Source organism: Mobula birostris, chromosome 9 (assembly GCF_030028105.1).
Source record: "Mobula birostris isolate sMobBir1 chromosome 9, sMobBir1.hap1, whole genome shotgun sequence".
In the NCBI taxonomy this organism is placed as follows: Eukaryota; Metazoa; Chordata; class Chondrichthyes; order Myliobatiformes; family Myliobatidae; genus Mobula; species Mobula birostris.
The window spans coordinates 30499782-30707726 of record NC_092378.1 but is presented as its reverse complement, the minus strand read 5'-3'; the positions used below and the strand labels follow the sequence as shown (position 1 = coordinate 30707726).

General features: G+C 40.0%; 4 protein-coding genes and 1 pseudogene across 10 annotated transcripts; 2 read left to right on the top strand and 3 right to left on the bottom strand.

Annotated features, from left to right (window-relative positions):
- Positions 1 to 772: 772 nt before the first annotated feature.
- Positions 773 to 24651, bottom strand: prdm4 (PR domain containing 4). Of its 3 annotated transcripts, none has more exons than XM_072267721.1 (13): positions 24572 to 24651; positions 19751 to 19834; positions 19033 to 19090; positions 17380 to 17510; positions 15529 to 15714; positions 11381 to 12178; positions 9778 to 9927; positions 7959 to 8077; positions 6652 to 6737; positions 6191 to 6318; positions 4640 to 4906; positions 3207 to 3375; positions 773 to 2387 (listed from the first exon to the last, which is right to left on the bottom strand). In XM_072267721.1, exons 4-13 carry the CDS (start codon positions 17507 to 17509, stop codon positions 2078 to 2080), a joined length of 2343 nt encoding a protein of 780 aa, XP_072123822.1. In that variant the 5' UTR covers position 17510; positions 19033 to 19090; positions 19751 to 19834; positions 24572 to 24651; the 3' UTR covers positions 773 to 2077. The 3 variants fall into 3 exon arrangements, with proteins under 3 accessions (XP_072123822.1, XP_072123823.1, XP_072123824.1); XM_072267722.1 differs by lacking the exon at positions 24572 to 24651 and adding an exon at positions 23077 to 24561; XM_072267723.1 differs by lacking the exons at positions 19751 to 19834; positions 24572 to 24651 and adding an exon at positions 23077 to 24561.
- A 12827-nt stretch (positions 24652 to 37478) lies between these two features.
- Positions 37479 to 37976, top strand: LOC140203283 (achaete-scute homolog 4-like). The gene has a single exon (XM_072269297.1). It carries the CDS (start codon positions 37479 to 37481, stop codon positions 37974 to 37976), a length of 498 nt encoding a protein of 165 aa, XP_072125398.1.
- Positions 37977 to 71242: 33266 nt separating this feature from the next.
- On the bottom strand, positions 71243 to 100662 carry fkbp4 (FKBP prolyl isomerase 4). 2 transcript variants are annotated; one of them, XM_072267720.1, is made up of 10 exons: positions 100453 to 100662; positions 95333 to 95477; positions 92270 to 92412; positions 91798 to 91918; positions 85834 to 85990; positions 83740 to 83827; positions 82439 to 82522; positions 76556 to 76741; positions 73223 to 73459; positions 71243 to 72951 (listed from the first exon to the last, which is right to left on the bottom strand). In XM_072267720.1, exons 1-10 carry the CDS (start codon positions 100537 to 100539, stop codon positions 72814 to 72816), a joined length of 1386 nt encoding a protein of 461 aa, XP_072123821.1. In that variant the 5' UTR covers positions 100540 to 100662; the 3' UTR covers positions 71243 to 72813. The 2 variants fall into 2 exon arrangements, with proteins under 2 accessions (XP_072123821.1, XP_072123820.1); XM_072267719.1 differs by having other exon boundaries at positions 71243 to 72954; positions 100453 to 100660.
- Positions 100663 to 104818: 4156 nt separating this feature from the next.
- LOC140203282 (uncharacterized) lies at positions 104819 to 107655 on the bottom strand (annotated as a pseudogene).
- A 13512-nt stretch (positions 107656 to 121167) lies between these two features.
- itfg2 (integrin alpha FG-GAP repeat containing 2) lies at positions 121168 to 203193 on the top strand. 4 transcript variants are annotated; one of them, XM_072267714.1, is made up of 12 exons: positions 121168 to 121362; positions 125179 to 125274; positions 128628 to 128669; positions 129760 to 129934; positions 137369 to 137499; positions 139492 to 139640; positions 150551 to 150645; positions 162147 to 162200; positions 175087 to 175178; positions 178453 to 178570; positions 183413 to 183583; positions 202455 to 203193. In XM_072267714.1, exons 1-12 carry the CDS (start codon positions 121267 to 121269, stop codon positions 202586 to 202588), a joined length of 1353 nt encoding a protein of 450 aa, XP_072123815.1. In that variant the 5' UTR covers positions 121168 to 121266; the 3' UTR covers positions 202589 to 203193. The 4 variants fall into 4 exon arrangements, with proteins under 4 accessions (XP_072123815.1, XP_072123816.1, XP_072123817.1 ...); XM_072267716.1 differs by having other exon boundaries at positions 121298 to 121378; XM_072267718.1 differs by lacking the exon at positions 121168 to 121362 and adding an exon at positions 121401 to 121594.
- Positions 203194 to 207945: the final 4752 nt, after the last annotated feature.

Sequence of the window (207945 nt, the reverse complement as noted above, 5' to 3'; positions counted from 1 at the left end):
GAAGCACAAGTGTAAAAAAAAAATCACTGCTAAACAAATTAAGAAAATGTAATGGTTTCCTTACAGGAGGTGTTATGAGAGAGGGCGCAGTCAGGATAGTTGTGCCCTCCCATCCCCTTTTCTACAATTTAAAACGTTCTTGGTTTCTAACTTCACTCAGTTCCAATAAATGGTCATCAACCTAAAAGCAAACAAGAGAAAATCTGCAGATGCTGGAAATCCAAGCAACACACAGAAAATACTGGAGGAACTCAGCAGGCCAGGCAGCGTCTAGGAAAAGAGTACAGTCAACGTTTCGGGCTGAAACCCTACGGCAGGACTGGATAAAAAAAAAGTTGGGAGTAGATTTAAATCTTCTGTCTTTCATTTAGAATCGTGAGTAGTAGGGTCCCCAACATGGATGAAAAATGGCACAATTACTCATGCTGCCATTTTGGATTTTTCCCCTGTTGTTTGTTCTGCTTCAGGCTACTCCAATCAGTTTCACCAAATTTCATTTCAATTCCAAGAACTCCAATTTTGGCTAGGAGTCTCTGAAAAAGCACTCTAACAATGCCAAAGGAGTGTTTAAATTTTAGTCAGCTTGGATTAGGCTCATGAAGTAGAGAGTACCAGCTGAGGTATAAGATTTTAATATTTCTGGTTACTGAAGAGCATGAAATTAGGTGAGTAGACAAATCCCATGCTACTTCATTACATTATCAGTTGTGAGCTCAGCTTTCTTAGTGCTACTTTAATTTTGAATTATTTAGCTCTGAACTCTCTGGGAGCAACTACAATATTACACACAATCACAAAATATATAAAATCAAGACTTGATACAGCAGCTTGCAAACTACCCAAGAAACTGAAACCTGTTAAAGTGCATAGAAAGCAACAACTTCATAATATAAGCTGAATTTTTTTTTTGCATTAATCAGCTTCTGAAGGCAAAGTTGAAATTCTACATTACATCTTTTGCCTATAGCATGAACAATACTATCACTTGAATTTATATTTTATATATTACAGTTTAATTGGAATGTAAAGGATAATGTTACAAACATTTACAAATATACATAGGTGCAGATGTCAACAATATACATTCTGGCTAACAACCTTTTATCTGTTTATCCATAGCTTTACCTGTTATTGTACAAAAAAACATTTTAAAATCATTCCAGTATCACAAAGAGGTATGTGGTGGCTACCCAAAGCTGAGAGCCAAAGAGTTAAAAGTCTGAGCTTTGCTTTTTAATTACAGGACAGCAGAAAACGTGTATCTTCGTCCTATCAGTTACTTTTGTGTATGTTTGCATCTAGTCTACATGGAAAAGTTTTGAAGATAAATTAATTTTTGAAATATTATTAGTTCTTGACAAAGCTGTAAGTGTATATTGGCATAACCGTCCTCTGCTGAGTTTTATTACACTGGACTATGCAGTCTAGAGGAAACAAACAATCTCAGCTAATATATTTAGTACCTTGAAGCAGTGTTAAGTTTGCAATTTATGTTGCATGTTGATGAAACTTCACTTTTTCTGGACATTGGTATTAATTGGAAACAAGATGTTATAAGTTGGTAAATAGCTACTCAGTCAATAAGGCAAAATACTGTCACTGAGCTGTCTTCAATCATTTGTCAATGAGTGTATGATTCACTATATTATTTATATGGGACAGGATTGGCAAAATATTCTATAAAATTTTGACTGACTGTGAATAGGAACTCCTCATTTTAGAATCTCACTAAACATGCTAGTGAATATGGAGCAAACAAATGCTCAGATGCAGACTTCCAAGCTGCCCACCGTTGGTGCATTATTGTTGCAACATTTCCTGTTGCTTCATATGGGGTGACAATCTTGCATTTGATCCACTTGAAGTAAAAAAAAAGTTGGATTCTAGATTCCATTATGGCAATCATTTACAACACTGAAATCTGAGCAGCCATTAACCTCATACAGCAATGAAAACGGCAATAAATTCATGAACAGGTTTCTGCTTAGAAGGGCACACAGATTTTCAAAGTTCTATTCCCAGCTATGCTTCATGCACCTTGTTGGGACGATCACTAAAGTAATTTGCAGTACTTGTATTATTGAGAACTGTCTTCTGTGGTGTAATCTTCATTGGTTAAACGGCAAGTCCCACTGCCAGCCTGTAACAATTCTTCTTCACTATCTACTTCGTCATCATCCTCTTCCTCTAGATCTTGTATGGGCAGGCATGTCTTGGAGCCTTTGCAAATTTTAAGGTGTCTAGTCAAATGATACTTTGTTAAGAATGCTTTTGAACACTTTTCACAAATGAAATCCCTTCTTCCTTCATGAGAATTCAGATGTTTCTTTAAGTGGGTCGTCCTCCAGAAGAGTTTGTCACAATTTGGACACTTGATCTGTCGCTCTCTACATGGAAATGTGAAGACTAGGTTAAAAATTTTCAATAAAATTCAGTGCTTTTGAATGAATGTCATGCACAAATGTAATTCCAAAGAAATACACCTCAGTTCTAACCTGCAACAAAAGTCAAAGAAGCCTACTATCATCCAGAGGCATCCAAATTGCTGGAAGCTAATATCAACTTGCATGGGTAAACAGAAATGCTACCTTTATATTTGAGTTGTATTCCTATATCTCCCCCAAGTAGCGTGGTTAGTGTAACGCTTTACAGTGCAGCAATCGGAAAATCGGGGTTCAATTTCTGCTGCAGTCTGTAAGGAGTTTGTATCTTCTTCCCATGACCATTTTCCAGGTGCTCCAGTTTCCTCCCACATCCCAAAACAAAGACGTATGGGTTAAGGTTTGCAAGTTGTAGGCATGCTATGTTGGTGCCGGAAGCAAGGCAACACAGGAGGGTTGCCCCAGTACATCACAAATGATGATTAAGTATTGCATTTCACTGTATGTTTCGATGTACAAGTGACAAATAAAGCTAATCTTTAAAACCTTTGCAATCTGTTGCCTTTTGATTCAACCATGCAAGATGATCCTAGGGTAACTACCTATCTTGGCTCAGAGTCAGAAGCTCTGTAACCAAGCCTCACTCTGGAGATGAGCATATAAGCCAGGCTGACCTTTAAGTGCACACTAAAGGAATATTGAATTTCCATAGCCGCTGCCTTTTGATGAGATATTAAACTGCATCTGTATACTTAATTGACAAGGAAGATCCTATGGTGTTCTTTAAAGAAAAATAAGATAGGTCTTCCACAAATGACAACTTACTGTGTATGGGTCACCACATGTTGACGGAGATCTTGCCTCCGCATGAACATTTTTTCACAGTAATCACACTTCAGGTTCTTCTCTCCTGTGTGGATAATCATGTGCGAGGCCAGGTGAGCCTTCTGCGTAAAGGACTTGTCACACATTTCACAGCGATAGTTTTTCTGACCTGGTAAAAAGGTAAATTACTTATTCAGACTGTAAGACACTTCATTGCAGTGCATGTATTTTCACTGTTAGCCATTTATATTTAGTTTTAAGGAAAGTATTCTTATTTGGATGCTGAAACATTTTTCCATGGTGTGGCTGCTTAAGACTTAACTAATCCATTCATCTGGCTGGTTTCTGCTTCCGAGCTTAAAATCAGCAAGATCTACCACCTACTATTGGTCTGGTCGAGTTTGTATATTGACACCAACCTTGCTGAATTATAATGAGATCTACATTATCACGGCTTTAGATTTAATTTTCTTTAGTGCTTAAGCACCTGAATACCCTCTACCATCCCAGTTAGTGAAACTTCCAGTCTTACTAACCTCACTCACCACTATAATCCACCTATTCTTTTGATACTTTATTTCTTGCACATTTCTTCCACTGTTGGGTCCTGGTTTCTGCAATTTCCTCCCTATAACTCTGTCTCATCTCCTTTGTGAACTTCATCAAACATTTGTTTTATCAGATGTATTTTAGTTACCATTCTTAATATCTCCATTTTGCACTCAACATTATTGCATTTGTAAAACTTATGAAATGTCTTGGAATATTTTCAGTGTTAAAATGCACAGTGTTAAACCAAGTTATTGTGCCTTATATTTTTCAGAACCTAGAACATCAACAATAAATTGCATAGCAGTTCAGTAGCTACCTATACAACTGTGGTAATCATTTTTGATGATTATGGTGTTAGTTCAGAGGGAAATGCTGGTCAAAGCATTAGAACCGTGTCTCATCCTTTATTAATAGTAAAGAACCTTTTAAATTCCATTTGGGCCATCAAAACAGGTAACTGCACAGCCACACTAACAATGCATTGTTGTAGTGTCAGCACAGATTGCGTGTTCAAATCAATCACATACGTCGACTATCCGTGTTGCAATAATACATTACAGAGAACTCCAGAAAGATGCAGTTATGTCAAACTTGTAACTGTGAAAATGGTTTTGATATCTAATCTTCAATTCCAACATCTGACAGTTGATTTCTATTCTCAATATGGAGCAGAATTTTACATCTAGACACAAAAAAGTAATTTAGTTCGCACCTGAAGAAGCTTGGCAGAAATGAATATCGTCTTTAAAAAATGCTCAATAACATCTCCCCAGATTTTACTAAGCACACAGAAAATGCTAAGGAAAAAAAAATTCCCTGACAAGCTGTAGAGCCCAAAGAAAAATTTAGCAAAAAGCTCATTTTGCAAATAGGTAGCATACCTGTGTGGATCTTGAGATGAGTTCGCAGGTTGCTGGGATCACTGAAAGCCTTGCTGCAGAATTCACATTTGTGTGGCTTCATCCCCATGTGCCCCATCATATGAACGTTCAGTTTGGTAGAGGAGGTAAAAGCTCTTGGGCAGATGGAGCACTTCCACTTCCTCTCCCGATTCTGTCCATGGCTGCTTAGGTGCAACTTCAGTTCACTATACGTCCCATAAGCCTTCCCACAGTGACACATGTGCACATCCGGATGCTCAGGAACCCCTTCAACAAAATAAACATACACATTCCATTCCTCAAAGTCAGTGAATATATTTCAGAGTAGAATCACAAGTGCCTTTTGTCATCTTATGTAGGAAACAGGGAAGGCCAGGATTTGTTGTTAGCTATAGTAATCTTAATTAAAGGTACCAATGTATCGTGGACTAGCAGCTCAAAGTTTCCTCCATAATACAATGTGAAGTGCTATGTGTGTAATTTTGGCGTTAGTAAGTCATTTCCTTACATTATAGAGGTGGTCATTTGGCCCTCTCAAGTTCACGGTCAGCTCTCAGAGCAGCTGCATCAAACCCATTCCCCAATTTATTTCCCTGCAATATTTCTAATTGTTTCCCCCTCCCTCTCCCTCACCATATTAACCAGCACATCTGGAGGGAAGCCAGAACATTAAGGGGGAAACTCACATAGACACACAAAGAATGTAGGCGCCACTGAGATCACTAAAAGTAAGGACTGAACCAGCGCTGCCGGAGCTACAAGGCAGCAGGAGTACTGGCTGGCCCATTTTATGGTGCCTAATTTCGGTCCTCATTAGACAGACTACTTGTTCGTTTTCAAAGGCATATGTATTCTGCATTTACAGGGAAATATTTATGAAATGAGAAACTTTATTTGCACAGTAGAGATATATAACAGTAAAAATGATACTACTTCAGGTAAGTTTCCCAGCTTTTGTATGTATTAAAATCAGAAAATAATTGATGATAGACAAACAAGAAAAAAATTGCAAATTGAAGAAAAATTTAAAGAATACAGAAATGTATTTTAAAAACTTGCAGGACATATCGCATTCTTTCTAATTTTAATCTCTAGTTTAATAACTTAAAATCCGATTCTTGGATTTCAGTGTATTCAGGCGTTGACCTGTAACCCATAAGACAATGCAGTCACATGATTTATATAACAATAAGTATTAGCAACTGTTATTATATACTGAAAGTTTTGATTTTCTTTACATTTACTGTGATCAACGGGGTGAATGCGGTGCCAATAAAGTTTTCAGTTCAGATATTCTAAAACAAACACCTAATTCCCTGACCACTTGCACACAGGATAGCCAGGTAGGTATACAGGGCAGCTCCCAGAGATGTTCCAGCTTTGTTCAAGAACGTGAATTATAATTGTCGTTATTTATCTGTGTCATGAAACTTAAATTTGTGATGGGAGTGAACACAGGTTAAACAGACATAAAAATGTTAAAATTATTTGTCAAAATACCCAAGATAATTGACAAATATATATCTAGATCAAAGGAAAAGGAAGTCTCACCCAGTTGCCTTGCATAATCCCTACTGTAGTAAAAGAGTAGCTCATGGTCAGGGGGGATCTCCCTGGATGTACAGAAATAAATCTTCCCATTATGAGGATAGGCCACCAAATTTTGCTCCTCACGAGTCCTAAAAGACATGCGGTAACTAATGATAATGTTTCAATGTTTACACCCGAAATACATTTATACATTATATTGCTGTATACGGTTTTAATTATTTTGATAATAATACAAAGTCTGTCTTCCCATTTTTGTAGACCATTATTCTGAATATACAGTTACAAATGAGTAATTTTTCCATATTGTTTTCTGATGACAGAAACAATTTTAATAGAAGAGCAGGAATATTCAAGCACCGCAGTTTAACTCCAGGCTGCCATAGCCTAGCCGGTGTAATATCCTTTGAACGTGACACAGCTCACATCCTTACAATCCGTATGCCTCGCTCAAATTAACTCACCTGGCTCTGTGCACAAACATCATCCAGTTACAGATGTTCTCATCTGCTGTGACTATTTGGAATTCCAGAACATAATTGCGAAATATCTGGATTAAAAAACAAATAAATGACAGAACATGCAGGACCTTTTCAATGGACTGTGCAGTGACAAATGAGACTGTGCAAAGACAAATTAGACTTTAACAAAATCTTATCCAAGTGTAGCAAAAAAGAGATTCAGACTCAGAACAATCAAGTAAAATACATAAACTTAACTATATTACTACATTTATCACAGAATACAGCACCATCTAAGCTCAGAACTTTGTGCAGATCATTCAGCTCATCTAGTTACTCACTGTTGACAAGTCAAAATCCCATTAAAAGCACTGTGATCTGTCCACCCAATCACACCCCCTGTGTGACCATTTGAGATAGCACTCATATGTCAATGCTTCTGACTTCAGCTATAATCTTGTTTTCTGCAGGTCTGTTCCCTTGACCTTTATAGTACATGCATCCATATCCTCTGAGACCAAGCTTAGCCTTCTGGCTATTTTCTGTCTCTCTTTTGCCTTCGTACATGCAGTACTCAAAATGCAAGTCTAGAAGGAGCCTAACTGGGTTTCATTCAAGGCTAAAAAATACAAAATATTAAAAGTTGTTAGATATCTGAAACGAAAACAGATATTGGAAATTTGAAATTAAATTTTGTGGAAGGTTGCGAAGAAAAAGCATTTCAGGATGTATATTGTATACATTTCTCTGACATTAAATGTACCTTTGAAACCTCTGAAAATTCTGGACATACTTTGCAAGTTGGAGAAGGAGAGAGAAAAATTACCCGTCATCAGCCTGAAAGATGCCTCTCTGTGTTTCTGTATAGAAGCTGCCTGACCTCCTATAACTTTCCTACATTTCCTATTTTATTTCTGACCTAAGAACTAAGCATTTTATTTACTTTGTTCATTAATGTTATGCTGTTGTTCAGAATGACTGCTTTTGACTTAACTAGCTCCCCCTGTTTTCTTGAACTCTTTTTCCTGGGTAAGTTAGCTAATGGACAAGGAAAGTTACACACACACACACACACACACACACACTGTACAAATCAAGGGCACATCCAATGACACCATTCGTTATTACAATTTTAAGTGGTAATCTGAAATTTGTTTAGTCACATAGATTCCCAATTGATCAGTAGCTTGATTCAGACGCAAGGGTATATTGCTCTAACCATGAACAAACTAATCTTTTAGCACGAAGCTTTTAAAATACAGTCAAGAACACCAAGATTTGTTTTTGTGGTATATTTCAGTCATACTAACTTTCCAGATATTTGTGCTGCTTTTACTTGACCAGTCAGTGATTTCCATCAGGTTAATCTGCTGTCCAATCAAAGGTCCAAAACAGGTGCGTACAGGGATTGCTTCTTGACTCCACACACCTACCAAAGATTAGGTACAATGAGTCAGCTGGGACAAACTTGATACAGAACACATTCAGCATTCCGCAACAAACTAACCTAAACAGTTTGCTGATACAGTCTCGGTAGCTTAGTCAGAGGCTGCTGGGGGAATCAATCAAATGGTGATTATTTTAGTGCATTGTCTGAGTATTAGAGCAAGTGTAGTGAATGGGCAAGGTGCAAATCAGTGAGTCACAGTCTAATCTCCAGGTCAAGTTCTGTGAACAGACACAGTCAGTGCCCTTGGGAAATCTCAGTGAAACATTGTCAATGTGCCAGGGAAATCAATTTCTCAAATTATCAGTTTGGAACTGGATTCCCTGGTGGTCGTGTCTGAGTGGAGGATGCTGCAGAAGCTACGGAGCATTATGGACAGTCCCTCTCACCCTCTCCATGGCATACTGGGCAAACAGAGGAGCACCCTTAGTAACAGTTTGATTCTACCTAGGTGCACAACTGAACGCCACAGGAGATCCTTTCTCCCTGTGGTTATAAGACTCTACAACTCCTCCTCAAGTATATGGTTTCATTTCACATCTGTATTTTGCACTATTACTTTTTAATGCACATTGTGTTTTTTCGTACTGCAATGCCTACATTTTGTATTTTAAGGTATATATTTCTGACTGTACAACCTTGCAACAATAATTAAAATAATAAAGTTTTATCTTATATTTCTGTGAGTTATGCAAATGCTAGAGCCATCTTAATGAAAAAGTCTGTGTACTGGGTCAATTTCAGCGAGATTCAGTCAGTGTGATGGGCCAATCTCATTAATTCAATAAATCTGTCCTTTAGGCAATAAATGAAGATTTTAATTAAGACAATCAGCATGATCAAACAGTGTTAACAATAAAGTTTTCTGCTGGTCTTGATGGATCTTTTGAACAAAACACTTTTATAACAGGTTTGGAGTGCAAGGCCCTTCTATCACACATGACACTTTGGTCTATGATAGAACATCTCTGCCAAGGGGCTTGGACTAAGCTGGAATGGGATCCTGTACAGCAGCAAGCCAATGAAACAACTGAAGCACATTATAATTTATTATTCTAGGATAGTTAAAAATATAAGATGTAGATTTATAGAACAATGAAATAACTGAAGATTAGCCAGGATGGAAAGCGGGAGAATATATAAACCAGCTGGTATTGGTGTGGAATAATGGCTGATTTAGAGGATGTTTTATAAATTAACCAATAGATTTAACATATACTAGAGGAAGATTAAGCGGATACCTTTTTAAATGATGCTGTTAAAAGGACCAGCGTTTAATTTCCATGAAAAACATAAGTGCAATATTCTCAAACTAAAATAAACAACAGTGTATGAACAAGAGAAAATCTGTAGATGCTGGAAATCCAAGCAACACCCACAAAATGTTGGAGGAACTCAGCAGGCCGGGCAGTGTCTAGGAAAAGAGTACAGTTGACATTTCGGGTCAAAGGGTGTCGGCCCAAAACATCGACTGTGCTCTTTTCCTAGATGCTGCCTGACCCACTGAGTTCCTAATAGTGTATGAATGCCATGTTATTAACTTATCAACTTGCAAGACCATTACTATATCCTATACCAGCCAAAAAAAAAAAATTTTACCACAAAATCCCAGAAGATTCTGCAAAGGATCACTAAAATGACAATCTTATTTTACAGATAATGAAACAAAACCTTCTACACACCAACATCTTCCCCAGTGATGGACTGTCTGAGGGTCAGCTGCCTTGGAATCGAGAGTCTGGCTCGGCTGTTAACTGGTGTGTCTGGAATGAAAGTCACGGCTCCATGTTCGGGACAGTCTGCAGGGTAAGCCCGATCACACAGAGTACACCCTGAAGAACAGGAACAAGGAGAGTTACACCAATACCACACATTCAACTGACCCTATTAAAATAATGCAGCTAGCTCCCAAAGCCATAGTCACAACCAACCTGTGGCCTAGCAAGCCAAACCAATAACAAAATCAACTTTTACCACCTTTAATACCATAATACAGTAGTCGCTGTAACACTAAACACTGCCAACCACCCTGGTTCAATTCCTGCCACTGCTTGTAAAGGATGTGCATGTTCTCCTTGTGACTGCATGGGTTTCCTCTGGGTGCTCCAGTTTCCTCCCAAACCCCAAAGACATACTACTGTTGCGTCCCTTTCCGCGCCTTCTGGCGCATCGGGTGGCAACCTTGCCATTTCTTTAGCATTTATTGTACGTTTTTTTTTTACAAGGCTGAGTTGCTAGCTCGGCGCACAATCTAGTACATATGTAAAGTGTGCAAGGAGACAGCCAGATTCGAACCCAGGACAACTCGCCTTGGTCTGATGGGACACCAATACACCATCAGCCAGCTAAAGACAGACTGGTTAGTAGGTTAATTGGTCACATGGGTGTAATTGGGCAGCATGGGCTTGTTGAGCCAGTAGGGCCTGTTACTGTCTGTATCCCTAAATAAAAATAAATAAATTGAAAATAATACTGAAACAATGGCTATCCATGAACGTGTTATCAATACCATATCACATGGGGAATATTACTGCAGATGATCAAAAACAAAACCATAGAAGCTGTGTCTTAAAAGAGCTAGAGTTATTACAGAACTGGCATCTTGGCAGCTGGATGTCCATGCAACAATTCATTCTGGAATAAGTAAGTGACCCCAAATCAATGGAGAACAGAGATCTTTGAGGCTAGGTGGCTGCAGGAAATAACACAGCAAGGGACTGTGATGAGATTTGTAAACATGAGTCCTAATACCAAAATTAAGTGTTGCTTCTTCAGGAGCCAGCATTGGTCTTGCAAGCACTGTGGCAATGAGTGATCGGGACATGGGAAACCGACAGCAGAGTTTTCAGTAACTTCAGGCTTACAATCATGTACTTTTGTCCAGATTTTTGCTCTTGTTCTTCTGTGCAGATGGCGTGCCAAGGCACAGAGGGTACTGGGCATTCAGTGACGTTAATGCACATTTTGTTCCTGCTTGCACACAATCATTCTGCACAAATGAGCAACACATGGCATGAGCCTGGCCATTATTTCCTTCCAAGCAGCTCCTTCTTTAGGTCAGTACTTTGCTCTCTGCACTGGTGGGATCTTGTGACCAATATGTTTTTATACTCACAGGTTCGTTCTATCACACTTCAATAGTTTACAGAGCATAGCTTTCAGGAAATCTCACACTCAGCTGGAATGGGAACCTCTGGAGCAGCATGTCGGTGTACCATTTGAAGCACATTACAATTTCCATAGCCATTTAATTTCACAAACAATGATGCTGACAAAAAAACTTACAGATTGTGAAAGAATCCGTGAGGTTTTCTTTATTGGAACTGGAGTCCTCTATCTGCAGAGATCCTGACACAAACGTAAGGTTTTCTGCAGACACATCAACCTGGTTGGAACTCATGGAGACATCAGTTGTAATGGTAGAAACGGAGACTGTATCCAGGCCAAGGCTGGATCCGTGTAGAGGTACCGGCTCGAGTGAAGATAAGGAGTGAGAGGAAGGAAGAGCCACTCCTCCCGGGTTTGGGTTCAGTGCAGCAGGATGGATGGAATCAGTCAAAGAATTCTCAGACATGTTGCTTACCCGGCCAGTCATTGGCTCTGGTTCCATGACAACTGGCAACTCCAGAGAGTTTGCATGAATTGGAATCACTGTATTCTGTCCTACTACTGCCTCTGGCTCCAAGTTATTCTGCACTGATTCCACCGTTATTGTTTCATGGCTTCTCGACCCAGAGGGCAATGTCTGCGGCTCTCCTGTGACCCCATTTATTGTCATCTCTTCACTCATTCCTTCCGCCGAGATGGGGCTGTTTACTCTGGAAACCGTTTCCATGGAGATACTGGCATCCAATGGGACCTCTGGGTTGCTGTTCTGGTGCAGATTTTGGGAACTATGAGTTCCTACTTGTCTTGAGTCAATTGAGACGATGCCAGACTCCAAGCTCACTCCGCTGCTGGATTCATAATGATCCAGGCTAGGTGGGTTGCTGGAGACAGGCAGTCCAGGGCTGCCATCTACACTGATTGCTGTGGGGTGGATGTATTGGGGAGGTGGTCTGTCAGCCAAATAGGACAAAATACCTGCAAGAAGGACACAAATTTAAACTAGTGGGAAAGTGAAAAACATTCATTTCAGATCAATCTATGTCTCCCCATTAAATATTTAAGAAAACAAAGTGGAATTGATAGGAACAGAATTTCTGCGTGAAAACAGTGAAGTGGAAAGTAATTTGAAATGCTTGTTATTCATGTGCCTAAGGTAAGACCATAAGACCATAAAGTACAGGAGCAGAATTAGGCCGTTTGGCCCATCGAGTCTGCTCCGCCAGTTCATCATGGCGGACCCAATCCATATCCTTTCATGCCCTGACCAATCAAGAATCCATCAACCTCTGCCTTAGATATACATAAAGACTTGGCCTCCACAGCAGCCTGTAGCAAAGAATTCCACAGATTCACTACACTCCAGTTAAAGAAATTCCTCCGCATCTCCATTCTAAAAGGATGCCCCTATATTCTGAGGCTGTGTTCTCCGGTCTTACACTCCCACCATAGAAAACATCGTCTCCACACCCACTCTATCAAGGCTTTTCACCATTTGATAGGTCTCAAAGAGGACACCCCTCATTCTTCTAGCGAATACAGGCCCAGAGCCATCAGGTGCTCTTCAAATGACAAGCCATTCAATCCTGGAATTATTTTCATGAACCTCCTTTGAACCCACTCCAGTTTCAGCAAATCCTTTCTAAGTGGCCCACACCTGCTCACAATACTCTGTGACGCCTCACCAAGTGCTTTATAAAGTTTCGACATTACATCATTGCTTTTATATTCTAGTCCTCTTGACATGAATGCTAACATAGCATTTGCCTTCCTCACCACAAACTCAACCTGAAAATGAACCTTTAGGGAATCCTGCACAAGTCCCTTCGTGCCTCAGCATTTTGTATTTTCTCTGCATTTAGAAAATAGTCATCCTTTTCATTTCTTCTCCCAAAGTGCATGACCACACACTTCCCTACACTGTATTCCATCTGCCATTTTTTTTGCCCATTCTCCAAACTGTCCAAGTCCTTCTGTAGCCTCTCTACTTCCTCAAAACTACCTGTCCCTCTACCTATCTTCATATCATCTGCAAACTTTGTAACAAAGCCATCAATTCCATCATCCAAATCACTGACGTATAACGTAAAAAGAATCACTCTCAGTACTGACCCCTGTGGAACACCACTAGTCATCAGCAGCCAGTCAGAAAAGGCTCCCTTTATTCCCACACTTTGTCTCCTGCCAATCAGCCACTGCTTTATCCATGCTAAAATCTTTCTTGTAATACCATGCGCTCGTAGCTTGCTAAGCAGCCTCATGTGTGGCACCTTGTCAAAGGCTGCCTGAAAATCCAAGTACCCAACATCAACTGATTCTCCTTTGTCTGTCCTGCTTGTTATTTCTTCACAGAATTCCAATAGATTTGTCAGGCAAGAATTTCTCTTGAGGAAATCATGCTGACTACAGCCTATTTTATCATGTGTCTCTAAGTTCCCAAAGACTTCATCCTTAGTAATAAACTCCAACACTTCCAAACCACTGAGCTCAAACTAACTGGCCTATAGTTCCCTTTCTTCTGCCTTTTTCCCTTCTTGAAGAGTGGAGTAACATTTGCAACTTTCCAGTCCTCCGAATCATTCCAGAATCTACTGATTCTTGAAAGATCATTACTAATGCCGCCACAATCTCTTTGGCCCCCCTCTTTCAGAATTCTAGTGTGTCTACCATCTGGTCCAGGTGATTTATCTCCCTTCAGACCTTTCAGTTTCCCAAGAACCTTCTCTCTAGTTATGGTAACTTCACACACTTCATAACCCCTGACACATGGAACTTCCACCACACTGCCAGTGTCTTCCACCGTGAAGACTGATACAAAATAGTTATTCAGTTCATCTGCCATTTCATTGTCCCTCATTACTACCTCTCCAGCGTTGTTTTCCAGTGGTCTAATATCCACTCTCACCTCTTTTTTACACTTTATGTATCTGAAGAAACTTTTGGTATCTTTAATATTATTGGCTAGCTTACCTTCTTAATGACTTCCATCTTTACCTTCTTAATGACTTTTTTAGTTGCTTTCTGTTGGTTGTTAAAAGCTTCCCAATCCTCTAACTTCCCACTAATCTTTGCTCCATTAAATACCCTCTCTTCGGTTTTATGTTGGCCATGGTAGTGTCATCTTTCCTTTAGAATATTTTTTCCTCTTTGGGATGTATATATCCTGTGCCTTCCAAATTGCTTCCAGAAATTCCAGCCATTGCTGCTCTGCTGCCTTCCCTTGCCAGTGTTCTTTTCCAGTCAATTCTGGCCAATCTGGCTGCCATGCCTCCGTAATTCCCTTCACTCCACTGTAATATTGATATATCTGACTTTTGCTTTTTCTTCTCAAAATTCAGAATGAATTTGATATTATGATAATTTGCCCCTTTTACCTTAAACTCTCTAATCCAGGTTCATCCCAATCCAGAATAGCGGATCCTCAACCGGGCTCAATGACGAGTTACTCCAAAAAGCCACCTCATGGGCACTCTAGATATTCCCCCTCCTGTAATCCAGCACCAACCTAATTTTCCCAATCTACCTGCACAATGAAGTCTCCCATTTGTGAGGTTTTTTGTAGAGTACTTAAAAATCAAATATATTGGGGAAAGTAATATCTCAATGAAACCCAGTAACTCATCTTGCTGGAGCTGTCAATATTCTCATGGGTCTGAAACAGGTCATACCTGCCAGAGCTAATACAGTGACCAATTGTACAAGAATGTTCATGAGATACAGGAGTAGCTAGACTGCTTGTTCCAGAGCTCTTAGAGGAGGAGCCAAAGGAAATAGTAATAAATAATTTCAACATTAAGAGACAGGGTGGTGCTATTACAAAATCATATGAAAAACCTAGTGGACCATTCCGCAATTAACGAATTTGCTGCCATCTGCTAAAAGGGAAGAAATTTCAAAACAGAGCAACACGAAGTGCATAGAAGGTAGCACAAGGAGTTGGAGAGATTGTGAAAGTCAACACAGCGAGAAACAGCACAATGAAATGAAAGGAATGTGAAAGTGGCAACATAGAAAGGGCAAAGAGATGTGAAAGAAACTGTAAAAGTGAATTGAAAATGTGAAACAACATTGAAATATGAATGGATAACAAAGTGGTTGTAAACATAGATGAAGAGCACACACACCAGTGATAAACAATAACATAAGGAAGTGTGACAGACGTTGAGAGTTAGCAGTGTACCCAAAAGGACAGGGCTAATGGACAACAGACATGGAGAACTGTGTTGAGCATATCAATGACCGGAACACAGTCTAACCTTGACAGCTTGTCAAAATGAGAAGTAATCTTAAGCTAAATGCTTCCCTTTTGCAGTTAGGTCTTCACTTACCCGGTAAAATATGCCGGAAGTAGCTGTTCTCCAAGTGTGGATAAGGAGGTGGTGGTAAAGTATAATTCCGGTCTGGAATGCTGCACATTACTCCACGTTCCCCAATGCTCATTGGAAGCATTAATGACAAGGCGGACGGGAGAGTGCCCAAGGAAGGACTAAGGTTTGGTATTGCCACTGGCATTCCTACAATTGAAAGACCAAGAAATTAATTAAAACAAGCAAATGTGGTGCGTGACATAACTAAACATCCTGCCTGAGCAAGAGTAAGCTAACTATAAATACATAGCAGCATGCACTGCCTTCAAAGGACCTGATGCAGAGTTCTGACCAGAATCATCGACGATTCCTTTCCTACCACAAATGCTGCTTCATTCACCGAGTTCCTATAAGAGATTGCTTGTTGTCTAAACTAACTACAAGTCCTTCCCACAACTATCACAATCTGTAATAATTTTTCTCTGACTGCTGTGATACCCCACAATGACATCACGGCATTGACTCAAATGAGAATGAAATCCCAGAAATAGTTCCAAAGTACTAGGGAAAAATCACTGACATGCATTTGGGATGTTCAGTTTCAAATTAATGATCCAGATCATAATTCTGGAGGACATGAAGACACTGAAATTATTCAGAAGCCATAGATCCCAGTTAGAATATATTCCGTCCACACATGTCTGGCCTAAGAAGCATCTAAGCAAGCAACCTAATCACCAAAGCAGAGAAGGGCACAAACATAACATGTGTAAATGAGATTGTAAGGTAGAACATGGTGGGCTGAAGAATCTGTTTCTGTGCTGTACAATTGTATGATTCAGAGATCTGCTAAGTAGTTTCAGCAATTTCTGTTTAATTTCTAGATCCTTCCTTCTGTTTCTTTAAAGTTTATCTCTTATATCTCAATCCACACCTACTGGTCACGGGGTTAACTGGGCAGCAAGCAAAATTTGAAGATTTGAGAGAACCTGAGATCTCCTTAAATCTCTTACCCTACACTCAAGGACAGGTGAAATTCCTGTACCTAGTTAATAATCTTCAATCCAATCCAGTCTTGGGTAAAAGGCAAAGGCGCTCCAGTGGGTGATTTGCTAATTCAGTTTTGACAGTGCTTGCAGTTCTCAGTTTCTCAATGCATTATGAAAACAGCGGCCTTGTCTTTGTTCTATCAGCACTGCCATGAAACTTACTTGGAACCGTTGTGAATCATGACCATCCCTAACACAAGATTTTAACATTTGGACCACAGACTTTTCATAAACCCGGTGATCATCAAATTTGTAATGGAGATACACATTACAGAGTCTGACTGTAAATGTATTGTTCAGCAAAGGGGCACTTCGTGTTTTAATATCAAGTTAAGTAACTAAATGGATTAATGTAGTTCTTTTGGCTCTACTAGCTTCTCACGTTCAAAGAGCCTGAGGATCAAATCTACACTTGAACTCTGGAATTTACTCAAATAAGGCCTGACATAAATTATGCAGAGATGTTTACATTATTGATTGCACAGTTGCAATTCTGTAGATTGGCTTAAGACTAATAAATCATATTGGTTCAAAAAGACATAAACTAAGTTAAGGACATAGCATTACAATCCTACAATGATGCTGACTATCAACAAAATCCCAATTCCCGAGAAAAGTCTGAGGGGGGCTGAACTTGTTTACTTAATGGCTTTAATTAGTAAGATTATCATAAAAAAAGTGACAATGCAAAGGGAAGAAACCACATCTGGTATTCATTAGTTCACTGAACATCACAGGGGACGGACTGGCTGCTGTCCAACAGTTGATAGAAAATATTTGCCATTACTCGGAATTATCCCAAGTTTAGACCAGCATTTCCTACCTGGAGTTGGGAGAGGGTTGTGGGTGGGTGAACTCATGCCCAGGTGACTTGCGGTTACAGGCAAGTTACTGCTAACAGAAGAAGCACTCAGTTGATCCATGCCCACAGGACTCAGGTTGATATCATTCATGCTGAAAAATTCAGAATGAGCATGTGATTGGCGACCACAGTCTAAAGTGAATCACATTCCTTCTCTGACACTTCCTCTCCATCAAATTACCCAGGAAGCAGTACAGGTTGACCTTCACTAATCCGGCACCATTGGGACCTGAGGAGTGCCGGATTAGTAAAAACGCTGAATTACAGAAGGATCACATTAAGCATAATCAGTGCCGGATTATCGAAGGAACCGGATTACAGGTTGTCGGATTAGTGAAGGTCAACCTGTACTTAGATACACCAGATAAAGAAAACAAGAAAACAGCTGCTATATTTCATTAAGAGTTTGAGGAGATTTGGTAAGTCACCAAAAACACCCGCAAATTTCTACAGATGTACCGTAGAGAGCATAATAATTGGCTGCATGGGGGGGGGGGGGGGGGGGGGAGGGGTGCAGAGGATCGAAGTAAGCTGCAGAGTTGTAAAATTAGTCAGCTCCATCATGGTACTAGCCTCCATAGTATCCATGACATCTTCAAGGAGTGGTGCTTCAGAAAGGCGGCATCCATCGTTAAGGATCCCCACCACCCAGCACGTGCCCTCTTCTCATTGTCCCCATCAGATAGGAGATACAGAAGCCTGATGGCACACACTCAGCAATTCAGGAACGGCTTCTTCTTTTTTGCAATTCAATTTCGAAATGGACATTGAAGCCATGAACATTACCTCACTATTTTTTATTCCTCTTTTCGCACTACTTATTTAATTTAGCCATTTTATATATATATATGTACTTACATATACACAGACTTGCTGTAATTCAGTTTTTTTTCCTGTACTTACCATGTCTCGTACTGCTGCCGCAAAGTTAACAAATTTCACGGCATATGCCACTGAAATTGAACTAAATTTTGATTCCGATTCTACTAAGTAAATTAGATTAACCTACATTTGTAATGAGATATTTTGCCAACTGCAATTTTTGCACAATAACTGCATCTACATCATAGATCAGGATGAAACCAGTTTTCTGCTCCTACAGTGTATTTCTGCATCCATTTACTGAATATTAAATTCCAGAAAATGCATCCTCTTTTTGAATTGTATTGATTCTAACTCAGTGCTTTTAATACTCCTTTGTCCAAAACCAGGGTCAAATGAGCACAAAACAACACACAAAATCTCTTACTAGCTCTTCTTTCAGTTAGTCCTAACAAAGTTTCTTGGCCTGAAACGTCGACTGTACCTCTTCCTAGAGATGCTGCCTGGCCTGCTGCGTTCACCAGCAACTTTTATGTGTTGCTTGAAATTCCAGCATCTGCAGATTTCCTCGTGTTTGCGTTTTTAAATGCACAAAAACTGTTCCACGTCCATTTCCCATAGCTTTAAATAACGTCCCTTTCAACCCCTGTGATTTAGCTCTATAATTTAGCAGATTCACTTCCTTAATGAGTTATCAATAAAAATATCAAATAGAAAAATCAGCAGAGTACACACTTTGAGAAGGAAAAAAAATATGCTTCTTCTGATGCCAAAAGAAAAACAGGGATATACCTGAATAAGTCTTCTTTCTTACTCTGTCCCAAAAGGTTTTCACGGTTGAATCATCCATCTGTTCCCAATGTAGAAAGTAGAAAAATACCAGTTATTATAATAACTAAGCGGAAATTATAGTTAGATCTGTGTGGATATCAATGCACATAACCCAGTCTAGTGCAATACAAGTACACCCCCTCTACTTCTGTCCACACTATCCCCACATAATCACACTCATGGCAAATGCATGTCAAGCACAGATCCAACAAGGGTACTCTTCTGCAGCATGCAAATACCATCAACAACATCAAAAACTGTTTGGTAGAGTAGCAATGCACTCTACCAAACAGTTTTAAGCAAAAATTGATTGTGAACATGACTAGGACAGATAACCATATACAGTGCCTATAAAAAATATTCAAACCCCCTCCCCCCAAAGTTTTCATGTTTTATTGTTTTACAACATTGAATCACAGTGGATTTAATTTGGCTTTTTTGACACTGATCAACAGAAAAAGACTCATGTCAGAGTGACAACAGATCTCTACAAAGTGATCTAATATAAAACACAAAATAATTGATTACATAAGTACTCATCTCCCTTTAATATGATACACCAAATCATCACTGGTGCAGCCAATTAGTTTTAGAAGTCACATGATTAGTTAAATAGAGATCTGTTTTCAGAGACCAGCATACAGTCAAGGTGTTTCAATTGATTGTAATAAAAATACACCTGTATCTGGAAGGTCCAGCTGCTGGTGAGTCCGTATCTTGGCAAAAACTACACCATGAAGACAAAAGAACACTCCAAGTAACTCTGTAAAAAGATTATTGAAAAGCACAAGTCAAGAGATGGATACAGGCAAATTTCCAGGCAACTTAAATGGACTACATTTAAGTCAATCATCAAGAAAAGGAAAGAATATGCCACAGCTATAAATCCGCCTAGAGCAGGCCATCCTCAAAAACAGTGACTGTGCAAGAAGGGGACTAGTGAGGGAGGCCACCAAGAGACCTATGACAACTAGGGAGGAGTTACAAGCTTCAGGGGCTGAGATGGGAGAGACTGTGCATCTAACAACTGTTGTCCAGGTGCTTCACCAGTTGCAGCTTTATGGAAGAGTGGCAAAGAGAAAGCCACTATTGAAAAAAACTCACATGAAATCTTGGCTAGAGTTTGCCTGAAGGCATGTGTGAGACCCTGAAGTCAGCTGGAAGAATGTTCTAAGGTCTGATAACACCAAAATTGCGCTTTTCGGCCATCAAACTACACGCTATGTTTAACATAACCCAAACACCGTACATCAAAAACACACCATCCCTACCGTGAAGTATGGTGATGGCTGCATCATGCCGTGGGGATGCTTCACTTCAGCAGGCCCTGGAAGGCTTATGAAGGTAGAGGGTGAAATGAATGCAGCAAAATACAAGGAAATTCTGGAGGAAAACCTGATGCAAAACTTGGGAGATTCGTTTTCCAGCAAGACAATGACTCTAAGCATAAAGCTAAAGCTACACAGTAATGTCTTAAAAACAACAAAGTTAATGTTCTGGAGTGGCCAAGTGAGAGTCCAGACCTCAATCCAATTGAGAATTCATGGCTGGACTTGAAAAGGACTGTTCACTCACAATCCCCATGCAATCTGACAGAGCTTGAGCAGTTTTATAAAGAAGAAGAGAGAAAAATTGCAGTGTCCAGATGTGCAAAGCTTACTGCTGATGTTGCATCTACTATATAGTGACTTGAAGGGGGTGAATACTTATGCAATCAATTATTTTGTGGTTGTATATTTGTAATTAATTTAGTTCACTTTGTAGAGATCTGTTTTCACTTTGACACAAAGTCTTCTTCTGTTGATCTGTGTCAAAAAAAGTCAAATTAAATCCACTGTGATTCAATGTTGTAAGACAACAAAACATGAAAACTTTCAATGGGGGGGTGAATACTTTTTAAAAGGCATTCTACTTGGTCAAAGAGCTCCATTTTAAGAAGTGAGAGGAAAAGAGAGGAAAGTTGTAAAGAGGAAATACTAGACTTTACTGCTTTGCCAGATGAAGGCAACACCACTGACCAAGGAGCGAATAAATTCAATGGAAATCAAGAGGCGAAAATGCAGGTATCTGAAACCTGAAGCTTACAGAGCTAGGGAAGGTCGACTATGGAGGTTTGAAAACACGGATGAGAATTTTAAAGTGAAGACTCTGCAATGGGGATCAGTGATCACTGGAGATAGTGGGTGAAAGGGCCTTATTATGGGTTGAGATATGGGCAGCTAATCTTTAGTTGATCTCAAGTGCATGGAGGGTAGAATGAAGGAGGCTGCTCAGAAGTGCACAGCAATAGTAATGTCTGGCAAGGGCATGGATGGCGATTACAAAATCAGCTGAAATGAGATGATTCACATAATGTCACTCGTGTAAATAGTCAGTCTTCACTGATGCAATAGATTAAATTCACGTCCAAGTAAAATTTGGAAATTAGTCAGATGCTGTTCATCACAATTACCAGTCAGTGCCTGAGAACAGAGTTTGTGACAGGGATGAAACACAATGGCTCTATTCTTCCCAATTCTTAGAGAAAATGCTCTTCCAGTAGTAGATGTCAGATAAGCAATATGACAATTTAGAGACTGTGGTGGGGTCATGAGAGGTGACAACAAAGTAGAGCAGAGCGCTGCTAGCACACATATGGGAACCTGGGTCTTTGAATGATTTTGACATATAGAACCAACAATGAGCCCTTGGATAACACCAGAGATAACAGTGCATGAAGACTGCCTTCTGCACTGAACAGAAGAATAGAAATACACCATTTACCTCTGGTCAGCAACAACATTCAAGAGTTAATAACTGATCTGTGACCTAACACCAGATACTTCCAGTTCTTTAAATAATTGTTTTGTCTATAATATTTCACTCATATATATATATATAAAATTAACAGATGACCGAGTAGAAGATAGCTCATTTTCAGAAGATGTTTCCTAATTCTCATCACACATTGAGTACAGAAATCTTTTCCAACTTCAATCTGAAGGCTTACAGTATCTCTTTATTCCTTAGCCCTACTTTCCCACCTGATCTTGGCAGGAGAGAGAAGAATGGGATTTGGTGGGTCCAGTATCATCTAGTTGTAGCCATTCCAAAGCTTGCAAAAATTTAGCCTGTAGAAGCTCAGCAAGTATACAGATAATATAACACAAAATATCCACTACTTATCACATACATACTGGAAGCAAATTCAGTCTAGCAATAACATTACATCAGCAACACACATCAAAGTTGCTGGTGAACGCAGCAGGCCAGGCAGCATCTCTAGGAAGAGGTACAGTCGACGTTTCAGGCCGAGACCCTTCGTCAGGACTAACTGAAGGAAGAGTTAGTAAGAGATTTGAAAGTTGGAGGGGGAGGGGGAGATCCAAAATGATAGGAGAAGACAGGAGGGGGAGGGATGGAGCCAAGAGCTGGACAGGTGATAGGCAAAAGGGGATACGAGAGGATCATGGGACAGGAGGTCCGGGAAGAAAGACGGGGGGGGGGGACCCAGAGGATGGGCAAGGGGTATATTCAGAGGGGCAGAGGGAGAAAAAGGAGAGTGAGAGAAAGAATGTGTGTATAAAAATAAATAATAGATGGGGTATGAGGGGGAGGTGGGGCATTAGCGGAAGTTAGAGAAGTCGATGTTCATGCCATCAGGTTGGAGGCTACCCAGACGGAATATAAGGTGTTGTTCCTCCAACCTGAGTGTGGCTTCACCTTTACAGTAGAGGAGGCCGTGGATAGGCATGTCAGAATGGGAATGGGATGTAGAATTAAAATGTGTGGCCACTGGGAGATCCTGCTTTCTCTGGTGGACAGAGCGTAGGTGTTCAGCAAAGCGGTCTCCCAGTCTGCGTTGGGTCTCGCCAATATATAAAAGGCCACATCGGGAGCACCGGACGCAGTATATCACCCCATTATATCAGGGCTGTATTGTAACTTTTCAGACTGCAAATCACAGCAATCAACAAATGTACACTCACAAAAAAAGAAATCAAACTCAGGCAATGATAATCTTACTAAAAGAGGCTCAGGAGGTGTTCAGTCCATTCAGACTCTGCAGAGATGGCACAGAACATACACAGAGCAAACACAGGGAATGAGTTTGGTGGCCACATATGTACATCATGGAAAGTCAGTATAGTCACAAGCTCAGGGAGAATCAGTGCCAACACAAACAGAGCCTGTTCAAGATCTGAACCGTCCGTGCAGGTTCATTGTCATTGATGTCCATTTGGGTACAATCCATGCAGTGTCGGTGTAGGCTCCAGTCAGTACAGACCCAGTGTTCCTATTGTCTATGAAGAGTTTGAATACAGCCTGTGTTCAGCTGGTGTGGACACAGGCCATGCAGATTTGGCATAGATACAGTATGAGCTGAGATCAGGCCAAGTCAATATTCACACAGTCCATATGGTCACAATGTGTACTGAGTCAATGCAGACAGTGTAAAAATAGTCCATGCAGAGGCATTATAGGTATAGCCATAGAATCAGTTTACAACATGCTGAGCCAGTGTAGAGTCACTGTAGAGTTGGTATAAGCTGTATAGCATCAGTGTGGACATCATTCATACAAATTTGATGAAAACACATCTGATGCTGTCAGTACAGTTACAATTGCTGTATTTGTGAACTGTCCATACAGAATTATGCAGATACAGCCAGTGCAGAGTTGTTGTAGTCCATACTGAATCCCTGTGAAGAGCATTAAAGGTCAGTAGACATTGGCCGAGCAGTTTGTGTAGAAACAGCCCCTACAGACAGTACCATATGGCTCACACAGATTGTGCAAGTACAGCCCGTGCGGGCTTGATGTAAATAAAGTTCGCGGACAGAACGTGGGCCTAAGCTATATAGTTGATAGAAATACATCCCTCGCAGAGTCAACCGAACTACTACAGACTATGCAGTTAGAGTTGGCACAGGCTGCGCAGGGTCGGAAGAAACATCGTCCTTGCAGAGCTGTAAATAAAGTGAAAGCACAGCCCTTCCTGACTCGTGCACATAAAGGCCTTGCAAAGAGTTCGTGCAAAGTCAACGTGGGCACAACTTGCAGTCAGTGTAAACTTGGCCTTGCAGAGAGAGTTGCTACAGCATCGATCGTGCAGCGTATCAGTGCAACACAGCCCGTGCTAAGAGTCGATGTCAACATAGGCCTTAAAGAGTTGCTGCAGGCACAGCCAGTGCAGAATCGGTGCATTTGTGCTGCCGTAAGAGACACCCGCGCACTAGCAGCCCGTGTGTGTGGAGCCGTTGCTCAGGGGCTGGTGCGGTGCCGAGTTTGTGGTCAGTGTACGCGGTGCCGTGAATCCCAGTCCCCGGCCTGTTCACTGCAACATCTGACGGGAATGCAGGGGAAGCGGGAGCGGCCGGTGGAACGAGGCAGGGTGTCGGGTGGCGAGCAGCGGGTCAGCGGTGCCGCTCGAGCCGCGCCGCGCCGCCGGCCTCCGAGCGCCGCTCGCGCTCCGCCGCTTGCCACCCTTTGTTGTTCCCAGCGAACGTTTGTCACTGACCTGTCAGCGCGCGCGGCTCGTGTCCACCGCCGGCCAACAGCGCCCGGCTGCGCATGCGCCATTACCGCCGACAACCGGCGCCCCCCACTGCTCCCCTCTCGACACGGCAGACGCTGCGATCCTTCCCCTTGCCGCCGGTAGAGCAACTCGGGCAACGCCCCTAAGATACCTCACCCCACGCTGGAGACAATGTTACTGCACAATGAGCTGCAATAAAAAGAAGAGCTTGTTAGAATTGCCCGAAACCATAGAAATACTCAGCAAGTCAGGCAGCATCTGCAGAAAGAGAAGAACGGAGTTTCAGGTAGCTGTCCTTTTTGTTTGGTTCTGATTGGTTTGAAGTGTTTTTCTCATCACAGTTGCTGTCTAACTTGCTGACTAATTGCAGCATTCCCTGTTTTTATTACACACTTCTAACATCTGCAGCTCTTTTTTTGCTTTTTATTGGAGTGCTTGTTTATTCACATCCCAGGTGCTTGCAAAGTGCCCTGCTTCGAAGTAGCTTTGGATTGTCGTCAAGCAAGTCATTGTCTACACAGTAGGATTCTATGAATAGTACTGTGCCTGACTTAGAATCAAAATCAGGGTTTTATTGATGAAATTTGTTATTACATGGCAGCAGTACCGTGCAAGATAGTACAATTGGAGTTTGGAGTTCAATTCCAGCATCCTCTGTAAGCAAGTTTGTATGTTGCTTCCTAGTGCGCCTGGGTTTCCCCTTGGTGCTCTGGTTTCCTCCCACAGTCCAAAGACATACTGGCTAGTGGGTTAATTGGTCATTGTAAATTGTCCCCTGATTAGGCTAAGGTTAAATCAATGGGTTGTTGGGTGGCAAGACTCATTAGGCTGGAAGAGCCTGTTCTGCACTGTATCTCTAAATAAATAAATAGACCAAACATCAGAATGGGTAAGAAATGTGATGGAAATAACCTTGGCCATGAAATAACTGTTGGTGCCAGACAGGGTGGTTTGAGTATCTCAGAAACTACTGATTTGCGATGTTCACACACAACAGTCTCTAGAGTTTACAAAGGCCGATGTAAAAAACAACAAAAAAGTCCAGTCAGTGGCAGTTCTGTGGGTGAAAACACCTTGTTAATGAGAGAGGTCAAAGGAGAATGGCCAGACTGGTTCAAAGTAAATTTATTATCAAAATTCATACAGTGGCATGCAAAAGTTTGGGCACCCCTGGTCAAAATTTCTGTTACTGTGAATAGTTAAGTGAGTAGAAGATGAACTGATCTCTAAAAGTCATAAAGTTAAAGATGAAACATTCTTTTCAACATTTTAAGCAAGATTAGTGTATTATTTTTGTTTTGTACAATTTTAGAGTGAAAAAAGGAAAGGAGCACCATGCAAAAGATTAGGCACCCCAAGAGATTTGAGCTCTGAGATAACTTTTACCAAGGTCTCAGATTTTAATAAGCTTGTTAGGGCTATGGCTTGTTCACAGTCATCATTAGAAAAAACCAGGTGATGCAAATTTCAAAGCTTTATAAATACCCTGACTCCTCAAACCTTGTCCCAACAATCAACAGCCATGGGATCCTCTAAGCAGCTGCCTAGCACTCTGAAAATTAAAATAAATGATGCCCACAAAGCAGGAGAAGGCTATAAGAAGATAGCAAAGCATTTTCAGGTAGCCATTTCTTAATGTAATTAAGAAATGGCAGTTAACAGGAACGGTGGAGGTCAAGTTGAGGTCTGGAAGACCAAGAAAACTTTCCGAGAGAACTGCTCATAGGATCGCCAGAAAGGCAAATCGAAACCCCTGTTTGACTGCAAAAGACCTTCAGGAAGATTTAGCAGACTCTGGAGTGGTGCTGCACTGTTCTACTGTGTAGTGACACCTGCACAAATATGACCTTCATGAAGAGTCATCAGAAGAAAACCTTTCCTGTGTCCTCACTACAAAATTCAGCGTCATAAATTTGCAAAGGAACATCTAAACAAGCCTGATGCATTTTGGAAACAAGTCCTGTGGACTGATGAAATTAAAGTAGAACTTTTTGGCCACAACGAGTAAAGGTATGTTTGGAGAAAAAAGGATGCAGAATTTCATGAAAAGAACATCTTTCCAACTGTTAAACATGGGGGTAGATCAATCACGCTTTGGGCTTGTGTTGCAGCCACTGGCACGGGGAACATTTCACTGGTAGAGGGAAGAATGAATTCAATTAAATACCAGCAAATTCTGGAAGCAAATATCACACTGTCTGTAAACAAAAAAGCTGAAGATGAAAAGAGGATGGCTTCTACAACAGGATAATGATCCTAAACACACCTCAAAATCCACAATGGACTACCTCAAGAGGCGCAACTGAAGGTTTTGCCATGGCCGTCACAATTCCCTGACCTAAACATCATCGAAAATCTGTGGATAGACCTCAAAAGAGCAGTGCATGCAAGACGACCCAAGAATCTCACAGAACTAGAAGCCTTTTGCAAGGAAGAATGGGTGAAAATCCCCCAAACAAGAATTGAAAGACTCTTAGCTGGATACAGAAAGCGTTTACAAGCTGTGATACTTGCCAAAGGGGGTGTTACTAAGTACTGACCATGCAGGGTGCCCAAGCTTTTGCTTCGGACCCTTTTCCTTTTTTGTTTTTTGAAACTGTAAAAGATGGAAATAAAAAGGTAATCTTGCTTAAAATCTTAAAGAAATGTGTCATCTTTAACTTTATGCCTTTTGGAAATCAGGTCATCTTTTACTCACTTAGCTATTCACGGTAACAGAAATTTTGACCAGGGGTGCCCAAACTTTTGCATGCCACTGTAGTGTATATGTCACTACATATAATCTGAGACTTACTTTCTCGTGGGCATTCACAGTAAATACAAATAAACACATTAGCATCAATGAAAGATTGCACATAACAAGATGGACCACCGATGTGCAAAGATAACAAACTGTACAAGTACAAAAAGAAAATAATAATAATCAAAGAATGTTTAATCAAATAATATATTTACAATATTACTGAAATATTATATACACCACACCTAACCCAAGCTGTTCCACCATTTATTGTTACTTCAGATTTCCAACGTCCATATTCTTTTGCCTTTCTAAACAGATAAAACATTTTCACTTTTTCTAGTGTAGCTTCCTGTGTTTGGTGTTGTCAGCAATCCATTTCTATATACTTATTTTTCTGCACCATGGTTTCAGCAGTATGCTTCCAGGTTCTTGGACAATGTATCTTGAGGCAAATTGGAAACCAGTCAAGATGCTTTTGGATGAGGGTGATGGAGGGATGGGATGTTTGGAAGCTTTATCGCAATAAAGCAACAAGTATTGAGAACATGAGATGAAGAGTCATTGAGAGTGAGTCCATAGGTTGTGGGAACAGTGCAATGTTGGGGTGAATGAAATTATCCCCTCTAGTTCAAGAGCCTGATAGATGAGGGGCAATAACTGTTCCTGAACCTGATGGTGCAGGTCCTGAGGCTGTAACTTCTTGATGGCAGCAGTGAGAAGAGAGCGTGGCCTGAACAGTGGGGGCCTTTGATAATGGATGCTGCTTCCCCATGACAGTACTCTGTGTAGATGTGCTTAATGGTGGGAAGGGCTGACACAAAGGCAACAGTAAATCAAATAACTACACATTACAACAGCGGTGTGCAGAAGAACATCTCTGAACACACATCATATTGAACCTTGAAGTGGATGGGCTGCAGCAAGGGAGGACCGCACTTGGTCTTGCTCCTGTGGCTACTTCATTAGGTACACTCCTGTAACTAATAAAGTAGCCACTGAGGGTATATCAGCAACTTGGATAAGGATGTACAATGCATGATTAATAAGTTGGCAGGTGACACTAAATTAAGTGGTAGAGCAGACAACGAAGAAGGTTCTCAAAAATCACAGGGCGATCTTGATCAGCTGAACAAGTGGGCCAAGGTATGGCAAATGGAGTTTAATTCAGATAATTCAGGTATTTCATTTTGAAAAGACAAATCTAGATAGGAGTTCCACAGTGAATGACATGGCCCTGGGGGAGTGTTGCAGAGAGACCTTGGAATACAAGTACAGGGTTCACTGATAGTTGAGTCACAGGTAGACAGGGTGTTGAAGAAAGTTTTTGGCATGCTGGTCTTCATAAGTCAGGCACTGAGTATAAAAGTTAGCAAATCATTTGTAGTTGTACAGCGTATTGGTGAGACTCCTTGGTGTATTGAGTTCAGTTTTGGTCGCCCTGCTCTAGGAAAGATGTTATTAAACTTGAAAGAGTGCGGAAAATATTTACAAGGATGTTGCCATGAGATGAGGTACTAACTTATAGGGGCAGGTTGGACTTTATTCCTTAAAGCATTCGAGACTGAGAGGTGGTCTTATAGAGGTTTATAAAATCATGAGAGGCAAATGCACTCAATCTTATTCCCAGGGTCAGGGAATCAAGAACCAGAAGGCATAGGTTTAGGATATGAGGGAAAGATTTAACAGGGAAATATGGAGCAATTTTTTTTTACACAAAGTGTGGTATCTATGTGGAATGAGCTGCCAGAGGAAGTAATTAAGATAGGTATAATATCAACTTTTAAAAGACACAAGTACATGATTGGAAAGATGCTAGCAAATGGGACTAGCTTGGATGGAGCATTTTGATCAGCACGGGCCAGTTGAACTGAAAGGCCTGATTCCATGGTTCTCTGACTCTATGACACTAAATAGGGAAAAGAAGAATGTATCAGTGCCTAGATTTGCAAAAAAATAATAAAGGAAAAGTTCAAAAGTAAGTTTATTATCAAAGTACATATATGTTGCCATATACAACCCTAAGACTCATTTTCTTGCAGGCATACTCAATAAATGTAACAAACATTATAGAATCAATGAAAAACCACACCAACTGGGCATACAACTAGTGTGAAAACTACAACAAACGGTGCAAATAAAAAATAAAGATATAATAAGACATAGGTGCAGAATTAGGCATTCAGCCCATCGAGTCTGCTCCACCATTCCAACATGGCGGATCACAGATCCCACTCAACACATGCCTTCTCGCCATAATGTTTGATACCCTGACTGATCAGGAAACTATCAACTTTTGCTTTAAATATACTCTCAGACTTGGCCTCTGCAGCTGTCTGTTGCAGAGCATTCTACAGATTCACTACACTCTGGCCAACAATAAATACCTCCTTACCTCTGTTCTCGTCATAGTCATACTTTATTGATCCCAGGGGAAATTGGTTTTCATTACAGTTGCACCATATATAATAAATAGTAATAGAACCATAAATAGTTAAATAGTAATATGTAAATTATGCCAGTAAATTATGAAATAAGTCCAGGACCAGCCTATTGGCTCAGGGTGTCTGACCCTCCAAGGGAGGAGTTGTAAAGTTTGATGGCCACAGGCAGGAATGACTTCCTATGACGCTCTGTGCTGCATCTCGGAGGAATGAGCCTCTGGCTGAATGTACTCCTGTGCCCACCCAGTACATTATATAGTGGATGGGAGACATTGACCAAGATGGCATGCAACTTAGACAGCATCCTCTTTCCAGACACCACCGTGAGAGAGTCCAGTTCCATTCCCACAACATCACTGGCCTTACGAATGAGTTTGTTGATTCTGTTGGTGTCTGCTACCTTCAGCTTGCTGCCCCAGCACACAACAGCAAACATGATAGCACTGGCCACCACAGACTCGTAGAACATCCTCAGCATCGTCCGGCAGATGTTAAAGGACCTCAGTCTCCTCAGGAAATAGAGACGGCTCTGGCCCTTCTTGTAGACAGCCTCAGTGTTCCTTGACCAGTCCAGTTTATTGTCAATTCGTATCCCCAGGTATTTGTAATCCTCCACCATGTCCACACTAACCCCCTGGATGGAAACAGGGGTCACCGGTACCTTAGCTCTCCTCAGGTCTACCACCAGCTCCTTAGTCTTTTTCACATTAAGCTGCAGATAATTCTGCCCACACTATGTGACAAAGTTTCCTACCTTAGCCCTGTACTCAGCCTCATCTCCCTTGCTGATGCATCCAACTATGGCAGAGTCATCCGAAAACTTCTGAAGATGACAAGACTCTGTGCAGTAGTTAATGTCCGAGGTGTAAATGGTGAAGAGGAAGGGAGACAAGACAGTCCCCTGTGGAGCCCCAGTGCTGCTGATCACTCTGTCGGACACACAGTGTTGCAAGCACACATACTGTGATCTGCCAGTCAGGTAGTCAAGAATCCATGACACCAGGAAAGCATCCACCTGCATTGCTGTCAGCTTCTCCCCCAGCAGAGCAGGGCAGATAGTGTTGAACGCACTGGAGAAGTCAAAAAACATGACCCTCGCAGTGCTCGCTGGCTTGTCCAGGTGGGCGTATACACGGTTCAGCAGGTAAACGATGGCATCCTCAACTCCTAGTCGGGGCTGGTAGGCGAACTGGAGGGGATCTAAGTGTGGCCTGACCATAGGCCGGAGCAGCTCCAGAACAAGTCTCTCCAAGGTCTTCATGATGTGGGAGGTCAATGCCACCGGTCTGTAGTCATTGAGGCCGCTGGGGCGCGGCGTCTTCGGCACAGGGACGAGGCAGGACGTCTTCCACAGTACAGGAACCCTTTGGAGCCTTAGGCTCAGGTTGAATACATGGCGAAGTACTCCACACAGCTGAGGGGCTAAAGGGACGCCCATCAACTTTACAGCTGGGCCTTCTAGTTCTGGACACCTTCACCACAGGAAACATCCTCTTCACATCCACCTTCTCTAGTCCTTTCAACATTTAGCAGGTTTCAATGAGTTCTCCCCACATTTTTCTAAATTTCAGTGAGTACAGGTCCAAAGCTCCCAAATGGTCCTCATATGTTAACTCCTTCATTCCCGGAATCATTCTCATGAACCTTCTCTGGATTCTCTCCAATGACAACACATCCTTTCTGGGATATGGGGCCCAAAACTGTTGACAATACTCCAAGTGTGGCTTGACTAGTGTCTTATAAAGCCTTGGCATTATCTCTTTGCCTTTATATTTTATTCCCCTTGAAATAAATGCCAACATTGCATTTGCCTTCTTTATCAAAGACTCAACCTGTAAATTAACCTTCTGGGAGTCTTGCATGAGGAATCCTAAGTCCCTTCACACCTCTGATGTTTGAATTTTCTCCCCATTTAGATAATAGTTTGCATTTTTGTTCCTTTTACCAAAATGCATTATCATACATTTCCCAACGCTGTATTCCATCTGCCACTTTTTTGCCCATTCTTCCAGATTGTCTAAGTCCTTCTGCAATTGCATTGCTTCCTCAGCTCAGCACTACCTACTCCTCCACCTACCTTTGTATCATCTGCAAGCTTTGCTACAAAGCATCTGATCAAAGAAGGCATGAATGCTAAATATAAGAACAGACAGTTTTGATACCAGTCAAATGAAAAATAAAATTCTACAAATCCAGTTCACTTCACACCCAGAGGTATTATTGCTAGTATAGTCGACGTGTTCAGTGGACTGAACTGAGGGTCATGGACTAAGACACAGCAGCCTTTTTTATTCTGCTTCCACCTCTACATTTCATGCATTATATCATTATAGTGCACAAGGCCATGCCAGAGGTGCACAACGGACGCCCTACCATGCAAACCACAGGCAGCAGCTTATCACTGGGAACATCCACCCTCATCTCATTGCCAGCTGAGTCTCAGGAGAACAGGGTGTCAAAAGGTCATCTGCCAACACACTTAGGTTTGTTCTGGATAGACAAACTTTTTAAAATGGGTTAATAATAAATAAACAATAAATATCGAGAACATGAGATGAAAAGTCATTGAAAGTGAGTCCATAGGTTGTGGGAACAGTTCAATGATGGGACTATCATCAGGTGAGGTTATCCCCTTTGATTCAAGAGCCTGATGGTTGAGTGGTAATAATTGTTCTTAGAGCAGGTGGTGTGGGTCCTGAGGCTCCTTTACCTTCTTCCTTATGACTGCAGCAAGAAGAGAGAATGACCTTTCTGGTGGGGTCCCTGATGATGGATGCTGCTTTCCTGCAACAACGCTCCATGTGGATGTGGAGGCTTTACTTGTGATGGACTGGACCATATCCACTACATCTTTTTAGGATTTTCCATTCAAGGACATTGGTGTTTTCATACCAGGCTGTGATGCAGCCAGTCAATATACCCTCTACCACACATCTATAGAAGTTGAACAAGTTTTAGATGTCATGTTGAATCTTTGCAAACTCCTGAGGAAGTAGAGGCACTGCCATGCTTTCTTCATAAATGCACTTGCATGCTGGGCCCAGGACAGGTCCTCTGAAATGATAACACGAGGAATTTAAAGTTGCTGACTGTCTCCCCCAATGAGGACTGGCTCATGGACCTCTGGTTTTCTGAGTCTGAAATGTACATCACCCTAGTACAGCTAATGAAAAAAAAAATAGAAAAGGTCCACAGCACGGGCAAGAGATACCTTTTGTACATAATGACCAATACATATCAGCAGTGCTTTTGTGTTGTAAATTGTGGAATTTTAGATGATTAGTTGCTTCAGAGATGTATATAATTGTGAATTGTCCTGAGATAGCTTTGTAATTCTGTGAGTCTTATGACATATTAAACATCATTCAACAAGGTGAATGTAATCAGATAAAATTTATAAACAATCTCCCACAGAATCATTATCTTCTAATCTTTTTCTACCATCCGCCCACCTAGTCTTCCATTAATCACTTTGGCTATCACTTTCTATTTCAATATTTTTATCCGTGCGACATTGCTATATCCACATCTCGTCTCTGATCCATTGTGTTTAGCTAAATATGTTTACTTGTGTGATATGATATTGCTGTATTTCTACCTGTAACTAATTTTCAAGTTCTCTGCCTTCCTATTCACCTCACATTTCCCGACAATATAGGAGTCCATTCAGCCTGCTGAGTATGTGTTAGCTCTCAGAACAAGCTCCTCAATGTCAGTCCTCTTGCCCCACATATTTCTGTGTGGCGAATTCTCTTTCATGTATCCAACAACACCTACTATGCACCTATACTCGGGATAATTTTCAGAAGTTATTTAAGCTATCAATCAGCACATTTTTCAGATATGGGTAGGAATCAGAGCACAGAAGGGAAACACAATCACAGGGAGAATGTGCAAATTACGCACAGACAGCACCCGAGGACAGGACTGAACCAAGGACACAGGAGCTATGAGCCAACAGCATTTCTGGCTGTGCTACTGTGCGCCCAATCTCTGAATGAAATTTGATCTCTGATCTATGTTGTATTGAAGTTATTTCAATCATCGCTATTCAAACATCTCCAAGTGTCTGCATGAAAAGAGGCAGTACTCTACAGAATCCGTGCAGTCTTTGATCCAAGCAAAGTTATCCAATCCCCAAAGGCAGAAATCCAAAACAACCCTCAGTCTGTTCAAAAAAATCCAACTGCTTGCTTTTCCTTGGCAAAACTTTTCTTAATGGAAGCCAGGAGGAAAGGACTTGAGTAGATGCTTAAACTCCAGGGAATCATTAAAAGACATTGCAAGTCCTAAGACAGCAGAGAAGCTTGTGCTCACTGCTTCATTCAAGTGTTTGCAACTGGAGAGACCGTGGCAAATTGTAAAAATGATGATAAAATCTTACAGCCAGGGAGGTAAGCAAGACTGTACGCAAAAATTCACTTCCATTTTTAAAAGCTGTAAATGTTGTGCTTTCTTTTAAAGATACTTTCTTTGCTGATATACTAGTATTGTGTAACCATTTTAAAATGTTTTTCATCCTTCTACCAACTTTTAAAATTTGTCTCTTGCTTTATAATGTAGATTTCTTATTGTTTGCTTGCTTACTCATTCTCTCTCCTTACTCTTTTAATTCTTCTGATCCTGTCATACACCTTTGAGTCATTCCCCTTTTATTTTTCTCAGAACTTTTCCTTCATTGTCCACAATTTCCCAACTAATCTTTGATGTTATTTACTTCTTCAAACCTATGCTTATTTTTGAAAACTTGCATAAAAGCGTAATATTGTACTAAATCTATAATGGTTGATATATCTTTACTAATTTATGAATAAAGAATAACTCTTAATTTTGGTTCCATTCTTGTTTTGTTCTGCTTTTCAACAGTTTACTTCAATCCCTTCATCTTCAGAACTGAAGTAGTTATTATAATCATCTTTATCTGCTAGTGTTTAATTCCCAAGGTTGTCATGGGGGAGGGGTGGATAGTAGGGATAAGCTTCCACTATTAAATGCTCCCATTAGCGTGCATGTCAAATAGCCTCTGACAATCAAGTCCAGCACCCGGTCTTCACATGTAGTTTAGCTACTAAGCCTGGAGGAATCATTTCTAATAACGAAGAAGGGGCAAATGTAGATTACTGTTGCCTGAAAACCAGTCACTTCAAACCGATGGAGGAACCACCAGTCGTTACTGTTAATAACTACAATCTGGATGTTGTTTATCAGTTCACATACCAGGGGTCCATCATCAGTGATGACCGATGTAAAAACCGACAACCTGCCAAGCTGGGGAGAACTCCAAGCTCTCAGTCAAAACAAAGGTGACCGTCCACAATGCTTGTGTCACCATCACACTGCTGGACAGCAGCGAGACCTGGACAACATACTCTAAGCAGGAGAGAAAGCTCTGCACTTTCCACTTAAGGTGTCTTTGACGCATCTTGGGCATCTTCTGGAAATACAGAGTACCCAGTGCTGAGGTTCTCTCTCGTGCAGGCCTCCCTACTGTGTACACCCCGCTCAGGCAGCGTAGGCTGGGCCATGTCTGCCGCAGGCAGGATGGCCACATCCCAAAAGACATTCTCTATGGTGAGCTGGCTTCAGGCAAGAGAAGGCTGTCCATCCACAACTGTGCTAGAAGGATGTCTGCAAGCAGAACACAAAGGCGCTGGACATTGAGTCCTGGAAGGAACTCAAAGCCGACCGCACCAGAAACAAGTCAGGCGAGGAAAAATTCCAGTAAGTTCCAGAAGACAACCAGGGCCCATAGAAAGGTATACTGCATCTCCAGCAGAGCAGAGACCATTTATAGACACAACCTTTGCATTGATGGTCAGCCACAGACGACACTGCACCAACAACATAGATAGCTTGAACGCAACATCCATGGTCGACCTCGACCAATAGAGGGCCACATAGTTAATTCCCATTAATGTATTATGTTGACTTACATCTCCCACTTTTCTCCCATGCTGGCACAGAGTAATCTCAATCCCCCCAGTTCCTGAATACCTGTTTCAGTAAATGTAATTAGTTAAATCATTTAACCTATTATATTGATTTTATGACATTTCAAGACAATAAAAATCTGCTCAAAATCAACATCAGATTTTGCTTTGATCTCATGTTCTGAATAATTGTTTTCTTGATACAAGCTCAGTTTCCGACACTTCAGAGTGAGCTACTGAGGAGTCAAAAGCCACCACTCTGATATCTGATATCACTTTCATTTTGGTTATATATACTGTATATAATTCTTGAAGATTGACAGGTAAGGATGATAGAAATTATCATTTTGTTAAGTGAAGAAAATGGTGGCTTAAAGCAGAGTTATCAAGGAATATCTTGCAGTGCCAGTGGGATAAGTTATAACTCTCCAGTGGGATTGTGGAGGCAAGGTAGTCCAGTTGCTTTCAAAGGTGATATCTAGTGAAATTTCAAAGAATGGACTTGTGGTGAAACTTGCCAGGAACATTGAGGAGGACAGCAAGCAACAACTGTTAATTTGGAGAGTAAAAAGCCATATCCAGGGACCCAGGAATGATTGCTAGCATGTGGGTGATGCAAGGTGATTATGATCAGTCATTATGATGAAAGGGTTAATTAAGTGGTTCTTTGCGGGGCCCATTTCTGTGTCACAGGGAAATGTGGTTTTTTTTAAAGAATAGTCTTGTTGGGTCTTTTTCACTCTCAGTTTCTATTTCCAATTGGATTGTCCGGACAAAGAATTGTATACTTGGAGTTAAGTTTGCAGAGAGTTTTATCACTGAGATTCAAATGGCGTATATTAAGAAGGATCAAATTTATCTGATTTAGGGTTGGATGGTCAACAGCTAATTTTCTTGTTGGTTTTAACTGACCCTTCCCCATCCTAAAGAGTTCCAACTCGACAGAATATGGTTAAAACTTTAGATTTTAGGGCATATTTTAAGTTATTATTCACATCACACTCTAAATCCTCCAGTTTCTTCTGCATTCTTGGTAACCATTTTAATTCTGCAAAGTATTACACTGCACTTGGAATCACGGAAGAGAGAAGAAGGAGAGCCATTTCTACCACCACAGATGCAGCAGAGAAAGTGTCAAGATGGCTCTGGATAAAGAGGGCAGATCCGTGGGCTGCTGCTAGGGCACAGGCCGGGGTCTGATCAACCCCGGTCGGGTCGCCTGGGCGAAGGTGTATGATGTTGAAAGACCCGAAACACCTGATGACCCTAGGTAACATCACTGATGATGTGCCCTAGCTTAGCATCATGCAGATGTTTCTGGAAGAAGAAGAGTTATTCTTCCTTGTTAAATCTTCCTGCTTCTACAGTGCCATTCTATACAATATGTGTAAAAAACTACTTGTACAAAAATGTTACAATATGCACATGATAGTAATCCGTTCTCTGACTATGTAAGGTACTAACATAATTCAATGAAAGTCAGCTTGAATGTTTCATTGTAATATATACTCTTTTATTTCCAATTTGGAACAGGGTATTCCACCAAGGACACACAGAACAATTAGTATTCTCTCTGCAACTCAGCATTTATCTAATGTGACCTGAAGTGGTTTTGAAAAACTGAAATTGAAGATTTCGTACTACCATCTGCCTAGAATCTTTATTGGAAAATACAAGGGAAAGTATACTGCTGTGTTTAAACATCAGAATTTAAAATGGATAATGATCAGCAAAGAGCGGCATTTGAAAGAATCCCTTACCCAAGGCCAATCGGCATGTCCTTGGCCAGGGTACATGACTACTTTGGGGTGCCTTTTTCAGAGGGGTTACCACTAGCCTTTCCTGTTGACACTGCATACTTTGAAGGCACACTCCACGAAGCCTATGCCAGCAGACTGCCTTACCTACCTGTACACAGCCATTTGGGGATCAATGATTATTCTTTCGAACCAGCCTTTATCAGGAAACGCAATGAAAGGGAAAGGCAGAGGGTACGCTACGTCAATGAAGGGTATGCACGCCTCAGAGAGCACCTCCCTGAGGATTTTGCAGACAAAAGACTGAGCAAAGTAGAGACCTTAAGAGCTGCTATCAGCTATATCAAGCACCTTCAAGAGTTACTAAATCCATCAAAGGTTAAGGAGAAAGCCTTGCCTTCAAGGGCTGCAGAGTTCCATAAGCTTCCATGCCCTATGCCAAGGAGAGAAGGCAATAGTGATGGAGAGTCCAAATCTCCTTCACCCTTCAGTGAATTTGGTGAGCTAAGCAACTAACAGCGATTTGATGTAATATAACCACTCTATCCAAAGAGGTTTCATCGGCTGAGCAAAATTACCTGCCAGGCATTAATTTGGAAGATTCTTTCCACTGCAATAAAGGGGCGCCAAGTTGTTTTTGCACAGCTTTAGTTATTCTCATCACACCAGTGCATGTCTGAGGATTGTAAATCAGAAGGTGGAAATAGAGTGGCCAGAATGCTGAAAGTTCCTTCATCTTCATCAAATAGAAAAGTCACTTAAACAAAACTTGTTTGGGGACTCTAATGCAGACTACGCACAGTGTGAACTGAAGCATCAATGTTTTTTCTCTTCCCACAAGGCAAAATCTGTACAAATGAAACTGGAAGAGGAGAGAGAAGCCCCAACAGAACTTTGCTTTGTGTACAATTGGAGAATAACTTGTGTAGTTAACACTAACTAGGCTTTTTCATGAAGCCAGTATCAGGAGAAAATTGTCTTTTATGGTGAGAAAAAAAAATAATGTGAGAATCAACACAAACTTTGTTTTGCACGCACAAAAGGCAGAAGGAACTCAGCAGCATTAATGGAATCGAATAAACAGTTGGCGTTTCAGGCCAAACCCCTTCTTCAGGACTGAATGGTCCTTCAAGCTTAGTGTTGTACAGAACGTATAAAACAATTACAGCTTTGTTACTCTCTAACAAACAATTACACAAGGTGAGAAAATTTAGATTAGGATTAGCACAAGAGAAAGGTTTGGGTAGGGCTGAAACTAATACTTGCTAGTACCTCGCGATGAACTGGCAAACTCTTTCCATTTTCTAGACAGCCATCTGTGCGTATGGAACCTGCCAATAAACATCCCCTCTTTCTCTAGGACAGTACATCAGGATTGAGAATTGTTTCCATTCTGGCTTTGTGTATTCTGAGATAGTGATTGAAACTAATGTGGGAACCAAATATCCCTGTGGACAGGGTGGGTGGGTGGGTACCTTGTGAGAGTTTGCACTTCCTCCACCACTGCTCCCAATGCACAGCCTTGATGTTCTCAATACTATCTTTATCCATTTTGACCTAACATGAGCCAAAGATTGTAGAATCATAGATTCATACAGCATAGAAACAAAGCATTCTGCCCACCGTGTTCACACTGACTAAGGGCATAGATAGAGTGGATAACCAGAGACGTTTTCGCAGGGAGGATATAGGATATGGCTAATACAAAGGGGCATAATTTTAAAGCGATTGGACAAAAGTATAAGGGGATTGTCAGAGGTAAGTTCTTTATACAGAAGGTGGTGGGTGCATGGAATGCGTGCCTGGGTGGCTGGGGAGCCTGATACATTGGGGACCTTTAAGAGTCTCTTAGTTAGGCATATATGTGATAGAAAAATGGATGGCTATGTAGGAGGTTGATTGATTGGCTATGTGGGAGAGTTAGATTGATCTTAAGAGTAGGTTAAAAGGTCAGCAAAACATCATGGGCCCAAAGGCCCTTACCGTGCTGTAGTGTTCTATAATCTATGTTCTGTGTTCATTGAAATGTACATGTTCTTAGAGGGCTTAACAGGGTAGCTGCAAAGATAATGTTTGCTTTGGCTGTGTTGTCTAGAATCAGGGGTCACATCTGCAAAACAAAGTTCATAGAAAAGAATACATTTTTCATCCATCGGGCTGTGAGTTCTTTGAGGTTCGAACCTTGATATATTGAAGATAGATATTTATACATTTTTAGATATTAAAGGAATTAAGGAGTATAAAGTTAGTGTAGGAAAGTGGCAATGGGGTAAATGAATAGCAATGATCTTATTGAATGGGGGAACAGGCATAAGGGGTCAGATGGCCCTTTCCTACTTCTGTATCTCAGCATTTTATGTTCTTATGGTAATGGATAAAGGGGAACTGAAGTGAATTTCCTGGACAAGGTTGTAGAAGGCAATCTCGAGAAAATTGTACCTGAAAGAGGTGGGTGACTTGGCTTGAGCTGTACAATGCACAACCTAAAGGAGGAAAGAAAAATGTCCTGGAAATAAGTCAGTGAATGGTTTCGGAGTCTAGAAAACAACCCTAAAATATGCTTCCTTGTTCATTTTTGCACTTTATACTTTGTGGTCATTGATTTGAAATGAAAAAGGAGTGTGAAAATTGATTTGCAACTTAAAGTTCTTTCTCATACAGTGCCATTCATTTCTGTCCATTTGCTCTGCTAGCCATTCTGTCCATTATCATTCTCTGGTTCAAAACACCCTTTTCTATTTCATGCGCTTTGTTTTCAAGAAGTATCTATTCTACCCTCCTTTCCCATCTTACAATGATGTGATTTCATCACTTTTCCACAGCTAGGTTTTCTCATTACAGTTTCCCTGCTCCTCAATCTCCACCATTCATTCCCGACCTGTTGCTCAATTCTCCATTCCTTCACTGCTATTCACCCTCTCAGCTTCTGACTTTTAGTTGATGTTTTCTCTCAGTGGTACTTCCAATATTAGTAACCAGGAAAATGACCTCTGAAAACTGTAAGGAGGAACTCTTCTCTTTGTAGTAGCTCTCTTCTACGTACACAGAATTTGCAAACAACAAAAGAGGAACAGGATTAAAGGGAGATTTCTTTTGTCATTTACATGTTGAATGCTCTCTCTGAAACACTGATGGTCAGCTCAAAACTGGCTTATTTGGCATATATGATTTCAATCGAAAACTTCAGCACTGTGTGTTCAAATGTGTTTGGAATCTTTCTTATTGTTTTGATCATAATAGTATGGAATAAAATTCTTTAACAAAAAATTTTTCGTAATTAACTTAATAGTGACTTTCTTGTCAGGAACAATTTTTAAACATTTCTGATAGAAGATCAGATCTAACTGATTTGGGTCAGTTTATGTCATCCTTATAGCTCTTGTGATATACCATGATGGGATTTTTTTAAATTTTCAATCATTGCATGAGATGAAAGTTTGTGCCCCAAAAGTATTTTAGGAGGTATACTATCTGGGTCTGGTTATTGCTTGGAAAGGGCTATTGATACTCCTCCCCAAGAGTTCCACATGAAATTATTGGTAGAAAAATATACATACATCATTTCAGTTTCTGTTTTTTTGCATTAAACTCATACAAATATGTGCAATCACTCAAGCCAATGCACACACATATGTGATCATTAGCATAGGGTCTGTGTAGTAGAGGCATTTAGCTAATGGATGTTCTCCGAGTTATCAGACTGTGTGCTGAAAACCAGAGATATGATCTCATTCTAGTCTATCTCTAATCTTATGCGTGCGGTAATAGCATAGGGGTGATTGCTTTATTCACTGAACAGATGTGGCATCAATACAAATATTTACTTGAGGCCAGTAAGTCCTCACTGTAAATAGTAGAAATATTTGAGATAACTATCCAAAATAAACGTAGACCTATTACTTTACTGTAGATATTATATAAGGGACGTATGGAAGAAAATCTGTTGCAGGGTACGCAAACTCTTTCTGTGTTGAACTCTTGGCTGCATGTTCCAGTCAAAGCTGTGACACACATTTATGAAGCAAATTTTAAGTAAGTTCTATGTATGTCTGCCATTGAAAGGGAAAATGAGTGAGTGTAGGCTTGAATGAGTGCAGGGAATAGAAAGCAATGGCTCCCAAGTAACAACAACAACAACTGTTCAATGCAAATTAAGTAATAATAGAGGCAGAAGTAATTCTTCTTTGAAAGCTGTCATCCGGGGTGGCTCCAAACAAATAGTGTTGATCTACCAAAGGTAATAAGAAAATCTGTTAAAACTGTAATATAGTACTGTGCAAAAGTCTCAGGCACATTTACGTGGCGAGGGTGCCTAAGACTTTTCAATAGTACTATAGTTTTATGTATTTACACTAGTACTATAATTTTATGTATTGCACTCTACTGCTGCCACAAAAAAAAACAAATTTCATGACATTTGATAAACCTGATTCTAATACGGGTCTCTGTTGTGGGCTGGGAATGGGAAGGGGGCAAGGAGAGGGAAATCATGTTAAGGAAAAGGTGAAGTGAGTGGGAAGCACCAGAGAAATGTTCTGTAATGATCAATAAACCAATTGTCCTCAAGAATAGCCTCACATTCTCCATAAATGGAATAGCAAAGTCTCTGAGTTCTGGTATCCATCAGGTACCTTGGCTATTCATAAGTACCATTTGATTGATCACCACAATATTCTCTTCTATACTGTTCATTGGATTTCAGGATCAGCTTTCTGGGATGTGTGCAAGTCTGCTTCCTTGGGGCTTCTGTTGCAAGTTTTCTGACATGTTATCACTTATTCTGACTTGTCTTTGAGGATTCCAGCATCAGACATTCCCATTAATCCTTCAGAGTTTCTTTCCTCAGAGGAGCTGGTCTAGTTCCACTTCCCTGTCTGTCAGGGCTGTAAATGTCCAGGCCATGGCTTCTTATAAGATGTGACAACTAGGTTAGCGCCACAGCCCTTTCAATATTGGTGAGCACATTGGAAACTTTAAAAGCTTACATCAAAGTTTCTGGGTTAAATCTATAAGAGGCTTTGATAATGGAACCCAGATCTTATTTCTGAAGTGTCACTAAGACCATCAAAACAGGCCAAAGGGCAAAGACTGAGTCCAATGAAAAGGGAGGCTGAGAAATCATAGAACCTTGTGGTAATCTTTGGAAAAGGTTATGAGTCAAGTTACCTATTTATATCAAAGCTGTGCAGTCAGAATTCCTCAAGAAGGTGACATTTATCATTAAAGACCTTCATCCAAGACATGTACTCTTCTCATTACTATCATCAGGGAGGAGGTACAGGAACCTAAAGATGCACACTCAACATTTTAGGAAAAGCTTCTTCTCTTCCACTGCCCATGAACACGACCTCACTATTTTGTTCTTTCTGCACTATTTATTGATTTTTTAAAATAGTTCTTATTGCTACCAATAGTGAATTTTAATGTATTTCACTGTACTGCTGCCACAAAATAATACATTTCACAATGTGTCGATGATAATAAACCTCATTTTGATTCAATTATCACTTCATCCAAATCTGAAATTTCTTTAAAAAAGGTATAATAGTGATTACCCAACACGTAACACATAGTGATTGTTATATTCATTCATATATTAACAGATCCGCACTTATCATTCACTGCATGTCCACAAAGCAAATGCAAGCTGTCGTCATTTCATTTCATTTTTAAATCTTCTTATTAATATATAGCCTTCGACAGCTATAAAATACAGAAATTCAACAAATTAGTATATATATAATTAATAAAACTGAAAAAAAACTTATATATGCTAATGAAAAAAAAAAGAAAAGAAAAAGAAGGAAAAAAGAGAACCCCAGCTAACTAAGAAAAAAACCACTGACTATAAAACAAAAAAAGAGAGAAAAAAAACCCATTAGGAACCAACTCCCGGAGCAGTACATCTTATAATCATTTATATATATATAAAAGAAGAAAAAGAAAACAACAACCATCAAATCACATTTATATAACATAAAATTGGAAGGAAACCATGTAACTAGATTCAAATTAAATGATGATATTTAGCAAAAGAGCCCCACCTTCTCTCAAAATCAAATCGGGGATTAAAAGTTCTACTTCTAATTTTTTCCAAACTAAGACATAACATTACTTGGGAAAACCATTGAGTTAGTGTAGGAGCAGAGGTATCTTTCCACTTCAATAGAATAGCTCTTCTTGCCAACAATGTAACGATTGCAATTACATGTTGGTTTGAAAATGAAATACCCTGAATATGATGTGGGACTATTCCAAATAGAACAGTCAATGTATTAGGTTGTAAATTAATTTTCAAAGCTTTAGAAATTGTAGAAAATAAAGATTTCCAAAAAGATTTCAATGAGGGACATGACCAGAACATATGTAACAAAGTAGTTACTTCATTTTTGCACCTATCACAATAATTATCTATATTAGGGAATATTTTGGATAGCCTCTCCTTCGTTAAATAATAGCGGTGAACAATTTTAAACTGAATTAAACAATGATTGGCACATATCAAAGAAGAATTAACCATTTTCAGAACTTGCGACCAGTCTTCATTAACAAAAGTCATACTAAGTTCTCTCTCCCAGTCTTGTTTAATCTTTAGTGAGAGGTTATCTTTTTGTAGTAAAAATAAATTATAAATTCTACCAATGGAGCCTCTCACTAAAGGATTCATATTCAAAATAGTGTCCAACAAATCAGATTCTTGCATATATGGAAACGTAGAAACATATTTTTGTAAAAAATGTCTAACCTGTAAATATTGCAAGAAATGTGTGTGTGAGAGAGAATATTTACTAATTAACTCTTCAAAAGACATCAATCGACCATCACTAAATAAATCTGCAAAAGAACAAATCCCCTTATTTCTCCATAAAAAAAAGATGGGATCAGTAATTGAAGGTTTAAATAGCAAATTTCAAAATACAGTACAGGACTAGACAATTTAAATTGCTTGAAATTAAGAGTTGCGTAACTGAAACCAAATCCGTAAGGACTGTTTAATAACAGGGTAAAAATTTAAATTGGAAATTTTAGCAAGTTGTAAAGGTAATGGAACTCCTAATAGTGAAGTTAAATAAACTTGATTAATAGCTTTAAATTCTAAATCAATCCAAGCTGGTTTTTGATTCTTATTGAGCCAATATAACCAAAAACGTAACTGTCGAATATTAACAGCCCAATAGTACAATCTTAAATTAGGTAGCGCAAGTCCACCTTCTTTTTTAGATTTTTGTTAATGAAACTTATTAACTCTTGGTTTTTTATTATTCCAAATAAAGGATGAAATAGTAGAATCAATTTGATCAAAAAATTTTTTGGTTAGAAAGATAGGTATATTTTGAAAAATATATAAAAATCTAGGTAAAATCATCATTTTCACGGCATGAATACGACCTATTAAGGAAAGTGTAAGAGGATTCCACCTAGAAAATAATTGTTTCATGGAGTCCAATAAAGGAACTACATTAGCTTTATAAAGATCCTTATTTTTTTTTGTAATGATAATACCCAAATATTTAAAAGAATTCATAATTCTAAATGGAATATCCTTATATATAAAAACAGGAACATTTAAAGGGAACAATTCATAGTATATTTCCAGATATATATCTGTATATCATTGAGTAGCCATGAGTTGCAACTTTTTCCATTTCAATGGTACAGCAGTACACTACAAGATATCTCCCTTCTAGGTCCTAGGTTGTGTACATGTTGTAGCCATCTTGTGCAATGAACCTCCACATCATACACATACACATAATGACTATTAAATTTCACCATTCCTTTGTGTTACCTTTTTCACCTCTATGATGCCCTATCTTCTGTATACCGTAATTTCTTTTCTCTGAACTTCAATCCCTATATCAGTGCTTCTGAGATGGTAGAGGATAGCCAATAAACTAAAATAACTGAATGCTCTATCAAACTAATGAAAAGAGAGAGAGAGAGAGAGATTGAGAATGAACGAGAACAAGAATTAACTACACCAACAATACTATCTAAGCATCAAGTGTTACAATTCTTAAGATTTGGCTTGGATTATTTGGAGGAAATGATATTAAATAATTCAAGCAATTAATTGACTGGTTTGTGTTAAAGAGTATTTTCTATTAAAAATTTAACATGACAATATTCAATAACTAAAATATTAGAATTATCTTACAATCAACCTCATTAAAACAGATTGTCTAGTCATTAACTCTGATCCATGTAGGTAGACTGGTTGTAATATTTCCTGAAGTACAATAATAATTATATGACGAAAGATTTTCATTGGCTGTGAGGTGCACTGAGATGAACTGAGACTTTGAAACAAGCCAATATAAAGATATGCCTTCCTTTTAAATGTCTAACCTTTCAATAATAACATATCAATGTCATATAAATGTAACAAATGTTTCCAGGACTTTCTACTTTTTTACTCTACTTCTTTAATCTAGCATTAATTACCCAGAAATCAAGATTTGTTTTAAATGCATTGAAGCCTTCCCGGATTTCAGATGCTTCCAGTGTGCAATCGTGAGTTACGTACTTCAGTGCTATTTGGGCTCCTTTCCATATTAAAGTATTTAACCTCGCTTCATTTTTTTCCCATTTCTGGAAGTAAATATGTTCTCATTGTCACACTGAGCAGCAATTCATGTCCTGCACCCTCTCTCCTGCTCCCACATGCATACAGACCTGTGCTGGTGGTCCTGCATTGATGGACTTGCTCGATAAGCTATCCGCATGGCTGACATCCAGCCAGCTCAAGCAAGGATCATCTAAGGCTTTGTTCTGCCTGGGACGTAAACACACTTAACAGTTCCCTTGAAGCACTACTTCAGTGCAGTCTGACAAAATAATCCTTTTGGCAGCATGTAGGTGCACGCCATTCTTTCAGGAGGAAGAATTCAATTAATCAGAGTGACTTTAGATGCTTTCCTTCTGGTTTTCAAGAGCGTATCTTTGGATCGCCTAAACATGAGGTAAGTCAAAGTTATCATTGGAGATATCTATGCACTCTTTCACAATCAAATAGATCAGTTTTGTCATCCAATACAACCTGATATTTTCTTTCAAAAAGGAGAATAACTGACTGATGAAGTATCAGCGGCAGCTCACGGGCTGCATATCTCGTTTTCCCCATCTCTACTTTTGCCCTACATGTGGGATGTTAAACACTGAAGTAATGTGGTAGAACAGCCCTTCCCTGAACAGAACTTGCAAGCACACAAAATAGCAGAGAGTGAAATTTGCCACTGCAATTTGCACTTGTTACCATCCTGAAAACCAGTAGAGAGACCATCTAAAAGCTTACTAAGATACTCACCCTGCAATGTCAGTTGGAAATGGCTGCTATAAAGGAAAACATTTCATGAAAAATAAGATAAAAAGTAAATGTGTATCTGGACTTGTATCATTCTCTAATTTCTTTCCTATTTTCTCTGCATGGTGTTTCATTGATTCAACCAGATTGCTGACCATAAACACAAGAGATGCTACAGGTGCTGGAAATCTTGAGGAATACACACCAAGTGCTAGAGAAACTCAGAAAGTCAGGCAACACCTTTGGAGGGGAAATAAACAGCAAACGTATCAAGCCGAGACCCTTCATCAGGACTGCTGATGACCCACTCTCTCATTCTGGTTTTGATAATGGCTGATACTGGTAACTGTCCCTTCCTGTTCTGTGCTGTTATCATCACACCCTTCCTTCCACCAATAATCCACCCAGACACCACTTTGTATTTGCAAATTAATCATTTTGCTTCCAATCTTCCACCCCTATTCAGATCTATGCTCATTTTTTCAGGAATTCCAGATCTGAATTCCTTCAACCAGTTTCTCACTGAGCCATAGCACCAAGACATCAGCACATCTGCTGTGATCAGTGTTATCCAATGCTCAGTTTGTCAGCAGCAATTGAAACATAGATCAATGTCTCTTACACAATCAAACAAGAAGGGTGCTATTATTAGCCACAGAATTGCCCCTCATGTTTTCTCTTCCCAATTCTACATTATTACCTCCACAGTATCCTTAATGCTTGATGCCTACTGTTTCTATTTAGTACTTCTTATCTGGAAACACTACTAGGTTTGACATACAGGCTGACGAAACCTGGGTCTAGACAGCCAAATCCTTCTTCAACTCCAAACCCTCTGAATTGTCACCCAACACACATCAAAGTTGCTGGTGAACGCAGCAGGCCAGGCAGCATCTCCAGGAAGAGGTACAGTTGAGGTTTCAGGCCGAGACCCTTCGTCAGGACTAACTGAAGGAAGAGCTAGTAAGAGATTTGAAAGGGGGAGGGGGAGATCCAAAATTATAGGAGAAGACAGGAGGGGGAGGGATGGAGCCAAGAGCTGGACAGGTGATTGGCAAAAGGGATATGAGAGAATCATCGGACAGGAGGCCCAGGGAGAAGGAAAAGGGGAGGGGGGGGAAAACCCAGAGGATGGGCAAGGGGTATAGTCAGAGGGACAGAGGGAGAAAAAGGAGAGTGAGAGAAAGAATGTGTGTATATAAATAAATAACGGATGGGGTACGAGGGGGAGGTGGGGCATTAGCGGAAGTTAGAGAAGTTAATGTTCATGCCATCAGATTGGAGGCTACCCAGACGGAATATAAGGTGTTGTTCCTCCAACCTGAGTGTGGCTTCATCTTTACAGTAGAGGAGGCCGTGGATAGACATGTCAGAATGGGAATGGGATGTGGAATTAAAATGTGTGGCCACTGGGAGATCCTGCTTTCTCTGGCGGACGGAGCGTAGGTGTTCAGCAAAGCGGTCTCCCAGTCTGCGTCGGGTCTTGCCAATATATAGAAGGCCACATTGGGAGCACCGGACACAGTATATCACCCCAGCCGACTCACAGGTGAAGTGTTGCCTCACCTGGAAGGACTGTCTGGGGCCCTGAATGGTGGTAATGGAGGAAGTGTAAGGGCATGTGTAACACTTGTTTGGCTTACAAGGATAAGTGCCAGGAGGGAGATCAGTGGGGAGGGATAGGGGGGACGAATGGACCAGGGAGTCGCATAGTGAGCGATGCAGACTGGGAGACCATTTTGCTGAACTGACTATTCTCTGTCCGCCAGAGACTATACCCCTCTGACTATACCCCTTGCCCATCCTCTGGGTTTTTCCCCCTCTCCCCCTTTTCCTTCTCCCTGGGCCTCCTGTCCCATGATCCTCTCATATCCCTTTTGCCAATCACCTGTTCAGCTCTTGGCTCCATCCTTCCCCCTCTTGTCTTCTCCTATCATTTTGGAACTCCCCCTCCCCCTCCCACTTTCAAATCTCTTACTAACTCTTCCTTCAGTTAGTCCTGGCAAAGGGTCTCGGCCTGAAATGTCGACTGTACCTCTTCCTAGAGATGCTGCCTGGCCTGCTGCGTTCACCAGCAACTTTGATGGGTGTTGCTTGAATTTTCAGCATCTGCAGAATTCCTCGTGTTTGCGAATTGTCACTCTGCCATCCAGCAGTCAGCATTAGCAGAATTTTCTTTTCAAATACACATTGGAAATACAATGCCATCTTCTTTTGCAATATCCAGAATCATGATTCCCAATCGCTGACTCTGACTCCTCCACAACTTACACGCTGGGAAATGCTGCACTCTCATCATGAGCCTTCACTCTGGCAAACACTGTTTGGTTCCCCTCAGCTTGTCCACTGAGCATAATTAAGATCCAAAGTGTCAGATACATTGCTGATCTACCAGTGGACTCCACCTGAATGCTTTTCAGTGCATTTTAGCAGTGCACTCTGCAATTGAACGCTATTTGCACACTGTTTCAGTGCACTCTGCACTTGAGAGCTCTATTAGCACACTATTCCAATGCACTCTGTGACTAAGTTCTGTAAGCACACTGTGCCAGAGCTCTCTGCCAGTGAGTTGTGCAAAGATCAAGACTGGTTTTGCCATTGCAGCAGATGACTGAAGAGAAACCAGTGAGCATGATCCCATCCTAAACCTCTCAAGAAGATACACTATGGTGAAAACGCAAAAAAAAGGAAATATGATCTCATTTTTTTTATCAATGAGCCCCCAGGTTTTATCAATATTGCCCACAATTTTATTAACATCCCACAAATGTTTGCATTAAACCTCTTAGTGCAATATGAACAACAGTGAAAATGGAATCAACAGAAACATTAACTATTTCTGACCTGTGAGTGTTTGCAGTATTTTCTGATTTTGTACAAGAGAATCAAGTTTGTCATGAAGCCTAAACTATTAAAGAGGAATGTGAGCAGACTGCAGGTCAGGAACTTCTATCTGATACTTATCTTCAGTTGAACAAAACTTTCAAAATGATTGCAGAGAAATAATGGAACTTGCTTTTAAACATTTTCTATCAACCATCATAGCGCAAAGAAACTAGTCATCTCCTCAAACTCAGAACATAATCTGTAAATCACATACGTGTGTTTTGCTTTTTGAATTCTTTCATCTTTCCACCCAGTTCTCTCCAGATTATTGCTGCAGGAATAATCTGGAGAGCACTAATAATCTGGAGTGCAAAAGCAGAAACCTGAAAAAAAGTCTGGTGAAAGGAAGAAGTGTTTAAAGTACTATTTCAATGTAAGTTCGTCTAAAATGAAACTTAATAGGAATGTAGGGAGATGGGATTTGAACATTTTCTTGAACATTTTCTGCCATTTATTAATTCAGGAATGTTATGTACCTCAATTCCATTTACACAGCACTTCTTCAATTCCTTGAGTACTTAACAAGAGTCTAAATCTTAAAATTTTGAATGACAGGAAAATGACCTGAGGAGTTTCCCTTGAATTTCCACTTTGAATTTGAGTATATTGTTCTCAAGGGGAGAGGCGAGAAGGAGGGATTTTTAACTCCTCAATCTTTCTATTTTTAGTTGGCACATGGTGAAGATATTTGTTAGATGGTCAGAATCACACTGTGATTCAGGGAGCAGCCCTTTGGTCACTGGGAAAAGCTGGCTGACGAAGACCTGGTGAAGATTTTCCATGTGGCAGACAGCTCTTACTTCCATATATCCAAGAGATCCTGCAGATGCTGGAAATCTTGAGCAATGCACACAAAATGGTGGAGGAACTCAGCAAGTGAGGCAGCATCTATAGAAGGGAACAAACATTAATGGTTTGGACCTAGACTCTTCATCAAGACTCCCCTCCATTGATGCTGCCTAACTTTCTGAGTTCCTCCACCATTTTGTCTGTGTTGTCTTACTTCCATATGTTCCACCTTCAACTCTTTCTCTGTCTTTCATGATTCTTCCATTTCAATTTCAGGAGAATAGTTACCAACCAGCATCCACCAAAAGCCCATGGCTCTCCTTGGGCACCTACATGTTACTAATTTTAAAATCACCTGCAAACATTCTATTCATACCTTCTGCATTCATATCTAAGTCATTAATGAATATTACAAACAGTAAGGGTCCAGCTGACTGCTGGCTTTCAGTCACAAATACAACTCTCTAGTATCATCATCTTTTTAGATTGATCAAGTCAATTTTGGATCCAGTTTGCCAACTGTCCTTCAATACTTTGGATTAGCCTCCATGTAGTGCTATGTCAAAATCTTTATAAATTTGATGTCCCAACAATACATCTCTTGTTAATATATTCAGGTACCTCTTCAAAAATGTGATTAGACAGACACTGCGAATCACCCAAATGAATCCACGATGACTATTCCTGATCAATCCCTGTCTTTTCAAAGGGTCCCTCAGAATCTTGGAAAATAATTTTCCTATTACTGCCATTAAGCTTACTGGCCTGTATTTACCTCTCCACTAATGCTGTCTGACCAACTGAGTATTTCAAAATTCAAGATTGTTTATTGTCATTCTTCAGTAGGCAATTGTAAAGGAGAATGAAGTGATTGTTACTCTGAATGTGACGAAACATATAAAAACACAATAAGCATAAAGAACACAATAAAAAGATACGTATAAATACATAAGATTAGCCTATATACATAGACTGATTGTATGTACATAAAGTGACGCTAGGTACAGGGGTATCTGCACATAAGGTGACTCTGCCAGAAAATGATAAAGTAGTGGTGGTGGGTTGAATTAATGGGTGAAGGTGTTGATCAGCCTCATGGCTTGGGGGAAATAACTGTTTTTGAATCTGGTGTCATGATGTGGATGCACTATTTTCTATTTTATTTCAAATTTTCAGCATCTTTAAATATTATCTGATGCAATGTCTGTACAGTGGAAAATGTAAAATGTTACACAATTTTTGATATGAGGCAGATGATGTAGGGGGCCTTGGTACGGCTTAGAGCATTGAGTTCGAAGTTAAGTTCCAGCGTCATCTGTAAGGAGTCTGTCTGCCTTCCCTGTGGAATGCATGAGTTTTCACTGGGTTTACTCCCACAGTCCAAAGATGTACTGGATAGGTTAATTGGTCATTGTAAATTGTCCCGTGATTAGGTTTGTAGGGTGACGTACTTGGGAGAAATGTATATAACTCATAACCATTGACATTGAGTTGAGTTGGTCTGACGTGATGAAGTAATTAGGTAAAAGGTTTTTAGCGTACTTTTGTGTTTAGGTTTTGGAGTTCAATAAAATGTGTTATGGGTTTTGTTGATATAAAATGTCTCACTTTGTTTTATTTGTGGAAACCTGCTTTGGTGACCCCGTTCCTCTAGGATGGTTCCAGAGTTACTGAATATATTGGCCAATGCAGTTGCTTTGAAACTGCCGGAGTTTGGGGAATTTGGTTCGTACAAGCAGTGGCCCAATTTTCCCTGTGAGAAATCACCACCAACAACACCAAATATTTCTATGTGGTAGTGTCACTCAGCAACTCCACGACAGCTGGAGTGTTGAGTCTGCTTGAACACCCAACTGAACACGATAAATATCGATCGCTGAAAAACTCACCTTTTACAGACTTTTGGACTATTGGAGTCTGCACATGCCAAACAGTTGCTGTTCTTACCTGATGTTGGCGATGGGAAGCCTTCGGAGCTAATGGACCACATGCCGTCTGTCCTGGGGAATCACCATTCTTGTTTTATTTTTAAAGAATTCTTCACGCGGCAAATGCCTGATGAAGTTCGCATAGCCCTCGCGAATGCACCCATGAAGGACTACGGGGAGCTTGCTAAAATGGCTGATAGTCTACAGTCAGCTGGGCAGCGGTGCATTATTCCTCCTCCTTTCTCTACCTCAATAAGCAAGGCCCCCAACATAAAGACTTCCGTGGCTACAAAACAGATGACGCTGGTCCTGTATTTTTACCACACTTGCTTTGGTGCAAATGCTGGGAAATATCAATTTTTTGCAGCTTTACCAGTGCCAGTGCATCGAGGTCTGTGAACACTGTGGGTTCTAGCTGCTGGAGCATCTACTGTTGATAATGGGTGCCTTCCCGGGGCAACGTTTCAGTGTGACTCAGATCTTCAAGTGAGTGTGCTGCCAGCATCGCCTATTAATGAGAAGGCCAAGAGCGACGAAACCTCGCTGGCAGCAAGATCCAGACTTCTGGGACACGACAGGTGACACTCTGCTTCAGTGGGCAACATTACGCATGGGACTTTGTCCTGGCTAAAGTGGCTAGACCTCACCTCGGTGCAGATTTCCTGTGTGACCAAGGACCTTTAGTTGATCTTAAGAACTGCCAGCTTGTTGATGTCAAAGACTTTGGGTCATTTCCCTGCTCCCCCAGTAAGTTCCCCACAACGACTCTGTCAAGCGCATGTGAGTTTACTCGACCGCTGCGCGAATTCCCGGACCTCACCAAGCCCACATTCTCCACTACAGTCACAAAACATGGGGTCAAGCACCACATTCCCACAACTGCCTGCCAGTCCATGCCCGTGCGCATAGACTGCACCTAGAAAGGCTGGCAACCACAAAGGCTGAGCTTGCCAACATAGAGAGACTTGGAATTGTATGCCAGTTGATTAGACCCTGGGCTTCATCCCTCCAGGCGATCCCTGAGTGCGACAGTGGTCGCTGCCCATGTAGAGAGTACCGACACCTTAAGGCCACCACCCCCGATCATTACCCGATCTCACACATTCAAGACTTTTTGGCATGTTTAGCTGAAAAGATAATTTTTTCTGAAGTCAATCTAGTTAGGGGCTACCATCAGGTACCTGTGTGCTCAGAGGACATTCCCAAAACAGCTGTGATTATCCTGTTTGGCCTTTTTGAGTTTCTGTGCATCCCGTTTGGACTGAAAAATGCAGCACAGACTTTCCAACGGCTGATGGACTCTCTATTAAAAGACTTAGATTTTCTTTTTGTTTACCTGTTGCCAATGCTTCCAATACTTGTTGCCAATGCGTCCAAATCTGAAAATGAATCTCATTTCCACACACTTTGAGTGCTTAAGCCAACGTGGGTTGATTATTAACCTGCTAAATGCCAGTTTGGGTTGTCAGCCATTGACTTTTTTGGTCATCGCATCTCCACAGAAGGTACGACAACCCTCCCATCAAAGGTAGCTGCTATTATGGATTTCTCACTGCTCTGCACTACTAAAAAAATTACAGGAGTTTTTAGGCATGCTGAGTTTCTATCACCTCTTCATTCCACCAGCTGATGAACCTATGCTCCCCTGTATAGTTCTTGTAAAGGCAGACATGCCAATGCATTTGATGATTCCAAATGAGCTCTGGGTCTAACATGACCTTACTGGTGCACCCGCTCGTCAATGCACCCATAGCCATTACTACTGATGCCTCAGACTATGTTGTGGGTGCTGTACACGAACAGTTGGTCAGAGGGACATGGCAACCGCTCAACTTCTTCAGTTGGCAGCTCCACCCCCTGAAAAGAAGTATAGCACGTTTGACCATGAGTTTCTTGGTCTCTATCTGGCTGTCCGCCATTTTTGTTTCTTCTAGAGTTTTGCCATTTCATAGCGTTCATTGACCACAAACCCCTTATGCACGTGATGATCAAAATATCAGACCCTTGGTCTGCATGGCAGCAATGCCACCTGGCCTACATATACGAGTTCACAGCGCATATACAACATATCAAGGGGAAAATTTAATGCTGTAGCTGATTTCTGCTCATGGTCAGCCGTTGAGGCTGTACATGTAGGGGTTGATTATGCTGGCATGGCAGCCAACCAAGTTACCAACCCAGAGGCCCAGGCTTACTGAACAGCAGTCATGGGCCTGTGACTGGCTGACATCAAGTTCGAGGAAGCTGCGGATTCTCTCCTCTGTGATGTCTCAACCAGTCACCCTCGCCCCATTGTGCCTGCAAACTGGAGATGACTGTTTTCGACTCCATTCGTGGCCTCTCACACCCAAGCCAGAAGGCCTCAAAGAAACTGGTTGCACTAACATTGCTTGGTATGGCCTCAGAAAGGATGTGTGATTGGACTGCCGCTTGTGAAGACTGCCAGCGGGTAAAAATTAACAGTCATGTTCAGGCCTTTTGAGGTGCCTGAGCAATGGTTTGACCATGTCAATGTGGACCTTGTTGGTCCTCTTCCGTCCTCCTGCGTTTTCACACACCTTCTTACCATGGTGGACCGTACCACCAGATGGCCAGAGGTCATCCCTCTAGCTTAGATGATGGCTGCAGACATGGCTCGGGCATTCAACTGCACCTGGGTGGCTCGGTTTGGCACCCCATCTGATATTTCTTCTGACCGTGGTCCACAATTCATTTCAGACCTCTAGGCTACAATAGACCACAATCTCGGCGTTAGGATACATCACACCACGATGTATCACCAGCAGTCCAATGACCTATGAGAGCGCTTTCACTGCTCCTTAAAGGTCTTTCTGAGGGCTTTCCTGACTGATGAGTGTTGGCATGATCAGCTCCCATTGGTCCTGCTAGGGCTCATAACTGCTCCAAGAGAGGACCTGCGGCTGAATTGGTATACGGGTAGCCATTATGAGTGCCATGGGATTTAATTCCTGATATGACCGCCTGGTCGGGCTCTCAACAGCGATCCACCCTCATCAGTACATTAAATTCCTTCTTTCCTATTCCTATCTCCCATCATTCTTGGGTTCCTTTTGACCTACGTTCCACCTCATTTGTTTTTGTCCCCTTTGGCCCCCTTACAATGGCCCATTCTGCATCTTGGAAATCGGAGAAAAGACGTTTATCATATATAAGAGGGGTAGACCTGAACATATTTTGGTAGATCACCTTAAACAGGCCCATGAAGATTTGGAGTATTCCGCTGCCAATCCACTGGCGTCACAACATGACCATGAGCACGTCAATAGACGATAGACAATAGGTGCAGGAGTAGGCCATTCAGCCCTTCAAGCCAGCACCGCCATTCACTGTGTTCATGGCTGATCATCCACAATCAGTACCCTGTTCCTGCCTTCTCCCCATATCCCTTGACTCTGCTATCTTTAAGAGCTCTATCTAACTCTTTCTTGAAATAATCTAGAGAATTGGCCTCCACTGCCTTCTGAGGCAGAGCATTCCACAGATCCAAAGTTTTTCCTCAACTCTGTTCTAAATGGTCTACCCCTTATTCTTAAACTGTGGCCTCTGGTTCTGGGCTCCCCCAACATCGGGAACATGTTTCCTGCCTCTAGCACGTCCAATCCCTTAATAATCTTATATGTTTCAATCAGATCCCCTCTCATCCTTCTAAATTCCAGTGTATACAAGCCCAGTCGCTCCAATCTTTCAACATATGACATCCCGTCATCCCTGGAATTAACCCAGTGAACCAACGCTGCACTCCCTCCATAGCAAGAATGTCCTTCCTCAAATTTGGAGACCAAAACTGTACACAAAACTCCAGGTGTAGTCTCACCAGGGCCCTATACAACTGCAGAAAGACCTCTTTGTTCCTATACTCACCTTCTCTTGTTATGAAGGCCAACATGCCATTAGGTTTCTTCACTGCCTGCTGTACCTGTATGCTTACTTTCAGTGACTGATGAACAAGGACACCCAGATCTCATTGTACTTCCCCTTTTCCTAACTTGACACCATTCAGATAGTAATCTGCCTTCCTGTTCTTGCCACCAAAGTGGATAACCTCACATTTATCCACATTAAACTGCATCTGCCATGCATCTGCCCACCCACCCAACCTGTCCAAGTCACCCCGTACTCTCATAACATCCTCCTCACATTTCACACTGTCACCCAGCTTTGTATCATCTGCAAATTTGCTAATGTTACTCTTAATCCCTTCATCTAAATCATTAATGTATATTGTAAATAGCTACGGTCCCAGCACCGAGCCTTGCGATACCCCACTAGTCACTGCCTGCCATTCTGAAAAGGACCCATTATTCCCTACTCTTTGGTCTGCCAACCAGTTTTCTATCCATGTCATACCCTACCCCCAATACCATGTGCTCTAATTTTGCCCACTAACCTCCTATGTGGGACCTTATCAAAGGCTTTCTGAAAGTCCAGGTACACTACATCCACTGGCTTTCCCATGTCCATTTTCATAGTTACATCCTCAAAAAATTCCAGAAGATTAGTCAAGCATTATTTCCCCTTCGTAAATCCATGCTGACTCGGACCTATCCTGCTACTGCTATCCAAATATGCCGCTATTTCATCTTTTATAATTGACTCCAGCATCTTCCCCACCACTGGTCAGACTAACTGGTCTATAATTGCCCGTTTTCTCTCTCCTTCTTTTCTTAAAAAGGGGGATAACATTAGCTACCCTCCAATCCACGGGAACTGATCCTGAATCTATAGAACATTGGAAAATGATTACCAATGAGTCCATGATTTCTACAGCCACCTCCTTAAGTACCATAGGATGTAGACCATTAGGCCCTGGGGATATATCAGCCTTCAGTCCCATCAATTTACCCAACGCCATTTTCTGCCTAATGCGAATTTCCTTCAGTTCCTCCGTTACCCTAGGTCCTTCGGCCACTATTTCATCTGGGAGATTGTTTGTGTCTTCCCTAGTGAAGACAGATCTAAAGTACCTGTTCAGCTCGTCTGCCATTTCCTTGTTCCCCATAATAATTTCACCCGTTTCTGTCTTCAAGGACTCAACTTCTGTCTTAGCTAATTTTTTCCTCTTCGCATACCTAAAGAAGCTTTTGCTATCCTCCTTTATATTCTTGGCTAGCTTACCTTTGTACCTCATCTTTTCCCCCCATATTGCCTTTTTAGTTATCTTCTGTTGCCCCTTAAAAGTCTCCCAATCCTCTGGTTTCCCGCTTATCCTTGCTATGTTATACTTCTTCTCTTGTATTTTTATACTGTTCTTGGCTTCCCTCGTCATCCACGGTCGCCCCTTACTCCCCTTAGAATCTTTCTTCCTCTTTGGAATGAACTGATCCTGCACCTTCTGTATTATTCCCAGAAATACCTGCCATTGTTGTTCCACTGTCATCCCTGCTAAGGTATCTTTCCAGTCAGCTTTGGCCAGCTCCTCAACGCACCTCTGGACAAGCCAGAGGCACCTGTGGTTCCTCCACTCATGAAACACAGTTCCCAAGCTGGGTGATTCATCTGAGCTCCAGGTAGGCTCACAATGCCAGTTCTAGTGAATTCTGGGTGGTGATGGGGGGGGGTGGCGGGGCGGAGGGGGGCCTGTGTCGGGTAACGTAATTGGGAGAAATGTACATAATTCACAACCATCGACATTGAGTTGATGTTTTGCTTAAGAGTCTGGTCTGATGTGACTACGTGATTATGTGCTTTTGTGTATAGGTTTTGCAGTTCAATAAAATGTGTTACGGGTTTCATTTTATATAAAACGCCCCACTTCGTTTTATTTGCAGAAATCTACAGGTCAAATTGGGGATGCCAGTGGTTACTGGGGTAGTGTGGCTCGAAGGGCTGGAGGGGCCTACTCCTTGCTGCATGGCAAAACAAACAAACAAACAAACACATAAGTAAATAAATGTTACAATCTGGACAAGCCTGCCACCTAGGAGGAGGGAATGTGCATCGCAAGTAATTGGATAAACATGTTCTCTATTAAGAATATACTTGCACTTTCTTTGGGAATTATTCTTTATAAGGTGCAGTTTGATGTACTTGAATGAAACCTTGTCACTGTCTGGATCACTGCATCACAATCTGGTATGGGGAGGGGGTTGTGGGGGCTACTGCACAGGACCGAAAGAAGCTGCAGAGGGTCATAAATTTAATCGGCTCCATCTTGGGTAATAGCCTACAAAGTACCCAGGACATCTTCAAGGAGCGGTGTCTCAGAAAGGCAGCATCCATTATTAAGGACCTCCAGCACCCAGGGCATGCCCTTTTCTCACTGTTACCATCAGGTAGGAGGTACAGAAGCCTGAAGGCACGCACTCAGCGATTCAGGAACAGCTTCTTCCCCTCTGCCATCCAATTCCTAAATGAACACTACCTCACTTTTTTAATATACAATTATTTCTGCTTTTTGCATGATTTCAATCTATTCAATATATGTATACTGTAAATTGATTTACTGATTCATTTATCATTGTTTTATTTTTCTTCTTCTTCTATATTATGTATTGCATTGAACTGCTGCTGCTAAGTTAACAAATTTCACGACACATGCCCGTGATAATAAACCTGATTCTGATTATAACTACGATTTAATTTACCGAAGTGCAGCTATCTCGTGTGTTCAGAACAAATGATTAATGCAAGTGAGTGGATAAAAGTTAATGGTTTTCTTTTACCCGTTGAACACCTAACGTTCTGAAATGACAAACAAATGTCCTCTTGGCCGAAAATGGGATCAAATATTCTCTTTGTACTGCAAATTCAAAAGCTTACAGCTGTTTATTTTCCTGCAATTTTTATCATGAAGAAGGAGATAAAAGCAGAAATGTGATTCTAGAAAGTTTACCAACTGAAGTATCTCAAACTCCTCACAGCAATTGTAATGAAAGCAGAACCCATTCGCCTTGGAATGGTTAAAGGGATTGAGTTTCAGCTTTCCACCAGGCCAAAAAAATAAATGTTATATAAATTCTATTCTTGCTCAAATCCAATGCAGAAATTATAATGCACCATCAAGTTAAAAACTTACCGAAAAAACCATCCTTAAATAGCTGGGTGCAATATTAGATATGTTTGTTTTTTTCTGAACTAATATCACTTAATATATTTTTAAGAGAGCTGTACCACAAGAAGGGTGGTTTCAGTAAAGGAAATTTAACTGTAAAGATCACAGTGAAATGGGAAGAAAGCAAGGGACTTCAGACACCAGAAATTGGAAACAATAACAAGAAAATATTGGAAAAGCTTGTCATTGACTTTGTTTCTCTCTCCACAGATACTGACTGTCTAGCTACATGTTTCTGGCATTCTCTGTTTCACTAATACGGTGTAATAATTACCCAAAACAGTGAGACAGAAAATACAAAACTCTGGGCTGTACCCTCCAAATATCCGGACCTGCCTCTTGGTTTTTTTGCACTACCTTACTTTCCATTTTTCTCTTTTCTATTTATGGTTTATAATTTAAATTTTTAATATTTACTATCGATTTGTAATTCAGGGAGCAGGAAGCGCAGAATCAAATATTGCTGTGATGATTGTATGTTTTAATATCAATTGTTTGGCGACAATGAAGTATAAAGTATAAAGTATAGACCTGGGAAATTCACTTCATTGAAACTTTTAAATTTTTAGGAAAGGATTTAGTAAGAAATCCTGTTTTTCTCTCTCTCCCTAAGCTATTGTAGTCAATGGATGCTGGTAAAGCACCAGGACTGGGCCTGTGTATATTTATAACTGGAGTGTTGCCTAAGGTTTACACAGCAAGGAGGAAGGCTTAATCAACCTTGATACTATGGGCAGCAAATAATCAATAAAGTGAATATACAAGGTTATTCTCCCATTGGAAACCAAAATTGTGCACTATGGGAATTAGAAGGAAGCTTAGTATCTTCTGGGCCAAGCAGATTACTTGATTGCCACTTCCACCACTTGTGCAGTCACTCCTTTGCAGCCACACCATGAACACATGTCATATACAACCTATTCTGTAGCTACTTGGCAAAACTTTTGCAACAGCACATACTAAATCTACAGAATCCTAGAAGGGCAATGGCAGAAACTACATTCTCACTTCATTTCATTTTTAAAGTCTTTTTATTGATATATAATCTTCTATAGCTATAAAATACAAAAGTTCATCAAATTAGTCTATATATAATTAATAAAGCTGAAGAAAGAAAACATATATGCTAATGAAAAAAAAATTTATATAAGAAAAAGAAGGGAAAAAGAGAACTCCAACTAACTAAAAAAAAACCCCACTAACTACAAAAGATGAAAAAACCATTAGGAACCAACTCCCGTAGCAATATGTCTTACAATCATCTATACATATAAAAGAAGAAAAAACAACAACCGTCAAATCACATTTATATAACATAAAATTGGAAGGAAACCATATAAATTAATTCAAATTAAATGATAATATTTGGCAAAAGAGCCCCACCTTCTCTCAAAATCGAATCAGAGATCAAAAGTTCTACTTCTAATTTTTTCCAAACTTAGGCATAACATTACTTGGGAAAACTATTGAATTAGTGTAATAGCAGAAGTATCTTTCCACTTCAATAAAATAGCCCTTCTTGCCAACAATGAAACGAATGCAATTACATGTTGGTTTGAAAATGAAATACCCTGAATATGATGCGGAACTATTCCAAATAGAACAGTCAATGTATTAGGTTGTAAATTAATTTTCAAAGCTTTAGAAATTGTAGAAAATAAAGATTTCCAAAGAGATTTCAATGAGGAACATGACCAGAACATATGTGACAAAGTAGCTACTTCATTTTTACACCTATCACAATAGTCGTCTATATTAGGAAATATTTTGGATAGCCTCTCCTTTGTTAAATAATAACGGTGAACAATTTTAAGTTGAATTAAACAATGATTGGCACATATCGAAGAAGAATTAACCATTTTCAGAACCAATCTTCATTAACAAAAGTCATATTAAGTTCTCTCTCCCAATCTTGTTTAATCTTTAGTGAGAGGTTATCTTTTTGTAGTAAAAATAAATTATAAGTTCTACCAATGGAACCTCTCACTAAAGGATTCATATTCAAAATAGTATCCAACAAATCTGATTCTTGCATGTATGGAAACGTAGAAACATATTTTTGTAAGAAATGTCTAACCTGAAAATATTGCAAGAAATGTGTATGAGAGAGAGAATATTTGTTAATTAACTCTTCAAAAGACATCAATTGACCATCACTAAATAAATCTGCAAAAGAACAGATCCCCTTATTTCTCCATAAGAGAAAAATGGGATCAGTAATTGAAGGTTTAAATAGCAAATTTCGAAATATAGGTCTAGACAATTTAAATTGTTTAAAATTAAAAGAATTGCGAAACTGAAACCAAATCCGTAAGCACTGTTTAATAAGAGGGTAGAGATTTAAACTGGGAATTTTAGCAGGTTGTAAAGGTAATGGAGCTCCTAATAATGAGGTTAAATGAAATAGTTTAATAGCTTTTAATTCCAAATCAATCCAAGCTGGATTTTGGCTCTTATCGAGCCAATATAACCAAAAGCATAGTTGTCAAATATTAACAGCCCAATAGTACAATCTTAAATTAGGTAGCGCAAGTCCACCATCTTTTTTGGATTTTTGTTAATGAAACTTATTAACCCTTGGTTTTTTATTATTCTAAATAAAGAATGAAACAGTAGAATCAATTATATAATATTCATCAATCTCTGAACATTAGAAAAAGAATAACAGCCTCTAATAAGGCCTGTTTGATCCATAGAGATAATTTTAGATGAAATGTTTTCCAAACGATTAGCCATTATCTTAGAAAGAATTTTAGCATCCACATTTAATAACGAATTAGGTCTATAAGATGAGCATTCTTTATTTTTCTTAAGGATTAAAGAAATAGAAGCTTCATAAAAAGGTAAATGACCTTTCTCAAAAGATTCATGAAATATCTCCAAAAGTTAATGGAGAAAGTAAATTTTCAAATTTTTTGTGAAATCTTACTGAATACAGTAACCATCGAGTCCAGGAGCTTTACCTAATTGCATTGACCATATAGCTTTCTGAATTTCATGCTCAACAATTGGAGCATCAAGAATCTGTTGATCTTCAACAGTAATTTGAGGAAATTTAATCTTATATAAAAAGCTTTAATTTTGGAGGGATCTGCAGGAAACTGAGATTTAAAAAAGATCAGAATAAAAATCCTGAAAATTATTATTAATGTCTTCATAATTACTTACTATATCTCCATTATCTTTACGAATCTTTAAAATTTGTATTTTAGCTCTAGCAGCCCTTAATTGGGAAGCTAAGAGCTTATTATTTTTATCCCCAAAAATATAAAATTGACTTTTTAATTTAAGCAAATATCCTTCAATAGGATAAGTTAATAATAAATTATATTGTGATTGTAATTCCACTCTTAAACAAATCAACATTTGGAAAGATTGCATTGATATTATCTAAATCTTTAATTTGTTTAGCAATTTTATCTAATTCCATTCTTGTCTGTTTCTTCAATTTAGCTAAATAAGAAATAATCTGACCATGTAAATAAGCTTTTAATGTATCCCAAATTACTAACTTTGAGACGTTTCCTGTATTATTAAAGAGAAAAAACTCTTTTATCTGAGTTTCAACAAACTTAACAAAATCTGAACTTTGTAACAAATGTTCTGGAAAACGCCAAGGTGGTCTTGTAGAAACAACGTCTTTAAAACCAAATATTTAATTTAAAGGAGCACGATCAGAAATAACAATTGCATCATATTCACATTTCTGAACATTAAATAAAAGTCGAGGGTCGGCTATAAAATAGTGGATTCTCGAATATTTATTATGAACATGTGAAAAAACGGGATATTCTCTATCGCTAGGTTGCATACGTCTCCAGACTTCAATTAAACCATAATCAATTAAAAAGGAATTAATAAGTGATGCAGAGCGATTAGGGAGTTGATGTCTAGATGATGATTTATCTAATAAAGGATTTAAGCAAGTATTAAAATCTCCACCCATTAATAACATATAGTCATTTAAATCAGGTAATAGAGCGAAAACACCTTTAAAAAATGAAGGATCATCAGCATTTGGTCCATATATATTAACCAAAACCATTTTCTTACTGTAAATTGTTCCTTTAACAATCAAAAATCTACCATTAATATCAGATATAATATCCTCCTGATTAAAGGGAATATTACAATCAATAAAAATGGAAACACCCCTAATTTTACTTTGAGAGTTTGCATGAATCTGAGGATCCTTCCAAAATTTAAAAAATCGATTTTTATCATATAACCTGACATGTGTCTCTTGTACAAAAATTATATCAGGTTGGAATCGGTTAATAATTTTAAATGTTTTCTTATGCGTAATAGGGTGATTCCAACCACGGACATTCCAACTTAAAATATTTAACTGTTTAAATAACATCATGAAACTTTATATCTGAAGAAAACAATTAGATGCATGTCAGGATAAGGTAGTTGTGAATGGCGATAATAAGTAACAATAATAACAATTTGCGTACACTCCGGAATTCCATAATGGGAATAAAAAATAGATATAGAAAAAAAGAAAAAAACCCTCCCAACCTACAAAGCCCAGAAATAAGTCAATATCAATTGATGCAAGCCCCAAAGAATGCATAAAAAGCATTTCTGAACTCCACCTGCCTAAATAAAAAGTACAGATGAAAAAAGGTAATCTGTCTCCCTCTCCCAAACATTCTACGCTTGTGTCTTTCGTGGCACTGTGATTTTTAAAGGAGGCATGGAATGCAGGGGAACTTGGATGTATGGATTCAGAATTGGTTTAGAATGCTGAGGTTGGTTGTAGATGGAGCTTATTCTGTCTGGTGGTCGATGACCAGTGGTGTTCTACAGAGATCTCTGTTAATTTTATAAATGACCTGGATGAGGATGTAGGAAGGTGGGTTAGGAAGTTTGCAGATGACGCTAAGGTTGGTGGAGATTTGGATAGTGTAGAAGGTTGTCATGGATTACTATAGGACATTGACAGGATGCTGACTAGACTGAGAAATGGCAGATGGAGTTCAGCCCAAAAAGTGTGAAGTGATTCATTTTGGAAGGTCAAATTTGAAGGCAGAATACAGGGCTAATGGTATAATTCTTAGCAATGTGAAAGAACAGAAGATTTTGGGGTCTATTTCCAGAGATACCTTTGTTACTGTGCAAGTTGGTGAGGTTGTTAAGGTAGCATATAGTGTTTTGGCCATCATTAGTTGGGAATTGAGTTCAAGAGCCACAAGGTAATGTTACAGCTCTATAGAATCATGGTTAGACCACACTTGAATATGTGTTCAGTTCTGGTGGCCTCATTACAGGAATGATGCGGAAGCTTTTGAAAGGGTGTTAAGAAGACTTACCAGGATGCTGCCTGAATTACAGAGCATATCTTATAGTATAGGCTAAGCAAGCTAGGGCTTTTCCCTTTGGATCAAAGGAGGATGAGAGGAGACATGATAGAGGTATACAAGTATAGGGGTTATGTCAAAGGTAAGCTTTTTTACAAAGTGGTAGGTTTTAGGAACACATTGCCAGGGTAATTGGTAGAGGCAGATGCATCAGGAACAGTTAAGAAACTGTTAGATAGATGCACAGATGACAGAAAAATGGAGTGATATGTAGGAAGGGATAAATTGATCTTAGAGTATGTTAAGAGGTCAGCACAACATCCTGCATGAAAGAATCAGAATTAGGTTTGTTATCACTAGCGTGTGTCGTGAAATTTGTTAACTTAGCAGCAGCAATTCAATGCAATACATAATATACAAGAAAAAAGTAAAATTAAGTAACTCAATTACAGTATATGTACATAGAGTAGATTAAAATTGTGCAATAACAAATAATATATATTAAAAAAGGATATATATTAATCTATCCTTCTACATATGGAAAAATAAATGTCCTCGACTGAATAAAGTCCATCTCCAGAAAGTTAAAAAGAATGGAGGTTTAGCTTTACCAAATTTTAGGTTCTATTACTGGGCAACTAATATACGGAATCTCACGTTTTGGTTATACTATATTAACCACGAGGACTATGCTGGGTGGGTTTCTTTAGAAGCTAACTCAATTAATAAATGTTCTATTATCTCCCTATTGGGATCTTCATTTCCTTTATTTTTAAGTAAGATGACTGAAAATGTGGTAGTCAAACATACTTTAAGGATTTGGATACAATTTAGAAAACACTATGGTTTATTGAGATTCTCCCTTTCTAGTCCCATTTTTTAAAATTATTTTTTAAGCCTTCTATGACTGATGTAGTCTGTAAGCAATGGGAAGGATTGGGCATTACATGCTTCCAGGATCTGTTTGTGGGAGGAAGTCTTTCTTCGTTTGAGATATTGTCAACTAAATATAGTTTACCAAAAACTCATTTTTTTCAGTACTTACACATTAGAGATTTTCTGTGATCTCTATTATATACATTTCCTAATAGACCTGATAAGAACATATTAGATGAAATTCTTAATATGAAACCATTCTATGATGGTTCAATATCCAATATTTATGATATGTTGTTGGGAATGAGAAATGATTCTTTAGACAAGATTAAAAATCTTTGGGAACAAGATTTACAGACCTCAATTTCTGAAGAAACTTGGAATGAGATTTTTAAATTGGTTAATACTTCATCGCTATGTGCTCAGAATCAGAATCAGAATCCTTTATTATCGCCAAGTATGTGGACACATACAGGGAATTTGATGCCGGTTTCCCTGAGCTCTCACTGTACAGAATAAAAAAAAACAAACATTCCCTCCTACAATTTAAAGTGGTTCATAGGGCTTATATGACCAAGGATAAATTATCTCATTTTTATAGGGATATATCTCCCTACTGTGATAGGTGTAACAATGGAGAAGCTTCACTTATTCATATGTTTTGGACGTGCCCAAGTCCTGGAAAATATTGGAAGGAAGTATTCCAAACTTTTTCTTTCCTCTTTAAAGTAAATTTTAAGCCCAATCCTTTGCCTGCCCTATTTGGTATTGTTGGAAGGAAAGATATCATTTTGAAGACTTTGGATCTGCACATTCTGGCTTTCATCTCTCTTATGGCTAGAAGGGCACTGTTGTTTAAATGGAAGGATGCTGTTCTGCCTAATCATGCTCGGTGATTACAGGATGTTATGGCATGCCTGAATTTAGAAGATTCGTTGTTCAATTTCTGAACCTAACCAAGATTTTCAAAATTTGATGGGGCCATTTTAAAATTATTTTCATAATCTTTGACTTCTTGTTAAAGTACAGAAGTTGGTTAATAGTATATTTTATTATCTGATAAGTTTCTTTTTTCTTCTCCAAACAGCTTCAACTTTGGTAGCGGGTGTAGATTGCTTTAATAAAATTGTTTATATTCTAATATACAAATTAACCTAATCCATATGAATTTAGAGTAAGGAGTTTGTTAATGTGATTCAATATACTGTATCTGGTATTATTATATTTTGTCTTTTGTTTTATAATATGTATTCTCTTGAACTCTGTATTCTGCTACATAGAAATTGTTATGTAACTGGCAACAATGAATATCAATCGAGACAGGTTATATAAAAACAACCAAACATTTATTAAACACGGATAAACAATAAAAAACAAACGAAAACCTTAACCGGACGTTAACCGCTGTGCAGCCGTGCAACAAATCGTCACTCGGCACTGGTTCTTAAAGCGTTAAATGCGAAAACAGTTCTTAAAGCGGTAAAGTCAGATATAGTTCTTAAAATGGTAAATTCGAAAATCCAACAGATTTATACTTTCAATTGGGAGAGACTTCTCTGGAGAAGGATTTCTTCATAGACGCGACTTTCCTGTTGGTTCTGTCCACAGGATTCACGATGCAGGAAATAAACAGTTTAAAATAACTGTTAAGTTCCTTAAAAGACCTTAAATTCTAGAGAGCATCTTGCATGAACTCTTTGCTCTTTTGGCAAGAGTTATCTGCAATGCAGGTCACTAGTCCTTCAACGAAGACTCAATAAGGTTGATCCTTTGATAAACTGCTGGACAATACCGACTCCTCTCAATCCTTTGGGTCCTGTACTTCAATAAAGTCTTCACTCTCCCGTACTACTGCTGGAATAAGGTACATCAACACATCTAGCACAAATTTCCAGTCCAGCACGATTGTACCTTGCAACAAAACGTAACACTCCATTTTAAAATTGAAACTGCGTCATAAAAACAAATACGCAACGGAACCGGAGACACATCAACGTTCTAGCTGGAAAACTAAAAACTAACTGCGTCATCTGAGGTCTTCCCTTATATACCCGAGGTGCACACGTCATCATGTGATCTCACATCGGCGGGAAAATTACATCAGGTGACCTCCAAAAGACCATTACATCATTCTCACAAAAAAAGTCACAGATCTCCTTGAGGTATGTAACAAAATCAATAAAAATATTGAAAAAGAAAAAAGTGAGGTAGTGCGGATGGCAGAGGGGAAGAAGCCTGTATTGTGCTGAAACGTTCTGTTTGATAGGACATTGATGACAATTGGAAGTCCTATGGCCTTTAGTATGAATTACTTCTTACTGTGTACAACATATTTCATAATGCATTTGGGCAAGTTAAAAAATTGGTGGCCTACTTCCAAAGTGCAGGTAGTATAGATCCAGAGACCTCTACTACTGTCCTAGATGGTAGATGTGGATTTAGTACCTTATCATAACATGTACATTACACTGGCAAGTTGTTATAGTACAATCTGTAAATAACTCACTGATCATGATGTAATGGTAATGAAGTGAATGCATGAGTGATGGCTGTAGCATAATTTGTCCTGAAATAATCTAACCTTTTCGGTACTGTTTGCACTACATTCATTCATGCAAATACTCCTGTCACATGCCTTGCAGGAGAGTGGTGGTGGATCTCCTCAACAACTTTCAATTCCCTGGTCCTGATTATCTCATTCTCACCATGGATGTCCTGTCCCTATACACTTTGATCCCCCATAAAGAAGGCCTTAAGGTTCTCCGCTTATTTCTCGACAAGAGACCTGACCAGTTCCCCTCCACCACCATCCTCCTCTGTTTGGTAGAACCGTCCGCACCCTTTACAAATTATCTTCCAGTTTCTCCCACTTTCTACAAAGTGGAAGATGTAGCCATGGGCACCTGCCTTTTCATTAGCAAAGTAGCATGCCCCAAGCCTTCTCTGGCTATGTCTCCCAGCTTTCTGTGCTACATTGGCGCTGCTTCATGCACCAATGCTGAGCTCATCAATTGCATCTTCCATCCTGCCCTTACATTTACTTGGTCCATTTCTAGCACCTCAATCTTTCGAGACAAGCTGTCAACTGCTTCCCACTGGTATCTTGACCTCTTCCCACCCATCTCCTGTAAAAATGCTATTCCCTTTCCTCGGTTCCTTTGTCTCTGCTGCATGTGTTCTCAGGATGCGGCTTTCCCTTTCCAGGACAACAGAGATGTCCACAATGTAAGCTGAAAAATGTTCTATCTTGTACAGCTATGCTTCGGCAGGGCAGATGCTGCATGGCTGGATAGGTGATAGGAAGGCTATAAAAGCATCAAGCACACACCCTTCCATGCATTATGTTTACATGTATATCAGTTTATCACATTGATGCACATACTCTACATGCATAGCATGTGTGTAACATAGAAAACCTACAGCACAATACAGGCCCTTTGGCCCACAATGCTGTGCCAAACACGTACTTACTTTAGAAATTACCTAGGGTTACCCATTGCCCTCTAATTTTCTAAGTTCCATGTACCATTTCCGTGTACGCATTATAATAAAGTATTTGTGACAGCAAAATGTCTCATTGTTGCAACAGCTGCAATACCGTTATCTTTAAAGCGAGTATACGCTTAAATCTCAAAAGCTGAGCATGACTCTTCTTATTAAGTAAGCCTATGAACTTTACTTTGGGCTTAAAATTGGTGACCAAGGCATATCCTGAGCTCCTCACATTTGTTGAGCGACATGTGATGTTGATTTTAGAGCTTGGCTCAGAGGTACTCAAAAGTCAATGCCATTCACTGTCCTGATGATATGGCAAGAGAAGAATCATGTGGTAGACTGCTACTTCTGTCTGACCAGTGTACTGTTTCTCTGCTAAAAACAAGAAATCCATTGAATACTCCAATCTCTCTTCAGAGTGATTGTGCCGCACGATAACTGTGCCGCAGCACTGAAGCCACCAACAACAGAGTCTAGACAAAGATACCATGATGCACAAGCCAGGAATGGAAAAAGACACAAACAGATTTTGAACCCCTTATATCAGGTGAGCCTCATCAGATAACTCAATCTGAGTTAAATAACCCCATCAGAGATTTGGGTTTGTCAAAGGCAAGAGAGTCTTAATGGGTTCAAGACTGCAAGGATGGAAGCTGCTGTTACCAGACACAAAAATTTCTGTAAAGCATTTTGATATTTGAGACAGATGTTTCCCAGAATAACTGATGCCAAGATTAAGGAAGGCATTTTTGTTGGTCCACAAATCAAACAGATCATCAATGACAGGCAATGTGAAGAACTTCTAGTGGGACCGGAGAAGATCGTATGGAAGTAAGGTGTTCAAGGGCGTTGAAAATTTTCTTGGCAACAGAGCACCAATCTACGTACAGCTAGTTGACAACATGCTTCAAGCATACAAAACCATGAAATACAACATGTCATAAAAGAATAATTTCCAGCATTCCCATTTAGACTTCTTCCCTGCAAATATTGATGCTGTCAGTGACGAGCATGGTGGAAGGTTTCACCAGACATTGAGGTCATGGAGAAATTGCATAACAGCAACTGGAATCCTTCAATGTTGGCTGATTATTGTTGGGACACTTCAGCAAGAAGCATCAGACACTGAGTACAAACAAAAATCATCAAAACATTTTTAGCTTAGTTGAACTATTGCAAAGCGTCAGCACTGTTATGCAATTAAATGATTTATAATCAATAAAAATTAATATCTTGTTTCTTCAAATTCCTATGTGATACAAGTAGTCTGAAATTTTAATTGTATTCAGCTTCAAGTAATCATAACCAAAAATTAAAAAATCTGAGGAAGCAACACTTTTGAAAAAAATTTGCTGTCCAGTATTATTGGAGTTTGAAGGGAAAGTTGAACTAAGAATCCAAAATCACACATATATCAAACACCCAATTTCAGCACCGCACATTGAGCATTATATTCCTACATTTTTATTATCGGATTTACTCGTATGCTGTCCTCAAACCAATAAGAGTATTTACATACAATCACCTTTTGGCTGTACATCAAGCTGAAAACATGATATTGGATGCAGATCCTGTACGTTTTCACCAGAAAAGTCAAGCAGTCAAGCCATACATAACTGTATTGCATAGGACATGAAACATATCTTTTTTAAAATTTTGTTCTCTGAATAAATAGTCCTTCAAAGAAAATCCTCTGGCAAACAGAAGCTCTGAATGTGGCAGAAAAGCTTTGACATGTTATTGAAATCGTAAAAACAGTGGGAATATAACCGTTTAAATTCTAGAATGTGTTTTTAAAGCAAAGTTAAAGTTTTTCATGTTTTATTTTGAACTGAAAATTTATAAGGCAATAATATTTCTATGTGTAAACAGTAATTCAAATTTTTGACAATAGTGTAAAGCAGGAAATACATCCCATTCATTTTTACTTGTTATATATAATTTTGCATCAGAAGAACTAAATTCACAACATAATTAAGTCTTTTATTTTGGATGGGTGGCTGTAGAAAAATCTAGATGGTTTTAAAGCCATTGTTTTTGGGTTAGATTGGGAGTGTTGAAAACTTTAGGGGAAAAAAAACTGAGATAGAAAGCTGTTGCAAAATAAAAGGCGGGAGGACACCGAATTTCCGTATCAATTTATCACACATTTAATCCCCTATTTCCTTAACAGAATAAGACTATATACAGCAATGAAAATCTTGAGGCTGTCATGGAGATAGTGCATCTTAAAATGTAGGACAACAGTTTACAATGTTAACTCACAAGAACCAAAAGACAAAAACACAAATCAGGATCTATCATAAAAATCAGAAATCATTTAGATTTTGACTTATCAGTGACACTCAAGATGTAATCTGAAGAACCCCATAGTTGAAGCCTATTAAGGAAGTGTTTAGTCAATTGTGAGGGCACTCAGCAATCAATGATGTGAAGGATGTTCAGATTTCAGATGTACTGATGTTTACATGAAAAATTACCAAAGGGAATTCTTTTGGATCATTCTGAAACACGTGGTAGATCTTTTTCCTCATTAAATATTAACATTTGAGTAGAGAAGACATGCACTATTCTTCCACAAAAGGGATACTGATATAGAAGTACTGCAAAGGTGTGTAAATGACACCAGAATTAAAGGACTTTGGAATTAAAGGAAAGATATAGACTGATAATTTTGTTCTTAATCAGTAAGTCGATGGGTATCCTAATAAAGTCTTTAAAATTATGACTTTTCAAGATGGGTTTACATGGAGAAAATCTAGAATACAGAAGATACCCAGGAATAAGCTAAGAAATTGAAGAAAAACCTTTTTATTAACGTTGAACAGAACACTGAGTCTGTCACCATGTAGGTTGTGACTGCATTTTACCAAGTAGATCTATAAGAAAGAAATGGACAGGAAGAGAGACTAATAAGATGAGATAAAATTCAGAAGTAAAAGGCTTGGGTTGTGCAAAACAGAACATAGACCAGCTGGACTGAATGAGAGTTTCATTGTAATAAATGATGGCCTTCTCCCCCACAACTTACTTTTAAGAGGAACAATGAATAACTATCAATATTTAACAATAAATGGTGTCATTCTGTGGAATACAGTAACTATATAAAAAAAGCTGCATTACCCGATGATAGAAAATGTACAAGTTACAGACAGAAAAACAAGATCTGTCACCTTAAAATAATCAAGTGCACCTCAGTAACACAACAATAACAGCATCGAAAACATTACCCGAGTTGCAAGAACGTGTTACAAATGTTTTTTTTTTTTGGGGTTCACTGTATAAGCAGAATAAACTTACTGCAGTAGACAGGACATGAAAAAAGTTGTAATAACACCATCATTGGGTGAACGTAGAATACCTTGCAATAAAGAATCAATTTATTTTCAAGTTAGAACAGTTTACACACAGTTACCAATTACTTATTCTATTTCCATTTCTTAAATGCTCCTGAGTAGACTTTTCTCATTCAGCGTCTATGATATAGCAGTGCGCCAAAGTTAGGCCATTGAAAAGATGACTGAGCCAATCTAATCTTATTCAATGCCAGCACGTGCTGTCATTTTGTTTTTAAATACCTTGTGTGACTCAGGTAAGTTAAATTCTTTACTGGTGCAAATATTATACACACAGGATACTGTACTATTTCAAGCCTTAAAACAATCAAAGTAATGCAGCTTCAAACTCCACATCATACTCATGCCGAAGCATCCAATTCTTGGGACTTGTGGTTGGTGTCTGTTTCCATGGGTTCTCCTTTGCCTCCTTCATCTAGGTTCTCCTTATTCTCCTCCTCCACTGCAGTATCCTTTTCAGATTTTGTTTTGGGAACTTCCTGCTATTAAAATATAAACATTTACCATTCAGAAAACTTGTGCCGGGGAAGAAACAAAGTTAGGAAGTTTAAATATTATTTGATATAGTTAAATGCATATTTCAATGTTATATCAAGTGCATATCAAATAAGGGATTACAAGTTCATTCAAAAGATGAAATGCTGACTTCACATTTTCCTGTTGCAGTTAACATTTATAGGATTTATATACAATGCTTTATTTATTGTACTCTTCCCCTTTAAATGACTTGCATCTGTTAACATTACTTACCTTAGCATCAGTACTTGTAAATTTTGGAAACATTTTAGCATAGATCTTTTTCTCTCGATCCAACTGTTCTTTTATTTTCTTCTGACAGATTCCAATTTGCATTTTGGCTGCTTTGTTGGGGTACAGCTGCACAATCTTCTGGAAGTTTGCTTTTGCCAGTTCGTAATCATTCAGAGCAAGTCTTGCCTCGCCCATTCTAAAAAGAGCCTTTTCATTGTTTGCATCTAGCTCTAATGCCTGAAATAAAAGCAATCATATGTGCATTTTAAGAATAGCCTTACTATCCTGTTATCTGATCAAATAACCAGTATAAGTCCACAATCCCTTATCCGAAATCCTTGAGGCCAGTTGCATTTTGGAATTCAGAATTTTTCAGATTGCAGATCCCGCAACCCCCCCCCCCCCGCCCGATACCAAAAACATGTATGCTTAAGTCCCTTATCTAACCTGGCTCAGTGCAGTGGACTTTAGGACCCAGTGGCGCACCAAACCTAGGCACATCCTCCTGCATACTTTAAATCATCTCTAGATTACTTATAATACCCAATACAATGTAAATGCTATGTAAATAGTTGTTATACTGTATTGTTTAGGGAATAATGACAAGAAAAAATTTATTTCCAACAAAAACATTCAGTAAAACATAAAAATATACAGCTTCAAACGAATCAAACACATGGTGAATGACTTATTGGAATAAATGTAGAATGTCACTGTCACTATAAAACTTCAATAACTTTTCTTTCTCTTTATTTAAATCATATACAACAGTAGTTCCGACACTATCTTCTTCAGTCAGATGCCGCACAGATACACCACAATCAAGCTTCTGCAATAACTCCACTTTCTGTGTTATTGTTAAAGATAGATACTTTCTTCTCTTTTTCTCATTGTTACCCATAGGGGTATCTGCAGCTCTTTATCTTTTCACAGTAAAATTAAACACAAAGTCAACAGAGAACACAAAATATCAGTGAACAGCAAATGCACATGTAACCAGTACGAGTGCTGAGCCACAACTGACGTCTGGAGGCCTCTGCTAGTGCTGCCACATCACTCCTGAGTGACATCAGCTGTTGGCGAAAAAAACTTTGGTTTTTGGATTTCAGAATTTTGGATAAAGGAACGTGCACCTGTATCTACAAAAAAAAGGCAAACCTACAAGCCCTAAATATACATGGTCAAACAATTAATGCATTTGCTTACAAAAAAAAAATCCATCCACAGCAGCTTTAAAATTAATTAAAACTACTGAACAACATTAGCACTTATGAATAGAATTCAAAATTTCTTACCACCATCCTTGCGTTACAGAAGTATTACTTAACTTCACTTTTGGATGAGCTGGCTCTAATTTTTGTCCTATGATTCACTGATGGGCAGAAATGTAACCATCACTCATAACCTTCTTATTTCAATGAAATTCAATTTTTGTACCTCTTTGGGGTTTACCCTTAACAATTCAAGTATTATTCTGGTAAAAAATTGTGCTGCATGTTTCCAAGAGCATTGCATACAGTTGCAAGAAAAAAATTTGAGCACCCTTTGCAATTACCTGGTTTTCTGCATTTATTACTCATAAAATGTGGTCTGATCTTCATCTAAGTCACAATAATACAATCTGCCAGATCTAATAAGACACAAACAATTGTACTTTTCATGTCTTTATTGGACACATTGTTTAATCATTCATAGTCCAGGCTAGAAGTATGTGCACCCTTGTATTTATAACTGGTAGAACCTTCTTTACCAGTAATAACCTCCACCAAACATTTCCTGTAGCCACTGATCAGACTTGCACAACTGTGAGGAGGAATTATAGACCATTGAGGAAACTGTTTGAACATAAAACTGTTTCAATTCATCAATATTTCTGGGATACTTTGCACGAACAGCCCTCTTCAGGTCATGCCACAGCATCTCAATTGGGTTAAGGTCTGGACTCTGATTTGGCCATTCCAAACCACAAATTTTCTTCTTTTTAAACAATTCTGTTGTTGATTTACTCCATAGAACATTGTTCCAGAAGTGTTGTGGAACAGCCAGGTGGTCTTTTGCAAACTTGAGACATGCAGCAATGTTTCTTTTGGAGAGCAGTGGTTTCCTCTGTGATGCCCTTCCATAACACCATTCTTGTTGTGTTTTTCTTATAGCGGACAAATGATCAGAAGCTTTAGCAGGTTCTAGATATTTCTGCAGGTCCTTTTCTGTTACCCATGGGCTCTTTTATCTCTTCCTTAAGCATGGCACCTCATGTTCTTGGTGTGATCTTTGTAGGTTGCCCACTCCTAAGGAGAGTAGCAACAGGACTGAGTTTCCTCCAATTGTAGAGAATTTGTCTCACTGTGGACTGATGAATACTCAGGTCTTTAGAAATGCTTTTGTAGCCTTTTCGGGCTTCATGCATTTCTACAGTTCCTCCTTCTAAGGTCCTCTGACAGTTTTGATTGAGGCACGGTGCATATAAACAAATCTTTCTTAACAGCAGCTCTGTCAGTAACCTGACTTTATGTGTCTTTTCTAAAGGACACCTCTACAACCCACACCTCCAATTTCATTTCACTGATTGGAACACTAGCTCCAAACAGCTTTTGTAGAAGGCATTACCCCAGAGGTTCACATACCTTTTAAAAACTGGTATACTCAGTATCGATGAGAAGTAGTACAATCAATTGTGTTATTAGTTTAGGCAGATAGTGTTGGTGTATTATTGTGACTTGGATAAAGATCAGACCACACTTTGAGTAATTAATGCAGAAAACCTGGCAATTGCAAAAGGTTCAACTTTTTTCCTGCAACTGCATATTCTGAGTAGTGGTGCCCAAGTAACTCACAATTACTAAAGCCCTGTTAAATTGTTGCATGCCTGTCGATCCTTATAACAAAGGTCTCTACATATCAAATCTAGGATGCCATTAGTACTTTTGCTTACTTTTCTGACATTTTAATGTCCTTTGTATCATAGATCCTCTATTCTTTGTGAACTTCACTGAATATATTTTTAATAACTAAGTATTCAAATTTGCCACATTGAAGCCGATTTTGCCCAGTCAATATCTTTGAAATTTAATGCTCCCGCTCATTCTGCGTTCTGGATACATGGCTCTCTATCCCACCATTTTAAAGTCATAGAGCATGGAAGTACGGCCAATATTCACACCAAACATGAAACACACATTTATATTAATACTATTTACTTCATTAACTCCCACAGCCCCCAATCACCTTCCACCCATCAACACTAGGGGCAATTTGCAAAGGTCAGTTAATCTACCAACTACATCTTTGATTTATCTTGAAGGGTTGCTGGTTTCCATTAGGAGCATTACACACCTTTTCACAATTCTCTACAGCTTGTAAATTCTCATCCATTTTGATGTAGCACATAGCAAGGTTAAGATGTGCTGCTAGCCTCAGTGCGTTGGATTTCTGTAATAATTCCTCAGACAGTCCACTTTCACGTTCCAACCAAGATACAATTTTCTTGTACTGTATGGTAGCCTGCTTGTACTTGCCACACTGGTAACAGAAAGAACATACAACATTAGAAATGGAAAATTAAAGACTAACGCTCAAGGTACATATTAACACCAAAAAGAAACCAGTCTATTTTATTTACTTCTTCATTTGCATTTTATAGATTTAGAATCACACTTATTGATTTCACCAGTGAATGTTTCTTATATAAACATTTTCCTATACAACTGTGACTGTGAAGGTTTCAACTGTCTCCTAGTTACTCAGCTTTAAGAACTTTCTTTCAAAAGACATCTGCTGCAGAACACCAGCTTCAGAACTCTCAGTATTTATTACCTAGATGGCAAACATACTAAAAAAAATACTCAGACCATGGAGATTCCCAACTCTACTGACACCATAACATGTCAGAATCATTTTGTATGTTCTAACAACAAAGGAAGTTGGCAACACTCATGTCAATATCTTGCATCCTTGAATGTATGCCATCACAACAAAACCACATTTTCCAAGCTTTTACTTGCACTCATTTTACAAATTCTGATGCTTGCAAATGCATGGTTTAGAAGATCATAAGGCATGGGAGCAGAATTAGGCCACTGAGACCATTGAGTCTGCTCTGCCATTCCCTCATGGCTGATTTATTAACCCCCGTCAACTCCATTTCTCTGCCTTCTCCCTGTAATCTTTAACACCCTTACTAATCAAGAACCTATCAACCTCCACTTTAAATATACCCAATGACCTGTCCTCAAGCAGTCTATAGCAATGAATTTCCACAGATTCACCACCTTCTGGCTAAAGAAATTCCTCTGTTCTACGGGAATGTCATTCTAATCTGAGGCTATGCCCTCTGGTCCTACACTCCCCATTATAGGGCACATCCTCTCCATGTTCACTCTATCTAGGCCTCTCAATATTCAATAGTTTTCAATGAGATTCCCCCCACTCCATTCTTCTAACCTTCAATAAATACAGGCCCAGAACCGTGAAATGCTCCTCATACATTAACCCTTGCATTCCCAGGATAGTTCTTGCAAACCTCCTCTCCAATGCTAGTACATCCTTTCTCAGATAAAGAGCCCAAAACTGCTCATCATATTCCAAGTGCTGATTAATGCCTTGTAAAACCTCAGCACTATTAGCTCAGCATTGCTTTTATTCTCTAGCCTTCTTGAAACAAATGCTATTATTGCATTTGCCTTCCTTACTACTGACTCAACCTACAAGTTAACCTTTAGGGTATCCTGCACTAGGACTCCCAAGGTCCTTTGCACATCAGAAACAATACTATTCACTGTGTAACAGATAGCATATTACACTTAAAATTGGTAGGATGGGTGTACCAACATCCAACACTTAATAATATAAAACAACATAATAGCAGCAGACCTCTCAAGTGACCATAGAGAGGATATTTTCTAAAGTGGGGAACCAAAGACCAGTCTCAGTTAAGATAATTAATTTAATTAGATAAAAACTGATTTAAAAAAGAAATTCAGTACCAGTTTCGTGCATCAAGTTCAGTCTTCTTGTGAACATCTAAAGTTCTACCAGTTTTTTGTATGGAATAGATTGAGAAGCTGAGCCTTCTATCTCTTGGATAGAGAATTCAAATAGAAATCCCTAAATACATTATTTCTCATGCGCATTCTAAATGGTAGACATTGTACTTTTTGCTTGCTATTTCTAGGCATCCCAGCCATAGGAAGTATCAAACTCTCATTCACCCTCAGGTCACCTCTGATTCTTCCAGTCTCACAGTAATGCTCAGTTTGCTGTATTTCTCCTGACATGGAATTCTCCACCACCTTCAAATTCCACCTTCATTGCACTTTCTCTCTATTGCAACCGAAGTTTTGCAAACTGAATTGAAGATCATCCAATCATTAGCAATAAACTATCACCAGCAACAAATCCACCACGGCAACTGATTCAATATGGAGTAACAATTTGGAATAAAAAGATAGTTATCAGTAATGAATGTCATAAATCAGGCTGACTTTCTTTGAAAAATCCAATGTACTATCTCCTCTTTGAACCTTATCTACTTTCACTCATGTTTGGCTCCACATCCATACCCACGAGGCTGTTCAGTTCTTTCAAATCATTACATTAAAAACAGTGGTGGTCTTTTAAACAACTAGGGAAACAGCAGTGCGCCTACATGAAGGAAATGTCCATTGTATTTGAGAGATCCACGTACAGTACTGGGCAGAAGTCTGAGGCACCCTAGGTCTTTTTTTTGATATATGGTTTCAGATAGTATGGCCTCCACGAAGCCCTGATCTCATCTTCGAGGCTGTCTGGGATTACCTGGAGAAGCAGATGCAAGTGAGACAGCCGAAGTCCACAGAGCCGTGGCAAGTTCTCCAAGATGCTTAGAACAACCTACCAGCCAATTTTCTTATAAAAACTGCATGACACTGTAACTAAGAGAATTAATGCAATTTTAAAGGGAAAGGGTGATCACAATAAATCAATTTGATTTAGTACTATTGCTGTTTACTGCTCTTTATAGTAATTACTTTGATATTTAGAAACTTTACATTTCATTATTTTGAAAGCACCTTTGCTTTACAGAATTGTTTTACATCTGCCTAAAACTTTTCTATCACTGTACGTCAGACAATTCAATGTGAAAGTCAATCAATTCAATGGGAAAGTATCAGATGACTGAAAACAAACTTGACTCAGTCAACAAATACATTGTTCCCTACAATTACAGTCACCCTTGCTATTATGAAATCACATATCACTCTGGAGCACATATCCAAAGTACAATTATATTGGACATGAATGTAGGAGATATGATTAGTAAATTGTGGAAGACATGAAAATGATTGGTGTTGTAGATATCAAAGACGATTTTCTAAGGCACAACAAGATATGGATCAAATGAAAAATTGGGCAGAATATTGGCAGATGCAATGTAACCTCAGCAAATGTGAGAAAGTCAAATGGTAGGGCAGTAAAGGATGTTAATAAACAGACTTGTGGGTCTAAGCCACAGAGGCTGAGGTTGCTGAAAAAGGCATTATGGTATGATTACTTTCAGAGGTAGAGGCATAGAATATAAGAGTAAAAGCATTATGTTTTCAACTTTACAAGACACTGGCTAGATCACATTTGGGCTGCTGTGCCGTTCCAGTCACCACATTATAGGATGGACGTGATTACACTGGAGACAGTGCAAAGGAGATTCACCAAGTTCCTGTCTGGATAGGAGGACTTTACTTATTAGAAGAGACTGGGCTTGTTTTTCTGCAGTAAAGCAGGTTGAGAGGTTACCTGAGGCACATAAGATTATGAGAGACATATATATACACCGTCTAAATCTTTTCCCCCATGGTTGGGGGATGAAAATCAAATGGGCATAGGTTTAAGATATGAGGAACTTGTTCCAAAGGGGATACGAGGGGTAAATTTGTTTTCTTTTACAAAGGGAGTGGTTGATATCTGGAATGCCCTAGCAAAGTGGTCATGGTGGTGGAATCAGATACATTTAAACACTTGAGACATTTAGACGTACACTTAAATAAGCAGACGTGACTGGATATGGCCCTAAAGTAGGCAAATAGGATTAGAGAACATGGGCAAAAGATAGGCATGATGTGTCAGGCTGAAGGGCTCAATTTCCTGTTACATGACCCTTTGTCCACTGCCCGGAGCAAGCCTACAATAGACCTTGCACATGTATACTCTACCAGTTCTGATCTGCAACATTGCTTCCTGTACTAACAATATTTCATTACATCTAAATTTCACAATGGAATTCCTTTGGTAAAATATTAACCTAAAAAATTCCAATGTAACCATTTTTTTGTTTGGAGAAGTTATTTAAAATGAGTTTTACGAATGTCAATATTTCCCCCCCTAATTTTGCTTTCTACTTTACAATAGAATATCTAAATTACATTTAATGATCACTTTTTCCTAACAAAAGGGAATAAATTTATTCAATGAATTGATTTTTAATGGTTTAATTCAAAATAACTCTGGCAAGACTCAGAGGCAGAGGGTTGGATTGGTACTAAATACTTTACACTTTGATAAATAATTTGAATGTATAGTCCAAACAGCATCATTTGCTTTATGTCCAATTTTCCAGAATGATTTTTATACTGCTATTAATGCACATAATTGCTATTTTCTTCCAAGTGCTTTTAGCACAATATTTGAACATTTTTACCTGGTATTGTTCCCATGTGACTGCAGCTGTTGTCTTTGGTGGTAGAGACAGCAGGTTTGAAAGTCGCCGGGTAGTATAGATGAGTAAGTGCATTGCCTTTAGGTGATAACACATATTGCCAGAGGACACAAGTGTTTGAGCTATGTATGAGGTACCAACTGGCTGCTTTGTCATGGATGATGTCAAGCTCAGCTGTACTCATCCAGTCAACTAGAAAATGTTTCAACGCACACCAAATGTGCATCTTGTAATGTTGGAAAAGACTTGGAGGTTTAAAAGGTGACTTTTCCCACCAGATACCTATTCTCTAACCTGTTCTTGCAAACACGGTATTTGGGCAACAGTAATCAATTCAGTGACATTGAAGGTAGGGAGTCAAATAGTTTTACTATTAAATGTTAAGGATGGATGGTTAGACAATTCCTTTTGAAGATGTGCAGAGGATACAGAGAGTCTGCAGAGAGATGTAGATAGTTCAGTGAGTGGGCAAGTCTGGCAGATAGAATATGTCATTCACTTTTGAAGGAAAAATGGGAGCAGATTATTCTAAATGGTAAAAGATTGCAGCATGCTGCAGTACAGAAGGACTTGGGAGTGCTTGTGCATTAATTGCAAAAGGTTGGTTTTTCAGGTGCAGCAGGCTACCAAGGAGGCAAATGGAATGTTGGCCTTCATTGCTAGAGGGATTGAATTTAAGAGCAGGAAGGTTATGCTGCAACTGTACGGGGTACTAGTGAGACCGCATCTGGAGTACTGCATGCAGTTCTGGTCTCCTTACTTGAGGATGGATATACTGGCTTTGGAGGCAGTGCAGAGGAGGTTCACCAGGTTGACTCCAGAGATGAATGGATTAGACTACTAGGAGAGATTGAGTCGCCTGGGACTGTACTCGCTGGAATTCAGAAGAATGAGAGGAGATCTTATAGAAACATATAAAATTATGAAAGGGATAGATAAGATAGAGGCAGGAAAGTTGTTTCCACTGGTAGGTGAGACTAGAATTAGGGGACATAGCCGCAAGATTTGGGAGAGTAAATTGCTATCCTGATGTCAAAGGCAGTCACTCTCACCTCACCTCTGGAAATTAGTTACTTCGGTCATCTTTACCACAATTTATGAGAAAACTGCTTGTTAGCTACATTCATTTCAGTCAGCTGGTCTCTCTCTAAAACAGATTTAATAGAAAAGCATTTTTATTTAATTTCTTCACATTTTTCCCCTCAAACTTCACTTTAAAATAACAAAAAGACTTTCTAACACAATAACATTCAACCTAGTTGAATGTTGAAGAGAAAACCATGTGGTCTGAGGGGTATTCATTGTACGTCACTTAAAATCACTCGTCATCAATTTCAGGTCTTTGTATCATAAATACTTCAATGAGAGTCCAGAAATTATAAAATGCACATCTAAACACTAATGGCAGAAGAAAATATACCTATTGTAGATTAGATGATACCTTCCGATTTTATTTTGTAAACCAAGGTACATGGACACTTTATCACAAGCAGGACACAGTATCTAGTTTTTAGATCCAATGTTGTTACCTTGAAATGTGCAGTTCCCCTTTCCTTGACAATGGCAGACTGCTCCAGCTTCTCATCTATGTTCATTTCCCAAGATTCCTTTGCCTGAAGAAATGTCAAAAAGTGAGACTAGAGAACAACTAATCTTGAAAGAATGGCTATACTAAAAAACATACAGTGGACTCTCATTAATTGGGACACATCAGGACCAGTACATTTTGGCCCAATTAAGTGGCTGGCCCAATTAAGTGGCTGCCCCAATTAGCCAAATTTTTTGGAAATAGCTAAAGTATATTAAAAAAACAAACTACTGTTTAACTAAGTAACAAATTATACACTAAAATGAACTACAGAACAAATTAGTATACTATTAATACTACTACAGTACTATAAAACTGTAGTTCCTAATAGTTATTGGAGGAATTAATCTGTCGTGTTCTTTTGATTATGAACATTATCAGCGCAGATAATGGACTGTCTTCATACAATGCACTTGATAATTGCATTCTCCAAATCTTCATTTTCATTTTAACGTTCAAGACGATTGTTGATACTTCAAATTCTTCATAGTTCCTAACTTGAAGTAGTGAAATCATTTCATTTTCACTCTCGGCCATTTCTCATAACTCTAAGCCTTAATGCTCAAAATTGCAGTGACTTCAAAATTTCAAATTGTTTTACAGCTTATTTCTCGCCAACTATTAGTCACTAAAATCACTGCTCTTTGAACTCTAACACATGCAACTGATGCTATTTAAAAACTGTCTGCTCTAAACATGGTGTAGTATTTAAGTGAATGTGACTGATGCTAGAGAAAATTTGGCAAGTCTCCTGGCCCAGTTAAGTGGCATAGTGTCTCAAATAATAGAAGGGAATCGCGGCTATTTTTACTATTAGTTTTTGTTCTTTGGGGTATCAATGGCCCAATTAACCAGAATCCATTGTAGTTAGATTTATTCCCTTCCCGCTGGTTATCCAACCTCCTCATACATAGAAAGTATTCAAACTTTAACTTTAAGCAAGAAGACAATTGGCTGTGTACCCCTTCTAATTTGTTACAAATGACAGAATCTTAAATTCTACCAGCTAACCCCAGGATATTTCACTTTAGATTTAAAATCTCATTAAAGCAAAATGTGAGACACAATGTCACTATAGTACAGGTTAAAAGCTTCAAAGATCTATTTGACCTCACTCCAGAATAAAAACTTTGACTATAATCCATAAAATATAAAACAATCTGGTAAATATCAATGTCATTAACAGTGACAGGATCTCTAGAGCTGCCAATACATGTGTTGTTGTACAAGCATTAATCTTACCTTTTCAAAGTTCTTCAACACAACTTCATATACTAAGTTTGCATTTGATGGAATGTGAAATTTTGGTTTCCCTTCTCCAAATCCATACCTGTATGAATAACACTATGTCAAGGGAAGTACTCAAAATAATTATCAAATGCTGTAACATATTAATTTATACATAGAGATTTTTTTTCAATTTGAGTGATTCTTTAATTTTCATATAACTACCAACTCCAATTATTCTCGGAGGATATAACCCAGTGCACTCAACATTCACTTATTGGTATGGTGTTAATAATTCTAGTCTCAATTGAGCAGGTTTTCAATCGGGTCCCAGCAGTGCACACAATTTCCATTCTTTGTGTGATATAATAATTGTATTATGTGATCTCAACTCTTTCAGAAGAAAAGAAATTTATTTCAAAGGCATCTTGCAGGTCCAGCAAGAACCACTTTTTATTTGTTGGTTATTTCTGGTCAAGATGGCATCTTTTCAGAATTCTCGCTGTTGTAAATCAGGGACTTAACACCTATACTTAAAAAAAAACCTGATTATTTATCAATTTATATAATCATTCTATCTTTTCAAATCTTGAGAAGCCAACAATCTTGGCCCTTCATCTAGGTTTCTTGATACAATAATTTGGGAAGAACTATATATAAAAAAAAGTCTTCAGGACCATGAAATTTAAACAAATGTTACTCCACTATTTAAGAAGGGTGGGAGGCAGCAGAAAGGAAACTATAGACCCATATATAGCCTGTTATCAGTGGCTGGGAAGTTGTTGGAATCAATTGTTAGGGATGAGATTACAGAGTACCTGGAGGCACATGACAAGATAGGTCAAGGCCAGCATGGTTTCCTGACAGGAAAATCCTGCCTAACCTACTGCAATTTTTTGAGGAAATTACAAGCAGGGTAGACAACGGAGATGCAGTGGGTGTGGTGCACTTGGATCTTCAGAAGGCCTTTTGAGGCTGCTTAGCAAGATAAAAGCCCATGGAATTACAGGGGAGTTACTAGTATGGGCAGAAAACAGGGAGTGGGGATAACAGGATCTTATTCTGGCTGGCTGCCGGTTACTGGTGGAGTTCCACAGGGGTCAGTGTTGGGACTGCTGCTTTTTCCGATGTACGTCAATGATTTGGACTATGGTATTGATGGATTTGTGGCTAAGCTTGCCGATGATACAAAGATAGTGGAGGAGCAGCAAGTGTTGAGGAAACAGAGAACCTGCAGAGAGACTTAAATAGCTTAGGGGAATGGGCAAAGAGTTGGCAAATGAAATACGATGTTGGAAAGTGTATGGTCATGCACTTTGGAGGAAGAAGTAAACGGACAGACTATTATTTAGATGGGGAGAGAATTCAAAATGCAGAGATGCAAAGGGACTTGGGAATCCTTGTGTAGGATACCATAAAGGTTAACCTCTAGGTTGAGTCAGTGGTGAAGAGGGCGAATGCAATGTTGGCATTCATTTCTAGAGGTATAGAATACAAGAGCAAGGATGTGATGTTCAGGCTCTATAAGGCACTCATGAGACCACACTTGGGGAGCATTGTGTGCAGTTTTGGGCTCCTTACTTTCGAAAGGATGTACTGATTTTGGAGAGGGTTCAGAGAAGGTTCATGAGAATGATTCCAGGAATGAAAGGGTTACCGTATGAAGAACATCTGGCAGCTCTTGGGCTGTACTCCCTGGAGTTGAGAATGAAGGATGATCTCATAGAAACATTTCAAATGTTAGAAGGCCTGAACAGATTAGATATGGCTAAGTTACTCCCCAAGGTAGAAGAATCTGGGACAAAAGGCCACGACTTCAGGATTGAAGGACGTCCATTTAGAACAGAGATGCAGAGAAATTACTTTAGCCAGAGGGTTGTAAATCTGTGAATTTGTTGCCACGAGCGGCTGTGGAGGCCAAGTCATTGGATGCATTTAAGGCAGAGATAGATAGATTCTTGATTAGCCAGGGCATCAAAGGGTATGGGGAGAAGGCAGGGGAGTAGGGATGACTGGAAGAATTGAATCAGCCCATGACTGAAAGGCGGAGCAGACTCAATGGGCCGAATGGCCTGCTGCTGCTCCTATATCTTATGGTCTTAAACTTACTTTGGCTTTAGTAATATAATTGCTTCTTCTCCTTTTTCCATTTCCTGCAATGCCTTCTCAATCCCTACAGGAATATCAACTTCTTCACCTTCTCCAATAATAAATGATATATCACGACTGTCAAAGACAGTACCCTGATATTTGCCTTCCAAATGGACTGAAAGAAAGAATATGCAGAAATAAAACCATTAAAAAAAATTTTTCAACTCTGAGCAAACATACATTCGTAGCTGTAGCCTGAGATCAGAGAGAACGAATAGCTGAACTTTTTATCTTGAAGTTGTAAATAAATGAATAACGAATTTTAAAAACATAAGTATTCAGTACTTCTAATATTGGAACTATTAGTAGCATTAACTGCCAAAATAATTTTAAAAAGTTGCTTGTGCAATGACAATGATCTGAAAACGCAAGTGATACTGTCAGCAAGATTAAATAAGTAATTTGGTAAATGCAAGCAACCAACCTCCAGAATCATGGGAAGAGAAACACCATTAAAGGAACGCAAATCAGTTGTAAAGAATGAAAACTTAAAAATTGAGCTTTCCACCTTAAAGTTACTGGAGAGACTAGTGAATGAAATGCCTTGATGCATGAAAATACTAAACATTAATTTAATTAAGGCAATGTGCAAGGACCCAAGAGACGATGCATACAAAAATTAAAGGCAATGTCCCTGAAATACATGGATAGAATACAAAAGTGAGGATTGCTATTCTTAGAGCAAGAAAGGTTGAGGGACAATTTGATAAACTTCAGTCATCAAGTCATCAAATGTCTAGACAGTTGATCCTACCAATAAAAAGGATTGATAACCAAGGCATAGATTAAGTTCCATAAACCCATTGATTTAGAGTACATTGGATTCCGGTTAATTTGGATACATCAGGCCCAATTAAGCAGCTGCCCCAATTAACCGAAGTTTCGTGGAAATTCTTAAAAATGTACAAAAAGGACAAACTACTGTTTAATAAAATAACAAATTTAATTGAAATACAAAACAAATTGAAACACTACCAATGCTACTATAAAACTGTGTATTAGTTCTTGTTATTGACTGAGGAATCCAGTGAAAGCTGCCATGTGTGGGGTGACAAGGGAGGAGGTAACACCTCTGGTTAAGGAGCTTGTCTTGTTCATTCTGGGGCAACCCACTCACCTCTGGTCCCCAAAGAACACTCAGCTCTGACCCGTGGCTCCTAGTAGCTGTTTGTATGCCACACCCTGGTACACCACTTGAATGGGTTGGCTAAATTAGGTGAGGGTAGCTAGCGGGCATAATGTCCCAGAGAAATAGGGATTTGCCTGTCCCAGTATGTGAAGCATCTCCAGCAGACCAGGCAGATGAGGTCAACAGTAAGATCAATGGTCAAGACAGTTCTACAACACTTCATAGACAGCAATGGGCATGATAAAGCACAGAAGTCAAGGTTATCCACTGTAACAAAGGAAGACTAGTTTGTGACGACTACTCATACTACGACCTGGACATCTCAGGTCAAGAGAGCAGAACTGTCCCATCTGTATGGTGGGTGTATTGTATCCAGTGCTCCGGATGCAGTCTCCTCTACATTGGTGAGACCAAACGTAAATTGGAGGAATCGCTTTGGCGAGCATTTCTGCTCCATCTGCCAAAAGGAGAATTTCCTTTTGGGCAATCACTTAATTTCCTACCCTCATTCTTGTTCTGACATGTCCTCTTTTGTCATGATGAGGCCACTCTCAGGGTGGAGGATCAACACCTCACATACTGTCTAGGTAGTCTCCAACCTGATGGCATGAACATCAATTTCTTCCTGTAATTTTTCCCTCCCTCTTCTTCTATTCCCCAGTCTTCTCATCTGCCCATCACCTCCTGATACTTCTCTTTCTCCTATGGTCCACTCTCCTTTCTATCAGATTCCTTCTTCTCCAGTCCTTTATCCCTCCTACCCACCTGGCTTCACCTCATCACCCTCTAGATAGTCCTCCTTCCCCTCCCCTCACCTTTCTATTCTGCTGTCTTCCTACTTCCCTTCCAGTCCTGAATAAGGTTCTCAGCCTGAAATGTCCACTGTTCATTTATTTCTATAGATGATACCTGACCAGCTGAGTTCCTCCAGTATTTTGTGTGTGTTATGCAAGTTAGAAACTGTTCCGCAAAATTCTCCTGTCCCACTTCAGTGGCATAATAAACTAAGGGAATCCTGGCTGTTTTTCAATTTGTTTTTGTTCTTTAAAAATTCTTTTAGAATTTCTTTAAGAATTGTCTCAATAAGTGGCTAGCCCAATTAACTGGACGTCACTGTATTTATAAAGTGAGAGCAATCAGCCAAGATGAATTTGTGCTGTGACAGATGACAATAAGTCGCAAAGTGGAATTAGAAATACAATGGAGAAATATGGAGTTCTAGAGATATACAGATGTACTGGAAGACAATTGCTATTAACATAATTGAAGAACCTAACAAATATAAATAGCACAGGCCACCTGGCCCTTAGAGCCTATTCCCCACTCATCAAGACTGGGCGGGGGGTGTTAATCACAACCGGAATATGGGTGATAAATCAATTATAGGTCACATAAGTGGCTAATACACTCAATTTCGTTTCTAAAAGGGTTTATCTAACAAATTTAATATTAAAGACAGCGCTTATTTTCCTTGCATGAATATAGTGATAAGTAAATTGGTCACTTATAAGTCAATAGCATCATAACATTTTAAATAGTGTTTGGATATTAAACACACAGCGCATATTTTCCTTGTATGAACATATAAAATCATTGCAATGCACCAATATCGCTGAATCAGTGGGAGCCCTGGGCTTGTTTTCCTGCAACAATATGGTCCCATCGAGGGGTGATGGGAGACAGCGATACTCGAAGGGGATTCCTTATGTCCAGTCTATTCTGCAATTTAGTTTTCATTGCATTCATTGCAGAAAACTCCTCTTTGCAGCGACATGATATTGGAAATGGAAGCAACGTTTTCAGTGCTTTCGTGGCTATCTCAGGATATTCAGCCTCGACTTTGAACCAGAATGCCAGCAGAGATGTTATGTCAAACATACTTTTCAGCCACTGTCATTTGCAAGCTCAAGGAGTTGATCTTTTTCCTGCGATGACATGGATGATTCACCGAGGGCATTCACAAATGGGTCACGGACCCATTCCTTTGCACGTCTTGGGTCACTGACGACCTCGCGTGCATTCAAGTTCAACAGTGGCAGGGAATGAGGAAAGGTGCAGCTGACTCATATCGTTCCATATCGCCAAATCATATTGTTTCCTCGCAGCCTGGTAGCACATGCTTTGCAGCCCGGTGGTTGGGGACCACTGATCAAGACGATGGTTCTTCCACATCAGTGTCACTTTCCAACACTATTTCCATTTCCACTGATTCCCTTCATATCAATCTGTGTTTTGATAAACACAATACAGTCCCCAGGACTATGAAATTCCAAATGTTCACCATCTTCTGAGTGAATAAATTTCTCTTAATCTCAATCCTAAATGACCTATTCCTTATTTTCAAACTATCCTCCTCAGTCAAGGGAAATTCCAATAAATAAGAAAATGATAGTTATTGTTTATATTAGTAATCATGTAGAAAAATGGAACACAATGGCATCAGTAGAAGGTAATGTAATATCACTGGGTTAATCAAGGAATGTGTAGCAACACTTTTTACAGCAAGTCTGTAACGATCAGATTTATCGGAATGAATAAAGCTAACTTGGGAGGTTGCCATTACTTCCTGTTCCAATTTAACTTTATCATTTGAAGTGCTTAAGTGTAATTTTTACTCAGCATTAACCAAATCATGGGTTAATAATCTGTTAAAAACTAAAATTAAATAGAAAATACTGGGATCACCAAACAGGCTAAGCAGTATGTAGAGAGAAACAGTGTTGATCTTTCATCAGAAAAGATCAAAGTCACAATAATAAAAGGATTTTATGTTGCAAACAAAAGGCATAAGGAAGGGCTAGTAAGATCAAAAAGTTACCTGTTTGAGACAGGATGGAGGTTAGAAGAGTTGAGTTATAAAAGTGACATGCTACCGAAATCACTGATTATCTGAAATTGTTGATCCTAGAAGGCTGTAGTTTGCCAGGCTAAAAAAAAAGGTATTGTTTCTTGATTTTGGGATAGCTTCCTTGAAAAAGCACAAGAGGCTAAAGTCGAGCATGGGATTAGAATGGAGATCTTCTGCACGATATCCCTAGTCTACGGAGTTAACATATTGAGGTGGTTAATCAATAAATACTAGTGAACCACCTTGAGCTGCTCTTTTGCACATCCTGCAGAATGCATCAAATTCAAAGGACTAATAGAATGTTCACTGCAATCCTGATTAAGGTTTAAAGGCACACAAGACAAAAGCACAAAGGAGAAAACATTAGGAATGGTGAATGAATATTTTTTCCATTGTCACAAAATATTCAATTGTTGTTTCGCAAATAATTTTTTAGAAAGACAGAAAATGGAGGCACTAGAGCAAGAAACATGCTGTAGATTTGTTTTTAGGAACTATTTTTATTGCAGTCGATGTCAACAGTATGTATTGATCAAACTGGCCCAGCAAGACAAGGGCTATTATCAACCACAAGATTCCTCTGGTGAAGATCATTCTAGTCCCCTATTAAAAAATTACCAGGTTAGACAAAAAAATCATCTAATATGTGAAGAGTTTAACATAATCATCATTAAAAGAGAAGAAAGGGAGTTGAACACAGGTTTAAGACTAGATGTGAAGAAAATTTTAATAAGAATCCTACAAATGCAATTAGTCACATGGGCACAAGAATGGAAACAAACCTTTCCAAAGCTTAGAAATATCCTCCATTAAAATGGTACTTAAAAAGTTTGATCAGTATTATCATTTTAACTGAAAGTAACAGTGTAGGATAAAATGGAATAAAGGTTTAAAATCAGCAAAAAAAAAAACACTTTAGGAATGTTTTGACACAAGTGTCTTCACTTGGGAGTATTAACATGTTAAATAAAGACAGAAGAGACCACTGATCTTCTCAGATGCAACTCTAGGAAATTATGGTCAGCCTCTCCACAACTATCATACTAAATGCTGGACAGCCAAAATTTATGTCAACCTGAAGCCAAAAGAAGTACAGAATTTTGCTGTCCACTGAAAGAGATCAAATAAATAAGAGAAGTGAACAAAAAAAAAGTCACACCTCTGCTCCTTGCTGTAATGCTCCAACTAGAATCTGAATGATGAAATTAGTTGAGATATTTTAAGCTTGCCTTTGAATCTTTACACTTATAGAAAGAGCTGGCGACCTGTTTAAAACAGAACAAGCCATTGATAATGAAACCCCAGCCTCCTCCTCCAGTTCTGATGGAAGGTCAACTTGGTTAACTGTTTCTCTCTCTGTTGAAAGTTGCCTGAACTGCTGAGTATTTCCTCAATTTGCGTTTATTCCTTCTGATACCAAACTTAGCCATGTTTATGTACTATGAATCTTCTTTGAGCTACCCAGTAACTAAAAAACCTTCTGCAAATGAAATCCAATCCTTTCAAAGGCACATATTGAATTTCTTCAGTCCCCACCTTTGCATAATACCCAGCACCAAGCTTTTCAATGTAACCTAAATATAACTAATCAGACACCAATTTCCACTAAGGGAACAAAACCAGAAACTAATGAAGATTGATCTGCCCCACACAAGAATAAAACATTTTCATTTGCTTGGTCCTAGATGCTTCTGCTATATACCACTCCTCACATTAAATATAAATTCTTGGCCCAGTAAACTTACTCTTTCAAAAAAGAATCATTCTAATGTGTGATTTTTCAGTAGGGAAAAGAGATACAACATTTTCTTGTATGGAACATTATTTTCCCTTCACTACCCAACAAGAACCATCTTTACTCCATGCTAACTTTTCACAGTAGTGCTCAGATAAATTACCAAGAGATGTCAGGTATATATTACGAGAGTAAAATATAGCATTTTACCCTCAACTGAGGCTCCTTCATTTGGTTTAGAATAACTTTCTCCCTTCTTTCTGATTCGCCGAGTGATTCCGCCATCTTCATCCTCTGTCAAATCTTCTGCTTTGATTTCAAAAAGTTCAATCTTAAATCAAGAATAATAAAGAAAATAGTTTTAAAATATGATTCCTGGCCAACATCATGCTTTAACAATTCACACTATGATCATTACTTCACATACCCTTGATTTTCTCAGTCAAGGGCATTTTGACCAACAGAGCAGCTACTTAATCATACACAATCACTGCTTCACACAATAATATCCTGTTAGTGCAAGCCAGGTCATGTGATGATTTGATGCAGTTCCTCAGCTAATCATATTTCAATTATGCTATTATGTCATTCAAGATGTTTGAACTTTATAAATTCATGGTACGAATATTCAGATATCATTTGTGATGAATAGGAGAGAACAATGGTTGAAATGAAAACGCACCTCAAATACAAGAGTGGCATTTGGTTGAATTTTTGGCGGGCTGCCTGCAGAGCCATAGGCATATTCTGGTTTGCAGATGATTTGACAAACTTCACCAACCTTCATGGTGGCCACAGCAATATCCCATGCTTTAATAATTTCACCTAGTCAAACGGAGAAGGAAGGTTGTTATTCTACCTTATCTGTGGAGGTATGAATTACTAGAATTATTAGCTTCAATCGGTAACGATACAGCACAGAAACAGATCCATCAGTCTAACATGTCCATATTGATCAGCAAACACGTATCTATTCTAATACGACCATACCATTCACAAGCTGGCCTAGAAACTTAAATGCAGTGAGTTTCTCCACCACATTGGTGATGAAGGTAGGCATGTCCAGCTTTACCTTCTATTGAAGTAGCCTTGCCTTACAAGTAGGCCTGAGTCAACAAGGTAGTAGTAGCAGACAATGAATTGACTAGTTTTTAACAGTGTCCCTGACATTGAGAGACCTTTAAATACCAGGAGTATTATAGGACTTAATGGGGAATCCAGCAGCAGGGCATTACAACAGATTTGGCCCCCTCATTTGTCAGTGAATCCTGGGCGCGCACAATTCATGCATACAAGGCTAAGATTTATTATAGTTTGAATGGTGAAGAGCTATAGCTCTGAAGCCCGCAAACTTTGGACAATTAAATTTCTATTGTAAATACTGGCACAGTGGGCACTTTTTAGTAAAGTGAACATGGCTCAGATAGACTGCCAACAGATATCTTTGTAGTTACCAGACTCACATGTAAAACAGTGAAGAACTGGAGAAGAAAAAATGTCTGTCTCAATTCTGGAGCAAGAAGAAATTGCAGAAAAATTGAAATATAGGTTAATTCACTAATTACTTTAAATATCATTGATAATGCTGTCACTTTTTGAAGTACACTCAAGGCAGATCACTATATGGCACTTAAGTAAATTCCATCACATAATTTGTGCTCCACCACACTTTGGTGTTCAATGCGACAAACTGAGTTTATTCCGCATGAATCATACCTACAGACTGAATAACACAGCAGCAGCCATCATACCAGCTTCCAATTCATGGCATTGGGATATTTTTGTATTCAATGTGAATGACAAGTTCAGAAAGTGTTCAGTCCACCTATGGCCCAAGAACTGCAAAGCTTATGTGTGTCTGGTATTATTAGTAGATCAATTCATCAGCAACATATATCCCTTTAAACTGGCCCACAAAAGACAGTGCAGAATACCCAGAATGACACAGTTGCAAGAAAAAGCTTGTGAACCCCTTGTTTTCTGCATTACTCATAAAATGTGATCTGATCTTCATCCAAGTCACAATAGACAAACACAATCTGCCTAAACTAATAATACAGAAACAAATGTACTTTTCATGTCTTTATTGAATACATTGTTATATCATTCACGGTCCAGGCTGGAAAAGTATGTGAACCCTTGTACTTATTAACTGGTAGAGACTCCTTTAGCAGTAATAACCTCCACCAAATGTTTCCTGTAGCTCCTGATCAGACGTGCACAATGGCGAGGAAGAATTTTAGACCATTCCTCTATACAAAACTGTTCTAGTTCATCAATATTTCTGGGATACCTTGCATGAACAGCCCTCTTCAGATCATGCCACAGCACCTCATTTGGGTTAAAGTCTGGACTCTGACTTGGCCGTTCCAAAACACAGATTTTCTTCTTTTTAAACCGTTCTATTGTTGATTTATTCTTGTGTTTCAGATCATTTGTCTTGTTGATTCATCCAACTTCTATTAAGCTTCAGGTGATGGACATTTTCCTGTAAAATGTCTTAATACAATTTTGAATTCATTGTTCCCTCAACAATTGTAAACTGTCCAGGCCCTGAGGCAGCAAAGCAACCCCAAACTATGATGCTCTTTCCACCATGCTTCACAGTTGGGATGAGGTTTTCACGTTTGTGTGCAGTGCCCACAAACATGAAAGCCTCATCCCAACTGTGGGATTTCTGCTAAAAAGTTCAACTTCAGCAATTTTTTTTTTGGAGCGCAATGGTTTCCTCCATTTTGTCCTTCCGTGAACACAAGTCTTTTTCAGTGTTTTTCTTACAGTGGACTCATGAACAGAGACTTGAGCAAGTTCTAGAGATTTCTGCAGGTCTTTTGCTGTCACCCTTGGGTTCTTTTTCACCTCCGCCAGTCACGCTCTTGGTGTGATCTTTGCAAGACGTCCACTCCTCCGGGGAGTAGCAATAGGACTGAACACTCAAATCTTTAGAAATGCCTTTGTAGCCTTTTCCAGCTTCATGCATCTCTACAATTCTTCTAAGGTCCACTAAAAGTTGTTTTGACGGAGGCATGGTGCACATAAACAAATCTTTCTTGAGAATAGCAGGCTCTTATCAGTAACCTTTTGTTTTTTTTATATATAGGCCAGGGTATCCCTACAACCCACACCTCCAATCTCATTTCATTGATTGGAACACAGGACTCCAAATAGTTTTTGTAGAAGGCTTTATCCCAGAGGTTCACATACTATTTCCAACCTAGACTGTCATTGTTTAAATGGTGTACTCAGTACAGATGAGAGGTACAATCGTTTGTGTGCTATTAGTTTAGGCAGATTGTGTTTGTCTATTATTGTGACTTTGAAGAAGATCAGACCACATTTTATAAGTAATTAGTGCAGAAAGCCAGGTAACTGCAAAGGATTCACAAACTTTTTCTTGCAACTGTACTTTCTAATTCTGTACCCAGTTGGGGCTGCTGCATCCTTTATATATCTTTTGCTGTTAAATTCTATTTGGATCAAGAACTGAATAAGTTGTAGCTTAAAACTAAACATAAACAACATTAAAATTTATTTCAAGACCAAAGTACAACCCATCATGCAGTGAAGCTAAATGTTTGTTACCCATCTTCCACACAAAACTGAAAAGATGTTCACCAAACATCAGCTAACTCTGATTCTTATTTTCAATGGTTATGCAAACAAGTTTTCAGTAAGTGGGCCTGAGGCATTTCAGTTGTTTTAAATTTAAGAAAATACAAGCAATACTTGTATCAAATATTTTTACCTTTTCCAAGATCAAATGTGAAATAGTCATCCCGGTCTCTACTGGAATCAAACTTAGTTCCATCCAAGAATACACCTGTATAGTGGACAGATACCTTATCTCCTGTCATTGGGATATCATCCACTGTGCCCTCCCTTTTCACTAGCTGTGAGAAGAAGGGAAAGGTTATTGGTTGAATATAGTTTCAACTTTTAGAGCAAAAGAATAAATTGATAAAAGTTTGAATTTAATAGAGTATATTTTATTAGGACATGACTTAAAATCAAATCTGACAATTTTATGATTTCCCAATTATGCTCAATTAATAACTTTCACAAGTTGTAGCAGAAAGTGGTTTGAGGACATCACCTTGATTGAAATTGTCAAAGCATGGAAATCTACAGAAAATAGTATTTTGAAAAAAATTGTAAAGATTGGGCTAGATGAGCTTGTCAGCTTTTTAAAAACCGTATCACACATTGGAGATATTTAATTTTCCTGTCAGTCCCATAATTCTCCATTCTAACTTCAGAACATCTTTCCTTGTTTCCCCATAGAGAGCATGAAATTGGTCAAGCAGCAAGACTCTCTTAAGCTTACGCAATACGCCCTAATCAAAACTTTAATTGTACTCCCTTTGTCAGGACTAACTGAAAGAAGAGACACCAATTTCAAATCTCTTATTATCTTTTCTTTCAGTTAGTCCTGACGAAGGGTCTCGGCCCGCAACGTTGACTGTACTTCTTCCTGTAAATGCTGCCCGGCCTGCTGCGTTCCACCAGCATTTTGTGTGTGTTGCTTGAATTTCCAGCATCTGCAGATTTCCTCGTGTTTGCTTATGTGAGAATGCTGTTCTTGGACTACAATTCAGTATTCAACATCATAATTCCCTCCAGGCTCAACAAGAAGCTCAGAGACCTTGGTCTTCACCCTACCTTGTGTAACTGGATCCTGGACTTCCTGGCAGACCACCAGCAGGTGGTAAGAGTAGGCTCTCTCATCTCTGCCCCTCAACAGAGGTCCCCCTCAGGGCTGTGTACTAAGCCCCCTCCTTTACTCTCTGGATATCCATGACTGTCCACACTCACAGTTCCAATCTGCTAATTAAAATTGCTGACACTACACTGATTAGCCTAATCTCAAATAATAATGAGGCAGCCTACAAAGAAGTCAACACCCTGACACAGTGATGTCAAGAAAACCACCTCTCCCCCAATGTCATAAAAATAGGGGAGCTGGTTGTGGACTACAGGAGGAATGGAGACAGGCTGACCCCTATTGACATCAATGGATCTGGGGTTGAGAGGGTGAACATCACCGAGGATCTCATGTGGTCTGTACATACCTGCTGCGTGGTGCACAACAGCGCCTCTTTCACCTCAGATGGTTGAAGAAGTTTCGTATAGCCCCCTAAATCCTAAGAACTTTCTATAGGGGCACAATTGAGAACATGCTGATTGGCTGCATCACTGCCTGGTACGGGAACTGTACTTTCCTCAAACGCAGGACTCTGCAGAGAGTGGTGTGGACAGCCCAGTGTATCTGTAGATGTGAACTTCCCACTATTCAGGACATTTACAAAGACAGGTGTGTATAAAGGGCCCAAAGGACCATTGGGGACCCTAGTCACCCCAACCACAAACTGTTCCAGTTGCTACCATCTGTGAAACAGTACCACAGCATAAAAGCCAGGACCAACATGCTCCAGAATGGCTTTTTCCACCAGGCCATCAGACTGCTTAGTTCATGCTGACACAACTGTATTTCTATGTTATATTGACTATTCTGTCATATATAACATTTACTATAAATTACCATACATTGTACAATTAGATGGAGACGTAACGTAAAGATTTTTACCCATGTATATGAAGGATACATAATAAAATCAATTCAAATGGTACAATGGCTTCTGTTGCAAGGAGATAATATAAAGATTGCAGAACTTTGTTCTGCCCAGAACTTCATAAGGTTACAAATGCAATGTTTTGAGCAGTTCTTAAATCGGAATTCAAGCATATACAGGTTGTTCCCAGATCATGAACGCCTGGCTTACGGGCATCTGTACATATGGACGAGCTCTCTCATTTCTATTCCTTTACTACTGCTACGAAGAATGAGATTATTGTCAGTTGTGAGGGGAGAAATCTGGAAATGATCTGATAAAGGTCTTCAAGATTATGAATGGTGTTAAGTTAACAAGTGATAGATACAATAAAAATGTCTAAATTTAAACTAAGGAACTGAAAAATAGTCATCGGATCAGTCGGTAACTTATTTTAAAAATCTTACTCTACTTTCCCCATAAAAGAATTACATAGACAATATTGTTTTCATGTTGGATTAATGGCAGTGAGCCTGAGTGCAATTTAAATAGGTAGTCATCTGGAGATCTTGGTCAGAGAAGGCAAATTCTGTGCTAGAGCATCCTTGGAGGACATTTTCCAGACTGTCATGGCAGACTTCAGGAACCATTTAGGGAATTAAGAGCCCATATCCCAATTTAAAGAGGAATGTCTAACCAATATACAGGTCATGTCTAATTAATCTTATAGTTCTTTGAGGAAGTTACCAGGAAAGTTGACAAAAGGCAAAGCAGGTGGATGTTGACTACCTGGACTTTAGTAGTCACTTGACAAGGTCTCTCATGGGAAGTTGGTCAAGACTCAATCGCTTGACATTCAAGATGAGGTAGTAAATTGGATTAGACATTAGCTTTGTGTGATAAGCCAGAGAGCAGTAGTAGATGGTTGCCTCTCTGACTGGAGGCCTGTGACTAGTGGGATGCCGCAGGGATTACAACTGGGCCCATTGTCATTTGTCACCTATATCAGTGACCTGGATAAAATGGATCAGTAAATTTACAGATGACACCAAGATTCAGGTGTATTGCACAGTGAGGAAGATGAGCAGAGCTTACCACAGGAAAAATGGTAGATGGAATTTAATGCAGACAAGTGTTGCACTTCAGTCAGAATGATCAGGGTAGGTTTTACACAATGAATGATAGGGCACTGAGGAGTGTGATAAAACAAAGGGACCTGGGAAAACAGGTACATGATTCACTGAAAGTGACGTTACTAAATAGGGTTAAGAAAGCTTTTGGCACATCGGCCTTCATAAATGAAAGTATTGTGTACAGACGGGATTTTATGTTGAAGCTGTATGGGACATTGGTGAGGCCTAATTTGGAGTATTGTGTGCAGTTTTGGTCACCCTCCTACAGTAAAGCTGTAGGTAAGGTTGAAAGATACAAAGAAAATTTACAAGGATGCTGCCAGGATTGGAGGACCTGAGTTATAAGGAAAGATTGAATTGATTAGGACTTTATTTCTTGGAACATCAAAGATTGCGGGGAAATTTGATCAAGGTATATAAAATTATGAAAAGTTTAAAGGGAAGATGAGGGGAAGCTTCTTCACTCAGAGGGTTGAGAGTATGGAACGAGCTGTCAGCTCAAGTGCTGCATTCGAGCTCAATTTCAATGTTTAAAAGAAGTTCGGATAGGTGCATGGAGAGTAGGGGTAAGGACCAGCTATGATCTGTGTCCAGGTTGATGGGAATAGACAGTTTAAATGGTTCAGCACAGACTAGACATGGCAAAGGGCCTGTTTCTGTGCTGTACTTTTCTATGACTCTATGAGTGATGGTTTGGGTGCACTACTCCCTTACTTCTGATCTGAGAGTGACAATGAAGTTCAGCCTGGAATAACTCAAATGCTTTATCTAAACTGAGCACTGGAGATATCCAGGGTGGAAAACCATTCATTTTATTTGTACATTTTCTTGGGTAAGCAATCTTACAGCCAAAAAGTACAAAACAACAAAATCAAAATTAATAATTGATTAAAAAATGACCTGAAATGCCAATTCTTTTCCTCTGCACAGAAGCTTCCCAAACTGTTGAGTATTCCTCTCATAACCCTTTTGCCTATCACCTGTCCAGCTCTTGGCTCCATTCCTCCCCCTCCTGTCTTCTCCTATCATTTTGGATCTCCCCTCCCCCTCTCAAATCTCTTACTAGCTCTTCCTTCAGTTAGTCCTGACGAAGGGTCTCGGCCCGAAACGTCGACTGTACCTCTTCCTAGAGATGCTGCCTGGCCTGTTGCGTTCATCAGCAACTTTGATGTGTGTTGCTTGAATTTCCAGCATCTGCAGAATTCCTCGTGTTTGAGTATTCCTACATTTTGGTTCTGCTTCTCAACCAAAAGGGATTATAAAGATAATAACCCCTTTTGGTCAAGAGGTAGAAACAAAATTATTTTAAATAACATAGTACAGAGACATCACTTTACAAAAGGGTTGCGAAATAAGCAAACTGTGACTATTATCTCCCTTCCCCCTCCAACCGTCAGTAAACTCAGTGGCGCATGTAATTCCGAAACGTTCATGCTGTACTCCAGAGCCAGGCGACAATCGGGTGTTCACCAATTTTAGTTACTGTTCATGGATTATTAGTTATTTATTCTAAGAAATCCCTTTACAGTCCCAGGTACGGCGAGTATGGGTCGCTCTTTGACGAAACGGGCGGCGGGCGCTAGGACCCGTGGGTCGGGGAAGGCGTGGAAGGTTCTGGACAAGCGCTCGCCCGCTCTGCGGGCCTACCGCTGCAGCAGGGAGACACGGCAAGGCCCGGCCAGCGATGCAAGGTGCAGCTCCATCACCGCCCATGTGGCCGCCCGCACTCCGGCACCTTTCAGCCACTTAGCTCAGCAGGCCGCGGAAAATGCGGAGCCAATGAATGTCAGTATCAGGCTTGTCCGACACCTCCGAGCTCCCGCATTTGAATCAAGTCAGATGCGTACAGCGATTCATTTTCCTCCCGCACAATTAAATCCTAACACAGTCACACAACCAAACCCAATTAAATTTAAGGCAGCTTTTCTTCTTCAAAAATCTCCTTAAGCCCACCCTCCGCCACCTCCAGTTTAAATTCCATGCGGAATACTTTGGAGAATCAAGAACCATTTTTAAAAAAACACCTGGCAATTGTCCTTTATTACAGCTCATTGTTCAGACGAAATTACATATGCCCTGAGTAAATCTTGGCCTAGAAACACAAGTTGTTTTATAAACAAAGGGTCGTTAATGGAGTTCTAAGGCCTGGTTACATCCCTCTCCGAGCAATGCGCTGCCCCTACCTTCAGAACTCCTCCATCTTTCTTGGGGGTGATATCCTCACCCTCGATGGGGATCTGCTGCTCGGTCTTCTCCTCTCCCGCAGTCATGTTGGAGTCAGGGCAAGGTGGGCGGCAGAGATTCGGTCCAGAGGCGGCTTGGCTGCGCCGAGCGTCTGCAGAAACTCCGGGGCGTGCGATCGTGAGGGGCGGGTAAGAGAACTTTCCAGAGGGACGGAGGGAGGATACGCCTACCTGGCGGGCGGGCCGTTCGGCACATGGCTTCCCCTCCTGCTCTCCAAAGTTCCGTGGTGCGAATCACCGAGTTCCCCGCCTTCAGACTTGTCCCCGTCCTTCAGTTTCTTCACAGAACAGACTCGCCCTCAGAGCACCTCTTTCTCCATTACTGAAACAAACTGCCGGCGAGCTTTCCTACTTCTCCCAGCAATGATGCCTGTTAGCTCACAGAAAGAGTCATTTGGGTACTTTGACAGATGTGCATTTCCTACCAGTCATGTTAGCACATATTTTTGTTTGAATCTTGACGCCATCTTTGCAGTTAGCCCCACAAACTGATTAGACTGCCGTCAAAGTGAAATTCTAAAGAATTGGACATGACCCTGTGGACCTATCTGAACACAGAAGTGGCCCATACGACAGAGTGAGCTTTAATAAAGGCCAATTGCTGGGTGCTTTTAAAATTCAAAGATGGGAGATAGGAAGTGTCTAATAGCCCAATCACAACAGGAATTCTGCAGATGCTGGAAATTCAAGCAACACGCATCAAAGTTGCTGGTGAACGCAGCAGGCCAGGCAGCATCTCTAGGAAGAGGTACAGTCGACGTTTCAGGCCGAGATCCTTCCTAGAGATGCTGCCTGGCCTGCAGTGTTCACCAGCAACTTTGATGACAGCCCGATGCTGACTTTAAAATTTTCCACAGGAACAGGAATCGATGTAGCTCTGCAACCATCCATTTGGTTGCCCACAGTTTGACAGATACAGTACCTTTCTACCACTTAACTCAGAGGGTCTCAGACAATTTGGGCAATTGCCAGATGTTGGGGGTCAAGCGTAAGGGGAAAGTATACAGGAAATGATAGGATCCTTAGGAGCACTGATGAGATCTTGGGCCCAAGTCCATAGATCCCTGAAAATGGGAACATGAGTATATTGGGTTATAAAGAAAGCTAATACATGTTTGTCTTCATAGGTCAGGGTGTTGAGTATTAAGTCATGTTGCAGCGGTATAAAATATTTGGTTTAGGCTGCATTTGAGTACTATATAAACTTTTGCACACCCCTTCGCAGGAAAATTATGGAGGCTTCAAAGAGAGTTCCAAAGAGATTGATCAGGATTAGAGAGTCTAAACTTTATGGGGAGACTGGTCAAACTTGGATTATTTTCCCTGCAGTATTAGCAGCTGAGGGGATATTGTTTTTCTCTCTATAGATGCTGCCTGGCCTGTTAGATATTTCCAGTTTTTTGTTTTATTCCTGATAGACAGTTTAATAGCTATGGATGAGTAAAGAGCTAACAAGGGCCTTTATGCTCAATTGTTTTCTAATGTTTACTGCAGGGAATTGTATATAAGCACTGAGTATGGATAGCACTGGCCTAGATTGCAAAACTCAACCATCAATTTTCAATGTTCAGGCTCATATACAGGTATGTACTTTTGCCAACTGACAATATATTTATAGTTTGTCACAGTTGGTGAAAGCATCAAAATGAGTAGGTGTGTCACTAGAAATATTGTTACTGTAATATTCTCATGGTCATAGAATTACACCATTTCGAAAAAGGCCCTTCAGCACACAGCATCTATGCCAACTATCATAGTTTATACTAACCCCACTTAATTGTTTTAATTCCACAGCCCAATGCAAAATCCCATAGGATCATTGGGGACCCAACTCAACCCGAGTCACCCCAACCACAATCTATTCCAGCTGCTACCATCCGGGAAACGGTGCTGCAACATAAAAGCCAGGACCACCAGGCTCCGGGACAGCTTCTTCCACCAGGCCATCAGACTGATTAACTCACGTTGATTTGAGTGTATTCTATGTTACATTGACTGTTATATTTATTATAAATTACTATGATTGCACATTTAGATAGAGGCATAATGTAAAGATTTTTACTGCTCATGTACTGTATGGGAAGAATGTAAGAAATAAAGTCAATTCAATTCAATATGTCCTGCTCATTCAAATTCATATCCCAATCCCTGTTAAATATTGTTACTGTCCGGAATCAGGTTTATTATGATTAGTCTATGTCATGAAATCTGTTGTTTTGCGGAAGTAGTACAGTATGCGGTAAAAATACCATATTACAAAATAAATAGAGCAAAAGATGAATAATGGAGTATTCATGGGTTCATGGACCACTTAGAGATCTGATGGAGAGGGGAAAAGCTGTTTTTAAAATGCTGAGTATGGGTCTTCAAGGTCCTGTACAACCTCTCTGATGGTAGTAACACAAAGAGGGCACATACCAAAAGGAGAGGGTCTTTAATGATGGATGCCGCCTAAAGGCTGATTTATACTTCTGCGTCAGATCGATGCTATAACCTACGCAAGTGGCCTACGCACATTGTGAGCGTTTATACTTGTGCGTTGGTGTGTCTGCATCACTCTGCACTTCACCACCAGACCGCTAGTTGGCAGTGGGGTTTCTATGCCACTGCGTTGAGTTTCTTCGTGTTGAAACAAAATGGCGACGGAAACAGCGCATTGTGTTGGAGTTGGAGCTTATAAATGTCAAACAAGAGTTACTTTTATTGAAATTACAGCAATGCAGAAAAGAGAAGACGTCAGAGGAGATGGTGTGTACGACCATTGAACGGATTGAGACAGAAGGAGGGTGAATTTGCTGTGCTTGTCTACTCACTGAGACACATGGATGGAGAAATGCATTTCAAATATTTTGGGATGTCAGTAGGTAGGTTTGACAATTTGGTTAATCGCCTCCAACCATTTATTTCGCATCAGTGTACACACAGTATGCCTATAGACATTACTCAAAGACTGGCAATCACCCTTCAAGTTCTAGCTTCAGGTGCAAGTCAACAGGCTGTAGCAGCTAGCTACAAAATGGTGTCAAGCACAGTGTCCTCCATAATTTCGGAGGTCTGTACAGCTTTATGGAAAGCATTGCAGCCAGAGCTCTTTCCCTGCCCTTCAGTCGCCCAATGGGAAGCTGTTGCAGCTGATTTTTGACGACTATGCAACTTTCCGAACTGTGTCGGCAGTACAGACGGAAAACACCTGAACATCAAGTAGTCACTCCGGGCCGCACACCGTGAGTGACTACTACAACTACAAGGGCACACACTCCATTGTCCTGATGGCTGTCTGCGAAGCCAGATATTGGTTTACCATGGTGGACGTAGGGGATACGGACGGGAAAGTGACGGGGGCATCATCAAAGGGAGCAGATTTGGTTCTATGCTGCTTGAACACAAACTGAACCTGCCCCCACCAGCCAATTTTCCAGGAACAGGAGTCAAAATCCCGCATGTAATCGTTGGTGATGCTGTGTTCCCCCTACACCACAATCTCATGTGACCCTTTCCAGGTATGTCAGAGACTTTAAATTCCATGAAAATTAATTTCATTTAATTTTAAGTAATACTGCTTGCTTTGTGTAATTATATATATATATATTCCCCTAAATAGTGATCACAGCTACACTGGCACATAATAATTTCTTATTCATTAATACTCTGAGTTTTATCTTCTATGTTTTGCTAAATAGGGATGAATATGACCATGGAAAAGCAGATGTATAACTACCGTCACTCCAGAGCCAGGAGGGTGATTGAGAACACATTTGGCATTTTGGTGGCAAGGTGGAGAATCCTCGGTCGCCCACTAGAATTCCTGCCTGACAAAGCAGTGAACATTCTCAAAGCTTGTGTCGCTCTGCACAACCTCCTGGCCTACACTGATGAAGCCAACACTCCGTGAGCAGATACATCCCTGCTAATTTGGAGACTTAGACACTACTGGGTCACCTCAGCCAGGTGAGTGGCGAAGAGTGGTGGCAGGGGAGACGAATCTTTTCGAACCTCTAGATCCTCATTACCTTTCAAGGCGCCGCTCCACCAGAGCTGCCCTTGGTGTACGGAATGACCTGATGGTCTTCTTTCAATCACCACATGGATTTTTGCCATGGCAGAACAAAATAGTGTGTCGTGGCCAATTTAATTAGTAAATTGTAAGGACATAAAATAAATGAACCTATAAATAATGTAGCTGTTCAAATAAAAAAAAGACCTGTTATAAAGTCAAGTTGTTATTTATTTGCAGTACTGTGCACAACATTATGCAAGGTGCAAAGTGTTACATAAAAAAAGACAACATAATAGATTATGCAATTGTTTATTGTTTCTGCTGCTGCCTCTCAAATACCATTTTGTAGACATTGAACATTGTCTGTGCCCTGTGCTCCTCCGGCAGCCTCCGCAGCATGTCAGCAAGTGCTTGCACAAACCTGGAGACCTCATCATTTTCATTCAGCAGTCTTTGTTCCAGTCCCACCCTACGTTCATCCAACTGGGCGAACTGCTGCTGAAACCAGTCATCACGTCCTTTCCTCTTCTTCCTTTGTGCTATCCTTGGGCTGGGGGGCAGAGGAGATGGCGCGGGGGACGGAGGAGCTGGCGCGGGGAGTGGAGGAGATGGGTGGGGGGACGGAGGAGCTGCCTCACTACTTTATGATGATTCTGGACGTGAAGATGGAATGTCTGGTGGTTGGTTTTCCTCAGCAACTGAGGAGGTGGACAACCCTGATTTCCATCCTGTGATTATGAAAGAAATTGCAAATAGTTTAAGTTAGTCTTTGTTATTATACATACAGGTAACATATGTGTTCAGTGTCTGTACACGGATTGGCAGAGCTATGAAAACGAGAAAACGGCATATGCCTACATTGGCAGAATACTAGTTATTGCATTTCCTTTATGAGCAAGCCAGATACAATTAAAGCCTGTTACATATTACATTTCTCTTTCATGGAAGAATTATCTTTGCGCAAATCAATATGCTGTGTTTACAACTAGACAGTACTGCTCGGTTGCTAGCTAGCCTAAACACAACAACAGAAAGGTTTATGATACAAAGAACATTTTGTATTTACCTTGTTGTCGTCATAATTTGACTCTGTTTTCCGGTGCTTAATATGTGGTGCCAGCCAAGAAAGAGCCAAATAAAACACTGGTATTTTTTTTCCGCCTGGGTTCCCGCTCTTGGAGAGATTTTTCCGGGCGTGCACGTACTTGTCCCTCAAGTTTTTCCATTTCTTTGTGCATTCCGTGATGTCCAGACCCATGGTTTTGGAAATTTCATTCCACGAATTTGATGCCATTTGGCAGTCTTTATAGTATGGTGATAAGGAGTTGTACAAATGTACATATTTTCGGACTTCCTCCATTAACCTCTCCTCGATTTGGTCCATTTTCCAAACTTATGTTCTTCTTCTCTCTTAATTCTGAAATGGCGGAGAAGAATAAGCAACCGAAAATGTGTAGGAGAAAATGCGGTGCTACCAAGCGGACCAATCACAGTTGTTGCGGTCTGCGTTGCCGCGACGTGTAGTTACATTTTGGGAGAGGTGCGTGTCAGGCTACGGTGTAGGGATCCGCATAGGCTCTGCGTAGGGTTCGCGGCTACGTCGTACCTACGGCATCGATTTGACGCAAAAATATAAATCAGCCTTTACTGAGGCAAGGAGAGTGTGACGGAGAACACTCAATAAGTACACACACACAAGCATTGCCTTGCTATTCTGCTGTCGTTGCACTGAGTGTACACACTTCAATGTCTAACCTGGTATGTTCTCATAAACCAAGCTCAAATGTGACAGAATAGTAATAGGGATGTGTAAATGTGTATATATTGTTTGTATGCTGTATTGAAGATACTGTAGATTGTTTATTTTGTAATATGACTGTAACTACATTGTGGGTGCATCTGATTCTAATTCATCTGTAGTCTTAAGTTAACCTTATTGATAATTAAAGATGGTATGACCTAGTACTGAATAAAAAGGAGTTCATCACCCTCAGTTTGAGAGAGAGAGATAGGGGGCTACCAGGAGTTCACACTGGACAAGAATAAGTACAGAGCTATTACGATTGTGTTTTTTTGGGAGGTATCTTTTTGTAAATATTGGAAGTCTTCTTTTCACTATTTTCACTAATTTTTGTAAGTTTGATTTTTGACGCACCTAATAAACACCCTTGCACTAAAGTGCTAACCAACTTTAGCCATTTTTCCTTTAGTCATAACCCACATATTTACCATATTGTGGCAGCAGTGGGATGGCCTGTCACAAAGGGATGCATTCATCTCAGCAGAGTGGCATTGCAGTCCCCTGTCAGGTAACCCCATGAGGCTAAAAACACAGCAGATGCCGGGAAGCCGAGGAGAAACTCAGAGGAGGAAAGACTTCAGCCCGGTGCCAAACTCAGACCAGAAGCAGACGGGCCTCCAAGTGGCACCTCCTCCAGACCCTCCCTGGAAAATCTGTTAAGAGACTTTTTGTCTACCCGGCATAGAAAAGATAGTGCTGTTATAAAGGAAAGCCTGTGGAAGGGTCCTAGGATGCCTTCTTATCAACAAGGTGACAATTTTTGAGAATTATCTCTTCAGGTTTGAGAGGATGCCAGGATATGGCAATGGCCAGAGGAGGAGTGGGTATTCCTGAGTAGATCCTTATCGACCAGAAAACAAACTGCTTAACGACTGATGGCTTGTCTGCATAAGGAGCTGGGGATCACGGCCTTGAAGACCACTCCATACCACATGGAGATATTTGGCCTGGTTGAGAAGTTCAATCAAACACAGAAGCGCATGTTAAGGAAATTTGTATTTGACATGGGGAAAGATTGGGACAATTGGCTACCATTTCTTCTTTTTGCGTATAGGGAAGTTTCTCAAACATCCACTGGGTTCTCTCGCCCTTTGAACTTTTATATAGTTGGCTGGTACAGGACCCTTGGACTTGCTGTATTGGGGTTGATAGGGGCTAGAGGGTGCTTCTGAAGGGCAGGGAGTTGTCCATTATATCCTGCAGATGAGGGACAGTCTGAAGCATTACCGAGAGAAGACCTGCCTTACTCTTCAGGATGCCCAGCAGGCCCAGAAAACATGGTATGACCAGCAGGCCCACCAGCAAGAATTTGAATCAGTGCATAAGGTCCTGCTACTTCTACCATCATCCCCTATTAAGCTCCTTGCTAAGTGGCAAGGCCTGTTTACCATAGTGAGAAAAGTGAGCCCAACTACTTATGAGGTTCTGCCCCTAGAGAAGAGGAAGGAGTGTCAGACCTTTCACATTAATTTCTTCAAGGCTTGGAAGGAGAGAAGGGTTCCTGCCAACAGCACATCTCTCGAGGACCACCAGATTCAGAAGAGGATGACTCTGAATCATGGAGGGTTGGAAGGGTCCTGCGAAGGTTGACCTCTCCTATTTTGATGACTATTATTGCAACACCAACAAATTACATTCAATACAACCAATTACCATTTACATTTTGACTGTTAACTCAGCCACCCCCCCAACCTTCATCACCATCCCCCCTCCACCCCTCTTTCCCCCAATCCCTCTCCCCTCCACCAACCAACTGAATAGTAGTACATACACAGACAAAGCATTCCTATTTTAACAAAAGATCTTTTAAGTTAGATATCAAATTTGTCCACATTAAGATTGCCTTTGCTCATGCATCATTTACTCTTGCTGATGAAAGTTCCAGATAAGAAATGTCCAAAAAGCTCCGAAGCCAGTGAGTATTTGAAATATCATGGGGAGGTTTCCAACGCTGGACTACAATCTTCTTAGCTGCAGTCAGACCTGCCAGCCAAATTTTGCGTGTTTTTTCTGTGAGGGAAAGGTGGGAGTCATCATTTAGAAGATGTACAGCGGGGTCCATTGGTAACTGTACCCCTGTAAGTTCTGTAAGAGTACTAATAACCTTCCCCCACAAACCAAAAACCCCTGGACATTCCCATACAACATGTCTAAAAGAGCCAACAGTTCCATGGGAGCAAAATGAGCCATAAGGGTCAGGAACCAGTCCCATTTGATGTCTAATTCTCGGTGTTAAATGTGCTCAATGACAACATTTCAAGTGTATATACCGATGATTTGGGTTTTTCGAAGCACCGGCAACATTATCCCAAGTCATATCTTGTCCCAATTCAGATATGTCCCTATCCCAGGCTTTCATTCCTGACGTGGGCATATATTTCTGGGAGTTTAATTTATCATAGATATATGACACTTTCTGTCCTGGAGCACTCTGCATCCAACTTAAAATGGGATGGTCCTTTAAATCTGACCCCCAGGGAACGCTGTAGGCTTTACAAGCTGATCTTACTCAAAAGTAGAAGAAAATACAGTGTTTATCAATATTATATCGAGATATCAGTTCTTGAAAGCTAAGGAGAGTACTTGCTCCATTAATATCTTGAAGAGTATTAATACCTTTATCCTCCCAAGTTCTGTTAGTGAATGGTTCCCCCCCCCCAACAGAAAACAATTATTGTTCCATAATGGAGATAATTTGCACCATACACTTTTAAATTTTAGGAATTTTTCTGCTGCTTTAAACACTTGTAGCATATGGGTTAAAATTGGACCGTAATACAAATCACATTTTTTGGTAGACATACCTATAAGGAGAAAGTCCTTCAACCTTATTGGTGCTATTAGCTCTTGTTCTATATTTTCCATGATGAAACTTTATCCTCCTCCATCCAATAGCCAAGACTTTTTAATATAAATGCCCAGTGATACTATTTAAAATTTGGACATGCCAATCCCCCATCCGACTATTTGAATTGTAGAGCTGACCATTTTATATTGGGTCGTTTACCATTCCAAACATAGTATCGTAGTAAGGAGTCCAGTTTTTGCCAATATCCTGCTGGAGGTGCAAGTGGGATCACTGAGCTGATAAAATTAATGCGGGGTAAGATGTTCATTTTAATGACCGATATACGGGCTGGGACTGATGCTGGCAGGTGTCTCCATCTATTAGTATCTTCTTCTATTTTTTTCAAAATTAAAGAGTAATTTGTTTTAGCCACACATGATAGGGAAGTATTAACTTTAATACCCAAGTAGAGGTAACATTAATCTGGGGAGGGACAGACACCTTACTTTTATCTGTATTAATCAGCATCAGTTCTGATTTTGACAAATTAGCTTTGTATCCTGAAAGAAATCCAAATTGCTCCAGTGTTTTTAAAACATAGGGGAAAGTTTATTGAACATTTGCCATATAAACTAGCCTGTCGTCCGCGTAAAGTGATATTGAATGTGATGTTGTACCTATTGTAATAGGGGAGATCTGAGGAGAGTTTCTAATTAAATGTGCAAGTGGTTCAATACATATAGTAAAAATTAAAGGAGACAAAGGGTCCCCTTGTCGTGTGCCCCGTCCTATGTCAAATGGCTCTGAGAAACCTCCTCTCACACATACCCGGGCTGAAGTATTAGCATACAGTGTTTGAAACATATTGATAAATTTATCGCCGAACTTAAATTCTTTTAGAACTCTCCAAAGATATGGCCATTCAAGGTAATCAAACACTTTTTCAGCATCTAGAAATAGCAGGCCACAGGCAGGCAGGATTTTGTGTGTTGCACTCAGTATATGTAAGAGCCGGTGAATATCAACAGATGCGAGATGCCCCCTGATAACGCCCGTTTGATCTGGGCTAATTATTTTCCCAACTACTGTCTCAAGTCTACTGGCTAAGACTTCGGAAAATATCCTGAGGTTGGCATTTATCAAGGAGATTGGACGGTAATTGGCACACTCCAAGGGGTCCTTACCGGGCTTAGGTATAACTGTGATCAGGCTGTGTTTAGATCTCTATGGAAAGCACCATTTCCAAAAAGCATAATTTAATGTTTCCAACCATACTGGTCCAAGAATATCCCAAAGTGCTAGGTAAAGTTCCACAGGTATGCCATCTATACCTGGCGTACGGCCCTTATTTGTAGCTTTGACTGCTTTAAGTAGCTCATCCAGTGCAATAGGAGAGTCTAGAGTTTAGGTGTCCTCTAATGACAACGTAGGGAGAGTTTAGGTGTCCTCTAATGACAACGTAGGGAGGTCTAATCCACTAAAAAAATCTGTGAAGTCATTCTCAGAAGGAACTGAACCACTTGTATACAGTTCTTTAAAGTAATTCTTGAATGCCTCGTTTATTTCCTCTGTTGAAGATACTACTCCATGTTTAGCACATCTGATTGCTGGTATAGACCTTTTAGCTTCCTGTTGTTTGAACATTAGAGCTAAAAGATGGCTCGGTCTGCTGCCTTCTGCGTAATACTTACGTTTGGTTATATGAATCATATATTCTGCCCTGCTTCTTAATAAATCATTTAATTCTGCTTGTTTTGTTTTAAGCTCGTTTTGTTTTGTTTTGGTGTATCTCCTTTTCAGATCATTCTCCAAAACCTTACATTCTTCTTCTAGGGTGGAAATCTTTTGAAGCCGGCCTTTATGTAAGTGAGAACTGAACCATATAGCGTTATTTCGTAAGAAACCCTTGATAGAGGCCCAAATCACTGTCACATCTGAGACACTATTTTTATTTAAATTTATAAATTCTGACAGTCTTGTTCTCAGTTGTGATAGAAATTTGTCATTTTTTAGAAGGGTGGAGTTAAACCTCCACCTAGTAGCCTTATTTTTAATTTTGCCATAATTAAAAGTAGATATGACTGGGTTGTGATCAGATAGATGTCTGGGCAAAAATTCTATTGAGTGTACTAAAGGCAGCAGACTGGAGGATATAAGAATGTAATTTATCCGAGAGAAAGTTTTATGTCTTGTGGAGAAGAAGGTATAGTCTTTAGCAGATGGATTATGCACCCTCCACACATCAGTTAAATTTAAATCTGTTAGAAAAAGGTTAAGTGCTTTGGAAGCAGATTCTTGAGAGCTTGATATAGTTGAGGAAGATTTATTGAGGTTAATGTTTACCAAAGCATTCATGTCCAAACCAACATATAGTTGGTAGTCACTTAACTTCAGTAATTGTGAGGTAATTGAGGGAAAAAGTTCAACCTTGAATATTGCTGGGGCATATAGGCTAATGAATGCAACTTTTTTACCCTGAATGGATGTGCAGCAAAAAGCTAGACGTCCTTTATTGTCGGCGCCCGTCCTTTCAATTGGTCTCATTAATATCATAACTCCTTTCACATGAGTACTATCAGCTGATGCCACAATGGGTTTATAAAAGCGGTTTTGAACCCTGGGAATGTCATTAGGTTTAAGATGTGTTTCCTGTAACAGCGCGATATTTTCTTTCTGCATAAGAAATCTGAAACCTTTGAACGCTTGTAGGGAGAGTTTAATCCTCTAACATTAAATGATACAATAGTAAAATTTTCTAATTTATCTGTGTTGCTCATCTTCCCCTGAATCTGTTGTTGTAAGTTGGTGGTGGAACCAAGTTAACCCCTTCCCACCCCCCATCACCCCTCGCATTCAACCCTTTACTTTGTAACATCTGTGAGTGTCACTTAGCAATGTCAGACACTGAACACTGACGTTATCCACCTCCCTCTAGCACCAACAAATTAGAAAGGCAAAGCACCTCATAGACAATCATATCAAAGAGACAAGAAAAAAGAAACCTGGACAAACCCGTTAACCTATATAATTAAAACCGTTTCCGTCTCAAATATAGTATAACACCTAATCAAGACCCCAACAGATATCTTGCAGGAAGCTGTCGCTTTAATAGACCGTTGCTTAGTGATGGCGCCAGTGACGTCTTATCTGGTGCCCAGAAACGTAAACAAGTCTACTGGAGACATAACATTCTAAAGTTATTCAGAACAAACTGCTGTTTTTCAGTTTCATTCTTGATGAAGTATTACATTTGGGTATATTGAATATCACCTTAAAACTCTGACCTGCAATACTCAGAAACAAATTGGCCCCTTAATTAACTAAATACAAAAGTGCAACAAGTGACTTTCCAATAAAAGAATAACTAGAAAACTTAACTTGCCCGTGCCTATTAGATTGCGCATACAGGCTGGTCCGAGCTCTTAATGCAGTTCCATCTCCTCCCGAGGGGCGTGTGGACTTTGCCCAGGGTCTTCTTCCATATCTCCCAGCACCGATGAATTCAGAGCTTCTTTCACTTCCTCTGCCGAGTTAAACGACATCTTCATGCCCTTGATATTCACTCTCAAAATCGCCAGGTATATGAGGAACAAGTTGATCCCCTTCTGTTGAAGCTTAGCGCGGATCTCCTTGTATCACTGCCGTTCCTGCATCGTGCCGGGGCTGTAGTCAGCAAAGAACTGCAGCTGGGTGCCATCTGGGAGAGTAGGTTTGGCTTTCCTCGCGCCCTCCAGGATAGCCTGCTGGTCGGTGTACCGTAGAAGCCTAAAAATCATGGTCCACGGTCTTGAGGTGTTGGAAAAGATCCTATGTGCTCTATGGATCTCTAATAGAGTGCTGTGGGAATTCTTGAGCACTGGAATCCAATTAGGCAGCATCTTCTGGAGGTAACCTCTTGGATCGTCACCCTCAGCGCCTGTCGGTAAGTTGACCAGCTGCACATTATTTCTCCAGGATCTGTCCTCCAAGTCGTTTAGCTTCTTCCATATCTTAGTCACATCCGTGAGACAGAGGTTAGTAACTTTCTCATTCTTGCGTAAGCAAACCTGAATGTTGTCTATTTTATTGAAGACCGTGCTAAATTTTTTAGTGTGAATGTTCGCTTGCTCCTTTAATGACTGGAGAATGTTGCCATTCTCTGCCATATGCTTCTGTATGGGGTCAAGAGCCTTTTCCAGTGACTCCTTTAGCATGTGGGCTACCGTTTCTTACAGCGATTCCATCTCCGTTGCCATTGTTTGCTTAATTAGCCTAGCTGTTTCCTCGGATGAATCGCTAACTTGGTGTCGCCTGCTGGTATCTTGTTTCCTGGTTGAATTTGGATCTTTTTTTGAGGTCATGTCTTTAGTTAGATCTTTCTCCAACCCTTGTATTAAGACCGTCTATGAGCCCTAAAGAACTTGAAAAGGTAGGGTTATATGTCAGCGCTCAGTGCTGTGCTGCCATCTTGCCTCGTGCCTTACCAGAATTCCCTGATGACATCACTGTTGTTGACGGAATCTTAGGTGGCAATGGTATTGGAGCTGTACCTAGCTACACAGTGATGAGTGCAGAGAGTACAGTAGTGGGCAAAGCACACATCTTTGTGGTGTGTCCATGTTGATTGTCAGTGACCATAGTTTCTCCATAAGGAAATCAAGGATCCAGTTGTAGAGGGAGGTACAAAGGCCCAGGTTTTGAAGCTTGTTTGATTATTGATGAGGGGATTATAGTATTGAATGCCAACCTATAAGCGATAAACAGCAGCCAGACGAATGCCTTGTTGTTATCTAGGTAGTTCTGCGCCATTGGCAATTCATTTACAAATAGTTCGTCACTGTACGAGGAGACACCGTCAGTGAGCTGTTAATATCTAGGTGCTCCAAAACTGAATGGAGATCCAGTGAGATTGCACCTCCTATAGACCTGTGGTGGCAAGAGGCAAAATTGCAGCAGGTCCAGGTCATTGCTTAGCCTGGAGCTAATTCTAGCCAAGACCAACCTCTCAAAGCACATCTTCGCAGTAGAAGCCGTTTTACCAGGTGACAGTCATTGAGACAACTCATCAGTTCTTGCAGGGTACCAGTATGATTGATTAAGGATGTGTGCTTAGCCCACTGCTCTATTCTCTCAACACCCATAATTGTGTGGCTAGGCACAGCTCAAACACCATCCATGAATTTGAAGATGACACAACTATTCTGAATTTCAGATGATGATGAGGGATACAGGAGTGAGATAGATCAGCTGATTGAGTGGTATTGCAGAGTCAATCTTGCACTCAACATCAGTAAGACCAAGGAATTGATAGAGGACTTCAGGAAGGGGAAGTCAAGAGAGCACACACCATTCTTCATTGAGGGATTAACAGTGGAAAGAGTTAGCAGGTTCAGGTTCTTGTGTGTTAACATCTCTGATGATCTATCCTGGACCCAACATACTGATGTAATTACAAAGGCATGACATGCGCTATACTTCATTAGGAGTTTGAGGAGAATTGGTATGTCACCAAAGACATTCACAAATTTCTACAGATGAACTGTGGAGAGCATTCTAACTGGTTGCATCACCATGTGGTATGGAGGGGCCACTGCACAGGATTGGAAAAAGCTTCAGTAAGTTGTAAACTCAGCCAACGCCATCATGGGCACTAGCCTCCCCAGGATCCAGGACACCTTCAAAAGGCGATGCCTTAAGAAAGCAGCATCCATCATTAAGGACCTCCATCACCCAGGACATGCCCTCTTCTTATTGCTACCATCAAGGATGAGGTACAGAAGCCTTGAGGCACACATTCAACATTTCAGGAACAGCTTCTTCCCCTCTGCTATCAGATTTCTGAATGGACTATGACAGAGGTCCCCAACCTTTTTCGCACTGCGGACCGGCCGACTGGGGGGGGGGGGGGAGGCGGGGTAGGGTTGCCAATGGACAAGAGTAGCAGTCAAATACGTTGTGTTTACCCCGAGAAAGACTACAATGACCATGAAGCCTTGCACGGGCACCAATGCGCATGCGATTTTTTTTCCCTGCAAATCGTTTTTGGCGATTCTGTTCGGGGGGGGGGGGTGTTAATCATGACCGGAATATAGGTGATAAGTGGCTAATACACTCAATTTCGTTTCTAAAAGGGTTTATCTAATGAATTTAATATTAAACACGCAGCGCATATTTTCCTTGCATGAATATAGTGATAAGTCAATTATCAGGGGAGCTTGAAGTAAGTGTTGAACGAACTTCCAGTAGAAGTGGCAGAAGCAGGTTCGATATTATCATTCAAAGAAAAATTGGATAGGTATATGGACAGGAAAGGAATGGAGGATTATGGGCTGAGTGCAGGTCGGTGGGACTAGATGAGAGTAGCGTTCGGCACGGACTAGAAAGGCCGAGATGGCCTGTTTCTGTGCTGTAATTGTTATATGGTTATATAAGTAGGTCAATAGCATAACGTTTTAAGTAACGTTTGGATATTAAACACACAGCACATATTTTCCCCGTATGAACATATAAAATCATTGCAACACACCAATATTGCTGAATTAGTGGGAGCCCTGGGCTTGTTTCCCTGCAGCAAGATGGTCCTTTTGAGGGGTGATGGGAGACAGTGATACTCGAAGGGGATTCCTTATGTCCAGTCTATTCTGCAACTTAGTTTTCATTGCATTCATTGCAAAAAACTCCGCTTCGCAGAAAAATGTTGGAAATGGAAGCAACTTTTTCAGTGCTTTCGTGGCTACCTCGGGATATTTAGCCTTGACTTTGATCCAGAATGCCGGCAGAGATGTTATGTCAAACATACTTTTCAGCCCACTGTCATTTGCAAGCTCGAGGAGTTGATCTCCTTCCCGCGCTGACATGGATGACACACGGGTAATGACCTCGCGTGCGTTCAAGCTCAACAGTGCATGACAGGGAATGAGGAAAGGTGCAGCTGACTCATATCGCCAAATCATATCGTTTCCTCGCGGCCCGGTAGCACATGCTTTGCGGCCCGGTGGTTGGGGACCACAGGACTATGAACCCAAGAACACCACCTCTATATTTTTGTTTCCTCTCTTTTTGCAGTATTCAATTTAATTTTTATATGCACTTCTTATTGTAATTTATACTTTTTATTATTACGTATTACAATGTACTGCTGCAGCAAAACAACAAATTTCACAACATATGCTAGTGATTTTAAACTTATTAAGCCTATTCTGTCCTTTTGAAACAGGTGTGAACCCCTGACTGCATTAGTAAGAGGTTGAAGACATCCTTGAGCTTTCCAGCAAGTTGGACTGCATAGATTTTCAATACCCTTTCAGGTACACCTTCAGGGTCTGACATGTTATGAGGGTGACTCTCTTGAAGGTTGTTCTGACATCAGCGTCCGAGACAGAGATCACAGGGTCTCCAGGAGCTGTGGGGGTTCACACTGATGCACCGTTAATCTCCCTTTCAAAGCATGCATGAAAAGCATTGAATCATCACTGTCATTCATGCCGTTAGGTTCTGCCTTATAGGAAGTAATTGCATGCTAACCATACCACAGCTGTCGTGCAACCATTTGTGATTCTCACTTCATAGGAAATTGCCTTTTTGCTCTCAAGTTGGCCTTCCGTAGGTCATACCTGGTTTTCTTGTAGAGTTGGAGATTGCCTGTATTGAATGCCATAGATCTAATTGTCAGAAGCTATATATCTCTTGTTTCATCCAGGGCTTCTGGTTTGGGTATATTCGTTATGTTCTCAAAGGCACACACTCATCCACGCAGGCCTTGATGAAGTCGGTGATGGCCATGGTATATTCATTAAGATCTGAAGATGAACCCCCCCAAAATATGGTCCGGTCTACTGATTCAAAGCCGTCTTGTAAAAGCCAGACATCTACCTTGAACATACCTTTGCCATCCTTGGCATTGATGCTATGGTTCTCAATCTCTGTCAATATGCCGGAGTAAAAGTACAGCCAAACAATTTGAGGTTCTCCGTTTGTCAGGGTTGACCACGGATATTGCATCCCAGCTATCTATGTAACAGGCAAGCCAGGACAGTACGATATGGAGAGCAAGCTGTTGCCTATGTAGCAAGCTCCCCCTCTCCATGCAGCTGATGAATCCAAAGGAATGGCAGAAACTGATACAGTTTAGCACCAGCAGCATCACAGGAGTTGCCAGTCAGCACTGAACTCAACATAGGACTGCCTTAGGGTCTTCAGCGCCAGATTTTTCCTAAGGTAGAGCTGCAAGGCAGCAGAGGTTTGAGATCAGAGATTCCTCCTCCAAGATGAACGGCCAACTACAGCTGACGAGCCCTATCTGCCCAAAGTGACTGGCTTTAAGGCACCAGTAACCTGCCTTTGCTGCTTCCCTTGTCAGTAGAAACATTTGCCCTGGGCTTAGTAGCTAAGCTGCAAGTAAAGGCCTGGAGCTGGCCTTAGTTGTCAGAGGCTATTTGAGGCGCACACCACTTGGAGCATTTAATAGCTCGCGAGAGCTTATCCCCACTACCACCCCTGGCTACAACAAACTTAAGGAGTCAGCCAAATAATTGGACCTGCCAAAGTGGGGGTGTGGGATGGCAAGGTAAGTATTCTTGATGGTGGTGTAACAGTATCCAAGAATATTGGCTCCTCTGCTTTCACAGGTGACACGTTGATGGTAGTTTGTCTTCAAGCTAGCCTTGTTGAAGTCTCTCACAATGACAGGGAAGGCATCAGGGAGCACTTTCTCATGAGTGCTGATCACGCTGCTCAACTCCTCCAGTGCCAGCTTGATATCTACCAGGGATGGAATGTAACTTCCATCGATGGTGGAGATCTCCCTCGGTAGATAGAATGTGTGACACTTGTTCCAGCTCGGGGGAGTGGGATTGAACTAAATTGTCACACCTGTGTGCCACAATCATGAAGAAAACCCCACCACCTCTGCCTTTATCTGACACCACCATCTAATTTATGCTGTGGATGGTGAAGCACTCAAGCTGGAGTGCTGGGGGTGAGCCATGTCTCCGTGAAGCAGAGTACACAACAGTCTCTAGACAAACTGAGCGACGTAATGAACGGGCATGAAACAGCACACCCTAATGCCTTCGTCATCATTTTGGGGATTTTAAGTAGGCCAGTTTGAAAAACACTCTAAATAATTATTACCAACAAATCACTTGTAGAACCAGAGGAACCAACTGTTACACTACAATCAAAAGCACTTACTGTGCTATTCCATGCCCACACTTGGGTAAGTTTGGTCTCCTGCTGTACTTCTACTTCCTGAGTATGGGTAGAGACTGAAGACTGCTTTACGATAGTGAAGACCATGAAGGTATGGACGAGGGAGGAGCAGGAGTGCCAACAGGATGTTTTGAACCAGTGAACTGGACTGCATTCAGGGATTCATCTTCGGGTCTGAGTGAGTACACCACAGCTGTCACTGACTTCATTGAAACCTGTGTGGATGAGTGTGCGCCTATGAGAACATACCCGAATCAAAAGCCATGGATGAACCAGGAGGTTTATAGTCTGCTGAGGGCAGATCTGTGGCATTCAAGTCTAGCCACTCAGGACTGTACAAGAAACCAGGATTGACTTATGGAGGGCTACCTCAAGAGCAAAGGAACAATTCCAAATGAGTTCGGAGGTGGAATCGGATGCACGTCAACTTTGGCAGGGTTTGCAAGCCTTCCTCCTACAAAGTGAAATGTATATGAATGGCAGTGACGCTTCACCCCCAGATGAGCTCAATGCGTTTGATGCTCATTTTGAAAAGGAGAATAAAACTACAGCTATGAGAATCCTTGCAGCAACCAGTGACCCTGTGATCTCTGTCTTGGAGGCTGATGTCAGATTGTCTTTCAAGAGGGTGAACCCTTGCAGGGAGTCAGGCCCCGATGAAGTACCTGGTAGGACTCTGAAAACCTGTGCCAACCAACTGGCAGGGATGTTCAAAGTCATTTTCTTATTGCTACAGTTGGAAGTTCCCACTTGCTTCAAAAGGGCAACAATTATAACAGTGCCCAAGAGGAAAAGGGTGAGCTGCCTTATCCAGAAGCACTCACATTTACAGCGATGAAGTGCTGTGAGAGGTTGGTTATAGCTAGAATTAATTCCTGTCTCGGCAAGGACCGGGACCACTGCAATATGCCTATCACCACAATAGGTCTATGGCAGATGATATCTCATTGGCTCTCCCTGCGGCCTTGGGTCATCTGGACAATACAAATACCGATGTCAGGATGCTGTTTATTGATTGCTCTACATTTAACACAATCATTCCTATGGTTATAATTGAAAAGCTCCAAACCTGGGCCTCTGTACCTCCCTCTGCAACTGGATCCTCAGCTTCCTAAACAGAAGACCACAATCTGTGTGGATTTGAAATAACATCTCCACCTCACTAACAACCAACACTGGCGCACCTTGGGGATGTGTGCTTAGTCCACTGCTCTACTTTCTCGACATACATAACTGTGTGGTTAGGCACCACTCACATACCATCGATAAATCTGAGGGGATACAGGAGTAAGATCTATCAGGCAGTTGAGTGGTGTCGCAGCAACAACCTTGCACTCAATATCAGTAAGACCAAAGAACCGAATGTCAGAAAGCATAAGATGCTTAAACATAAAAGCATAAACACTAGTCTTCCTAGAGGGATCAGAAGTGGAAAGAGTGAGTAATTTCAAGTTCTGGGTGACAACATCTCTGAGGATCTATCCTGGGCCCGACGTATCAATGCAGTTACATTTCATTAGGACTTTGAGGAGATTTGGTATGTCATTAAAAACTCCTGCAAGTTTCTATAGATGCACCATGGAGAGCCTTCTAACTGGCTGCATCACCGTCTAGTATGGGGTGGGGGGGGGGGCTACTGCACAAGATCAAAATAAGCTGCAGACAGTTGTAAACCAAGACAGCTCCATCATGGTTACTAATCTGTGGTATCCAGGATATCTTCAAGGACTGATGCCTCAAAAAGGCAGCATCTATCATTAAGGACCCCCATCCCCCAGGACATGCCCTGTTCTTATTGTTAGCATCAGGAAGGAGGTACAGGAACCTGAAGGCACACACTCAATGATTCAGAACAGCTTCTTCCCCTCTGCCATCGGAGTTCTGATGGACATTGAACCCATGAACACTACCTCACTCCGTTTGTATTTTCATTTTTGAACTACTTATCTATTCTTACTGTAATTCAGTTTTTTATTATGTATTACATTGTACTGTTGCAGCAAAGAAATTACACGACATATGCCAGTGATATTAAACTTAATCTTGATTCTTAATTGATTGTAATAGAATTTCAAGAAAATCAATGAGTGCGTGTGTGTGTGTGTCTGTCTGTCTCCGGGGGGTTGGGGGGGGGGGAAGGAATACAAAGAAAGGTTGGGATTACTCTGAAAACTGGCGTGGAATTGATAGATCAAGTGTTGTTTGAGAATTTGCCTTTTGTTTTTGGATGTCCTGCAGCATTGAGTAAAAAGTTTAATGGTCAGATTTCAGAAATTTGGTAGATCTTGTACTATATTTCCCCTTCCTTCTTTTCACTTAATTAATATAATTTCATTTATCCAATCATGGTTACAAGAAACAGTTTGAGCTTATTATTCTCCTGGGGTCTTCAGTGGCAGCCCAACTGTAGCTGTGCTTTTCTATGTTCTAACTGCCAAACAAATGAGGTTATTTGTGTTGAGCCATTTTCGGTAAGCAAATAATTTCTTCTATAATTGCATCCTTAATCTCCTGAGGTCTACGGACCTCTCGGTTAATGGTAGGGGCCCATGGCATATATATAAAAAAGCTGCTAACTCCAGCCTACATGGGTCACCTGTCTTTTCAAAAATCTGTTATTCATTCTCCCAAAAAAACTTCCAGCTACGAGCCACTTATTCCACAATTTTCCCGGCATCCAGTTTAAGGCATTGGCCATGCAGCGTTTTCTACCCACATTAACATAACTCTCTCCAAAACTAGGCGTACTAAGATATAAATGACTGCACTCAGGACTATTCCTCAAACCAGTTCTGCAGCATACCTTATCGTCGAAAACCTCATCAACCTTCCCATTGGCCCCGGTGCTTGCCGTAATTCATAGTGCTGTAAATACTGGCGCTGTCGCGCTGCAGCCATGGCGGTGGCCGTAAGTTGCAGCTGGTGCCGTTACAGGGAGTAGAACCTGCTAGAGTAACGCAGCAGGCTGTATGCCAAGCAATGAGGTCCGTCAGCTACGTCGAGAGAGTGGCGCTGGACTTCACTGGAAACCTGTTCACACAGGCCATCTGCCTGGGAGACACAGACAACGACGGGGTAAATCATTTGAGAGGTAGATCTGGATACTCGTCATAACCAGCGACACAGCCCTGGAATCATCACCGCATTACGACGGGAACTGGACCAGTATCAGACGCTGCCTCCCCATAATATTTAAACCCCAGACGGGGGTTCACAACTTTTTTCATGCTGTGGACCCCTACCATTTACCGAGGGTTCCGTGGACCCCTGAAGGGTCTATACCTACGTGAGGCTGGATCCCTTAAAGGTTACAGAAAATATATTACTGTCAGGCCAGAGTTTTCTGATGCTTACAGCAACGATACTGATGCTGAGTATACCGCTTATTACTTGGAAATGGCTGGTGTTGGGCTGGGATTACTTCTACTGTACTTACAGAAGATGAATGTCAGAACAGCATCCTTGATATTATCTGTATCAATGCCTGAACACAGTACCTTAATATTTACAGGAAGTAAAGCTGTGTCAAAAATAACAAGTTAATATTTACAGGAGCAATATCAATTTTGTATGATACTTCTAGCAGTAACAGTCCCAATGTCAGGCTGGTCCTCAAAAATTTATAGATGCACTAGCAGTTCCTGGCTGTACCCTTTAACATTAGGGGGAGCTGTAAAAGTGTCAAATCCCAACTCTAGTATTTACTGGATTTATTTCTGTCAGTTCAGACCATTTAATATTTACAGGAGCAATCCTACTGTTAGGCTAGGACTCAATATTTACAAAAACTACTGATATCATAGGGCATTCCTTAATATTTACAGGAACAGTACCAGACCCAGGTCCTTTTTACCAAACTTTACCAGAGTTGGACTAGGTTTCTTAACATTTACAAGAACAGTATCAATGTCAGATAGTGCCCTTAATATTTACAAGAACTACACCAGTGGTAGGTTAGGTATGAGTGTTGAAGAACTTGAGTTCTTTATTGGAATAATATCCATGTCATGCCAAGCCCCGGAGTTAGTTACATAACTTGAACCAGTGCCATTCCACACCTATTAATATTTCCAAGATTAGTATCAGTCTCGGGTAAGGACCTGTTAATAGCTACAGAAATATACCAGTGCCATGCAAGATGTATTAATAGGACAAGTTGATACTTGCAGAAACTGTTCCAGTGTCTGGCCAGGATTTCTTAACATTTCCAGGAACTGTACCATGGTCTGATTAAGTCCTCATTAAGGAAATGGTAGTAGTGAGAGTTTGGTGAACCTTTTGATTTATAGGAGCTTTATTAATAACAAGCAGATCTCCTATTTACAGTAGAGGTTGATTGGCCTTATTAATAGGCAGTATACCAATGTGTCTGGATCAATAATGTTAATACTGTAGAACAGTATTTAGGCAGAGTCCCATTTATTGAACTTCATTAACTGCTGGCAGGGCCTCTGATTTTCAGGAACTGTACCAACAGCAGGTAATTAATTAGGATAATTAATCTCCAATTAGGGCAATTTTAGTAGTGATGGTTTGTAATAGTAGCGATGTTGGCAAATTGCACCGTTTTTGTAATGGGACCTGTATCAGTTCCAGGGTGCATTCCTCGCCATCTTACAGAAACAATACCAGCAACAGGTATTTAAAGCAAATGCACAAAAATGGGACTCCTATTTATAGGGGCTATAATTGCTCCAGTTTTCTGATTGATCAGAAATGTGGCAGTGCACTGCACAGAGCCCCAGCTCTCACGTAGTTATATTTCTGCTGATTCTTTGAAAATACTCTACAGTAATCCTGTCTATCCTATTCTTTCCCAGAGCCCAGAGCAATTTTTGTTTCTGCTGAGGTACGTTTTCACTGTTACAGTGACAGCCTGGAACTCCCTCCACTGGGGAAAATAAGTGCCTGTGATACATTGGGCTTTTTCAGTAACCCTGCCAGTGACTGGTAGTTTTCCTTTTTACTCATTAATATGATTGAACAAATTACAGCCTTCCAAATGTAGGTCCCATTTTCGCACAGCTTGAATCTGTCCAATGGGGTTCCTATTCATGGCGAATTTAAAGCCACTAATTCCATTCTTTGCTAACTTCTTTCACCTTATCCTCTTGAATGATGTGCATTCTTCCTCCAGTACCTCAAAGGTTTCAAAGGTACATTTAATGTTAGAGAAACATATACAGTATACGTCCTGGAAGCACTGTGAGGGTCGTGTTTTTTGACTTCTCCAGTGCGTTCAACACCATCCGCCCTGCTCTGCTGGGGGAGAAGCTGACAGCGATGCAGGTGGATGCTTTCCTGGTGTCATGGATTCTTCATTACCTGACTGGCAGACCACAGTACGTGTGCTTGCAACACTGTGTGTCCGACAGAGTGATCAACAGCACTGGGGCTCCACAGGGGACTGTCTTGTCTCCCTTTCTCTTCACCATTTACACCTCGGACTTCAACTACTGCACAGAGTCTTGTCATCTTCAGAAGTTTTCTGATGACTGCCATAGTTGGATGCATCAGCAAGGGAGATGAGGCTGAGTACAGGGCTAAGGTAGGAAACTTTGTCACATAGTGTGAGCAGAATTATCTGCAGCTTAATGTGAAAAAGACTAAGGAGCTGGTGGTAGACCTGAGGAGAGCTAAGGTACCGGTGACCCCTGTTTCCATCCAGGGGGTCAGTGTGGACACGGTGGAGGATTACAAATACCTGGGGATACGAATTGACAAACTGGACTGGTCTAAGAACACTGAGGCTGTCTACAAGAAGGGTCAGAGCCGTCTCTATTTCCTGAGGAGACTGAGGTCCTTCAACATCTGCCAGACGATGCTGAGGATGTTCTACGAGTCTGTGGTGGCCAGTGCTATCATGTTTGCTGTTGTGTGCTGGGGCAGCAGACTGAGGGTAGCAGACACCAACAGAATCAACAAACTCATCTGTAAGGCCAGTGATGTTGTGGGGATGGAACTGGACTCTCTGACGGTGGTGTCTGAAAAGAGGATGCTGTCCAAGTTGCATGCCATCTTGGACAATGTCTCCCATCCACTACATAATGTACTGGTTGGGCACAGGAGTACATTCAGCCAGAGACTCATTCCTCCGAGATGCAACACAGAGCGTCATAGGAAGTCATTCCTGCCTGTGGCCATCAAATTTTACAACTTCTCCCTTGGAGGGTCAGACACCCTGAGCCAATAAGCTAGTTCTGGACTTATTTCCTGGCATAATTTACATATTACTATTTAACTATTTATGGTTTTATTACTATTTAATTATTTATGGTGCAACTGTAAGGAAAACCAATTTCCCCTGGGATCAATAAAGCATGACTATGACTATCACTATCCTGAAATGCTGAAATTTCAAACCTCTCCACCATCTGTGAATAAAGTTGAATCCATTCTATTCTCTGAGAAGGCTTTTGTTCCAGTACTGGTTGCAAAATATGTTGCCTTAAATGGGGTTATAATAAGGAAATGATTGGAAAGCACTGGCACCAGGCTTTCTACTACTGGCAAGCTATCCATTCAGACAAATTTGTACTTTATCACTGATTCTAAATTATATCCTCTGTATTTAAAGGAACAATATATAAATTCCAAATTAGATTCATCTCTGTTCATTTTGTACCACTGAAAGGTTAAAATCTTTGTACACGGAGGAAGTGTACCAACAGCAAGCCAAAACCCATCTTTTTACAGGAATTTTCTGAATTAAGAGCCACAGCAAATGCAGAGTTCAAAATTAAAACTCAGTATTGAAGTTGCCTTTAGGCAAACTCACCAGCATAATCAATCAGCTTCTCTAGATATAAAAGTCGTCTAAACCTAGGAGTAACAATAATTTCTCATAAAACTTGCATTGATTTCCTTTATTTTCCTCTCATTCTGTTACAGTTGAATGAACTTGTAGTTGGGGATACCAGTGGAAAACTATATGTATACAAGAACGATGACTGCAAGCCATGGACTACTAGATCTTGCATTGGAATGGTATGGATTAACATTTGATACTCATTTTTTCCCTGTATTACTGAAGCTAGTTGACTCATTTTTACCATTTCTTCTTGTTCTCACTGAAATGCTGAAACAAATCAAGAAAAGTAGAACTTTGAAATGGGGAAGAGTCAATCCAAGTGTTTTTCTGACTCTGTAACATGATTCCCCCCCCCCGATGAAAGATCGTACCCAATAAGATGGACAACAACTGATGTGCAAAAGAACAGAAAACTTCAAATACAAAAAGAAAGAGAAAAAATAATAATAATAGATAAATAGGAGATAAATATCAAGGATAGGAGATGAAGTATCCTTGAAAATGAGTCCTTAGATATGGGAACAGTTCAGTGGTGGAACGAGTTATGGTTTAAGAGTCTGATGGTTGAGGGGTAGTAACTGTCCCTGGACATGGTGGTGTGAGTCCTGGGGCTCTTGTACCTTCTTACTGATGGCAGCTGCGAGAAGAGAGCATGACCTGAGAGGTGAAGGCCCCTGATGATGGATGCTGCTTTCCTGCAAGAGTGCTCTGTGAAGATGTGCTCAGTAGTGGGGAGGGCTTTACTCATGATGGATCGCACTATATCCCGTACATTTTGTAGGCTTCTCCATGCAAGAGCATTGATATTTCCATACCAGGCTGTGATGCAACCAGTCAAGATAGCATCCACCACACATCTATAGAAGTTTGTCAAAGTTTTAGATGTCATGTTGAATCTTTGCAAACTTCTAATAAAGTAGAGGCGCTACAGTGCTTTCTTCATAATGGCACTTACATGCTGGACCCAGGACAGATCCTCTGAAATGATAACACCGAGGAATTTAAGATTGCTGAAGCTCTGCACCTTTGATTCCCCCGATAAGGACTGGCGCATGAATCTCTGGTTTCCTCCTCCTGAAGTCAATAATCATCTCCTTGGTCTTGCTGACATTAAGTAAGAGGTTGTGATCTCGGTACCACTCAACCGGAGAATATCTCTGAAGGGCATTCATCTTACAGATACCACCTTCCTTTTTGAGGGTGATCTCTTTTATTAGATGTCTTGTACTTTTAAAAATTGTTAATGATGAAAATGGGATTAAAAAATATGCGATTTCTTTTGGCTTTCTTGGCCATTTAATTTTGAGGGAGAACCTGTTGAAATTACTTTGGGTATACTAACTAGGATCCCATCATGGGTCAATCTACTTAAAGTTTATTTGGCTGAGAGTTGTATGGCTAATATTTGCAGGAGAAATAGCATTCATTTTGAGTCTTCGGTATTATTAACATCAATCTGATCATTGTGGTTGAGTATTTTGCAGAGAAACATGTTGACAATATTAGTTATAGAGTGACAGAGGTGGGATACATGAGGTACTTGCACCAAAAATTCTATATTTTATTATTGGTAGTATTAGGCACAAAATCATGCACTTAATTGGTTAAGACGGTGTTGGAGTTTTTTGTGAATGGCAATTTTTCTTAACTGGTAGTTTTCCCCTTATTTTTCTTTTCCACCGAAGTTTTAGGATGAAATCATTATTATAATTATGTCTTTCAAATGCAATTAGAGCTGTGTTAGAAGAATCTTCTTTCTGATACAGAATGAATGTATTTAACCAGAGTGCCATCCAGAATTACTTTTATCTATAGAATACTTTGGTTTTAATATTTTAGATTTTAGATTTAGAGTTAACAAATGTTTCGATTTCAAGTTCAATCAACAAACCTTTCATTATTGAATGTATGATATTAAATACCCAAACTTGTTCGAAATAGCAATAAAAAGAAACAAATCTGTGCTAAATCACAATCATGGGAAAGTCTGCAGATGCTAGAAATCCAAAACAACACACACAAAATGCTGGAGGAACTCAGTGGGTCAGGCAGCATCTACGGAAAAGAGTCGACGTTTCAGGTCGAGACTCTTCCTCAGGACTGAGAAGGAAGGGGGAAGATGCTAGAATAAAAGGGTGAGTGGAAGGGAAAGATGCTAGTTGGAAGGTGATAGATGAAGCCAGGTGGGTGGGAAGGTCAAGAGCTGAAGAAGAAAGAATCGGAGAGGAGAGTGGACTGTAGGAGAGAGGGAAGGAAGAGGGGACCCAGGGGTAAGTAACGTGAGAAAAAGGGAGAGGTCAGATTGGAGAATAGAGGATGGGGAGTGGGGGGTGAATTTTGTTCACCGGAAAGAGAAATCACTATTCATGCCATCGGGTTGGAGGGTTCCCAGAATGGAGTATAAGGTGTTGCTTCTTCACGCTGATGAAGTTCTCATCGTGACACGAGGAAGCCATGGGTCGACATGTCGGAATGGTAACGGGAATCGGAATTTAAAAAAGTTCGAAGGTTCATTTTATTATCATGCAGTGTGCATGCAGAAAACAACTCTGAGATTTGTCCCTTCTCCGGAGAGCCATAGAATACAGAAAACCATAGAAGTAGTTGAAAGAAGGACCTCAATCTCCTGTACAAAAAGAAAATGAAATAACTCACAAGCGCCAGACACCCTAAACCCCTCCCTCGCACAAAAGCTAACGGATCACCCAAAGCCTCAGCCCACCAGTCCGTAGCAAGAGAGAATAGGCGAGAACACAGAAAAACATAGAACTGAAAAAGACCAATATGAACTATAGTCCAATCCATACATTTCAGAATTTTGATAACGTCTCCGAGACCATCGGAATCCAATGGCAGCGAAGCAAATTGAACCAGCAGCCTTTCTGAGGGGAGTGAATCGAGCCAGTGGCCCCTCCGAGAACCGCTCGCTCTCCTCTACACTTGCCTCGAGGTTTCAATGTACTTCAACACTTTAATCCATGAGAAATGTAGTCAATTATGGCCCATCATCTGGTCTCTGAGCTTCAGCTTGTGGTAGCTCATGCTCGCATTTCTCTCCTGGAGTTTTCTCGGGGACAGCAGAGCTCTCGCTCATTCGATCAAACTACAGACTAAGTCATAGGCTCCAACAGTTTCAAAAACAAAATTAAGATGAGAAGAATACGTAAGAGACGTAGAAAAGTTGAAATGTTTGATTATCTGGAAGATGTTGCCCGAGCAATCGTTCACTATTGCTATCTTGACCGGAAATATTTGACCACCGAGAAGTCCCGCTTGTGGCGGATGGGACAAAGGTACTAGATTATGTGCTTTTGGTTTTCTTTGGTACTTATCAGATTAGATTTGCATTTTTAAAAATCTTGTTCAAGGAATGATGCAAAGTTTTTGCATAAGTTACTAGAGCTGCCATTTTAGATATTCTACATTTGGCAGTGTAGATTTAATAAAATTTTGAAATGCTGAGTAAATAAAATTCTGAATTGATATTAGTGTAGCTTCGTATAGTAAGTTAACTTGTGTTTCTTTCTAGGTAACTTGTGTTGGCGTAGGAGACATCTGCAACAAAGGAAAGGTATCTCATTTGCTTGAACTTCTAAACTGAAGAATAATTTATGTGAGAAAGGTGTAATTTTCAGATCCATGGTGATTTAGAAATTAAGCTATTTGGGGATTTTTTTCTATACGCAAATTGAGAATTCATGAACTTGAGGTAAGTGGAAATACTGAAATTATATCATGTAATATATCATCTTTGGTGAAACAGAATTAATAATTAAAGTTGACGTATTTTCAACAGAATATTCATTTCTCTCCAAGGTGATTTTCAGAGAACAAATATCAAAAATAAAAGCTATAACCAATCATATATTACATTGTACTAAAAATGGGATGCTAAGTTTTCTACCTAAATTTACATTCATTCAGGAAATGAGTCAATATTAATAAATTTCTTTGCCATTTACCATCAATGAACAATGAGTGGCTATAAGAAAATTGAACAATCAAATCAGAAAATAGTTTACTTTCAACTAGTTTGATTTGTGAACATAGAAATTAGAAGCAGGATCAGGCCATTAAGCCTTGCAAGCTTGCTTCACTGTTCTGTAGATTAAGAGCTGATTTATCTTAACCCTAACTTTGTATTTTGGTCTTGCTATTGTAACCTTTATCCACTTGCTCATAAAGAATCTGGCCACTTCAACTTAAAAGATATTTTATAATTATATTAAATACAAGTAGCAGAGAGATATTGTAATAGCAGCTACATTTTGGGTTTAGAAGCAGATGCTACCAAATCCTTTCCCTTCCATATTTCTGGAATGAGATGTTATAATTTATGTGACCAGTAATATATTTTTGAAAAATATTTTCATTGTTAGGCTCCCCTTGAGTAGCTAAGATAAGCTTCAGAAGAATTGTCAGGGAAATTAATTAAGGCAGTGTGTCTTGAAGGGCTATGTTGGCAACTTAATTAGCAAGAGAGATTTTTGATTTTACTAACATTTTCTTTTCATAAAAAAACATTGACCAATGGTAGGAAACAAAAATGGCTGTATTGTTAATTTATAAAACCAGTTAGATCACATCTATTAACAGGATAGTTAACCATTGTGCTTGTACTTTTTCTTATTTTTTGTATTTCTTATGTTTTACTCTTCCAGAATTTTGTTGTAGCTGTGGGTGCCGAGGGTTGGTTCCACATTTTTGACCTCAGCGGCATATCAACCAAGTCAGACTCTTCTAGCCACCATGACTGCCTATTTAGTGATGAACAGAAAGCATTTTATGCGCAACACATCCCTGCTAACACCAAAGTGATGCTCATTAGTGATATCGGTGAGTTGAAGGAATTCATTGTTTTGTTGAAATGAAATCAGTGAGATGAAGGAGCTTAAATTTGATGTAAATTGTGCTTGAATGAAAGGAGCAGTGAGTAGATGAGAATATTCACAACATAAAATAGACATAAAAGTTTCATATCTGCTATAATTTTAAAAACTGTGGGTCTCAAATTATCCCTAGGACAAAATGGTGTCTGTCCCGATACTATGCTTATTTTCATATTTTACTTTTGTATTGACTTTCTTTGGATCATATATTCTTCAGATTTCTGAGGTACAGTAGTCTTTGTGAGTCTAATGAAGAAAGCTGCCAAACAATCATACACTTAATGTATTTTTAGAGGTATCATTCATGTACTTATCTAGAGGCAAAAACACAGCTAAGGTAGAAAAACTTTGAAAAGCATTGTGCAAAATACTAATTACATATTATTGGTATGACATTACTACTGGAAGATGGGAAATTTCATTAAGAAAATTATTGTATCAATGCCAGTGTAATAAGAAAATAAGTAATTACTGATCTGAGTTTATAAATATTAGTAAGTGGCTATGACTCTTCTTGGATAAAGTGGAAACTGCCTGGTAATCAGTAACAAATGATTCCCTAAAGAAATAAACTAAAACAATTCATGAGTAAAATTTATATCATTTGGCAGAAAAAGGGAGTCAGGCATGTCCTTTTTTTACATGCAAATAGTAAGAATTATAACAATATATTAGGAATTCGTACACTGCAAGTATTGAGAAGGCCATTTCCATGTAGTGTACAGAATACTAGCCCTAGGACAAAGTACCATCTTTAGAACATTCACTCTGCATTTTTCAAACTTCTTGACTTGGGAATCAACACATCCCTTTGCAACTGGATCTTTGACTTTAACAGACTGCAGTCAGTAAGGGTGGACAGCAGCACCGCCGACATGATTGAAAGTTCAAAGTAAATTTATTATCAAAGTACTTGTATATCACCATATATGACCCCGAGTTTCATTTTCTTGCAGACAATCATAGTAAATACAAAGAAACACAACAGAGTTAATGAAATACTGTACACAATAGAGACAAATAACAATGTGCAAAAGGAAAACAGACTGTGCAAATGCAAAAAAAAAGGAAAAAAATTGTAGAGTGCTTAAAAGTGAATGCATAGGTTGTGGAATCAGTTCAGTGTTGTGATGAGTAAAGTTATCCCCTCTGGTTCAAGAGCCAGATGGTTGAAGAGTAATAACTGTTCCCAAACCTGGTGGTGTGGGACTTGAGGTTCATGTACCACCTTTCTGATGACAGCAGTAAGAAGAGAGTGTGGCCTGGATGGTGGGGGTCCTCGATGATGGATGCTGCTTTCCTGCGACAGCGCTCTTTGTAAATGTTCTCAACAGTGTGGAGGGCTTCAGCTGTGATGGACAGATAAAGCGCATACTACCACTGATCACATTTACAGTGTCTATTGTCTTTAAAACTGATGTCTCTCAAGACTGTGCTCTCAGCCCCCTACTCTATTCCCTTTATTCTTACAACTGTGTAGCTAGATTCTGTCCTAACTCCATTTACAAGTCTGCAGATGATACCACCATGATGACGATGATCCAGGGTGCATGGTGACATTGTCAGCAAGACCAAAGGGTTGCTCATTGACTTCAGGAATGTGGGGTGGTGCACATGTTCCTGTTTACATTAATAATGCTGAGTTCAAGAGGGATCAAAGCTTCAAGTTCCTCGGAGTGAACACCACCAGTAGCCTGTCCAATCATATTGACACCACAGCCAAGAAAGCTCACCAGTACCTCTACCTCTTTAGGAGGCTAAAGAAGTTTGGCATGGCCCCTCTGATCCTCACCAATTTTTATTGATGCACCACAGGAAGTATCCTATCCAGACACATCATGGCTTGGTATGACAACTCCTCTACATGTGATCACAAAACACTGCAGAGGGCTGTGGACACAGCTCTGCACATCAACAGCCTTCATTCCATGAACTCCTTCTTCAGTTCTTGTTACCTCTGTAAAACAGCCAGCATAATCAAAGATGCTACTCACTTTGGGCATTTTATCTTCTACCCTCTTCCATCAGCCAGAAGGTACAAAAACCTGCAGGCACATACTGCCAGGCTCAAGGACAGCTTCAATCCTGCTGTTGTGAGACGATTGAACAGTTCCCTACTTTGATAAAATGGAGTCTTAGCCTCACGATCTACCTTGCACCTTATTGTCTGCCTGCACTGCACTTTCTCTGTAACTATAACACTTTATTTTGCATTTTGTTATTGTTTTACTTTGTACGGTCTTAATGCACTGTTGTAATGAGCAATGTTGTGATGAATGCAATGAAGTCTGATATTCTGAGATTTATGTTTGGACTGCAGTTTATATTCAGTTTTTCAGCTTTTTCTTTCTTGTAGTAGATTGGCGGGTGGGTAATCTGTTGGTTCTTTGTGTGTGTGGGGGGAGGGGATTCAAGGGTTTTTGATGCAACTGTCACTGTTGGTTTTGCAAGTGAGGGGTCAGGGATTGTTATTGCTGTTTTTTTGTGGGGAGAGGGTGGGGATGTGTTGCTATTATCGCTTTTTTTATCTGCTGCGGAGGGGTTAGGGATTTGTTGCTGTTGTCGCTGTATTTTTTTTCTGCGAGTGAGGGGGTCGAGAATTGTTATTGCCTCTGTTTTTTTCCTGCGGGAGGGTGTAGAGATTTGTTGTTATTGTCACTTTTTTTGGGGTGGGGAATTTTGCGATCTGCGAGTTTAGTTTCTTTTTCTTTTTTGCGCGGGGGGAGCCTTGGTGTATTTCATGGCTATCTGGGGAAGACAATTATCAGAGTTGTGTTATACATGCATACTTTCACAATAAAATTAACCTTTGAATTAACCTGTATGAAAGTATGCAAGTTAAGTTTTCACCTTGGTACAAACAGTACATATGAGAATAATCCAATTGAGTAATTAAAATTGTATTAACTATATAATGAGTAACTTTTTTTAAATCTAGGTATTGTTTCACTAGGTATTCTAAGCTTGCATGCATCTAGTTAGCCCATCTGTTCATGTAGTGTTATTTCTTGCAGGGTTTTTTGCCAGCGTCTTGCCAGGAGCTTCTGGCATTAGAATCAGAGTACAAATCTGGCATAAGGACATGTTCTGGGGGTGGTGTTCTTAACCAACCAGTCTAGGTCCATTTGACCCCTATGGGAACATTCCACTTCTTCCCATCATTGCTTCTTCTATTTATGAATTAGTAGCGAGGTCCACGTGCAGGAGGATTGTTGCTTCTTCACAGCTTTGAAGCTAGGTCTCAACAGCTTCAAGGTCTTGCATAGATAATTAGAGTAGCATGCTAAAACTGACAAGGTGTGACCTTACATGGGGAAATATATCACAAAGTGAAGATGGTTTTGTTTTTGGGACTTCTAAAAACACCATTCTAGATAAAGCTCCATTAAATGCTGAAGGCTGTTTTAGACATATATTGTAATTAGCTTATGAGGAAATTTGATAATCACTGTATAACTTAATATTTGCAAATGTGGTGCTGCACATTTTTCTTGGGTACATTTCATTTGCACTGTTATTTCTTTTAATCAAGAATGGAAACATCTCTGTGAAGCACTTTGAGGTTGAACTGTTGTTATGTAGAAGATCTTTTAAATGAAGTGAAACACAAAAAGCAATTATAGTAGTAGTCAGTCTTTTTGTTAACATCACTGTGTTAGCTAATCAATTTCATTTTATTGTTTAATGAATTGTAGCAATATTTTCTCATAGCAAATAACAAAGAAAGTGTGTATACTTATCAAGGCCAATTTAAATAGCATACCAGAGTAATCAAACTATTATAAATACTATTAGCTCTCCAAATTTTAGTAAATAAGACGTGACTGAACAGCAGTAAAGTCTCTTGATTTAGATGCAAGATGATTTCTCTGTCATGTTTTGGTGTGTGGTGGAACCTAGCTATTAGACTCCAGCTAGGAGGGAGGGAGGGAGAGAGAGAGACAGACAGACAGTCAGTCAGTGCATGTGTGAAGGGTAGTGGTGGTGAGGAGATGGAGAAACAAACAAAAGTTAAATCAGTAGAAAAATTCTAAAAGGAGTCCAAGCTTCAACTTTATATCTGAGCAGGCCTTTAATGAATGGCAGATGTGGTCATAAAGAAAGAGGATTATTACTCCGACCAACTGCAATTAGTGGAGAATGGTTACATTTACTTTATAATGTCAAATTAACCCTAACAATTTTAGGTCTGGCTAACAGTAAATGATCAGTTTTGATGTTTCTAGTTTGATCTGTTTCCATCTATTACGCACCATCCTTTGTCCCTAAATTCATTCTCCGTCTCATTTACCTGGGTCGATCTGTCCATGATCTCCAACTAACCATACTTTATTATCTACCAGCCTCTGTCTCACTCTCCCTCTCAACTCTTTGCTCTATCTATCTTCTCTGTATACTCTGTCCTGATACAGGATCGTGACCTCATGCCTCCTCTGTTGCTGGTTGATGTGCTGAGTTCCTTTTGTTCTGCTTGTGGTCAGAAATAATTGTGCCACAGGAGGATGGATAGAGTGATTGTAAGCCTGTCTTTGTAGTCGCTAGTTTGGACTACAATAATGTGACTGCTAATTGCAGTACATTGCCATACATAATAAAAAACTATAAATTACAAAAAGTATGTATAAAAAAATTAAATTATATAAGTAGAGAGAAAAAAGGAAAAAATCGTGAGCTAGTGTTCATGGATTCATTGCCCATTCAGGAATCTGATGACCAAGGGGAAGAAGCTTTTTCGGAGCCGTTGAGTGTGTGTCTTTAGGCTCCTATACCTCTTACTTGATGGTAGCAATGAGAAGAACCCCCATAACTTTGATCATGGAGGTTCTTGATGATGAATGGCACCTTTTTGAGGTATCGCCTTTTGAAAATGGCCTCGATGGTAGGGAGACTAGTGTCAATGATGGAGTTGGCTCAGTTTATAATTCTCTGCAGCTTTTTCCAATCTTGTGTAGTGGCCCCTCCACACCAGTTGGTGATGCAACCAGTTAGGTACTCACCATGGGGCATTCGTAGAAATTGTGAATGTCTTTAGTGGCATACCAAGTCTCCTCAAACCCCTAATGCAATATAGCTGCTGTTGTGCCTTCTTTGTAATTGCATCAATACGTTGGACCCAGGGTAGATCTTAAGAGATGTTAACATCCAGGAACTTGAAACTGCTCATCCTTTTCACTGCTGATCCCTCGATGAGGACTGGTGTGTGTTCCCTTGACTTCTCCTTCCTGAAGTCTACAAGCAATTCCTTGGACTTACTGACGTTGAGTGTGAGATTGTTGCTGAGGCAGCATGCAACCTGCTGATCTGTCTTGTTTCTGTAGGCCTCTTCATTGCCATCTGAAATTCTGCCAACAATAGTTGTGCTGTTGGCAATTTATAGATGACATTTGAGCTGTGCCTTCCCACACAATTGTTTGTACAGAGAGAGTACAACAGTGGGCTAAGCAGACTTTATTGAGGTGTGCCAGTGTTGATTGTCAGAGTGGAGGAAGTATTATTTCTGACCTATATAGACTGTGGTCTCCCATTGAGGAAGCCAAGGTCCTCGTTGCAGAGGGAGGTGCAGAAGCCCAGGTTTTAGAGTTTGTTGTTTAGAGATGAGGTCATGATTGGGTTGAGAGCCTGAGCTGTAGTCATTAACAGCAGCTTGATGAAGGTAGTACAATTGTCCAGGTAATTCAAGGCCAAGTGGAGAGGCAGAGAGATTACATTGGCTGTAGATCTACTTTGGTGATAGATAAATTGCAGTGGTTACAGATCCTTGCTTAGGCAACAATTGATTCCAGCCATGACTAACTTCTCAAAGCACTTCATTACAGGAGATGTGAGTGCCACTGGGTGATAGTTGTTTGAGGCAGCTCACCCTGCTCTTCTTGGGCACTGGTATGATTGTTGCCCTTTTGAAGCAGATGGGAACCTCTCTCTGCGCAGTGAGAGAGTGAAGATGTCCTTGAACATTCCCGCTAGTTAGTTGGCACGTTCTCGGAGCCTACCAGATCCACTGTCAGTGCTGGACCTCTTGTGAAGTTACTCCCTCTTCTTGAAAGATGATTTGACACTGTCTTCTGGATGGTGTACCTGGATTTTTTGTACAGTTCTAGATCACTGTCTTGAATGCCACAGATCTAGTCCTCAGCAGATGACGAATCTCCTGGTGTTTTGTTTGGGTATGTCTGTTATGCTCTTGAAGACACACTCATCCTCACAGGTCTTGATGAAGTTGATGACAACTGTAGTGTATTCATTCAGATTGAAAGATGACTCCCTGAATATTGTTCAGTCCACCAACTCAAATCACTCCTGTAAGTGCTCCTCTGCCTCCCTTGACCATACCTCCTCGGTCTTCACCACTGGTACTGCAGTCTTTAGTCTCTGCCTATATGCTGGGAGTAGAAGTACAGCCAGATGATTGGACTTCACAAAGTGTGGGTGTGGGATAGCATAGTGAGCAACCTTGATGGTGTTCTAACAGTAGTCAAGTGTGTTAGCTCCTTTAGTTTTACAGGTGATATGTTGGTGGTAGCTGTTCCAAGACTACTTCAAGCTGGACTGGTTGAAACCCCTTTCAGGCATCAGGATATGCTGTGTTGTGAGTACTGATCACAGTGCTCAGCTCCTCCAGTACCAGCTTGACACTAGCCTGAGGTGGAATATATACCACTACCAGGATGATGGCGGAAAACTCCCTTGGCAGATAAAAAGGACAATGTTTGACTGCTAGATATTCCAGATTGTGTGAGCAGGACTGAGACAGAACTGCTATGTCTGTGCACCACCATTAATTAATCATAAAGCATACCCACCTCCTTGACTTTTAAAAGACTAAGCTGACCTGTCTTTACGGTGAATGGTGAAAGCATCAGGCTGCAGCACTGCATCCAAAATGACGGGTGTGAGCCATGTTTCTGTAAATTACACGGCAGTCCGTGATGTCCCTCTGGTACAGCAATGTTGCTCTGAGGTCTTCAATTTTATTTTCCAGTGACTATACATTTGCAAGCAGGTTAGTTAGGAGTGGGGTGTCTAAAACTTCTGCATTTCAATTGTATCTGTTGCCCAGTGCAATATCCCCACTTCTGTTTTCTTGAAGGGGAACTGCACTCATGACCTGAGTCTGCTGTCTCTGCTCCACTGATTTTGTGTATTGATAGATTTTTAAAACACGTGTTAGGGCGATGCTGCTTACTGAAATACCCGTAGCCGTGGCTGTGCCTGTGGATTTCAGCTGTTGTAGTCCAAAATGGGGATGTTTGATGATTGCACGCAAACAGTTGCCACTTTATCAGTGCCATCATACAGTGCAGTGAATTTAAAATGGCAGCATTTAAAGGTTGGCAGTTAAAGATTCTCAAAACTAAATTAAATTAATTGTTTCTTCATGCAGATGGAGATGGAAAGTGTGAAATGGTGGTAGGTTACACTGACCGTGTAGTGAGAGCATTTCGTTGGGAAGACTCTTTGATTGATAGCTCTGGACACTTGGTACTGCTGAAAAAGTGGCTACTGGAAGGACAGGTATGTCATAAGGTGCAAAAGAATATTTTAAGGGTGTTGACAGCTCTAATTTAAGAAAAAATGCTAAACTGCCTGTTAAGAGATGTAACTTAAAGTTTAGTCAAGTAAGCGAGTTTTAAGGAAGATAAACAATTTCAGAAGCCTAGGCCATCCTAAAACACTATGACAAATTAAAGTGTTCTTTTGTAACAATAAGATGGCCAATTTGCACACAGTAGGCAATACATTGTAGGAGTGCATGGGTGGGCTGGGGGGGGAAGAATTTCAGAGTATGACGCCTGGGGAATTGAAAGCATATTCAAGCATGGGCAAGAGAAGAAGGATTATGCAGAAGAGACAACAGAAGTTCTGAGTACAATAGTGATGGACAATAAAGGTACAGAGAGGGAACCATGAAAAAGATGCATGCCAGCTGAGACTTTTTAGTTCACTGATTCCTAATCTTGGGTGGTCTGTGAAATTTCCTTACAATTTATTTTCCCTAGCAGTAGATGCCAATGAGGTGTAGTGGGGACTTTGGAAAGTGGTTTTATGTTACCAAGATAATTTGCATTCTGTTGTTCCATTGTTTAAAAAGGGTTCTAAGAGTAAACCTAGCAATTATCGGCCTGTGAGTTTGACATCAGTGGTGGGTAAATTGATGGAAAGTATTCTTAGAGATGGTATATATAATTATCTGGATAGACAAGGTCTGATTAGGAATAGTCAACATGGATTTGTGCGTGGAAAGTCATGTTTGACAAATCTTATTGAATGTTTTGGAGAGGTTACTAGGAAAGTTGAGGGTAAAGCGGTGGATGTTGTCTATATGGACTTCAGTAAGGCCTTTGACAAGGTTCCACACGGAAGGTTAGTTAGGAAGGTTCAATCGTTAGGTATTAATATTGAAGTAGTAAAATGGATTCAGCAGTGGCTGGATGGGAGATGCCAGAGAGTAGTGGTGGATAACTGTTTGTCAGATTGGAAGCCGGTGACCAGTGGTGTGCCTCAGGGATCTGTACTGGGTCCAATGTTGTTTGTCATATATATTAATGATCTGGATGATGGGGTGGTAAATTGGATGAGTAAGTATGCAGATTACTAAGGTAGGTGGAGTTGTGGACAATGAAGTAGGTTTTCAAAGCTTGCAGAGATATTTAGGCCAGTTAGAAGAGTGGGCTGAAAGATGGCAGATGGAGTTTAATGCTGATAAATGTGAGGTGCCATATTTTAGTAGGACTAATCAAAATAGGACATACATGGTAAATGGTAGGGCATTGAAGAACGCAGTAAAACAGAGGGATCTAGGAATAATGGTGCATAGTTCCCTGAAGGTGGAATCTCATGTGGATAGGGTAGTGAAGAAAGCTTTTGGTATGCTGGCCTTTATAAATCAGAGCATTGAGTATAGGAGTTGGGATGTAATGTTGAAATTCTACAAGGGATTGATAAGGCCAAATTTGGAGTATTGTGTACAGTTCTGGTCACTGAATTATAGGAAAGATGTCAACAAAATAGAGAGAGTACAGGGAAGATTTACTAGAATGTTACCTGGGTTTCATCTCCTAAGTTACAGAGAAAGGTTGAACAAGTTGGATCTTTATTCTTTGGAGCATAGAAGGTTGAGGGGGTACTTGATAGAGGTATTTAAAATTATGAGGGGGATAGATAGAGTTGACGTGGATAGGCTTTTTCCATTGAGACTGGCGGAGATTCAAACAAGAGGATATGAGTTGAGAGTTAAAGGGCAAAAGTTTAGGGGTAACATGAGGGGGAACTTCTTTACTCAGAGAGTGGTAGCTGTGTGGAACGAGCTTCCAGCAGAAGTGGTTGAGGCAGGTTCGATGTTGTCATTTAAAGTTAAATTGGATAGCTATATGGACAGGAAAGGAATGGAGAGTTATGGGCTGAGTGCAGGTCGGTGGGACTAGGTGAGAGTAAGAGTTCGGCACGGACTAGAAGGCCTGAGATGGCCTGTTTCTGTGCTGTAATTGTTATATGGTTATATGACAGGTAGACAGCCTTACCGTAAATCCAGGACCTGATGGGTCCCCGGAGCTGATGGTCTCACAGCCAGGATGTGCATATGCTGTTCTACTTTGCACCTGGAAAATGGATCAAGAGAAAGCACCAAAAAGAAATCCATCTGGAGCATCTAACAGGTAAAGTTGCAAAAGATATATGGACTGGCAAAATAATAAATTTGATGTACAAGTTGATACCTTTTACCTATTCCTCAAACTGGAAGAGTTAGGTTCAAATTTTAAATGCATAAACAGAGTATAAATGCCATGAAAATTTACTTTTCACAGTAGCGCAGTACATCACAAATATGTTAAACATTCTTCTTCTTTTGCCTGTTACACCGCTCGTGTTTAGGGCAGCAATGAAGGTCCTCCATCTCACCAGCGTTCATGGCTTCCTTCATTGTGTCAGTACCTTCCTCTTGGTTTACTGGCAGTCATGCAAGTCCCGGGTGGAGACTCAGGAATACCGTCACACTCAGATGTAGAAGGATTCTTCATTGCTGTTTCTGTAACAGTTTTGTTTTACCAGTTAAGTTGTTAGCCTTGAGCTGAACCCCTGAACCTGGAGGATCTGTAGACCACTCTTAATCTGGCCTCTACTCTTTGATCTATTTGGCATGAGTGACCCTACCCAGAGCCAAAGCATAAAGCCCTGACTCCAGCCAGCATAGCTGTCTGGGTCTTTGAGGCACACAAGCCTCCAAACCATGTCAAAGTTGTGACGTCTTGGAGGGTGACAAACATTAGGTAACATAAGATAAATTAATATTTTCCGATTGTTTCTGATGTTCAAGTTATGGTATTGTGCATGGTGCACACTTTAAAATATTTCCTACAGGACAATAGTACCAGAGAATTTATAAAAGTCACACTTAATGTTCATGAAAATTAAGTATGGGTTTACTTCTTTCTATTTTGATTGCTTCTTTGTATGAATTTGATAAGTCACAGCTGGGAGCAGTGATTTCCTCATGTTGAATTCATTTGCCTAGGTTTATTCTGATTTATCTTAAGACTTTTTGATTTGATTTACTTATTTATTCAAGAGCTTTCCACATATTTTTACTTATTTTTCTTCTTTTCTTTTTAATCAATGAGACTTTGAGAATTGCTGAAGACTCTGACAGAATGATCATTGCTTCTGAAATTTGCCTCGTCCTGAGGAAGTAGTCAGCAAGTTGCTATGTATTATGAAACTAGCTGATTTTATTTGAAGTTCATGATCTTGGAAGGTAAATGTGGCAAGGTACACTTAATGGCCACTTTATTAGGTGCTCGTTAATGCAAATATCCAATCAGCTGATCATATGGCAGCAACTCAGTGCATAAAAGCATGCAGACATGGTCGAGAGGTTCAGTTGTTCAGACCAAACGTCAGAATGGGGAAGAAATGTGATCTAAAATAAGAGAAAATCTGTGGATGCTGGAAATCAGAGCAATACGCACAAAGTGCTAGAGGAACTCAGCAGGGCAAGCAGCATCTATGGAAGAAAAGCACGCTTGATGTTTCGGGTTTCGGCCGTAGATGCTGCCTGGCCTGCTGAGTTCCTCCAGCATTTTGTGTGTGTGTGTGTGTGTGTGTGTGTTGCTAAAAATGTGATCTAAGTGACTTTGACTGTGGAATGCTTGTAGGTGCCAGATGGGCTGGTTTGAATATCGCAGAAACTGCCGATCTCCTGTGATTTTCAGGCACAACAGTCTCTAGAGCTTACAGAGAATGGTGCGAAAAACAAAAAAAAACATCCAGTGTGTGGCAGTTCTGTGGGCAAAAATGCCTTGTTTATGAGAGAGGTCAGGGAATGGCTAAACTGTCTCAAGCTGAAAGGAAGACGACAGTAACTAAAATAACCACACATTACAACAGTGGTGTGTAGAAGAGCATCTCTGAATGCACAACACATTAAATCTTGAAGTAGATGGGCTACAGCAGCAGAAGACCACAAACATACATTCAATGACTATTTTATTAGGTACCTAGTAAAGTGGCCAGTGAGTGTATGTCCCAAGGATTTGCCCTTCTATGAGAAACAAAATATTTTTACTTAAATAAGCAACTCTGTGTGAGATGATCTTGGGCCGTCTGTTAGGTGTTGTTACTACTGTGTAGGCTTTCCTTGCAAAGTCCCTCAAAATCAACATCTGTTCTTGTGAGCTGCAGGAATGGTCTTGGTGTTGAGAAATATGTTGGAAGGGAAAGCTGATGTAGAATTATAAAATAGTGAAATAGCAATGCAATTACAATTTTCCATACCAGGCTGCTGTCCTTAAAATGGAGACACAATAAACTGTAGTTTCTGGAAATGTGGAACAACAGACAAAACAAAAACTCCTCTGTCATTTTTTTTTGTGTTGCACTCCTTAAAAGGCAATTGTGCATTTTGTGCATCGGTCTTGCTACTGAAACAATCCTTGGATTTATTAATGACACTCCACCTCTAAGTCACAAGGGTTGCTTTTGAGTCCTACTCCAGATCTCTCAGCAGGTGGAAACTAGAGCAAGTACTCTAGTGATAAAACTTCTCATCCTTATATAAATGTGGTGGACCAGTATTCAAGCTAAAATTTTGGTTTCTGATTACTATGTAGAGAAGTGCAAGTATCCTTTCTCACTTAGCAGTAAAATACTCTTCCAAATTCAGTCACCAAGCCTGACATTGAGAGACTGTATTTCTGATACTAGCCATGAGAATTCTTTGGAATGTGGCTCAAATTAATGTTCAACTTGAGAATCTCAAGCCAGCCTTGAGTTAGCTCCACCCTAATACATACTGGAGGGAAGAGGGGATGGGGACTAGAGAAGGGGGGGCATTACCGGAAGTTCCCTCTCTCACCTTATCTCCTTGCCTGCCCATCACCTCCCTCTGGTGCTCCTCCCCCTTTTTCTTTCTTCCATGGCCTTCTGTTCTCTCTTCTTAAATTTCCCCTTCTCCAGCCCTGTGTCTCTTTCACCATTCAACTTCCCCGCTCTTTACTTCACCCTTCCCCTCTCTCAGTTTCACCTATTGCCTTATGTTTCTTCCTCCCCTCCCCTCAGATAAAGGAAAATATCCCTAGCGTTTCTATTCTAAACCTGGAGTTGTTCTGGTAAGTCTTTGCTGCAGCCTATAAGACATTCGTAGCTTTAAAGTGTGGTATTGTGATGAGGCTGTTTACATTTTGACAGAAAATAATCTTATTTCATCTTCATTCCACAGACTAGGTCGTCTTATGCTTCTAAATGAATCTTCTTAACAACTTTACATTGTTGTTTGAAATAGCATTGGAGATAAAAACAAATTGTAAAGACAATCTGAATTCAATGAATAAAAAAGAATACTGTGGATTCCAGTTAATTAGGCTAGCAGTTAATTGGGGCAGCTGGTTATTTGGGACAACTCTTAAAGAACAAAAAGCAAATCACAAAAATAGCTGGGATTCCCTTTGTTTTTTTTGGGACAATATACTGCTTAATTGGGACATGAGACATGTGGTTATACAGTATTATGTTATCCATTTGGGCTGGTGGCAGGGCTGGATTTAGTGGGGCCAGGGCCCCTCGGCTGGAGGCCCTGATGGGCCCCTGTCGACATCGTAAAATCCTGCTGTACCAAGCAAAAAAAGGCAAGAACAAGGGCAAAGGTTGTACTGGTCTAACTTATAAGCCTTGAGGCGGAGGACAGAAAATAATTCAAATTCATAGTTTGAAGGACAGCATCTAAAGCACTCAAAAACTGACCTAGGCTTATTTGGCTTAGTAAAGTTATGAGGGAGACGAAGTATGATGTACCCAATCTTAAATTTTTATTTAGCTATTGCTGCACATACCATAGGCCTTATTTCTCAAACAATGCCAGAGCATTTTTATCCAGGTATTTTTCTCAACCATGTGTTCTGAGAAAGTAAAATGGAAATTAGAGACAAAAAGGCCAAGAGAGATGGCACTATGGCAAACTAGGAAACTTGACAATCTTTTTGAAAAATGAGGTCTAGCACATACTAACCTATTACTGTGCTGTGTGGCTTGCAGAGTAAAGACTACTTATTACTTAGTAGATTTGTAAACAGTCAACTTTTAGCCTATTGCCACAAAAACAGGAACAGTACTGACACAAGCCTAGATATTTACAAAGTCAGATGCTTGTTTTTCAAAATTAAGGCCTAGTTCTTCGGGATTTCTTCGCAGCAAGGTCCTTGATCAGATCACTAAAATCCAGTTTCCGAAGAAGATCACTTTCAAGTGACACCAGAGTAAGATAATTCAGCCTGTCCTGTCCCATTGTGTATCTGAGCCTATTCTTCACTAGCTTGAGCTTGGAGAAAGATCGCTCACCACTTGCATTTGTGACAGGGAGAGTCAGGTAAAGCCTCAAAGCAATGCTTACATTTGGGAAGATAACCTGCAAGTTTTTTTTCTCTGAGGAAGCATAAAAGTTCTGTTACGGATGAAATACCTTTGCCACTTACAAATTCCCTGAAATGGACGATCTCCTCCACAAAGTCTAACTCCAGGTCAGCTGAATATCTGCTTTAGAGATCAGATGCTCTCCTGCGCAGATCTTGTACAGAGAGAGAAGGGATATTGTTTAGGATGCCAAATGTGTTGTTAAGGTCATTATATGATGCAAATCTGCAATCAATTTCTGCAAATAATCTATCCATCACGACCAAAAAATAACAGTAGCTGAGAATTTTTCTCTGGCTGACAAGCCAACATCAGGTGTTGTGGATTCACCCAGAAAGGCTTTACATTTTCTTTGTCATTGGGTGTCTTCTTTGTACACTTGTGAGACTGTTGGAGACATAGTTTTAGCTTGGGTCTCAAAAGTATCAAATTGATCATGCAAGCTTGCTCTGTATCCCCGTAGTGATCTCACCAAATCCACGGCATCACGCAGGTCTAGATTTACAGCTAGCAATACAACACTTGCACTTTCAAAGCGCTGAAGAATGCAATGCCACAATTTGCTCAGAAAAGCCATCTCAAGCTTGTCCATTTTTTTTGTATAGTGACCTTGCTTCATTTCTAGTTGCCACATTCTGATTAATGTCATCTGCAATGCTCCTTAACGAATCTTGAATATTGGCATAATTTCCACACAATGCCTGTGTGGCTTCTGCATGTGCAGCCCATCTAGTATTAGAGGGAGACTTCAGAGTTTCAGTGTGCTTGTTCGCATTAGGCTGAAGTCCTGTGGTCACCACCTTCCGCCTAGAAGTTGACTTGGAGCAGAAGTTGAACACATTCTGCACGAAGCTGAAAAAAATCAGCTGTTTCAACACAACAGTCGACACTGTTGATTCCAACGAGATTCAATGTATGTGCTGATTTCCTTGATGCGGGATTGTAAGCCTTTGTATGCACCAGACATATTTGCAACTTTGTCATAGCAGTGCCCTCTGCAGTTGCTTATGTCAATATTCATCTCTCCTAAAACTTTGAGCACAGACTCACATAAAGCCTCCCCTGTGTGGCTCTCAATGGGTAGAAATCGTAAGAATCGGTCCTGAATGTTTCCATCAGTTGACACATAACGTAAAATGAGTGTGAGCTGATCTACGTGTGCAACATTGCTGATAGATGCTGTGAATCGATGCTGATAGAAATCGAAGGCAGTGTATGTTGTCTACACGGACTTCAGTAAGACCTTTGACAAGGTCCCACATGGGAGGTTAGTTAGGAAGATTCAGTTGCTAGGTATACATGGAGAGGTAGTAAATTGGATTAGACATTAGCTCAATGGAAGAAGCCAGAGAGTGGTAGTGGAGGATTGCTTCTCTGAGTGGAAGCCTGTGACTAGTGGTGTGCCACGGGGATCAGTGCTGGGTCCATTGTTATTTGTCATCTATATCAATGATCTGGGTAATGTGGTAAATTGGATCAACAAACTTGCTGATGATACAAAGATTGGAGGTATAATGGACAGTGAGGAAAGTTTTCAAAGCTTGCAGAGGGATTTGGACCAGCTGGAAAAATGGGTTGAAAAATGGCAGATGGAGTTTAATACAGACAAGTGTGAGGTATTGCACTTTGGAAGGACAAACCAAGGTAGAACATACAAGGTAAATGATAGGGCACTGAGGAGTGCAGTAGAACGGAAGGATCTGGGAATACAGATATAAAGTTCCCTAAAAGTGGCATCACAGGTAGATAGGGTTGTAAAGAGAGCTTTTGGTACATTGGCCTTTATAAATCAAAGTATTGAGTATAAGAGTTGGAGTGTTATGGTGAGGTTGTATAAGGCATTGGTGAGGCCAAATTTTGAGTATTGTGTACAGTTTTGGTCACCAAATTACAGGAAGGATATTAATAAGGTTGAAAGAGTGCAGAGAAGGTTTACAAGGATGTTGCTGGGACTTGAGAAACTGAGTTACAGAGAAAGATTGAATAGGTTGTGACGAGAATACACATAAATTAAGATGTTTGCTGGCCTGGGCTAGCACCAGCGGCATCAGCAGTTGGTCTGCCACCTGTCCTCAGGGGAGGGAGAGATAAGGAACGCAATGAAGCAGCATTTGGAGATGTTAATGAAGGAGCCATCAGTCTGGGTATTGTCAAGATCAGCTCCCCCCTTTGAACCCTGAACTGTTTGAAGTGACGGACAGGCGATTTGGAGATGTGTAATGAAGGGACGGGAGAGAGAGCTGTCTAGAGCAGCTCCCCCTTTGAACCCTGAACTGTTTGAAGTGATGGACAGGCGATACCCCAGCAGGGGGATAAAAAGGGACAGGTTCGCTAAGGCAAGACACACACGACACCCCGAGGTAACGAGACCCTGGAAGCGGTGCGCCTCTCAGAAGTCGGTGGGAAGCTCTTGGACGGCTGATCGCGGGATCAGCCTTAGACGCACAGGATGGAAAGGTATGATCAGCGGGAACCCGGTGTGTGTCCGCCCTTGCTTGGGTGCCGGGTTCACTGCAGAGGATCGACTGCATCTGGAGGAGGGGTCATAGTCGGTGACCTCAGGTGACATCACACACAAAGGACTCGCCCGAAAGCTGCTTGTGAGCAATATCGCAGGTCTGTGTGTGGAAGCCGTTTTGAATGATCATTCGTTCTTGTTCTCTCTCTCCTTCCTCCCACATTGTCCATCACCATGGCAACGATTACTGCGAACTGAACTAAATTGAACTGGACTTTGTGTCACTTTGAAATTGGTCATTTACCCCTAGACAACGATAGAGCTTGATTGATCCTGTTATCTTAATTCTGTGCACATGTGTGTTTATCATTGCTGAACTGTTGGATTTATTATCCTTTTGATTACTGTGTTGCTTGTTTCTTTAATAAAACTTTCTTAGATCTAGTAATCCAGACTCCAACTGAGTGATCCATTTCTGCTGGTTTGGCAACCCAGTTACGGGGTACGTAACAAGGTTAAGACTTTATTCCCTGGAGCATAGAAGAATGAGGGGAGATTTGATAGAGGTGTATAAAATTATGATGGGTATAGATAGAATTATTGCAAGCAGGCTTTTTCCACTGAGGTTAGGGGAGAAAAAAAAAACAGGATGTGGGTTAAGGGTGAAGGGGGAAAAGTTTAAAGGGAACATTGGGGGGGGCACTTCTTCACACAGAGGGTGGTGGGAGTGTGGAATGAGCTGCCAGATGAAGTGGTAAATGTGGGCTCACTTTTAACATTTAAGAAAAACTTGGATAGGTACATGGATGAGAGGTGTATGGAGGGATATGGTCCAGGTGCAGGTCAGTGGGACTAGGCAGAAAAATGGTTTGGCACAACCAAGAAGGGCCAAAAAGCCTGTTTCTATGCTGTAATGTTCTATGGTTCTAAAAGTATTTGGCCATTTTGACTTCACTGACGATCTCTGACAACACGATCGCTCATGAGCTCAGTAAACTCCTCCTCCTCCTCACATGTCTTAGGTGAAAGATATGAAGGGGTGCCTGATCCTGCATTTCCAAATTTCTGTATGCGCGCCTTCAAAAACGGGTCAGACTCGGACTTATTACCTCTAGAATGCCCATGTAGTTGCCGTTATCAGGCCTGCCAAATATGTCACTGGAGCCTCGGATAGCCAGTCCCCTCTCGAACAAAAACTTCACATCTGCCACCACTCTTCTCAATACGTCAGTCCAGTAGACACACTCTGACTCAAACTGTTTTTGCAGTTCTGTATCTGTTCTTCTGATGTCAGATGCTAGTGTAACATAGGTCAGTATCGTTTTCCTGTGGTGTTCGCTATTTTCATGCTCTCCTATGCGCTCAGCGGCATGTTTCCAGTCGCTAAAGCCAGTTTCGAAGATGGACTGACAGTTAAAGGACGGTGGTCCTGTGCTAACGCTGGTGCTAGTGCTAGCTGTTGAACAAGTCTCATTTGTCCATCGGTCTCAGACTGTGACAAGAGCGATGGTACTGCTACATCATGGAGAATAGGTTTATAAAATTCTGTCAATTTCAATGTCTTTTTTAACGCTTCTTTCTCACAGTCCTCTTTTTCATGTTTTTTTTCTTTTCTGTGCTCCACTCTCGTATTTTTTTCTGTCCACCATGATGATAGCTACCTATTTTAGGCCCCTCTGCAGCTCTGGCCCCTGGGCTGCAGCCCAGCCTAGCCCTGTCTAAAGTCTGGCCCTGGCTGATGGACACAGCTTCAAAAAGGAGCGATTTTTGTAAATTTTGTTTTTTTTTGTTATTTTGACTTCAAAGACATTCCAAGGTAATCAGGAAACTGTTGTCTAATGGTTCTGCATGTTAAACTACCTTTGTGACTTCCTTGGATCCTAACAAAGTTCTCGGATCTGCCTTCTCAGAATTGACATCACAGTCTTCAGAACACTTGCAGTTCCAATACAATCCAGGGTATGTGTGACTCCATGTAAGTTAACACCTAAAAGGGGTGCCTTCTAGCATCCCTGTATGCAGTGTTTTATGTTACAGGGTTTTAGTGTACACAGAACAAAATGTTTGTTTGCAAATAAGTAGGTACTTCAAAAGTAATAAGTACTTGGAATGCCATGGAAAAAGTGAGGGATACAAATTAAATTAAACTCTTCCTTTTAACTTGCTTTGAAAATTGAGAATAACTAGAAGTTTATACAGGAATGCAAGAAGACAAAATTAAATGGAGTTGACAGCACTGGTGGATTAACATCTGATGTAAAATATGGTCGTCTTTTCTATGCTGTGATACATAGATTGCAAGTGTTTCTTCCCACTTCTTTTTGTATTGATAATTTTAAAACCTACTCCTCTTATTAATTTTCTTTTGGGCTGTGTCTGTATTAAAATAACCTTTGAGTTTGGGTGACCTTTGGGTATTGCAGTCTGCTCTATCACGTATAGTGAGTTTGTATAGTAACACACATCAAAGTTGCTGGTGAATGCAACTGTGTTCACCAGCAACTTTAATGTGTGTTGCTTGAATTTCCAGCATCTGCAGAATTCCTCGTGTTTACGAGTTTGTATAGTACTGGTATTTATTAAGTTGCAGTAACATTTCCCTGCCACTATATGACAGAGGAGTACCATTAATATCATGATCTCTTTGGAAGTTTAATATTACTGGGACTCATGAGAAATTGAAAAAATGTGATAAGTTTGGTAACACCCTATTTCAGTCATGGTTTGTACTTAATTTTATTATTAATTTACAGGATGTGAGTATTGCTGACAAGTTCAGCATTACCATCCTTATTGCTGTTGAATAGATGGTGGTGAATTGCTGTAAACTTTTGCTGAAAACATTCCCACATACTGCTGGGTGGGGTGGGAATAAAACAATGAAGGACCATAATGTCGAAGTAACAAGGAAATGTGGGGAAGTTATTATTATGCCTCCCTTTTTCACTCTTGGTGAAAGAGGGGATGCTCTATTTAGTCAAAACCCCTTCCTGTGTACTGAGTCAGTAATCCATTGGAGGACATGTTGCTGGGCTGGTGTGTTAGGTCGCATCAAATTGCACTATGTGATCCGTAGACATGTTAACAGCATTCTGAGTTTGAATTGCAGGAAGGTAATGAGGCTTGACAGCATTCCGAGCTTTCATTGCCATGTTGAGTCATTATTGGAGCTCAACCAAACCTTAGCTACTCCTGTCATTTACATGCAGCATCGTGACTGAGCTCAAAATTGTGCTGATTGTGTTGGCTACCACTTCTCTCATGGAAGATTTGGTCTTCAAGCTCTGCATAAAGTCCTGTCCCAAGTTTTTGCTGACTTCCTCCCAGCTCTCCAACATTAAATGCCCAGTTAATGACAGGATTGCCAATGCCTTGATTGATTGACCCTCAGTCTCCTCATCTGACTTGATGACAGCAGGACTTAGGAATGGCTTTTTTTTTCCAAAAATACTTTATTCAGAAATATTACAAAATAAAAATAATTACATACAGAAAAAGAAAACCATTCATTGACTGTGAGTCCTTATTCAATACAGTTATTAACAATAAAATTTTGCGTTGACTCTGTTCATTTACAAATGAAAGATGTTTACAGTAAATCATGCGTTTACTCTCAACTCTTGGTCAAGTGTTAAGACTTATTAACAATCAAAATTTTCAACAATAAAGGCAGGCAATGGCTTTAATACTTTCCCAAATTAACAATTGCACCCACTCCTTGGGAATGGCTTTTCCCTTCTCAGAAATAGCATTTCCACTGTCCTTGGCTCCTGTGTTGGCTGTAAGAAAGAGGAAAGTCATTGACTGTTAATACACTGTAACTTGTGATGTGTTGCAATAGTTAAATTGCAAACTATGGACGTGATACCCACAACAGGGCTAATTCTGTGAAGGGAAGCTTCTATCTTTGGGTCCTGATTGATAGAATTTGTGGTAGGTGTATGAGAGCAGTTGAATGAATGCAGAAGTGGCTTGTGATGTGGTTGGTAGAATATGCACTTGAAAGTCTCATTTACTTTGATTATTTTTATGCAGTTGATTAACAGATCGTGGTAACACAGCTTGGTCCACAGAGTGGATTTCACACATTTACATCTACAACTATCAGAGTGTTTCTTGTGGCTGTGCTGCTCTTCATAGAACAACTTCATTCCTGATTAAATTTCTTTCTTTTGAGTACACTGAATGTCCTTTTTGCTCTTGCAGTGAAGGCCTCATTCGGGATGTGATTCTACACCAGACTTCAGGCCGGATTCATAATAAGAATGTTTCCACTCATTTGATTGGTAGCATAAACAGAGGTATGTCTATGAGCCATTTCATACTCTTAGCAGTTATCAAATTAACAGAAGACATTGCTAGTTAATTACTTTTGCTTAGTTGCTAAACACAGTTATGTACAGATTAAACATGGTTATCCACTTCAGCATTCTTACGGGTATTAAATCTTAATAACTAGTCACTTGGCCAGGTAAATGGCCACATGTGATCTGGATGTTGTGTACAATATATAGCATATTTGAATTCAAAGATAGACCATTTTTCAGTATTTAACTCTACGTAGTGTGTATATACAATGTGCTTTCTTGGATAGGACCATTTTGTGTGCTCCAGCTGAGTATTAAAATACATTATTATCCCAGTGGCAACCCATTTTAATTCCACTTCCCATTCCGATATGTCTATCCATGGTCTCCTCCACTGTCGTGATAAGCCACACTTAGGTTGGAGGAGCACCTTGTATTCCATTTGGGTAGCCTCTAACCTGATGGCATGAACATCGATTTCTCAAACTTCCAGTAATGCCTCCCCCCGCCTTTCAAATCTACTACTCAGCTTTTTTTCTCCAGTCCTGCTGAAGGGTCTCAGCCCGAAACATTGACTGTTTTTTTTTATAGAAGCTGCCTGGCCTGCTGAATTCTTTCAGCATTTTGTGTGTGTTGCCTGGATTTCCAGCATCTGCAGATTTTCTCTTGTTGTGACATTATTATGGCTGTTTGATTCCAGGTATTCTGTTAGTGTATCATAATTTAAGCAGTTCTGAAATTTTTGAACATCCAAGCAATCACTTTAATTCACCCTCCTGATGTACTAGTTAATGTCTAGAAAGTAATGACAAGTTCAAGCAACATTGTTAATTATGAGAGACGCTGTGAGAATTTTTCAGTGGCCACAAACAATATGTTTATATTTCAGTCTGTATGTTACTTTCAGAAGTTGAAGTACTACTGGCAATAAGGTTAACTTTATAAAATTTTCTTGCTGTTATGCTACCATTTTTAAGTAAGTCCCAATTTGTGACCTGAAACTATGCTGAATTATAGTATAGAAATGCATTGCAATCAGAATAATATTGAAAAATTGCTTAAGCAATTTCACAAACTTTCAGTTATTTGTTATTGCTCACTTTCATCTTGTATATTTATTCAACTGTTCAATTAGGTATATGTCTTTTTTGCCACAGCAGCCATCAATATTATGTCTTCATGACTGTCTTAATATGTATTTATGTTCAGTTTAATATGAGCTATTCCCCAAGAAACATAACCGAATATTAATTGGCATATAAAAATGCAAGCATATTGGAAAAAGGACATAGCATCCTTCACTGTCGATGAGTTGCACAATATAAGAATATCTGATATGAAAAATTATTTATGTCTGGGTCTGATAAACCAGAATCCTCTGGAACAGAGTATTGTGATTTTTTTAATCTGTATTTATGGCTTTGAAATAGTTCATCCCTATTATATACCCACTAACTAGAAGCACGGTAATTAAGTATACCAGAAAGTTTTGCACTTAGCAAGGTCTCCTGTCGGTAATGAGATAAAGGATCACTTAAACAGACGTAGTGATGCTGGCTGAAAGATGAATGTTGGATAGTGTACTGGGAGAAATTTCTTCTTTTAGGCTTTCTACCTTCACCTAATTTTAAACCTAAACTTGATCAATTGTTAAACTCTTCTTTGGCTTCCAGCCGGGTACAGGTGTTGATTATAACTGACGTTTTGATGACAAACTCTGCCATCTTCCTCAGGGATGATGCCTGGGCCTGTCTAATCTGGTGGTATTTAAATCCCTGTAGTCCGTCCTGCTTGATTGGTTATTCTTCATCCAATCAGGTTTCTGCTCTCCCACCTTATTTACAATCGAATCCCAATTCTTACTTAGAGCAAGACTTTCGTGTTTGTTAAAATTCTTTCCCTCTAGTTTTATTTCAATGGCTTCCTTTACCAGGCAGTCCCAGAAGACATTGGCGCAGCACAGTAGTTTTGTGCTGTCGAAGTCAATCCTAAGGCTATTTTGAATGCAATGTTCTGCTACCACTGATTTCTCTAGGTAATCCAAATGGATACACCTCCTGTGCTCCTTGCTGTGGGTTTGCATCGTGCATCCCGTGTGGCCAATTATATGCTGCTCCACATTCACAAGCAATCCTGTAAACGCCAGCTGACCAGAGTCCCAGGTCATCTTTGATGATATTTCTTCCGGATCCTGGCGATCCTTCCAGAAACCATAGAAATATAGGGAAGACAGGTGGTAGCAACTCCAGGCACTCCAACAGTTCTACGACCGTCTGAACAGTATACATCCAAGCATCCAGTTTACAATGGAGATAGAGAACGGTTGCCTCCCATTCCTGAACATTCTGAATGACAGAAACCAGACAGTAGCCTCAGACATGGCGTCTATCAGAAACCCACTCACAGGGACCTATACCTCAACAATAACAGCTACCATCACACCTCCCAATGTAGAGCGGTTCTTTCTACTTTTGATTAACCGTGGAAAGACTATTTCAGACCTGGAGAGAATCCCTGAAGAAATAAAATGATTACGCACAATGTTTTGATATAGAATGGCTACAAGGTGAAGGAAATCAATCAGGCCCTTGAAAGGGCTGACAGAAAAACCAGGAAACCTAGCAACAAAGAGGAATCTGTCGCTACTGCCTGTCATGCCCATCCATGGTTTCAGAAAGATTGCTAGGATCCTGAAGAAATGCTGGATTAATACCATTCACGAACTTGTAAGGAAGCTCAAATCACAGCTTATATGGGTCATAGATCAGTGGTCCCCTACCACCGGGCCGCGTGCTGGTGCCGGGCCGCAAAGCATGCGCTACCGGGCCGCGAGGAAACGAGATGATTTGGCGATATGAGTCAGCTGCACCTTTCCTCATTCCCTGTCACGCCCTCTGTTGAGCTTGAACGCACGCGAAGTCATTAAGCACGCGTCATCCATGTCAGCATGGGAAGAAGATCAACTCCTCGAGCTTGCAAATGACGGCAGGCTGAAAAGTATGTTTGACATAACATCTCTGCCGGCATTCTGGATCAAAGTCAAGGCTAAATATCCTGAGATAGCCACGAAAACACTGAAAACATTGCTTCCATTTCCAACATATGTCTGCAATGAATGCTAAGAAAACTAAATTGAGGAATAGACTGGACATAAGGAACCCCCCTCGAGTATTGCTGTCTCCCATCACCCCTCGATGGGACCGTCTTGTTGCAGGAAAACAAGCCCAGGGCTCCCAGTGATTCAGCGATATTGGTGTGTTGCAATGATTTTATATGTTCATACAGGGAAAATATGTGCTGTGTGTTTAATACCCAAACGTTACTTAAAATGTTATGACGCTATTGACTTATAAGTGACTTATTCAGTAATTGACTTATCACTATATTCATGGGAGAAAAATATGCGCTGTGTGTTTAATATTAAATTCGTTAGATAAACCCTTTTAGAAATGAAATTAAGTGTATTAGCCACTAAAAAGTGACTTATAGTTGACTGATCTTCGATATTCCAGTCGTGATTAGCACCCCCCCGAACAGAATCGCCAAAAACGATTTGTAGAAAAAAATTGGCACGTACACCCATGCGCACACAGGTGCCTGCGCAAGGCTTCATGGTAATTGTAGTCTTCTCGGGGTAAACACAACGTATTTGACGGTTACTCTTGTCCATTGGCAACCCTACCCTTCCCCGGTCGGCTGGTCCGCAAGAATATTGTCAATAATAAACTGGTCCGCGGTGCAAAAGAGGTTTAGGGACCCCTGTCATAGATGACCTGGGACTCAGGTTGACTGACATTTACGGGATTCCCTGTGAATATAGAGCATATAGAGCAGCATATATCGGCTTGATGGTGGAAACCCGCGTCAAGGAGCAAAGGAGGTGTATCCGTTTGGGTACCTGGAAAAATCGGCAGTAACAGAACACAGCATTCGCAGTGGCCATAGGATTGATCTAGGCAGCACAAAACTACTGTGCTGCGCCTATGGATCTTGGGAACACCTGGTAAAGGAAGCCATTGAAATGAAACCAGAGGAAAAGACTTAATAAAGATGAAGGCCTTGCTCCATTGTATATTAGATGGGAGAGCGGAAAACTGATTGGATAAGGACTAACCAATCAGGAGAGATGGACTGGGGGGGTATAAATACCACCAGACTAGACATATCCAGGTATCATCCCTGATGAAAGTGGCAGAGTTTGTCATCAAAGCCTTGGTTATAATTGATACCTATACTTGGCCGGAAGCCTGAGAAGAGTTTATTCGTCATATAAGCTGAGAAAGCACTGGATTCTTTTTTTGACCAACCGTTTAATGTCTCTTTTTGTTATATTTCTATTTGAACAAAGTTTTGAAAGAATTACATAGGGAATTGTGAAAGGGGAAAAAGAAAAAAAGTTGAATGAAGCTAGATAGATACATTCAGAAAAGCACAGGGTTAAAACATTTAATACTGGGAAAATACTTGTTTCATGCAAGGACTGATCTTCAAAGAAGTCTGAAATGTTATACAAAACCAGCAGTATAAACTGGAGTTACCAAACTTTCTCAAAGGGTGAGTTATTTTGGGCCAAGTGAAGTTTACCTGTACAATCTTGTATAGAATATAAGGAAAATAAAGAACTCTTCGTGTACTTGTTCTGACATCATGTTTCAGTAATAACTCTGCTGAAATTAATTACTACAATTTTAACTGTAAAAAAACTTTAAAATGGAGATCTTGATATTCCAGATAATTAGATGAGTATTATTTTAGGTGAGTTAGGATGAGGGAGGCATGTGTGAAATTTGTTTGGATTTCAGATGTTTGCTCCTCAGTTTAGATATACTGATTACATCTCAGTTTATATGAATCTAATGTGAATTGCTCTTTACCAAAATCCACTGATTTCAAATTGAAATGGTAGATTTCCCACTGTTCTGATCAAGGGTCTGTTAGAGTCTCCAGCTTTCACACCAGGCTGCTCCTTAAGGGCTAATATATTTTGGTTTCCAAAGGTAGTATGGTGCTGCTGGTGCAGGTTGGTAGAGGAACTTTAACGTGTGGTTGTTGAGTGTAAGGCATGTTGTCTCTTGCTTCAGTGACGAGTGGATGATGTTGGAGTGCAGTATACACAACTGCAAGCATCACCTGCACTCTGCAGCTTGATGACTGAGGTTTGGGTGATCTTGGTGCTGCAGGCAGTTGAACTGCTCTTTATCTCAGAGGACCTGTACTGGACCTATCATATAAATATAGTTGCGAAGAAAGCACAACAGTGCCTATACTTCCTCAGGAGTCTGTGGAGATTCATCATGTCACCAAAACACTGGCAAAATTCTATAGATGTGTGGTGGAAAGTGTGCTGATTCTCTGCATTATGGCCTGGTATGGAAACACCAATGCCTTTGAGCAGAAAATCCTGCAAAAGGTAGTGGATTCAACCTGATATATCATGGGTAAAACCCTCCCAACCATTGAGCACATCTACATGAAATGTTGCCGTAGAAAAGCAGCATCCATCATCAAAGATCCTCACCAGCCAGGCCATGCTCTTTTCTCGCTGCTGCCATCAGGTAGAAGGTACAAGTGCCTCAGGACTCGCACTGCCAGGTTCAAGAACAGTTACTACCCCTCAACCATCAGGCTCTTGAACAAACAGGGATAACTACACTCATTTATTTCAAACTCGTTATTTATTGCTACTTGTTTATAATCTGCATTTGCACAATTTGTTTGTAGGTTACAGATCCTTTACCAAGTATGCCTGCTGTAAAAGCATCTCAGGGTGATGTAGGGACATGTATATGTACTCATAATAAATTTTACTTTGGACTTTGATGATTAGCAGTCTTTGCACAAGAAGTTTTTTGGAGGCAAAGTGCAACTGTAACAAGAAAGACTGAGAGTGGTTTTAAGGAAAGGATGCAGCTTTATTTGATATTGGTCTGGAAAGAAGCCACCAATATCACCCTTCAAGATCACCAAATTCACTGCAAGGATAAATAACCCAACATTAGTGTCCTCTTCCAGGTAAACATTCCTCATGTTTAGCTCCGGGTGAACTCATTTGGGTACATGAAGGAGGCCTTGTCATTTGCAAGCTTGACACAGCTCTGTCAAGAGAAGAGATGACTGGGTAGATAGAGGAAATGATTCAAGGACAACATTTAAAAGGTTTTAAGACAAGTATATGGATAGGGATATTGGAGGAAAATGGGGCAAATATTCAAAACCACTAGTAAGACTTTTGGGCAATAAGTGTTTTTATTTATTGATTAATTAAATATTTTAATTTGAGGACACCTACTGTTATTTTCCCTTATCTCCTCAATTTTGGAAAAGAAGTTGCATTTGCATTTAACACTGAATAGTGTTGCTTTTTGTTCGTTATTGTTACACGTACCAATTTGCAGTGAAAAACTTATCTTTTATATTGTTCGTACAGATCAAATCATTGCACAGAGCATTGACCTAGAATAAGGTAAAACAATAACAATGCAGAATAAAGTGTAAAAGTTATTACAAAAGTGCAGTGCAGGTAAACAATAAAGTTCAAGGTCATTACAAGGTGTATTGTGAGACATCTTATTGTACAAGAGATCCATTCAAGGATTTGATAACAGCAGGATAGAAGTCCTTGAGTTTGGTAGTACATGCTTTTAGGCTTTTGTATCTTCTGCTTGATGGGAGAAGGGAGAAAAGGGAGAATGCCAAGAGGTGAGTGGGGTCTTTGATTACGCTTTACTGAGGCATTCAGAAGTGTAGACAGAGTCCATGGAGGGGAGGCTGATTCCCATGATGTGCTGAGATGTGTCCACAACTCTCTACAGTTTCCTGTGGTCATGTGCAGAGCAGTTGCTGTACCAAACCATTATGTATCTAGACAAAAGGTTTCCTATGGTGCATTATGTATCCAGACAAAGGGTTCCCATGATAAGAGTCATGGGGGACATATTCCTTAAGCCTCCTGAGTAAGTGGAGGTACAGTATTGGTGTGCTTTATTGCTGTGATATCAATGTGGCTGAACCAGGACATGCTTCTAGTGATGTTCGTATCTAGGAATTTGAAGCTCCCAACCCTCTCAACCTTAACACTGTTGATATAAACAGGACCATCTGCACCTCAACCCCACTTCTGAAATCAATGACCAGTTCTTATGTTTTGTTGACATTGAGGGAAACATTGTTGTCATGGCTTCATGTCACTGAGCTCTCCTTCCTGTATTCTAAGTCATTGTTACTTGAGATGTGGCCCACTATGGTGGTATTGTCTGTATACTTGTAGATGGAGTTAGAGTAGAATCTGGCCATATAGTCATGAGTGTACAGGGAGTAGGGTAGAGGACTGAGGATGCAACTTTGTGGAGCGCCTGTGTTTAGGATAATAGTGATGGAAATGTTGCTGCCTATTCTTACTGATTTGGGTCTGTTTACCAGGAAGTCAGGAATCCAGTTGCAGATGGAGATGTTTACTCCCAGGTTCCAGAGTTTGGTGATGAGTTTGCTTGGAATAACGGTATTGAATGCAGAGCTGTAGTCAATAAACAATAGTCTGACATAGATGTCTTTACTGTCCAGATGCTCCAGAGATGAGTTTAGGGCCAGAGAGATGGATTCCACTATTGACTTGTTTCAGAGGTAGGCAAATTGCAGTGGGTTGAGGTTCAAGAGAAACTTATTATCAAGGTACATATATATCACCATGTACAAACATGAGATTCACTTTCTTGGGGGCAATCGCTGTAAGTACAAGGAACACAATAGAATCAATGAAAGACTGCACCCAACAGGATTGGCAACTACTAATGTGCAAAAGCAAACTGTGCAAATAATAAATAAGCAATAAGTATCGACAAGATGAGATGAAGAATCCTTGAAGAATCCTTGTCTGAATTGATCTGTACCATGACCAGCCTCTCGAAACACTTCAATTGGTTGATGTCAAAGCCACTGGATGATTATCATTAAGATACATTACATTAGCTTTTTATTTCCTTGGGTACTGAAACGATAGTGGTCCCCTACCAACCGATCTACACTGGATCTACGGACATCGCCATGGAAACCATCCAGGGCCTATAGTTTTCATGGGTTCACCTTCCAGAAGACTGATCTTATAGTCATAGTCATACTTTATTGATCCCGGGGGAAATTGGTTTTCGTTACAGTTGCACCATAAATAATAAATAGTAATAGAACCATAAATAGTTAAATAGTAATATGTAAATTATGCCAGTAAATTATGAAATAAGTCCAGAATCAGCCTATTGGCTCAGGGTGTCTGACCCTCCAAGGGAGGAGTTGTAAAGTTTGATGGCCACAGGCAGGAATGACTTCCTGTGACGCTCTATGTTGCATCTCGGTGGAATGAGTCTCTGGCTGAATGTACTCCTGTGCCCACCCAGTACATTATGTAGTGGATGGGAGACATTGACCAAGATGGCATGCAACTTAGACAGCACCCTCTTTTCAGACACCACCGTGAGAGAGTCCAGTTCCATCCCCACAACATCACTAGCCTTACGAATGAGTTTGTTGATTCTGTTGGTGTCTGCTACCCTCAGCCTGCTGCCCCAGCACACAACAGCAAACATGATAGCACTGGCCACCACAGACTTGTAGAACATCCTCAGCATCGTCCGGCAGATGTTAAAGGACCTCAGTCTCCTCAGGAAATAGAGACGGCTCTATCCCTTCTTGTAGACTGCCTCAGTGTTCTTCGACCAGTCCAGTTTATTGTCAATTCGTATCCCCAGGTATTTGTAATCCTCCACCATGTCCACACTGACCCCCTGGATGGAAACAGGGGTCACCGGTACCTTAGCTCTCCTCAGGTCTACCACCAGCTCCTTAGTCTTTTTCACATTAAGCTGCAGATAATTCTGCTCACACCATGTGACAGAGTTTCCTACCTTAGCCCTGTACTCAGCCTCATCTCCCTTGCTGATGCATCCAACTATGGTAGAGTTGGATGTCTGTGAAAGTGGCAATAGATTCAGGTGCACAGGAAGCTCTCAGGATGGATAGTGACATACCTGTCCCCTTCTGTTCAGTGGCATTTTTGATGTATGCTTTTTTTGGAATGAAATTTCAGCATCAATTTGGTGGGTAGTTTTTCATGTTTGACCCCATTGGGTGATTGGCTGTGTGACCTTGGCTTCATTAGAAGAGAGATCAAGTTAACCAGCAGGGCTGTAGCTGAGGCAGCAGAGAAAGGATCAGCATGGGTATGGACCATGTCCAGAGGGGCAGATAGTCAGACAGTGTGCACATATCTTGCAAACCCTTCAGTAGTTGTATAGACACCTGAAGAGCAGACTATCTGTTGGATGGAAGTGACCAACAAATCTGATAGAGGCAGATGCCAAGTTTTTAAGCTCACCAGTGGGAGGTGGTGCTTTAGCACTGCTGGCCCACCACCTCGAGGGGGTCTTGATCATAAGCGGGCCGAAACTCCTGAAGACAGGTGGCAGATCAACTGATGATCCCACTGGTGATAGCACAGGACAGTTAACATCTTAGTCCACATGTATTCTGTAACTCCATTATCTCTTTATTTCTTTGGGTACTGAGACGATAGTGGTCCCCCACCAGCCGATCTACATTGGATCTACGGACATCGCCATGGAAACCATCCAGGGCCAGTAGTTTCCATGGGTTCACCTTCCAGAAGACTGATCTTATGTCTGTGAAAGTGGCAATAGATTCAGGTGCACAGGAAGCTCTCAGGATGGGTAGTGACATACCTGTCCCCTTCTGTTCAGTGGCATTTTTGATGTATGCTTTTTTCGGAATGAACTGTCAGCATCAATTTGGTGGGTAGTTTATCATGTGTAAGGAGGTTTCGTCTTTTATGTTACTGCGGAGGCTAATTAAAATGGCTTCTTTGTTATGTTATAATTGGGAATGTTTCTTTGTTTTGTTAAACGCTGAGAAAGCTTTGCACTAGCAGCTTGTTGTGGGTTAGGGGGTGATAAGAGGATGTTACGAACCAATTGGGATAGCTGTTATGACTTTGGTGTATCTGGAAGATTTGTATGCGCGGGGTTTTGAGGGAGAAGGTGGGTGAGAGAGACAGAGAATGGACTAGGTGCTGTGAGTCCCCTAACGGGGTCGGACCCCGAGCGGGGCGTTCGGCGAGGAGGGGAGATGGAGACGGACTCGTGTGGAGCGTCTGGTCGACCACCGTTGTTGGTCCCAGGCGGCTGGTTGAGGTGGTCCAAGGGGTCGCAGGGTGAAGAAGGAGGATCCTGAGCTCCAACTGTTTATGCACGAAGAGATTGAACTTTGATAAGCGTGGCGCCTTTTATTTTCCTTTTATATTTTATTCTCTATTAATTATATAGTTCCAGTAATATCTATAAACTGTAAATCATTTAATCGTATCTGGTGTATTGTCTGTTATTTGGGCGGGGTGGGGTACATCACACAGCATCCGCGCAAACTGTTACCCAGTTTGGCAGGGCCGAGGGCTGTTTCCCTAGACGACAGTGAGCCGAGCGACCCTGAGGCTGGCCAGGGGGGCTACACATGTTTGACCCTAATTTTGACCATGGGTGACCCTGACCCCATAGTTTAGACCGTAAGTATTCAACTCATTGAATTTGGTAAAACACAACTCTTGAGTAAGATGGATCAGCATGGACGCATCAGGGGAAAGCAATCTCCAAAGGAATCCACTTCTAACAAAATAGTTGCAGCACAGTCTAATCTTAACCAACACCTTGTTTGTTATAGAAAAGAGCACAAAACCACATGGTGACATTCACAATCCAGCTACAAGCACCTGTTAATTCGCCCGCTTCGAGAGCGATACTGGTGACTTGAACTGAGCATCGCATAATTCATTGTGTTATCTCCCTCATCCTGGCCCCAAAGCAATGACAAGAGAAGCACTGCTACAAACAAATCAATATTAATGATCACAACAATCTCACAAATTTATGTTGCCTTTAAGCTGAATATGATGTGCTATTGACTACTACCAACCACTGGGAACCACAAGGTGCCCACAGCAGGTTGTGGCACTGTGTTCCATTTCACCCTGTAAATTTGATTCTAATAAAAATGGAATAGAATATGCATCTGTACTATATAATGCTTTTAGCGCTGCTAACTGGAGATGAATGCACAGGATAATATGTTTAATCCTCAAGCTTCAAACAGGTCAATCCAATTTAGTTCTTAAATGTTCTGCAAAGAAATCATTTCATAATATTTTTCACAGAGATCAACTACTTTTGTACTGGTGTGTATTTCACCAGTGGCTGGATTGAGATTCTTTTATTTGCTAACCTTGGGTTTCTTGCTTTGAGGAGGCACTGCGAATAAATTAACAGGTTATTTCTAAAGTGCTAACTGAAGTCTATCTAATGTATATTTGCATTAGCAGGATTGCCTGAGACTGCTTGTATGTTTGTTGTGTAGGGGCAAAGAATTGAAAGGGAATAATATTTTGAGGGATATTCAATTGAATAAATAAAAATAACATTATTTTTTCTTTCTTTCCATAGGCTCTTGTGATGATGCATCCAAGTCTGGCTTATTTGCACTGTGCACATTGGATGGTAAAAATAATATTATTATACCTTTGTGTAATGTTCCTGTCAGGATTAAAGGCAAATTGAATAGGAATAAGGAACCTTGGTTCTCAAGGGATATTGCAACTCTGATAAAGAAGAAGAGGGAGTTGTATGAAATGTATAGGAAACAGGGGGTAAATCAGGTGCTTGAGGAGTATAAGAAGTGCAAGAAAATACTTAAGAAAGAAATCAGGAGGGCTAAAAGAAGACATGAGGTTGCCTTGGCAGTCAAAGTGAAGGATAATCCAAAGAGCTTTTACAAGTATATTAAGAGCAAAAGGATTGTAAGGGATAAAATAGGTCCTCTTGAAGATCAGAGTGGTCGGCTTTGGGCGGAACCAAAGGAAATGGGGGAGATCTTAAATAGGTTTTTTACGTCTGTATTTACTAAGGAAGCTGGCATGAAATCTATGGAATTGAGGGAATCAAGTAGTGAGACCATGGAAACTGTACAGATTGAAAAGGAGGAGGTGCTTGCTGTCTTGAGGAAAATTAAAGTGGATAAATCCCCGGGACCTGACAGAGTGTTCCCTCGGACCTTGAAGGAGACAAGTGTTGAAATTGCGGGGGCCCTGGCAGAAATATTTAAAATGTTGCTGTCTACGGATGAAGTGCCGGAGGATTGGAGAGTGGCTCATGTTGTTCCGTCGTTTTTAAAAGGATTGAAAAGTAATCCGGGAAATTATAGGCCGGTGAGTTTAACGTCAGTAGTAGGTAAGTTATTGGAGGGAATACAAAGAGACAGAATCTACAAGCATTTGGATAGACAGGGGCTTATTAGGTAGAGTCAACATGGCTTTGTGCGTGGTAGGTCATGTTTGACTAATCTGTTGGAGTTTTTCGAGGAGGTTACCAGGAAAGTGGATGAAGGGAAGGCAGTGGATATTGTCTACATGGACTTCAGTAAGGCCTTTGACAAGGTCCCGCATGGGAGGTTAGTTAGGAAAATTCAGTCACTAGGTATACATGGAGAGGTGGTAAATTGGATTAGACATTGGCTCGATGGAAGAAGCCAGAGAGTGGTGGTAGAGAATTGCTTCTCTGAGTGGAGGCCTGCGACTAGTGGTGTGCCACAGGGATCAGTGCTGGGTCCATTGTTATTTGTCATCTATATCAATGATCTGGATGATAATGTGGTAAATTGGATCAGCAAGTTTGCTGATGATACAAAGATTGGAGGTGTAGTAGACAGTGAGGAATGTTTTCAGAGCCTGCAGAGGGACTTGGACCAGCTGGAAAAATGGGCTGAAAAATGGCAGATGGAGTTTAATACTGACAAGTGTGAGGTATTGCATGTTGGAAGGACAAACCAACGTAGAACATACAGGGTTAATGGTAAGGCACTGAGGAGTGCAGTGGAACAGAGGGATCTGGGAATACAGATACAAAATTCCCTAAAAGTGTCGTCACAGGTAGATAAGGTCGTAAAGAGAGCTTTTGGTACATTGGCTTTTATTAATCGAAGTATTGAGTATAAGAGCTGGAATGTTATGATGAGGTTGTATAAGGCATTGGTGAGGTCGAATCTGGAGTATTGTGTTCAGTTTTGGTCACCAAATTACAGGAAGGATATAAATAAGGTTGAAAGAGTGCAGAGAAGGTTTATAAGGATGTTGCCGGGACTTGAGAAACTCAGTTACAGAGAAAGGTTGAATAGGTTAGGACTTTATTCCCTGGAGCGTAGAAGAATGAGGGGAGATTTGATAGAGGTATATAAAATTATGATGGGTATAGATAGAGTGAATGCAAGCAGGCTTTTTCCACTGAGGCAAGGGGAGAAAAAAAACCAGAGGACATGGGTTAAGGGTGAGGGGGGAAAAGTTTAAAGGGAACATTAGGGGGGGCTTCTTCACACAGAGAGTGGTGGGAGTATGGAATGAGCTGCCAGATGAGGTGGTAAATGCGGGTTCTTTTTTTAACATTTAAGAATAAATTGGACAGATACATGGATGGGAGGTGTATGGAGGGATATGGTCCGTGTGCAGGTCAGTGAGACTAGGCAGAAAATGGTTCGGCACAGCCAAGAAGGGCCAAAGGGCCTGTTTCTGTGCTGTAGTTTCTATGGTTCTATGGTGTAAATCATTAATGACAAAATATTCGGAGTGGAATAAATAAATTTACATCTGAGTTGCGACGGATGAAAATGCACATATTTTAGAATTCTTTTGTGTGTACGATATTGAAACTAATTTGAGAAATTATTTTACTTATTTGGTTTGTCGTAGTTGAACAAGTCTCTCACATATAGCTAGGGTGCCCAAGACTTCTGCACGGTACTGTATATTATGTCTTTCCAGTTACCAAATAACACCTAATAATACTGAGCTAATACAAAGCTAAGTACTCTTTATTTATGTTTCCCTGTCCAGAATCAGAATCTGGTTTATTATCACCGGCATGTGTTGTGAAACTTGTTAACTAACAGCAGCAGTTCAATGCAATACATAATATAGAAGAAGAAAAAAAAATCAATCCATCAATCAATTACAGTATATGTGTATTGAATAGATTAAAAATTGTGCAAAAATAGAAATAATACATATTTTAAAAATGAGGTAGTATTCATGGGTTCAATGTCCATTTAGTAATCAGTTGGCAGAGGGGAAGAAGCTGTTCCTGAATCGCTGAGTGTGTGCCTTAAGGCTTCTGTACCTCCCCTGAGAAAAGGGCGATTCCCTTTTCACATTCCTATTTTAACCAATATGCAATACCATGAATATATATTAATAAAATATGTGTGTTTGTGCTTATGTACACATACATAAATACACACACACACACACACACCCCCCCCCCAATACTTTTGCATAGTACTTTAAATACTTTAGCAAGAATAACTGATGTGTTCTGTATTTGGCTGAAAGTGAGTTTTCATGAAAAAGAATATTATAAGTTCAGAAAGCTTCTGATAAACCGTGGTTAGACGTTGATGCAAGGCATGGGACGAATCGTAGAATGGTTGTGGATGTGGTCATGGTCAAAATCATTTATTAAGTTTTTAAAATTTATCTAGGTGTTGCTAACAATGTCAGCAATTATTACCTGCTGAGGAGCTGGTAGTGAATGATTTTCTTGGACTGCTACAGTCCTTCTGGTGAAGCTACTCACGTAATGCTGCTGTGTACATATTGTATATAGTTCTATGATTCAGTTCTGTGACAATGAAGAAACGAAGTGTATTTTCAAGTCATGATATAACTTGCAGGAGCTTGTGCTGTTGGAAATGTTTCTATGTGACATCTGGCCTTGTTCTACTTAGCAGTATGGGTCACAGTTACAGGTAGCACTGTCAGGATAACGTAAGTGAGTAAGTGCAATGCATTTTGAAGATGCACACATGGCTGCCACTGCCTGTTTTGTTGAGGGACTAAATGTGGAACAAGTAATGCTAGTCGAGAGGCTGCTTTGTCATTGATGGTATTGAAACTGCTTGAATACTATCCGAACTGTACTTATCCTGACAAGTGGAAAGAATTCCATTGCACTTTTTAGATACTTCTCAGTTAATGTGGAAAAAATTAGATTGTCAGGAAATGAATCACTCTCTGCAGGATATATACTCATTGATTTGCTCATTTATTTGGTTGGTCCAATTGAATTGTTTTTAAAAGTGATCCCAGTGTGTTAATGATGAATGACTCAGCAGTAATAATGCCACTTAAAATAATGAGTACATGATTAGCTTGTCTTGTTGACAATTTAGTGGCACTAATGTAATGTGCTGGTCATCTGTCCAAGTCTCAGTGATGTCCATGTATGACTGCACAGAGGCATGGGTTATTTACAGTCATGGAGTGATACAATGGAGACAGGCCCTTCTGCCCAACTAGTCTATGCTGACCAAGATGCCCAAATTAGTCCCATTTGGCTGTATTTGGCTCATCCTTCTAAACCTTTCCTTTTCCATATAACTGTCTAGTTGTCTTTAAACGTTGTCATTGTACCTGCCTTCACCACTTCCTCTACAGTTCATTCCATATATGTACCATACTCTTGTTTTTAAAAAAAAAGTTGCTCCTCAAGCTTCTGTTAAGTCTTTCCCTTCTCATCTTAAACATTGATTCCTCAAACCTGGGAAAAAGACGGAGTGCATTCACATTATGTATGACCTTCATGATTTTATACACCTGTATAATATCACTCCTCAGTCCAACTTCTCATTCCAACTCAGTCCCTTGACTCCTGATAACATCCTTGTAAAGCTTTTCTGCATTATTCCCCGTTTAATAGCACCTTTTCGACAGCAGGGTGACCAAATGTGGCATCACGAACATCTTGTACAACTGCAACATGACTTCTCAACTTTTATACTCAATGATCTGACTGATGAAGGCCCACATGGCAAACGCAACCTCCTCCACCTCATCTATTGGTGACTCCACTTTTAGGGAATCGTATACCTGAATTCCAAGGCCCCTCTGTTCTACAACACTCCCCAGGCCCAACTGCTCACTGTGAAAGTCCTTTCTTGATTTGACTTTCCAAAACATTTTACATTCATCAGAATTAAACTAATTTTATTATTTCCCTTGGCCTAATTACCCAGCTGATGATACATTAATTCTTGCTTGCCTTCTTTACTGTCTACGATATCATCTTGATTTTCTTTCTCCACTTTTCCAGTTGATAATATCCTATCGTAACCATTTTCTCTGTCCAATATATTACCAATTTTGATGTCATCTGCAGTCATGACTTTGGATTCTCTTTAATCTTCTCTGGTAAGATTACCTTATACCCACTTTTTGCCTTTCTGATTTCCTTCTCAGTTGTACTTCTGTATCCCCTATATAAATTTTCTGGGATTCCTTTGATCCTGGCTCCCTGTATCTGATCCATACCTCTACTTTCCTTGCCAGAGTCTCAATATCTCTTGTTTTTCAGGGTTCCCTGCTCCTGATAACCTTGCCTTTCACTCTGACAGAAATATGTAGATCTTGAGCTCTTGCCATCTTGTTTTTAAAAATCTTCCACTCTTGGAGGGCCCTTTACCCATGAGCAACCTACTCCAATCAACCTTTGCCAAGAGTAGTTTGAACTTTGCCCTCTCCTTAGTAGGAACTTCTATATATTGCCTGAACACACTTACTTCCGGTAAGGTGGTGGCATATTCAATTGCAGTGGCTTCTACGGGGTCAACCAAAGGTGTTATTGTCCTTTTCAAACATAGTTTTTATGATTGCAAGACCCTGCTGGACATTATGAACTTTAAGTACTACGTGTCTAAACCATTAGTGAGTTGCTTGTTCATTTAAAAAAAAAACTGAAGGAGCTGGTGCAGATTGTGCCACTGCCTGTGTCAGAGAGGCCTTGGAGGAGTTGGTGTGCAGTCTAACAATGAGTGACCGTCTTAGTCGCTTTTCTTGTGATCGCAAGACCCTGTTGAACATTGTTAATGTGGAATGCTGCAAGTCAGATTCACTAACTTATTGGTGAATTGCAGGGGAGCTTTTGGGCCTCAGTTGTAGTGAGGACTAGGCCTCAAGCTGTGGTGTTGTGTGCTTACAGTTCTTCTAATTCCTATTGCCTATAATACAAAGTAACAAAGTGATCATCTGCTTCCTGATTCTCAGCGCCCTCCATAATAACCCACTGTATGATCCCTCAATAATTTCATCTCTGACTACTTTCCTGAGGTTCCTTTTAATCTAAAATGCAACTCCCCCACCCCGCCTTACTTCCTCCTACATCCCATCCGTACACTTAAACTTCCACTCCACTTTCTAAGGAGTTAAGACCGGAATTGAGTGTTGGACAGTTGGCAGTAAACATTCTACTTCTGGACCTGGAAGCAGAGCCATTTGATGAAGCAAGTGATGAAGCAGGTGATGGCTGTTGTTAGGTTGATGCCTTGATGATCAGGATAATTGACTTCCAACACCACAGCTGCCTTCCTTTGTGGAAGATATGACTCCAACCATTGCATATTTTCCTGCCATGTCCATTGGTGGCATACTAAGGTAAACTAGTCATTCCTGCCTGATCTCTGGAATTCAATTCCATGGTTCAGTTTAGATCAGGATTTTAATGGTTTTGGAGTTAAATAATCCGAATCAATCTTAAACCAGACATTTTAATGCTTCTAGATAGCACTATGAGCATCATTTTCATCACATTGATGTTCGAGGATGGTAATTAGCCAGATTGGGTTTTATTCTGCAACTTGTGAAGATGTGCTTGGGTAATCTTCTACATTATACATTAGATGCTAGTGTGCTGTGGTTGTAGTGGAACAAGCTAGGCAGTTACCTCTAAAATTGTGGTTACTCAGCTCCTACTTTTGTAGAAGTTGGCTACCCAGTGGTTAACGGTGAACTAACTTCCAAAGAGCTTCGTGATAATCACCCTGTTTTCCTCAGTGGATGATCAACTCACCAGTTGTCAACTCTATTAAAATTGAAAGTAGTCAGGTTTTCAGGCGTGAACATATTCCGAGTTAAGATTTGTGCCATAATATCAGATTGGAAAAGCTTTTGAAAATATACGAGATGTGCAAAGGCAAAGAGACAAAGCAAATCACCAGGGGAGCAGTGATATTGAAGCTCTGTCTTCATAATGGTTAGTATTGGTGAGTAAACTGGATACTGAAAAAAAAGTGAAATTAAAAGTTGATAAACCCCTTCATCTGAATATCTACAGTGAATGTATTGATTTTGATCTTTGGAATTCCTGTTTTAAATGGTTCTGTGAAATTGGAGGATGGCAAATATAAACAAACTAACAGGAAATGAGAAAGTTAGAACAGTAGGCCTGTCCGCTTGACATTAGTAGTTTAGTGGTAATAGAGTATTTGAAAATAGGATATTAGCTATGTTCAAATGACATTAGACTCACCTGTTAACATCACTTATGCTCCTTTGAAAATCACTTAAGCCTTCCTGAGATAATTAGGTGAAAGACTTTACATTTGAATAATCAACAGCCAATAGGACCCCCTAGGATCCCTGTGTAGACTCTTTGGATAAAAACCCATTCAGGCCATTGTGATTAAATAGTTAGAACTATGAGCATTAGGATTATTTGTGATGCTGGAGCCAACAGCAAGCTTCACATGATAGAAACAAACCTAGCAGGGTATTTAGGGCATCTGATGTGTTGGGCAGGAGCATACTGCCTGAAGGGACAGAAAATTACATTTCAGAGTTGTGTAAACCGGAAGTGTGGCTAGAATATACACATCAAACAGAGCCGGCGATACCATACCCAGTAGTTACCTCTTATTAAACCTGTTAGTTAAACCTTCAGTTCTCCAATAGAGTTATCAAATATAATTGTCCTTTCAAAATTAACTGCCCGAGTCAGGATGCTCTTGATTGCAAGTGAACTAATTAATACTCTTTCTCCCATTTATTTTGGGAGACTATTTTTAGGAAAACAGTACTCTAAATTTGATATTTTTATATTTCTCAATTCTCCAGAAGCAACTTTAATTTAAAAAGTGCAATATTATACCAAATTAGTTTTATTTAAGCATTTAAATGCAGAATAGTTCAAATATTTATTTCTCGTTTAAGAACAAGTACAATGAATGGATTGAAATGCTGAAACCATTTTCTTTAATGTGTGCAGTTTCTTAAATATTAGTTTTTTTTAGAAAATGCTCTTTTGCCATCCGAGAATGCTTGTATGGCTAATTAGATCTGTTAGAGCAGCAGGAGGAAGCTCCTTTCCTAGACAACACAACAGGCTGTAGGCTTATTTTGACATTCTCCTTCTACTTCAGTGACCTATTTTGCAAAACATTTCCTGGATTCACACAGCAATCTTCTTCATTGTGAACATTGTTATTGTGGTCTGCAATTAAATCGCTCAATTTAAGTGTCTCAATTTGTTCTATTACCATTTTTTCTATTCAGAAGTCAGTGGAACAGAAATTACAGAGAGGCTGGTGACATACATCTCTTTTAAATAGAAGAAAGAATTTTTGTGCATGTTATAATTATATGGGCCATGGGCAATGCTATAAGTGGAATAATCTCATAGTATGTCCAGTAATTGTTGTGTATTAGACATCTTTCAAGTTACTAGGATGAGAATAAAGAGACATTGACGGTTCTGTAAGCAACTTGAATGTGATGTTTCGACCTCCCAATGACAATACCCAGTATATGCATTCCAAGTAATTATTTCCGTTCTTGTTATGCACCCAGTGTTTTGAGCCCTGCATTAAGAATCCTAATGAGTTTCCATTTCATAGGTTCTTAATGATATAAGGCAACTTAATCCCGGGAAAGCAGACTTGACATAAAAACAGAAAATGTTGAACATTTTACAGAGAAGCAGAATGTGTAGAAAGAGTAAATGTTTCGTGTTGCTGTCCCTTCCTCAGAACTGCATATGTGACACTCAAACATTGAGTGCCTAATTGATTGATTCCAAACAAATTTTGAGAATTTTTACAGTTAACGATTAATTCAGATTAAATTAAATACAGATGTTTTGGAAAAATGGAACTAAAGTAAGACCCGAAGACACAGGAGCAGAATTAGGCCATTTGGCCCATCGAATCTGCATGACCATTCCATCATTGCTGATTTATTATCCCTTGCAATCCCATTCTCCTGCCCTCTCCCCATAACCTTTGACACCCTTGCTAATCAAGAAGTATCAGTCTCTGCTTTAAGTATACCCAATGACTTTGCCTCCAAGTTATCTGTTGCATTGAATCTATGGATTCACAGCCCTCTGGCTGAAGAAATTCCTGCTCATCTCTGTTTAAATGGACATCCCTTGATTCTGAGGTTGTGCCTTCTGGTCCTTGACTTACCCACTATAGAAAACATATTCTCCACATGCACTCACTCTAGGCCTTTCAATATTTAATAGGTTTCAGTGAGAACCCCACTCATTTTCCTAATCTCCAGGAAGTACATGCCCAGAGGCATCAGGTGTGCCTCATATGTTAACCCTATCATTCCTGGGATAATTCTTTGAACATCCTTTGGACCCTTTCCAATGCCAGCACATCCTTTCTTTTCTTAGATAAGGAGCCCAAAACTGCTCACAATACTGTGCTGTCTGACCAATGCGTTATAAAGCCTCAGCATTACGTCTTTGCTTTTATATTCTACTCCTCTGGAAATGAATGCTAACATTGCATTTGCCTTCTTTACCACTGACTCAACCTTAAAGCTAACCTTTAGAGAATCTTACAGGACTTTCAAGTCCCTGTGCACCTCTGATTTGTAAAATTTCTCATTTAGAAAATTGTCTGTGCCTTTATTTCTTCTACCAAAGTTCATGACCATACACTTCTGAACTCTATATTTCATCTACCACTGCTTTGCCTATTCTTCTAATCTGTCCAAGTCCTGCTGCAGACTTTCTGCTCCCTCAGCACCACCTACCAGAGGACACGATTTGAAGGTGAGATGGCGCAGGTTCAAGGGGGATGTGAGGATTAAGTTTTTTACTCAGAGAGTGGTAGATGCCTGGAATGCGCTGCCTGGTATGGCAGTAGACACTTTTAAGAGATATTTGGATAGGTACATGAATGCAAGGAAGATGGAGGGATATGGACATTGTATAGGTAGGAGTGATTAGTGTTTGGGCGTTTTTGAATTTCTTTTTAGCTGGCTTGGCAGAACATTGTGGGTTGAATGGCTTGTTTCTGTACAGTACTGTTCTATGTTCTATGTGCTATCTTTGTATTGTTCACAATTCCATCGTCCAGGTTATTAATATATAATGTGAGAAGAAGTGGTCCCAGTTCCCTGCAGAACACTACCTGTCACCGACAGCTTTTCAGAAAAGGTCCCCTTTATTCCCACTCTTTGCCTCCAGCCAGTCAGCAAATCTTCTATCTATTCTAGTACCTTTCCTGTCATACCATGGGCACTTAATTTGTTTAAGAGTCTCAGTGTGGTACCTTCTGAAAATCCAAGTTAACAACATCGACTAACTCTTCTTTGTCTCTCCTGCCTATTATTTTCTCAAAGACTTCCAACCAATTGTCAGGCAAGATTTCCCCTTAAGGAAACCACCCTGACTTTGGCCTTTTTTATCATGTGCCTCCAAGTACCCTGAAACCTCATCTGTAATAATGGACTCCAACATCTTACCATCCGCTGAAGTCAGGCTAACTGGCCTATAATTTCCTGTCTTTACCTCCCTCCCTTCTTAATAGTGGAGTGATGTTTGTAATTTTCCAGGCTTCTGGAACCATTCCAGAATCTAGCGATTCTTGAAAAATCACCACTAATGCCTCCACAATCTCTTCAGCTACTTCTTTGAGAATCCTGCAATGTAGTCCATCTGGTCCAGGTGACTTACCTACTCTGGACATTTCAGCTTCCCAAGCACCTTCTCTTTAGTAATAGCAATTATACTCACTTCTGCTCCAACACTCTCGAATTTCTGGCATGCCCCTGGTGTCTTTCACTGTGAAGACTGACGCAAAATACTTATTAAGTTCTCTCGTGATTTCTTTGTCCTATATTATTATTGCTCCAGCATCATTTTCAGCAGTCTGGTATCCACTCTTGGTCTCTTCTGCTCTTTTATATCTGACAAAACCTTTTGGTATCCTCTTTTATTTTATTGGCCAACCTACCTTCATATTACCTTTGTGTAAAACAAGAAGAGCTCTTGGCAGGAGACTGAATCTACCCAAGGTAATAAAATCTCAGTGAAGAAGTATTTGGGATCTCTGTGTTGACTGTCCTCACTGAAATGTATCACAGGCTCAACCCACAACCTCACCCTCAGACCAGAGTGGTGAGCACTTTCCCATTTCTGTCAAGGTAACTTTGTCCCTGAATTTGAAGACATTTGGACACTTCCAAACTGCAACCGGAGCTACTTGCAATATGCAATTTGTCATCGATTGTCATATAAAGCAGCTAGTTACTGCGACAAGTCCAGAGAGCGGACTGCATTTCGCTCTCTCTGAGTGCAAGGGGAGTGTGGGTTCTAGGGCCATTGTGAGCCAGAGGAAGCACATAAACAAAGGCCCTAGTGAGTAGAAGGAAACCTTGTGAGTTGGAAGGAAATGCTTCAAACATCATCAAGTGAGTCATGTGTTTAGGATTTCTGAATAATCCAGTAGCAAATTATTTGAGCTTGACTGTGTTTTCTTTAATGTTCAGTTGATTAGAGACCATCACAGTTAATTTTGCAAGTCAGTATCCTGACTGCAAATATGGTGCTTCCATTGTACATCAGTCTAATAACTTGTCTGCGTTTGAGTCACCACAGTGAACCATTTGACAAGATACGACTCATGACTAAACTGGATAAGCTATAAACAACCATGCAGCATGCATATGAGTAAAGGAGTACAACATTAAAAATGTAAAGAAGCCCCCTATTAATGTGTGGAAACAATGCCCTTGCTGCTTAATTTAGTCTGGAAGAGCTAAATGGAACAAGATCAATGCTTTATCCAATGCAAACTCAGCATCATGAGGGCATTGTCCTTGCCAGCAACTACTTTGTGACCAGTTGGAGAAATGGAGCAGAAGAAAACTTAATTTAAGAGTCCTTTGTTTTGGTGTGGCCAAAAACAACTCAATTTATTGTGGTGCCAGTAAGATCATCCCAGCTCTTGTATTTCATTTGCTAGTGGCTATCAAAGTTTTTGCTTGTCCACAATGTGAAAATAAAAGTAATTCAAAAATAAACGTTCCAAAGCAAATGTTTAAATCAAACATGGTACATTGTATTGAAAAACCTATCCTTTTACATATCTTTCGCATTAACATTTGATGGTGCTGGATAAGCAGTGTTATCAACAATAAGCCTAGTGTCCTAACACAGGTGAGACTTCCAGTACAGTGACAACTGGATCTTAGCTATGTTGTCTGAGCCCAAATGGACAGACATTTTCTATTTGAATTAGATAAGGTGCCTCCTTACCTCTTTCAGATGAGAGACGTTTGCTTGGTTTTACAATGTGCGCTGCTCTACAAACTTGCTTTCCTTTGAGATGTGGGATACCTAAGCAGCCACAGAGAATGTGCAAATTGCTCACAGATGGCACTGGAGGTTGAGACTGAACCCAGGTTGTTGGAGCTAAAGGGGGATAGCTCTGTCAGCTGTGCCACTGTGTCACCCAGCTGTGGCACAGTGCCCTGGGATATTGTTGCAGCATTACAAGTATGAACAAATGCACAGCATTGTACATGTTTCCTACAGAAGCAAGACCTTGTTGCGTACATCTACTCTTGAGGCTCAGAAACAGCTTGTAAAAACATAGGGGCAAAATATACAATGCTTGCAGCCCCTTTACTGGTGATAAGCATTTGGTTTCTCCTGTAATCACAGTTCACTTCCTTATTTTAAGATGTTCAAAATGCTTTCAAGTTATAGTGGAGGAACTTAATTTCTGGTGAGTTGGTGTGGACTTGCATATTCAGTGCCACCTCTGCTCCAAAGAATCCAAAGTAAATAGTGGTATTGTTTGGATATACGTAATTTGTAATGGATTGGGATTTTATTCTGTAATGATAGCTTTTGAATCTTCGTGTTAGCGCAATATCCAATTAAGGAAGTAGATACAGGAAAAGAAGAGATGATTGGTTATTTTAATAAGCTTCCAGCTTCCATCAAGTAGCATTAATGATACAGAGTGCTGAAATTCAAGATGCTATAACTCATAGAAGAGTGGAAAATTGGAGTATAAATTGATTTATTGTCACTTCTTCCAAGATTCGGTGAACAGCTTCAATACGTGTGGCAATAATGAACCAATTCCAAGGCTGAAATTTAAAAATGCAATTAAAATTAGTTTTAAGATTGTGAGAATATTTCCTTTTCTCCTTTTTTTCTAATTAGTTTACGAACACACTAACTTCCTTCTAAAGGTTTAAAACATTGCTAACTGGAGTTATGGTGATCAGTGAATAACTCTATTTATTGTTTGTTTAAACAGGAACCCTAAAACTGATGGATGGGTCAGATAAACTACTGTGGTCTGTTCAAGTGGATCATCAGCTTTTTGCCTTGGAAAAGTTAGATGTGACGGTGAGTGTTACCATTGTGGTTCACAAAACCTTCTCCATAATGCAACTTCCTAGCTACATTTATTTTTATCATTTTACTATCACCATATACTAAGCTATTTTCTATTCAGATTTTCTGATCCTAATATAAATTGAGTTTTCCCTTGAGAATCAGAACACCTTCATAAACTGTAAAGGCTGAGACCCATGAAATTACTGGCACTAAGTAGTTATCAAAGCCTCTAGGTAGTGGACAACAAGTGTATGATTGTCATGAGTATGAAATATGCTGCTGAGAAAATTGACGTTGGCAAAAAAAAATACTCTTTCAAGCCTGCCCCTGAACCAGGTGGTATTACTTATGCAGTTTTACTTTACAATAAACTTCCTCAGGGAAAGTAACAATAGTCACTCCTGTCACATCTCATGCTTGTCTAGTCAGGGCCTACCTATCTGAATTTTTATTTTTCACAAAATATGGAAACTGTATATATTCTCAGGAATCTTTTGAGTAAGATATTTTTCCACGGTGGTGTTTTAAGTACAAGTTATTTGTATTGTAATTTTTATTTCATGTATAAGGGGTTTCTTCTTTTATGTTACTGCATAGGCTAATCAAAATGGCTTTGTTGCTATGTTATAATTAAAATGGCTTTTCTGAAATAACTGCAATGTAAGGAGTTCTCTCTGTCTCTGCTTGTTTGGGTTATATTATTGATAGGAGGGAGAACGAACCAATTGGGATAGATGTTATTCTTTATTGTGTGTCTGTAAGCAATTGTGTTGCTTGGGCTTTGGGGGAGAAGGCGTGATGGGGATAGAGAGAGTGGACGCGATGCTGTAAACTGGCCGACGGGACAAACCCCAAGTGGGAGTCTGAGGCCCAGGGTCTTCGGTGAGGAGAGGAGACGAAGACGACTCATGTGGAGCGTCTGGTCGACCACTGTGGTTGGTCCCAGGCGGCAGGTCGAGGGAGTCGGTGAGGATTGAATGGTGGAAAGAGGACTCCGTTACTTGAGCTCCAACTGTTGTGCACAAAGTGGTTGAACTTTGATAAGTTTGGCGCCTTTTATTTTTCTTTTATATTTTATCTCTATTAATTACATAGTTCCAGTAATATCTATAAATTGTAATCATTTAATCACATATGGTGTATTGTCTGCTATTTGGCGGGGTGGGGTACATCACACAGCCTCCACACAAACTTGATTACCTAGTTTGGCGAGGCCGAAGGCTGCTTCTCCCAGACAAAAGTGAGTTGAGCGAGCCTGAGGCTTACTAGGGGGCTACACATTTAACAGTTAACTTTGTCTATCTAAATTTTTATTGAGTGACCACTTTTGAAGGAGGGAACTAGAACAAGTGCCCATTTCTGTGCTGTAGTGTTCTATGACTCAATGTCTCTATCAAAATTTCTTGTAATGAAACACCATTTTGTAAATAGATGTCACACTTTAATAAAGTAGCATTCCAATTTGATTCTGGGAAGTCCTGCATTGTTATAGACCAATAAATCTCCAAAGGATTGATTATTTGAAGAGATAGGTGTGTAACAAAAATAACAATGGAGATATCTTTAGAGAACAATAAGAATTTAGAGAGTTTGGGGGAGTCTGAGTTATAAATAGAAGGATATGTTTAGCTTTCCAACTTCATTTTAGTGACACGATGTAGATGAAAACAATTGAACTCTGAAACTCCGAGCTGAATTTGGAGATAATTTGCAAATTTAGTTAAGTGCCAAAGTTGTCGTCGTCATCATCATCATCATCGTCATCAGGTGCCGTGCCCAGTTTGAGCTTTGACTGCCATGGCCCACACACTCCTGTTTCAGGTCAAGTGGATCAATTCATTGGTATTCATTTCAGTTCTCTGGCTGCTGTCTCCCATCATCATTTGTCTTTGTCTTCCTCTTGCTTTCTTCCCTTCAATCTTTCCCATAATTATCGTGCATTGCCAAAGTACAAAATAAAAAAAACATTCAGGTGGAATTATAGTTCACAATTACTTAAAAAATTAGAAACAGCCATTGTTTTGATTGCACTATCCAGCTGTTGCATGCATAATTGATATTAAATCAGCAATTAAACCATAAAGCTTTTGTTTTTATTTTGCTACAGCTGCAACTATTAGTCTGTCACAATGATAAGTTATCCTAAGAAAAACTATAGATTGTTCATTAGCACTCTTGGTGGCAAAGTTGAAAAATGAGCATTTGAAATATTCTCAGCCTGGCCTTATTTATAATGAATTCAGGATTGAAGAGTAGGAAAGTTGAAGAGTACAATGCCACTTGCTAAGCCACTTCAGAAGATGTTTAAGTGTTAAACACAAGCAAATCCCTAACCATCATGTTAAACCAGATAAAGAATAAAAGCGGACTGATAGCTGGTACTGACCTCGTCACCAAATAGAGTTATAGAGATGTATGGAACAAATACAGACCTTTTGGCCCACTACGTCTATGTCAACTATCAAGTATCTATGAATTAAATGGTCGCACAAATGATTCTTAAATTTTTGTTTGCGATTCTGTCTGTACTGGTGTAAAATTGCTTTTAGCCCAGTCATCTTTGTAAATTTCTCCTCACAAACATTTGGGTACTGGCATCAAAATCTGGAGAGCTATCCCCAGGCCTAATATTCACACTATGATACCTTTCTGACAACATGCTAAACAACGAAGCAATCCCTGGCTTGTATGCTGTCTCATTGTGGCAAGCCCAATAGAGGGAGGAGAACAGTGCTATTCTGTTCTATGTACTATATAGGTGAAAGGAAAAAATCCTGGGAATCTTTAGTAATGGATTCCAAAACCTGTGATGTTTCATGACATCTGATCAATTATAAAAAGGGAGACCTCCTGCTGATTACTTCGTACTGCCCTCCTTCAGTTGATGAGTCAGTGCTGTTCCATGTTGAATAATACTGAAATGAACTGTTCAGACACATCATGTTTGAACTATTCAGGTCAGATTTAATTCCCCAAAGCCCATATTTCCATAGATTCTGAACAACCTGACTGATGTTATAGAAAGCACAATTCTTTTTAATTTAATTTACAGATACAGCACAGTAACTGGCTCTTCTAGTGCTGCCTAATTGTACCGACTAACCGACTAACCCACACTTGTTTGGAATGTGGGAGGAGAACGTACAAACTCCTTACAACAGTCGCGGGAATTGAACCCACGTTGCTGGCGCTGCAGTAGCGTTATGCTAACCACTATGCTACTATGCTGTCTGTGTGTAGTGTGCTTTAAGGGAAGCATAATTGTTGTCTGCACTTTATTTAGGGTGATGGACGAGAAGAAGTGGTAGCCTGTGCTTGGGATGGCCAAACCTATATCATTGACCAGAATAGATCTGTTGTTCGCTTTCAGTTTGACGAGAATGTTAGCGCATTTTGTGCTGGTAAGTGATAACTTTTTTGGAATACTTTTTTTGAAAGCTTGAGATGAAGTTTAAGTTCATTAATATTGGAACTTACTATTTATTCCTTAAGAAAATTACTGCAAACACTGAGGAAACTAATTAGTATTATGAATAGAACAGATTTTTGTTGGTGTTGTCCCAATTTTGTTGGAAAATGCTTTACTTTTCTATCAGATTTCTAGAATCTGCAGTTTCTTTGCCCCTTGTTTATATCATCAACTTCAGCTTTCTCTAAGCATTTCTTGTATTACCTTACTGCTGTAGTTTTTTTTTGTTAGAGTATTAGGAGTTTCATCAGGCAAATGCAAAGTAATGAGTTTGATGTGATGACGAACTGAATTAATCTATATAAAATTTAACAGAACGAATATATTAAAAGAAACAGCATTGCTGTTGCAAACAAGGGAAAATCTGCTGATGCTGGAAATCCAAGCAACACACACAAAATGCTGGAGGAACTCAGCAGGTCAGGCAGCATCTGTGGAAAAGAGTACGGTCGACGTTTCAGGCCGAGAGCCTTCAGCTACACTGTTGGGAATGATGGAGGTAAAATGTGAGTGCCAGTAGATCAGACAGCATCAGTGCAGGGACAGTTGATTTTTCAGGTTGAGACCCTTGATCTGGACTGAAAGAATAGAGGGGACATGGTTAGTATAGAGAGGTGAGGTGGAAGGGTAGGGGGAAGAGTTGGCAAGTAATGGGTGAATCCAGGTGAATGGGTTGCTATCTGGGCCAAAGTACAAAGCCTAATTCTGCTGAAGTAGTTGTTTTACAGTATCATTAATCTAGTATATTTTAAAACAGTTATTTCACTGAGAAGATTTAGATTTTCAGCCCCCCAAAGTGTAACACTTCATGCTTGTCTGCATTAAAATTCCATATGCCTTTTTTCAACCCATTTTTCCAGCTGGTCCAGATCTTTCTGCGAGCTTTGATGGCCTTCTTCGCTTTCACTACACCCTGAAATCATGAATTTGCCTGTCTTATTCATGTTTTCAGATGAGCCAAGATTTTGAAGTCAAAAGTAACATTGGTACTCTTAGAGAATTCCCACTTCCAAGATTTCCAGGATTCCTGTACTTTCCAAGTATGCTTTTCTTTCTCTGCAACCCACTTCCATTCCATATTTGAGCCCTTAACTCTTAAGAGTTTGTTTGTTCATATTGATATTTCCACGTCAAAGATGTCGTACAAACAGGAGCTGTTTTTGCAATGATTAAAATGCTAGGTGGGCCAAAACCCTGCTGACCTTTACTGCCTTGCAAGTTATCCATGCCATAATGATAAATGTATTTCCCATCTATGATCTAGCTAACATCCTGGACAAATCCATTATCTTTTTATCATTTGCCTTAGCATATCGTTTTTTAAGGAGGAGCTGCATTGACTTCTAGTCCCAAATCATCAAGGAGTATGGGTGGAGAGCAGGATATGGTACTGAGATTGAGGATCAGCTTTAATCATATTGATGGAGCGGGTTTTTAGGGCTGAAGAACATAATTCTGCTTTTAGTTTTCTGGTTTCTTTTTTTTTTACCTTATTTTAAACATGTTCCTCCAGATAGGCATTCTGCAATATCCTCCTTCCTAACTTCTATTTGGTGAGAATAATTCTCATTTTTGACATACATTATTCCTGTACTATTTTTGTTATGTTCAGCTGACGTGTGCTTAATTTTCCTAATCCATTAGGAATGTTCAATTCTTCAAAAATGTCAAGAGCTTGCTTTTCTAGACATTTAGTAGATATTTCTACATGAAAGATGTTACACAAACAAAAGTTGTATTTACAATTATTGTAATGCTAGATACGCCAGATTCTGCTGACCTTTACTGTCAGTTTTGATCAGAACTTGAAGGTTTGGCTGACATAATGGAAAGATTGAATCTCTTATTTTTTTAATGCATCAGGGAAATGCTGGTTGGTTCCTGTGCCAGGTTCAACATGGTTGATTATAAAATCAGCTGTAATGCAAAAATTTAGGAGCAGAGGAGAACATAAGTTATTTTTCTAAATTACTTTTGATACAGCATTTTAATTAGAAATAATTTAATTGGTTTAATTTTATTTTTTCATTTAAAATAATAGTAATTTTATGAAATATTTTCTTAAATTTTAAGATGTTTTCATGCCTGTTGGAGTCATAGTAAAAGCTATTAAAATAACTTAGAATTTCACAATTGGCAAAGTGCAGCCTCTAGCTTTTCCAACGTTCAAAGAACATTTTGAACAAGGGCCACTGCATTGCCCTGTTTCGAGCCTAAGGACCACTGGATTTCAGGGCACAGAGTCAGGGGGACAGCACTTCTACATGTGACCTAGGTAAGTGTGCACATGGTTGGACCACAGACAATAATTCTAGTAACTAGTCAGTATAATCCAGCCCAATGTTACATTATTTGACAAAGCTAAATGATGAAGTATTTGGAAGCTGGGTTTTTTTTTGGCATTCTTCTGAAGACAGGCATGAAAATTATGCTGCTTTTTGAAATAATTTTCTATTTAAAATAGTTTGTAATTATTTTGTGATATTGAATATAGATTATCCAACTGTAGTAATAGCAGATTACAGCACCACCATTCCTTAATGTGTGCTTAATTTCAGTGTGCATACAGGCAGTTTTAGGTTTATGAATCTGTGTAGTATAATTCTTATATCTTGCAATGAATTTGCTTCCTCAAAATGAAAGCATATCCCTCCTGTAATATAGAAGTAACTAGTAGGCCTATAAATTTCTCATCAGCTTCATCTAATTGACTTCATTAATTGGTGGTTTATCAGGAAATCCACCATAACTTCTGATTTAACATAAGTTCTGATTAATATGAAGTAAATAATTTGGTATATAATGAAATATTTCTGATATCCTAGCATTGACATTAAAAGTAAAATCAGCAGTCTTCAAATTAATTTCTTTTGTGATCAAGGCAATGACCTGGATTTCGTGATCATGATGAGCTGACAGCATTTGTCACTGACCTTAATTAAAATCTGTTTACTAACCTTCACCTGTGTCTTCTGTGAGAGTTTAGACAAACTACTGGAGGGTGTTTATGCGGTGTTTCATTCACTTATGTTGTACCACACATGCTTGAGGGTGCCATCGTGTGGAGTGATTAAGATAAGCCTTACCCACAAAAACAAAAAAAAATCATTATTTTGGCTGATTATTTTCCAAATATGCCTGAACTGTTTTGACTGTAAAAGCTTTCAATAAAAAAATTAAAGGAATTTAAATAAGCCATTGCAAAGATTGATTTTTAAGAATCTTTGACAGTTAACAATATTCAAATGAACAAACCGTTTAAAATCTGATTTGCTCCACTGAATGTCCCACTGTGGAAAACACGCTTTATAGCTCCTCAGATCTGGTGCAGAAGCTTTGGGATCATAGACAGCAATTTCAAAATTCTATCATTATCACACACTTGCAGAAATTCCAAAGAATTAAGCCAACTTCAAGGAGCAATAAAGGCATGCTGTGTCATCTTCATTGCTATCTTCAAAATTATTATTACAGTTATTACCCTTCAACCATCCTGCATCAACATGAATAACTTCATTCACTAAATCTGAACTGATTCCACAACCTACAGATTCACTTCCAAGGGCTCTACAACTCATGTTCTCAATATTATTTATTTATATGTAAATGCACTATTTGTCTTTTATGGCACTTTGGTTGCTTGTCAGTCTTTATGTATAGTTTTTCATAAATTCAATTGTATTTCTTTATTTTCCTGTAAATGCCTGCAAGGAAATGAATTTCAAGGTAGTATATGGTGACATATATGTACTTTGATAATCCATTTCCTTTGACTTTGACTTTATCTCAAAATGTAGGCCAGTTGTTTCAAGGATTTTCTGCACGTACAGACAGAAAATGCTGGAACTACTCAACAGGATATGTAGTTAACCCATAGTTAAATATTTCAACAGCTTTAATTATGACAGTAAAAAGTGTCATAGGCCTTTGTATATGTCCAAGTGAATCTGCCTGATAGAAATGGTTACAGTGACATGGCATCCTATCTGAAACACAGTGCCTCTGACAATTCATTTGTTGTGTGTTACATTATTTTCTTTCTCCAGGGGTTACTTAATAAAACTCATCATTAAACAAAATCTGTTATAGGTTAAGGTTTCTGGAACAGAATGTCTGCGGAACACAGTACACTTCAAAAACGTTGCCTGTGCCCAAAGTCCAAAAAAGTAACATTTAAATGAGGTCCTATATTGAATATAGAAGACTATTAAAAATTGGACGTGAATATTTTTTAAACTCAAACATGAGTGATCTCTTTTCTCACTTTTTAAAGCAGAGGTTCCCAACCTGGTGGTCCATGGACTCCTCACTTAATGGTAAAGGTCCAGGAGATAAAAGAAGGTTGTGAATCCTGATCTTAAAGGAAGAAACTTGCTAGGATGAACCTTTGGTTTTAATCACATAAGAAAAACACTTAGTTGATTGTGAAGTGTTTCAGGATTGCCTAGTGTCGGATAAGGTGCGATGTAAGTGCAACTGGTTGCCTTTTCATCTGTCTGCCATTGTGCCCAGTTATTATTTTATCCCATGTATCCAGAACTTCCTCAGTGCCAGGGACTACCATGTGGAAAGTAGCATCTTCTCACTGGTTTTGGGCTAACATTGTTCAAAATGCCCCAAAATGACAATCATTGAAAGATGTGACTGAATTAACATAGATTCTTTATTAGTGGAGGTTGGGGTGTGGCTGTTTATGCTCTGCAAAACAAGTTTCTTAGGTATAACAGAGTATTCACTTTTCATTACTTACTGTTCTCTATTCTGACACATCCAGGCATGTACGCGTGCAAAAATGGTCGGAATAACCCTTGTTTGGTCTATGTCAGCTTCAACCACAAAATCTATGTTTACTGGAAAGTGGAGCTGGAGAGAATGGAATCTACCAATATTTTAAAGGTGCTGGAGACAGATGAGTTCAGAAAACTAATGCAAGCAACATCTATTGGTAGGTGCTTCAGTGGCTGCTTTTCTCATTGGTGAGAAGAGCTACATTTGATGGTTGTGCACACATTATTTAAGGGTTAATTCAGAATCATTAAGCATATGAAATTGCCTTTTTCCCTTCCATGTTGTATTTCACTTCCTATCACTTAATGAGTTAATGACAAGGTAGTACTGGGTGTCATCAGCATACTCTGGCTCAGTTTGCCATAATGACTGATACAAGTTTTAAAAAAAAAAAGAATTTCTATAATCTAGCCTCCTTTGCAAAGAATTACTCCAAATACACAGAAAGACCAACTCAAGAGACCAAAAGCATCACCATTGTTCAGACAGATTTTCTGAAACTGTGTCAGTGTTAAAAACAGAGGGCTCTGGGTAACCCTAGGTAATTACTAAAGTAAGTACATGTTTGACACAACATTGTGGGAGGAAGGGCCTGTATTATGCTGTAGGTTTGCTATGTTTCTATGTTACTGAAAGTTCAGCAACATAGGATTACTAAAATTCTTATCCCATCGATGTTCAAAGCTCCATGCTCCTGTTGGTCATGAAAAGGCAGTCTTGAGGTAAGAGATTTAAAGGAGATCCTAGGGGTTAAGGTTTTTTGATATACAGAGAGTAGTTGTTACCTGGAATGTATCTGCCAGAGGAGATGGTAGAATCAGATAAAATTACTGTTTACTGTACTTACAGTAACTAGGCAAAGCAAAGAAGGATATGGTCCTAAAGCAGGCACGTGCAATCAGAGTCGATGGGAAAGAGGTGGGAAGGGCGTAGTGGCTTGAAGGCTCATCACAACACTGCATGTCTCTATAGTAATTATGACTATACTGCAAGAGACTGGCTGGATGAAAATTTGCCCATTTTACCCTTCATTCCTTTATCTCTTTAGAAATGTGACTTACAATGATTCAGAAATTATTACACTTTAAACAATATATAAACCTTATCACCAGTAAAAATTAAGACCAAAGGAGTGTTCCCCAGATTCTAAGACTTTAATAATGTAGAATCTTCAGGAATTTGCTGCCAGGCTGGCAAAAACCTAACATCTACAGTAAAACAGAAGTGATGAAATACTTGTTACATCAGACAAAATATATGGAGAGAGAAACCCTTAATATTTAGGGTAGAAGACTTTTCATAAACTATCCTGAATCAGGCATCTGGATGCCAATGCATCCACCTGCTTTGTTGCTTCATTTGGGCCCATTATCTATTCCACTACCTCTTCTTCTCCAAAGTTCTCCCCATTAACTGTGAGTACCAGTCTTAGCTTTTCCCCAGCAGCTGTCAGAACTGGCTGTGCCTGGGGGAAGAGCAAGTTCAAAATGAGATTGTGAATGAACACTGGCAAGCCACAGATTTTCATGTTCTGACAAGTAAATGAAAAAAAACCCTTCCGTACTGGATGCAGCGATTCAGATCGATGGGTTTACTATACGCTGTCAGGATAGATATATAGAGTCTCTCAAAAGCAGAGGTGGAGGAGTATGCCTCATGATCATCTCTTGGTGCACAAATATATCAGCGCTGTCCCAATTCTGCTCACCAGACCTGGAAGATCTAGCCGTTAAGTGCTGTCCATTTTACCTACAGCGGGAGACTTTCAGGGTCAGTTTAGTAGCAGTATACATTCCACCTCAGGCCATTGTCAGTCAGGCTTTATGATCTGAGCAATGGGATCAGCATGCATGAAACAGCACACCCTAACGCCTTCACCACCGTTTTGGGAAATTTTAGCCAAGCCAGTCTGAAAACATCACTAAGCAATTACCATCAACAGATCACTTGCAATACTAGAGGAAACAACACATTAGACCATTGTTACACCACCATCAAGAATGCCTACCACGCTATTCCACGCCCTCACCTCGGGAAGTCTGATCGCCTAGCTGTACTTCTACTCCCTGAGTATGGGCAGAGACTGAAGACTGCAGCACCAGTAGTGTGGACCAAGAACGTATGGACAAGGGAAGCACAGGAGTGCCTACAGGACTGCTTTGAATTGGTGGGCTGGACCGTATTCAGGGATTCATCTTTGGACCTGGATGAGTATGCTGCAGTTGTTACCGACTTCATTAAAACCTTTGTGGATGAGTGTGTGCCTGCAGAGACTAACTGTACATTCCCAAACCAAAAGCCGTGGATGAACCAGGAGATATGTCATCTGCTGAAGGCTAGATCTGTGGCATTCAAGTCTGGTGATCCAGGCCTGTACCAGAAAACCAGGTATGATTTGCAGAGGGCTATTTCAAGGGCGAAGAGATAATTTCAAACGAGGTTGGAGGGAACATCGGATGCACAGTAACTCTGGCAAGGTCTGCAAGACATTACTTCTTACAAAGTGAAACCCAGTAGCATGAATGGCAGCGATGTTTCACTACCAGATGAACTCAACGCCTTCTATGCCCACTTTGAAAAGGAGAACACAACTACAGCTGCGAAGATCCCTGCTGCACCTGAGATCCTGTGATCTCTGTCTCAGAGGCCAATGTTAGGCTGTCTTTAAAGAGAGTGAACCCTCGCAAGGTGGAAGGTCCCAGTGGAGTACCTGCTAAGGCCCTGAAAACCCTATGCCAACCAATTAGCGGGAGTATTCAAGGACATTTTCAACCTCTCACTGCTACGAGCAGAAGTTCCCACTTGCTTCAAAAAGGCAACAATTATACCAGTGCCTAAGAAGAATAATGTGTGCTGCCTTAATGACTATCGCCCAGTAGTACTCACATCGACAGTGATGAAATGCTTTGAGAGGCTGGTCATGACTAGACTGGACTCCTACCTCAGCAAGGACCTGGACCCATTGCAATTTGCCTATTGCCACAATAGGTCAACAGCGGATGCAATCTCAATGGCTCTTCACACGGTTTTAGAACACCCAGACAACATAAACTCCTATGTCAGAATGTTGTTCATTGACTATAGCTCAGCATTTAAAACCATCATTCCCACAATCCTGCTTGAGAAGTTGCAGAACCTGGGCCTCTGTACCTCCCTCTGCAACTGGATCCTCAACTTCCTGACTGGAAGACCACAACCTGTGCGGATTGGTGATAACATCTCCTCCTCAATGACGATCAACACTGGTGCACCTCAGAGGTATGTGCTTAGCCCACTGCTTAATTCTCTATATATCCATGACTGTGTGGCTAGGCATAGCTCAAATACCATCCATAAATTTACCATTGTTGGTAAAATCTCAGATGGTGATGTGAGGGCGTACAGGAGCGAGGTATGCCAACTAGTAGAGTGCTGTCGCAGCAACAACCTGGCACTCAACATCAGCAAGACGAAAGAGCTGATTGTGGACTTCAGGAAGGACAAGACGAAGGAACACATACCAATCCTCATAAAGAGATCAGAGTGGAGAGAGTGAGCAGTTTTAAGTTCCTGGATGTCAAGATCTCTGAGGATCTAACCTGGTCCCATCATGTCGATGCAATTATAAAGAAGGCAAGACAGTGACTATACTTCATTAGGATTCTGAAGAGATTTGTTATGTCAACAAATACACTCAAAAACTTCTATAGATGTACCGTGGAGAGCATTCTTACAGGCTGCATCACTGTCTGGTATGGGGGGGGGGGCACGGGGTGGGGGAGTGGAGGCTACTGTGCAAGACCGAAAGAAGCTGCAGAGGGTTGTAAATTTAGTTGGCTCCATCTTGGGTAATAACCTACAAAGTACCCAGGACATCTTCAAGGAGGGGTGTCTCAGAAAGGCAGCCTCCATTATTAAGGATCTCCAGCACCCAGGTAGGAGGTACAGAAGCCTGAAGGCACACACTCAGCGATTCAGGAACAGCTTCTTCCCCTCTGCTATCCGATTCCTAAATGGACATTGAACCCTTGGACACTACCTCACTTTCTTAATATATATTATTTCTGATTTTTGCACTTTTTAAAATCTATTCAGTATATGTATACTCTAATTGATTTCCGTATTTATTATTATTATTTTATTTTTGTTTTTTTCTCTTCTATATTGTGTATTGCATTGAACTGCTACTGCTAAGTTAATAAATTTCACGACACATGTCGGTGATAATAAACCTGATTCTGATTCTGATGCTGATACTGATACTTAAAAAGGTCAAAGAGGGCAGACATCAGAAGTGTGGCTGGCTTTCCTACTGCCTGAAACAGGATCTCCTGATTCATTACTTCTGTGACTCTTGAGGCTTTCACTTTTCCTGGCTCCTATTAATTAGAAACTGCCTCCTGCTGAGGTTTTTCAGCAGACATTTTCCTGGTGTCGAACATTCTTCCAGTGCTGTGCAACAAAATTAGATGAGGGACAGCTATGAAATTGTGGGGGTGGAGATAGAGAGTACAAGCCAAAATCTCATCTTATTTCTTTGGGTCATCAATTAGCAATTGCATGATTTTCAAAAAGCTGCTAAAGCCAAATGTTTATCAGAATGGTAATAATAAATTAGAAGTATCCAATATTATACCCTACATTATTTGCTATATTCCACAGGCCAGCAAAGTTTTGACGGTAGGCATGTCTGGGAGTGGGGTCTCCACAGTTGTCAAAGCCTTTTAGGGATGGATTTGACCATAAAGATTGGAAAAGCCATGCCCTGTGCAGAGCCTCACCAGTAAGGTAGAAACTGCTTCCCTTTAGAGGTTGGACCTCAGTACCCTATTGGAATAAACAACTTGGGGGTAGGCTAGATATAGAGCTCACAGGTCATCAAAAGATCTGGCTCCAAGAATCATAATTCTTTAGTTATATTAATTCATTTGCCTTTGGCCTTTTACATTTTAAATTTTTTTTTCGTTTCTCACACTTCTCAATTTCTTCTGTTCTCTCTTTCCTTTCAGAATACTATTCTCCCCTATTCCTTCATTCTATTTTTTCCCTATATCATTCTTTTTCCTTTCCTCTCCTCCTGTCTGTTACTGCATTTGTATATTTACCCCTTTACCCTCTCTTGAATGCCATGTCATCCTAATATTTCATTCAATGCTAATATTTAACTACCACTGTTGCTATTATTCATTTATTGATTGGATGTTTGAATTGGTACATTTTTGTACCACAGGGTACATGCTTATCTCTCCAGCAACATTATGCTTGAATCTCAGCATGCAGTTTTCTGCTTTACCAGGGCAATGTAATGGTCTTAAACAAAGTTACATGTGACATATTCCATGGATGGCCCGTTGTCCAAACTTCTCCTTGACTTTGCTGTTTCACACAGCCGATCACACTAACTTCCTTCAAATGACTTACCTTTCTTCTGCTCGGTGTGATTACAATTATGTTGTAGTCTTTCCCATCTGCATAAAGTTGCATCACGGATCTTCCCTCAGTGCCCTTCCACCACCTGCCCCACACCACCCCACAACCCAGCTTTATCTGCCTATTTTCTTGGCAAATAGGGTTACATTCGACACTCGTGCTCCTTCTCTGCAGTTTATCTGAGGTGCATACTTGGAAACACTTTTATAAGTGTCTTTCCAGTGCTAGCCACAAACTCTATGCACGTGCAAATGGTTCCAATCTCCTCTCCAACCACTGACTCTATTTGAACCAAACTGTGCAGCTTCTGGGCTGTATTCCATCACAAGTTCAGCTTCAAAACACCATAAGACCATACAACGTAGGAGCATAATTAGGCCATTTGCTCCATCAAGTCTGCTCTGCCATTCCATCATGGCAGATTTATTATCCCTCTCAACTCCATTCTCCTGCCTTCTCCACTTAACCTTTGACACCCTGATTAATCAAGAACATAGCAGTCTCTACCTTCAATATTCCCAGTCACTTGGTCTGCGCAGCTGTCTGCGGCAATAAATTCCACAAATTCACTACCCTCTGGCTGAAGAAATTCCTCCTCATATCTGTTCTAAATGTATGTCCCTCTGTTCTGTGGCTGCGCCCTCTGGTCCTAGACACCCCCACTACAGGAAACATCATCTCCATATTTACTTTATCCAGACATTTCAATATTTGATAGGTTGCAATCAGATCTCCCTCATTCTTCCAAACTTCAGTGAGTTCAGGCCCAGAGCCATCAAATGCTTCTCGTATGTTAACTCTTTCATTCCTGGAACCACCTCTGGAGCCTCTTCAATGCCAGCAGATGTTTTCTTAGATAAGGTGCCTAAAATTGTTCATAATACTCCTAGTATGGTCTGACCAATGCCTTATAAAGCCCTAGCTTTACATTCTTGAAATGAATGCTAATATTGCATCTGCCTTCCTTATCACCAACTCAACCTGCAAGTTAACCTTTAGGGAATCCGGCACAAGGATTCCCAAGTCCCTCTGCACCTCTGATTTTGAATTTTCTCCCTATTTAGAAAATAGCCCACACCTTTATTCCTTCTACAAAGTGCATGAACATGCATTTCCCTACATTATATTTCATCTGTCATGTCTTTGCCCATTCTCCCAATCTGTCTAATTCCTTGTGACCATCTACCTTCAGGCTTTTCAGCTTCCCAAGCACCTTCTCCTTAGTAATAGCAATGACACTCACTTCTGCCCCTGACAGACTCGTATCTCTGGCATACTGCTAGTGTCCTTCCCGGTGAAGACTGATACAAAATACTTACTAAGGTCTCCCACCATTTCTTTGTCCCCCATTACTACCTCACCAGCATAATTTTCCAGTGGTCCAATATTCACTCTCGTCTCTCTTTTACTCTTTATATATCTGAGAAAACTTTTTGTATCCTTTTTTGTATTATTGGCTAGTTTACATTCATATTTTCTCTCTTTATGGCTTTGTTGCTGCCTTTTGGTTTTCAAAAGCTTCACAATCCTCTACCTTCTCACTGATTTTTGCAATATTCTCTCCTTTGCCTTTATGGTGTATTTGACTTCCCTTGTCAGTCATGTTGCCTCATCCTTCCTTTAGAATAATTCTTCATCTTTGGGATGTACCTTTCCTTTGCCTTCTGTGTTTCCCCTATAGACACCAGCCATTGCCATTTTGCTGTCATCCTGCTTGTGTTCCCTTCCAATCAACTTTCTCATACCTTTCTGATTCCCTTTCCTCCACAGTAATACTGACACATTCAATTTTATCTTCTTCTCAAATGTCAGGTTGAATTCTATCATATTATGATCACTCCCTTCAAGGGTTCCTTTACCTTAAGCTTCCTAATCAAATCTGGGTCATTACACAAACACCCAGTCCAGGATTGTCATTCCCCTACTGGGCTCAACTGTAAGCTGCTCTAAAAATCCACCTCATAGGCATTCTAGAAATTCTCTCTCTTGGGATTCAGCACCAACCAGATTTTCCCAATCTACCTGCGTATTGAAAACCCCATTATTATTGCAAATATTGCCCTTTTTATGTGCCTTTTCTATCTCTGATTGTAATTTGTATCCTATATCCTGGCTACTGTTCAGAGGCCTGTACATAACTCCCATCAGGGACTTTTTACCCTTGTAAATTCTTAACTCTACCCACAAAGATCCTACATCTTCTTATCCTATGGCACCTTTATCCAAGAACTGGAAATCATTTTTCCCCAATAGAGCCACCCCACCTGCTCTGCCTTCCTGCTTGTCCTTTCGATACAGTGTGTATCCTTATGCTTGCTTTCTCCATCACATCATCTCCTTCCACATTTATGATGTTGCAAATCTTTTTATCATATTTGCTACTGAAGCCCTATTTAAGGATTTATTTATTTAGAAATACAGCACGAAACATGCCTTTCCAGCTCTGAGCCACGCCATCCTGCAACCCACCTGTTTAACCCTAGCCTAAACGCAGGACTATTTATAATGACCAATTAACCTACTAACAGGTACGTCTTTGGACTGCGGGAGGAAACCAGAGCACTTGGTGGAAACCCATGCGCACATTGGATTTCAGGCTCAATTTTTCTAAAGCTTCTCTGTGGTCCTCTTGGTGAGAGACCTTATCAATAGTGAATCTCTGTGTTATTGAATGAATTATCCCACTATTACATGCTTACCATTTATATATTTTATGAAATAGTTCCATTTACTCATTAATAATCTTTTCAAGGCTCCACAAATATTTAAATCTTATAATTAATTGCAGTGTGCAAATTTTAAGAATGTAAAAATTGTTAGGTGCACCTCTATGACAAAAATAAGGACCAATTAAAACTGTTCCCTCAAGTAGTGAATTGTTGGAGATTTCCATAAGATAATTTATCTTTTTTAATTTATCCTATTTGACTTGCTTCTTTCCACCATTTATTTGATCTATTTAATCATTCTGTTCCACCCTACTTCTCAGTCATTCCTACTTTTGTTCTTTTCTGGTGCATATCATTGATTAATGTGAATACTGTACATGCATTTATCAGGATTTGAGTTGTTCATACTTTGCAGGCTTTCACAAATTTACAGACATTACAAAAGTTTTTAACCTGAGCAGTGTAGGAGAATGATTAATTTTTAAAAATTTGCATACAAGATCATTGCTGACAAGGTTAAAAATCATGGTTTCCTAATGATCTTGCAGTTATTCCTTGGTTGTTTTGAAAAGCTTTTAGTATTGTATGAGTTAAAGTGGTTCTCAAGGACAGATTGCTGAAGAGTGCGAGATTTCCTTCCATTCTTTTTACTTAAGGAAGCAAAAAAATATACAAAGTGATTTAAAGCAAAAAATAAAGTTCGAACCCCAACAATATTTGTGAATCAGATTTATTTCAACAATCAAGCAATTTCATGGTCATCTTAATTGACATTAAAATTTCAGTATTTAAATTTCAATGTTCCAAGTACATTTATTATCAAAGTATGGATACTATATACAACCTTGAGTTTCATCTCATTACAGACAGCCATAAAAGAAAGAAACCATTAAGAAAAAAGACCGTCAAGCACTCAATGTGCAGAATAAAAACAAATTGTGCAAAAATAAAAGTAGGCAAATACCAATCAGAACTGAAGTTCATGAAAGTGAGACCACAGCCATAAAGCCAGTCATCACAGCAGCTGATCCATTAGTTTGTTAGTTGCATGCCACAGCCTCAGTTCAGCGCAGCAATGAGTAAACTTCATGGAGCAGTAAGCTGAACACCAGCCCATTCCTCTCCTCTGGCCCAACATTCTGACCTTTCCAATCTGGTGCTTAAATCAGGTTATTGCTTGCTCTTGGACCTGGGGCCTGCTGCTTTGAAACGCTCTTGGGGCTGGGCTCCGATGCTTCGGTTCAGTGAGTACCCGACCTTTCCATCCTGGCCCAGTGCTTAAATCGGCAAAACAGTGGGTCATTCCTCATTCTCGTTCTCGGTCCCAGGCCTGGGCCCCACAGCCTTGGTTCTGACTCATCGAATCGCCTTCAAGTCTGCTCCAGCAATGGCCGATCTTTGACTTGTACCCCACTCTCGGGCCCCGCATCCTTGCTTCAACCTGTACCCACCACACTTGCACCTTTTGAGACTTCAGTTCACACCGCAAAAATGCCAGGTTGTTCGGGCAATTCAAAAGTTCAGCTCCGAAAGGGAAGTTACAGGTTATTGATTGCAGTGATCGTATCCAAGAAGAAGTGAGATTAATACAGTCATTCATTGTTTTGTTTGCTGCCAGCAAGTCATCACTCTACTTCACCAGCACCATCTTAACTATTTGTTGAGTTAACTGAAGTTAAATTCTGTGTGCTGTGGTTTCATTCAATCATTTCTCTGGGTTATCAGTGCAGGTTTTTAGGATTTTAGAATATTAATCCCTGTAATGAATGACCTGCCTGTTGCAGCTAACTTTACGCCAATTACTTACTTAGTTCCAAAGTTTTTACCAGGTAATATGAGGAGAATAGTTCATTTCATAAAGTTCTTGAAGTTTGTGATTGCTTGCAAGCTATACTTTTACACATTTGCATATTCAGGACAATAAACGAAGAAAGTAATCCAGGTGTTAATTGCAAGCAGTCCTCTCTTGTCTTAATCTTGTTCTTGTGACTGTCACTGTGATACAAGTCAACATTGTGTCACTGAATGCAACTGTTACAGGGAGATTTTCCACCAAAACCATAATAGTTATTTTAAGCAGTCAGAAATTCCTGACCATCCAGGAAATTCTTTATCTTTGTGGTACGTTAATTATTTGTGTCCCTTATGTCCTTGCATAAATTTAAGTGTGTTGGAGATATTGAGTCAAAGAATTTCAGCAAAGTTATGCTTCAAGTTATTTCTGGAACATCAAGGGAAAGAATGTTCCTATGGACCACACAAGAATAACCCAGATCATCATATAGCAACCTTCATTCCTGCTGGTTGGGGTAATTCAATATATTGTGCAACCATAATCTGACAATCTGTACTATAATCCACTCTGCAGTTTAAAGCAGAGCTTCAAAATTACAGCTGTCTGTTTGTGGACATGAATAACACCCATACAGACTCTGTTTGATAGGGATATCAGAATCCAAATTGAGTCAACATTGTTTTTTCAGATGGAAAGAATCTTTGTAGTAGCGGCAGGAAAGCTTTCAGAGAAATATAAGAGTGTTATGTTCCTTTAAAAACAGATATAAACAGCAATGGGTTATGTGAAGGCCATGCAGTTTGTTTTTGCATTCTCTGGGGATATTACTAATTTTTCAGGTCGTAAAAACATGATGAATTGCTACATTATCTAAAAATATTAACTGTGGGAACAAGAGTTTTGTCTGACATTTACCCGTTGCTAATGAAAAACCAACTCTACCCATGCTTGGTTTCCCATGAGAATCTACTGAATATTGCTGTTAATGTTTGAGGGAGGAGGAAGCATATGCCTTAAAACTGGTCAAAGAGAACTACATATCTAAATTTTCATCATTCTAGTGTAGTAAATACTATGGACCATGTTTCTTGCTGGAGGTGTGGAGAGCGGTCAAGTTAAAACCACATTAAAGTGATTTAGAAAACATCATCAACCTAAAAGCCATCATAGTCTTCGCTTTCCAAAACAATAATCCAACAAGCTCTTTCCAGCAAACCAACAATCTAAGACCAGAAGTCACAGCCTCAGAATAAAGGGGCATTCTTTTAGAACAGAGATAAAGAGGAATTAGTGAATCTATGGAATTCTTTGCCACAGGCAGCTGAGGAGGCCAAGTCTTTATGTATCTTTAAGGCAGAGTTTGATAAGACTGTTGATTGGTCAGGGCATGAAGGGATACAGGGAGAAGGCAGGAGATTGGGGCTCAGGAAAATTGGATCAGCCATGATGAAATGGTGGAGCAGATTCAATGGGCCAAAAGGCCTAATTCTGCTCCTATGTTTTATTGTCTAAGCTCAGCAAACAAGCTGAATTACAGCTTTCAAGGGCAAACCATATTCCCCTCAGAGCAACAAGAAACAACAGAAAAAAACGAAGAAAGGTGGGAAGATTTGGTCTTGAATAAAAGTCAACAATCTTCCCCTTTCTAAAACATAGATTTCACCTTAAATTATTTATAGCTTTCATGAATTCTAAGCCCAATATGATCATGAATTCTTCTATTGCATTTTGTCTCAACAGTATTTTCTTTGGCCAAGGTGTCTTCAGCACAGACTGTGGGTTCTTTATCTCTTTCCCAGTATTCATGATCCACTTTTCCCTGCTCTTTTATCCTCTCTTGATCTTCTTATCACTAACTGCCAACGTGATGTTGGCAGCCTTGAATTCTCCAATCCCTGTTCACTCTAACTTATTCCTTTGAACTTGCAGATCACCTTTTGCTGAGGACCAATCCTGATTATTGTCATCAAACCCAGTGACAAGGGTGGTGCTATTTAAGAGCAACAAACAGACCTCTATCTTGCAGAGTCCAAATGTTAGCTCTCAGACATGTCCTCAAACCAACCCCTGGACCATGACTCCACAGTGAACATCAGACTATTAGCTCCCGTAAAGTAACAGTCCTAATTTCCTTAAGAGATCTTACCTCCACAGCCTCCAATTTTACACTCTTTCCCTTCCCACAGTCCACTTCTGCTTCCTACCCAAAACCTACATGTAGGATTGTTTGGGCAGGCCCACTGTTACAGCCTGCTCTTGTCCCACTAGATCTATTTTTACCTGTACTCCATCCTTTCTTTTTTCTCCTTCTTTTTCTCTCACTCCCTGATCTACCCAATTCCTCTTCACCCACCCCAGCCACCCAAGACCCTGTTTCTTTCTCCTCCACCCACTCTATCTGCCCATCATTACATTCTCCTACTTCCCCACTGGCCCCACCTGCCCACTCAACTTCCTCATTTGATTCTAAACTTCTCCTTCCTTTCTTATCAGATTCCATTACCTGCTGCCCTTTGTAGCCTCTACTTATCACTTTCCAATCTCCGTTGCTATTTCCTCTCTTCCCTTCTCCATCTGCCCATCGACCCTTGTCACCTGGATCTGCCTATATTTGTTACTCTTGCTCTACCCCTTCCCTTCAATTCTTTATACTGCTGTCTTCCCACTATCCTTCATACTAGATTAAAGGTCTCGACTCAAAATGTCAACTGCCTATTTCTCTCCCCAAATGCTGCCTGATTTGTTAGTTCCTCTAGTATCTTCTCTGATGCGCCATCTCAGCTTCTACCCAAAATACCCACTATCATGTAAACCAGTCTTCATCCAATCCAATTCTGAGAACATTAGAAAAAGCACCAGGTGACATCCCACACACAATTTGAAGATCTCCACTTAATCTCTAGTCAAACTATTCCAATGCAGCCACAACACTGACAATATGAACATTTGTCAGGGATGATCTATTCACAGTGGAAAAAGAAAACAAATTCATTTGGGCCATTTACCACCCATTAATTTCTCAGTCAGCTCAGGGATGTAATGTACACATTGTCAGCACATACCAATAACCTGCTCACTTTAGAGTTCAACATTGGCTTTGCATGGACTACTTAGATGAGACCTGAGTTCACACATGGCACAAAGAGCAGATGAGGTAAGTATTTAACCATTTGTGGCCAAATAACGTCATTGTGCCTCAAGGGGAAAACACTCCTATAGGTGTGAATATCACCAATGGCCTGTCCTGGCCCGACCATGTTGATGCCAGGGCCAAGAAAGCTCACCAACACTTGTACTTCCTCAGGAGGCTAAAGAAATTTGGCATGTCTCCATCATCACTTTTTATTGATATACCATAGAAGGCATTCTATCTGGATGCATCACAAACAGGAGAAAATCTGTAGATGCTGGAAATCCAAAGCATTTTCTGTGTGGATGCGCAATGTCCTGGAATGAAAATGATCTGCGCATGACCTTAAGAAAAAGAGAGTTAGGCAAAGTTCAGCACATCACGTGAATCAACTTTCCCTCTATGGACTTTGTCTTTATTTTTCACTGCCTCAGTAAAGCAGCCAGCATAATAATAATAATAAAAAAAACCCCCACCTCGAACATCCTCTCTTCTCCCTTCTCCCATCAGCAGGAGATACAAAAGTCTGAAAACACACACACCAGGCTCAAGGACAACATCTATCCCACTGCTATTAGACTCGAATGGACTTCTTGTAAGATGAGATGGACTCTTGGCTTCATAATCTACTTTATTATCATTTTGCACTTTATTATTTAGCTGCACCATACTGTTTTGGTAGCTTTTACAATTTCTTCTGTCCTGTTTTATCTTGTTGTGTCTCAATGCACTATGTATTGATTTGATTTATATGAACAGTATGCAAGAGAAGCTTTTCAGTGTATTTTGGTACATATCACATTTCAGTGAATCATGGCTGAAGGATTGAGAGCTGAATGTCCAAGGTTACACGTTGTGTCGGAGGGATAGGAAGGTGGGCAGAGAGGGTGATGTGGCTCTGCTGGTACAGAATGGCATCAAACCAGTAGAAAGGTGTGAAATAGGATTGGAAGATGTTGAATCCTTGTGGATAGAGTTAAGAGAGTGAGTTTGTTGAATACCTACGAGATGGCTTTTTATTATTGTTATTGAGTTTGTTATTGAGTCTACTAGGGGATCAGCTAAACTGGACTGGGTGATGTGTAATGAACCAGAGGTGATTAGGGAGCTTAAGGTAAAAGAACCCTGTGGAGACAGTGATCACAGTATGATTGAGTTCAACTTGAAATTTGATAGGGAGAAAGTAAATTTAATGTAGCAGTATTTCAGTAGAGTAAGGGAAATTATAGTGGTATGGGAGAGGAGTTGGCCAAAGTAAATTGGAAGGAGATGCTGGCAAGGATGACAGCAGAGCAGCGATGGCATGTTTCTGGGAAAATTGAGGAAGGTGCAGGATAGATGTTTTCCAAAAATAAGAAATACTCAAATGGCAGGATATTCAACCATAGCTGACAAGGGAAGTCAAAGCTAATGTAAAAGTAGAAGAGATGGCATACAACAACGCAAAAACTAGTGGGAAGACAGGATTGGGAAGCTTTTAAAAATCTACAGGGAGCAACTAAAAGAATCATTAGGAGGGAAAAGATGAAATATGAAAGCAAGCTAGCAAACAATATCAAAATGGATAGTAAATGCTTTTTCAAGTATGTGAAAAAAAAATAAGAGAGATGAGAGTAGATATAGGACTGCTAGAAAATGAGGCCAGAGAAATAATAATGGGGGACAAGGAGATGGCAGATGAACTAAATGAGCATTTTGCATCTGTCTTCACTGTGGAATACACCAGCAGTGTGCTAGATTTTGAAGGGTGTCAGGAAAGAGAAGTGAGTGCAGTTACTATTACAAGAGAGAATGTGCTCAAAAAACTGAAAGATGGTACATAAATCACCCAGACCAAATGAACTGCACCCTAGGGTTCTGAAAGAGATAGTGGTAGAGATTGTGGAGGCATTAGTAATGATCTTTCAAGAATCATTAGACTCTGGCATGGTTCCAGAGGACTGGAAAATTGCAAACGTCACTGCACTCTTTAAGAAAGGAGGAAGGCAGCGGAAAGGAAATTGTAGGCCAGTTAGCCTGACCTCAGTGGTTAGGAAGATGTTGGAGTCAATTGTTAAGGATGAATTTATGCAGTACTTGGTGACACAGGACAAGGTCAGCAAGCTTTCCTTAAAGGAAAATCTTGCCTGACAAACCTGTTGGAATTCTTTGAGGGGATTGCAGGTAGGATAGATAAAGAGGGTGCAGTGGATGTTGTATATTTGGACTTTCAGAAGGCCTTTGACAAGGTGCTACATGTTAGGCTGCTTACCATGGTATTACAGGAAAGCTACTGGCATGGTTAGACCATTGTTGATTGTTAGGAGGCAATGAGTGGGAATAAAAGAATCCTTTTCCGGTTGGCTGCCAGTGACTAGTGGTATTCCACAGGGGGTTGGTGTTGGGACCTCTTCTTATTATGCTGTATATCAATGATTTAGATGATGGAATAGATGGCTCTGTTGCCAAGTTTGCAGATGATACAAAGATTGATGAAGGGGCAAGTAGTATTAAGGGAACAGGTAGTCTGCAGAAGGATTTAGGCAGCTTAGGAGAATGGACGAGAGTGGCAAATGAAATTCAAAGTTAGAAAATGCATGCTCATGCACTGTAGTAGAAGAAATAAATGTGCAGACTATTTTCTAAATGGGGAGAAAATCCAAACATCTGAGGTGCAAAGGGACTTGGGTGTCTTTCTGCAGAACAACCTTAAGGTTAACTTGCAGGTTGAGTTGGTGGTGAGGAAGTAAATGCAATGTTAATGTTAGCAATCATTTCAAGAGGTTTAGAATATAAGAGCAGGGATGTGATGTTGAGGCTTTATAAGGCACCAGTGAGGCCACACCTTGAGTATTGTGAACAGTTTTGGGCTCCTCATCTAAGAAAAGGTGTGCTGGCATTGGAGAGGGTCCAGAGGAGGTTCACAAGGTTGATTCTGGGAGTGAAAGGGTTATCCTACAAGGAATATTTGATAGCTCTGGGTCTGTACTCACTGGAATTTAGAAGGATGAGAGGTGGATCTCATTAAAACCTTTCCAATGTTGTAAGTCCTAGACAGAGTAGATGTGGAAAGGATGTTTCCCATGGTGCCGTAGTCTAAGACAAGAGGGCACAGCCTCAGGATAGAGGAGTGTCCATTTAAAACAGAGATGTGGAGAGATTTCTTTAGCCAGAGGGTAGTGAATTTGTGTAATTTATTACCACAGGCAGATGTGGAGGCCAGGTTGTTGGATGTACTTAACGCAGAGCTTGATAGGTTCTTGATTGGACATGGCAACAAAGGTTACGGGGAGAAGGCTGGGAGTGTTGCTGAGGAGGGTCAGCCATGATTAAATGGAGGTGCAGACTCGATGGGCCGAATAGTCCGATTCTGCTCCTATGTCTTATGGTCTTATATGATAATACTAAACCAATGCCAATATACCTATCTGTCACAAAGGAAGATAGTTGATTTGGAAGTCAATCACCCCAATCACAGCATGCTATTACAGCAGTTCCTCAGGGTGATGAACTCCACCCAACCAATTCCAGCTGCTTCCTCAAAGACCTTCCCCTCAGGATAACTTCAGATGTGTACATAGTTACATGTACAACTGCACAAAAAATGAAACAATCTATTCCCATTTGCAGAATGATCTAAGTGACATTCATCATGGATTGGTAGGTGGCAGATAACAATAATGCCAGACAACAACCATCTTCAAAGAAAGGGTCTAACTATCAACCCTTGATATACCATTGCATGCCCCTTGCCATTAACATCCCAGGAATCATAGTTGACCAGAAACTCAACTGTACCCACCCTATACTTATAGTGCTCACAAGAACAGGTCAGAATTTGAGTATCTGAGGATTCACTATTAGTACCTCATAGCTTTTCTACTATCTACAAGGCATCAGTCAGGAGTATCATGAAATTCTTGCCTCTTGTGTGGATGAGCACAGTTCCAAACAGCTGTCAAAAATCTCTATCACCAAGAAGAATAGTGTTACAAGCTGTCCAGCTTCCTGAGTCGGAAGAATACCAACAGTCCTTCATTTTTGCGGGGTCTAAATCCTCGACTGTCCTTCCCAACAGCACTGGAATGAATGCAGTTGGAAAGAAGTATCTCACCATTTTCTCAAGGGTCATTAGGGATACGCTATTATATATGTTAGTCTTGCCAGCATTGCCCAGATCCTGAAAACTGATTAAGTGGAAAAAGTAAATAAAGATGGTTAGAGAGGGATATCACAGTTTTGGAGGAAATTTTTAGTAAAGCTTCAGAGAGCATTTTAAAGATAACTAAGAAAATAACAAACAGAAACCAAGTAAGATTTATGGCAGTTTGAAATTTTCTGATCATTCTGTAATCAATCTGCCCAATCAATCTGAATTATGAAAACATTGTTGATTTTGAGCCATAAATTTACTTGTATTGGACCGAAGTTTCCATCATGCCCTGGAGTAGAGAATTACAAAAGTTCACAATATTCTCCTGATAATCTCAGTCTTAAATAGCTGGACTGCTGTCCTGGGTTACTGTCCATGGTTCCTTCTGGGTAAATAGTTCTGGAAAGTATAGATTGATCCTTAATCTTTTATCAAATGGCAAGCTTTGCATCTCAGAAATCAATCTTGTGAAGTTTTTTACATGATTTTGAAGTTAAGTACAGTACATTCTTCCTGAAGTATAGCGAGCAAAACTGATTATCTCAAACCATGAACAGTTCTCTCTGAGACTGAAAGACCATGGAATTATGTAGTAGGCATAAATGAATAAAGGGAACCTTATTGTTGATGGAAGTAATGGAGCACCTCATCATTTTGATGAAGTGGATGTAGCTGAACAAAATGTTCCCTAAAAGATTGCTTCTTTGTCTTCAATAACTCTTTGAAAGCACAATAAGCTTAAATCCAGTTCCCGGTAATGGCAACAGTATTTACCATGTTAGATGAGACCTGTTATTTCTTCATAGGCTAAGGTAGATCAGTCAGTTAGAGAATTTCCAGTAAGGTCAGTGTCCGGGCTGCAGTTGGTTTTGAATCCAGGAAAAACAAGCCCAATTGCATATCAGATATGGAACAAGCCACCTGTCTTAGAGATGAGAGCTGAGACAGTACAAGAAAAACTTAATAAATAAAGATATTTGTGGAAAAAATGTTCTGAGACCACATATTATGGCAAAGTCCCACAAGCTGTGATATGATTTATTGAAAAAAATACTGGCACACTGCCCGTAATCTTCCATCTATTCATGTACATAAGAAATGCCAAAAAGCTGCCGGATGCGTGACAGACAAGCTTAGAAAATCTTTGTAATTTATATATTTAACAGATAAATGAAAATAGCACGACACAGGAATTAATCACGAGTGACTAAGTAAAAGTGTACACAGATGCAGAATGTGTAATGTATTATATATTTAAATGTTCCATGCTGTTAGTGTTTCATATCCATTAAACCTGCAGGTTGTATTGCAAACACATGTCATAAAGATTACATGGTAGGACTATTTAAGTAGAGAGAGGAAAGACGCTTTTGGAAACTCAAAGGTAACAACTTTTTTTAAAAATAAGCTCTCCTAGATTGTTTAACTAGAAAAGAATTTGAAATACAAATACTGGAACAAGCAGTAAATTTGCTGTGATTGTAGCCAACAGGAAAAGAATTGGCACTCTAAAAGCAACACTAAAACAATAAAGTACTAACTGTTTGGGAAAAACAAAACAAACTGAATAATGCTAAGTCTGGGTTTCCAAAAGCAAATGTGAAATCATTGGATGTACAGTGGTGAGAGAGGTTATTGAGCAAGCAAGTTCCACCAGATTGAATGTTAATTTCCCAAATTCTATTTTTAGATTCTCAGAGTGGGATAGGTTTTATGGCAATTTTGTATTTTAATTCTTACAGACCAGTTTATAAATGATTTGCAAATTACTTTGGTTAATTGGAGATTAAAACCATAGATTTTTGGAAATGGCTGACACCTTCAGAGAGTATGATAAGCAAATTAAAGAAAATATAAATGAACTAATTCATATTTTGTTCCCTTGCATTGCAGATGCAAGTAACAACAGTGCTGTCCAGGCTATGCTACACCAGACGCTCTACTTTCCTGATCAGCTTGACGACGTAGCCTTAAGGAGGATAAGCAGCACAAAAAATGATGAGCTGGAACTGTGTACTGAACCATAAACTGTGTTTGAGGAAAAAAAAATAAAAGAAATTATTTTTAATAATAACAAAGTTTATGAGCCAGCAAAATAGCTTCTACATCTTCACACCACAATTAAACAGTTATAAACACCTCTGAACAGAGGAGAAAGTATTTGACTATTTATTGAGTCAACAATGCTCATTCCCTTATGTTTGTTCGTGTTGTATGATTTAAGTGATCATGGTCTTTCCATGACCATAATTGTTCTTGGCAAATTTTTGTACAGAACTGGTTTGGGCAGTGTCTTTGCAAGATGGGTGACCCTGACCATTATCAATACTCTTCAGAGACTGTCTGGCGTCAGTGATCGCTTAACTAGGACTTGTGTTACGCACCAGCTGCTCATACAATGTTCCACCACCTACTCCCATGGCTTCACATGACCCTGATTTGGGGGGGCTGACCAGGTGCTACATATTGCCCACGGGTGACCTACAGGCTGACAGAGGGAGGAAGCGCCTTACACCTCCTTTGGTGGAGACGTATCTCCACCCCGCCACCCATATGTAATCAACATATAATGATAAAGCTAATATAAAAGAATGTTTTAACATATTGTTGGAAAATAAAATTTTATCCAGTATTTTACGTGAGATTATCTTTATTAGTCATCTGTATCTACACTTGCGGACAAATACCAAAAAAAAATGTTTCCATTGTGTAGAATTGTAAAACTGAAGAAAAATTTTGCTTTAGTTCACCATCTCCCGATTTAGGACAGTCTGTACTGTGTATGAAGTATGGCATAGCAAAAATTACTTGAGTAAAGAAGAACTAGGAAAGAAGGCAATTGAGATTGTTGAACAAGGTACTTATTGGGAGATGTAAAGAATTTAGAGAGCTAATTTGACTTGCAAACACAGCAAGCTGAAACTCAAAAGGTCTTGTTCGTGTCAAAGCATGTAAGATGCTGTTGGGTCCATGATATTGATCCAGAGGTTCTTCAGAAGACTGGAATGAGGCATGATTATTTTAATTATAGTCATTTTATTTGATATTAATAATAATTTAAAAAACGGTACCCAATTTACTCTACCGTAAGGGGAGAGAGAAAGTGAAGGAGGAGAACAAAGGTAAAGACAAGAGCAAGGAAGTCGTGCTTGTCTTATACTAAAAACAAGCTCACTAGGGAAATGAAGCAAATTTATCTAATCTATCAAATGAATCATGACAAAGGATTTTGGCCCAAAATGTCAACTGTTTATTCATTTCTGTGCCTGACCTGCTGAGTTCCTCCAGCACTTGGTGTGTGTTACTTTGGATTTCCAGCATCAGCAGACTTTCTCATGTTTATGATAAACCACATTTAAGTGATAGGTTAACTATGAAATAGCCAGATTTACTGATGCAACTTCCAGAAAATTACGGAATCAGCTTTACTACAATTAATTCACTGAACAATTACACACTGGTGATTACATAAAATTTTTTAGCAAACATAGGAAAGTTAAGCTACGAGCTAAATAATAGTTTTACACTAATCCAACAATGCCAAAATCTTCTGGAGTAGTAATATACAAAGCAAGTACAATGTTTCATTCTATTGTTAGATGTGATTGTAATAAAATGTGTTTAATATGCAATTCTCGGATAAAATTTCACATTGAATACTTTGCACACAGTTTTGTTTACCAAAACATAATGGATGCATTAAAATCATGAAAATGGGCTTCAAATGGGAATGTTTTCACCTAGTGTGAGAAGATTGAAATCTACTGACAGATGAGACAAATCAATGCCATTTAGCCTTGAAAGAAGGTCGCTGAGTAGAACTTACCGTAGAGAACAAAATGATCTGACCAAAGGGAAAACATTACAAAATGTATTAGGATAATAGAAGAAAGTAGCTTGTTCAAATGAGTGCAGTAAAGATTTCTCGCAGATAATGACACATTAAGCAAATCAATGCTATTTGGTAACAAATGGAGAGTATTGAATAGAAATTTAATAGAAAAACAATTTACTTGGCTAAAGCAAGAATAATACAATTTATGTATAATAACAATTGAACAAAGTAGCTTACGTTAAAATGATTGAAGCAACATTTTCAGGTAGGTAATGTAAAAATAATTCCATGCACAAAGAAAATTTCAGTAAAGCAGCAAAGAGGAAAGCACTTTGTTCATTGAAGGAATGAGTGTGTGGAGGGCAGAGCATTCTTCTGTTCTTGTAAATGAACTGAGTAGGTCTCTCTCACCTACAGCTAATCTGACAGAAGGTACAAATATGTGACGGTTGATACACATCTACTGAAATAAATGCAAATAATTCTTAGCCACTCTACTGAAGTGTGCATGTGAGTTGTTGAAGAGAGATAATGAGTATCTGCAGGAAAGATATGTGAAGATCTGTGGGCCAGTGCATATCTTATGAGGTGTGAAGACAAAGCAAGATGGAATGAGTGAAGAAGGCCTTGATGGAGGACCACTTCCTAAAATTGAGCTGACACAGATGCAAGTTATACCAGTACAATTTAGAATAAATATGCCTACTACTGTTTTAAATAGTCTAAAAGATATCTTTTCAAAAATAAGTTAAAGTGTGGAACCAAAAGGAGCAGGAGTATTCGGAGTTATTTTTTGTAATGTTCTTAATACCCTAGTTCTTAAGGTGATTAGGTTCTTGTACAGATTGTGACCTGTACCATATTGCATAGTAAAGAGAATATCTCATCACCAAACCTCACCCTTTGCATAGGAATTCTCACATGAAGGAGAAAATGATCCCAACATTTTTTCAGAGAAGACTGCATAAATTAACTTGATAATCTGCAAATCTAGGGAAGATTGACATATAGATGGATTTAAAACAGAAAATGCTGAAATAGAAACCATGCAGGAGAACAGGCAGCATTGGTCAGAACTGGTAAAGAAAGAAAACAAATTAGTTTTGAGTTGCAGAGAGAATGGGAGAAGGATGGATGTAACAAGTTATAGACATAGAAAAGTACGGCACAGAAACAGGCCTTTCAGCCCATCTAGATCATGCCAAACCATTTAAACTTCTTACTCCCATCAACCAACACCAAGACCATAGCCATCCATACCACTACCATCCATGTACCTATCCAAACTTCTCTTAAATGTTGAAATCAAGCTCCCATGCACCACTTGTGCTGGTAGCTTGTTCCACACTCTCACTACCCTCCGAGTGAAGAAGTTTTCCCTCATGTTTCCCTTAAACCTTTTACCTTTCACACATAACAAATGACCTTTGGTTCTGGTCCCATCCAACCTCAGTAGAAAAGGCCAGCTTGCACTTACCCTATCTATACCCCTCATAATTTTGTACAACTCTATCAAATCTCCTCTTAATCTTCTATATTCCAAGAAATAAAATCCTAACCTATTGTTACATACTTCATGGATATCTTGTGACTGTCTTATGAGGATAATGTAATGGTCTTGCGGAGGTCACATGATGTAATTTTCCTGCCAATGTGAGGTCATGTGATGACCTGTTCTCACCAGGTATATGACTGTAGACCCCTGGTGACGCAGTTAGTTTTCAGTTAGATCGTCAGTCAGATACTCCGCTACGCTGCTTATTAATCTCATGACGCAGTTTAATTTTAAAACGGAGTTTTACTGTCTATTGTAAGGTACAGAAGTGTTGGGCCATCAGTTTCACCAATAGCTGCCAGGTTTGTTGATGTATCTTTTCAGTAATATTGGAGAGTGAAGGCGAGAACCTGAAGGAGTCGTTCACTGGTTTTGGAGAGGATCGACCATTATTGAATTTGTTCAAGAAAGAGTGATCTGCATGAGATAACCTCTGCTAAAAGAAGCAGAAAAGGTTGTGCAGTATCTAGTCTATTCTACAGAGGAAAAAGGTCAGTGCCTTTAAACCGTTTTATTTCCGTTGTCATGAATCCTGCGGACAAGGCAGGGATCGGCAGTAACGTCATGTCTTCGAGGAATTCTTCACTTCAGGAAAGTCTCTCCTAATTGACTGTATAAATCTCTTGGACTTTCAAATTTACCATTCGAAGAACTGTGTTTGAATTTACCACTTTAAAACTGTTTTCGCATTTACCGCTTTCAGAACTGGTACTGAGTTTAGCGGTTTCTTAAATGGCCGCGTAGCAGTTTACTTCCGGTTAAGGTTTTCGTTTGTTATTTTTTTAAATATTGAGCAGAGTTTAATAAATGTTCGTTTGTTTATAAAACCTGACTCATTTCTATATTCATTGTTGCTGGTCACGTGACGCTATTCAATTTTTCCTTATTACTCCGGTCCTCCAAACTGACAACATCCTTGCAAATTTTCTCTGTACTCTTTCAACCTTATTTACATCTTTCCTGTAGGTAGGTGACCAAAACTGCACACAATATACAGAACTCCACGCAAATATCCCCTGAACATTTGCCACATTTCTTCCATACATTTCCCTCTGAACATCTGTTTCCAATTTATGCTTCTAGGATAGTCTTATATTTCCTCTTACTCCAATTAAACGCCTTCCTAACTTGTCTGTTCCTATCCCTCTCCAATGCTACAGTAAAGGAGATAAAGTTGTGATCACTATCTCCAAAATGCTCTCCCACTAAGAGACCTGACACCTGAACAGGTTCATTTCCCAATACCAGATCAGGTACAGCCTCTCCTCTTGTAGGCTTATCTACATATTGTGTCAAGAAACCTTCTTGAACACTCCTAACACCCCATCTAAACCTCTCATTCTAGGGATATGCCAATCAATATTTGGGAAATTAAAATCTCCCACCATGACAACCCTGTTATTATTACTTCATTTCTTGAATCTGTCTCCCTATCTGCTCCTCTATGTCCCTGTTACTATTGGGTGGTCTATAAACAACACCCAGTAGAGTTATTGACCCCTTCCTGTTCCTGACTTCCACCCACAGAGACTCCGTAGACAATCCCTCCATGACTTCCTCCTTTTCTGCAGCTATGACACTATCTCTGATCAACTGTGCCACGTCCCCATCCTTTCTGAAAGATCCAAAGCCTGGCACTCTAAGTAACCATTCCTGCCCCTGAGCCATCCAAGTCTCTGTAATGGCCACAACATCATAGCTCCAAGTACTGATCCACGCCCTAAGCTCATCCGCTTTGTTCATAATACTCCTTACATTAAAATAGACACATCTCAAACCATTGGCCTGAGCATATCCCTTCTCTCTCACCTACCTGTCCTCCCTCTTGCACTGTCTCCAAGCTTTCTCTATTTGTGAGCCAACCACCTCTTCCTGCGCCTCCTCAGTTTGGTTCCCACCCCCCAGCAATCCCAGTTTAAACTCTCCTCAGTAGCCTTAGCAAACCTCCCTTGGGATTCAAGTGCAACCTGTCCTTTTTGTACAGGTCACTCCTA

Coding starts and splice junctions, on each gene's coding strand:
- prdm4 (XM_072267721.1), bottom strand. CDS start 17,509: ATGAATGATATCAACCTGAGTCCTGTGGGCATGGATCAACTGAGTGCT. Junction 8,078..9,777: donor CATCACTGGGGAAGATGTTG/GTGTGTAGAAGG, acceptor AATCTTTGGTAG/GTGTGTGGAGTCAAGAAGCA. Junction 3,376..4,639: donor TCATCTCAAGATCCACACAG/GTATGCTACCTA, acceptor CCTTTTTACCAG/GTCAGAAAAACTATCGCTGT.
- LOC140203283 (XM_072269297.1), top strand. CDS start 37,479: ATGTCCTTGGCCAGGGTACATGACTACTTTGGGGTGCCTTTTTCAGAG.
- fkbp4 (XM_072267719.1), bottom strand. CDS start 100,539: ATGACTGCGGGAGAGGAGAAGACCGAGCAGCAGATCCCCATCGAGGGT. Junction 85,991..91,797: donor TGAAGGAGCCTCAGTTGAGG/GTAAAATGCTAT, acceptor TCTTTCTTTCAG/TCCATTTGGAAGGCAAATAT. Junction 82,523..83,739: donor TGTTGAAGAACTTTGAAAAG/GTAAGATTAATG, acceptor ACATTTCTTCAG/GCAAAGGAATCTTGGGAAAT.
- itfg2 (XM_072267714.1), top strand. CDS start 121,267: ATGAGGTCCGTCAGCTACGTCGAGAGAGTGGCGCTGGACTTCACTGGA. Junction 139,641..150,550: donor CCATCTGGAGCATCTAACAG/GTAAAGTTGCAA, acceptor TTGCTCTTGCAG/TGAAGGCCTCATTCGGGATG. Junction 178,571..183,412: donor TGTTAGCGCATTTTGTGCTG/GTAAGTGATAAC, acceptor TGACACATCCAG/GCATGTACGCGTGCAAAAAT.